At 30.1% G+C, this 288,358-nt stretch overlaps 9 protein-coding genes across 14 annotated transcripts; 4 read left to right on the top strand and 5 right to left on the bottom strand.

Moving 5' to 3' along the window:
* The first annotated feature begins 1,900 nt into the window (after positions 1-1,900).
* LOC130669992 (cyclin-T-like) lies at positions 1,901-3,004 on the top strand. Its single transcript, XM_057473164.1, has one exon. The coding sequence runs from the start codon at positions 1,901-1,903 to the stop codon at positions 3,002-3,004; it is 1,104 nt and encodes a 367-aa protein (XP_057329147.1).
* A 28,360-nt stretch (positions 3,005-31,364) lies between these two features.
* LOC130669617 (homeobox protein 2-like) lies at positions 31,365-37,433 on the bottom strand. Its single transcript, XM_057472604.1, has 3 exons — positions 36,831-37,433; positions 34,898-35,040; positions 31,365-32,713 (listed from the first exon to the last, which is right to left on the bottom strand). Exons 1-3 carry the CDS (start codon positions 37,207-37,209, stop codon positions 31,841-31,843), a joined length of 1,395 nt encoding a protein of 464 aa, XP_057328587.1. The 5' UTR covers positions 37,210-37,433; the 3' UTR covers positions 31,365-31,840.
* A 24,639-nt stretch (positions 37,434-62,072) lies between these two features.
* LOC130669496 (transmembrane protein adipocyte-associated 1 homolog) lies at positions 62,073-86,929 on the top strand. Of its 2 annotated transcripts, none has more exons than XM_057472439.1 (7): positions 62,073-62,605; positions 62,809-63,181; positions 69,389-69,684; positions 74,032-74,289; positions 74,394-74,580; positions 78,081-78,210; positions 86,149-86,929. In XM_057472439.1, the coding sequence occupies exons 2-7, from the start codon at positions 63,033-63,035 to the stop codon at positions 86,299-86,301; spliced, it is 1,173 nt and encodes a 390-aa protein (XP_057328422.1). In that variant the 5' UTR covers positions 62,073-62,605; positions 62,809-63,032; the 3' UTR covers positions 86,302-86,929. The 2 variants fall into 2 exon arrangements, with proteins under 2 accessions (XP_057328422.1, XP_057328421.1); XM_057472438.1 differs by lacking the exon at positions 86,149-86,929 and having other exon boundaries at positions 62,084-62,190; positions 62,325-62,605; positions 78,081-83,920.
* A 32,320-nt stretch (positions 86,930-119,249) lies between these two features.
* LOC130669419 (peroxisomal leader peptide-processing protease) lies at positions 119,250-215,139 on the bottom strand. 3 transcript variants are annotated; one of them, XM_057472324.1, is made up of 7 exons: positions 214,897-215,139; positions 133,458-134,169; positions 128,384-128,556; positions 122,760-122,872; positions 122,472-122,667; positions 120,146-120,424; positions 119,250-119,425 (listed from the first exon to the last, which is right to left on the bottom strand). In XM_057472324.1, the coding sequence occupies exons 2-7, from the start codon at positions 134,153-134,155 to the stop codon at positions 119,343-119,345; spliced, it is 1,542 nt and encodes a 513-aa protein (XP_057328307.1). In that variant the 5' UTR covers positions 134,156-134,169; positions 214,897-215,139; the 3' UTR covers positions 119,250-119,342. The 3 variants fall into 3 exon arrangements, with proteins under 3 accessions (XP_057328307.1, XP_057328306.1, XP_057328308.1); XM_057472323.1 differs by lacking the exon at positions 214,897-215,139 and adding an exon at positions 153,483-154,045; XM_057472325.1 differs by lacking the exon at positions 214,897-215,139 and adding an exon at positions 134,248-134,382.
* On the top strand, positions 158,197-202,133 carry LOC130669420 (ion transport peptide-like). Of its 2 annotated transcripts, XM_057472328.1 has the most exons (4): positions 183,841-183,954; positions 195,429-195,862; positions 199,953-200,073; positions 201,983-202,133. In XM_057472328.1, exons 2-3 carry the CDS (start codon positions 195,432-195,434, stop codon positions 200,071-200,073), a joined length of 552 nt encoding a protein of 183 aa, XP_057328311.1. In that variant the 5' UTR covers positions 183,841-183,954; positions 195,429-195,431; the 3' UTR covers positions 201,983-202,133. The 2 variants fall into 2 exon arrangements, with proteins under 2 accessions (XP_057328309.1, XP_057328311.1); XM_057472326.1 differs by lacking the exons at positions 183,841-183,954; positions 199,953-200,073 and adding an exon at positions 158,197-158,354.
* Positions 215,140-224,249: 9,110 nt separating the features above from the next.
* On the bottom strand, positions 224,250-243,588 carry LOC130669741 (klaroid protein-like). The gene is made up of 10 exons (XM_057472783.1): positions 243,572-243,588; positions 238,932-239,142; positions 238,481-238,837; positions 234,563-234,803; positions 234,338-234,468; positions 234,059-234,270; positions 233,802-233,987; positions 228,385-228,608; positions 228,236-228,310; positions 224,250-225,428 (listed from the first exon to the last, which is right to left on the bottom strand). Exons 2-10 carry the CDS (start codon positions 239,132-239,134, stop codon positions 224,481-224,483), a joined length of 2,577 nt encoding a protein of 858 aa, XP_057328766.1. The 5' UTR covers positions 239,135-239,142; positions 243,572-243,588; the 3' UTR covers positions 224,250-224,480.
* A 3,508-nt stretch (positions 243,589-247,096) lies between these two features.
* LOC130669631 (rho guanine nucleotide exchange factor 7) lies at positions 247,097-277,464 on the top strand. Of its 2 annotated transcripts, XM_057472623.1 has the most exons (10): positions 247,097-247,726; positions 247,795-247,921; positions 253,502-253,679; positions 263,388-263,802; positions 266,677-266,904; positions 269,503-269,700; positions 273,956-274,127; positions 276,617-276,706; positions 276,880-276,970; positions 277,086-277,464. In XM_057472623.1, the coding sequence occupies exons 1-10, from the start codon at positions 247,658-247,660 to the stop codon at positions 277,243-277,245; spliced, it is 1,728 nt and encodes a 575-aa protein (XP_057328606.1). In that variant the 5' UTR covers positions 247,097-247,657; the 3' UTR covers positions 277,246-277,464. The 2 variants fall into 2 exon arrangements, with proteins under 2 accessions (XP_057328606.1, XP_057328607.1); XM_057472624.1 differs by lacking the exon at positions 276,880-276,970 and having other exon boundaries at positions 247,100-247,726.
* On the bottom strand, positions 255,587-258,812 carry LOC130669630 (uncharacterized). Its single transcript, XM_057472621.1, has 3 exons — positions 258,564-258,812; positions 257,971-258,490; positions 255,587-256,915 (listed from the first exon to the last, which is right to left on the bottom strand). The coding sequence occupies exons 1-3, from the start codon at positions 258,681-258,683 to the stop codon at positions 255,684-255,686; spliced, it is 1,872 nt and encodes a 623-aa protein (XP_057328604.1). The 5' UTR covers positions 258,684-258,812; the 3' UTR covers positions 255,587-255,683.
* A 3,844-nt stretch (positions 277,465-281,308) lies between the features above and the next one.
* LOC130669413 (mediator of RNA polymerase II transcription subunit 11) lies at positions 281,309-286,528 on the bottom strand. The gene is made up of 3 exons (XM_057472315.1): positions 286,248-286,528; positions 281,676-281,816; positions 281,309-281,602 (listed from the first exon to the last, which is right to left on the bottom strand). The coding sequence occupies exons 1-3, from the start codon at positions 286,321-286,323 to the stop codon at positions 281,394-281,396; spliced, it is 426 nt and encodes a 141-aa protein (XP_057328298.1). The 5' UTR covers positions 286,324-286,528; the 3' UTR covers positions 281,309-281,393.
* Positions 286,529-288,358: the final 1,830 nt, after the last annotated feature.

Here is a 288,358-nt window from a genome sequence, read left to right as displayed (position 1 = left end):
TTTTGTGTATTTTTTTATTCTAAACATTTTTTTTTCCTCTACACTGCCCCAACAAACCAGCCGTTCGGGAGTTATTTTGATTTAAACAATTAAATTGTTATAAACAATTGTTTGCACCACTTTTGAACAAGATGGACCCAATTTTCGTGATCCTTGGCCCAAAATACATAAGATACAGTTGGATTTACCCGGTGCCAACAAAATGTTTACGGGACCTCCTCTTCAGCCGATGGACTATTACTGCTGATTTAAAAAAAAATATCTCCCATTTTACGTGTCAACTTATAATAAAATCATTACAATCTATTACTAACTTTTTTTTACATATTATCTTTTGATATTCATCCGAAAATCATCTGAAATTCATATTTGTGTCAAAACATAACTTACACATGATATTCAGCTGATCACCTGTGAATTACCGGCGAAATTCCGCAATTTTTTACACGGGTGATGTTCAAAATTAAAACCCGAAACCTGGATGTCAATATAAAAAATAAATTTTATACCCGTGTAAAAAAAATTCGTTCCAAAAAGATTCCAAAAAAGTTCCGCATATGGAACTTCTAAACATGAGACAGATTAGATCTTCGAATGGAACTTTTTCGGAACGTTAGTAATTTTGATGGTAAAAAAAAAATTGTTATGAGCAAATTTAGAGTGAAAAAAGAACGTTCTTGGAACTTTTTTGAAATTTTTTATGGACGTTTTTTTTAGTTCTATTAAAAATACAAAAGTAGTGATTTTTGAACTATTTTGGAAGCTTCTGGAACGTCTCTATTTTACAAAAGATGCAAAAGAAGTGATTTTGAAAAGTTTTTGAACGCCTTTTTTAGTCCATAAAAAGTCAAAAGTGGGAATTCCGGAACTTTTTTGGAATGTTTTTGGAACATTTACTTTAGTTCTATAATAAGTTGTAAAGTAACGATTTTTGAACCATTTTTGAATGTTTTTGGAACGTCTTTCTTAGCTTTCGAAAAAGTCCAAAAGTGATGATTATGGAACTTTTTTTGGAATGTCCATTTAAAATTCCAAAAATTTTTAAGAACGTTCTTTTTTGACTCTAAATTCACTCATAAAAACTTTTTATTTATCATCAAAATGACTAACGTTCCAAAAAAATTCCATTCGAAGTTCTAGTCTGCCTCATGTTTGGAAGTTCCACATGCAGAACTTTTTTGGAATCTTTTTGGAACAAATTTTTTTTACACGGTAATACACATCATAAATTTTTAATTTTCAAATTACAATTTTTAAATTCCAAAAATTAATTTTTCCTGTATAGACAATAAATTTTAATATTTATTTCATAATTATGTACGTTTGAATTGTAAATGAAAGAATACCTATTTAAAATAATACTATTTACTGATTACCGTCATTATGTTATTTGTCGCCTCTTAATGTACACAGGTAATTTATTTCCGTATACTTTAATTTTCAGGAAATTTTAAATCTATTATTTGAGACTTCGGCATAAATATATAATGACAAACTTAATTATTTGCCTATTTGCCATTTGGTCTTTCACAGGAATAGTAATTACGTTCACACGTGAATATGTAGAACTTAATGACCATAATATTGTGAGTTCTAAGTCTAATTACCTTTTCCTAATTACATCAGGTACATTTCTTCAGCCCCAAACTATTACTTTTTAATTACCCCCATACCCATTGTTGTGACAATTTCTTTTGTTATAAAATCCCTTAAATTTTAGTGTCTTGTCAATATTTCCTCACTTTATTCTCGAACTTCATACCCAACAGTTCATCTGAGAATATTTCAAAAGTTACGGAAAAAACCAAATTGTGTTATTTCAAAGTGCTTAAGCTGTTCCAGTGCAGAGTAAGAAAGTTTCCAGTGAAGTTAAATTAACAGTGAAAAATTGTGAATAAAAATGGCTCAAAAGTGGTATTTCAACAAAGAAGAGTTGAAGAACTCTCCTAGTTCCAAGGATGGCATCAGCGCGGAGAAGGAGCTAGATCACAAACAACAAGCCGCTTACCTTATAACTGATTTGGGCAAGCGGCTAAAGTTGTCAGAAGTCTGTGTGCACACTGCCATTGTGTACATGCACAGATTCTTTATTCACCATTCATTAGCCAAGTTTCACCGGTATGAAATTGCCACGGCAGCGATTTTTCTGGCGGCAAAGGTGGAAGAAGAGCCACAAAAATCGCAGGCGGTCATCAGCGCTCTTCATGTCTGCCTCAACAAATACGAAGTTCACCAACTGGACACTACTTTTGCCGAGAACCAGGAGAAGGTCAAGGCACTAACTTCAAATGAGCAACTTCTTCTGGGAACACTTGGATTCAAGATGGGGGTTAGTCACCCTCATTATGACATCAAGAAATTCTGTGATGAAATAAAAGCTTGCAAGGAATTATGCAAGATTTTCCTGCAGATGGCTAATTACACTTTACAGATGACGTCAATGTGCGTGAAATATAAACCGGCAGTTGTGGCGTCATTCTGTATTTATTTCACCATCCAATCATCGCAGTGGAAGATTCCCCAAGTCATAGACGGGAATCTATGGTTTTGGCTCCTCGACACCAAAGTGACCTTCGATTTACTGATTAAGATGGACAGGGAGTTCAAAGCGGTTTTAGATAAAATGTCACCCAGGATAAAAAACCGGGTGATGGGATTATTTAAAAATCCATCGGTCAAAGTGACTGCAGTGAATCGGATAGCGACGACCCCCAGTTCATCGGATCCAGAAATTGTTTCCGGTAACCCTGAAGTCGAGAAGCCAAGGACTCGACGAAAAATCAGCTATCACGAGTATCGTGATAGACTGATGAAGAAAAAATCTGAATCAGATGGATCATCGACTTCTTCACCTCCTGATGTAGAAGTTCAGGATAATTCCATTGGAAGTACCTGCCAGCTTGTACCCTCAACTGAAGCGGATCTGGACCACAGCCGTAAGCGTCAAAATAATTACGACATGGGCAGTATTTTGTGTTCTGCTAAGAGACGTAAGCTTTTGTAGTTTCAATAATTTTTTTATTTTTTGTACATAATTATTTATCATCCAGTTATTTTTTATTGTAAAATATTATTGTAGGTTTTATTATTTTCATAAATTAAATATTAAGTATTTCATGTAAATAGTAAAATAGTAAATTATATTTTAAAAATTTACTTTTTATTTAATAAGTTCAATATATTTTTTGTAAATAATTAAATGATAATGTAATTAAAATTAATGATAATGCACCATAGACTTAATCATGTCTTTTGAAAAATAAAATATTAATAAAACAAAATCCTCTTTTTGTTTTGATTTTAATATAATTAATTATTTTATATAAGTGATTTTATTTTAAGAGTAATAATTAATTTTTATGACAGTAAAGTTAGCGAACATCTGACAATTTTTTAAACTTTGAAATAATAAATTGAAATGTTTACAAAATGAAAAAAAAAAAATTCATATTTAGACAATTCGAAATTCAGTAGATGCATTTTTTAAAAATTTTATTACTTTACTTATTTAATTTTTTTAGATGTAATTAAAAAATTGTTGGATGTCTACTGCACTTACACTTAGTTAATTTTTCCAAATTAAATTTTTATAAAATTTTTTAATGAATGCAGAATAAAAATCAAAAATTTAATTCAAAATATCACTTCCTATTTTAAAAAAAAAACAAATTATCTTTGAATAAAAAATTTAAAAAAAAAATATGATCCTGAAGTTAGCAGACAGTTAAAAATTTTCAAATGTATTTTTCAAGAATTTAATTAAAAAAAAAAAATTGCTCATATATAAAATTAAAAAAACTATAGGTGCAATTTTTTAAAATGTCATGTTTAAAAAAAAAATTTAAAAATTAGACGTCGGCTACTTTCAGTGTCATAAATAGGGCCAAGATTTTTGCTTTAATTTAAAATCAAGCAATAATAAATACTGGTGTCAAATTTTTGAAATTACGGAAAAAATATTGGTTGTCGAAAAAAATTTTTTAAGCAAAAGTCCTAGGAAATTTAATTTAAAAAAAAAAATGTCTCTTATTATTTTTTCTTAGGACTAAAAAGAAAGCCGTAATTTCAAAATTAAGATTTCCACAATTATCAAAAATTTGAATTATTCATATGAATATTAATTTTAGAATTACGGTGAAAATATTGGCCGTAGAAACAAATTTTTCGAGTAAAAGTTGTTCAGAATTTAATTAAAAAAAGAAAATGTCTTTTATTATTTTTTCTTAGGACTAAAAAGAAAGCCGTAATTTGAAAATTAAGATTTTCATAATTCTCAAAAATTTTAATTATTCATATGGATCTTAATTTTGGAATTACGGTGAAAATATTGGCCATATAAAAAAATTATTTGAGTAAAAGGTGTTCAAAATTTAATATAAAAAAAAAAAATGTCTCTTATTATTTTTTCTTAGGACTAAAAAGAAAGCCGTAATTTTAAAATTAAGATTTTCATAATTCTTAAAAATTAGAATTATTAAAATAAATGAATAGAAACTTTATTGATATAAAATTCTTGAATTTTTGAGGTCGGGAAGAGAAAAATCGGTTTATTAGTGGAAGCAAACAAAAAATATCGAAATATATTTTGAAAATTATGAATTTTTAACTTCCCGCTAAAAAAATTGTAAATTTTCAAAAATTCGGGAAGTTATTGGTTTCGGTCCGATTTACGAAAATCGAATTTCCATCAGATGTCGACGTTTTGAGGTCCTAGGAAGCTATTCTGACTAATTTCAAGATCATATCCGAGTGTATGTATGTACGTACGTACGTACGTATGTAAATACCTGTATCTTTTGAACGGATGAACCGCTTTTGAACTTTAAGGTGTCATTCGACGCGGATTGTCAATATCTTGAAGCCGTGAGAAAATTGAGCTTGATCGGTAGGGCTCGTTCAGAGATATTCCAAAAATAAAATTTTTTCAAAAATGTTTTTTTTGGATAACTTTTAATGTGCTCGATGGATTGATTCCAAAATGAACTGGGCTCTAGAGCTTTATAAGCCGCGTCGAATGCCACCTCAACCATCAAAATCGGTTTATTCGTTCAAAAGAAACCGTTGTCGAAAGAATTAAGAAAAAAAATTTTTTTATTTTTTCTGAAATATCTCAAAAACGACTCGATAAATCGAATTTAAAATTTGATTAGCTTTAGAATTTGATAAAACGCGTCGATTGCCACTTCAACCGTCTCAATCGGTTTATTCGTTTGAGAGATATCGTTGGAGAAAAAATGGTGAAAAACGTTTTTTTTTCGAAAACAACAGCATACAAACGTATTTTCGAGCTCGAAAATGTATTCACAATAATGTTTTCGAGGTTTTTGAGCTCGAAAACAGCGGGAAGTTTTGGGGCTGGCCCGCAGGGTCAACTGACAGACCGATTTTTTTTTCATTTGTTGCTTTCATTTTATACTCAATACTCTAATTCAGTATAATAAATTGCGATGTAGCCAGTAAAAATTTTTAAAATAAATTTAAATATGTTGCTTTGTCAAAATTACAAATTTTATAATGCCGTCATGCTATACAATACGTATAGTAATTTTTATATAAAATATTACGTGAAAAATACCGTAAAATTCTCTAAGTGTAGATTGAAAAATTAAAATTATTTTATTTTATTATTCCTGTAAGTAAATTAATTACACTTGAGTACCCAAGATGTCAAAGAAAATCATCGAGTGTCAAAATTTTTATCACCGAAAAATTCCATATAATTTTTATAGGCCACCGAAAATTATACAAAATTTTTCTCGTGACTTTGATTACATTGTCATTGGATCGCAGATACCGACGCAATTACTATTGTTATTATTTTGTATCGGTAACTGCGAGCCACTCACAGGTGAGAAAATTTCCCCTCTCTTTAAAAAAAAATTCAATTGGCTCGCGGATATCGACGCAGTTATTTTTCTGATTATTTTGCATCGGTAACTGCGAGCCACTCACAGATGAGAAAATTTTTCCTCCACTGCTAAATAAGTTCTCATTGGGTCACCAATACCGATGCGACTATTATTGTTGTTATTTTTTTCAGAACTAACTTCTAACATAAAGGGATTTTTTTTAACAAAATTTTTTAGCCAAAATAAAACACAAACACTTAATAAATATAAAAACACAAAATTAAAACATATCAATAAACTTTGTAAAGTTTGCGAGCAAACGGGTACAAAATAATATAACTTAAGAAACATAAACTATGTAACAACAAACATGTAATAACTAAAATGATAAATAAAGAGAGTTTTAAAAGTAAAGCAACTTTTAACAAAATTTCATGTAACTCTTCCACTATTCTTTCTGATTAACCACAACTCAAATTTTACCACCAATCTTCCCACACGGAAAAATTATATATGCGGCATATATTCAGATTTGCCCGAATATATACGGATATATAATTTTTCCGTGTGGGTTTCCCGACGGAGATTCGGGAGATCCGAACCCTGGTCCATCTTTACCATACCCGGTAAACTGGCTGCATACACCCCCAATCTTCAAGTCTTTTTAAGTAAAAAATGAACTTAAAAAATTGCCCGTGTAAAAAAGTTGCGGTATTCCACAGGTGATCCGCTGAATATCATGTAGAAGTAATATTTTGACACAAATATTTGAATTTCAGATGAATTCTTGATGAATACACAAAGATAGTATAGAAATATAGTTTCAGTGATAGATTGTATGAAAAATTTTATTACAAAACAATTTTTTTTTACGGGGAATTTGGGAGTTTTTTTAGCGAAGTGATCTCGGAGTGACGTGGATTTTATGTCATTCCCAACTCACTCCTGTCCGGAGTTTCAAAATTTCAACGAATTTATATTAAACTGTTAAACACTTCGCAAATTTTTTTTTAGTGTATTGACCTAAAAGAGCTATAATTGGTAAATTTTTCAAATTCATTTTAGTTTAGAAAACAAAAAATTTTTTTGTAGAAAATTTTTTTTCAGGTGGTCCATTATGCCCCAGATATCGCCGATCAGCTTAAAATATCAAAAATAACATGATTTGACCGAAAATGAAAAAAAAAATTTTACTAAATTTTTGAGGGGGGCCTTCATCCCCTAGGTTCCCCTATTAATTCGTTATAGTCCATCGGCTGAAGAGGAGGTCCCGTAAACATTTTGTTGGCACCGGGTAAATCCAACTGTTTCTTATGTATTTTGGGCCAAGGATCACGAAAATTGGGTCCATTTTGTTCAAATGTGGTGCAAACAATTGTTTATAACAATTTAATTGTTTAAATCAAAATAACTCCCGAACGGCTGGTTTGTTGGGGCAGTGTAGAGGAAAAAAAAATGTTTAGAATAAAAAAATACACAAAAAAGGTATCATGTGTTTTTTTTGCATCTCAAATATTTCGCGAGATATAATAAAAAAACGAGCCGGCGCTCGGACCTCTCCCTCGCGCACTAGCGACTGCCTATGCGCGAGCTCTCTCTCCGCCAAATCGCGTCAGATGCTGGATAGGCCGGAATTTTTCTAAGTTTTTTTCATTAAAAATCATAGAAAAATAAAAAAAAAATCGATTAATTGTCGATATTACCAATCGACAGCATTTTTTCTGAAACGAATTTTCGTCGTATCGTCAAAAGACGTTTTTTGTTTTGTTCACAAATGTTATAAACAAATGGATTTTTTCAAAGTTCGAAATGGGTTCAAAAAATCGAAAAAATGTCGATACTACCAAAAAAAGTTTTTTGACGATACAACAGAAATTCGTTTCAGAAAAAATGCATTTGTTTATAACATTTGTGAACAAAAAAAAAAACGTCTTTTGACGATATGACAGAAATCCGTTTCTTAAAAAACGCTGTCGATTGGTAGTATCGACAATTAATCGTTTTTTTTTTTATTTTTCTATGATTTTTAATGTAGAAAAATTCCGGCCTATCCAGCATCTGACGCGATTTGGCGGAGAGAGAGCTCGCGCATAGGCAGTCGCTAGTGCGCGAGGGAGAGGTCCGAGCGCCGGCTCGTTTTTTTATTATATCTCGCGAAATATTTGAGATGCAAAAAAAACACATGAAACTTTTTTTGTGTATTTTTTTATTCTAAACATTTTTTTTCCCCTAAACTGCCCCAACAAACCAGCCGTTCGGGAGTTATTTTGATTTAAACAATTAAATTGTTATAAACAATTGTTTGCACCACTTTTGAACAAAATGGACCCAATTATCGTGATCCTTGGCCCAAAATACATAAGAAACAGTTCGATTTACCCGGTGCCAACAAAATGTTTACGGGACCTCCTCTTCAGCCGATGGACTATTATTTTCGACTCGTTCACTCGCATTAAGATATTTCTACGCTTGTTTGATTACAAAAAATCGGTTAAATTGTGTACAAGTGTCCCAAAAACGAACGTTTTTTTTTCTAACGTCTGATGGGCTCAAAATTACTTTGTATTATAAAAAAAATTTTCACCAAATTTCAGCCAGATATCTTTAAAATTGAGCTATCACAGAGAGGGGTCATCCTTCCCATTTAAGATACCCGCGAAAATTTTTAATTTTAGTTTTTCGTTATTAAAACTATGAAAAAAAATTTTTTTAAATTCTGCCTAGTATAATTTCGTATAGCGAATTAAATTCTCTACAAAAAATAATATAATAATATATTTTTAGTCGTTTCATATTCTTTTAAAATTGATCTTATAAGTCATTTATTTTTGCATTGGTATATCCCAGTGAGTTCCCAATTAGGTCCCACTCAGAAAATACTGATGTCGGGTAACTAATTATGGCATTGGAATATCCCAACAAGATCCCGATTGGGTTCCGACTGGGGTAGAGCTTCTGCGCATGCTACAGCGATTTTCAATTGGGACTCAATATATGTATTGGGACAATTTCTAGTCAGGAGTATCTGATTTTGTTATTTTTTCAAGCTCTAGAAAAAAATACATTTGATAGAATTTGCTAATAACATATAGATAAGTTAACAAACAATAAAATTGTTTATGAATAAAAATTTTTTTCTGTTAATCTATGAAGAACTTCCAATTATGATTTTTAAGTAAAAATAATTTATTAATTAATTGTTCATAAATCAAAATATTGAAAAAACGATTATAAGCAATGAAATAATTTTTTTAAGAAAAAATGACACTTGAGAATCGATGCTACTGAAATTATAGTACACAATTACGATGTTAACATATTAAATTTTAGTGGAATTTTCTTCCTCTGTATTTCAAGCTGAAAAACAATTAATGTAATGAACAATGAATAATCATAATTATAATAATAATAATAATAAAAATAATAATAATATTAATAATAATAATAATAATAATAATAAAAATAATAATAATAATAATAATAATAATGACAATGATGATATTAAAGTAAAATTAACTTTACTTGAATAGTTTCATACGTTTTAAAATATTTGGTGGCCCTGAAAAGGGCCGTTTGGGTTTGAAGGCTAATAATCACTAAAATTTTAATGTTCTTATATGTTGGTCATTGAATTTTTTAGGATCAATGCAGAAATGGGATTTTTTTTTCCTTTTTTTTTCGGGATGGTTTACAGGAATGGTTCAATAATCGTTTCTTCTTCGCTTTATGATGGCATCTCAATCTTGATTCTGGTGATTGCGACCGCCACATAAATTTCGTGCACTTTAATTTTTTTAAAAGATGCCTGATGCAGTAGCGACGCCAAGAAATCCGATGTACAAACACTTTTCACAGGGGTTGAACTGGCACCGGTACAGCGGTGGCTGATCCAAAATATGGTTATCGGGAGATGGACCAGCAGGTGAATCTTTCTCCGGCTTCGTAGATCTGCTACCATTTATGATTTCTTCAACGAGGCCTTTGATAGCTTCGTTGAACAACCAATCGTCCTCTAAAAAAATTCCTGCACTTATATAAAAAATATACATCATACTGTATATTAATAAATGTACTGCTTTCAATACAATATATTAACATATATATTGTTTATCAATTTTTTTCATGAGGAGTAGTCTCAATATTCTGACTCAGAAGAACTCTATTTTGTCCCGGTCTTCAAAGAAGTTAATTAACATTGAATACTTCTAAATGATTCGACCTTGTTGATAATTTTAAGTAGTCAGTCTAATGTGTGAAAATTCCCAGTTCATTATCTCCATAGTCTAGACTCTAATGAGTATTTTTATTTTCAACAATAATGACAAATGGGATTATTTTAAAGGACAAATTACCTGAAAATGTTCTGATACAGTCATTACTCATAATAGTCTAGTCGAGAAGATGAGAACATGCGAAAAATAGTTACAAGTCTCTTAAAAATATGGTTAATGGCTTAAACGATCCGGAATGCCGTCCCGAAAAAAACTTTTTTTGGATTTATTTTGCAAAAGAAAATTACAATTGTTAATAACATATAACTAATAAAAAAATTAGCCGTCTAGCTTTTTGGCAAAATCAAAAAAAGTATAAGTGATAGCTCAAATGATAAAAAAGTTTCTGAAAGAGCAGGAAATTTGAGTAAAAAAGTTCTCGGTTCCCCGAATTGTAGCTCCAATATTTATAATTTTTATTTAACGTTGACAATCGGCTTTTGCGCGGCAAGTGAAGCATGCGCGCTCCGCCGCTCTAGTAAGCATAGTTGTTAAATAATTTTTTTATGCTATTAAATATTAATTAAAAAATTTGAAAATCTGGTGTCATCTAGACACTTTAAAGAATATGATTTCACGGTACTGAAAGTTGTATCTCGATTTTTCAAAAAGTTATTCGATTGTTAATTATCATTTTTTTTACGGGTATGTGTTGTCATAAAAGGCGGTGTAAAAGTTTAAATAATCAATCTATAAATTTTTTGTGACTTGGAGCCCTATTTATAAACATACTCAACAAGATGACGTGATAAAAGTTTATAAAATATTTTTATTTCATTAGTTATTAATTTTTGAAGTAACAAAAAAATTAAAAATTCAAATAAGGTATGTTAAATAATTTTTTTTTTTGCTTTAAGCTAGTACTGATTACATATCCTTGTTAGGCATTATATGATTACTTTTTAAATTTTTTTATGCCATTTGTTTATAAATTTTTTATTATTAAATGGATTAATTAGATATTTTTGAAAATTTTTTTGTCACCATATTGTTAGCGTAACAAAATAATGATTTAAAAAAAAATTTTTTTTCTCAAAAACAATATCTTAATGTTTATAATCGTTTTTTTCATATTTTGATTATTTAAATAAATAATTAACGAATCGTATGTATTTTAAAAATCATAATGTGCATTTCTAAATATTATGGCAAAAAAAAAAAATTTTTTTTTGTCAACAATTTACTCATTTCTTTATTTGAAAATTTGTTATAAACAATTTTCTTTTCTTTATACCTTAGTCGAAAGTACGCACTTCCCTTCCTAATTTTAATGCCTTGAGTCTTATTTCCCTCTACTGGTGGAGTTACACGCGCCTCACTTATATCGCCAGGAGCAAAAAATTTTTTTGTGCCTACAGAATGTGGGGGTTTACACACACACAATCAAACTCATGCATTCACACATTCACACCTAACTCACATACATATCACATACCAAATGTCTATACTTACTACACTACACTTACTATCATACTATACATATCATACAATAATACCAACTTGATGCTCCCGTACGGCAGATCAAGTTGGTAGTTTACACATAATACACTATATACAATAGAGAGATATAAATAATATACGCAAGCACGACGCTTAATTACTAAGAAGTACAATTTAATAAAGATAATAAGACTGTTATTATAATAATTAATAAATAAACTAAATTAATACTTGTGTTGAATATATATATGTGTTGAACCTTATTTAGTAGTGGTAATTATCCCCACAATTGGTGACCCCGAGACGTGTAAATATATATATACAGCATAAGCATAATTTTTTTCTGGACGCTTCTCGATCTTTCGAGACGCCATTCTATATTTTTACCGCGTGTTTGCAATAATCAAGAAAATAAAAAAATTATAAAAAACATTAACTAAAGTGACTATATAAACAATAAATAAATAAATTTAAATAAAAAATTAAAAAAAAATAAATAAATAAATAAAAAAAATAATAATAAAATAAAAAAATAAATAAAAATAAAATAAGTAAAATCTGTGTTGTGATTTATACATCAAGACATTCAAAATGCCCGGTGGTGTTACTCATACTCCTCCTAAAAATAACGGGAATGTGCCCGATCCAACTCTTCAAGATCAAGCAGCAGCATACCTAGATGGTTTTCTTCCCATGCCTACTTTACACCCTGAAAATGGATCAGGTACTCAAAAACTTGGCAACGACGGAGAGATCACACCGTCACTTACACTTCCAACTGATCCAATCAAAACTAAGAAAAATTCAACACTTGAACAGCAGCACCTAAATGATCCTACACCACGTGATGACAGATACCGTTATGCACTGGGATATTATCCGCCGCAGTCATTTCAGTATCCAATTTATCAGCAACCTGCACAGCAACCAGCTCGAGTTGAACCACAAGAACTACCTCAGTTCTGGCCGCAATCGGTAAGCCTTTGGTTTAAAACAATTGAAACAACTTTCGCTAGTAAACCTAACCTCACTGATGAGGCTAAATACAATGCAGTCATTCGCCGTCTGGACCATGAACAATTGACAGCAATTGAACATATAATTGATAATCCTCCTGTAGCGAACAAATATCCTGCAATCAGGCAAGCATTAATTAACAGGTATGCACTCTCCCAAGAGCACCGTTTTCGCAAGCTTTTATCAGAGCTTAGACTAACTGGTAAACCATCAGAACTATACAACCAAATGCGACGTCATGCTGATGGCATTGATGAATCATTCATCAGATCATTGTGGATTGACCGTCTTCCTGAAGATCTCCAAGTAGTTCTAGCTGTAGCTCATACTATGGACAACCAAAGTCTTATCCAAGTTGCTGACAAGATAATGGAAGTTCTTGACCGTCGCAGACAAAATCAAAGTAATTATCTTGCAGCTATCACCAAAAATAATTCCCACAAAGAATGTACTGAGCAGTTTCAAAAACTAACTGAGCAAATTCAGATGTTATCAGCCAGAATGGACAGCATGTTTGCTGAGCTAACCTCAAGACAGTCACGACACAGATCACCTAGTGGTGATGCTAGACACCGTTCACCATCACACAGCAACAGGAACAACCAGAAAACCTGCTACTACCACAATAAATTTGGTCCTAAAGCGCACAAATGCAACGCTCCATGCGTTTGGTCGAATCTCTTAACTAACCAACAGGGAAACGAGCCGAGCCATCAATAGATGCGGCAACTGCTGGTGGTTCATCTAATTCTCGCCGCTTATTCATCAATGATTCAGCTTCAGGAATCAAATTCCTCATTGACACTGGTGCTGACATTTCAGTTATTCCACCTACTAAATCAGACAGATCAAGAGCCACCGACTTAAAACTATATGCAGCCAACCACGGTATTATTCAAACTTATGGAGAACGAGCTTTAACACTTAACCTAGGACTACGCAGACCAATCAAGTGGATTTTCTGTATTGCCGATGTACCATATCCAATCATTGGTGCTGACCTTTTACATAAATATAGCCTAATTGTCGACCTGCGTCAAGGAAAAATCACTGATCCTGACACTGGATGTCAATCTTCAGGTATTTTTGCACAAGCTCCAATTAATTCAATTACAGTCATAGTTACTGACTCTAAATATACTAATTTACTCAAACAATTTCCTGAGTTAATAGGAAATCCTTCAAACCATACTGCTATCAAACATTCAGTAAGACATTACATCACAACTACTGGTCCTCCTTGTGCTCAACGTGTCAGACCGCTACGTCCTGAAAGACTTAAGCAAGCTAAAGATGAGTTCCAACTTATGTTAGAGTTGGGTCATATTAGACCATCTACAAGTCCCTGGGCTAGTCCGCTACACATGGCACCTAAAAAAAATGGAGACTGGCGTCCTTGTGGAGATTTCCGCAAGTTAAACACAAAAACTATACCAGATCGTACACCAATATCTCTTTTATCTGATTGTACTGCTAATCTGGCTGGGAAAAAAATATTTTCGAAGATTGACATACGACGAGCATTCCAACATATACCAGTAGCCGATGAAGATATTGAAAAAACAGCTGTGATTACTCCTTTTGGCCTTTTCGAGTTCGTCAGTATGCCTCCAGGCCTCCGTAACGCTGCACAAACCTTTCAACGTTTGGCCAGTGAAGTGTTTCAAGGTCTTGATTTCCTATACTTTTACATTGACGATGTCCTAGTCGCGTCAAAAGATGAAGATCAGCACGAAGAACATCTTCGTATCGTTTTTGAACGACTAAAACAGTATGGTCTTTGCATCAGCACTGACAAGTGCGTCTTTGGAGTAGACTCTATTGATTTCTTGGGCTACCGTATCACACCTCAAGGTTCTACGCCTTTGCCAGACAGGGTGCAAGCTTTAGTTAACTTCAAGAAACCTGAAACACTGGTTGATCTTCGACGTTTCCTCGGTGCTATAAATTTTTACCGACGTTATATGAAAAATGCTGCAACAATTCAAGCTTCACTCAATGATCTACTCAAAGACTCCAAGAAAAATGACAAACGTCCAGTACCCTGGACTCAAGACACATTACAGGCTTTTGAACTCATCAAGCAACAGCTTGCTAATGCTACGCTGCTAGCACATCCAGTTTCATCAGCTGAACTACGTCTCACTACTGATGCATCAAGCACAGCCATGGGTTCAGTCCTAGAACAGAAAGTGGAGGATGAATGGCAACCACTTGGTTTCTATTCTCGTAAGTTTTCACCAGCTCAGAGAAATTACAGTACGTATGATCGAGAACTCACTGCTATTTACGAGTCCGTTAAATACTTTAGACACTGGCTAGAAGCTAGAGATTTCAGTATCCAGACTGATCACAAACCTCTTGTCTCTGCATTTCAAAGACGCAGTGACAAGTCAATGACTCCTCGCCAAATAAATCAACTTGGATTCATCAGCGAGTTCACAACAAACATTCAGTACATCAATGGAGAGAATAATAACGTCGCTGATGCTTTATCTCGCATTGATGCACTCAGACTACCAACTGTTATTGATTTCAATGAGTTATCTCAGGCTCAAACTACGGATCACGAGTTAACTCAACTTCTTCAAGACAACAACACTTCATTGAAGTTTCAAAAATTAACGTATGGACCAGATCATCAGGTAATCCATTGTGATGTTTCTACTAATGACATCAGACCATTTGTTCCTCAATCTTTTCGACGTCAAGTTTTTGACGTTTTTCATAACCTGGCACATCCAAGTGGTCGCGTCACCAGCAAAATCATCTCTCAACGCTACGTTTGGCCTTCTATGAACAAGGACATTACTCAATGGGCTCGAACTTGTGTACCTTGCCAAAAATCAAAAATTGGTCGACATGTCCATACACAACCAGCATCTTTCACCGATCCAGACCAAAGATTTGATCATGTTCATATTGACCTGGTTGGTCCAATGCCAGAGTCTGCAGGTTTCAAATATTGCATGACCATGGTTGATAGATTCACGAGGTGGCCTGAAGCAGTTCCTATCATGGATATTACAGCAGCCACGGTTGCAAACACATTTTACTCAAATTGGATTTCAAGGTTTGGATGCCCTAAAATAGTGACTACAGACCAAGGATCACAATTTGAGAGTGCTCTCTACACTGCACTGCTGAATCTAGTTGGTGGTAAGCGAATCCGTACCACTGCATACCATCCAGCAGCAAATGGATTGGTTGAACGTTGGCATAGAACAATGAAGGCAGCAATCATGTGTCATCAGAATGATGAATGGAGCCAAATACTTCCTACTGTACTACTTGGGTTAAGATCCTGCTACAAGGAAGACCTTAAAGCATCTCCAGCAGAATTCTTGTATGGAACCACTCTCAGAATTCCTGGTGAATTTTTTACTGATGAAGATCCTCCACAAGATCCAAATTTCTTCCTAGAGGATTTTCGCATTCATATGAGGAATGTTAAGCCAGCGCCTGCTGCGCATCACTGCCGCCGGAAAACTTTCTGCTACAAGGACCTAGCTACATGCTCTCACGTCTTCCTCAGAATAGACCACGTAAAACGGCCCTTGGAACAACCATACTCGGGTCCTCATAGAGTCATCAAAAGGATTGATGACCGCACTTTTGCTATTGACAACAATGGCAAAGAAACTGTTGTCAACATTGAAAGACTGAAACCAGCTCATCTAGTGACTTCTGAAGTGCTAGATACGGTACCAAGCTCGTCTGGAAAACCACACATTCCACTGACAAATGTACCTGCGCCAACTGTGACTTCTACAAATGTACCTGCGTTAACTCCTACAAATGTACCTGCGTTAACGTCTACAAAAGTACCTGATTTAAAAGCTGCACCACAGGCCAAAAAGACACTTGGTGCATCTTCACCATCAGTATTTAACTCAACAGCTCAACCGAGCACATCTGCATCGATTCCACCAACTTCTGGCATACAGCCAGTATACACCACATTCTCATCGTCGCTACGCACATATCCTGCCAGGAAACCAAAGAAGAAAGTGCAAATAATTTCAAAAAAATAAATAACTTTAAATTTTCATAAACGCCAACACTACTTTACCGCCTTTTTCCGGGGGGGAGTAGTGTGGGGGTTTACACACACACAATCAAACTCATGCATTCACACATTCACACCTAACTCACATACATATCACATACCAAATGTCTATACTTACTACACTACACTTACTATCATACTATACATATCATACAATAATACCAACTTGATGCTCCCGTACGGCAGATCAAGTTGGTAGTTTACACATAATACACTATATACAATAGAGAGATATAAATAATATACGCAAGCACGACGCTTAATTACTAAGAAGTACAATTTAATAAAGATAATAAGACTGTTATTATAATAATTAATAAATAAACTAAATTAATACTTGTGTTGAATATATATATGTGTTGAACCTTATTTAGTAGTGGTAATTATCCCCACAAGAAACAGCCGGTTGCTGCCATCTAGTGATCGTCTACCACTTTATAAATGAAATTTTTCACGATAACGTCCTAGATCGTTGCTTTATATATACGTCAGTATTTATGTGTCTCGTTGTATGTAATATTTTAATTAAACAGTGTAATTACAATAATAAGATGAATAAAAAAGTTTCATCGGATGAATCTATGGACGAGGATAAGGTGATAAAAGATTTTGATGCAGAGGCGAAGTTAATTATTGAAAGGTGATGTATTCATTTATATATTTTTTATTAGCAAGAAAAAAAAATCTTGTTCATAGGCATAAATTTATTTCTTTCGAAAAAAAATAATTATTTTTTATTTTTTATAAGTATAATTATGTCTTTTTTTGTTTTGTTATTGATGCCTGCCCCCGCCGACCAGACGCACTCGCTTCACTCGTGCTTTCAAATGTCGCGGGACAGGCATCAAAATCGCAACAAAAAACAAAAGAGAGACAGAAAAAAATTAAAGTTTTATGTATGTCCGAAAGAGACGCGTCAATAGGGAGCAAATAAAAAAAACATGGCCGACCTGTCAGCTGAAGGCCGAACGTGGTTGTATTAATACAATAGTAACTGGCACGTGGCCAAATTGGGACGATAGCCAAAAGGAAAAAAAAAAAAAAAAAAAAACGTGGTTGTATTGTTTATAGTATTCAAAAAGGCCATTCGGCAGCCGAAATGGAAGTAGATTTCTCGTTGTTGAATTTTTTTCACTGTTCACATAAAAGTTAATAATAAAATAAAATTTTTTTTTACATTTTCGTAAAAATTCTCGAGATGATAAAACAAAGAAAATAAAATAATTCTAAGTATAATGTCAAAATTGATGCTAACTAAATGAACTTCAGAAGAATTTTTGATGATAATGCACTATATGTTTTGATTTGACGTTATTTTAAGATACGTATGCATATATTTAAACTATCGGACCAATGGTATTCCGGACCCTATTCGAAAAATTATGATGGATTATGGTTTTAATGCTCGAGAATTCTACCATAAAGACAAAGGCGATAATTTGCTTTCAATAAAATCTACTAATAAAATATTCTAAGATTAAAAATTGATTGTGATACATCAAAGTGTCATACTTGAAATTAGTACTGATATTTGAAATAAAAAGCCTATTAGAATATCAAACGACGAGTCGATATAGAAAATATTATCATCATAACTAATGTTAATCTTGTTATTGATATATCATATCATTTATACACTGTCAATTAAACGAAATTGTATATACCCACTGAATTGAGATGTTTGGATTTTATAATTGTCACACTGCGATAATATGAATTTAAGTAGCTCCATGAATGTACTAAGAAGTAGGAGAACTAATGCAATAGCAAAATTTCATTAAATGAATGGTAAAATAAGTAATTTCAGTGGTCTAGGCATATATATAGGCATGAAAATTAAAGCTTATTCGAAGAGCTTTCAGATGAATTTTATATAAAGTCGATAAGTTATCACATTCAAAAGATATTGAAGGAAGAATAAGTAAAAATATGAATTTTGGACATTTTGAAAATTTTGAAATGCTATAACTTCTAAACTAATCGACCGATTGAGCTCATTTTCAAACTCGAACAAGGTAGTCACCCACAAAATACGTATACTAAGTTTCAAGGTGATCGGTTTGAAATTGTGGCTATAATCAAAGTGAAAACCTGCATAAAATTAGTTTTTATAATATTTTGTAAATGTTCAAAATCATTTATCTACTAGAAAAAATGGTCCAATCAATGAGCTGTATAGTCAAAATTGTAGGCAACCGGACGAGCTTTCACATAGAACAAACGAAAATAAGCTATCTCTTTCCGTTTAGAAGTTACATCCAGTTAAAGCGGCAAACAAATTTTTTTTTGAAAATTTTACAAAATTTCAATTAACCATAACTTCTAAACTTATTGGCCGAATTGGCTCATCTTCGAACTTATCCAAGGTAATCGTCCATAGAATAAGTATACTAAGTTTCATTAAGATCGGTGTAGAATTACGGACGCTATCGTTGGAGAACGGCGCGTTATATTATATATATATATATATATATATATATATATATATATATATATATATATATATATATAAATACATATATAAACTTTTGAACTGAATGTATTTCCTGACTCAGCTCATCGAGCTGAGTTCAGAGGTAGCAAAATTTTTCGAAAATTCCATCATGAGGACAAATACAATAGTTAGATTTTTATGAAATCTACTAAAAATGTAATTAATAAACGTACTTTCGACCAGGTATAAAGAAAAATCGTATACACCACACGGGAAAATAGTTTAAAGCCCTGCCCTGTGTGTCATGATGCCCTCGGCTTCGCCTCGGGCATCTTATCACTCGGGGCAGGAATTTCAACTTTCTTCCCTTGTAGTGTAATATACTATTTTCATTTTAATTTTTTTCTAGAACATAAAAAAATGACAAAAACAGCATTCTGCAAAAATATGGCAAAATAATTTTTTAAAATTTTTTAAAAACATTTGGATTTTAGGAGCATGATAAAGTCCAAACACTGACTCGATTTGTCAACAAACAAATTGCTGTAACTTTGCAACTATTGCAGATTCAGTTTTCAACGTTTAGGTCGTTCTTATGCAGTATGAGTTAAGCTTTCTTATCAATTTTTAACCTAACGTTTATCTGTTATAGTTCTCTAACTACACGCATTTATTTATAAAAATCAGCGTTTTCAATTTCTTACAATGCTTATATCTCATAAACAAATAATGTAATGACAAATATGCTCCAAGGCTTTTTTGTTACCTGATCATTGAACTATTTAAATATACTTTTTTTTACATTATTATCTTTATTTGTTTATGTGATCTTAGAATTTATTTAAATTATTTTCTATTTTAAATCGCATTTTTTTTGAAAAAAATTGAAAGCAGAAGATAGGGGATAAATCGTGAAAATGATAAGCAACATTTTTAAGAAAAATAATGAACATGAGACTACTCCGGCAAATATCGAGTAGTTAATAATTCCAAACCAACAATCATAATCAAGGCTTCAATATGAATAATAATAAATAAAATCGTGAGATTGACTTTAACGATATAATAAACAGTAAAAATTTATAGTTTCAATCACTAACGTACTTTGGACATCTTAATATCTAGCGCCTCGCCAGTTTCGCTAGAGTTAAACAAGGCGCTAGCTAGCATAAAAACGAGGCACTGGCTAGAGCCTGGCCATTTTCGCTAGAGATTATCTAAATCCAAAATGGCGGCATTTTAAATGTCATTAGCGGTTTCAATGTTTTAGGTTATGTACTTAAATATTCGAAATAATTATTAAAACTACAAAATCAAATAAATAACTTGATAATGATAAATTTATTAATGCTTAAGATTAATATTAATAAATTCAACCAATCAACACTAATTACTTGATGAAATTAACATAAATTTATATGCGACTGCATTCATAGTATGTTACGCATCTAGGGAGGAAAGTGGGATATTTCAACCCGCGCGGTATTGTCACCCGAGCTGAAGGTGAGACAATACCGCTCGGGTGATAATACTGGTACAGTAAGGTACGGTAATTTACGGTAAAATACCGTAGATTTTTCGGCGGAATTACGGTAAGTTGCGGTAATTTACGGTAAATTGCTGTAATTTACCGTAATTCGGATCTGCTAGGGATTTGAATAATATCCAGCACTACACAATACCAAATCTTAAAGAGACGGTACCGAAATTTCAAGTAAAGACAGTTGTTTACAGTCAAATATCCGATTATCAACAGACATTCCAGTGAAATGCTTCACATTACAGTAAAATACAGCAAATTTACCGCAATTATATGCTGAAATACCGCAATTTTACAAAACTTCTACGGTAAAGTACTGCACTGTTACCACAACTTTACGGCGAAAATGCGGCCTTTTTACCGTAAACTACCGTACTTTCACCGCAACACTGCCGCAAATTTACCGCAGCTTCACCGAAAATTTGCCGTAAATTTGCGGCATTTCGCCGTAAATTACGGCAATTTACCGTAATTTGCTGTAGATTACCGTAATTTACCGTAGATTACCGTGATTTACGGTAATTCTGCCAAGCGCCGTAAATTACGGTAAATTACGACAAATTACGGTAAATTACGGTAAATCACTGTATTTACCGTAATTCGGATCCGCTAGGGTAGCACCAATAAATTTTATTATGTTTCAGCAACTAATAAATAGTTAATATAACTATCAAAAATAGCATTGTCAATACTTTAGCTGTTGAAAACGACATTGGACATAATGAAGATTTAGTAAATAAAAATTATTTGTGTTGTTTACAAAATCACTACAAAAATACGAATGCAGAAGTAAGCCATATTTAATAATCAATAGGGTCAGTCGTTTAAACATTTTTATCTGTTTAGAGCCGTGAAAATTATCCTACAGTATCCTCCACTTCTCATGTTGAAATAATTGATCTAACCATCACCAATATATGAATCGATAAATCGACAAGATAATAACCTGCAGCCAATAGTCGTCGAGTCAAATGATCACCAAAATCCAGATTCAATAGATGTAAGTCTCAAAATATAAAATTGCTTAACTTTTTATTTTTTATGTTAAGTGTTAATTACTGATACAGGTGACTGTATCAATGATAAAATTAGATATATTTTTTGTTGTTGCAATATCGAAAATTGTTAGTCTTCCATATACGACAATTTGTTTCAAAAATAAAGCTATGTCGCTTCAATACATTTATAGTGCATTTAAAAGAAGGCTTCTAATATATTTTTAACGTGAAAATTTTTTCATTTTAATTTTATCTGTATAACTTGATTATTTAACGGATAACAATAAAGTAAGTAGTATAATCGGGTATCCCTCATACTCTGTGGTCTCGAAGATGATACTTACTACTTAAATTAACTTTTGAAAGTAGTTTTTACGATCTGGAAGAATAATTAACTCTAAAGAAGTTTATAAACATCAAATTTAACTGTTGTTACTAACTTATATTAAGTACTTGGATTTCCTCACAAAATTGAAATTTGTTTTTGAGCTTACAAAAATTAATTTTTTTTATTTTTTATTTATTTCGGATAAATTATTATTGTAACACGTGAAATATCGTAGTCATATCAAAAGGACAATTTTTGTTTCAATTTTGAAAGGTGGCACTCGCTGTTTGAATTTTCCCATGCTATTAGCATGGGAATGTTATTTTATTTCAACTTCCCGCTAAGAACATTAAAAATTTTCAAAAAAAAAAAGAAAGTTATTGGTTTCGGTCCGATTTTCTAAAATCAAATTTCTAACAGATCATGACGTTTTGAGGTTCTAGAAAGCTATTCTGACTGATTTCAAGTTGATACCCGATTGTATGCGTGTATATGTGTATTACGTACGTACATACGGACGTACACATGTATGAAAGTATGTATGTAAATATTCTATAACATGAACGGATCAACCGATTTTGATCTTCACGGTGACATTCGACACGGCTTATTAATTCCTACAAGCTGTAAAGACTTGAGCTTGATCGGCACGGTGCGTTCGGAGATATTCCAAAAATAAAATTCCCATACTATTAGCATTGGTAAATTCAAACAGCGAGCTCCACCTTTTAAAATTGAAACAAAAAATTGTCTTTTTGACAGAACTTTTTTTGCGATAGATAGAAACTATTTTTACGGCAGCGGAGAGAATGAAGAAATATCGATTTTTGTAGCACCCTAATATGTATTCTAGATTGTGTCCGAAAAAAATGTTTTTTTTTTTTAATTAAATATATTTCAAAAGTTACTTTAATGAAAAACAAAATCCTCCTAAAATCTCAGCTCTGTATCTCAAAAATTGAGCTGGTGCACAGGGGGGCCCTAGTAGAAACGTTATCAAGTATCTGGCCAGTAACTGGCTAGTTTAACTAGACTTAAGCTAGGAACTGGCTAGTATAATATCCAGTAACTGTCTAGTAACTGGCCAGTTTTACTGGATAGCAAATAAAACATGGCGACTCTTGTTGATCTTGAGGTTATTGAGTTTAAATATTGATTTTATTACAATTAAAAATTATAATAATAACAACAACAACAATAATAATAATAATAATAATAATAATAATAATAATAATAATAATACACGGAAAAGTTATAAAATTTATTTATTAATTTATTATATTATATTTTTAAATATAAAACGAGAAACATTCATAACATAAAACAATAAAAATGATATTTATTTTTTTCAAATGATACACTGCATTTATTTAGAAATGTTTTTGCACACATTGGCAAATCTGGGATAACTCCCCGTAAAATTTTTAATAATTCGTCCAGATGACAATCTGGAGTATTTGTTTTGATTGCCCACAACCGTAATTCGTTTATTGTGTCGATTTTTTTAACTTCATCCATTTTTTAAAATATATTACCGATTATTTTTATTTTGAAAGACACAATTTTTATTTTTTGTTAATTATTTGTATTGTTTCTTGATGTTTACTAAATATTATTCAACTTACAGGTTAAAGTGAAAAAATAAACATACACATACACTAGTATAAGTAGAACATCAGTGTGACCAATGTTTACGATTCAGTTATAGGTGGCGCAACTTCCAGTTTTTACCTAGTTTCACTAGCCAGTTACTGGATAAGATTGCTGGCCAGTTACTAGATATGAACGCTAGCCAGATACTAGACTTAATCGAGTAAAAAATTGAACATTTCTACTAGGGGGTCTTTTTCCCATTTAAAATATGTTGAAAAAAAATTTTTTTTCTATAGTATAAATAACTATGTAAAAAATTTGTTTTCTATGGTGTAAATAACTATGTGAAAAATTTTTTTTTCCGATTTTTTCCGAGAATAATTGAATTAATGAGGAAAACAATTTTTTTTTTCCTATATTTCTACGAAATTAAATTGTAATTGAAATTAAAAATTCAGGTTCATTGCATCTATGTTCTTTAGATTTATAATCCTTTAAAATAATATTAGATTACAAAGTTCCATTGATTTGATTGTCTCATTTTAAGTCTAGAAAAATTAATTCGACTTTATATGTAAATCTAAATTCAGGTCCCTCATAACGCTCATAATTTTTAAATCGGTGTTATAATGATCGTTTAATGTTGCATAGGTTGAAGTACTTGGATCTCAATTACAAGCTGCCAATACATCAGTTACTAACGATCATAGTATTGATGTTCCGATTATATTTAATGAAAATTTTGAAACGTTACTATTGAAACTTCAAGTAAACATCATGACTACACAAAATAATGAAGAGAAAAAAAAAAAAATGATCGAAATGGATAAAATGTTGGCATCTCTTGATATGAATATGAATGACTCCTGTTTACCACCGGCAACATCGAATTCTGTACTACAATCAAATATTGGATGCTTGACAATATTTTCAAGCCATTCACGTGGACGTGGAAGAGGCAGAAGAAACCGAGTCATTGGGCTTTCTGCAAGTCAAAGGTCAACAAAATACAATTCATTTCAAAACCTGAAAAACACCACTAAAGTAATTGAAATTCTATCATTGATAATAAAAGATAAAAGTGTAATAAACCGAATTGTCTTAGGCTATAAAAAAATCAATCACAACGATTTGATTCATCTGCAGCCTGGCAATATTTGTGATGCTTTGGCAAGCGAGATAATCACTGACGATATTATCGAAAAATTTTTTGAACCGGATGCTTATGCAAATTACAAAAATATAATAAAAATGAAATGCAACAGTGATGATTGGCAGTCCAAAATTTGTGGAAGTAACTTAAACACTGACTACAGCGTAGAGTGTGATCGATGCCTTTTTTGGAGTCATTGGAGATGCGTTGGCCTAACTGAGGAACCTTTAAACGAGTGATTTTGTCCACATTGTAACAAGTAATTTAAGTTATAGCAAAAAACAAATAATTCTATTTAATGTAAAATACGCTTTACTTTATTTAACTAAAAATGTAACATAATAATAATTAATGTAATTATAAACAACTATAAAACAATGTTATTTTGTAAAATAATTAATAAAATTATACTTATTTTCATTGTTATATCATTGCGTAATATATTTTATTATTTTCTAATTAAATCTGATTGAAAAAATTTTGATTAGAAAATAAAATTTTTTTTTAGATATTTACCGAGTGAATTTGATTAAAAGTCTATCAGAAATTTCCAATCCAAAATTTTCAAACAGTTTCGATTGAAGTTTTTAATGAGTGTAAGCTTAGTATAATTCGTTATTATTTATTAAAAATTTATATGCATCATTGAAGACCTTGTTCTAGTTTAGTAAAAAAAATAATTATCTTCGTTTTAATTAAAAAATCAAATTTGTCAACATTTATTTCTAGGTCATAGATTAATAAATAAATAAAGAGCTTGTTCGATTTGTTTGACATTTTTTTAAATCTACACAAATATTTTTACATTTTTTAAAATTTCAATTCTAATAACTGAAATTAACCGACATCTAATGTTTTTAAAATTAAAAATTATGTAACTTTTGAAACAGATGATTTTTTTTATAACTAAAAAATTACTCGTGTTTATTTTTCTGTAATTTAAACGAATAATTTCTTAGTTGCACGAAAAATATACATTCACGTTTTAATTTGAAAATTAATATTTCGATTGTTTATTTTAAAGTTATAAACCAATATAACAATTTCAAAATAAATCATGTTCAAAAGTTATATAATTTCGTATTTAAAAAATGTCAGATATCGGCTAATTTCAGGAATTAGAATTTAAGATCGAAAATAATCGAAATATACTCGTGTAGATTACAAAAAAAGTTATATCCCTCGCAGATTTGAATCACGGTGGAACCACCGTGGAAGTGTAAACACCGTGGATCCACCGTGGTTAGACGGTGGGTTTGTTCCATTTTACCACCGGGTATACACAGTGTATCCACTGTGATTACGCGGTGTGTCCACCGTGATTTCACGGTGGCTTGACCACTGTGTATACATGGTGTTCCCACTGTGATTACGCGGTGTACCCACCGTGATTCCACGGTAGCTTTGTGCTATTTCACCACCGTGGTTCCACGGTGTTACCACCGCGTAATCACAGTGGTACAATGGAACAAACCCACCGTGTTTCCACCGTGATTCAAATCTGCGAGGGTCCCCCGAGCTCACTTTAACTGTGATTTGGCTTGAATAATTAGAGTGTAACTCATTCAGGAAAGTAGAAAATCTATCAGGGGATGAACAAGCGGATAATGGCTTGTTGGGAACTCGAAAGAAACACGTGGAGGAAGCCCTTTACATAGCGTATGGGAAGAAGTTGCAACCCACCACTAATCCTACACAACCATGTTGACCAGAGCTGGGAGTCTGGTACAATGGGGGGCCTGTCCAAGCCCGCTGTGACCAGAGTCTCTTTATTTCCTGAGATGAAAGCAGTATTTGGCCCGAGAGAGGTAGGACTCGTAGTGGCTGTGATTAGATACCACACGCAATGAGGATTTTTGATTATACCTCCGGTTAATGACCACCTTAGTCGTTTCGACTAAGAGTGTCGACTGGGTAGAAGATGGGGATGCCCGCAGCGCGTGTATGCCCAAAAGGGTGAGGAAACGGCTTTCGGTCGGCGGAGGCGGACTTAGGTCCCGTTACATTAATTAATCAGGCTCAACCCAGTCGCCTTATTGAAGAAGCTTACAGTACTAAAAGAAGCCATCGGGCCAACAAACTAAGGACAGGAGTCGCACGCAGAAGATCAGGGCACGAATCTTGGTCAAGTCGTGTGACTTTTAAATATAAAAATTGACATCAACGCAATACACCTGCCATAAATAATAACAATAATCATAATAATACTAACAATGATAAAAAGTTTGAAATCTAATAAAAATTCAATTCTATTTAATTCAATTCTAATATAGTGAAATTTACTATGTTGGATAGTTATATAGTCGAGTTTACTAGTGGAGTTTTTATTTATTGGCATGGGCAAACAATAAAAATTATTAAATATAAATCAGAATTCAATTCTCAAGATAGTAAAAATCACACAATTTCAATAGCGTTCGAAATTTACAATATGAATTTAGTAATTTTAAATCATATTTTTAAGTGAAATCCCTTAAATGTTTTCGCCGTATTCGCAAAAGGTAAATATTCACTAATTTTTACTAATTCGGTTTTGGACAACATGTTTTATGAAAAAAATTTCTCAAAATATTTCGATTGCACAACTTGCCCCTATGGTCAACTAGCCCCGGCCTACCTTACGTGTCGCTACACACTATTACTTTTGATGCAAGTGTGCGTTTTGTGCAACCTTCGTTAGGCACAAGTTGTGGCACCCCTCAAACATCGACATTCAAATTAAAAGGGGGAAAAATTTATTTCTAACCTCGTCGATGATCGAGTTTAAAAAATCAACTTCAACGGTAACACTAGATTACTGAAATGTTATCAGCCCTGATTAAAAAAAGCGATTTAAAACGATTTGAAATAAAAAATTTTAAATACTTTTTAATGCTTTTGAATACCTTGAATACTTTTGAATCCCTCTTCTTATGGGCATTTAACATTGCAAATCGTTTTAAATCACTTTTTTTAATCAGGGAGATTTCGAAAATATTCAAGTTTATCATTTGTGGTATTTTGTTTATTAAATTTGGGAGATTAATAATAAAAAAAATAGAATTAGTCATGACTTGTCAGCCACATGGAAGCCTGTGTATAAGAACTTTGAACATGTCAATTTTAAAAATTTTTTTCTAAGAAACTAGATAGTGAATTGTTTTGAAACTTGGAGAATACATCAATAAACTAGTCATTTATATATATACTAAGTTTCAAATCTTCAAATTCAAAATTTTTTTTTTGCATCAGATTTGCCCAATCTTTAATGATCTCATACTGAGAAAATTTAGGTTTTGTATTAGATATTGAGGATAAGATTTTAAGTATAACAACTAATTTCATTTATTTTAATTTTCAATAGGATTTAAATCAATAATTACAATTATTATGACTAGTAGACTGTGCCAAATGAAATCGATATTTTTTTTTTTTCGGTCCCATACGAAAATTAGGTTGTCTCACTAAAAAAAAAATCCTGAAAAAATTTCAGCTCGATATGTCTATTTTTCAGTTAGCGCTCGCGTGAATTAGAATTTTCTAATAAAATTGTTTTTTATTCCAACTTAATATTTTACAACTCATTAAATATAACTGATTAAAAAATGGCCAAGGTGCCATTTTGTAGGGAATTTAATTCTCTACAAAAGGAACTTTTGATCGAATGAAAAACATCAGCCAATTTTTTTCTGCAGCCATTTGAACCTAATTTTTTTTCAAAATTTACATTTATATTTACTATTAAACGCTTAGAAAACTATGTTGCTATCCCGGGTCGAAAAATTTGATCTGATTTTAGTCTAACTGGACTGTATTTGGACTACTTGGTCTGTTATTGAACTTCGATAAAAATTTTAATCTGTTTTTGATCTACCCGGACTGAAAAATTTGACCTGATTTTAGTCTGATTGGACTATTTGATCTGATTTTGATATTTTATGAAAATTTTAAGCTGTTTTCGACCTGCTACTTTAAAAAACAAACGCGTTACGAGCAGACTAAATTAGATTAATTCGTGAACTTTAAAAAATTTTAGTTCTGAAAATTTACAAGGACAAAACTAGATTAAATCATGGACTTATAAAATTTTTATTTATGGGCAATATTTATGAAAAAACATTAAGTTGCAGAGTTGATTATGTTTTATTTACTATCTTTTGTTTAAAAATGTCGGCAGTTAATGAAAATTTGACAGCTTAATTTTTTAGTTGTCTTCATTGAATATTTATATCATTGAATAAAAGTGATAAAACAACTCTCAAAATGTCAAGAATTTTCGCTTATTTACTGGATAAAATTGAAAATATTTTGGCATAAGAAAACATCAAAATTCTTGTGCTACGGAGAAAAATGTTGGCTCGAAATCTACCAACTTTTATGATGCTGTCGACCAAACTTGAAACAGAAAGTAAAGTATCCAAAAAATTACTATACTCTTATAAAAAATTATTATGCGGCATCAAAATTATTATAATGTATGGAAGTAATTGATATTGAAGCTCATCGATAAGTTTCTCTCGCGTAATAAGTAATGTGATACAGTATAATCATTTTTTGTAAGAGCACGATAATTTTTTGGATGCTTTACTCCCTGTTTCAAGTTTAGTCGACAGCATTGTAAAAATTGGTAGGTTTCGAGCCAACATTTTCTCTCTGTGACATCTAATTATGGAAGCGTATTAGCATGTTTTAAATACCAAGAAAATTAAAATAAATTAATAAATCTAGATTATTATTATTATTTATATTTATAAAAAGTCCTGTATTTGTCCTTAAAAACAATTGAACACAGACTAAATATTAGAGAAAATAAAGTCTGTTTTTAGTCTAAACGCGATTTAAAACAGACTAAATATCATACGAAAATAAGTCTGATATTAGCCTGGATAAGGAATAGTATGGGCAAAAACAGATTAAATTCTTATATAAAATAAATACGATTTATAAACTTGAATTAAAGGAAAAATATTTGAATTTATCATTTATTTCAAAACAGATCTAATTTTTTGACCCGGGATGTATGAAACTTATTGAATTTTTCTAGGAACCATTATGATCCCAAGGAATAGTTTTCATACTTAAAGTAATAAAACTAACATTAAACTATTGATATTATCGATATTTCTAACAAGACTTTTTCTTCGTTTCGACATTTTTCGCATTTAATCTTTCTAGTAATTTTTTTCTGCACTAGAATATCGTTCGTAATTTTAATTTCGAAATTCTCATACTGCTTATCAAAAATTATTACTTTATTGATAAAAATAGACATTGTTTATCATAATAAAAGACTTATAAACATTAAAATAAAGGAAAAAGTAATGTTCTAGTTGTGCAGAAAAGTTTTTATCGATTCTGTTACTAGTTTTTAAGAGCTTATGATTTGTCAGGAGAACCTATTGCAAACAATCTGAAAGTTGCCTACAATGGGCAGCAACAACTTGTACACACAAAAAAAAAAATTCTCGACTGAAGGTAAATATTCTTGATTCAAGAAAATTTTTTTGGAGACCTAAATTTTCTCAGATAAAGTAGAAATCTTCTCCAACCAAGACGAATTTTCTTGGCTCAAGAAAATCTTGACTTGGTTCCCGAAAACGTTTGTCTTCAAAAATATTTTTTTGACTCAAGATATCTGTTTTTTCTGTGTAGTAGAAATTATTTAATTTATCTATTTATTGATTAATTAACTAATTAATTAATTAGTTTGGAGCAAGTACAGTTTATATTCGCAATAGGGTCTCCTGACATATCATAAACTCTTAAAAACTAGTAACAGAATTGAAAGAAAATTTTCTGCACATTAGAACATCAATTTTTTCTTTAATTGAATTTTGATGGGTATTTTATTATTATAAACAATGTATATTTTTATCAATAAAGTAATAATTTTTGATAAGCAGTATGAGAATTTCAAAATTAAAATTACGAACGATATTCTACTGCAGAAAAAAATTACTAGAAAGATTAAATGCGAAAAATGTCGAAACGAAGAAAAAGTCTTGTTAGAAATATCGATAATATCAATAGTTTAATGTTAGTTTTATTACTTTAAGTATAAAAACTATTCCTTGGGATCATAAAGGTTCCTAGAGAAATTGAATTCAATAAGTTTCATACATAGCAACATAGTTTTCTAAGCGTTTAATAGTAAATATAAATGTAAATTTTGAAAAAAAATTAGGTTCAAATGGCTGCAGAAAAAATTGGCTGATGTTTTTCATTCGATCAAAAGTTCCTTTTGTAGAGAATTAAATTTCCTACAAAATGGCACCTTGGCCATTTTTTAATCAGTTATATTTAATGAGTTGTTAAATATTAAGTTGGAATAAAAAACAATTTTATTAGAAAATTCTTATTCACGCGAGCGCTAACTGAAAAATAGACATATCGAGCTGAAATTTTTTCAGGATTTTTTTTTTTAGTGAGACAACCTAATTTTCGTATGGGACCGAAAAAAAAAAAAATATCGATTTCATTTGGCACAGTCTAATGACTATCATTATAATTTCGAACAAATGGTTATTAGGAATAAGTTAGGATTAAAGTTAATAATTTGGGATCTATAAAAAGTAAAATGGCTTGCAGTAAAAAACAAAATTACTTAACAAAAATTCATTTCATTTTCTATATAACTTTTGTTGTTAAGTATACAGCCATAGTGATTACAATCTTAAATAAAATATTATAATTATTGTTTACAATTTGTCCTGCAGAATAACATACTCAATTTTTAGTATAAAAGCTTAACTTATATGCATTTAAGTAATTTAAAAAAAAAGCAAGTAATAGCATTAAAAATAAATTAATCAAAGTTATTACAATTTCAGTAATAATAAATATTTGGTGTCTTTTTAACTAACACTATAAGTTTCTAGAAACAAAAATTAATTAATATAAATCGTCCAATAAGTAATTCAAAAGAGTAGAAAAAACTACATACGTCCTAAATTATCAATAGTATTCAAATATTATTGTAGCAAGTCAATTGAATTCCGTATTTTACGTCGTCACTACTTATTCAATTATAATTTTATCCACTGAATTTTTATACTTATTGCCCATGAATTGAATACTTGATCATTATTTACATGATCCCTGCTTAATGACTTAACATAACACAAAAATATCAGCCTTACTAAATAATTACATCTATTTAATCCCATTTCTTACTGAAATTGATAGTCAATAAGAGTAAAGCGTAAAAATTTGAACCCATCCATTTCGTTGTTTAACTCAATCGATGATGTGATTTCTGAAAGTAAGTTTATAGGTTGATCTGAATTCTGAATTACTCCGGACGTATAAAAGTTACTGTTATTAACCGGATAGTCAGTGGTAGTATTGTATTCTTTATAGTTATAATCTACGTATTCGTCAGGGTTTGCATAATAACTGTTATTATTATTATTATTATTATTATTATTATTATTATTGGGCCCACTGAGAGATAGATAATGATAATTATTGTTGTCGTTGTACATTTCGACGACAGAAGATTTGTTGAAAATGTAATTATTATTATTATTATTATTATTATTATTATTATTATTATTATTATTATTATTATTATTATTATTATTATTATTATTATTATTATTATTATTATTATTAATATTATTATTATTATGACTATTATTATTATTATCATTATTATCATTATGATTATTATTATTAGACCCACTGCAAGATAGATAATGATAATTATTGTTGTCGTTGTACATTTTGACGTCAGAAGATTTGTTGAAAATGTTACCATTTTGCATACTTCCGCTGTATGCTGTTTGGTAGTTACCATTTGTAAAATTGTTTGTAATGTCGTTTTTGATACCCATATCTTGATTTAGTGGTGGCGGATAGTAATGTATAGTCGCATCTAATCTGGACGCGTTAATTCTTCGACAATTGATGTCTTCTGCGGCAATCATGAACTGATTTCTTTCATTTTTCGGAGGGTTAAAATTTTTTTTGTCATTGGTATCTACTTCATTTGAGATAGTTTTCCTCAACTTTAGTCGACGACGGTTAAACCACGCATTCACCTGTAAAATAATTATAAATTTAATGATTTTAGAAAATAACATTAATTAATGTTTTTATTACTATCGATGGTCACTATTTCGTTACTAATTTCAAATAACCAAAAATATATTTTGAATTTGACTTAAAGAAACAAATTTACTTGTCTTTGTTTTTTTCCAGCTCGTTCTTAAATTGTCTCACTTCCAATCTATATCTATATTTTACATGTAAGATTCAATTTTTTTCAAAAAAATATTCCAAAATTTATTTTGAACGTTTGTTTATAAATTTCGTGGTTTAAATTCAAACTACACGCAAAAGAGAGCAGTGGAAAAATTACAGTTTCTAGTGCAAATAAAACTGGGCCTTTGGATGAAAATCTTTAAGTATTATAGCTGCAATGTAATAATTGAGGCTACTCCTTATAATAAAGTAATCAAAACTATAAATACCAAATTTTATAGTTTCTAATGTATCTTTAGTTGAACGGAACTTGAAAATGTTAGTTACTCATTATTTTTCATCTGTTCTTATTTGAAAAATTTATAGTTTATAGAAGAAACGGAAAAAATTATATAATATACACGGAAAGAATTTTTCGATAAAAATTACTCTCTAATTTCAAGTAATCCTGGGCCGTTGCAAAAAATTGGTATTTTTTGTTTAAATATTAACGTTGCTAGACTATGTTTTACTCTACTACTGAGTAATTTTTTAAAAGTTTTATATTTAATCGATTATTGTGAAAATCTCACCTTAATCTAATAATTTTTACTCCATGCGATTAATTTTTACTCCCCAATATACCATTCTTTTAAACCCATTAACTGTTTGATGAAAAACTGCCAATAACTCAAATAAATTTTCTTATTTTTGGAAGTAATTTTTACTCTAAACTGCAGAGAATATTTCAGTAGTCTCCGTTAATCTTCGGTTAATATCGGCTTCAATTAAATGTCTTTTATTTTGCTCGCAACAACTTACATGTTACGCACACAAACCTAGGCTTGGAAAAAAAGAGACGATCTCTGTATCTCTCTATAACTTAATATTTATTTAAAAAAAAAAAAAATTTGTATTTTTTCTTTTCCAACACAATAAGAGTAATTTTTTTTTTTTATTATTTCTCAAAATATTTTTTTTAAGTTATATTCTAAAGCAATTAGATGGTTTTTAGATTTTTTATAGAAATTTCAGCCTATTAATTGTAATTTTTATTGTAATTCAATATAAATTTTATAAATTGAATCATCAACTTTTTATCATAACCTACGAGTAAAAATCGAATTAGAGAGAATTTATTTAGACATCCGCTAGGGGTAATTTTTACTCGCAATTGTGAGTAAAAATTAATCTGATTGATTTTTACTCACCGAAAGAGTAAAATTTCGTAATTCGAAAGTAAAAAGTCGTAATGGCCCAAGATTACTCGATTTAGAGTAATTTTTAGAATAAATAACATGGCAATATTCATACGAAAATTCTTTCCGTGTAGCTATGTATTTTTATATAGTACACTCATAGAATAAAATTATATTCATAAATAAAATATTGTAAAAAAAAATTTAATGCTCAATAATAATGCAAATAATGCCAAATTTTGAGAAAAAAGTCTTACTATACACTGAGCGAAAAAAAAACTTTTTTCAAGTATATAAATGTTTGTATCCTACCGAGTAAATATTTGTTTAATCTTAGTAAAAATGTACTCCGATCAAGTACATTTTCTTAAAATAAGTATAGAAATTCTTAAATCAAGTAAATATTACTCGGTTCAAGTACATATTTACTATGATTAAGCATGTTATTTGTTTGTATAGTACCGAGTAAATATTTCTTTAAATGAAAGCATTTATACTTGGGAAAAGTTTTTTTTTTTTCAGTGTGTGAAACCAAAATAATTGCTACGTCAGAAATAATATAAATTTTACAGTTTCGAAGAAGCGAGACTTTGCCAATGATTGAAACTGAAATAAATCATGGATATATATTTAATTTTTACTTTTTTCTGTGTAATTATTTAAATTTTATCGATATCTAGGCAATCCCAATAAAAACTAATTTTTTTATCTGATAGTAAATCATAATGTTGATTTAAAATAACAAAAATTTCATTTTCAAATAATATAAGAGAAAAAAAAATTTCTACCATATATTATAAATATGTCACTAATAAATAATAAAAAAATTGCAAATTTTCTTACCGTTTTTTCGCTGATGCCTAATTTAGATGCGATGTCAAATCTTTCTGCATAGCACATGTAATTACTTTGACGGAAAAATTTTTCCAGCTCACTATGTTGTTTGTCGGTCAATTTAGTTCGTGTTCGTCTTGTTTTATTCTCTTCTGTAAAATGAAAAAAAAATAACTATTACATTTGTTTATCACTTCTTTGTAAGTAATATTTACGCAGTTAATTTTATAATTACAGTATAAAATGAAAAAATCATCATAAAAACATTTTCTTACATTCTACTGATATTTATTCAATAAAATATTATGCAATTAGCATTTAAACTATATTTAATTAATTTTAGAACTATAGCCCGCGATAATCGCTAGTGCATGATTACTTGATACAAGCATTAAGTGAACGTACAAAGACATTAAATCGGATTTCAAAGAACATAAAAAAAAAAAAATTTAATCAAGTCAATTGTCAGTAATTCAATAAACGAATCCCGGGTCGAAAAATTTGATCTGATTTTAGTCTAACTGGACTGTATTTGGACTACTTGGTCTGTTTTTGAACTTCAATAAAAATTTTAATCTATTTTTGATCTACCCGGACTGAAAAAGTTGACCTGATTTTAGTCTGATTGGACTATTTGATCTGACTTTGATCTTTTATGAAAATTTTAAGCTGTTTTCGACCTGCTGCTTTAAAAAACAAACGCGTTACGAGCAGACTAAATTAGATTAATTCGTGAACATTAAAAAATTTTAGTTCTGAAAATTTACAAGGACAAAACTAGATTAAATCATGGACTTATAAAATTTCTATTTATGGGCAATATTTATGAAAAAACATTAAGTTGCAGAATTGATTATATTTTATTTACTATTTATTTACTATCTTTTGTTTAAAAATGTCGGCAGTTAATGAAAATTTGACAGTTTAATTTTTTAGTTGTCTTCATTGAATATTTATATCATTGAATAAAAGTGATAAAACAACTCTTAAAATGTCAAAAATTTTCTCTTATTTACTGGATAAAATTGAAAATATTTTGGCATAAGAAAACATCAAAATTCTTGTGCTACGGAGAGAAAAATGTTGGCTCGAAATCTACCAATTTTTATTATGCTGTCGACCAAACTTGAAACAGATAGTAAAGTATCCAAAAAATTACTATATGCTCTTGTAAAAAATTATTATGCTGCATCAAAATTATTATAATGTATGGAAGTAATTGATATTGAAGCTCATCGATAAGTTTCTCGCGCGTAATAAGTAATGTGATACAGTATAATCATTTTTTGTAAGAGCACGATAATTTTTTGGATGCTTTACTCCCTGTTTCAAGTCTAGTCGACATCGTTGTAAAAATTGGTAGGTTTCGAGCCAACATTTTTCTCCGTGTGACATCTAATTATGGAAGCGCATTAGCATGTTTTGAATACCAAGAAAATTAAAATAAATTAATAAATCTAGATTATTATTATTATTATTATTATTATTTATATTTATAAAAAGTCCTGTATTTGTCCTTAAAAACAATTGAACACAGACCAATAATTATAATAAAAAAGTCTGTTTTTAGTCTAAACGCGATTTAAAACAGACTAAATATCATACGAAAATAAGTCTGATATTAGCCTGGATAAGGAATAGTACGGACAAAAACAGATTAAATTCTTATATAAAATAAATACGATTTATAAACTTGAATTAAAGGAAAAATATTTGAATTTATCATTTATTTTAAAACAGATCTAATTTTTTGACCCGGGATGTAATAAAAAAAAACTAGAAAATAATTTGAATTTATAATTGAAGTCTTGACTAATTAATTAATAGTTAATATCAAACACTAAAACTCTTATATCCTGAATGAATGAACTACCATACACATGAAGCTTGAATAATCATTGAAGAGTAATATATAATATTTATTTAAAATAATAGATCTTACTTTTTGTAATAGCTCGCTTCACTTTCCGTAAAGATGATTTATTTCTGAGACAATGATCTTGTTGTTGCTGAAGCTCTTCGGTGGGTAAATCGTTTATGTCATTGTTGACGAAAGGCTTTTTTAATAGTTGATGCTCAAGTGATTGTCGATTTAATAATTTGGAATTAGAAATGGCTGTTTTAAAAATATTATTCGCATCAACAGCATCAGTTGTTTTTTTAGCATCAAAAAGAGGTGAATCATCACGATTAAATTGTTGGTTGTAATTCCATTCTTCCGACTCGCTCGTCCTTATGCTCTCAGGTGAAGAGGGATAAATTGGCAACTCTACCGACCAGTTAGACTCCTTGCATGTCTGATTAAAATCAGTGAAAGACATTTTTAATTTATTGTGCTTATCTAATTATTTTACTTTAAGCGAAAAATTATTTTCAAGTCCGTCCGAATAAAGTAACACTCGAAAATCACTCTACGACAGGTTTATAAGAACTGAATTTTCTTTGGTCAAGTCTGCCGATTTGTACAGAAGTACGTAGATACGTGGTGGGACTATTGGAGAAGGTTATTGGTTTGGGACCGCCTCCAAAATTTAAGTATAGTTTGTATGTCTAGTTTTCAGATTTTCACACTTATAACAAAAGGCTGGTGACACCAAAGTCTAGACTGTGTCAGGTATAAGATTTAAGTATTTGTTGCAAGTGCACTTGAAATCATTCTAAGAAAATTATTCTCCTACTGAACTCAAAACAACCCGCATGGAAAAGCTATATATTGTTAAAAGTATATAAAAAAATATATGGTGAATATGTGATAGATATATAGCGGCAAAAATATCTATATTGAAAAATATATGTTTTTTACATAGATTGGATTATATATTTATCATAATATATTTACTTGTATATAATGTTTTGTATTTTTCTATATATGTTATCTCATATAATGCTCAATATATTCTTATCATATATGGATAGTATATATATAATTTATAAGTATAATATAATAAACTTGATATATATATCCATATATTTTGACTCATATAATTAGTGGTATATGGTCTCTATATAATTGATTATATATGAAAGAATTTATATGATTAAATATATGGTTCGCGGTATATTGGAATTATATTTTTCCAGTATATCAAAACTTATATTTTTCGCAATATATTGAAAATTTTATTTTTTAATATACTTTTTCAATTTCTACACAATTCCACAAAAAAAAGTCAAATTTATTATTTTTTCTCCTTCTTTATATTGACCTTATATTTACTGGCAATAACCTAAGAAAAGTAAAAAAAGTGCCATATATTTTACGATATATTGGAAACCATATATTTTGCAATATATCGGAAAACATATATAAAAAATATAAAAAATACTATATATTAATTAATATACTACTTTCATTATAATATATCAATATAAAAAAGATATATTAAAATATATATGTAAAACATACATAAAAAGTCATATATTGATAAATAAATTGATAATATATTCTAGCAATATATTTTTTTTCAATATATTATCATATATTAATACGGCAAAAATATAAATATTATTTTATATATTGTACAATATATCACATTATAATATTCATATATTCTATCATTTATGTTTTCACATATAAAGTTTTTTCATTCGGGTAATCTGTTTTCTAGATAGGGGACCCATACGAAAAAAATATATATCCGTATATATCCCAGATATATCCCGGCCAATCTACATATAAACGACATATATAAAAATGTATGTCTCATATATGCAGATTGGCCCGGATATATCCGGATATATATTTTTTTCGTATGGGGACCGGAAGCTAACAATTAGTATAGTAAAAAGTTTTAAAAAATTAGTTCTTTCTGAGATAGAACTCGAACGTCATCTTCAGTTTTTGAAATGTGAGCATGAATATTTTTTTTTTTTTCAAATGTATTATTGCATTTATGCTTAAAATATATATTGTTTATTATTAACTATTAATTTATTTGTAAAAAGGATTTACATAGGCAGTGTCTATCAGGAACTGAGTGCACCCGGTTTCAAAATTCTATCGACATAATTTTAAATGTACGTAAAGGTCTATACAATGAGGCGATGTCTACAATTGTCTAATTACTATAGACTGCAGCTGAAGTTTTATTTAGCTGACGTCTTAAAACTTAAAGTATATTGTGAAACTCGGCGTTTATTGTCGAGTCTATAAGTGTGAATTAACAGCAGGGTGCAACACACAGATCAATGACAATAGCACGTGTTTACTGTCGAGTGATTTATGTCCTTTTATCTTTGAGGCGCCGTAGGATTTCGTCAAGTCTACATGGACTTAAAGACATACGTCATTTAGAATCCTCTTATTGAATTAATCTGGCGCCATAACAAATCTTTTGATAATAATTTTGTTGGTATATTCAATTTGTCTATTTTCGGTTAAGTCTATACTAATTACTTTAAAATATTCATATTTCGATATTCGTTAGCAATTTTTATTGTTTATATTTTATGATTCTTTAGAAAATATCTTTGATGAATTTTTTAATTCATTACTCAGAGAAAGATATTTCAGAATACGTATATTTGTCATAATGATATTTTTAATTTATTTATAATGGAATAAAATATTCCAGAATAAATATTTGAAATTTTTGAAGAAAACATTATTGAATATTATACATTTTAAAAAAATAAATATGCTCTCTTAAAATGAACCAATGAAATTTCACTGATTCACTAGTGAAATTCACTGATTCAACCGATGACTAAGATGATCGCTTGGCTCACTGGTTGAGCCCGTGATACGCCGGCACACAGAAAAAAAGGAAATCTTGAACCAAGAAATAAAATGTCTTCGAAATTTTTTTCTTGAACCAAGCGAAATTTCTTACTTTATTGAAGAAAAAAAATTATTGGGATCAAGAAATTATTTCCTTCGCGGAAGACATAACTTTCTTAGTCTAACACATACATTCTTTAAACCAAGAAAAAACTTTCTTGGTCCCAAAAATTTTTTTTTTGGTTCGAGAAGATTTTTTTTTTAATTCAACAAATTTTTTTTTTGGCTGAAAATTGTTACGTTTTTAAGTCAAGAAAAAATGTCTTGAGCTGAAACGAAAAAGTTTTTGAACCATGAAAAATAATGTTTTAAACCAATAACAAACTTTCTTAGCCCAAGAAAGTTTGTTCTTGGTTTAAAGCATTATTTTTCGGGCCAAGAAAGTTTGTTCTTAACTCGAGAAACTTTTTTCTCGTCTCAAGACTGTTACCTTATCGAGTCAAGAAACAGTGTCTTGACCTAAAAAAAGAAAGTTTTTGTGGTAAGAAAAAAAATTTTTTAAACCAAGAAGAAACTTTCTTGGGCCAAGAAATGTTTTTTTTTGTCGCAAACAAAAAAAATTCAGCCAAAAAATTAATTTTTTTAATTAAGCAAATAAATTTATCGAGCTAAAAAATTTTATTTTTTTTTTTCATTTTTTTATTGAACAATTTTTGTTTTTTTGTTTAAATATTACAAACAATGCTGTGAAGCAAATAAATACTGCATCAGAAGCATTCATAAGGGATAGGCCAGTTTCGCAATAAGTTAATCATTTAAAACAAATTGAGGAAAAACAATTATCGCTTTCACCAGGAATCGAACATGAGTCGTGTGCACATATCACTCAATCAGGTTCCGCACAGTAATCAGTGTGGTGCTGCACCATAATCGAGCATTTTTTTCCAGCACCATACTGAGTCGGGTGCAGGACAGTAACCAGTCGGGTTCCAATCTTTCTGTGTAAATTCGAGTGACTTACTCACTTTCTATCATGTAGATCCTTTTTAATTTATCTGTAATTGAAATAAAAGTCTGATAACTAAAAATTTAAATGAAAATACCTGTTAAAAATTAAAACATAATTATTTAAAGACTTTATTTATTTTATCGAAAAACAAAAAGTAGAATTATAATTTTTATTAATTAATTAGAGTAAAGTAAGTATAATCAATAACATAAGTAAAACACGTAATCAAGAAACACTAGACGTTAAGTTACTTTCAATGAATTGATAAAAATAAAAAAATTGCAACGATAATAAGTTCATAATAATCTTATACTTTCTAGTCTTTTTTAACATAATAATAATAATTATTAATTGTAAGATTATCAATTTTACATTTTTCGAATTTTACAATGTCACCCGAAATCATTGATTTCATTGCATCCGGCATTACATTTTCACTGTCGAGCTGTTTTATTATTTAATTTATATTTTATCGAATTATAATTAATTTTTTGAAATTGTAAAAATTCTCAAGCTAAATAATAAATGTCAAGATTGTTATAGATTGTTACCAGGTAACATCTACATGTATTTATTATTTTATTATAAAGAAAAAAAATTGACATATGCCCAAACTTATTGAAATTATTTTTAACCGGGGCAAAAAAAAAATTGAAATCATAATTTTTTTTTGTCTTTATTATAACCATACATTTTCTGATGTTTCTTTACATCAACGAACTTTCGGTCCTGGTATGATAAAAAAAAGTATGTGCACCACGAGAAGAAAGTAAGTCATCTCAACCCGCATGTTTGTCACCCTCGCCTTCGGCTCGGGTGACAATTTTCATGCGGGTTGGAATGACTTACTTTCTTCCCTTGGTTCACAATATACTATGAAAAATTTACCAATTAAAGCTCTTTTAGGTCAATACACTAAAAAAAAATTCGCGAAGTGTTTAACAGTTTAATATAAATTCATTGAAATGTTGAAACTCCGGACAGGAGTGAGTTGGGAATGACATAAAATCCACGTCACTCCGAGATCACTTCGCTAAAAAAACTCCCAAATTCCCCGTAAAAAAAAATTTTTTTTGTAATAGAATTTTTCATACAATCTATCACTAAAACTATATTTCTATACTATCTTTATGTATTCATCAGGAATTCATCTGGAATTCATATATTTGTGTCAAAATATTACTTCTACATGATATTCAGCGGATCACCTGTGGAATACCGCAACTTTTTTACACGGGCAATTTTTTAAGTTCATTTTTTACTTAAAAAGACTTGAAGATTGGGGGTGTATGCAGCCAGTTTACCGGGTATGGTAAAGATGGACCAGGGTTCGGATCTCCCGAATCTCCGTCGGGAAACCCATACGGAAAAATTATATATCCGTATATATTCGGGCAAATCTGAATATATGCCGCATATATAATTTTTCCGTGTGGGAAGATTGGTGGTAAAATTTGAGTTGTGGTTAATCAGAAAGAATAGTGAAAGAGTTACATGAAATTTTGTTAAAAGTTACTTTACTTTTAAAATTCTCTTTATTTATCATTTTAGTTATTACATGTTTGTTGTTACATAGTTTATGTTTCTTAAGTTATATTATTTTGTACCCGTTTGCTCGCAAACTTTACAAAGTTTATTGATATGTTTTAATTTTGTGTTTTTATATTTATTTAGTGTTTGTGTTTCATTTTGGCTAAAAAATTTTGTTAAAAAAAATCCCTTTATGTTAGAAGTTAGTTCTGAAAAAATAACAACAATAATAGTCGCATCGGTATTGGCGACCCAATGAGAACTTATTTAGCAGTGGAGGAAAAATTTTGTCATCTGTGAGTGGCTCGCAGTTACCAATGCAAAATAATCAGAAAAATAACTGCGTCGGTATCCGCGAGCCAATTGAATTTTTTTTAAAAAGAGGGGAAATTTTCTCACCTGTGAGTGGCTCGCAGTTACCGATACAAAATAATAACAATAGTAATTGCGTCGGTATCTGCGATCCAATGACAATGTAATCAAAGTCACGAAAAAAATTTTGTATAATTTTCGGTGGCCTATAAAAATTATATGAAATTTTTCGGTGATAAAAATTTTGACACTCGATGATTTTCTTTGACATCTTGGGTACTCGAGTGTAATTAATTTACTTACAGGTATAATAAAATAAAATAATTTTAATTTTTCAATCTACACTTAGAGAATTTTACGGTATTTTTCACGTAATATTTTATAGAAAAATTACTATACGTATTGTATAGCATGACGGCATTATAAAATTTGTAATTTTGACAAAGTAACATATTTAAATTTATTTTAAAAATTTTTACTGGCTACATCGCAATTTATTATACTGAATTAGAGTATTGAGTAAAAAATGAAAGCAACAAATGAAAAAAAAATCGGTCTGTCAGTTGACCCTGCGGGCCAGCCCAAAAACTTCCCGCTGTTTTCGAGCTCAAGAACCTCGAAAACATTATTGTGAATACATTTTCGAGCTCGAAAATACGTTTGTATGCTGTTGTTTTCGGAAAAAAACGTTTTTCACCATTTTTTCTCCAACGATATCTCTCAAACGAATAAACTTATTGAGACGGTTGAGGTGGCAATCGACGCGTTTTATCAAATTCTAAAGCTGATCAAATTTTGAATTCGATTTATCGAGTCGTTTTTGAGATATTTCAGAAAAAATAAAAAAATTTTTTTTTTTAATTCTTTCGACAACGGTTTCTTTTGAACGAATAAACCGATTTTGATGGTTGAGGTGGCATTCGACGCGGCTTATAAAGCTCTAGAGCCTAGTTCATTTTGGAATCAATCCATCGAGCACATTAAAAGTTATCCAAAAAAAACATTTTTGAAAAAATTTTATTTTTGGAATATCTCTGAACGAGCCCTACCGATCAAGCTCAATTTTCTCACGGCTTCAAGATATTGACAATCCGCGTCGAATGACACCTTAAAGTTCAAAAGCGGTTCATCCGTTCAAAAGATACAGGTATTTACATACGTACGTACGTACGTACGTACATACATAAACTCGGATATGATCTTGAAATTAGTCAGAATAGCTTCCTAGGACCTCAAAACGTCGACATCTGATGGAAATTCGATTTTCGTAAATCGGACCGAAACCAATAACTTCCCGAATTTTTGAAAATTTACAATTTTCTTAGCGGGAAGTTAAAAATTCATAATTTTCAATATATATTTCGATATTTTTTGTCTGCTTCCACTAATAAACCGATTTTTCTCTTCCCGACCTCAAAAATTCAAGAATTTTATATCAATAAAGTTTCTATTTATTTATTTTAATAATTCTAATTTTTAAGAATTATGAAAATCTTAATTTTCAAATTACGGCTTTTTTTTAGTCCTAAGAAAAAATAATAAGAGACATTTTTTTTTATATTAAATTTTGAACACCTTTTACTCAAATAATTTTTTTATATGGCCAATATTTTCACCGTAATTCCAAAATTAAGATCCATATGAATAATTTAAATTTTTGAGAATTATGAAAATCTTAATTTTAAAATTACGGCTCTCTTTTTAGTCCTAAGAAAAAATAATAAGAGACATTTTTTTTTTAAATTAAATTTCCTAGGACTTTTGCTTAAAAAATTTTTTTCGACAACCAATATTTTTTCCGTAATTTCAAAAATTTGACACCAGTATTTATTATTGCTTGATTTTAAATTAAAGCAAAAATCTTGGCCCTATTTATGACACTGAAAGTAGCCGACGTCTAATTTTTGAATTTTTTTTTTAAACATGACATTTTAAAGAATTGCACCTATAGTTTTTTTAATTTTATATATGAGCAATTATTTTTTTTTTAATTAAATTCTTGAAAAATACATTTGAAAATTTTTAACTGTCTGCTAACTTCAGGATCATATTTTTTTTTAATTTTTTATTCGAAGATAATTTGTATTTTTTAAAAATAGAAAGTGATATTTTGAATTAAATTTTTGATTTTTATTCTGCATTCATTAAAAAATTTTATAAAAATTTAATTTGGAAAAATTAACTAAGTGTAAGTGCAGTAGACATCCGACAATTTCTTAATTACATCTAAAAAAATTAAATAAGTGAAGTAATAAAATTTCTAAAAAATGCATCTACTGAATTTCGAATTGTCAAAATATGAATTTTTTTTTTTTATTTTGTAAACATTTTAATTTATCATTTCAAAGTTTAAAAAATTGTCAGATGTTCGCTAATTTTACTGTCATAAAAATTAATTATTGCTCTTAAAATAAAATTACTTATATAAAATAATTAATTATATTAAAATCAAAACAAAAAGAGGATTTCGTTTTATTAATATTTTATTTTTCAAAAGACATGATTAAGTCTATGGTGCATTATCATTAACTTTAATTACATTATTATTTAATTATTTACAAGGAATATATATTACTTATTAAATAAAAAGTAAATTTTTAACATATAATTTACTATTTTTCTATTAACTATTTACATGAAATACTTAATATTTAATTTATGAAAATAATAAAACCTACAATAATATTTTACAATAAAAAATAACTGGATGATAAATAATTATGTACAAAAAATTAAAAAATTATTGAAACTACAAAAGCTTACGTCTCTTAGCAGAACACAAAATACTGCCCATGTCGTAATTATTTTGACGCTTACGGCTGTGGTCCAGATCCGCTTCAGTTGAGGGTACAAGCTGGCAGGTACTTTCAATGGAATTATCCTGAACTTCTACATCAGGAGGTGAAGGAGTCGATGATCCATCTGATTCAGATTTTTTCTTCATCAGTCTATCACGATACTCGTGATAGCTGATTTTTCGTCGAGTCCTTGGCTTCTCGACTTCAGGGTTACCGGAAACAATTTCTGGATCCGATGAACTGGGGGTCGTCACTATCCGATTCACTGCAGTCACTTTGACCGATGGATTTTTAAATAATCCCATCACCCGGTTTTTTATCCTGGGTGACATTTTATCTAAAACCGCTTTGAACTCCCTGTCCATCTTAATCAGTAAATCGAAGGTCACTTTGGTGTCGAGGAGCCAAAACCATAGATTCCCGTCTATGACTTGGGGAATCTTCCACTGCGATGATTGGATGGTGAAATAAATACAGAATGACGCCACAACTGCCGGTTTATATTTCACGCACAATGACGTCATCTGTAAAGTGTAATTAGCCATCTGCAGAAAAATCTTGCATAATTCCTTGCAAGCTTTTATTTCCCCACAGAATTTCTTGATGTAATGATGAGGGTGACTAACCCCCATCTTGAATCCAAGTGTTCCCAGAAGAAGTTGCTCATTTGAAGTTAGTGCCTTGACCTTCTCCTGGTTCTCGGCAAAAGTAGTGTCCAGTTGGTGAACTTCGTATTTGTTGCGGCAGACATGAAGAGCGCTGATGACCGCCTGCGATTTTTGTGGCTCTTCTTCCACCTTTGCCGCCAGAAAAATCGCTGCCGTGGCAATTTCATACCGGTGAAACTTGGCTAATGAATGGTGAATAAAGAATCTGTGCATGTACACAATGGCAGTGTGCACACAGACTTCTGACAACTTTAGCCGCTTGCCCAAATCAGTAATAAGGTAAGCGGCTTGTTGTTTGTGATCTAGCTCCTTCTCCGCGCTGATGCCATCCTTGGAACTAGGAGAGTTCTTCAACTCTTCTTTGTTGAAATTCCACTTTTGAGCCATTTTTATTCACAATTTTTCACTGTTAATTTAACTTCACTGGAAACTTTCTTACTCTGCACTGGAACAGCTTAAGCACTTTGAAATAACACAATTTGGTTTTTTCCGTAACTTTTGAAATATTCTCAGACGAACTGTTGGGTATGAAGTTCGAGAATAAAGTGAGGAAATATTGACAAGACACTAAAATTTAAGGGATTTTATAACAAAAGAAATTGTCACAACAATGGGTATGGGGGTAATTAAAAAGTAATAGTTTAGGGCTGAAGAAATGTACCTGATGTAATTAGGAAAAGGTAATTAGACGTAGAACTCACAATATTATGGTCATTAAGGTCTGCATATTCACGTGTGAACGTAATTACTATTCCTGTGAAAGACCAAATGGCAAATAATTAAGTTTGTCATTATATATTTATGCCGAAGTCTCAAATAATAGATTTAAAATTTCCTGAAAATTAAAGTATACGGAAATAAATTACCTGTGTACATTAAGAGGCGACAAATAACATAATGACGGTAATCAGTAAATAGTATCATTTTAGATAGGTATTCTTTCATTAACGTAAATAATTATAAAATAAATATTAAAATTTATTGTCTATACAGGAAAAATTAATTTTTGGAATTTAAAAATTGTAATTTGAAAATTAAAAATTTATGATGTGTATTATAAAATTGATGTTTTATATTGACATCCAGGTTTCGGGTTTTAATTTTAAACATCGCCCGTGTAAAAAATTGCGAAATTTCGCCGGTAATTCACAGGTGATCAGCTGAATATCATGTGTAAGTCATATTTTGACACAAATATGAATTTCAGATGATTTTCGGATGAATATCAAAAGATAATATGTAAAAAAAAGTTAGTAATAGATTGTAATGATTTTATTATAAGTTGACACGTAAAATGGGAGATATTTTTTTTTAAATCAGCAGTAATAGTCCATCGGCTGAAGAGGAGGTCCCGTAAACATTTTGTTGGCACCGGATAAATCCAACTGTATCTTATGTATTTTGGGCCAAGGATCACGAAAATTCGGTCCATTTTGTTCAAAAGTGGTGCAAACAATTGTTTATAACAATTTAATTGTTTAAATCAAAATAACTCCCGAACGGCTGGTTTGTTGGGGCAGTGTAGAGGAAAAAAAATGTTTAGAATAAAAAAATACACAAAAAAAGTATCATCTGTTTTTTTTGCATCTCAAATATTTCGCGAGATATAATAAAAAAACGAGCCGGCGCTCGGACCTCTCCCTCGCGCACTAGCGACTGCCTATGCGCGAGCTCTCTCTCCGCCAAATCGCGTCAGATGCTGGATAGGCCGGAATTTTTCAATCATAGAAAAATAAAAAAAAAATCGAAAAAATGTCGATACTACCAATCGACAGCATTTTTTCTGAAACGAATTTCTGTCGTATCGTCAAAAAACGTTTTTTGGTAGTATCGACATTTTTTCGATTTTTTGAACCCATTTCGGACTTTGAAAAAATCCATTTGTTTATAACATTTGTGAACAAAAAAAAAAACGTCTTTTGACGATACGACAAAAATTCGTTTCAGAAAAAATGCTGTCGATTGGTAGTATCGACATTTTTTCGATTTTTTTTTTATTTTTCTATGATTTTTAATGTAAAAAACTTAAAAAAATTCCGGCCTATCCAGCATCTGACGCGATTTGGCGGAGAGAGAGCTCGCGCATAGGCAGTCGCTAGTGCGCGAGGGAGAGGTCCGAGCGCCGGCTCGTTTTTTTATTATATCTCGCGAAATATTTGAGATGCAAAAAAAACACATGATACCTTTTTTGTGTATTTTTTTATTCTAAAAATTTTTTTTTCTCTACACTGCCTTAACAAACCAGCCGTTCGGGAGTTATTTTGATTTAAACAATTAAATTGTTATAAACAATTGTTTGCACCACTTTTGAACAAAATGGACCCAATTTTCGTGATCCTTGGCCCAAAATACATAAGATACACTTGGATTTACCCGGTGCCAACAAAATGTTTACGGGACCTCCTCTACAGCCGATGGACTATTACTGCTGATTTAAAAAAAAATATCTCCCATTTTACGTGTCAACTTATAATAAAATCATTACAATCTATTACTAACGTTTTTTTACATATTATCTTTTGATATTCATCCGAAAATCATCTGAAATTCATATTTGTGTCAAAATATGACTTACACATGATATTCAGCTGATCACCTGTGAATTACCGGCGAAATTTCGCAATTTTTTACACGGGCGATGTTTAAAATTAAAACCCGAAACCTGGATGTCAATATAAAAAATAAATTTTATAATACACATCATAAATTTTTAATTTTCAAATTACAATTTTTAAATTCCAAAAATTAATTTTTCCTGTATAGACAATAAATTGTAATATTTATTTTATAATTATTTACGTTAATGAAAGAATACCTATCTAAAATGATACTATTGACTGATTACCGTCATTATGTTATTTGTCGCCTCTTAATGTACACAGGTAATTTATTTCTGTATACTTTAATTTTCAGGAAATTTTAAATCTATTATTTGAGACTTCGGCATAAATATATAATGACAAACTTAATTATTTGCCATTTGGTCTTTCACAGGAATAGTAATTACGTTCACACGTGAATATGCAGACCTTAATGACCATAATATTGTGAGTTCTACGTCTAATTACCTTTTCCTAATTACATCAGGTACATTTCTTCAGCCCTAAACTATTACTTTTTAATTACCCCCATACCCATTGTTGTGACAATTTCTTTTGTTATAAAATCCCTTAAATTTTAGTGTCTTGTCAATATTTTCTCACTTTATTCTCGAACTTCATACCCATTAGTTCGTCTGAGAATATTTCAAAAGTTACGGAAAAAACCAAATTGTGTTATTTCAAAGTGCTTAAGCTGTTCCAGTGCAGAGTAAGAAAGTTTCCAGTGAAGTTAAATTAACAGTGAAAAATTGTGAATAAAAATGGCTCAAAAGTGGAATTTCAACAAAGAAGAGTTGAAGAACTCTCCTAGTTCCAAGGATGGCATCAGCGCGGAGAAGGAGCTAGATTACAAACAACAAGCCGCTTACCTTATAACTGATTTGGGCAAGCGGCTAAAGTTGTCAGAAGTCTGTGTGCACACTGCTATTGTGTACATGCACAGATTCTTTATTCACCATTCATTAGCCAAGTTTCACCGGTATGAAATTGCCACGGCAGCGATTTTTCTGGCGGCAAAGGTGGAAGAAGAGCCACAAAAATCGCAGGCGGTCATCAGCGCTCTTCATGTCTGCCTCAACAAATACGAAGTTCACCAACTGGACACTACTTTTGCCGAGAACCAGGAAAAGGTCAAGGCACTAACTTCAAATGAGCAACTTCTTCTGGGAACACTTGGATTCAAGATGGGGGTTAGTCACCCTCATCATTACATCAAGAAATTCTGTGGGGAAATAAAAGCTTGCAAGGAACTATGCAAGATTTTCCTGCAGATGGCTAATTACACTTTACAGATGACGTCAATGTGCGTGAAATATAAACCGGCAGTTGTGGCGTCATTCTGTATTTATTTCACCATCCAATCATCGCAGTGGAAGATTCCCCAAGTCATAGACGGGAATCTTTGGTTTTGGCTCCTCGACACCAAAGTGACCTTCGATTTACTGATTAAGATGGACAGGGAGTTCAAAGCGGTTTTAGATAAAATGTCACCCAGGATAAAAAACCGGGTGATGGGATTATTTAAAAATCCATCGGCGAAAGTGACTGCAGTGAATCGGATAGCGACGACCCCCAGTTCATCGGATCCAGAAATTGTTTCCGGTAACCCTGAAGTCGAGAAGCCAAGGACTCGACGAAAAATCAGCTATCACGAGTATCGTGATAGACTGATGAAGAAAAAATCTGAATCAGATGGATCATCGACTTCTTCACCTCCTGATGTAGAAGTTCAGGATAATTCCATTGGAAGTACCTGCCAGCTTGTACCCTCAACTGAAGCGGATCTGGACCACAGCCGTAAGCGTCAAAATAATTACGACATGGGCAGTATTTTGTGTTCTGCTAAGAGACGTAAGCTTTTGTAGTTTCAATAATTTTTTAATTTTTTGTACATAATTATTTATCATCCAGTTATTTTTTATTGTAAAATATTATTGTAGGTTTTATTATTTTCATAAATTAAATATTAAGTATTTCATGTAAATAGTAAATAGTAAAATAGTAAATTATATGTTAAAAATTTACTTTTTATTTAATAAGTTTAATATATTTCTTGTAAATAATTAAATAATAATGTAATTAAAGTTAATGATAATGCACCATAGACTTAATCATGTCTTTTGAAAAATAAAATATTAATAAAACGAAATCCTCTTTTTGTTTTGATTTTAATATAATTAATTATTTTATATAAGTAATTTTATTTTAAGAGCAATAATTAATTTTTATGACAGTAAAATTAGCGAACATCTGACAATTTTTTAAACTTTGAAATGATAAATTAAAATGTTTACAAAATAAAAAAAAAAATTCATATTTTGACAATTCGAAATTCAGTAGATGCATTTTTTAAAAATTTTATTACTTTACTTATTTAATTTTTTTAGATGTAATTAAAAAGTTGTCGGATGTCTACTGCACTTACACTTAGTTAATTTTTCCAAATTAAATTTTTATAAAATTTTTTAATGAATGCAGAATAAAAATCAAAAATTTAATTCAAAATATCACTTTCTATTTTTAAAAAATACAAATTATCTTTGAATAAAAAATTTAAAAAAAAAATATGATCCTGAAGTTAGCAGACAGTTAAAAATTTTCAAATGTATTTTTCAAGAATTTAATTAAAAAAAAAATAATTGCTCATATATAAAATTAAAAAAACTATAGGTGCAATTTTTTAAAATGTCATGTTTAAAAAAAAAATTCAAAAATTAGACGTCGGCTACTTTCAGTGTCATAAATAGGGCCAAGATTTTTGCTTTAATTTAAAATCAAGCAATAATAAATACTGGTGTCAAATTTTTGAAATTACGGAAAAAATATTGGTTGTCGAAAAAAATTTTTTAAGCAAAAGTCCTAGGAAATTTAATTTAAAAAAAAAATGTCTCTTATTATTTTTTCTTAGGACTAAAAAGAAAGCCGTAATTTCAAAATTAAGATTTTCATAATTCTCAAAAATTTAAATTATTCATATGGATCTTAATTTTGGAATTACGGTGAAAATATTTGCCATATAAAAAAATTATCTGAGTAAAAGGTGTTCAAAATTTAATATAAAAAAAAAAATGTCTCTTATTATTTTATCTTTGGACTAAAAAGAAAGCCGTAATTTGAAAATTAAGATTTTCATAATTCTTGAAAATTAGAATTACTAAAATAAATCAATAGAAATTTTATTGATATAAAATTCTTGAATTTTTGAGGTCGGGAAGAGAAAAATCGGTTTATTAGTGGAAGCAGACAAAAAATATCGAAATATATTTTGAAAATTATGAATTTTTAACTTCCCGCTAAGAAAATTGTAAATTTTCAAAAATTCGGGAAGTTATTGGTTTCGGTCCGATTTACGAAAATCGAATTTCCATCAGATGTTGACGTTTTTAGGTCCTAGGAAGCTATTCTGACTAATTTCAAGATAATATCCGAGTGTATGTGTGTACGTACGCACGTACGTATGTAAATACCTGTATCTTTTGAACGGATGAACCGCTTTTGAACTTTAAGGTGTCATTTGACGCGGATTGTCAATATCTTGAAGCCGTGAGAAAATTTAGCTTGATCGGTAAGGCTCGTTCAGAGATATTCCAAAAATAAAATTTTTTCAAAAATGTTTTTTTTGGATAACTTTTAATGTGCTCGATGGATTGATTCCAAAACGAACTGGGCTCTAGAGCTTTATAAGCCGCGTCGAATGCCACCTCAACCATCAAAATCGGTTTATTCGTTCAAAAGAAACCGTTGTCGAAAGAATTAAAAAAAAAAATTTTTTTATTTTTTCTGAAATATCTCAAAAACGACTCGATAAATCGAATTCAAAATTTGATCAGCTTTAGAATTTGATAAAACGCGTCGATTACCACCTCAACCGTCTCAATCGGTTGATTCGTTTGAGAGATATCGTTGGAGAAAAAATGGTGAAAAACGTTTTATTCGAAAACAACAGCATTCAAACGTATTTTTGAGCTCGAAAATGTATTCACAATAATGTTTTCGAGGTTCTTGAGCTCGAAAACAGCGGGAAGTTTTGGGGCTGGCCCGCAGGGTCGACTGACAGACCGATTTTTTTTTCATTTGTTGCTTTCATTTTATACTCAATACTCTAATTCAGTATAATAAATTGCGATGTAGCCAGTAAAAATTTTTTAAATAAATTTAAATATGTTGCTTTGTCAAAATTACAAATTTTATAATGCCGTCATGCTATACAATACGTATAGTAATTTTTCTATAAAATATTACGTGAAAAATACCGTAAAATTCTCTTATTTGTAGATTGAAAAATTAAAATTATTTTATTTTATTATTCCTGTAAGTAAATTAATTACACTTGAGTACCCAAGATGTCAAAGAAAATCATCGAGTGTCAAAATTTTTATCACCGAAAAATTCCATATAATTTTTATAGGCCACCGAAAATTATACAAAATTTTTCTCGTGACTTTGATTACATTGTCATTGCATCGCAGATACCGACGCAGTTATTTTTCTGATTATTTTGCATTGGTAACTGCGAGCCACTCACAGATGAGAAAATTTTTCCTTCACTGCTAAATAATTTCTCATTGGGTCGCCAATACCGATGCGACTATTATTGTTGTTATTTTTTTCAGAACTAACTTCTAACATAAAGGGATTTTTTTTAACAAAATTTTTTAGCCAAAATGAAACACAAACACTAAATAAATATAAAAACACATAATTAAAACATATCAACAAACTTTGTAAAGTTTGCGAGCAAACGGGTACAAAATAATATAACTTAAGAAACATAAACTATGTAACAACAAACATGTAATAACTAAAATGATAAATAAAGAGAATTTTAAAAGTAAAGTAACTTTTAACAAAATTTCATGTAACTCTTTCACTATTTTTTCTGATTAACCGCAACTCAAATTTTACCACCTATCTTCCCACACGGAAAAATTATATATGCGGCATATATTCAGATTTGCCAGAATATATACGACATATAATTTTTCCGTGTGGGTTTCCCGACGGAGATTCGGGAGATCCGAACCCTGGTCCATCTTGACCATACCCGGTAAACTGGCTGCATACACCCCCAATCTTCAAGTCTTTTTAAGTACAAAATGAACTTAAAAAATTGCCCGTGTAAAAAAGTTGCGGTATTCCACAGGTGATCCGCTGAATATCATGTAGAAGTAATATTTTGACACAAATATATGAATTCCAGATGAATTCCTGATGAATACACAAAGATAGTATAGAAATATAGTTTTAGTGATAGATTGTATGAAAAATTCTATTACAAAAAAAAATTTTTTTTACGGGGAATTTGAGAGTTTTTTTAGCGAAGTGATCTCGGAGTGACGTGGATTTTATGTCATTCCCAACTCACTCCTGTCCGGAGTTTCAACATTTCAATGAATTTATATTAAACTGTTAAACACTTCGCGAATTTTTTTTTAGTGTATTGACCTAAAAGAGCTTTAATTGGTAAATTTTTCAAATTCATTTTAGTTTAGAAAAAAAAAAAATTTTTTGTAGAAAATTTTTTTTCAGGTGGTCCATTATGCCCCAGATATCGCCGATCAGCTTAAAATATCGAAAATAACATGATTTGACCGAAAATGAAAAAAAAAATTTTACTACATTTTTGAGGGGGGCCTTCATTCCCTAGGTTCCCCTATTAATTCGTTATAGTCCATCGGCTGAAGAGGAGGTCCCGTAAACATTTTGTCGGCACCGGGTAAATCCAACTGTTTCTTATGTATTTTGGGCCAAGGATCACGATAATTGGGTCCATTTTGTTCAAAAGTGGTGCAAACAATTGTTTATAACACTTTAATTGTTTAAATCAAAATAACTCCCGAGCAGCTGGTTTGTTGGGGCAGTGTAGAGGAAAAAAAAATGTTTAGAATAAAAAAATACACAAAAAAGGTATCATTTGTTTTTTTTTGCATCTCAAATATTTCGGAGATATAATAAAAAAACGAGCCGGCGCTCGGACCTCTCCCTCGCGCACTAGCGACTGCCTATGCGCGAGCTCTCTCTCCGCCAAATCGCGTCAGATGCTGGATAGGCCGGAATTTTTCTAAGTTTTTTACATTAAAAATCATAGAAAAATAAAAAAAAAATCGATTAATTGTCGATATTACCAATCGACAGCATTTTTTCTGAAACGAATTTTTGTCGTATCGTCAAAAGACGTTTTTTTTTTTGTTCACAAATGTTATAAACAAATGGATTTTATAAGACCTTTTCCACAGGGAACGTTAGACAATTTTATATCTAGTGTACGTGACAATTCTATCATATATTTATAGATAATCACCCAATTTATTTTATGTCGTATCTAGCCTTGAGGCAATTACCTTTAAAGAACAAGACAAAAATCCCCACCCATCTCGATCCGACTGAACCTACCCTGATTCAGAAATCTAATTTGAAATAATTCAATCCGTGCTAAAGTGTATATTAGGGTGTTTCAAAAAAAAAAAAAAACAATTTTGCACACCTCAAGCGCGAAAGCGCCGGTGTGCTCTATGATCGCTCTAAATTTTTTTTTTTTTTTTATGGTATCCAAAAATTGAAATTATAACTAAAAATAAAAATTTTGGTACCATTCCGAGCTCTTAATAATAATATTAAGGTTTGCCTCAATCCATTTTTCTATTTTCCATTTAAATAACACGGGAAAAAAATTAATTTTTTTTTTAGAATTTTCCAGCTCATAAACCAATCAACAGATTTTTATGCACAACAAATTTTTTTGTAGGAAATTGAACGCTCGACAAAAAAAGTTTCTTATCATATTTTGATAAATTTCACTGTTCAAAAGTTATTTAAGCTTCAAGTCAAATTTATAGTAAATTTTGAGATTTTTTTACTTTTCCGGCGAAACTATCAGTCTTATCAAAAAATATTACAGACACTTTTTTGTAGATAATTTTATTCCTTACAAATTATTACAAATAAAGTTTTTCGAAATTCTGCGTTGTTTTCAAGTTATTTCCATTTCAATGTCAAGCTCTTAAAAAAATAGATTTCTGATTAATTTCAAGAGCTTGACATTAAAATGAAAATAAATTGAAAACAATGCGGAATTCCGAAAATCTTTATTCGTAATAATTTGTAAGGAATAAAATTACCTAAAAAAAAGTATCTATGATATTTTGTCATAAGACTGATAGTTTCGCCAGAAAGTGAACAGATCTCTAAATTTACTATAAATTTGACTTGAAACTTGAATAACTTTTGAACAGTGGGATTTATCAAGAAATGAAAAGAGACTTTTTTTGTAGAGCGTTCAATTTTCTACACGAAATTTTATTGCACTGATAGAAAAACTATCTTGATTCAAGAAAAATTTTTTCTTCAAAATGTGGTTCTTGTTTTAAAATTTTTAATTGTTTTAATTCAAGAAATAAGTCCTTGAACTAAAGAATTGAAATTCTCGGATAGAGAAAAAAAATTCTTTGTTTGAGAATTTGATTTTTCGATGAAGGCTTTTTTGTTTTGAAACAAAATTCTGACATATTTCGCTCAAGAATTTCTTGCTCTTGGATTAAGATAGGCAAAATCTAGGTTTAAGACACTACCGACTCGTTTCGAGAATGGCGCGATTTTTAAATCAAGATATCAATTTACTCAGCTTGAGAAAAAACTTTTTTTTTTATTTTAAAAATAAAAAGTTTTAAAGTAATTTTTTAGGACTACATTCATTTACTTCAGTTATGTTGAAGTAGAACATTTATTTAAAAAAAAAATTTTTTTTTTCATTACTTTAAAAACATCTTCTATCACGGAATTATTACTTGAACCAAAAATTTAAAGTTCTTAAAATAATAATACGACATTTTTAGTTGAAGACAAGTGGTCTTGCTTGAAGAATTCGATAGTATCGATTGAAGATAATATAGTTTCGGGTCAAGACACGAGAGTTATCCATCGAAGATACAAAATCTATAGAGCCAAGAAAATCTAAATCAAGACAAGAATTTCTTGAAGCAAGACAATCGGTTTTCTTCAGAAATAAATTCTTGGCTCAAGAAAATATTTCTTGAGTCAATATAAATTTTCTATCAGTGTGCGCATATAAATCCGTTGAGTAGTCTGTAAGCTAGAAAATTCTAAAAAAAAAAAAAATTTTTTCCTATGTTATTCAAATGGAAAATAGAAAAATGGATTGAGGCAAACCTTAATATTATTATTAAGAGCTCGGACCGGCACCAAAATTTTTATTTTCAGGTATACTTTCAATTTTTGAATACCAAAAAAAAATTTGTTTTTTCTGAAACACCCTAGTGTATATCTATATATAGTCAATTTTGCCAATTTTGAATTGTTTCGGATCGTGTTTGAATCATTTCAAATTAGATTTCTGAATCAGGGTAATGACAAATTCTGCAAGCGGTGTCGTGCGATTCGAAAAAAGTACATTAAATTTTATAACAGAAAGTTATAGTGACAGATTGCCGTCAACTGATGGAAATGCCAATCGTTGCGACCAACTTGGCGACAAGTTGCTGCAGTAGGTTGTCGCCATCCTGCTGCCAACTTGGCTATCAGGCTTATTTTTGGGTCTAACTCGAAACTCTGATAGTAAGTTATCATATATTGAAAATTTTGGGTACAGTCTTGCCGAAACCCAGGAAACCAGAGTTCCAGCTCAAAAATGGAAAGAAAACTTTTGACATCTCGATGACGTATAGTGTCTATAAAAAATTTCAATTCAACTTTTTAGCTCTCTTATTCGTAAAATAACATACAAATTTTTCGTAGAATTAAAGCTGCTACTTTACATCAAGTTGTATGTAATTTTATGAGCCAAAGAGAGCGCAAAGAATCGAAACAAATTTTGTATGTGTACTAGCTAGAGGTCATCAAGATGTCGAATGTTACCCTGATAGCCAAATTGTCGGCAAATTTAGGCAGCAAATTTCAGTCACGTTCAATGTCAAATTAATGTCAATTTCAAGCTAAAGTGGCGATTAGGGTAATTTGACCACTATTTGTTCTCTCGAAAACCCCTCGAGCTTCACTAGCATTAATTCATCATAAAAATATTTAATTTGTTAACATAAAGATATATATATAACATTCTGATTCCGACATGTCAATATAAGAAAGTTATCAATTTGGTATCTTTTTGATATCAAAAAACTAATTGCTGTTTGTCAACAAAACGTTACAAAGTGTAATGAAAAAGTTACCAAAATGTGGTCAAAAAGTTGACAAATTGTTACCATCATAAAGTTATATTTTTGAAACATAAACATGTTAACTTTTGGCTGGACATTAGCTCTGTTTGTTGCTTTTAAAAAGTTGAATTTTTTGAACGCAAAACAAAATGTCAACTCTTTAAATGTTACCATTTTGTCAACAATAAATTAACATTTGGCAACTTGCCCTAATATCAACTTTAGCTCGAATTGACTTTAATTTGACATTGAAATTGTCTGAAATTTGCTGACAATTTGACAGCAAAAATTGTCAAAAAAAATTTGCGGTTAATTTTTGCTCAATTTAGAGGTAACTTTATAAGCAGGGTTCTTTCTTACCATTTCAGAAGGTAAGCAAATTCATACATAAAATTATCAACAATTTGACGGTAAGAAAATACTTAACAATTTTTCAAGTCAAATTAAAAGTAAATTGACATAAAATTTGCCTGAAAATCGACAACTTTTTTCTAGTCAACTTTTAAAGTGAAATTGTATTCTAATTCGGGCAGTAAATTTACATCAAATTAAATAGCAAGTTGCATACAAATTGTCGTAAAAAATAAAAAAGTCCCAGTTTGACGGAAATTTGACGAAAAATTCAAAGAAATTTTTGTAAAGGACAACTTGCTATTCAATTTGACGTCAATTTACTACCCGAATTAGAATGAAAATTCACTTCAAAAGTTGACTAGAAAAAGTTGTCGTCAATTTTTAGGTAAATTTTATGTCAATTTATTGTTAATTTGACTTGAAAAATGGTTAAGTATTTTTTTACCGTCAAATTGTTGACAATTTTATGTATCAATTTGCTTACCTTCTGAAATGGTAAGAATGAACATGACCGACTTTTTTTTTCGTAAAAAGTTACCTTTAAATTGAAGAAAAATTACCGCAAAGTTTTATTTTCAACTTTTGCTGTCAAATTGTCAGCAAATTCAAGCAGCAAATTTCATGTAATTTCAACATCAAATTACCGTCAATTTCAACCTATAGTGGCTATTAGGGCGATATGTCAAGATAAAAAAGTTGTCAATTTGTTATCTTTTTGTTATCAAAAAACTAATTGCTGTTTGTTAACAAAACGTTACAAAGTGTAGTGAAAAATTTACCAAAATGTTGTCAAAAAATTGACAAATTTTTACCATCATAAAGTTATCTTTCTGATACACACACATGTTAACTTTTAGTTGGACATTAGCTACACTTGCTTTTAAAAAGTTGACTTTTTTGACCGCAAAATAAAACGTCAACACTTCAAATGTTACCATTTTGTCAGCAATAAGTTAATATTTGGCAACTTGGGATGAGAGTCGATGATATTTCGAAGTTGGTATTTCTCTGAACTTCGCTAGTATTTTTGCCGTCTGTCCACTCTAGTACATCCCGAAGTTACCAGACAATTGACAACTTTCGAATTTTCTTTTCAACAATTTAATTTAAAAAATAAATAAAAATAAAAATGTGCACATGTAGAAAATTAAAAAGACCACAGGTGCAATTTTTTCAAATATTTTTTTTTACAATTTATCGTTTTTAAAAGAATTCAAATATTATTAGACCTCGGCTAACTTCACTATCATTCTAGTATCCATTAGTGTTGCAACAATCGCATGAAATAATCGATTGTTGACAATCGATTATAATCGAACTGAAATAATCGATAGAGCCGATTAATCGTTTGCAAATAATCAATTTTTCGAATAATCGATTATTTCAAACTCAAAAAAAGCGATTGTTTCTTGAAACAACTGTATAGTTGCACAATCGAGTGTATAACAATCGATTATGACAATCGAATTTTTGACGAATTTGAATACATCAATTAGATTATCAAAGTAATAATCAATTAACATGTAAATATCGAAGATAATTTTGTTATGAACATAAAAAATTTTTTTGACAATTTTTTTTTAATAATCGATTTTTTAAACCCAACTTTAAAGTTGCAAAATCGTATAATAAACAATCGATTGTGAAAAAATCGATTTCGTGTTTTTAAAATATCAGTTTTGGAAATGCTCACAATAAATTTATTGATAGACAATGGTTTTTTCATAATTTGTTTTAAATATTTAAATTTTTATTTTTTTAATAATTGTTTTTGTTTCTAGGATTTTAAGACAATTGATTGTTCAATAACTCCAACTTTAAAGTTGCGCAATCGAATCGCTAACAATCGATTATTGTAATCGATTGTAGAAAAAAAATTTTTTTTTAATCACAATAAATTTTCTCTAGATATGTGTGTAATGCGCTCATTAGGGGGGGGGGGCGGTAGGGTTTTAAAATTTTTTTTTTTATTTTTATTTTTATTTTTTTTCTGAATGAACAATATGTCGAGAATATTGTGTACAAATTTTAAATCAATCCGAGTAAAACTAACGGAGTAACAGCGTTTCAAATGAACGGCCGTGATACCTGATTTTTATACCTGCCCAACCTGCCCCTACATACCCCTAGTAGAAATCAGCTGCAATTTTCTTTGTTCTTCCGAATCCCTTTCTCCGGCTGTGTGTCTTTCAAAGGATATAAACTGATGACTCAATATAAGTATAAAAATTCATCTTCTTTTATTGATAATTTATTTCAAATTTTCACGAATAAAAAACTTTAAATGGATTTTCCCGAAAACGTTATTTTTAAAGTCCGTGAACGTCATAACTCAAAATGTACTGAACCGATCCTTTTGAAAATTTGAACATTACTTCTTCACATAAATCAACAGGTAACTACGAAGAGTTTTTTTTTGTTTTTCATTTTTTTCTATTTTTTAATAACAAATTAACCGCGATTTTTTGAGCTAAAATCGCGTTTTTCACTTCCAAGTGCTGCAAAAAATCGAAAAAAAAAAAAAAAAAAAAAAACTCTTCGTGGTTACCTCGAGAAATATATCAACTTTAACATGCATATAAATTTTTTTTTTTCCGATGATCCGGTAACGAGTTATGATGTTCACCGCAAAACGACTTTTTTTCGAGGCACCTCCGGAGATTCAACGTCACCACACTGTTAAAAATAATTTGAAAATTACAATGCAAAAGGAATTAAATTTTCATAACTAGATATTTGAATTGTATTTTCAATAAAAAAAGCTTCAAATTTAATATACGTAATTTAATAATCAAGCTGGTATTGAAAATTAAGATGAAAAATATGAATTTTAGTATACGTACTTAAAATTTATACTTGTTTTTTAAATTTTCAAACCAAGTATTGAAAATTCTAAGACATATTGAATTTTAATAATTCCAATTGAAATTTCATAATACTTATTTGGAAATTCAAATGCTTGTACATGAAATTTCTGCGCGTGACGTGCTGCGCGTTCAGTAATCAAGGATTGTGTAGTGAAATATATATAATATCTGTGTGAGTAATGTGAGCGGTGTACATCAGACTTTATTATTGTTAAGTTTTTATTTCCTCAATAATATAAAGTAAAAAAAACTTGTGACTGAACTGAACATCATTGACAGTATGATAAATGATAAAATGATACAGTATTAAATGTGTTATACACTGTTAAAATAATTGTTTGAATTTTCAAAACATTGTATATACCGCAATAAACACACACAATTGTGTTTGAAATTTCATTGTTACGATCGTATAGAATTTAAAATACACGCTTTTGAATTTTCAAATAAACGCTTCAAATTTTCAAATACATTTATTTAAAAATTAAAAAGAAAGTAATTGAAAATTAAAAAAAGAGTATTTGAAAATTCAAAAAAAAGTATTTGAATATTCAAAAAAAAGTATTTGAATATTAAAAAAAAGTATTTGAAAATTCAAAAAGAAGTATTTGAAAATCCAAAGTGTTACTTTGAAAATTCAAAAACATGTATTTTAAATTCTATATGAAATTAGTAATGAAATTTCAAGCACAAATGTATGTGTTTATTGCGTTATATACAATGTTTTAAAAATTCAAACAATTTTTTTAACAGTGCAGCTTATTGATCAATATTTTTCGTTGAAAATTTTTTCTGATATTCTTTAAAAGTTGTACAATAATATGTAATGAAGTTTAATGAAATTATATTACTCATCTCGCCGGGAAAAAATCGCAAAAATATGCTTTTTTTTCGCCTTTAAAACCCTACCCCCCCCCCCTTAAAGTAATTGAAAATTATTGCAGGGATTGATCTACGAAATTAAAAGAAAAAAAATTTTTTTAAATATTTTATAAAAAAAAAATCGATTTTTAAAAATCGTATTTTAAAATTTTAATCGATTTCCAATCGATTAATCGAAGCACACAGAATCGATTTAAAAAAATCGATTGTTGAAACTAAAAAATCGATTATTCGATTAATCGATTGTTTTTTTGCAACACTAGTATCCATGTTGTTTTCTATGTCTCGCTACAGTCGAGGGAAAAAAAAGTAATCAAACGTCAAACCAAAGAATCACTTTATTCTATACTACGTTTTAATTAAATAAAACTTAATCATTTATTTTATCAAACGTAATTACTTTAATAAACTTTTTTAAAATCATCCATTTTATTGCCTCTGTACAATTAAGTATAAAAAAATAAAAAAATTATATTTTTTTTTTTATATTCGCTTACATAAAAAATAAAATAAATTGGGTATGAAGCCGAGCGGTTTACATGTTGGATTTATAGTAATTGCTCTGAAATATAGTATGTACAGTTTTTTTTTGTGGACTTACATAAAAAACCGCAAGTCGAGTGTTTAAGAAATTTATAAAAAAAATGTCAACAAAAATCCGTCAGCGTAAAATAAAAAAAATTTTGCGTGACGTAAATTGACGAGTGTTTCGTAAATGAAAGCCAAACAATACTGTGTTGAAAATTAAAAGGAAGTCAAGACGTCACAATAAACGACATCGAGTCATAACACAAATAATAAATTTCGGTACGTGAATTTATCACTCAGTAATTTTGACAGCTCAATAGATTACGATTTTTTTTTATCATGTGTCAAATTTACTGACAAATTAAAATTACGTAAATTTTTTTAGTCATTTAATTTAATTTTAATTGTTTTCATATTTATTTTTTTATGATATATCAATACTAGATATTTATAATTATTAATGAATTTTTATATTTATTCAGATCAATTTGACGTTTGAAAATCAGTTGGTTCTTTGAATTTGAAGAGTTTGATAGACTGGAGGTTATGTTATTTATTATGAAGTCAATGAATCAATCAGTGGTGATTAATTGATGAATCGACGGCTGTTTATACTCGATAATTTATATATGTAAATATATACTGATATATTTAAGTTATTTAACCAAAGTGACATGTAGATTGCGAATGAATTAAAAACCCAGCAATGTATGGAGGCGGGGAACAAACGGTTTCTGAAGGTTGGAGAAAACCATTGGATTTGGTGACTACTGTGGATCCAAATGTCAGTTCAACCATGCTTGACAATGAACATTATTGCAAGCTAGTTTTATACAAAGAAATTCAGGACTCAAGGTTATACATTTATATATATAATCCCTGATTTAAAAAAATGATTAAAAATGATTTCACACCCCTGATTAAAAAAGTGAATTGAAAAGTATTGAAAAAGATGAGAAATGAATCCTTTCGAATACTTTCTATACCCCAAGGTATTCATTTTGACATAAAATGAATACTTTTCAATCCCAAAATAATAAAAGAATTTCTGAACTTCCGAGGAATTGAAAAAGATTCAAATGAATTGATATTTTTAATCTTTCTGAATCCTTCTCAATACCTAAATAATATCACGTTTCGGGTCATGTGTGGAATTGAAAAAGATTGAAATGAATTGAAATTTTAGAATCTTTCCGAATCCTTCTCAATACCTAAATAATCCGATATTTCGGATCAAGTGTGGGATTGAAAAAGATTGAAATGAATTGAAATTTTTGAATCTTTCTGAATCCTTCTCAATACCTAAATAATTTCATATTTCGGGTCATGAGTGGGATTGAAAAAGATTGAAATGAATTGAAATTTTTGAATCTTTCCGAATCCTTCTCAATACTTTAATTGAAATGATGAAAGATTGAATTCTTTTCAATACTTTCGAATTCCACTTTGGAATTGGAAAGTATTCAAACGATCGAAATTTCAATTCCATTCAATACTTTCCAAAACCGCCGAGGGATTGAAAAGAATTGAGATAATTTTCAATACTTTTCAATTCACTTTTTTAATCAGGGACGTTAAACGTCCATAAGAGACAGGATTAGAAATGATTTGAAGGATTAAAAAGTATTTAAAATGATTAAAAAACAAATCATTTTAAATACTTTTTAATCATATTTTTTAATCAGGGATAGTTTAGAGACATGACTTATAACACAGTAAAAAATATTGTGGTAAGAGGGAAAAAGTTTCTGATTAAAAAAAGACCTTATTTTGGTAATTATTTTTTTTCGAAGTTTAAAGACCCAGTTATTGACCCTGGCCCAGTTTCTGACCTTATCAACTTTTTTCTTACTTAAAAAACTATAACTTTAAAGAGCCCGTGTAAAAAAAATTCGTTCGAAAAAGATTCCAAAAAAGTTCCGCATATGGAACTTCTAAACATGAGACAGATTAGAACTTCGAATGGAACTTTTTTGGAACGTTAGTAATTTTGATGGTAAAAAAAAAGTTGTTATGAGCGAATTTAGAGTCAAAAAAGGACTTTCTAGGAACTTTTTTGGAATTTTTTATGGACGTTTTTTTTAGTTCTATAAAAAATTCAAAAGTAGTGATTTTTTAACTATTTTGGCATGTTTCTGGAACGTCTTTATTCTACAAAAGATGCAAAAGAAGTGAGTTTGGAAAGTTTTTGAAACGCCTTTTTTAGTCCATAAAAAGTCAAAAGTGGTGATTCTGGAACTTTTTTGGAATGTTTTTGGAACATCTACTTTAGTTCTATAATAAGTTGTAAAGTAACGATTTTTGAACCATTTTTGAATGTTTTTGGAACGTTATTTTAGCTTTCGAAAAAGGCCAAAAGTGGTGATTATGGAACTTTTTTTGAATTTCCATTTAAAATTCCAAAAATTTCTAAGAACGTTCTTTTTTTACTCTAAATTCACTCATAAAAACTTTTTATTTACCATCAAAATTACTAACGTTCCAAAAAAGTTCCATTCGAAGTTCTAATCTGTCTCATGTTTAGAAGTTCCACATGCAAAACTTTTTTGGAATCTTTTTGGAAGAAATTTTTTTTACACGGGAGAAAATCAATTTTTTCTTAATTTATTGTAATTTATTCTGAGCCTAATTAATGGCAATTTAAAAAACATACGAAATATTAACTGAATAAAAACAAATATTTTAGCCATAAGCGGCTGAGGAAGCCGTTTTTTAAGTAGAGTCTAAACAGTTTACGTTAGGATGTACGACGATTGAATCTGTGGACTAATTATCATGTAAGTCAAAAAAATTTACCTAAAAATAGATGGATAGATCGATATTTAATTGAAATTTATTTAAATACATTTATAAAACATATTAAAATGAGTTTTGTTGTTTAAATTTGAGGCTCAATAACTAGGCTCAATTTTAAAGGTATGTTGGAGTTGTTGAGCCTAAAATAATAACTTACTGCGAGCGAGGTCATCTGTTTAATTACATGTCTATAAAATGTAAAAATAGCAATATTTATAATTTTCTTGAATTATTTGCTACTATTATTCACAATACAGTGATAAATTAAAATTTAATATTCATTTTTGAAAATAAAAGATCATAATTAGATCTCGAAAGTACATATTCTTGGAGTGATAAAATTATTGCGAAAATAATGTCAATTTCGATAGTATTTTAATTTTTATGGCTCTTTTAGTTGAATAATATTTTTATTATGACAAAATTAATTTTTTTATTGTTTTTTTATTCAAGAGTTTAAAAAAGAAGACAACGAGCTACGATGAAAAATAATGAGAACAGGCGCTAGCAAAAGTGACTTTAATTATTTATATTTTAAATATTGAAAAATTATGTTTATCATATACACTTATCCAAAAAATTAAAGGAACAAAAAAATTTTATAAATTTTTTAGTGATTTTTGGAAGGCTGTATTTTCGTGAAAAATAATCGTATCGAAAAAACAAAAAAAGCAAATTGAAGCTTGAAGTCTCTAGTTTGAAGATCTTCCAGCAAAATATTTTTTCGAGCCACGGTTTTTGCGGAATCATAAGAAAAAGGTCGAGACAAAATTTTTCTAAATTTTTTGATTTTAATTTTAAGGTCTACGGGGCCGGGAAAATTTTTTTTAAAAAAACGAATTCATGGCTCGCTTAGGAAATTTATTCAGCTACAATTTGCTTTTTTTGTTTCTCTGTACGTCAATTTGCTGCCGAGGTATCAGCCTTCAAATGAAAAAAGATCCTTTTGTCTTTGATTATTGATATCTCAGCGAATAATGGCCGCACAGCAATTTTAAGGGCAGTTTAATAAACTTGAATAAATTCCCTACAAGCTCTATTTTCGATTTTTTCAAAAAAAATTTTTTTTTTATCCGTGATATCCATTTGAAAAACCCTTAAAAAATGGCCATTTTCTGGTTTTATAGTCGACTCATCGCTACTCTGCACATATTGATAAAAAAAATAATGTTGCTAGGTAAATTTACAGCTTAATGTACCCTCAAAAACCCTGGAAATTTTCAGATTGATCCATTGAACCGTTTGTCTGGTCCGATTGCTCAAAGTTTTGCAAAACAATTAAAGGAACAAGTTTTGTTCCTTCAATTGTCTAATCGTTATCAAAATGAAAAAATCAATTTTTTCGGATTTCCTTTCATTTTTGTGTTAGTTATTCAGTAAATGTAAGGTAAAGAAAAAAAAAAAAATTTTTTCCGAAAAACGAAAAAAAAAAAAAAAACTGAATAAAACGTAAAAAAAAAAAAGTAGAAAAATTCTTGTTTTATCTCGTTTTTCGGAAAAAATTTTTTTTTTGTCTCGACCTTTTTCTTATGATTCCGCAAAAACCGTGGCTCGAAAAAATATTTTGCTGAAAGATCTTCAAACTAGAGACTTCAAGCTTCAATTTGCTTTTTTTGTTTTTTCGATACGATTATTTTTCACGAAAATACAGCGTTCCAAAAATCACTAAAAAATTTATAAAATATTTTTGTTCCTTTAATTTTTTGGATAAGTGTATATGATAAACATTCCAGCATTTATTGAACTATAACTTCAATATCTTAATAATTAAAATTTTTGAATATAATTGACATTCATAAAATGTCAATTTCACTTTCATTTTTCGAATAATTCTTTCGTGACTCTATTGAGTTTTCATAATAAATTTAGTGTTAACTTCGAAGTAACACCAAAAAAATATTAATAATTATGATTTTCGTACTAGATAACACTTTTAAAGTGTTAAATAAAGTAAGGGGCCCAGTTTCTGACCTTTTTAAAGTGCCGGTTGGGGTTATATTATAGTAATTAAAAAGTAAGATTTAATTTAATGAGAAAAATAATAATTCTATCGACTAGTTAATCATTTGTCAAATAATGTCATGCGCGTAAAATAATTATTTGAATTCAATTAATAATTTAAATTGACGTCTCGAAAATTGACATCGAAAGAATGTACCTGAAAATCGGAACGTTTTTCGCTCAATGAAAATGAAAAAATTTTTGTAATTCGACTGCTTAAGCAGAAGTTCTCGAAGTTACGGATGGCCTAAGATTTTCGGCAGATATACCAGCAACTATATGCGAAACATTTTGAAAATCTAGTCATCCAGTAGATTTGTTTACTGTCTAGTTTTTATTTTCGTTGCACGAAAAACGTTCCGATCTTCAAGTACATTTCAGAGACTTAGTTTCTGACTCAAAATTTTTCAGGTTTACACAAACCATGATTAGGTTATGAAGTACGACCCAGTTTCAATAAACTCAAACTATTATGTAGATAAATAAATTAGATATTTATTATTACAAAAACTTAATTTTTCAGTATTTAAAATATAAATAATTAAAGTCACTTTAGTTAGCGCCTGTTCTCATTATTTTTCATCGTAGCTCGTTGTCTTTTTTTTTAAACTCTTAAATAAGAAAATTAATTTTGTGATAATAAAAATATTATTCAACTAAAAGAGTCATAAAAATTAAAATACTATTATATATTAGATGAAGCAGTCATGAGTTATCCTGCCTACCACATGGAGAATTTTTTTTTAAGGTGACCCGTCTCTCCCTACTACCACTGGCTTATTTTTAAATATTTTTTTATGGAAATTCAGCAGAATACTCTTGAAACGATGATTAATAAGGTCACAATTTTTTAAAATTTTAATAAAGAAGGTAAGGTAAGGGGCCCAGTTTCTGACCTTTTTAGAGTGCCGGTTGGGGTTATACTATAATAATTAATGTAAGATTTAATTCAATGAGAAAAATAATAATTCTATCGACTAGTTTATCATTTGTCAAATAAAGTCATGCGCGTAAAATAATTATTTGAATTCAATTAATGATTTAAATCGACGTTTTAAAAATTGACATTCAGAGACTTAGTTTCTGACCCTCAGAATTTATCAGGTCGCAGTTTCTGAACCTCACAGTGGCCTAGTTTCTGACCCTCAAATTACACAAACCATGATTAGGCTATGAAGTACTTACCAAGTTTCAATAAACTAAAACTATTATTTAGATAAATAAATTAAATATTTATTATAACAAAAACATAATTTTTGAATATTTACAATATAAATAATTAAAGTCACTTTAGCTAGCGCCTGTTCTCATTATTTTTCATCGTAGCTCGTTGTCTTTTTTTTTAAACTCTTGAATAAAAAAACAATAAAAAAATTAATTTTGTCATAATAAAAATATTATTCAACTAAAAGAGTCATAAAAAATTAAAATACTATCGAAATTGACATTATTTTTACAATAATTTTATCACTCCAAGAATATGTACTTTCAAGATCTAATTATGATCTTTTATTTTTAAAAATGAATATTAAATTTTAATTTATCACTGTATTGTGAATAATAGTAGAAAATAATTTAAGAAAATTATAAATATTGCTATTTTTACATTTTATAGACAAGGAATTAAACAGATAACCTCGCTCGCAGTACGTTATAATTTTAGGGTCAACAACTCCACCATACCTATAAAATTGAGCCTAGTTATTGACCCTCAAATTTAAACAATAAAACTCATTTTAATATGTTTTATAAATGTATTAAAATAAATTTCAATTAAATATCGATCTATCCATCTATTTTTAGTTAAATTTTATGACTTACATGATAATTAGTGCACAGATTCAATCGTCGTACCTCCTAACGTAAACTGTTTAGACTCTACTTAAAAAATGGCTTTCTCAGCCACTTATGGCTAAAATATTTGTTTTTATTTAGTTAATATTTTGTTTGTTTTTTAAATTGCCATTAATTAGGCTCAGAATAAATGACAATAAATTAAGGAAAAATTGATTTTCTTTTTAAAGTTATAGTTTTTTAAGTAAGTAAGAAATAAATTTAAAAGCTCAGAAATTGGGCCAGGGTCAATAACTGGGTCTTTTACCTTCGTTTTAAAATTTTAAAACAACACAGCAAAATTTGTTAATTTAACTAAAAATAATCAACACAAAAAACTTAACACCGATCGTTTTTAACACATATATTTTAACAATAGTTTTTACTGTGTGACTTGATCATTTATTAACGATGTATACTTTTTAATTCCAGAGTAAGAATATGGGACGTAGTGATATTAGTACCCAATCTACTACTATTGTTGTTCATAGCAATACGATTTAATCGGGCCCGGCTTAAATTAAGAGCAACTAGTAGCCCAATATTCTTAGCATTCTATGGGCTCGTTATTTGTAATGTAGTAATATCAGTGATAAGATGCGTGGTATCCATGACGGTTGATGCTGCTACTAACGTTGGCGGGAAAGCTGATAAAGTATTATGGGTTACAGTGAGATTTTTCTTGTTGTCTACTGAAATGAGTGTCGTAATTTTTGGATTAGCATTCGGTATGTTGATAAATAATTTATTGCATGAGTGTTCTTATTATTAAGTGTAAAATAATATAAATCATATTCAATATATGGGTATTTATACAATTTACAAACTCAATTACACACGTTAATTACATTTAACGTGTACATTTAAGGCTGCCCTTTAATTAAAAAGCTCCAAAAAATACTCTATTAGAAAAAATGTATTTTTCCAATCCGACACAAAATATTGAATAATAATCATGTGGATTATATTTATACATATTTTGAGTAGTAAAACAAAATTTCTAAACAGGCTAAAGTGTGATTTTGTGAGCTCACCGAGTTTGAGTACGATAATTTATTATATTTAACTCGAATAATTTAATGCAAAAATTTGAATTTCACAAGCAAATTTTTAAGCACGAGATAATTTCTGTGCATCTTTACTAGACCCAGAATTAGGGATAGAAATTTAAGATGACCAATCAATTCTCGATTCCGATTTTTTTTATAAATTTCGATTCTCAGACTAATCAATCTCAAGAATCTAGTCTTTTGAATTTAATCGATTCTAAGTTAAAAAAATTTTTTTTCAAGAAAATTAAAATTTTAAATATTTTTTTAGCTTAAAAAATAAAGTGAGATTAAAAAATCCGTTCCGTAAAATGCAAATTTATTAAAATATTAGAAACTTTATATTTTATTAAAAAAGAAAAGTTTGAAAATATTAATGTCATGGTGACTAAACAATTATGACTAAACTGGTACAGACAAATATGACATATACTAGTACAGCTACAGACTACATTCCGAAAATGAGTTGCATATTATTTAGATACTACCTTCATGCGATAATGAAAAAAAAATAAACTATATATGTCATTAAAATATTTGTAAGATGATTGGTTAAAATTAATAAAATGTAAGGTAAGAAAACGACGCGAACGCACAGAGGGCGCTTAATTTGAAATATTTTCGTAATAAAATATACAATTACTTCACGGCATTTTTCATTCAATAGGGTCGTTAGTTCGGGATTAAAAATAAATTATAGACTCGATCACTAAGATTCGATTCTTGATTAATTCTGATAACTGGGAGTTGAGTCGAAATAATCGAGTTTTTTGGCCACAAAATCGATTCTCGAGTAGAATTAGAATCGATTTTACCATTCCTAAAAAGACCTAGTACCCGATCAGGGAACTAGTACCCGATCACTCCATGTGTTTGTATATCTATATTTAGTAAAATCCAGTAAATATAAATACACAAATACATGAGTGATTGGATACTAGTTCCCTGATCGGGTACTAGGTCTCTTACCTTATAATGTAATAAAATTTGTTCAAAATAGTACCAATTCTAAGAAAAAATTCTTAAGAAAAAAACAGTACATTTTTTTTTCTCTTGCTGGGTTGTTTGCCCAGCTGGCCTCTGGGTTATCCCGTACAGCCAACAGTACATTGCATAGCGAGTGGGTTAAGTGAGTCTTTATCCGGGAAGCATAATGTTTTTAACACGAGTCGTAGGTACACACGCACGAGCGCCAATGAGTGCTTAGTGTGCACCAGAGACGAGTGCTAAGAACATTGTGTTTGACGGATAAAGACTTAACCCACGTGCTATGCACTATACTTTATTCAACAATTGTCTGATTTTTGCGAATTATTATGTCAGCAAAGTAAACCCTAAATCAGGTGAGGATCTATATGATACTAGTTCTTGACTTCTCTCACCACTCATTTCTTATTTATTTTAATTAATAAAAAATAACCAACGTATTCATACGTAGACACTGACATCAAAGTTGTTAGGTTTATTGTACTACTCATTCTGAATATATTTAGTGTCGAGATTATTTGCTTTAGTGATAATAGTAGAGTTTGTTTTTGAGAACAGTCGATAATGGCTTTGAAGGAATGTGTTTATGGATTCAAATGCGGTTGTTTATGACCCCATAAACACACGCTGTGGAGGAACATGGGACGCCATTTGCTTTTTGACGAATTATTAACCACCGATCGGTAAACGGTCATTTAGGGTTTGCTTTGCAGACATGATAAGTTGCGATAATCAGGCATGCGTTGAATAATAGTATAATGTACAACTAGTGCGGTAAGTTGTCGATTGCCCACGAGAGCAAAGTTGAGCGCACGAACGAAGTGCGCTCATTTGCTCGTGCGGGTAATCGACAACACCGCACGAATTGAACATACTTTTTTTTATTACTAATGCGATATGAGTACTATTTTAGTGCTCGCTGCCCGGGAAAAACGAGTTATATATGGCCATATATAAATGTGACATATATGGCCATATATAGAAATTGGTGATATATAACAATATATAATTTTATACGGCCATATATAGCTTGATATGACTATGTATAACTTGACCTGACTATGTATAGAAATTGACAATATATGGGCATATATAGTTTGATATGACTATATATAGCTTGATATGGCCATATATGACTTGACATGACTATGTATAGAAATTTTAACTGAATTAAAAACTTTTTTTTTAATTATTTTGGCAACGCAGAGATTATCAGACCTGCGAATAATTGAATTCCTAATCGAATTGGAAATTTTAATTCAGAGAAAAAGCGCTAGACTTATTAATGACCACACCCGCTTCAGTAGGATTCGAACCCGGGACCTTCCGTACGAGAGACCGACGCTTTGACGACTAGGCTATGCGACCGACAGTTACAACGAAGTTTAGTTGTGCTACTTAAGATTGAAAGAATATAATCACTTTCGAAAAAGCAAAATATAATGATATTGGTTGATTGATTATTGTTATTACAGTAAAAATTGGTTGATTGATATTCGATGTGTATGATATCGAGATGTAAGAAATTTTCATGTTCACTTTTATGTATGACCATATATTATTATATATACCTATATTAGGGTGCTTCGTTTCCGTCGAAAGTATTTTTTTCGATGCTCATCAAGCAAAATATTGTTTTTTATGCTGAAACAAAAATTCCTGCTAAGTTTGAGCTCTTAATTCCAATTTCAAGTACATTCCATTTGATTTCAAAGATTTCCCATTTAAAACACATGTAAATAAAATTACTTTTTTTTTTAATTTCTAATACTCAGCTGCGTTTTATGATATCGATGTGAGTTTGGTCGCAAATTGTAGGGCATTTGGTGTTCTTCAAAAGTGGCCATAGTTAGTTAGCTGAAATTCCAGCTGCTTTACTAGTGTCCGTTGCGGAAGTTATTTTTCCTATGAAATTGACCTTTATTGGCTTGCAGAATGTAAACCAATGGAAGTACACTAAAAATGTTAATAGAAATTTTATAGGAAATTTTATTCCCTTTAAAAAAAGTCCTATGAGTCAAGTCGCTCAAGTCCATAGTTTCCGAGTTATAGTAATTTTAATAATTCGAAAAATATAATATCAATTGTAATTGTTTTTTTTTTATATTTTATTTTTCAAATTATAAAAATTACTATAACTCGGAAACTATAGGCTTGAGCGACTTGACTCATAGGACTTTTTTTAAAGGGAATAAAATTTCCTATAAAATTTCTATTAACATTTTTAGTGTACTTCCATTGGTTTACATTCTGCAAGCCAATAAAGGTCAATTTCATAGGAAAAATGAGTTCCGCAACGGACACAAGTAAAGCAGCTGGAATTTCAGCTAACTAACTATGGCCACTTTTGAAGAACACCAAATGCCCTACAATTTGCGACCAAACTCACATCGATATCATAAAACGCAGCTGAGTATTAGAAATGAAAAAAAAAAGTAATTTTATTTACATGTGTTTTAAATGGGAAATCTTTGAAATCAAATGGAATGTACTTGAAATTGGAATTAAGAGCTCAAACTTGGCAGGAATTTTTGTTGCAGCATAAAAAATAATATTTTGCTTGATGAGCAACGAAAAAAATACTTACGCCGGAAACGAAGCACCCTAACCTATATATAGTTATATATATTCATATACAATAACAATCGAAAACTATATATTCCCATGTATAGTCATATATGTCCATATGTGATCTATATATGACCATATGTGATCTATATATGACCATATATAATTCTTTTTTCCCGGGTGTTTTGTTCGCCAAGTAGCTGTTTGTCCATTCAACTGTTTCCACGACATTTTTGTGGGTTATACGATAATCTGCATGTGACAAATAAATTTGAGTGCGACAAGTTTACTTGTCGCATGCAGATTATCGTATAACGCACACAAATGTTGTAGAAACAGTTGAATGGACAAACAGCTATTTGGCGAACAAAAAAGCCTGCGCCAAGATAGCACTTATATCACATGAATGATAAAAACACTATTAATCAAAATGAACTTGAATTAATTTAAAAATATTGTTTATATTATCAGGACATCTTGATAGCCGATCGAGTATAAGAAGAGTCCTATTCGCTACATCTCTCATAGCTTTAACTTTTACAATAACTCAAGGCACTCTGGAACTAGTTTTGCCAGATGACACATTCCATATTCCCAGTCGGGACTTTTATGTATTTGGTCATGGTGGCATGATGTTTTGGTTTTGCAGTAGTCTTGTATTCACTTTGATATATTTTTTTATCTTGATACTTCCGTGGACAAGATTACGAGACAGATTAAACTTACCAAGTAAGATTTTCTTTAATTTATTGCTTTTTATGCATCGCAATAATGTCTCATTATTGGAGTAAACAAAATTATGTTTCCTCAAAAATAATTTTTTTAATTTTTAGCTCGTAAAAGTTTTTATGTTTATGTTGGAATATTGACAACTTTAAATCTGGTACAATCAATAGGAGCAGGCTTATTAAATTACACACAAAATCTTGTGGGATTATGTGTGGTTGACATAACAGCTGTCGTGTATCTCACGCTATTTACTCCATTGGTTTATCATACTTTCTTGTCTGAATTTTTTGGGTATGTATAATCATTACAGATATTTCATTCTGTTTATTTCCATCAATATTCAATACTAATTCAGGTTAGCGGGAAATACGGACTATAAATATTACTAGTATTTTGTGTGACAAGGGATGAAACAAGACGATTTCAGACTAGGGTGAAGTTGGCTGCCTGAGCCGCAGGCGAGGGCTGACATCACCCGCAGTCTGAAATCGTGTTTTATCCTGAGTCACACACTATAGTTTTCATGATTACCTGTATCGGAGTTTCAAGATTCAGTGTCAGCAGCTAGTAAGAAACAAGTTACTTTCAAGCTGATGATGCGGAGAACTGTTAGAGAATGAGAAATATGCGATTTACAGTCACTTATTAAATAGTAGGGCTGTACATCTAAACCGGCTTAACCGGTTAAAAAAGTTAACCAGGTTAATTAGCTGGTTAGCTGGTCAGCTTAGCTAATTTAACCGGTTAACTTCGTTAGCTTGGCTAAGCAGCCAAAGGCTTAAACGGCTAACTCAAATTAGCTAGGCTAATTAGCTGAGGGTTTAACCGGTTAAATGGTTAATTTTTTTTTTTCATCTATTTGCTACTTTATCTTAGAAAATGTATAGGAAATATCATATTTCTTTAATTTTAGACCGAAAAAGCTATAACAAAAAATTTATACTATTAGTTAAAAAAAAATCACTCCAATTTTTCGAATTATTTAATTAAAAATATATCGCCTTACTAATGCCAAAAAGGTGTATCTCAAAATATACGCCCTTTTGGCTCTGTAGAACCAAAAAGGCGTATTAAAAAATTTTTTTTTTCGGATAAACTTGGGAATGTAACAACAAAATATATCCAGAAAAAAACGAAAATAAAATTTTTTTTGACATACGTCCTTTTGGCATTAGTAAGGCGATATATTTTTAATTAAATAATTCGAAAAATTGGAGTGATTTTTTTTTAACTAATAGTATAAATTTTTTGTTATAGCTTTTTCAGTCTAAAATTAAAGAAATATGATATTTCCTATACATTTTCTAAGATAAAGTAGCGAATAGATGAAAAAAAAAAATTAACCATTTAACCGTTTAAACCCTCAGCTAATTAGCCTAGCTAATTTGAATTAACCGGTTAAGCCTTTGGCTGCTTAGCCAAGCTAACGAAGTTAACCGGTTAAATTAGCTAAGCTGACCAGCTAACCAGCTAATTAACCTGGTTAACTTTTTTAACCGGTTAAGCCGGTTTAGATGTACAGCCCAATTAAATAGTAAATAAAACAAAAATATTTTCACTCATTTTTTATTAATTTGATTTGGTTAATTAAAACTGTCACTCAAAAAATGAAATGAGCAAACTGAAGTGACAAGTAAACAAATAAGAGTAATGAGGCTGCAAATGAACATTAAATATAACTGTCACTTGGCAGAAACAATTGTGTTTTTTTCCAAGGGAAGAAATACGCATGTTTCCGCCCGCTGTATGAAGGTATTTTTGAGTTACGAATTTGCTAGCAGTTGTATGCAGCATCGGCTTTAAATCAGTTTGTTGCGGTGCCACGACTACATTTCCGCGGACAAAATAACCGCACGACAAAATATCCGCGGGCAAAATAATCACACGACAATATATCCTTAAGAAAAATTTATAAGGTAATGGTCATATTTTTATAATCACACACACATACAAAATTCGTGAAAAAAAGGGCGCTATTTCTCATACCTTTTTGTGTGTTGGTACATTTTTGTAATCGCACACACATAAAATTTATGAAAAAAGGGTGCTGTTTTTTACAGCTTTTTTTGTGTGTGGGTATATTTTTGTAATTGCCAATTATCATAAATGACTATTGAAATATAATTTAATCATGACAAATGTATACTCGATAATTTGAATGTATTTATGAATTAAAATATTTATGTCATTAGATCATTATATTTGCAGATCATTAATAATATTGTTATATACAAAAATTATTATTGTATACTTCAATAATAAAACTTGTTAAAACTTGCTTGATAATTCCTAATTAATCATTATTAATTAGTTATTCAAATATATCGATTTGACGTTTTTTTGGCAACTGATATTTGACCTTTTAGTTATTTTGTCACGGTTGCTTCGTCCTGATTTAGTTTTTCCGCTAAATTTTATCGCGCGGATATTATGTCGTGTGGTTATTTTGTCGTGCGGTTATTTTGACCCCGGATATTTTGTCACGGATATTTTGTCGCGGTTATTTTGTCTTCGGATATTTTGTTACGGAACCGTTTGTTTCGATGGGCTGTAGAGACACTGAAACTAAGTTTCGATGCTGGTATCATGAAAAATAGGATATTTCACACCAAGGGAGGAAAGTAGGACATTCCAACCCGCGTATGTAATTGCCTACCCAATAGAGTGGGCCGAAAATACGTTTTTTTTTAATTTTCATTATTAATACCAAAAATATTTTTCTTTGTACAAAAAAAAAATTTATCAGAAATCAAAAAAAAATTTAGCTCAATAAATTAGGCTCGCCAAATCCCGCTAAAGTTTGAAGTTGTTTAAAATTTTTTTTTCAACACATTTTGATCGAAAATTCAATTCTCTACATAAAAGGTCCTATAATAAAATTACGTAAAATTGATAGTTACTGAGATAATTGCAATTTTGTTCTAGAAAATATAATTTTTCAAGATATGATCACTTTTTCAGGGTAAAATATAAATTTTATCATATAAATTTCATGGAAAATCAAATTTCTTACAAAATTGGTCTTCTGGTAAAACTTGAAATTTATAGTTATTCAGAAACTGGCAGTTTTATGTTTAAATAGTCACATTTCTCGTTATTTGGTGGTTTTTACTAAAAATTGCTATTATCTTTGTAACTATCAACTTTGAATAAATTTTTATTAGGTCTGTTTCGTAGAAAATTCGATTTCCTGTGAAATTTATATGATTAAATTTATTTTTTACCCTGAAAAAGTAATAATATCTTGAAAAATTTCATTTTTTAGAGCAAAATTGCAATTATCTGAGTAATTATCAACTTTACGTAATTTTATTATATGACCTTTTTTGTAGAGAATTAAATTTCCGATCAAAATGGGTTGGAAAAAAATTTTAAACAACTTCTAACTTTAGCGGGATTTGACGAGCCTAAGATATCGACCTAAAATTTTTTTTGATTTCCGAAAAATTTTTTTTTGTACAAGGAAAAATATTTTCGGTATTAATAATGAAAATGAAAAAAAAAGCGGATTTTCGGCCCACCCTACTACCCAATCCGAAGGCGAATTAACACGTCCTACCTTCCTTTGTGGTGTGCATACGACTTCACCAGACCTGTACCCGAAAGTTTGAATTTGACAATTTGAAATCATGAAAAACACAGTGTGTGACACAGGCTGAAACACGATTTTAGACTGCGGGTGATGTCGGCCAACGTCACTCTGGTCTGAAATCGTATTGTTTAATCCCTTGTCACACAATATACTATTTATCTCTCTACTTATTAATCAAATGATTATTTTTAAATTTCAGAGTTTCACAACCATCTATAATGTTTTCATATAAAGCTCAGGTAGATGACGCAATGGAAGAAGATACAGTATCACTACCTTATCAGCAGAGTTTTTCATCACTAAAAACCGACAGTGACTACATCTATCAGGTCCATACTCCATATAATCACTTACCCTTGTATGAGCCGTTCACTGCTAAATTATCTTCCCTAAAACAAAGAACTTCCTTGTACTCTTTGTCTGCGAAAAATAATCAAAAAACTCTTGGTAAAAGTAGTTATAGTTCCCAAAACGCACTAGACAATACCCCTGAGATGCAGAATAGTATAAAACAATGTAATGTTCATTCAAGCACACCCAATTTTTCCAGTTATATGCAATCTAGCCCGAAAGTTTTTGTTGGCACCAGCACTCTTTACTTAGATTTTGACAACCAAACCACATTTACACCTCCTAATATTGAGTGTTGTGCCTCTAGTAGCGAATCTAATTTGACCCTATCATCCGGTACTGCTCCTGATGTTAATCATAAACTCGAAAATAATGATAGTGATGTAAATACGTCTACGAAATGTTGTAAGGGTGGTGAGACCGATAATCGATCTTTGAATGTTTGACAGCATTCAATATCGATTATCGATGAGAATTAATTTACAATTTTTAAAATAACTACAGAATTTCAATTAGACATTTAAATTGCCAATTACTCTGTCACGATTAGAAATCTGGACAATACCTTGAAAGGTCTAGTCATTTTAATGGAGCTTTAAGCATGGGGTTATCAAAAAAATTTATCTTGGGCTTATGGATTTCATTTTTTTAATTGGAAACTAAAATTTTATGAAAAAAAAAATAGAATATTATACACTGAGGTAGGAAAGTAGACTCAGAGAATTTTACGGTATTTTTTACATAAAAAAATTATAGAAATATTACTATAGTAATCGCAGCATAAGAATAGTATGAAATTATGGTAAAAATTACCGATAACATAGAAATTTCTTAAATACCTCCAATCTGATGATGCCAATCTGACTGTCACGTCATCGTCACAAGACCGTCAACGACCGTTCATAAAATGACGAACCGTTACGACTGTGGTGACATCTTACAAACACCTTTATAACTTTTGTATAAATTAAATTTTTGAAACCGCCATTTTCTGAACCCTTTCCCGGTTTGGAGTCTTGAAGAGTCTCGGTGTGAGCTGTTCGGGGATGAAACCAATCACAGTGATTATTCAGGCTGTTGAGTAATGGTTCAGTCGTACACGGAAAGAAAATTCTACCAAAATTTACGATGTTAACATCGTAATCTCGGACTAGACTTTTATTAACGTCAATTTTTAAATGTTTTATTTCAAAATTTATTATGTGGGTTATATTTTTTACTATTTAACATCGTATTTTTAACAAAGACTTTTAGGATTAAAAATTACTGCAAAAATTACAATTTAACATCGTAAAAAAAAATAAATAAAAATTACACTAAAAACTATATTTATTCGTACATTTAATATTTCTATTTACTTTTTAACAAAATAAATATTACAGTGCTGCCTCTGTTATAATACGATGGAAGCTATAAAAATTACGATGTTACATCGTACTTTTTAAATAGTAACTGGGTCCTCCGCAAGTCGTTTATATGGATCTTAAAAACAACATATAGTGTAGGCCCTTCAGTGGCCGAGTGGTCCAAGGCGTCGGACACTTCGCACTCGAAAGGACTCGGGTTCGAATCCAACTGCCGAACGATTATTGTTTTAATCTTTTATTTAAAATTTCTCTTCAAATTTTACGATGTTACATCGTAATTTATATTAAAGAGCTTAAGACTTTGTATTGTTTGTCTGCAGTATTATTTCTTAAATGAAATTTCCAAGCCTACATCGTAAAAATTACGATGTGAAAAGTCTAGTCCACCAATACAATAATTAATAGGACAAATTACGATGTTAGCATTGTAAATTTAACTAGAATTTTTTTTCCGTGTAGTAGTGCGCCCTGATTAAAAATACTCATTGAAAAGTATTGAAAATTATTTCAATTCTTTTCAATCCATACGGAGATTTTGAAAAATATTAAACGGAATTGAAATTTCGATCATTTGAATACTTTCTAATTCTTATAATGGGATTCAAAAGTATTGAAAAAAATTCAATCTTTCATCATTTTAGAAAAAGATTCAGAAAGATTCGAAAATTTGAATTCATTTTAATTTATTTCAATTCAAGTCATAACTCGAAATATGGAACTATTTTAGTATTGAGAAAGATTCAGAAAAATTGAAAGTTCTCAATTTCTTTCAATTCTTTTCAATTCTACACTCGATCCAAAATATGGAACTATTTTGATATTGAGAAGTATTCAGAAAGATTGGAAAATGTCAATTCATTTTAATTTATTTCAAATCAACTCATAATTGGAAATATGGAACTATTTTGGTATTGCCGGAAATTCAGAAAGATTAAAAACTGTCATTTCATTTGAATTTTTTCAATCCCACACGTGACCCGAAATGTGAAATTATTTTGTTATTGAAAAGTATTCAGAAAAATGAAAAATGTCAATTCATTTGAATCTTTTTCAATCTAAATCTTAACCCGAAATATGGAACTATTTTGGTATTGAGGAAGATTTAGAAAAATTGAAAACTGTCAATTTATTCGAATTTTTTTCAATGCTACTCGTAACCTAAAATTCGAAACTTTTTTGTTATTGACGAGGATTCAGAGAGATTAAAAATATCAATTTATTCGAATCTTTTTCAATTCTTTGGCAGTTTAGAAATTCTTATATTATTTTTAGATTCAATATAATTGCAAAGTATTAATTTTCTGTCCAAACGAAATCCTTGTGGAATAGGATTTATTCAAAAGTATTCAATTCTCATCTTTTTCAATACTTTTCAATGAGTATTTTTAATCAGAGCGTGCATGCGCCCCCTACTACTATTTTTTCTGACCCTTTTCTACGAAATAGGCTAACGCTCTCTCACTTGAAGATGAAGACGTAGGATATAAATTAAGAGAAGAGATTCAAGGTCAATCGGGAAAGGAATAAAATACCACGAGATAAGAATACGCGGGAAAAATAAATTTTTCAAACATTCAAAAAAAAGATTGCGTGCAATCATCCAGCTGATTGTGACTGACAAAATTCTTGACTAAACGTTAATTTGTGAGCAAAAATTTAATGACCAAATTTGTGACAAAAAATTTTTTGACGGTCCGAAATGACGGACTCTGACCGAAAAATTTTTGACGGTCATTTCGCATTTGAATAGATTCGTCATTTAGGATCGTCGGTCACAAGACCGTCAGCGGATCGTCTTGTGAACGTAACTCAAAATGACGGTCATTCCGCATCACTGCCCTGATTAAAAACTCTGATTAAATTCGATTGAAAAATTCTAATCAGATTTAATGGGAAACTTCCGATTGACTTTTAATCAGTTCTTAGTCGGAAAGTTCCATGATTTAAATCCAATGCAATCGGATCCAATCGGAGTTTTCAATCAGGGAATTTTTAATAAAATTTTATTACAAATTACTGAAACAAATGACATAATTCTCCAGAATATCGAGGTCTCACTGTCACCTAAAATTTTTGGGTAATTTTTACTATAAAATTTTCTGCGTGTTGTATTTTGCCGGGGAATCCCCCAAAGTACGATGACAGAAGGATTAAAGTATCGACAAAAATAGATCGATAGATGAGATTTTTATTTGGCTTTAAAGTCAAAGCTTTTTAAAAGTAGTTGAACAGTAAAAAAATAAACACATATAAATAAAAAAACTCCTTGTATATAATGTGATTTTTATAGCGAATTAGGTTCTAAAATTTTCAAATGAAAATAATTTAAGTGTACAAACTTACAATGTACATAAAAAGCTAGCTGCAATTCCCAGTGTTGCTCGAATAGAAACATACGATTATGCATTGATAGAAGCCCGGGAAAAAATGATCAGACCTGATCAGACATGAACAGGCATGAGTCTTCAGGCCTGATCAGACATGAAAAATGACCATGCCTGACCAGGCCTGATCAGGCATGTTCAGGTCTGATCAGGTATGTTCATGTCTGTTCATGCCCATCCGGGTAAAAAAATTATATATAAAAAATGGCCCTATATAATTATATATAATTATGTATAACTATATTCAATTATACATGTATATAATTATTGCTATAAAAATAAAAAAAATAAAAAATTCGGGCGTGTGCAGGATTTGAACCGTGGACCTTGCGCTCGAAAGTGTAACTCGCTACCCACTGACCTAAGAGATTTAGTTGAAAAGTAAGTTTCGTATGAACTTCAAGTAATAAAAATCTTATACGTGATAGATTGGTCAACAAAATTTTAGATCTATGAGCAGACATGAACAGCCATGAACAGACATGAACATATATGACCAGGCATGAACAGGCATGGACAGGTATGATCAGGCATGAGCGTATTTAACGCTTCAGACATGAACAGGCATGGACAGGTATGATCAGGCCTGATCATGTCTAATTTCAGGCCTAATCATACATGAACAGGCATGATAAGGTCTAATTTCAAGCCTGATCATACATGAACAGGCATGATCAGGCCTGAGTGTATTCAACGATTCAGACATGAACAGACATGGACAGGTATGATCAGGCCTGATCATGTCTAATTTCAGGCCTAATCATACATGAACAGGCATGATCAGGTCTAATTTCAAGCCTGATCATACATGAACAGGTATGGTCAGGTCTGATCATTTTTTCCCGGGAGGTGGGAATGGGTGGTTTTTGTTAATTAATATTTTTTTCTATTTTTAGTTTATTTAATCACAATCACTTTTTTTATGCAACCCTTGTTGGTATACTATACTCACAGTCTTTTGTTTAGGCTACAAATTAATAAATTTAGAGGTAACCCAACTCGTGAGCATGCGACGTATAATTGACTATGTGGGAAACATGGTTCCTTCAAGTCAGCACTACGATACCGAAAGTTTTGCTTTGCACCTTATCGATAGTCATACTGTAAGCCAACTTCAATAGAAATCGAAGTACAGTTCGGTCGAAATTAAAGAAAATTTACTAGTGTTAATTAGGGATCATTAGCACTCCGATTAGTGAATTTTACACAAGTTATCGACAATTTCAGTCTTTGTAACTGTTGACTACAAGTTGTTGCCAACTTTCTGGAAAAAGTGAATCCAACTTTATGTCAACTTATGAAATGCCAACTTTTGCCTTCAACCTTCTAATGAAAATTGGCGCCCAGTTACCGTCTCGTGAAACGCAAACTTTTGCTTTTTACTTTCAGAGAGTTGGCGCCCAGTTCGCTGACTTTAAAAAATGTCAAATTTGCGTTCACTTGACGGCAAGTTGCAGCAGTAGATTGTCGCTAACTTGCTGTCAGATTGGCTATCAGGGTTGATAGCCAAGTTGATAGTAAGTTGACAACTTGCGATTGTCGCCAAGCGGAAAAACTTGGAAATGCTATAAGTTGACGAAAAGTTGTGGAAAAACTTTCTGTTCAACTTCACCCTGTGGCAGCAGATTGTCGCCAACGTCTGAGACAGCTGGCGACAACTTGTAGCCAACAGTCACAAAAGTGATTAATAGTTGAAATATTCAATTTCGATTTACTTGAGATTTAATTTCAAATTAAATAATTTTCATCGCAATGCTTTGGAAGTTTTAATCAATATCTTTAATACAACATCCTTTGAACTGCGTTTTTTTGAAATTATTTAAACTCTTTTTCATCACTTAAGCGTTAAAAGTATGCACGTCCGAATTTCCTACTTTTTATTCTATTCATTCAGAATGTTGATTATATTACACTCAAAAGTGAATGTTTTTCTTGAATTCAAATGATTTAAATAAAATGTTTTTAAAATTTTATTTTTAAATATAATATAGTTTTACATAAATTACATGTTATTATTATTTGTCCACACATCCTTGAGCTTCTTCCTGAGTAGTTATAATAAATTCGCACCTTCATTAAATGTTTAGATTTTAAGTGCAAATTTTTTATTTTTTTAGACTAGCTTAAGTGATTTTTTCACAGCATGCAGAGTATATATATGCACAGTAAAACATAACTTGAATCAAAAAGAATGTACTTGACCCAAGAATATCATTATGAAGAAAAAACTTTTTTTTGGTTCAAGAATAGTTTTTCCTTACAATTGATATTTTTGATTCAAGAAAAATTTATTTAATTGATAGATTTAAATTTTTGACCCGAGTATAATTTTGTTGAATTGAAAAAAAAACTTTTGCTCGAAGAACCTCAAATTCCTGTTCCAAATGCATTGCCGACTTGAAGCAAGAGTCGTAAGAACTTAGCTCAAGAAAATCAGTCTCTTGGCTTTTAAATACCTCCATTTGACTGTTCGGACCATCGAGATAAAGAGAATAGAGATCCATATATCGTTGTCACATTCTTTATATAGTCGTCTCAACGATAGCTTCGGATTTTTTTCCCACCAGTTTCTTCCCCCACCACCATAAAACCAACATTTAAAGGGTGGGGGAAGAAATCGTGGTGGGAAAAAAATCCCAAGCTTTCGGTGGGACGACTATCGTTATAATTTTAAGTTTAATATCTCGAACGTATATAATAAATTATTTGGATCCTTGTGAATACATAGATGATGAATTACAAATTGGAGGTTATAGGATCATTAAATAAAACACCAGGAAATCTAATTATTTCTTGCGACGTTTCGTGCACTTTATTTGCACTTCATCGGGCAATCATAATACACGTATCCTGGCATCGTCTACTTAATATTATATTTCTTGTCATATCTCATGAGTACAGGTTACGGTAAACAAATTAGTCAAAAATTAATATAATAATTAATCAATTTTATCAAGTGAGCTATTAAAAACTAACAACAAAATTGTACAGTTGAGTTGTAGTGGTCTAATATCAATCTCGCCATCTTAGTCACTGACTAAATTAATTATTATATTAATTTTTGACTAATTTGTTTACCGTAACCTGTACTCATGAGATATGACAAGAAATATAATATTAAGTAGACGATGCCAGGATACGTGTATTATGATTGCCCGATGAAGTGCAAATAAAGTGCACGAAACGTCGCAAGAAATAATTAGATTTCCTGGTGTTTTATTTAATGATCCTATAACCTCCAATTTGTAATTCATCATTTATCTCGAACGTATGTCAGCCTAGGGTAAGTGTGGGTATTACCGCGGCTTGACATGTGTACGTTTAACTTTAAAAGCATATTTTAAAGATTCTTTATAAGATATCAGCTTAATATTTTTTTTGAATCGATAATTAACTTATCTAAAACTTTAAGAAAAATTAAGAGAACAATTTAATGTGGATTTCATTGAATAATTAACATTTAAAAAGAAATTCCAAATGCTACTATTACCGTGGACCTTGAAAAGACTTGTAACAATTACCGCGGATGTTACAACGGTTACGCCCATTTTCATTCCCAGACGAAACCTCCCCAGACAATACATCCCACGACAAATTATCCCCGAAACCCCCCATTCGGTTATTTTACCCCCGTAATCTTATTCAGAGTTACAACTCCAAACAAGAATTGATGTTGTGAGTAAGTGTAAAGATGATTCACATCTTTTAGATATTAACAATCCGTGTCGAATGACACCTTAAAGTTCAAAATCGGTTCATCCGTTCAAAAGTTACAGATATTTACATACGTACGTACATACATACATACATACACGGACGTCCATCTGGAATTAGTCAGAATAGCTTCCCAGAACCTCAAAATGTCAAGATCTCTTAGAAATTCGATTTTCGAAAATTGGACCGAAACCAATAACTTCCCGAATTTTTGAAAATTTGCAATTTTCTTAGCGAGAAGTTAAAAATTGTTGATTCAAGTTAAATTTTTTTAAGTGCAAAAATTTTTACTAAAATAATGACGATTTATTTGAATGGAGTAGAAGCTATACATAGAAAAGGAATAACTCGATGAAGGATTATTGTTATCATTTCTGTTTTGCAATCCTTTTTTGTTTGTCTAGATCTACATTTAAGGAAACCACAGCGGAATGTTTTTTTTGTTTTTCAGAATCACAGTGTTTATGATTCAACGCAATTTGACACTCATGCAACTCCAGTGAATCCACTTTACGCAGCTTCTCTACAGAGTCCTGACAGTATTACTGGTTACAGCATAGGCAGTCAGGAAACGCACATTCATGTTAACGGTTACCAGCAGTGAACTTGTTAATTATATTCCATCCATGGTTTGAAAAAAAATATATAGAAAATAAATTTGTATACTGCGGATAAAATTTATGAAACATAACCCGTTTTTTTTTTATAAAATAAGGTAATTAATTTTTATAAATTCTAGTCCTATGTTATAAATGTTTCGCTTCTTAGATAATTCGATTTTAAGGTGAAATGAAATTATGCCTAGAAAAAAATCAGTCATAGATTATAAGAAAAGACAAATTGATAGAAAAAAAATATTTTATTTAAAAAAATTGATTCTTTTGAAATTCCAAGTTAGGGAAAAAATTTTCTAACCCTATCAAAAAAATCCATGTAGGAAAGTATGGATTTTTATAAGAATCCATGGAGGAAACCATGGATATCTAGATCGAACTAAGGTACCCAGAGTTTCCTATGAGAATTTCTTCCATGGGAATCCAGATACTCATGGTTTCTTATGTGGATTTCCCATATAGGAATCCTGATACACATGGATTCTTAAATAAATCCATACACTCCGACACGAAAAGAAAATTATGGAAACGGTTACGATAATTCTATAGAATTTTTTCTTATACCAACATAGGAATTATGACCATAAATTATGGGAGCAGTTCCTATAATTATGGGAATGCTACCCATAACATTATAGGAATGGTTCCTATTATTATAGGAATGGTTCCTATTATTATAGGAATGGTTCCTATTGTTATAGGAATGGTTCCTATTATTATAAGAATGGTTCCTATTATTATAGGAATGGTTCCTATTATTATAGGAATGGTTCCTATTATTATAGGAATGGTTCCTATAATTATAGGAATGGTTCCTATTATTATAGGAATGGTTCCTATTATTATAGGAATGGTTCCTATTATTATAGGAATGGTTCCTATTATTATAGGAATGGTTCCTATAATAGTATAGGAATGGTTCCTATTATTATAGGAATGGTTTCTATTATTATAGGAATGGTTCCTATAATAGTATAGGAATGGTTCCTATAATAGTATAGGAATGGTTCCTATAATAGTATAGGAATGGTTCCTATTATTATAGGAATGGTTCCTATAATAGTATAGGAACTATTCCCATAATATTATAGGAATGGTTCCCATAATGGCATTGGAATAGTTCCTATACCATTATGGTAATCATTCCCATAATATTATGGGAACCATTCCAATATGGGAACTATTCCTATAATATCATGGGAACTATTCCCATATCATTATGGGGACCATCCCTATAATAGTATGAGTCGATTCCTATACCATTATGGGAACAATTCCCATAATGCATAGCAAAAGTTCCCATAAATTCCTTTCCGTGTATATTAATTCCTATGGATTCTTACATAATTCCATACTTTTTTCTATGAATTCCTATGAATTCCCATGGTGCCGCGCCCGGTTACCCACGGACAAAATAACCTTAAAAAAATAACCTGAAATAATTCACATAAATCTATAACGATAAAATTCGTACTTGAAGGTTATCGTTGTTCAGGTTATTTTATAACAAAGTTATTTTTTTCAGGTTATTTTGTCCGAGGGCTATTTGTTACGGAACCGATTCCCATGCAATCCCACATGGATTTTTTTGATAGGGACACTTTTTTAAAATTTTCCTAATTCTTAATCCATAAAAGATTCCCATATGGATTTTGATATGGTGCAGATTCCTATGAAAAAATTTCGTAAAAGTCCACATAGGAATCCATACAGTCGAGCTCCATTAACTCGGATAGTTAGTCTACGGAGAAGCGGAAATTTCTTGGAATTTCCGAGTTATCGAATGCCCCTTCTCCCTTAAAAAAGAAACTACAACGCATGCGCTCTTACATCACATGTAGGATGCATATGTAAATATACACAGACATAGCATTGGGTGGGAGACAGCGTAGCTCGTGATGGGGGTTAAGATTCAGGGGAAGTTCCGAGATAATGGAATCCGAGTTAACGGAGTTCGACTGTACGAGATTTCCATATGGATTTGGCATGGTGTGAATTCTCATAGGAGAATCTATATTGAGATCTACGCTGTATCCCCATATGGATTTTTTTTATAGGAAAGTGATAAAAAATGATTTTCAAAATTTTTTTTTGGTAAATGTGCTGATGAATTAACTTAAGAATGATCTCATAACAATATATATTGTATACTTATTTAATTATAATATGTGTAATGATTGAGCTAATTTATACTTTTCCGTCCTTATGTAAACCGTATCGATAAATTGATACTCTCTTTACTTGAACGATTGTAACAAACATTTTAATTATATTGTTAACCCAAGGAAGAAAAGAAGAAATCTTAAAAAATAAAAAAACTAATTAATCGTAATCTATGTCGCAATGTAAGCATGATATTTTCTTACTTTTGCATCGAAATATTGTTAAATAAATTATTGACTGATTATCCTGTCATGCCAAATTAAAATTTTTAAATATAAATAGTTGATTATCATCTAAAATTAATGAAACTGAATAACGAGTTTCATTTAAAATGTATATATAGTGTCATATTAAATATATATTATAGATAAGAAAGGTACATAGTATCATACTTCTTGTGGAATTGGGAATATACTCGACCGTGGGTTTCAGCTCGGGCGAAGCTAGTGTTGCCAACACACGAAAGTATAATTCTCAATCTCACCAGATGCATTCAATAGTTAATGTAATGAAGGCACGAAGAAAAACGCCGCTAAATGTCTGTAAGCATCATGCAGTCGGAGATGTACAAATAGTTTACTTTATGCAATCCCCCCTAGCGGATCCGAATTACGGTAAATACAGTGATTTACCGTAATTTGCCGTAATTTACGGTGCCTAGCAGAATTACCGTAAATTACGGTAATCTACGGCAAATTACAGTACATTGCGGTAATTTACCGTTATTTTACGGCGCCTAGCAGAATTACCGTAAATTACGGTAATTTGCCGTAGATTACCGTAATTTGCCGTAAATTACGGTAATTCTGCTAGGCACCGTAAATTACGGTAAATTGCGGTAAGTCACTGTATTTACCGTAATTCGGATCCGCTAGGGCCTGCCTCAGAAGTTCAATTTAAGAGCGTTAGATGGCGCCGGAAAAGCGACCAATTCCTGATGCCTGCACTATATCACTTTATTATTTCATACTGTACTATAATGGAAAACATTATTGCATGATCTATACTCTTATTCCTAGCAGATCCGAATTACGGTAAATTACGGTAATTACCGTAATTTACGGTATCTGGCAGAATTACCGTAACTTACGGTTAAATACAGCAATCTACCGTAAATTACGGTAAAATCCCACAAATTACGGTAAAACGCCGTATTTTGCCATAATTAACCGTAAATTATGGTAATTCTGCTGCATACCGTAAATTACGGTCATTACCGTAAATTACGTTAAATCACGTTCATTACCGCAATTTACCGTAATTCGGGTCTGCTAGGAATTCCACTAACTTACAAATATCATGGTTAGTTTTCCCAAGTGATACGTACTTAAGCAAGTGCTTTTGTATAAGAGCCTTGTGCAAGGCTCATAGTTACTAGTGTCTCCTTCTACGTATGTGACTTGCGGAAGATTGTGTAGCAAGGAACTGACTTAAAAATTGTGCATGATTTGCTCATGGTATTGTAGGCGAGAATATTGAAGATATTTCTAACATGGTGCAGCCAAAAGTTTCTGACGCAGTTCTTGCCCAAGAAATTTGCAGCAGATACTTGCGCATGGCTTGCTCAAGACGCACGATGCTCCCCCTACTATTCCTTTCCTCACCAGTTTTAACTTGAGCAAATCATGCGCAAGGTAGATTCAACAATTTCAACCTTCTGGCACCAATTTCCCCGTAGAATTGAATAATAACTTCACCAAATTCTTGTGTAAGGCTAGCATAAATTTGCAATTCAAATATCTGGAGCAAGGCCCATAGGTAAATGGTGACGTCAGCAACTGCCGAACTTGAGAGCAGGCTTGTGCAAGCTTTGAAAAAACTGCTATTAGCTGCGTGCACGAAAGTACTAATACTATTAAACCATCAGTGTAAGACGTATACATGCATAATGACAGCGCCACTAAAAAAGCGGACCGGAACTTTTCACGAACCATACGTATCCACAATACACATTTATTTCTATAGTAATATACGTAAGCGAACGTAGCCAATATAGGTTGGTTACATGCATACTTTAAAAAATGAAATTTTTTACCGATTGACGTAATGTCTACCGATTTCGAGGTTACTAGTGCGGACTCGTGAGGACTTGCGCATTATGTGTTTCGCGCATTAACTGCTAATTTTATCAACAGTGCAATATACGTGTAATATTAATAATTAGTGATAATTTTCTTCATGAATTGAACTTCTGAATTATAGAACGCATAAAATATTGTGTTATTCGGCTGATAAGCGACAAATATGGGTCCTTTTTAGAATTCGCCTCTGGATATGAAACAGCGCAACCTGTCGGTTGATTCTGGAACCGACCTATGCCATAATCTGTTACTTATCCGACTTATATCATAAACATCTATTATTATTAAAAAAAAAAATTTATACTTTATGGGATTGCATAATTTTTTGAAGCTATTAACTTAACAAAACTTAACTCAATAAAAAAAAGTCAACTTTGATGCTATGTCGCGTCAATTTATAGAAATATGTAAGGTTATAAAATTCAGCTGGCATTGCATTGGTCTACACACATGCGTGTGCTAATTAATTAAATGCGCATGTGCAGTCTAGAGATTTTGGTCATGTTAACGGCGTATTCTTCGGGCATGAGTTACATAAAATAAATTAGTAATATGATGTGTTCCTTAGTAAATTAAAAATTTTATTATCATAATTCTTTTTTTCTACATTGAGTGATTTGTTGATAAAAACTATTTTATTGTTAAAATATCAAATATTCGTAAAATATTGAGAAAAAAAATCAATCGTTAGTTATACTGGGAGCAATAAATAAAGTTTCAGCGATCACTTTTCCCACAATATTGTAATTTATACCCATCATGAAAAAATTGTGTAGCTCTGCTATTAATGATTCTGAAGATATGTATGAATCATATTAACATCGAGTGCGATATAATCTGTACGAAATACGAATTTAATTAAGCTATCTCTATTTCATCCACATTAAATTGAAGTGAATTTCTATTGATACATAATTTGTTCTTGAAATAGATCACATTCACACTATCAGCATTATTTAATCTGGATATGAAAAAAAGTAAAAAAATTGAAGTCAATTTTTTATTGTCAATTTTTACCTGAAATAATTAATATATTAAGAATTTATCGAAGTATGAATTACTGTATCGTTATTAAAAAACGATAGAAATATATGATATTAAAAAAAAATTCGAAAAAAAAATTTTCAAGTGTTTTTTCTTGGCTTAATAAAAAAAAAACGATTCCAAGTCAGTTCGAACAGGACCCAAATTCTCCATCTTATCATGCAGCTATGTTCATCTTGGTCTTAAGAACTTACTATTCACATACTTTAACCATGGATTTCATTGGAATATCAACCCATAAGTTATGGTAATAATTACTTCAAATGATGCCCTAGCGGATCCGAATTACGGTGTAATGGGTGCACTTATTATATTAATTTGTGATTGTGGTCTCAATACAATAAGTGTCCCACACATGTGCAAAACTTAAGGTGTCTTGCAAACCTGTCTAGCTGAACTCAGTATCTCCAGGTGAGGGTAAGCCCCTTACTGGACCACACAGTATTAAAATATGAAGAGAGAATTCCTATACCTAACTTGTCAGGAAGGTTGCAATAAATTAAATTTATATGTCAAATTTAAATATAAACAATGGCATTTATTCAGACGAAGCCGCTTTACAGATAATAATTGATGAGATGAACAATAACCAAAATGACGGATGACACTGACTCGACTACTTTTACAAAACTGACTCGACTAATTTAATTAACGACAATGTGACTCTACTGACTCTAATAAATTGACTCGACTATAACAAATAACGACTCCTCAATTAATAAAATATTATTTAACAAATAAATAGTTAACCCGACAATAGTCAAAACAAGTTCACTTACTCCAACAATCTCCAACCTTAACCAGTCCTTCTTATTCCAACGATCCTTTTCCTCCAAGACCAAAACCAGACCCAGTCCTTCCTTCCAAGTCCACCAAACCGTTCCAATCCTTTCCCATCGACCAGATCCAATCCACAATAATTATTATATAAATAACCGTTAATAAACTTAATAAACTTAATAAAAGAAATAAGCTTCCACGAGCCGTGGGCTTATATGCTCTTGGCCCAATTTGAATGATGACTAGCAGCACGTGTAGTAGTAGTAGTAGTAGTAGATAGAAACTTGTGGAAACCAAGATGTTAGTGGTAGTTGATAGAAAGGCACGTCCGTCCACGGCGGTTGCTGCGAGCCAAGAGAGCGATCGCTCGTCGTCTCTGGCCCTCGTACCTCTCCACTCAGGTTGGCCAACCCCTAAAACCAAAAGTCGGGACTCGACCGTAGCGACCCCGGCGCATCAGTGACTGTATTTTCTCCAGTTGTTGACAGTTGTTGAAGAAGGAGGGCGGATCTTTTGGCGCGAGTCGAAATTTAATTTAAAACGTAATGTGGAAGGATTCCACGCCGTTACAACGGTAAATACAGTGATTTACCGTAATTTACCGCAATTTACGGCGTCTAGCAGAATTACCGTAAATTACGGTAATCTACGGCAAATTTGCGGTGAAGCTGCGGTAAATTTGCGGTGAAAGTACGGTAGTTTACGGTAAAAATGCCGCATTTTCGCCGTAAAGTTGTAACAGTGCAGTACTTTACCGTAGAAGTTTTGTAAAATTGCGGTATTTCACCATATAATTGCGGTAACTTTGCTGTATTTTACTGTAATGTGAAGCTTTTCACTGGAATGTCTGTTGATAATCGGATATTTGACTGTAAACAACTGTCTTTACTTGACATTTCGGTACCGTGTCTTTAAAATTTGGTGTTGTGTAGTGCTGGATATTATTCAAATCGTAAAGAAATCTGTTCTCATCAGTGTTGACCGAACTTTCAAATTGTAGATCTACATTGATTTCATTACAAGTATTCTGATAACTTAGATTTTCTTACATTAAAGGTATAGATTAGAATCTATACAATTTAATAATTTTTTAATTTTTCGATCTACTTTGATTTTTTCTAATAAATGTAAAAAATTAATAATTTGATCTACATTCATCAATATAGAATGCCGTATTTTTATTCCAGTATATTCCCTAGCAGATCTGAATTACGGTAAATTACAGCAATTTGCCGTAAATTACCGCAACTTTGCGGTGAATTGCGGTAAATTACCGTACCTTGCGGTAATTTATGGTAATTGCCGTAGATTTTCGGTGAAATTACGGTAAGTTGCGGTAATTTACGACAAATTGCTGTAATTTACCGTAATTCGGATCTGCTAGGGTGGAATATACGCCCACCATTTTTGGAAAGTTTTCATAACTATGGAAACAATTCCTATAATTATGATAATCGTTCCCATATCGTATGGTAATGATTACCATACTCATGGGAATAGTTCCCATAGTCACATAGTAATAAATTCCATATCCACTTTGTAACGGTTACTAAGTTCGTATGGGAATGAACCCTATATATCATGGAAACCGTTCCTATAATATATGTCAAATATTGCCATAATATTATGGCAAACGTACCTATATACTATGGTAAAGATTCTCATAATGTTAGGAATCATTACCATAATATTGTAGTAGAGATAACCATTATATCATTCCTGCTTAAAAAATCCGATAGATTCTTATAGCTGTATGACTGAGACCCTATACTTAACTATAGCACTTCTCATAAAAATCATTTATTTTCATAAAATCTATATGGGAATTTATGAGAATCTATTGGATTCTACGAGATTTTTTAAACAGGGATGTTAGAGGTTACCATAATATTATAGTAACCATTACCATAATATTAGGGCAATGATTACCATAATAATATGATAACGATTACTATAATAGGATGATAACCATTACCATAATTTTATGGTATCGATTACTATAATAGGATGATAACCATTACTATAATTTCATAGTATTGATTTCTATAGTGTGAAGAATTCCTAAACGTTATATGGTAACCATCACTATGCCATTAGAGTGATGATTACCATAATAGTGGGACAGTAATTACTCCGATAGTATGGTAACCGTTACTATAATTTTACAGTAAAGATTCCTATCACATGAGGGTTTTCTAAATCTTATGGTAACCATTGCCATGATATTAGGGTAATAATTACTATGATAGTACGGTAAGCATTACCATTGATTTGTAGTTAAGATTCCTATACTATGAGGAATTACTAAATGTTATGGTAATCTTTATCATGTTATGATGATAATGACTACTACAATACCATGATAACAATTACTATAAATTATGAGAATTATTACCATAATATATGGTAACGTTTACCATAGTAGTATAATATATACTATAACGTCATAGGAATCATTCCCATAATTTTATAGGAACTATTCCGATATCGTAATAGTACAGTGCATAGCAAGTGGGTTAGGTGAGTCTTTATCTGAGAAGCACAATGTTTTTAACACGAGTCGTAGGTGCACACGCACGAGCGCCAATGAGTGCTTAGTGTGCGCCGGAGACGAGTGCTAAAAACATTGTGTTTGACGGATAAAGACCTAACCCACGTGCTATGCACTATACTTTATTCAACAATTGTCTGATTTTTGCGAATTATTATGTCAGCAAAGTAAACCCTAAATCAGGTGGAGATCTATATGATACTAGTTCTTGACTTCTCTCACCACTCATTTCTTATTTATTTGAATTAATAAAAAATAACCAACGTATTCATACGTAGACACTGACATCAAAGTTGTTAGATTTATTGTACTACTCATTCTGAATATATTTAGTGTCGAGATTATTTGCTTCAATGATAATAGTAGAGTTTGTTTTTGACAACGGTCGATAATGGCTTTTGAGGAATGTGTTTATGGATTCAAATGCGGTTGTTTATAACCCCATAAACACACGCTGTTGAGGAACATGGGACGCCATTTGCTTTTTGACGAATTATTAACCACCGATCGGTAAACGGTCATTTAGGGTTTGCTTTGCAGATATGATAAGTCGCGATAATCAGGCATGCGTTGAATAAAGGAAGAAACCCCTATTGATTGAAATGATCACCATACTTTGTATTGGTGCCATTCCGATAATCGACTTATCAAAAAAAACCTGTTAACACACGATGTAGGGACCATTTTCCCATAATAAATGTTGTAATTGTTACTATAAAGTTCTCTCCTTGCTATTCCCGATCTAAACACGAATTAGTGGAAATTTCATTAATTACGTTAGTGAAGCAGTATTCACTTCATAATCAGTGTATTTAAATAACAAATTAGTGAATTCTCACTAGTAAATTTAGTACTATAAATTTCACTAGCAAATTAGCGATTTTCACTACTGAACTAGCGATATTTTCATAATTTCTACAAGTGAAACTGTTATTTACTTCTTAATTTATGAATTTCACAATTTTACTAGTAACTTTAACTAGCAAATAATTGAATATTTTACTAGATATAAATATAATTAATAATTATGGTGCTATTTTTAAAAATTTTAATAAAAAATTTTCAAAATAAAAAAAAATAGAAATACAGAACAATATAGAAGTACAGAATAATATATTTATATAAAGAGTACGTCAATCATAACATCACGGATTTTTTATTTCTTCATCAGTTATTGTTTGGTACCATAACGAATATACTATTTACACTCACGCGATCACATGCGTAGGTCAGCGCAGTGGATAGCATCAAAGACTTTGAATTAGAAGGATGCAGGTTCGAGCCCAGCAGTCACCGGGATTTTTTCATCAATCAAAATCATTTATACCTCCTCTAAGTGATGATTCTAATACATTGATCCTATTTCGGATCTAATTACAAGTGTCTTATATTTTTTTTCGCAATATAATATTTTTTTTCACCGATGAAATCAGTGGATTCGCATATTCACTTTTCAATTTAGTGAATTCTCATATTCACTTATTAAATCAGTGAATTTTAATATTCACATATTCATTTAGTGAAAAATCACTAATTCATATTTAGAGAGTGATTGCTTATACGTTTTTGAGCTATTTTCGAGCACGACGAGCTCAATAAGAGATATGTATGCTCCCATATATGAGCTCTTCGAGCTAAAAAATAAGTGTTACAAAGCTAATATTTTTAGTTACTCATCTTTAAGTTTACACTTTTCGAAATATTCACCAAAAATATTAAGAATTTACAAATTTTTTTTTACACAGAAAAAAAAGTAATTAAACATTACTATATAGAAAGTAATCCGAAACCACTATGAGAATCCGATAGCTTTTACTTTGAACAAAAGTAAAAAATTACTATTCCATAAGTAAAATGTGTTATCATAAATTATATTAGTACGAGTGAAGCTTAAACCCTGTCGTCGGATCTGTCTTACCCTATACTAGTGAAGGGAGGCAGATACCTTCCAATCTACTTGCATCCTTGGACTTGGTGAGCTATTATTCATCGTAAAACTAATGAAGTTCAGAAATATGACAATTTTCATGTAACCTAAGAGCTCCAACTACTGCAACTCTTAGATTAACCTTAAAAATTCCGCGTCCATCTTTCGGTATCATATAAAAATTTATTATTATATTTTAGAAAATTGATTTTGAAAACTTCAAGAGATCTTATGTTTTCATCAATTTTTTTAACCCTTTAAATACAAGGCTCGAATGGGTACTTTCCCAGAGAGGAAAGTACCACGGGCCCAGGCTTGGCCCAATTTTGTAGAACCTTGGGCCAGGCTTGTAAGCCAGTCTTGGCCCAGCCTTGGTAGAAGCCTGGAATGATAATCTCGGGCCAAGCCTGGTTGCCGGACCTGGCTCATGCTTGGTTACCAGACCTGGCCCAGGCTTCCAGGAAACGAATAAATTTAATTTAAAAAAATTTATTATTATTAACCTCGTAGAATTCATGATCATTAACGTTTTAATTATCTAAGGGAGGTAAATGATGTGAAAAAAACTCGGTGGAAATTCTGCTGGACTCTGGGCGCGAACTGCCGTCCTTCTGATTACTGGGTCCGAACGGTAGCCACTGGACGAACCTACTAACGTTGAACTGGTACATTTATATGATCTACTTACATAAACCATAGGTATATCCAAACTTGGGTAATCCTACCTTGGCCCAAGTCTGGGTTGCCATTGGACGGCCAAGGCTAGGTTACCCAGTCTTGGCTCAAGCCCGGGTAATCATTGTAACGGCCAAAGCTAGGTTACCCAGTCCTGGCCCAAGCCTGGCTTGCCATTGGATAGCCAAGGCTAGGTTACCCAGTCTTGGCCCAAGCCCGGGTAATCATTGTAACGGCCAAGGCTAGGTTACCCAGTCTTGGCCCAAGTCTGGCTTGCCATTGGACGGCCAAGGCTAGGTTACCCAGTCCTGGGCCAATATAGGTGTGCCAAAGCTAGGTTCCCCAGTGCTGGGCCAAGTAGGGGTCCGTTGTTCAACTCTGGCAGCTCCTGTATGGGTTGTGTTATATAGAAACAACTAAGGTCAGAATATCTAGTCCGCGGTGTAAATGAAATGATAAGAAGTAATTGCTGTGTAAGTACTTGAAACTTTGGTGTGTTATCATCAACTATAATCCTTTTAAACTTCCAAGTTCTCCTGAGTCGAAATTTAAATCGTAGATTGCACGTACTAGACGTTGAAATCGTAAATTCAACCTTTGAAAACGTAAATAGCTGTAAAAACGTATTTTAGACGTAGTTGACGTACGAAAACGTAAATAAGACTTGCGTGATCGTAGATACCTTTCGAAACTTGCAATAAAAAATTAAACTATATGGGAAACATTTCATTGTCGAAAAAACATGCCTAGCAGCCAAAACACGAGAAATAAAAATTGTTAGCAGTTTTTGAAAAATATTTTGGGCCTTGCAGGAGATAAATCTACTGATGGCTCGTGAATTAGTTTAGAGAGTATAGAGTCTGGAGGTATCTCTTGCAAGGCTCCAAAATAATTTTCAAAAGCTGCTGAAAATTTTTATTCCTTTTTTCCCAGCTACTAGGTAGTCTGTAAGACCCAAAAGAGATAATTTCTATTTATCGTCTTCTGACTGCTAGACATGTTTTTTTGACAATTAAATGTTTCCGATATGGTTTAATTTTTTTAATTTCAAGTTTTGAAAGGTTGTATCTACGATCACGATTATCTTACTTACGTTTCTGTACGTCAACTACGTCTAAAATACGTTTTTACGGCTATTCGCGTCTTCAAAGGTTGAACTTACGTTTTCAACGTCAAGTACGTTCAATCTACGATTTAAGTTTCGACTCGGGCTGTTATTTGTTTTCTATTCATTTTCTGCCATAACGCAAAGGAGTTTTTTTGTAAAAAAAAAAGAAAGAAAAATTTAATTTCCAGTACAAACATTTTTCGAAATAAAATAAAATTTTATCAAAATGATAGAAATACACAATACGGCGAGTTTTATTAAATAAAAAAAATAATTATTCTGCTTACAAAGGTTCCAATTTTCGGGAATTACGTCACATATTTCTTCCTTTTCCGTGATCATTCAGATTGAATTGCTTCAGTGGACTGAAGTCCAGTTTTTTTAACCAGTTTATTATAGTAGTTTTTTACAGGATGATAAAAATTTAGCCTTCGTTTCATAACTTGTAATATAAACTTCCGGATCAGAAGCAATGTTAACTAAAAGCTGAGGTAATTGAATGCGGGATAATTCTTTCTATTCCGTAGATATGTCCGTTAACGAAGTGTGAAAAAGAATTAGACTCTTTGTAAACAAATCCCTTCAAGAATATACAAGAAGAAATCTACCTATAATATAGTTTCAGTTATTTCCCTGATTAAAAAAAATGATTTACTCAAACGTAGCAATCTACAGCCTCTATGTGACTGTCCGAGAGTCATTACCCAATTAAAAAATCCATGCTTTCTTAAATTTAAAACAGTGAAAATAGTGACTATTTACTGTTTACTAGTGAAAAGTATGTCACTAATTCAAACAGTGGTATACTTTTCACTAGCAATAAGTGACTAATCACTGCCAAATAGTGACTGTCATGTGATTTTCATTAATTCGTTTTCAGAGAATGCAGAATTAGGGGAAGGGGGGGGGGGAACAAAAGGGGTTGGGTGGGCAAAACGGGGTACCCTCAAAATTTTATGAAAAAAAAAAAAATTTTTTTTTTTCGTCTAATTAGTATAAATCCGATATATTTGCGTACTTTTAGCCCTACGCATGACACCTGGGGCAAAATGGACCAGCCGAAAATCCTGAAAAAATGATTCTTTCAAATTTTTATCGTTAAATTAAAAGAAATTTGATATATTTCCGCATTTTTAGCCCTACCCATAACACCTAGGGCAAAACGGACCAGCCGAAAAATTTAAAAAAAATGATTCTTTCATATTTTTATCGTCAAATTGAAAAAAATATAATACACTAATCCATTTTTCGGCTGATTTGTTATAGCTGGGGCAAATTTGGCCACTAAAAATATTCGAAAATAATATTTTATTTTTTTATTGATAAAATATTTTAAATAATGCAAAATAATCTGCAATCTAAAAAATCGAAAAACACGTTTTTTGGGTTCAAAATAATGACAAATAAGAAATACAGAATTGTTTTTTTTTTATTAAATAGCAATTAGTAATTAAACTAATCGAGGGGAAACGATTTATTACACTTAAAAAAATTTTTATTGAGTATTATAAAACCAAAAATAGTTGTCAAGAGAAAAAAATACATTCTTAATAATGAAAACAATTTAAATAAAAAAAAAAAAAAATATCATTTTTTGGAGGGAGGCCTCTCTGCCCCACAAAAATTTTTTTTTTTGCCTTCGTGTCCACCAATGACGTGAAATGTAATTTTTCTTTATGTATATTACATATAAAAGATTCAAGTAATAAAATTTGATCAATTTTCAGAAATTTTTTTTTTTCAACTTTTTTTAAGGACACACGGAAAGAAAATTATGGCAGCGGTTCCCATAATTCTGTGAAATTTTTTCCTATACCATCATAGGAATTACGACCATAAATTATGGGAGCGGTTCCTATAATTATAGGAATGGTTCCTATAATTTATAGGAATACTTTCTATAATATTATGGGAATCATTCCTATAATTTATGGGAATGGTTCCTATAATTTATAGGAACCATTCCCATAAATTATGAACCATTCCCATAATATTATGGGAATGATTCCCATAATGCAATTGGAATGGTTCCTGTACCATTATGGGAATCATTCCCATAATATTATGGGAATAGTTCCCATACTATTATAGGAACCATTCCCATAATATTATGGGAATGGTTCCCATATTATCATGAAAAAATTAATTTAAAGAAGTGTGGTAATCACTTCTACAATACACAGAAATATTATTAAACATAAAAACAAAAATTCAAACATTGAAAAAAAAAATCGTATTTGGCAAAAAAACATTAAAATTTTTAACAAGAATTTTTTGTCAGCTCAAAACATTCAAAAAAATTCAAATTTTGGGAAATTTCTACACTATTGTGCAAAAAAAAAATTTTATGATATTGTAGGGATGGTTCCCATAACATTATGGGAATAGTTCCCATAATATTATAGGAATAGTTCCTATACTAATATACGAACCATTCCCATAATGGTACACAGTAAAAAATATTGTGTTAAAATCAACACAATTTGTGTGTTAGAAACGGTCCACACAATATTTGTGTTATTTTTCAACACAGACTATTTGTGTTGAATTTCAACAGAAAATTTGTGTTAAAATTTCAACACAAAATTCGAGTAATATAAGAAGTAACTTCAACACTTTTTAAATGTTAATGGTGACACAAAAAAAATGTTAACTTTTATAATTGTACCATGGATTATTTTTTGGTTATCAAAAGTGTCAACAATTATTATTTAACATTGAATTATTTTGTGATAATAAACATGATCCTAAAGTTAGCAGACAGTTAACAATTTTTTAATTTTTTTATCAACAAATTAATTATGAAAAAAAAATAAAAATATGCGCATGTAGAAAAGTAAAAAAGCTACAGATGCAATTTTTTAAATATTTTTTTTTTTTAAACTATGCGAATCATGAACTTTGTCAACTTAATTTTTTTATGTCCAATTGAAAATAAATAAAATCAATGTCACAAAAATAATAACTAACCAAGCAAAACTGATGCTTAATGGTGCTTCCCGCGTGAATTAAAGGAAGGCATTTTTTTTAACACAATTCAACTGTCGTTTCAACACTTTTTTTGTGTTGATTTTAAAGTAACACTTAATAAATGTTAATAATATCGATTTTTGTACTAGGTAACACTTTTAAAGTGTTGAATAGGAGATCGATTGAAAATTTTAAAGTAACACAAAGAATTGTGTTGATTTGACACAAAATAATCAACACAAAAAATTTAACACGGACCGTTTTCAACATAGATACACAATATTTTTTACTGTGTATGGGAACTATTCTCATACTATTATGGGGATAGTTCCTATAATATATGGGAACCATTCCTATAGTAGTATAGGTACTATTCCCATACCATTATGGGAACCATTCCCATAATGCATAGGAAAACTTCCCATAATTTTCTTTCCGTGTACTCCGTTTTGCCCGCTAAAAATAAAAATTTTATTTTTTAACGGCAGCTAAAAATTTTGTCTATTTACCTCGAATATCACTAAAAACAAAAAGATTTAGCGTATTTTAGTCCTTGAAAACTTAGTATTTCCTTAGGTACCTCCTTTTGCCCCCCCCCCCCTCCTCCGCTATATTATAAGATATTTCGTCGGGGATATTTTATCTATCGAGTATTTAGTCCGGGGATATTTTGTCTATCGGATAAAATGTATTCCGATATTTTATCGCGAATATTTTGTCTTCGGATAATCCGAAAACTTAATGTGGGAATCCAAGTTGAATTTTTACATGGATTTTTTGATAGGGTATTAGATAATACTATTTGAATATTTCTACGCATAAAAATAAGATACAAATTCTATTATATGACATTGAAATCCTCTATTGACGATAAATTATTTACATAGTGTAGTTATGAGTAAGATAAGAGGTAAAAAATATAAGTTACTTAAAAATCATTTTATGTCGATACAATAACATTTTTAGACTCAGGAATCAATTGATCAATAACATACCAAGATAACATTACACTATTGAGTATGAAAGAGATATGCTATAATATGAAGAATTTACAAACAGCTAAAACATTTGTGTCAATAAGAATTAAATACGAATGAATTTACATAGTTATTTTTCAGCACTTATTTTGTACTCTTCTTTCATTAAGTTTTGTTTTCTACTTTACTTAATTAAATATTTGGATAGGTCAAGATCCATAAAAATTAGCTAATAATACAATTTAGCTGAAAACATTTTATATTCTGTCATAGTTTTGAATAATAATTAGATCTTTAACAATTGCCCCACTTGTTTTTATTTTTTGCTTTAATTTTTGTAAGACTGGAAAAATTATTAATACGTTAATTAGTACCCGAGAATCAGATAATATTTGAATATTCGAACGATGATTGATTAATGCATTGACAAGCTATGTTTGAAAGGTTATAACGTAAGGACGAATAAATGATCGATTGTTTATCGAAATCTGTTCTACTTATGACAGATTTGCGAAACATAATTCATTTAATGTTTGATATTTAATTCATAATTTTGAAATATATTTAAGCCACACGGAATTGAGTAGATACGGTACATAACTCATACATATGTTATGAATTGTAGTTCAGGTGTAAATTTTGGTACAAAATATTTAAACAATCGACATAAATCATACGCTACGATAACAAAAAATTAAAATAATAAATACGAATGAAATAAAATACGAGAATAATTTTTTTAGTTGAATAAAGATTGAACTTACAGAAAAAAAATGATAATGGGATAATGCGAACCAGCCTACGAATTTTACTGACACGGCCCGCACAATATTTGTGTTATTTTTTAACACAGACTGTTTGTATTGGAATTTCAACACTAAATTTGTGTTGAATTGCAACACGATTCGGGTAATACCAGAAGTAAATTCAATATTGTAATGTCAGTGGCGGCACAAAAAAAATGTTATCTTTTACATTTTATTTTTGTATTTTAGATATTGATGAAATTCGAGTAACCTGCAGTCACTACGTGACTGCCCAAATATCGCTACTAAATTTATAAAATACGCAAGGAAAAAGGATTTCTTGCCGCAAAAAATTTTTACTTGCACCAAAAAATTTTATACATTATAAATATAAATATTTATAAATACAAATAATTTCTTGGGGCAAGAAATAATTTCTTGCGCCAATAGTATATTGTGTGACAAGGGATGAAACAAGACGATTTCAGACTAGGGTGAGGTTGGCCCGAGTAATATTTTAATAATTTAGTCACTAAATATGATTGAATGTCATTGAACACCCGCATAAAAAAACTTTATATGTGAAAACATATATGATAGAATATATGAATATTATAATGTGATATATTGTACAATATATAAAATAATATTTATATTTTTGCCGTATTAATATATGATAATATATTGAAAAAAAATGTATTGCTAGAAGATATTATCAATATATTTATCAATATATGACTTTTTATGTATGTTTTACATATATATTTTAATATATCTTTTTTATATTGATATATTATATTGAAAGTAGTATATTAATTAAGATATAGTATTTTTTATATTTTTTATATATATTTTCCAATATATTGCGAAATATATGGTTTCCAATATATTGTAAAATATATGGCACTTTTTTTACTTTTCTTAGGTTATTGCCAGTAAATATAAGGTCAATGAAAAGAAGGAGAAAAAAGAATAAATTTGACTTTTTTTTTGTGGAATTGTGTAGAAATTGAAAAAGTATATTGAAAAAATAAAATTTTCAATATATTGCGAAAAATATAAGTTTTAATATACTGGAAAAATATAATTCCAATATACCGCGAACCATATATTTAATCATATAAATTCTTTCATATATAATCAATTATATAGAGACCGTATACCACTAATTATATGAGTCAAAATATATGGATATATATATCAAGTTTATTATATTATACTTATAAATTATATATATACTATCCATATATGATAAGAATATATTGAGCATTATATGAGATAATATATATACACGGAAAGAAAATTATGGCAGCGGTTCCCATAATTTTGTGAAATTTTTTCCTATACCATCATAGGAATTACGACCATAAATTATGGGAGCGGTTCCTATAATTATAGGAATGATTCCCATAATTATAGGAATAGTTCCTATAATTATGGGAATGATACCCATAACACTATAGGAATGGTTCCTATAATTATAGGAATGGTTCCTATAATTTATAGGAATACTTTCTATAATATTATGGGAATCATTCCTATAATTTATTGGAATGGTTCCTATAATTTATAGGAACCATTCCCATAAATTATAGGAACCATTCCCATAATATTATGGGAATGGTTCCTATAATAGTATGGGAACTATTCCCATAATATTATGGGAATGATTCCCATAATGCAATTGGAATGGTTCGTATACCATTATGGGAATCATTCCCATAATATTATGGGAATAGTTCCCATACTATTATAGGAACCATTCCTATAATATTATGGGAATGGTTCCCATATTATCATGAAAAAATTAATTTAAAGAAGTGTGGTAATCACTTCTACAATACACAGAAATATTATTAAACATAAAAACAAAAATTCAAACATTGAAAAAAAAAATCGAATTTGGCAAAAAAACATAAAAATTTTTAATAAGAATTTTTTGTCAGCACAAAACATTCAAGAAAATTTAAATTTTGGGAAATTTCTACACTATTGTGCAAAAAAAAAATTTTATGATATTATAGGGATGGTTCCCGTAACATTATGGGAATAGTTCCCATAATATTATAGGAATAGTTCCTATACCAATATAGGAACCATTCCCATAATAGTATGAGAATAGTTCCTATAATGATATGGTAATGGTTCCTATAATATTATGGGAACCATTCCCATAATGGTATGGGAACCATTCCTATATCATTATGGGAACCATTCCCATATCATTATAGGAACTATTCTCATACTATTATGGGAATGGTTCCCATAATATATGGGAACCATTCCTACAGCAGTATAGGTACTATTCCCATACCATTATGGGAACCATTCCCATTATGCATAGGAAAACTTCCCATAATTTTCTTTCCGTGTAGAAAAATACAAAACATTATATACAAGTAAATATATTATGATAAATATATAATCCAATATATGTAAAAAACATATATTTTTCAATATAGATATTTTTGCCGCTATATATTTATCACATATTCACTAAATATTTTTTTATATACTTTTAACAATATATAGCTTTTCCATGCGGGCATATACAGTAGCGCTAAAAAATATTTTGAGAAACATATTGATTTCATTTATTAAAAGCACAAACGAAACACAAAATCTAGAAGTTACATTATTAATTGATATTTAACGTTTTACAGACTACATTAACGTTATATAAAATTATCATTTAAAAATTGTAACTTATAGATTTTTGTTTTTTGTTTACTCTTAAAAAATGAAATAATTATTTTTGAGCTCTACTGTGATTTTATTATTTATATCGAGATACTCATTCTAAAATGACATATTTTTATACTCGCCTTTTGGTTTTAGGAAGCATCACAAAGCTAAAAGAGCGTACACGGAAAAAAAGGATTTATTAACACAAAAAATCTTTACTCACCAAAGCAAAATTTTTTCTTACTTCAAGACATTTTTCTAGAAAAAATTACTTTTCATGATACCAGTATCGAAACTTGAAGTTTCAGTGTCTCTACAGCCAATCGAAACAAGCTAATTTTAAGCTGATGCTGCAAACAACTGCTAGCGAATTCGTAATTCAAAAATACTTTCATACAGCGGGCAGAAACATGCGTGTTTCTTCTCTTGGGAAGAAACACAATTGTTTCTGCCCGGTGTCAGTTATATTTGATGTTCATTTGCAGCCTTATTACTCTCATTTGTTTACTTGTCACTTCAGTTTACTCATTTCATTTTTTAAGGGGGGGGGGTAGGGTTTTAAAGGCGAAAAAAAAGCATATTTTTGTGATTTTTTCCCGGCGAGATGAGTAATATAATTTCATTAAACTTAATCACATATTATTGTACAACTTTTAAAGAATATCAGAAAAAATTTTCAACGAAAAATATTGATCAATAAGCTGGTGACGTTGAATCTCCGGAGGTGCCTCGAAAAAAAGTCGTTTTGCGGTGAACATCATAACTCGTTACCGGATCATCGGAAAAAAAAAATTGATATGCATGTTAAAGTTGATATATTTCTCGAGGTAACTACGAAGAGTTTTTTTTTTTTTTTTTTTTTCGATTTTTTGCAGCACTTGGAAGTGAATAACGCGATTTTAGCTCAAAAAATCGCGGTTAATTTGTTATTAAAAAATAGAAAAAAATGAAAAAAAAAAAAAAAACTCTTCGTAGTTACCTGTTGATTTATGTGAAGAAGTAATGTTCAAATTTTCAAAAGGATCGGTTCAGTACATTTTGAGTTATGATGTTCACGGACTTTAAAAATAACGTTTTCGGGAAAATCCATTTAAAGTTTTTTATTCGTGAAAATTTGAAATAAATTATCAATAAAAGAAGATGAATTTTTATACTTATATTGAGTCATCAGTTTACATCCTTTGAAAGACACACAGCCGGAGAAAGGGATTCGGAAGAACAAAGAAAATTGCAGCTGATTTCTACTAGGGGTATGTAGGGGCAGGTCGGGCAGGTATAAGAATCAGATATACCGGCCGGTCATTTGAAACGCTGTAACTCCGTTAGTTTTACTCGGATTGATTTAAAATTTGTACACAATATTCTTGACATATTGTTCATTCAGAAAAAAAATTTAAAAAAAATTTTTTTTAAATAATTTTAAAACCCTACCCCCCCCCCCCCCCCTTAAGTGACAGTTTTGATTAACCAAATAAAGTTAATAAAAAATAAGTGAAAATAATATTTTTGTCTTAGTTACTATTTAATACATGTCGAACTTTCCAATTTGATACAAAATCGAACTTTTTTCGAACTTTTTCGTACTTTTGTAAAACATTATAAATTGCATTACAACCATGAAAAATCACACGGGACAAAGAGGATTGGCATAAAAGTTTGGAATTCTCGACTTTTCGGGAAGTGTCGCAAAAAAAGGAAACTCACAATTAGGTATCAACATTTTTAGATCTTTTTTGATAATTTTGATTATACTTCAAAATTTTTTTAGAACTTCAAATTTTCTATCGGTATAATAGTTAGAAATTTTAACAACTTTTCCGATAATTTTAAGTGTAGAAGTTCTGGAAAAGTTCGATATTTTCAGAACTTTTCCGATTATTTTTATCGCAGAAGTTCGAATGTTTTAGAACTTTTTGGATGATTTTTATTGAAGAAGTTCTGGAAAAGTGTGAAATTTTTCGATAATTTCAAGTGTAGAAGTTCAAAAAAGTTCTGAAAATATCAAACTTTTCCAGAAATTTTACACTTAAAATTATCGAAAAAGTTGTTACAATTTCTAACTATTATACCGATAGCAAATTTAAAGTTCTAAAAAAATTTCGAAGTACAATCAAAAATATCGAAAAAGATCTGAAAATGTTGATACCTAATTGTGAGTTTCCTTTGTTAGCGACACGTCCCGAAAAGTCGAGAATTCCAAACTTTTATGCCAATCCTCTTTGTCCCATGTAATTTTTCTTGTTTGTAATGCAATTTATAATGTTTTACAAAAGTTCGAAAAAAGTTCGATTTTGTATCAAATTGGAAAGTTCGACATGTCGAACTTTTTTCGAATTTTTTTTTTTACACGGGTAAATCACGTATTTTTCATTTTCTAACAGTTGTCCGTGTTATGTCCGCCGCTTAGATTTAAATTAATTATCCGGGATTTCTCCCTTTGGTAGCGATAGAAAAATTTAACGAGCGATTTGGAGGATGCGGACAACAGTAAAGAATACGAGGAAGGTTTTCACTTCCTATATTTATTATTTATTGTGGGTTTTTCGAAGAGTACGAACCCAAACGCCTTCGAGCTTGGTCACGTTGCATTTATATATCGATCAATAGAGAGAAAATATTTTAATTGTCTCTCACTTACCTTTAGATGAGTCATTCTTCTAGTACGGCAGGTTGTATCCCTCCAGAACTTTGCAGCTCACTCGGCCTCTTCCTGAAGGAGTTGGTTGAATGGGCGCGGCTGGGGTAGTAGGATAGAATCTTATGTGCTAATCTCGAATGAACTCACTAAGTTAAAATTATGATCTTTTGTCTTTTTATTTACTTTTTCAATTACAGCACTTATACACTATAACTGTTACAATGGTTTGCACTTATGAAAGATATAAAACCATTTAATTTGGTTATTATAAATATTATTTACTTTTACTTATTTTTAAATTACGTCCTTATGTAGCCTTATAAGCCATATATGGCTTTTGATGCGCAGATTTTCTCGACCCGAGATCGGACTACAATTACACTTGATTTTTGTGTCACTATTCGATCGAGTCGGAGTGATTTTTATAATAATTGTAAATAACAAAAGAATACCGCTACACGATATGAAAATATCGGCCAAGTACCTTAATCAATTTACAATTTAACTGAATCTAAATATAAGATAAACCGCTGTTAATAAAATAATACCGCTACACGATAGGAACTATCGGCCTAGTACCTTTTATTAAGGACGGTTACTTATTGCCTTGTCTGGGACAGATTTTTGCAATAAAATTACGGGCTATCGACGCCGTTTACGCGGACCGTAGGACTCGAAATTTAAAGATCTGATCAACAACCACGACACCGTTTATACGATACCGTAGGACTCGAGATCTGAAAATTTGATCAACAACTAAGGCCCTGAGCCATGGTGCTCAGGCTATTTAAAAACTTTGACTGATGTTTGATGGGAGTAATTAAATTGTTGTCATTGGTGGAAAATGACGACAAGTTTTTATTTATTCGTCAATCGTTATTGCAAAAATCGTCGCGCTACTTTTATACGCATAAGTGATGGTAATACTGACGCTGCGTTTTCGCGTGCTTTTGTAAAGAGGAGTTTCGTAAATTTATTTATGAAATAAAATAAATTAAATAAAAAAATTTATTGGACATGACATCCGCATCATCGGCTTGAGATTAACTTGTTTCTTACTAGCTACTGACACTGAATCTTGAAATTCCGATGCAGGTAATCATGAAAAATATAGTGTGTGACTCAGGATAAAACACGATTTCAGACTGCGAGTGATGTCAGCCCTTGCCTGCGGCTCAGGCAGCCAACTTCACCCTAGTCTGAAATCGTCTTGTTTCATCCCTTGTCACAAAATATACTATATCTCAATACTTGGCAATAAAAAAGAGTTTAAACTATGAAAAGGTATAAATTTAAGTCAACAACTCTCTAATGATACCAAAGTCAATAACATTAACCAATCCTATTACATAGATATGGCGGGAACAAAATTTTCTCTATTTTCTCAATAATATAGATAATTTACATATTATTTTGAGGTTATCGGAAGTGACAACAATTATTATTTATCATTCAACTATTTTTTTATAGTAAACAATATTTTTATTGGAGTCAAAATAAAATAAAAAATCACGTCAAATTTTATAGCAGCTGTACATAGGAAATTAATGAAGGGGGTTCCTTCGCGTGACGACCTGCTTTTTAAACGTTTATTGGTAATTCCGTTTTTCATTAATATTTCAAGAGTAAGTAAAACAAATTTAAAAAAAACATCATCATTACAACGTAAGTTTACCGCTCCGAAGACGTCCACCTCGAAAAAAAGTACGCTCACTTCCTCCACGATTTTGGCTCATCGGCTTGTCTGAAAAAAGACGCCTAAATGCATCGAGTAAACTAGAATCAGGAAAATGTTATCTTTCTGATACCTTTTCGAAGAGATCTAAAAGATGTCAGTAGGTGACGCATTAGATATCTTTATGTTATCTTTAAGATGAGTCTTAAAGTTATCAGATCCAAAAAATGTTATCTTTATGAGATCTTTATGATAACTTTTTGCCGACCGGGACTGAAAATTTCACAGGTCTACAAAAAAAAATTTTTTGTTTGGTGCCGCTAATTCTAGGTTATATTTTGGTTAATTAGCCCACAAGATGTCGTGCACTGAAAAAAAAGTATAAGTCCCACGCTTATAAATTTAAGTGATATCGCAATACTTGGTATTGCGAATATACTTATACCAAATATGTCTCAACGCAATATTTTTAAGCGTATGACTTAAACGAGTTTAAGTCATACGCTTAAACCGAGTTTTAGCGCCACCGCAAAACTCATATAAGCACTACACTCAAATCCTTACACTCATAAATTGACAGAATTAGAAAAGAAAGGTTATGGAAATAAATATTGCTATATTTATTTAAAAATGAAATTTATTTAAAAATTAATAAATAATTAATAATAATTATAATTGTAATGTAAGTCACAGAGTATTAACCCTAGATGTGACAAGTATATTAATACTCATATAATTAGTTTTTAAAATATTTAAAGATGAAATAATAATTTTAATAATGGTTAGATCGTACAATTATAAATGATTTATCAGAATCAGAATTAGAAAGGAATCCATAAATGATTATTTTTAATTCCAATTATGTAATTAATCTTTTGAATGCTCTTAAGAACGATGTATAGGTTAAAGCAGGTTAAAGGTATAATATAAACACGGGGAAAAAAGATGCGACATACGCGCTGAGTCTTACTTTTCTTACTATGCTCTCTGGACTTGGTATAGTATCGTACGGAAAATATAAGCCACTCACTTAAACAGAGTATTGCGATAATACTTAAACTTTTTATATTATATCCGCAATACCGATTCATTAAAAAAGAGTATACCAATAGGACTTAAACTTTTTTTTCAGTGTGCGAAGCTGTCAAAATTATGAAGCTACGTTCAGGTTTGTATCGATGGATATAATAACCTAAAAAACGTATTTTATCATAATTAATGTCATTATAATCAATAAATTTTTTTTTCAAATTAATAATATTGATATGCCGTCGATATGCCACCATTTAAATATAGTGGAAACCTAAACATGCAAACCTTCTCAATAAGACAATTTATAGATAAATTGAGAAAAATATAGATAGCCCGAACTGGGAATCGAACCCAGACCAATTCGGTATCGCGCCGAGTGATCTACCAGTTGAGCTATCCGGCACTATAATGAGAACGTTTTCATCAAGATTTAAAGATGATGGAAGATAGATACCAAGGTCGCTGGGATGAGCATATGATGGCAGATTACTGTTGGAGTATTACACGGGAATGTCCTGAAGATATCCATCGGAGAAAATCTAAAAAGAGAAGCTTCTAACCTGTGAAATAAAATGTGTAATTAAATGTATTTAACTGTTTTGAATTAAATGTTCTTTTGTTTTTTAATAAATGAAAATCTCGAAAACTATACGTAGCATTAAAAAAGGAAGTATCACGTTTTTATCAGGGTACCGAATGTACTTGAAATCAGTTTTACTTTTAGCAGCACCAAAATCATTGTAGACCTGTGTTTTTCATTTTCTGTTTTAATTCCTAATTTATACAAATAATATTCATTACAATTTATCAATAAAATAATAGATCGTCGCCATCTATAATAGATTTTACTTACCGAGTTTAGTAATGGTTAAGGTAAATTTTCCTCCGTTTATAATCATCGAATATGTACAAAAAGTTAATCAAACAGCTATCGAGGACAAAAATATTTATCTATTTCTGAATGATTTAATATTTTTAAATTAATACAAAACATAGTACGCAACATCAATAAATTTTGTTCGTCTTCTTTAAATGTTTTTATCTTTTAAAACTGCGTAAATTATTTAAAAAAAAAAATATTGAGAACGACACAATAATATTTACATACTAGTTTAAACATTTTGCTTGAGTAGCTTCAACGGGCAAGTGTTTGGAAAAATATCTGAGATAATTATACTTAGCAAGACAAATGAAAATAAATAATAATGTTTACTGTTCCCACCGACCTTCGGTGTACACAATAATATTGTGTACATTTTATTTATAAAACTATAAAAAAAAAATTTTATTATTTGAGATTGTGATTAATTACCATTTATTTAAACTCCGTAACATCAAGCTAGTATTAGTGAGACGGAACACAGAATTATACAAAAAACTTACGAAATTACAGCGAGATAAAAAAAGTCGAGTTTCAAAAAAGTATTTGTTGAATTAATTAGATGGCATTGAAATTGTTTAATTTAAATAATTGCTGACAATAATAAAATTTTTTTGAGCTTAGTTATTGTAGAATATTGTTTTACAAAATAAATGTATTTAGATACCAGTATTTCGTTGATGTAGGGGAAGGGGGGGGGGGCAAAACGGGGTACCCCCAAAATTTTATAAAAAAAAATTTTATATTTTAAATGGTTTTTAAACATTCACGGAAAGAAAATTATGGGAAGTTTTGCTATGCATTATGGGAATGGTTCCCATAATGGTATGGGAATAGTACCTATACTACTATAGGGATGGTTCCCATATATTATGGGAACCATCCCCATAATAGTATGAGAATAGTTCCCACACCATTATGGGATTGGTTCCCATAATGATATGGGAATGGTTCCCATACTATTATGGGGATGGTTTCCATAATATTATGGGAACCATTCCTATATCATTATGGGAACCATTCCCATAATGTTATGGGAACCATCCCTATAATATCATAAAATTTTTTTTTTTGCACAATAGTGTAGAAATTTCCCAAAATTTGAATTTTCTTGAATGTTTTGTGCTGACAAAAAATTCTTGTTAAAAATTTTAATGTTTTTTTGCCAAATACGATTTTTTTTTTCAATGTTTGAATTTTTGTTTTTATGTTTAATAATATTTCTGTGTATTGTAGAAGTGATTACCACACTTCTTTAAATTAATTTTTTCATGATAATATGGGAACCATTCCCATAATATTATAGGAATGGTTCCTATAATAGTATGGGAACTATTCCCATAATATTATGGGAATGATTCCCATAATGGTATATGAACCATTCCAATTCCATTATGGAAATCATTCCCTTAATATTATGGGAATAGTTCCCATACTATTATAGGAACCATTCCCATAATATTATGGGAATAGTTCCTATAATTTATGGGAATGGTTCCTATAAATTATAGGAACCATTCCCATAAATTATAGGAATGATTCCCATAATATTATAGAAAGTATTCCTATAAATTATAGGAACCATTCCTATAATTATAGGAACCATTCCTATAATTATAGGAACCATTCCTATAGTGTTATGGGTATCATTCCCATAATTATAGGAACTATTCCTATAATTATGGGAAACATTCCTATAATTATAGGAACCGCTCCCATAATTTATGGTCGTAATTCCTATGATGGTATAGGAAAAAATTTCACAAAATTATGGGAACCGCTGCCATAATTTTCTTTCCGTGTTCTAAACTCACTTCTGTAAATATAATTAAGCGTTACTTTGAATTTTTTTTGGTAAACTTTTTCAAAAATTAATTGTCAGTTGAAAAATATTAATGACGTTTGTTTTATGATAAAAACTATTAAAAATTTTTTTTCTTCTTTTGTATCTAATAAACATGTAAAATATAATTTTTCTTCATGTAAATTATTTACAAAAAAATTCAACTTAATCGAATTCGTTTAAAACCCAGAAATTTTTTTTTTTACCTTTTTCAGGGGGTACCCCACTTTGCCCGCAGAAATGAAAAATTTTTTTTTTCAACGGTAACTGAAAATTTCTTCTATTCAACTTTGAATATCATTAAAAAAAAAAGATTTAGGGTATTTGAGTCCTCGAAAATTTGGTATTTCCTTAAGTACCCCCTTTTGCCCCTCTCTCCCCTAAATGATTACGAAGAGAAAAATTTACGGTAACAATTACAATATATTATGGAAATGATTTCCATATCGTATGGTAACAGGTTTTATTTTAAATACTGATTATAGGAATAGTACCTATATAAATTATAGTAACAATTATCACAATATAATAGTATCCCTGATTAAGAAAAATGGTAACACGACAATTGTCCTAATGCCAAAATACCCGCGACAAAATACCCGCTGCCAAACCCGTATGAAAAAACCATATACTGTCGATAATATATAAAAAAATATATGGTAAATAACTGAACATATATGGCGGCAAAATTATTAATATTGATTAATATATGATTTATCATATATAATAATTTATACGTTCAATATTTTAATAATCCATATTAGTTATAATATATGTGATTATATACATGTGATATTGTATCAAAAATTATATATCTGCTTTATATATTAATTTATAACGTAAAATGTATGTTTCATCTTATAAATTAATTTATAATTTCAATATTATTATAATCCATATAATTTATAATATATGTAATTGTATACATATGATATTACATCTCAAATTATATTCTCGTTTTATATATAATCTTATAATTTCAATATTATAATAATTTCGATATTATTATACATAAATAATTTAAAAAATACACTCATACCAAAAATTAAAGGAACAAAAAAATTTTAGAAATTTTTTAGTGATTTTTGCAAGACTATAACTTCATGAAAAATAATCGTATCGAGATTTAAAAAAAAGCATTTTATAGCTTGAAATCTCTAGCTTTATATTTGTGTAAATATATATAAACATATATCTATATAAATATATATTTACATACATTTATACAAATATATGTGAACATATATTTATATAATTATATATTTACATGTATAAATATTATATGTCAGTCATATAATTAAATCATATATCCTATCATATAACTTAAAGTATAGTATAAAATATTATAAGCAATATTTATAAGTTAGCATGTAAAAAAAAAATATTACCGATATATATGTTGCAAATTATAAAATCATATAATGTTTCGGCAAAATTTTGTATATGGCTCCATATATGACTTCTTATAATTCCAAATAATTTATCATATATTTCGAATTATACTGAAGCTCATATATTGCTTTTTCATACGGAAAATAACTGCAAACCAAAACACCCCCGACAGAACACCCGTGACAAAATACCCACGACAAAATACCCGCAAGTTGAAATATTTTACGTTATTAACAAATGTATCTATCATTTTGAATGTATATATTACTTGATAATATACTCAAATTGAATTATCCACGGTTCTGTTGGGAAGTGACACGCGTTAATATTACCAGACAAAATATCCCCGCGACAAAATATCCTCATGATGAAATATTTTTAAACAAAATGACTCAATGGTAAAATAATCGAAAAAAAAAAAAATCTGCGATAAAAGGGCAGAATATTATTGCAAGCCTATGCATTTACATATTTTTGTATTTACACACACAAAATGCGTGAAAAAAGGGTATGTACTATTGTATGCATGTGCATTAATATATTTCAGTAATTGAACACGTACAAAACCCGTAGAAAAATGGCATAATACCATTACAAGTCTGTGTATTATTTTTCTAAATTTTATCACATTTCGTTGATTTCACACAATTATTTAATTATCTTCTTGATTTTTTAAGATATTTCACATCTATTGGTATCTTTTTCATAGATATTTTGGCTTGCGATTATTTTATCACGGCTATTTTGGCAGCGAGTATTGTGTCGTCGGGTGTTTTGATTCACGGTTACTTTGTCACGGTATCATGTCATCGGGTCAAATGTTACGTAGCCAAAAAAAATGACTCAATCTATGCTAAGTGTATATTAGAGTGGTCGTTAAAAATTAAATTTTCTCAGGCGCCCCATAAAAAGCTTCTTTGTAGTGAGAAAATACGTGGGTAATTTGGTTTTTTCTTTTTAAGTAAAAAAAACACGTGCCGCAGGACGATCAAAGTTCATTTTTCGATACAATCACAGTTTTTTTTAAATATCTCATGAAATATGAAGATTAAAGGAAAAAATTATAAGAGCAATTTTGTAGGGAATTAAATTCTTGACAAAAAAGGTCATGTTCATTTTTTTTATAAAATGTGTATTTATGAAGATATTTTAAAAAAACTTTTTTAGATCTTATAAATTGAGCATTTTAAGAATTACGAATGTTAAAAATAACGTTTTTTCTTAAATATAGACAACTTCGTAACTCGAAACATATCAATCATTAATGCTCGTTGTAGTTTCTATATACTCAGAAAAATGTTATTTTCAAAATTTGTAATCCTTAAAACGCTCAATTCATCAGACATTAAAAAAGTTTTTTTAAAATATCTTCATAAATACACATTTTATAAAAAAAATGTACATGACCTTTTTTTTCAAGAATTTAATTTCCTACAAAATTGTTCCTATGATTTTTTCCTTTAATCTGCATATTTCATGAGATATTTAAAAAAAAACCGCGATTATATCGAAAAATGAACTTTGATCGTCCTGAGGCACGTGTTCTTTTTACTTAAAAAGAAAAAACCAAATTACCCACGTATTTTTTCACTAAAAAGAAGCTTTTTATGGGGCGCCCGAGAAAATTTAATTTTTAACGACCACCCAGTGTATATCCATGGTGACACGCTTAGATATCCGTGGACAAAATATTCGCGACAAAATATCCATCAGACAAAATATACGCGAACAAAAAATCTGTAGACAAAATATCCGTAAAAAAAATTCAATTGATGAAATATTTGTCAATTTTCAGGATATTCTGTCCGTAGATATTTTATTCATCGGATATTATTTCCGCGGATATTTTGACGTGTGGTTATTTTGTCTAGGGATATTTTATCCGCGGATATGTTGTTACACAACCAATATTACTATACCCATTACTATGATGTTGTAGTAGTGGTTACCATAATGTTATGGTAACTATTACCATACTATGTAGTAACGATTACCATAGCATTTATAAATTCCTCATTTTATGGGAATCATTACTATACTATTATGGTAACCATTGCCATCCTATTATGGTAATGGTTACAATACTATTGTGTTAACTATTACCACAATATTATGGTAGCTATTACTATAATATTATTGTGATGATTTCTATACATTACGAAAATTATTACTATACTACATGGCAACTTTTACCATAGTAGTATGGGAGCGATTTTCATAGTAGTATAAGAAAAATCACTACAATATCATGGAAATTCTTCAAATATATATTGAGAGCAGTTATCAAAACTATTTCCATGAGTATGATAATCATTACCATAATTCAATCACCATATGATATAGGAACTATTGTTATAATTATAGAAATAGTTCTCATAGTTATAGAATTTATCCCAGAAATTATGGGCATATATCCCATAATTTCAAGTAATCATTACCATAACGTTATGGGTTAAATTTTGATTAATGTACTAGCAACGGTTATAAAAATCTGAATCTGTAAATCCTTAAAAAATAATAAAATTTTTACATACATATATACTAGGGTGATTCAAAAAACAAACAATTTTTTTTTTTCTTCCAAGCAGGTTCAAAAGTTTCGTTTAGATAAAAAAAGACGCCTGTGAAAATGAGAGCTCTTAATATTAATATTAACATTGTCCGCATTGCACTTTTCTATTTCCCATAAGAATAACATGGGAAAATTTTTTTTTATGTCTTCTGATTTTTATAAGGAGCTAACGATGCGTCATAGGAATAATTGGCAGGCATATTTTTGTAGAGAATTGAATGCTCTACAAAAAAAGATTCAATCATTTTTTGCGGAATCTATTTGTTCAAAAGTTATTTGAGGTTGAAGTCGAATTCATATTAACTTTTGAGTTTTTCTTACTTTTCCGGCAAAACTATCAGACCTATTACAAAATATCACGGGACCTTTTTTGTAGACAATTTTATTCCCTAGAAGTTATACCGAATAAAGTTTTTTCGAATTCCGCATTGTTTTCTAGTTATTTTTATTTTAATGTCAAGCTCTTAAAATCGATCAGATGACTATGTTTGTTATGAGCATGACATTAAAATGAAAATAACTAGAAAACAATGCGGAATTCGAAAAAACTTTATTCGGTATAACTTCTAGGGAATAAAATTGTCTACAAAAAAGGTCCCATGATATTTTGTAATAGGTCTGATAGTTTCGCCGGAAAAGTAAGAAAAACTCAAAAGTTAATATGATTTCGACTTCAACCTCAAATAACTTGTGAACAAATAGATTCCGCAAAAAATGATAAGAATCTTTTTTTGTAGAGCATTCAATTCCCTACAAAAATATGCCTGCCAATTATTTCTATGACGCATCGTTAGCTCCTTATAAAAATCAGAAGACGTAAAAAAAATTTTTTCCATGTTAATCTTATGGGAAATAGAAAAGTGCAATGCGGACAATGTTAATATTAATATTAAGAGCTCTAATTTTCACAGGCGTCTTTTTTCATCTAAACGAAACTTTTTAACCTGATTGGAAAAAGAAAAAAAAATTTGTTTGTTTTTTGAATCACCCTAATATATACATATACGCACATATGCAAACACTTCTTAGGCGTAATTTTAAAAGAAATCAGATTATCTTTCGAAGACATCAAAATGTTGTCTCTCGGAATACGATTTTCGAAAATTGGACTGGAAACAATAAGTTGCTTTTTTTATTTTTTCAGCGGGAAGTTAAAAATGTTTTTTAAGTTTTAATCAAACACCTTCACCATGTAAAATTATCCCTTGTGCCAATCTTTTTTATTATAAAAAATTACAGACAAGAATATATTTCTATAATTATAATTTTTTTTTACTCGTAAAAATGATGAATTATATTTTTGAATGTAAAAAGCAGTTCCACATGCGTATCGCATCCTTGTCTTGAGTCATCAAAGTATCCAAAACCTGAACACCTAAAAACGATACGTTAAAGCTGTCAAACACATTGTAAACTAAAAAAATAATAGAAAACTATATTTTATTCAACGCATGCCTGATTATCACGACTTATAATATCTGCAAAGCAAACCCTAAATGACCGTTGATCGGTGGTTAATAATTCGTCAAAAAGCAAATGGCGTCCCATGTTCCTCAACAGCGTGTGTTTATGGGGTCATAAACAACCGCATTTGAATCCATAAACACATTCCTCAAAAGCCATTATCGACCGTTGTCAAAAACAAACTCTACTATTATCACTAAAGCAAATAATCTCGACACTAAATATATTTAGAATGAGTAGTACAATCAATCTAACAACTTTGATGTCAGTGTCTACGTATGAATACGTTGGTTATTTTTTATCAATTAAAATAAATAAGAAATGAGTGGTGAGAGAAGTCAAGAACTTGAATCATATAGATCGTCACCTGATTTAGGGTTTACTTTGCTGACATAATAATTCGCAAAAATCAGACAATTATTGAATAAAGTATAGTGCATAGCACGTGGGTTGTCTTTATCCGTCAAACACAATGTTCTTAGCAATCGTCTCCGGTGCACACTAAGCACTCATTGGCGCTCGTGCGTGTGCGCCTACGACTCGTGTTAAAAACATTGAGCTTCCCGGATAAAGACTCACCTAACCCACCCGCTATGCAATGTACTATTAGTAACACAATAAATGAATTTACGATCAGTTTTGATGTATTCATTGATGGGGTCACTAAAAATAGTTGCTGGAATGGCCATGTTGATTCTTGGATATAGTGTATTGAATGTAATAACATTACAAACAATAATACCAAGTAATTCTCCCGTGTTTGGTCTGATAATTGGTCCACCGCTGGTGCCACTTTGAACGTAGCAGGTTGTTTGGAGCATATGTGATGAAACATTGGAAATATTGCCATGTGTTATAGTTGGTAAGTTTGTATATAAAAACGGGAATCCAGCGCTTATAACATTTTCACCTGAAAAAATTAACGAATAAGGAAAACCCAAAGGACAATTTTATAATAAAAATCACCAAAAAAGTTTATGTAGGATATCTTGATAATCTTGAGAATTATCCTATTTGTTTCACTAATATTCAATAAAATTTTATAAAAATAAATATTTTTACTATACCACATTTCAACATGTTTGACTTATAAAAATAGCATATTATGTGCCAAGCGATGAAACAAATCGATTTCAGACCAGAGTGACGTTGACCGACATCACCCGCAATCTGAAATCGGGTTTAATCCTTCATCATTACCTGCAGTTGAATTTAAAGTTTCAGTGTCAGCAGCCAGTCAGAAACAAGTTAATTTAAGACCAATAGTGTGATCAACTATTAGGGAAAATAGTATAGGTCCGGATAGCTCAACTGGTAAAGCACTCGGCGCGATACCGACATGGTCTGGGTTCGATTCCCAGTTCGGGCTATCCATATTTTTCTCAATTTATCTATAAATTGTCTTATTGAGAAGGTTAATTGTAACTTTAGGTTTCACTATATATAAAAATTAGATTCCCTAGACTATATTAGCCTAAGCGTAAATTGTGATTTGCAATTTATAATAAAGCAAAAACTATAAATACTATTTATTATTCACACTAATTTTTACAAAACTTAATCACAAAGTCAAAACTGTCCTTCACGTGAATAAAATTAATGGCATGAAATTTCTATGCAATAAATGAGACGCATCAATTAATTAATGTAACGGGAACTAAGTCCACCTCCGCCGACCGGAAGCTGATATCTCACTCTTTTGGGCATACTCGCGTTGCGTAAATCCACTATTTTCCACCATAATATTGTTAAAGCGAAACATTGAGCAAGCTCAATATTGGCTGATGTTATAACCCTGGCGGTTTTGAATCACCCTGGAAACAGCCTGGAAACACCCTGGGAGTAGAAACAGGGTGGAATGACGGTGGATCCAGGGTGGTTACACGGTGGGTTTGTGCCATTTTATCACCCTGATTCCACGGTGATAAAATGAAAAAAAGCCCACCGTGTAACCACCCTGGATCCACCGTGATTCCACCCTGTTTCCAGGGTGATTCAAAACCGCCAGGGAACCCTTAAGATCAGAGATCCTTTGCGTGTGGGTGCCGAACCAACAGCCACTACGAGTCCGTGCCATTCAAATCCTAGCTTCGGTTTCCCTTAGCCGGCCTGGATGGATTTGCCCATAGTACCAATTACGTGTATTGGTCCACATACCACAGTTGCTCGAGAGGGCAAGTGGTTTCGTCCCCTGCCTTCCTGAGAAGACACCCAGTTCTGACACGCATCAGAGTTTATATTGCGAATGTATTTAGTCAGTGGGTAGAACCATTATTGGTTTCTTCCTAAGGAACGTAACAAGTTTGTTTCTGCCAGAAGACTGAAGGCATTTGCAATTTACGCGTTTGCTGATATTCATAAAATCATAGAAATTAAGACTCGAAAAGTAGGAAATTCATCAGGAACTGAACAAGTGGATAATGACTCGTTCACAACTGAATGATTACTAATGGGGGGACCCTTTTTAGGGTGTGAAGGCGAGGTTACGTCTTACCATTTTATCCCGAAGCGACTTGTTCCCTAGTACAGGGAACTGGTGTCACGGGGGGCCTCTCTAAGCCTACTTCGACCAGAGTCTCTTTATTTCCTGAGATATAAAAAGTGGTAGGCTCATAGAGGTATGGGCTCGTGGTAGTTGCACGCATCAGTGGGGCGATTTCTTTGAACTTTTCTACAGCTAGCGTTCACCCTTAGTCACTTGATTATATTTTCTGATTAAGGGTGTCGTCTAAAGAGGAGGAAGGGGTTCCGCAGTGCGTATATACCTAAAGGGCGAGGAAACGGCCTCCCTTTAAACGGAGGTAGACTTCAGTCCCGTTACATTAATTTTTTTGCTAATGTTTGTTTGCGGCATTGGTCAGAAATTCGTTTGTTTCGTCTGGCTGTAGAGACACTGAAACCTTAAATTTTGATGCTGGTTTCATATAAAGGATATTTAACTCTTTTGAGTACTGTACCTTTTACAGCTGCAGTGTTTCTGATCTTTAAAGGTTGCATGTAGTTGCTTATCTCTAATGGATCAACTTTTATCACAGCGATGTCATAGGGTACACCTTTAGGCGTACGATAAATCAATTTCGCCCACTGGCTTTTTTTAGATCCATGACTTGTGTCTTTATGACTAAAGACAACTTTGATCCGTCGATTTGGTGCCTAATATATTTCAATAGTTTTTCTTACTTATTTGCTGTTATAATCATGTACAAAAAAAAAAAAGAAGAAGAAGAACAAATTAGACGACTCACTTGATCAATTACGTGGGAACATGTTAAAATTGTCCCAGTGTCTCGATCTAAAAGTATTCCACTGCCCCATTCAGAACCACAGTATATAAGCACCACACTCTTATCTAGTAGATCTAAAATGATATCTGATTAATCATAAATTCAAATACTGATGATCGAAGTAATTTTTTAAGATTTTTTGCTGTGAAAATTGGAAATTTTTCAAAAGGAATAAAGCTATTATAATTCATCTGGTTATTGAAGATTTTATTCTCTTTTGCGATTATTTGTAGAGAAAAAAAAAATCTAGAAACCGGTTGACCCTGCGGGCCAGCTCCTAAACTTCCTGCTATTTTCGAGCTCCTTAAGCTCGAAAACAATTTTGTGAATATATTTTCGAACTAGAAAAAAGTTGCGTTTCACACACACTGAAAAAAAAATGCTAACTATCACCATGTTGTAATAGGGAATGATTACCATCTGTATGTGATAATCATTACCATGCTAATATGTTAAGTATTGGTTTCTCGTATATTAATAATTACTATTGCCGACAGTAACACACGGAGAAAAATTTATGGTAACCGTTCTTAGTACGTTTATGAAATATCATCCCATACCGTTATGGTAATGATTACTTGATATTATGTGATATAAGCCCATACTTTCTGGGAATTGCTCCCATAATACTATGGTAAACGTTACTATAATATTATGGTGATGGTTATCATGTATTATGGTAATGGTTAGCATATATGTGGTAATAGTTAGCATATATATGGTAATGGTTAGCATATATATGTTAATGGTTAGCATATATATGGTAATGGTTAGCATATATATGGTAATGGTTAGCATATATATGGTAATGATTAGGATACATGTGGTAATGGTTAGCATATATATGGTAATGGTTACCATTTATATGGTAATGGTTACCATATATATGGTAATGGTTACCATATATATGGTACCCAGTAAACACATTGACGTAAATTTGACGTCAGAGTGACGTTACGCTATGTCATCATTTACGTAAGATATAAGTCACGAATGAGTCAGGTGTGACTCATTATTTCCCACTTTTTTACGTAAGATTATGATGTAAAACTAATGACGTATGCATGATGTAAATGTGATGTCTGTGTGACCTTCTATGACGTCAATATGACATATGGGTGATGTCAAAAATATCAATTCGGAAAAAATATTTTGAAAAAGAAAAAAGTAAAATGAAATACCGAATTTTTGATTTGATTATTACCGCGCGAACGCATTGTGAATTCTGAAACAAGATTAGATAACGTTAAATGATGAAAAAATCCTGGGCGTCTGCTGGGTTCGAACACGGCTCCTCTTGGCTGGTAGTCCTGAACGTTGCTCACTGGTCCACATCACGAGAGTTCAAATCTCGTGCTTAATTGATGTATTTAGAGTGAAATGCCGGAAAAGACAGAGTTAATAAGTTTTCGTGATGGATTTTTACAAAATTTAAAAAACTTCATGAATTTATATGAAATTTTATAGAAGCAATATTTGTCGACCTCGATGATAATTGTATAAAATTTCATTAAGTTTCATCAAATTTTTTAATTTTTTGTTGTGATGTGAAATTTAAAAAATCTTAAATAAAATTTTGCGAAACATTAAATAATTTCACAAAATCGTATGAAATTCAATCGATTGAAAAATTGTGATACTAAACTTTAAAATCATAATAGCAAAAAAGTTCAAACTGTCGTTACATTTTCTTTGTCATCCTAAATGATATTTTCGATATATCATTTAAAAAAATAAAGTTAATTTTTTTATGCTCACGCTAATGTTTTAATCTAAAACGTCTGAATGATCTATTATCGAGTTTATCGATTACTTTGACCCCAAAAATGTTCGACGTTTAGTTGTTATTTTTACACATTTACACATGTTTGAAAATTCATTCTATGATTGTTTTATTTCAATGAATAGATGATAAAAAACTATGACTCGGACATTACATCAGCATTGCGTAAAATACTGACTTGTCACTGATGTAAAGATATTATTTAAGAGTGACATCCACATTACGTATAACCGTGACTTTGCTACTGACATAAATGTATGATTTTGAAATTACGTCATTATGATATACGGATAATGACTTTATTACTACATAACAATGTGATGTAGATTCTATGTCAAACGTACGTAATACATAAGTCATAACTGTGACATAGTACAAGAGTCATGCTTACATCAATATGATGTCACAAGCTTTACATCATATTAAAGTCATGTAGAACGTCAGATTGACATCAAATTTACATCAGATGTCGTGACATTGCTATGACCTACGTATGACGTCAAAATAAGGTCATGTGTTCACTGGGTAATGGTTACCATATAAATGGTAATGGTTACCATATATATGGTAATGGTTACCATATATATGGTAATGGTTACCATATATATGGTAATGGTTACCATATATATGGTAATGGTTAGCATACATATGGTAATGGTTAGCATATATATGGTATTGGTTAGCATATATATGGTAATGGTTAGCATATATATGGTAATGGTTAGCATATATATGGTAATGGTTACCATATATATGGTAATGGTTAGCATACATATGGTAATGGTTAGCATATATATGGTATTGGTTAGCATATATATGGTAATGGTTAGCATATATATGGTAATGGTTAGCATATATATGGTAATGGTTACCATATATATGGTAATGGTTACCATATATATGGTAATGGTTAGCCTACATATGGTAATGGTTAGCATATATATGGTATTGGTTAGCATATATGTGGTAATGGTCACCATATACATTAGAGTGGCGCAAAAAACCGACTATTTTTTTTTGATCTCGCATGAAAATTTGTTGGTTTACGATGTTTTGAGAAGCCTATCCAAAAATCAGTTCTATAAAAAATTTTCAAGAGGTCGCTCACGAATTTTGAAAATATCAAAAATGATCGAAATTCGGATTTTTATTTCTAAATTTTTTTCTTTCTCGTGGCAGCAATAGTTTATATTTGTGAAATCATGACTACGCTGAGAATTTCAGCCCAAAATTTAAATATTTAAACCTCGCTCAAGAATTTTGAATGTTTCCGCCCTATCCAAAAATTCCCATAGAATCTACTCAACTGCGACAAAGACCGCATAGAAACCAATACAGTCTATAAAATTCTATGCGGTTTTTGTCTCAGTTGAGTGGATTCTATGGGAATTTTTGGATAGGGCGAGTGCTGTCTTTTGAACGTTTTTGAGCGACCCTTAAATATTAATAATAAAGCTTCTCGATTTTTTCATTATCAATTTGCATGACAATGAATGAAAATATAACCCGAGAAATAGAAATATCAACTTTTTTACATACTTTTTTATTTTTTAATTCAATTTGTACGTCTTTTCGCTTATTCAAAACTTACCAAATTTTATTGTTTAAGACTGTCCTGTATATTTTTGGTTATGCAAAAGTTATATTTAAGTGAAATGACAATAATTGAGTTATAAAAAAATACAAAAACTAATTCAAACTATTAGTTACATATTATCAGTTAATATTCAAAATTCTTAAGCGCCGTTCAAATATTTAAATTTTAGGCTGAAATTTTCAGCATAGTCATTATTTTACAAATATAAACTATTGCTGCTACGAGAAAGAAAAAAATTTAGAAATAAAAATCCGAATTTCGATTATTTTTGATATTTTCAAAATTCGTGAGCGACCTCTTGAAAATTTTTTATAGAGCTGATTTTTGGAGAGGCTTCTTAAAACATTGTAAACCAACAAATTTTCATGCGAGATCGAAAAAAAAAAATTAGTCGGTTTTTTTGCGCCACCCTAATATACATGGTAATGGTTACCATAATGTTATGGCAATGGTTAACATATATATGGTAATGGTTACCACATATTGTGGTAATGGTCACCACATATTGTGGTAATGGTTACCATAATGTTATGGTAATGGCTACTATAATCTTGTAGTAATGGTTACCATAATATTGTGGTAACGATTACTATAATTTTATGGTAACGGTTACCATAATATTATGGTTAAGATTACTATGATATTACTGTAACGGTTACCATATATTATGGGAATGGTTACCATAATGTTATGGTAATGGCTACTATAATCTTGTAGTAATGGTTACCATAATATTGTGGTAACGATTACTATAATTTTATGGTAACGGTTACCATAATATTATGGTTAAGATTACTATGATATTACTGTAACGGTTACCATATATTGTGGTAATGGTTACCATAATGTTATGGGAATGGCTACTATAATCTTGTAGTAATGGTTACCATAATATTGTGGTAACGATTACTATAATTTTATGGTAACGGTTACCATAATATTATGGTTAAGATTACTATGATATTACTGTAACGGTTACCATATATTATGGGAATGGTTACCATAATGTTATGGTAATGGCTACTATAATCTTGTAGTAATGGTTACCATAATATTGTGGTAACGATTACTATAATTTTATGGTAACGGTTACCATAATATTATGGTTACGATTACTATGATATTACTGTAACGGTTACTATATATTATGGTAATGATAACTATGATATATATGACATATAATCGACATTATGGGAACCATTCCCATAATATATTATAATTGTTACCATTAATTTCTCTCCGTGTAATTACCTTCTAAATAGTAATAGTTACCATCTCCGATAAGAAAAATTAACGTAAAAAAATGATAATCATTAAAATATAGGGATGGGAATAATTACTTCGTTAAGATGTGAAGTATTACCACTTTTTTTTCAGCGCGTATTAAACTTTGAAAATGCGATAAATTGAAAGTAATTAGGAACCGAGCGTTTTTTAGATTTTAGTTTACAACTACGCTTGATGACGTCAACGTATTCGGACTGACATCAATAGAAGTGATAAGATTGTGAGTTACATGAATTTCGAATCAGACCAGAGCATTAGCATATGAAATATTCGAGAAAAATGTAAAAAGCGGTGATTTTTAAATTATTTTGCTGACGTACAATATGATTTAAACTAACCTACCGATTACGATAAATTATCTCGCGATCAAAAGAGACTATAAAGACAAAGAGCCGATATAATTTTTGACACATGTAGTAAATTACAGCACAAGTTATTAGGGACAAATGAGATAAATTGTTATTTTTTTATTTTTCGTCGCAGATATCTTTCGAGCTAACCACCGATTCCGATGTTTAACGCCGCGTTCGACGCAGTTTTTTAGCTTTTTACGCTGATAAAACTTTGCAATCAATCAGTTCAACGATTTTGATTTTTCCAAAAAAAATTTTTTCTCGACTTAACTTTTCCCTTGCACTTTAAAATAAACTCTCGCTTAAAACTTTTTTAAATAGCACTGAAATTAATAACTTTGTTTATTCTGAAAAATTTTCCATTTTCACAGCAGAAAATCAAAATGGCTCTTGAATTATTAAATATTGTTTTTTTAAATATTAAAAATTAAAAATGATGTCATTGAACTCTTGAGCTGAACAATATCCTGAAGTAGGAGTGACCGTAAACTCAAGGATAACAGGAAGATATATAATGGGCTGGGTTGTAGGGACGGTCGATTGTCGTGCTGTTTTTTTTTTTTACCAGTAATATCAGTATTTTGTCGGTTAATCATCAGGAAATTATTTTTAGGTTCCTGTTTTCTTAGCAATTTTTTCAAACAAGGTAGAAGACATGCGACAAAAGTATAATTCACCCATTCGCTACGACACAAAGTCATCGGGGCAATCACCATTCCGTATATTACTCTGCTTCCACTAATAAAATAAATCGATAGACTTCATTAGTCTCTATTTATTAGAAAATTATGTTTTATTTTTACCTACATATATAAGTGATTCTTTGCTAATTGTGAGTTTTAAGATCAAAATTAAAGAAAAGAAAAAAAATCTAAAAAACGGTGGACCCTGCCAGCCCCAAAACTTGCCGCGGTTTGTGAGCTTTATGGGCTTGAAAACTTTATTGTAAATACACGGGAAAAAATCTGTCTATCGGTTGACCCTGCGGGCCAACCCTAAAACTTCCCGCTGTTTTCGAGCTCCTTGAGCTCGAAAACTTTGTCGTGAATACATTTTCGAGCTCTTCAAGCTCGAAAATACTTTTGTATGCCGTTCTTTTCGAAAAAAATAGTTTTTTACCATTTCCTTCTCCAACAATATCTCTCAAACGAATAAACCGATTGAGACGGTTGAGGTGGCAATCGACGCGTTTTATCAAGTTCTAAAGCTGATCAAATTTTGAATTCGATGTATAGAGTCGTTTTTGAGACATTTCAAAAAAAAATTTTTTTTTAATTCTTTCGACAACGGTTTCTCGTGAACGAATGAAGCGATTTTGATGGTTGAGGTGGCATTCGACGCGGCTTATAAAGCTCTAGAGCCTAGTCGATGATGGAATCAATCCATCGAGCAGATTAAAAGTTATCCAAAAAAAACATTTTTGAAAAAATTTTGATTTTGGAATATCTCTAAACGAGCTCTACCGATCGAGCTCAATTTCTCGCAGCTTCAAAATATTGACAAGCCGCGTCGAACGACACCTTACAGTTCAAAATCGGTTCATCCGTTCAAAAGGTACAGGTATTTACATACGCATGTACATACGTACGTACATACATACACTCGGACATCATTTTGAAATTAGTCAGAATAGCTTCCTAGGACCTCAAAACGTCGACATCTGATGAAAATTCGATTTTCGTAAATCGGACCGAAACCAATAACTTCCCGAATTTTTGAAAATTCACAATTTTCTTAGCGGGAAGTTAAAAACAAATAGGCGCTGCAACAGGAGTTTTCCTGTGGAATCAATAGGATAAGGAACAAGTTTCATGTATCAATTTTTTTTGTCAGTGTAATAAAATTTGAAAATTTGAAAAAAATATTCAAATTTTGAACGAAAATTCCAATTTTGAAAAAAAAATTAACTTCGAAAAAAATTTGAAATTTATAATTTGAATTTTTTTCAAATTTTGTAATTTGATTAAACGGACAAAAAAAATTAGTACACGAAACTTGTTCCTTATTCTATTGATTCCACAGAAAAAATCCTGTTGCTGCAACCGGATTTTGTTCTGTTGCTCTCACAGGATGTGTCCTGTTGCTGTAACATGAAAATCCTGTTGCTGCAACAGGATTTTGTCCTGTTGCATCACTTTTTTTTTGTCCGTGTAGATTTTTGACGTACGTTCGGTTCTTCAAGCTCGAAAAAAATTCAACAATTCAAATTTATGTCTCGAAAAAAGTGACGTTTATTCAAGTTTCGCTCACTATTATGCTCGATAAATTTAATGTTATTGGACAGATATTAATAGAAATTATCAAGATGAAGAGTTCCGTGAACTTTGAACTAAACCAGGAAATTAAGATATGAAATATTCGAAAAAAATGTTAGAAAAAGCGATTTTCCAAAATTCGAGATGATGACATTATTTAAACTAGTGAACCGATTACGATTATTCATATAGCAATTATCAAACACTATGAAACCAAAGGGTCAGTATGAGTTTTGGAACATATGAAGAATCATATGCGTTATCCCAAAAAAATGAAACAAATTGTTTTTTTTTTAATATTTTATCACCGATATCCTTCGAACTAATCAACCGATTTTGATGTTTGAGGCAGCATTTGACGCTAAAACGTTATTAGAATCAATCAGTTTTGTGATTTTTGAATTCATTCAAAAAAAACACTTTTTTGAAATTCTTCCGACTATGATATCTCCTGCACAATTAATCCGATTTCGATGGTTGAGACGGCAATCAACGCGGCTTATAGAGCTTTAGAGATGAATACTCTCTTAAAATGAACCAGTCAAATTTCACTGATTCTCCAGTGAAATCCACTGATTCAACAGTGAAATCCACTGGTTCAACCAGTGAATTGAGCGGTCACTGGTTCAACCAGTGAAATTCACTGATTCAACCAGTGGACTAAGATGATCGCTTGGCTCACTGGTTCAACCAGTGAAATTCACTGGTTAAACCAGTGATACGCCGGTGTACTACATAAATATAAACACAATAGGTTAGATTAATTTTATTTTATTATAAACGTTTATTTAAAAACAAAGTGAACTAAAAGAGTCTTAACAACAATTATATTTAATTATAAATTATTTTGTAATAAAATAAATAAAATTTATTAGGATTTATAAAAATTTAAATTGTTTCCATTTTCAATGGGCTTTTTATATTGTTTAATTTTAAAATTACGTCATTCATTTTTGAGGTTAGCTCTAAGCTATTGAAATTACTCCAAAGTTATTTATTTTTAAACTCTGTAAAAATTGTGTCATATAATTATTATTGTTATATAAAAGTTAGTTAAAATATTACATGAAGATAATCAATAAATATTAGTTATTTATTGACATAATAAAACACTTAAATATACTCATGTACAGAATGCTGCTGTACTCGCGCGCTTACATATTTTTAGTTCACTGGTTGAAACCAGTGAGCGCGACGTTCACTGATTCAACCAGTGAAATTCACTGGTTCAACCAGTGAACTTCACTGGTTGAATCAGTGGAATTTCACTGGTTCATTTTAAGAGAGTAGATTTTGAAATCAATCCATCAATCATACTACCAGTTATCCAAAAAAAATTATTTTTCAAAAAATTTTGTTTTTGGAATAATTCGAGCCGTACTAAACCGATCAAGCTCCATTTCTAACAGCACCTAGGAATTAATAAGCCGCTTTGAATACTACCTTAAAGATCTAAATCGGTTCATCTATTCAAAAGTTATATAATATTGACATACGCACGTACGTACACCGACACCATCTCGAAAATAATCAGGGTAGCTTCCTAGGACCGCAAAACATCGGCATCTAATGGAAACTCGGTTTTCTAAAATCGGAACGAAACCAATAACTACTTTTTTTGAAAGTGTACAATTTTCTTAGCGGGAAGTTTATAATAAGGATTAATTTTGAATTAAAAATCAAGTACTGAACAGAAGTAATCACAGTTAGCAAAGAATCACATATGTACTAGGGTGTTTCAAAAAAAAAAAAACAATTTTTTTTTTTTTAATGGTATCCAAAAATTGAAAGTATAACTAAAAATAAAAATTTTGGTACCATTCCGAGCTCTTAATAATGATGTTAAAGTTTACCTCGATCCATTTTTCTATTTTCCATTTAAATAACACGGGAAAGAAAATTTTTTTTTTTAGAATTTTCCAGCTCATAAACCAATCAACGGATTTTTATGCACAACAAATGTTTTTGTAGAAAATTGAACGCTCTACAAAAAAAGTCTCTTGTCATTTTTTGATAAATCCCACTGTTCAAAAGTTATTTAAGCTTCAAGTCAAATTTATAGTAAATTTTGAGATTTTTTTACTTTTCCGGCGAAACTATCAGTCTTATCAAAAAATATCACAGGACCTTTTTTGTAGATAATTTTATCTCTTACAAATTATTGCAAATAAAGTTTTTCGAAATTCTGCGTTGTTTTCAAGTTATTTCCATTTCAATGTCAAGCTCTTAAAAAAATAGATTTCTGATTAATTTTAAGAGCTTGACATTGAAATAAAAATAAATTGAAAACAATGCGGAATTTCGAAAAATTTTATTCGTAATAATTTGTAAGGAATAAAATTACCTACAAAAAAGTTTCTATGACATTTTGTAATAAGACTAATAGTTTCGCCAGAAAGTGAAAAGATCTCAAAATTTACTATAAATTTGACTTAAAACTTAAAAAAATTTGGAAAATCCAAAAGTGCACGCCTCGAACGCTCATGTTATGTTTTTTTTTAAAAGTTAAATTTCGAATAAAATTGAATATCCCGCTCTTTTCCCATAAAAATTTCCATGGTAAATATACGGTAATAAAAGTAAAAAAAAAAATAAATAAGGAGAACATTCCTAATGAAAAATGGCGGCAGTGTGTGTTTGTTTACATGTAAGATTGCCGGTTTTAACCGTAATGATTTATTTTTAAAAAAACGAGAAGGCCTACAGTAGTGATTTTCGAAAGGAACCTTCTTTGCTTATTTCTGAAAATTTTGAAAAAAAAATTAAGTAGTTTCGTCAAGTCGTTCTCGAGATATCCGTACCACGCCGTTTTTTTTAACCACAGACTAATGGACGTCCACGATAAATTTTTTTTAATGAACTTTTTTTTATATTAATACATATTGGACAAATTAAAAAAAGTATCAGGATTATTTATTAGTGTTTCAGCTTTATATTGATGTGCTTTTCATAATGTGTAAGAGTAATAGAAAAAAAATATATGCACTTTAATGAGTGGAAATCGTGTGACCTTGACAGGTCGGTTATAAAGCACAACCTCTCCGCTTCGCTTCCGAGGCGTGCAATAACTTTTGAACAGTGGGATTTATCAAAAAATGATAAGAGACTTTTTTTGTAGAGTGTTCAATTTCCTACATAAAGTTTCATTGCGCATAAAAATCCGTTGAGTGGTCTGTAAGCTAGAAAATTCTAAAAAAAAAAAAATTTTTTTCCCATGTTATTTAAATGGAAAACAGAAAAAAATGGATTGAGGCAAACCTTAATATTATTATTAAGAGCTCGGACCGGCACCAAAATTTTTATTTTCAGTTATACTTTCAATTTTTGAATACCAAAAAAAAATTTGTTTTTTCTGAAACACCCTAATATGTACTGATATCTTACTTTTCAGCTGTAGCATACACGAGCCCTCCTTCGCATCCTGGAATAGCATTCGCATCCGTCAACATGATACATTTATTTACTCCCAGTACATTACTCACTATTCCTTTCGAGACCGAATTCATAAACACGGGATTCCCAAACGGCGTTGATTCAACTTGTACGTCATCACCTCTCTTATAATTTTCTCCAGATAGATGACTGTCAAAAAAATGACTTAAAATTTCGCAAATATCTGTAACACTACACTCGTTTACGTTATCGACCTTCGCATCTTCTCGATCGAGCCGTACTACTAAAAATATCGGTAGAAGTAATTTATTCAGCCGTTCAAAATTTTCATTCAAACTTTTGGAAGGATATAAGTTCGCCAAAGAATCTGCGAGTAAAGGGCAGCTCCATAAGCCAGCAATGGAACCACTTGTGCTCTTAATTTCTGTGATTTCTCTAGATGATTCCGAAGTCATTGCACAAGATTGCACTTGAACTTGTAAATTTTCTTCTCGTATTAATGACTTTGTCATCTTACCCGATGGTAATGCAGAAATAAAATCTAACAGGTTTTTATCCCGTTCGATTTTTGATTTCAATAAAGTTCCAGGGGCTAGAATCCAATCTTTTGAAATTTGTATTCCTGATGTGTGTTCAGTTTCAAATGAATTTTTTTCCACTAGAGATATTGCGACACTTTTCGGTTCCATGGTTTGATTAGTTCCTGAAAAAATGAGTGTATTAATTTGTAATTCAAAGTACAGAATAAGTGGACGTGAAAATTTCCATTCAATATAATTACATGTTTATTTCTTTACATTCATAGACAATAAAAAGAAGAAACTAATCAAAAGATGACGTAACAGTTTTCTTAATGGTACATTGAGTCGCATTTCATTCAATTGATCAATTAATAAAAATTATGAAACCTAAGGAACTTTACAACAAAGTAAGAATTTAATTTATGATTTTCCGATGGAAAAATTTTATGATACTAAAGCTAGCCGACGTCTAGTAATTTTTTAATTTTTTTTAAAACGATAAATAATAAAAAAAAAATTATTTTGAAAAATTGCACTCATAGTTTTTTTAATTTTCTATATGTGCATTAGACCGGTTCAAAAAAATCGACTAGTTTTTTTTTTTTTTTTTCAAAACCCGCAGTGAAATATCTTCCTAGTCATAAAAAAAGAAGCCTGTGGAAACGGGAGCTCTTAATATCAATTTTGAAAGGTCGCTCATCGTAAATTTCTATTTTACGTTTGAATAACATGGAAAAAAAAACTTTTTTAGTTTGGAATTTTTCACCTCGGCAATGGCTCATTGTACGAATAAGCCCAGTATATATTTTTGTAGGGAATTTAACGTTCTACAAAAAAAGTCTCTTATCATTTTTCGACAAATCCATCTGTTCAAAAGTTATTGGAGCTCGAAGTCAAGTAAGAGTAAATTTTGAGATCTTTTTACTTTTCCGGCAAAACTATCATACTTATTATAAAATGTCATTGAATCATTTTTGTAGACAATTTTATTTTCTACAAATTATCATTGATAAATTTTTTTCAAATTCTGCATTCTCTTCTAGTTATTTCCATTTTAATGCCAAGCTCTTAAAATCGATCAGAACACCATTTTTTTAGGAGCTTGGCATTAAAATGGAAATAACTAGAAAACAATGCAGAATTTGAAAAAAATTTATCAATGATAATTTGTAGAAAATAAAATTGTCTACAAAAATGATTAAATGACATTTTATGATAAGTATGATAGTTTTGCCGGAAAAGTAAAAAGATCTCAAAATTTACTCTTACTTGACTTCGAGCTCCAATAACTTTTGAACAGATGGATTTGTCGAAAAATGATAAGAGACTTTTTTTGTAGAGCGTTAAATTTCCTACAAAAATATATGCTGGGCTTATTCGTACAATCAGCCATTGCCGAGGTGAAAAATTCCAAACTAAAAAAGTTTTTTTTTTCCATGTTATTTAAACGTAAAATAGAAATATACGATGATCGACCTTTCAAAATTGATATTAAGAGCTCCCGTTTCCACAGGCTTCTTTTTTCATGACTAGGAAGATATTTCACTGCGGGTTTTGAAAAAAAAAAAACTAGTCGATTTTTTTTGAACCGGTCTCATGTGCATATTTTTTTTTTTTGTAATTGATTTGTTGAAAAAACAAATTCAAAAATTGTTAATTGTCTGCAAACTTCGAGGTCATAAAATTTTAGATTTTAAGAAAAAGGAAACTTATGGATTTCGGAAGTTCACAAATTTAAGTTTAAAAAAAAATGTTGAGCTTCTGATGCTCGAAAATTAAATTATTTTGGTGGAATAAATTGGAAATCGTCTACAGGATCAACAATTTTTTTTTTTTTTAATTTTGTCATATTTAATAACCGTAGCGTGGGAGCTATTTATTGAAGTATTTGAAACAGAAAATAATACTAATGAAAGTTGTTGTTCATTAAATGTGTAATCACGAATATTTTTAATCAATATCATGGTATATAGTGCCGTCAATTTCTACAAACGCGAGTAGATATAATACTATAGTAATTGACTGACATGAATCTTCTTGGGAACTGAGTTATATGAGGAGCAATATCTAATCGCCCACCACATCATAAGATGACTCAGACCTCGATCATGTGAGGATATGAATGGAATAAACTCATTATATATATATATAGATATATATATATATGTAACTATTATCAATAAGAAAGAGAAACACTCTAAAAATGTTGTATGAAAATAAACATAATCTGTTTTATAAAAAGTCCACAAAATATTTGTGTTTATTTTGAATACAGACTAATTGTGTTAAAATTTTAACACGAAATTTGGGTAATACGAGAAGTAATTTAAACACTTTTAAAATGTCAGTGGCGACACAAAGAAATAGTAACTTTTACATTTTATTTTTGTACCATAGATATTAGGATGGTCGTTAAAAATTAAATTTTCTTAGGCGCCCCATAAAAAGCTTCTTTTTAGTGAAAAAATACGTGGGGAATTTGGTTTTTTCTTTTTAAGTAAAAAGAACACGTGCCTCAGGACGATCAAAATTTTTCGATACAATCGCGGTTTTTTTTAAATATCTTATTAAATATGCAGATTAAAGGAAAAAATCATAGGAACAATTTTGTAGGAAATTAAATTCTTGACAAAAAAGGTCATGTTCATTTTTTTTATAAAATGTGTATTTATGAATATATTTTGAAAAAACTTTCTTAGATCTTCTGAATTGAGCGTTTTAAGGATTACAGATTTCGAAAATAACATTTTTCTAAGTGTATAGAAACTATAACAAGCATTGATGATTGATATGTTACGAGTTACAAAGTTCTCTATATTTAAGAAGAAACGTTTTTTTTTAACATTCGTAATCCTTAAAATGCTTAATTGATAAGATCTAAAAAAGTTTTTTTAAAATATCTTCATAAATACGCATTTTAGGAAAAAAATGAACATGACCTTTTTTGTCAAGAATTAAATTTCCTACAAAATTGTTCCTATGATTTTTTCCGTTAATCTGCATATTTTATGAGATATTTCAAAACAACCGCGATTGTATCGAAAAATGGGCTTTGATCAAAAAATTGTAGAGATGATTTAACGCGAGTAGATTAGTCGAAAAAAACAATTTCGATCGCAAGACACACAACGCAATCGCGCTTGGAGTGTGCGAAAAATTACGTAATATTTCATACCAGTTGTAAATAGTAAATCAATTAATTTCTTTTAAAAAAACAAAAGCACATTCTTATTTAGTGAAAAAATAATTTTTCCGTTAAATAAAATAATACAAAATTGTAACTAAATTTTTTTGTTTCGAATGATAAACATTCCAGCTTTTAGTAAATGGTATATTTAATAAATTAATAATTAAAATTTTAAAGTTAAACTGACATTTATAAAATTTCAATTTTACTTCGATTTTCCGAATAACTATTCCTTGACTACACTGTAAAAAGAGCGGTGTTAAAAATGGACTCATTTTAACTCCGCCCGGTGTTAAAATAAAATTAAACCGGTGTAGGAGGAGTAATTCACCGGTGTTAAAAATACCGGTGTAAAAGCGGGGTAACCAGTGTAAAAACGGAGTAATATCGGTGTAAAAGCGGAGTAATACCGGTGTAAAATCAGGATAAGCTGCGTCCACTTGGAGTAAAAACTTTAAAGATTATAAAACACAAAAAATGTCAGTTCTTTATGAAAATTAATAAAGAATATCAATTATTAACAAGTATAGTGATCGAGTAAGTAAAAATATTCACAAAGTAAAATATTTTAACACCGGTAAAGAATATCTACACCGGCGGCGGCGTTATTTTAACACCGGAGATTTTTTTTTAACACCGGTACATAATATTTACACCGGTAGCGGCGTTATTTTCACACCGCTTTCGGGGGTGAATTTAACACCAATAATTTTAACACCTACACCGCTTGGACTTACCCCGGTGATTTTTTATAGTGTAGCTGTAGAAATAGTAGTTATTCACTGATTCGTAATTAATTTCACTAATTCATTTTTAGAGAGCAGTGAAATGAGTTAACACAAAATAATCAGTTCAAAACATTTAACATAGACTGTTTTTAACAGAGATACACAATATTTTTATTGTGCAGATGAAAAAAAATTTAGATCGAAAAAATCAATATGAGTTTCTATAGAGTTGATAATTTTAATTTTATGTTGTAATATTGTTGAATATATGTAAATTTATGATGAGTGATAAATATATATATATGTATAATAAATTTTCCCATAGAGTGAGCATTAAAATCAAAGTAATAAAAATAATCACAAGGACTCATTTTCTAGATTAACAAGAAAACGGGTACGCGATAGAAAAAAACTCTGACGTAAATTCCAGGACGTCTGTCGTTTTCTTTTTCTTTACTTTTTATATTTAAATAAATCGTGGATACTTATTTATTTTACCTAAATATAGAAAGGCCGTCTTTGGACCCACGTGTAGCTTCTCATCTGTTATATCAACAGTGAAATGATAGTCATTATCATTTGCAAGTATTCAACATGACGAAAATTACATCACGCATACATCATATACTTTTGACAAGAATATTCATTTTTTGCTACTCCACTTACAAATCGGTATACTTTTTTTTAGTTCATTAATTTTTTACTCTGTACTGTCGCCTATGTGCATCTAATTATATATGATAATTTATTTTTAATTCCAAACAGGTATGGAGAGCAAATTACACATGATTGCGTCATTCAATGAATGACAAAATGTCAGGTCTGTGTTACCGATAATTAGAGGCTACTCAATATCATAAAAAATAAAAACTATTCTTTGAAACTTGATGACGATCATTTCATACACAGTAAAAAATATTGTTTATTTGTGTTAAAAATAGTCCGTGTTTTATTTTTTGTGTTAATTAATTCGTGAGAAATCGACGCATTGTACTTGTGATACTTAAACATTTTAAATCGATCTACTACTCAACACTTTATAGGAGTTACGTCATACAAAAATCCAAATCATTAACATTTATTAAGTTTTACTTTAAAACTAATACTAAATTTATGTTGAATACTCATTCGATAGTCACGGAAGGAGAAAATGCTAGTTCGAAATATCAACCCATGACGTTATGGTAAAAATTACCTAGAATCATGGCATATCCCGTGTAGGAACCGCCAGGCATACAACAATGCCGATGACTGGCCTATTAATGGCTTGCAATCATTGGCCGATGATCAAAATACCAGTATTGGGCCATTAATGGTTGATGAGTGGCCCATGGATCTTGTATCGATATCGCCAGTGATACACTTGGCCAGTCATTCAGCCAATGGTTGGCCGATCAATAGGTAACCTTGGTTGGCCGATGATCGAATTACATTAACGGGCCAGTAATATTCAATAACCGGCCCATGGATTTCGTATCCACGGCACTGGTTAGACAATCGGCCAGTCATCCAGCCGATGGTAGACCAATTAATGATTATCGATGGTTTGCCGATGATTAAAAAACATTCCTAACACAGTCGTAAGCTACAGAAGGCTGACAGTGTTTTGATCACAATTTTCGCGCTATATTATAAATGGATGAAAAATTAATATATTATTAATTTTATTAAATAGTTAAATATTTATTAAAGTATTTAAATATTCATTGAAATATCCATTTAAAATATTTTATTTTAAATATTTATTTTATTTTATTTTTTTTTAAATAACAAAAAGTGATTCTTTTATTTTTCTTTTTCAGTTTGAAATTTAAACGAGTTATTTTTAAATTATTATTATTTTTTTATTTGCGACTAGACTATAGACTCATATACTTGTGGAAGTTAGTCGAAATTATAGTCTATTGTTAGATCTCGCTCCCTACACGTGGTGTGTTGTGTGAAATTGTAAAAAAAATATTACTTATTTTATTTAATTATTTATTATGTCGCACAATTATTATTGAGTAAAAAAACACTATGAATTAAAGTCTGTAGATGATAATGGTGGCGATGATTGTAGTGGAGTTAGAGATGAGGTGAATAAATTAGAAGATTTGGAGGTTAACCATTTCGAAACTCCAAGTTATGAATCACTATCAAATACTATTGATCACAGTGATCAAGTGATTGAAAATAATGGTGAATTTAATTATTGTGCTAGTGATAATCGTGATGTTAGTAGTGATAGTGATGGACTATCATTTAGATAAATAATTTAGTATAAGTTAATTATATAAATAATGTAGTAATGATTACATATAAGTATGTGAAATTTAATTTATGTTGATTTATTACAATAAATATTCAATAACATCTTCAGCTTAATTGTTTAAACTATTGCAAGTTTTATTGTTGAAAAATTTTACTTTTTAGATTCTACGTCGTATTCTAAATTCAAAATTTATTATTTATGGGCCGTCTTTAATTATCATCATTGGGCCATTCAAGTAGACTATGTTTGCCCGATGATAGTTCGCCATGGCTGGGCCATAATATTTGTCAATACTCGGCCGATGATAGTTTGCCATGGCTGGGCCCAAGTTAGGTTCCAGCCGTTACCCGTTGAACGGCCAATCTTGGTTGCCATTACTGTGCCAGGCTAGTATGCTTGGCACCCAATCATGGTCCGATAGTTGGCCATTCATAAAACCCTACACGGGATACGCTCATAATTTCTGAGAAAAGTTACCATAACTATGGGAACAATTCCTATAATTATTATGCTTGTTAAGCAGGGCGAATTGTAGTAATGATTACCAAATACTTATGGAAATAGTTCTCGCAGTCACATCCCAGACAGCATTAAAGTCAGAATGACTGCTTTACGACGTATTTTTGAAGGAGTCTTCAAGAAGTCTTATAATGACTTCTTAAAGGTGTCATTTTTAAGAACTCTAAATTAAGAGTTCTTGAAGACTTCATAAATAAGACGTCAGTTTTGTGACGTCTAAATGTATTCTTTTTTTAACTTTTTTGAAGTCAAAATGAAGTCAAAATTAGGAACTCCTTAAAACGTCATGGTAAGTTCATTCTGAAGTCTTATTTGCGGAGTCAGAAAAAAGAACTCTTTGAGAACTCTTTGAGAACTTTTAAAGATGTCTTACTGAGTTCGCTAGGTGGCGCATTCGACATCTTGAGAACTTCTTAAAGACTTCTTTAACGTGTTTTTAAGACGTCCAAATCATAAATAGGAACTCATTCAGAACTCATCAAGACGTCATTTTGCTATCTGGGATAGTAGTAAATCCTATATTCACATTCGAACGGTTCCTACACGGAGAAAACAATATAGTAGTGGCTACTCTCTGGGATAGTACTGAATACTTACTGTAGAAAAAAATCTCAGACAGTACTGTATGCTATCTACACTGTACCCACTACTATCTAGACTCACTACTATCCAAAGAGTAGTGAATACAGTGTAGATAGCATACAGTACTGCCTGAAATTTATTTACAGAAAGTACTTAGTACTCTCCCAGAGAGTTGCCACTACTATATTGTTTTTTCCGTGTAGGTGCGTATGGGAATAAGCCCTATAACTTTATAAGCGACCTGAAACTTTATGACTTAGATGAACTTTCTACCACCACCGTCCATCTTACGGCATCAAATAATTATATCAAATTAAAGGAAATTTTATGTAGAATAAAGCTATACTTCTATACCCTATACACCATGGTAACTGCGCCCATAATAAATATAAAATATTCCTATAATATTATGGTGCTCGTTCTTCTACACTACTACGATAATCATTCCCATACTATTCTGGTAAACGTTAACCACATGTTATGGTAATGGTTACCATACTAGTAAAGTAACAATTACTATGACCCGGATGAAAAAAGATTTTATACAATTGTATAGAATTATATATCAATTATATATGGACTATATATAATTATATATAGACTATATATAATTGGATAGAAAAAATGGCCCGATCCAATTATATACAATTTGTATAGAAATTGTATACAATTCTATACAAATTGTATACAATTCTATATAATTATATACAATTCTACATATTGCAATTATATAGAATTGTATATAATTATATAGAATTGTATATAATTTGTATAAAATTGTATACAATTATATAGACTTGTATACAATTTGTATAGAATTGTATACAATTTCTATATAGTTGTATACAATTAGATCGGGCCATTTTTTGTGTATAATTTTATACAATTGTATAAAATCTTTTTTCATCGGGATAGTGTGCCCTCGCAGATTTGAATCACGGTGGAAACACGGTGGGTTTGTTCCATTTTACCACTGTGATTACGCGGTGTATCCACCATGATTCCACGGTGGCTTGATCACTGTGTATACACGGTGTTTCAACTGTGATTACGCGGTGGATACACCGTGGAACCACGGTGGTGAGATAGCACAAAGCCACCGTGGAATCGCAGTGGATACAACGCGTAATCACAGTGGAAACACCGTGTATACACAGTGGTCAAGCCACCGTGGAATCACGGTGGATACACCGCGTAACCACAGTGGATACACGGTGTATACCAGGTGGTGAAATGGAACAAACCCACCGTGTAACCACGGTGGATCCACGGTGTTTACACTTCTACGGTGTTTCCACCGTGATTCAAATCTGCGAGGGTGGTAACGATTACCATACTATTAGAAATTTATAAATTTTGTGGTAATCGTTACCATAGTAGTATGGCAATGATTACTCTAATGACACAGGAGTTATTACCATAAATTTATAGGAACTATTCTGATATTATATAGGGATGAAACCCATATAGACAGGAGTGGTTACCATAATCTGTATGGGCGCCATTCCCATGATCGATGTTTAAAAAAATCATGTTACCATACGATATGAAATCATTCCCATAATATATTGTGATTTTTACCATCAGTGTTTACCAGTCTGTGTTAACAAATAACACAAATCTTTTGTGGACCGTCTTTAACAAACCGATTTTTTTTATTTCAACCCAACATTTTTAACTGTGTACAGTCGTTTCTGAATATTTCGATTTAGTTATTAATTAATTACTACGAATTTATATGACCCCAGGCACTAATTTATGTAAATATTTTATTAACAATGAAACGGCTTGGTTACAAAGTTTAAACATGATATTTTTTTCTGTTGGTTTTTTCTCAAGTTCAAGAAAAGTTTCACGTCAAGAAAACAGTTTAAGAATCATTACTAATGCTAAGCGAGTGTAAACGGAAAACTGACTTCGACCTCCGCAACTTGTGAGCTATTGTAGGTACAGTATTGACGCAAGAGACTTTTTTATTGGCATATTTATGTCCTACAAGCTTGTTTGAGTAATCTTACTTCATTTATTATATCTTCGAACATTTTTACCGCGGAACATATAAAAAGTGTCAAAAAATATTTGTTTTTAATTCAATTTTATCTTAAATCTTGAAACTAAATAAATGAATAATAACCCGGGTCAAAAAAAAATCTTAAATTTGACTTGATTTAACTTAATTTTCTTTGAAGTCGTCGATATGCCGACAACTGTATTCCACATTTCAACTTTTTTAACTTTTTTTGACTTAATATTGACTTAATCTTGACTTTTTTAACTTTTTTGACTTAGATTAGACTTTTTTTGACTTAAATTGTTTAGTTTCCTTTAATTTAACTTTTTTTGGCTTAAATTATTTCATTGACTTAAATTTGACTTATTTTGTCTTAAAAAAACAACTTGTTATCGATTCGAAATCTAGTTCTATATTTGACTTAATTTTAACTTAAAAATTAAGTCAAATCGAATGTGGTTTTTATACTTATTTATTAATTAAACTAATCTAAAATTAAAACTCAATTTTAATTATAGCAAATTTTTTAAAAATTATTTCTGATTAAATTAAAATTACTATAAAAAAAATTTTTATTGCAATGATTTTTTGTTATTCTGTTCCTGAAGAATTTGTATAAGCTCTTGTTTACAATATCATTCATTTTCATATTGATTAACCAATTCTGCAATAAACGTTTTATTACCTGTATTAATATAAAAACATACCGATAGTAAATTTTCGACAGGAATCGCAAATACATTTTCAGTTACAATGAATTCATATAAGTGTGATAGTTGGAGAAGTCTGACAGGCTCTTTGAAAGGTTTTGTTTGCAGAAGAGTTATTAGTGCAAAATGATGGCCAAGGCACTTACAATTACTAATTTTTTGACAACCGCATATTTTATCAATAATTTTTATAAAAGAATGAAGAAGACCAAAACGTTTTTCATTCAAGTATTTAAATGCTACATAAAAAGAATTATTTTTTAATGTTTCTTTATAATTTTTTGATATAAACAATATACCATTTAATAATAATCGAAAATATTCTAAACCATAAACACCTCGAATAATTATTACTATCATTAATTATATGTTACTAATTGTAAGTATTTTTTAAAATTGCGTTGTAACTGTCTAATTTTGTTTTATTCTGACTTTAATGTAACTTTTTTTAACTTAAATCTAAGTAAAATGTATTTAAATCGACGCAATTCTGACTTGAATGTGACTTTTTTTGTCTTAAATCTAAAAGAAATAGAGTCAAATTGAACCAGTTTTGACTTAAACGTGACTTATTTTGTCTTAAATCGATCCTAACTAAGCCACAAAAAGTCAAATCTAAGTCAAGTGTTATGGAAATTTTACACTGACTAAAAAAATTAACGTAGGTGAAATTTGAAGGATTTTGACTTAAATTTTAAGTCATAATTAAGATTTTTTTTCGACTCGGGAAAAAATCTACTTCCATTCCGGATGCCGAACGACTTTTTTTTTTTAGATAAAACAGTAAGTACATTAAGTTTGGCACGTGGCCCAAGTAGAACGATAGTTAATAAGGAAATAACAATTTTTTTCTGCCTCCAGCCATTAGAAACAAAGCAAATCCAGACGAACGCTGCTGATAGGTATGAGCGCGTGTGTATCGCACATACGTCTAATCAGCTGACAAAATAAGCATCAAGTCTCGAGGATATACTCAATTTGTTTTATTTTCTCGCAGTCAGATTCAATATTTATTTCAGTCCTATTAGTAGAATACCTGTTTTTCATAACTTCAATACATTCATAATATTTTGACAACTAATAGTTCCAACGATACGATAAAAGTGGACAAAGAATCAAGTCAAATAAGAAGGAAAACAGTTGTGCTAATGAAACTAAAAAAATTAATATCTACTATAATAAGATACTATTTATAGCAATTAATAGAAAAAATAAAAAATGAATAGCATTCCTTCAATTTTTTTTGTTTAGCTGCTAATCGCAAGTTAGGGATGGTTCCAATTCTACCCAAGAATCAATTTTGTGGTCAAAAAACTTGATTATTTCGACTCGACTCCCAGTTATCAGAATCGAATCTTAGTGATCGAGTCTATAATTTATTTTTAATGCCGAACTAACGACTCTATTGAATGAAAAATGGCGTCAAGTAATTGTATATTTTATTACGAAAATATTTCAAATTTAGCGCCGTCTGTGCGTTCGCGTCATTTTTTTACCTTACGTTTTTTTATTTTTAACCAATCATCTTACAAAGATTTTGATGACATATATAGTTCATTTTTTTTCATTATCGCATGAAGGTAGAATCTAAATAATTTACAACTCATTTTCGGAATATAGTCTGTAGCTGTACTAGTATGTCATATTTGTCTGTCCAGTTTAGTCATCACGACATTAATATTATCAAACTTCCCTAGCGGATCCGAATACACCATGTAAACTTAGTGTAAACTCGATATATACCTAGTGTCAGTGTAAATTAGGGGTTTATTTGCTGTATACTCAATATGCACCGAATATACACCAAATACACTCAAAGTTTACACTAAATTTACACGGTGTATATGCGCACGATATACACAGAGTTCACAGAGTTTACACCGAGTATACACTAAAAAAATTTTTGAAGTCCTCAGAACAAATGTTGTGAAAAAAATTTTTTTTGAAAAAAATTGAAATAAAAAAAAATCAAATTTTGAAAAAAAATTAACATTTTTAAAAAAATTAAAATTTTCAGAAAAATTAAAAAAAACATACACATAAGGTAAAAAACCCTGTTGTTGATCATGACCCAGTTTCTGACCTTTTCAACTTTTTTCTAACTTACTAAAAAAACTATAACTTTAATAAGAAAATCGACTTTTTCTTAATTTATAGTAATCTATTCTGTGCCTAATTAATGGCAATTTAAAAAACATAGAAATTATTAACTGAATAAAAAAAAATGATTTAGTCATAGGTGGCTGAGGAAGCCATTTTTTAAGTGTAGTGTAGTCTAAGCAGTTGACGTTAAAAGGTGCGACAATTGAATCTGTGCACTAATTATCATGTCAGTAAAAAAATCTAATTAAAAATGTATAGATAGATCAATATTTAATTAAAATTTATTTTAATATACTTATAAAACATATTAAAATGAGTTTTGTTGCTAAAATTTGAGGGTTAATAACTAGGCTCAATTTTAAAGGTGTGATGAAGTTGTTGACCCTCAAATTCTAACCTACTACGAACGAGGTTATCTTTGATATTACATGTCTATAAAATGTAAAAATAACAATATTTATAGTTTTATTAAATTATTTTTTATAATACAGGTATAAATTGACATTAAATATTTATTTGTATATATAAAAGATCATATTTAGATCTTGGAAGTATAGTTTTGGAGTGATAAAATGGAGGAAAAAAAAATAAACCCGAGTAGTTTTAACAAATGATTTAAATTTTTTCATTTATTGTTTTATAGTATGACTAATTATTTATATTTTAAATATTTAAAAAAAAACTATGTATTTGTTATAAAAAATTTTTTTCTCCTCGACGGGCGGAAAGCGTCAACTTTCGTCCCGCTGTGCAAAACGAAGTTGCCGCTTTCCGCCTCCATCGAGGAGAAAAATAGCATACACTCCTCGGGAAGTAAATAAGAAAGCCTCAGATCACATGTTTGTTGACCTCGGCTTCGCCTCGGCCAACAATTACATGTGATCTGAGACATTTCTTACTTTACTTCCCTCGATGTGTAATATACTATTTTCAGTCACACTTAAAAAATTTTTGACTTTGCTTACAGCACTTAGAAATTTTTATAAAAATGGGACTTAGAAAAAAATTTTTGGTGTAAACTTGGTGTATATTCAGTGTATATACGCCGTGTATACACCGTGTATATTTGGTGTATACTTAGTAGATAGCGATCCGCTAGAGTTTACTTTTTTAATAAAATATAAAATTTATAATATTTTAATAAATTTGCATTTTATTATACTTTTACACTGAAAAAAAAGTTTTTTTCCACCTAGAAAATTTTTCCCTCCCGTAAAGAACCTGGTATTCTAGTTTTTAAAATACCGAAGCTTTTTTCCCACACTAATAAGTATTTCGATTGCTAAAAAACTCGGTTTCCTTCTCAGCAAAATACCAAAATAAAAAATATGGCTGACTTAACCTCACTCAGTTGACACATATTTAAGTTATGTTTATTTTACTACGAGCCTTTTTTTAATAATATTAAATTAACTACTAATTTTGAAAGTTGTATTTATAATAAAATTACTAGAAAATTTAATTTCTATAAAATGTAGTGATTAGGATGTAATTATAATTACTGCGGTTGCTATGGTAACGCAGAATTAAGTTTTAGCTCTAGAAAAAACTAAGGTATTCTCAGGGGAAAAATACCAGTTTTTTAATATTAAGAAACTTATACTGGATATTAAAATACTCGGATAAAAATATTTTGTATCCTGGGAGGAAAAAAACTTTTTTTTCAGTGTAATCTCATTTTATTGGTTTTATTTTTTAAGATAAAAAAATTCCTGAAATTTTAATTTTCTTGAAAAAAAAAAAAAAATTTTTTACTTTGAATCGATTAAATTTAAAAGAACCCGATGAAAAAAGATTTTATACAATTGTATAAAATTATATACAAAAAATGGCCCGATCCAATCGTATACAACTGTATAGAAATTGTATACAAGTCTATATAATTATATACAATTTTATACAAATTATATACAATTCTATACAAATTGTATACAATTCTATACAAATTGTATACAATTGGATCGGGCAATTTTTTCTATCCAATTATATATAGTCCATATATAATTGATATATAATTCTATACAATTGTATAAAATCTTTTTTCATCGGGAATCGATTCTTGAGGTTGATTAATCGATTCTGAGAATCGAAATTTAAAAAAAAAATCGGAATCGAGAATCGATTGGTCATCTTAAATTTCCATCCCTATCGCAAATTTCAATTTACATGTACGCTCGAGTTTGCTTCTGTTTAAGTTTAATTACCCTATCAAAAAAATCTATGTATTATATAAGATTCCATGGAGAAGAGTATGGATACCTAGATTCCCATACAAAGAATATACAGGAACTTGGATATCTAGATTTCCATGTTAAAAGTCCACATAGAAACCTGGGTATCTGGATTTCTATGTAAAAATTTTGTATGTACATGATAAAACATGTATAGGCCCACACAGAAATCTAAACTGGGTTTCCCCACATGGATTTTTGCATGATGTGAATTCCAATGGGGAACCACGTAAGAATCAATATAGGAATCTGTGCTGGGTTCCTATAGGAAACGATATGGGGATCAATCCGAAAACGTCATGGGGGAATCTACGCTGGATTCTCACGAGGATTCTTTTGATAGGAAAGCTAATTTAGAATAGCTGCTATGATCAAAGTTAATTTTTCGATGCAGGTATCATAAAAAATATCGTGTTTTATGACATAACACTCAAATCCAGGTTTCATCGAAGACCAGCATTTGCGTCCTGCTCAGGCAGTCAACTTCAGCTTCACCTTTCTCGTACTCCAATAAATCATTGATATGAAGCCGGTAGAAGTGATTTAAAGTGAACGGATCGCGATTTTTTGATTTGGTGACAATAGAGGTCGATTCGAGGTGTGCAAAAATAAATCAATTGATTGTATTTATGCGTGATATAGCTACGCGTGTATTCCGTATTGGGCAAGTTCATAGTTCCGCAAGGACCAATTCAAAAAATGTACTACCACAAGTAGGCTACTAAGATGTACCTCATTTGAACTGGGGCGTTAGTTCATATAAAACTATGCTTCGTGGTGGCCATAGTCAGGTCTTACGTATCAATCGGGCGGGCTTGCTTAATAAATGGTTACGTATCCACGATAATTAAGAATAATATTGACCGATAGGTGGCATGAAATGTCGATTCAAAAACAGTGGGAATTTACGATTGATTTTATTTGCGGGTAAATTGTCACGGGTGATTTGGTCTGAGGGTATATTTTCTGGGGGTGTATTGTCGTCGGGTAAAATGTCGCGGGTAATTTGTCCGCGGGTGAACAGACGTGCTACCTTAATAAATTCCTCGTTATGTTATTAGGAATTTTCCGAACTTCTCTACAAATACCTATTTCCGTTTAATTCATTGTATGTATAGATCGTGGTTATCGTCTGCCTGAAAACACACGACATAATCAAGCCATTGGCTTCACTAAAAGTGAACTTTAGGACCTGCACTTCCAGAGTCTGTATCTTTGCTACGTTAGCTAAATGTGCGCCCCCATCGTTATGAACAAATTTTTCATTTAGGGTTCTGTCAAACACAACCATTGTTCTGACTGAAATTTCTAGACTGCACATGCACACTTACTAAATCATTGTACGCGTGCCTAGATCAACTATGCTCATTCTCATTAAAAACTCAGATTGCGCAATGTTGCTCATTGGCATAAGACGACGTTTCTCTTTGTGAATTATAACATAAACTATTGTATACATCTAGCAATGATGAGCATAATACATTAGTGTGTTGTTGAAACTCGTTTGCGGTTCGGGTCTCGTGTTCCACAATCGAGTATAATATTCGTTTCATCAAAGTGTATATCAAGATGCTATTAAATGACAATAGATAGAAAATATTTACTGTAGGTGACAGTTTACTCATATTTATCTCATAGGCATTAAAATTTAACCAAGAAGTCAAAAAACTTTATTTGATAAAAAAAAAAAATCTAAGAACAGATGTACAGAATTTTACTTATCATTATAATTAAGATAAAATTAACAGAAGAGATTCAAATTTTTTTTTTACGAAACACTGGACATTTTGAGTAATAAAAAATAAATAATTTTTAATTGAAAATAAATAGTATATTACACCCCAAAGGAAAAAAGTACGACATTTCTAGCCGCGTGTTTGCCATCCTCGCCCTTGACTCAGGTAGGGAATTATGCACACGGGTTAGAGTGTCTAATTGTCTCACTTGATGTGTAATATACTATTTATTACTCATACTTCTTGATGTTTTTTTTTTTTTAAATATGCCAATCGAATTAACTCATCGTTTCTAAAAAAATCAATTTAGAATCGTATGGGAATCCATAGAAATCCATACAGAAAAGTATGGATTTATGTAGGAATCCATGTAGGAAACTGTGGATACTTGGATTTTCAAACAGAAAATCGACAAAAAATACTATGGGTATCTGAACTCCTACAGGGAAAGAAAAGAAATGTTGCTGCAACAGGAACGTTCCTGCTGCAGCCACAGGTTTTCCCTGCTGCAGTCACAGGTTTATTCCTGTTGCAACCACAGGTCAATTCCTGTTGCAGCCACAGGACTAGCCCTGTAGCTGCGATAGGATTATTCCTGTGGCTGCAACAGGAATAGGCCTGTGGCTGCAACAGGACTGATCTTGTGAATACTATAGAACTTTCCTGTTGCAGCTACAGGGTCATACCTGTTGCTTCGACAAAACTAAGCCCTGTAGCTGCTACAGGAAAGTTCTGTAGTATTCACAAGATCAGTCCTGTTGCAGCCACAGGAATAATTCTATCGCAGCAACAGGGCTAGTCCTGTGGCTGCAACAGGAATTGACCTGTGGTTGCAACAGGAATAGACCTGTGACTACAATAGGAAAAACCTGTGACTGCAGCAGGGAAAACCTGTGGCTGCAGCAGGGAAAACCTGTGGCTGCAGCAGGAACGTTCCTGTTGCAGCAACAGTTCTTTTTTTTTCGTGTCAAAATGTTAAAAATTATAAATATTAAAAGGATTCCCATATTTCTAGGCACGGTAAGGATTTGCATGGTAAATCATGTATAAATCCATGTATGATTCTAAGCTAGGTTCCGAACTGGATTTCTGCATAGTGTAGATTTCCATGAGAAACTACGAAAGAATCTATACAGGAATCTATGCTGGATTTCAAAGGAAACCATATGGAAATCCACCGGAAAACGCCATGTGGGAATCGACATAACAATCGAAGCTGGATTCCTACATGGATTTTTTCGATAGGGAGAACATAAGATGCTCTAAGTAGAATTTTATAGTTTTTCAGAATTGATTAACATTTGCAACCTAAATCGATATATCGTTTAGTGACGCAATAAATGATTTGTTTTCTTATTTTTTACAAAGGAGTGTACTTTAAGTCCATACTAAGTCAGCCGGATTTCGAGAACGTTGTTTTATTTGTTATCTATAATTTATTATATATTATTGTTCGAGTCATTTACGTCATTAGAATCTGTAATAATTTGTATCTTGGTCATATATCAGTCGCGTTATTTATATTTGTTCACAATTTAACTTCGCAGACATTTATAGTCGATAGTTTTCAAGAAAGTCATATTTAATATTCATATTTCACTGATGTCAAGTATATTGACGCATTTCGTTCAGTTTTTTATATACCTATAGATGTGAATTACGCACATCGTAATTTAACTTTCGAAATGATTACGTTGGTCGTATTTTCATAATAAATCATATTTAATCACATCAATATCCTCATAAGTAATCATTTATTCTTCCTGTTGCTTACTTACACTGCGTGACTTAGTAACAAGGTCTCTTTTCGCCCTAAAATAGCAGAGTCGGCCGTAAACATTTCAAATTTTTGAGGAGCTACTAAATTATTTTAAAAACTTTTAGCCCGAAAAGAAATTCGAAAAACGGTTAACCTTTGAGTTTTTTTTTGCAAACGAAAATACACTGAATGGTTCGGAAGTAGAACATTGCAATTAGAAATCTAGGCAACCGGTATTACCTGCTTTTTTTCCAGGTGCCTTACGATGACTGATTTTCTATTGTTCACAAATTTGATAGTTTGCTTGATTCGTACCCCGTGAAAAAAAATTAAGATCTGTTCTGATCAAATTAGATCAGCTCAGATCAAATTTGATCATAATTTATACTGAACCCAGATCAGAGTCGATCTGATTTGATCTGTTCAGATCAAACTAGATCTGATCAGATATGAAATTTTTCTTTGGGGAAAACCAGTCCAGATCTACCCTGATCAAATCTAATCAAGTCAGATCAACCTAGATCTAGTCAGATCAAAATAGATCAACATTACGGATCAAACGAGATCTGAGCTGATATAACTTTTTCTCTGGAAAAAAAGTTCAGATCTGCTCTGATCAGATTAGATCTGTACAGATTATAAAGAAAAATTTCTTTACATTGTATTATAATTATAAGATTAACTAGCTGAATTTTGACACATTCACCTAAATTTTGATAATTCTAAAAAGTCTATCGAAATTAAAATAAATACATTTTTTTGTTTATTCAGCTACTAATTCTTTTATTATAGAAAATATAAACATTATCATAATCTACTATCGATAGTATCTGATATTCATGTAAGTACTTTACATACATCGTTACATGACTTTCTTATGAATACCGAATACAAGGAATTACCTTGATCTGTTTAGATCCAAGCAGATCTATTCTGATCAGAGTAGATCTAATTTGATCTAAACAGATCTGAAACATCAGATCTAATTTGATCTGAATAGATCTAAATTTTTTTCCCGGGACGCCCAAAACTTCCTGCTGTTTCCGAGCTCCGAGAGCTTGAAAACGTAACTATTAGTAAATTTTTTAGCTGTCCGAACTCAATCGATTCATTCCAAAGATACCGTATGACAAACATTAGTTCGCACACACACACGACCGCGGACGTCCTTCCGAAAATAGTCGGAATAACTTCCTAAGAAAAACTCGATTTTCGAAAGTTAAAAAAAGACTTTCAATAATCGAAAGAATCAAAACTTGTATTTGTTTCGATTTTTATAGCAAACAATTAAAAGAAGAAAAAAGTTATTGTTCAGCTCTACAGATTTATATCTAAAAACTGAAGTACAGACGGAATAAAAACATAAGAAAGCCGATTATTTGAATGAAAAATCGAGTGAAAGTTATTTTAACAGCGACATGAATACTTTCAGTAATTATAGAGAAGTAATGCGCCACGATTATTTAGTTCGCAACTGTCTTATATTGTGACTATTGCCGTCAACACTTGGAGTCGTGGAACTGGAGAATTACCATACTTTCAATTAACTCTATATAGTAAAAAATTAAACCTCAACGAAATATGCTTGAAAATATACTCTATTTGATGTTAAAAATTGTAGCATCACATTACATTGCTGTTAAGTTTATCAGAAATACGGTTATAAGTATCAAACCTTTATTCGTCACTACTACTTGAGAATAAAATGCATTGAATTGTAAAATCCATTTGTGCATGCACATCGCTAGCTTGCGTGTACGTGACTTGATTTCGTTTAGCGCTTTTTTCCTCTTAGAATGATGCCATACTGTCTATTGAAGCAGTAGTTTCCCTTCTCGCTTTCTCCGTTGTCTTGGTATTCAAGTGTCCCATTCGTTTGCTCAAAGAATTTCCTCGCACGGAATTCGAATGTGGAATATTTAACGCAACAAACATGTTGCGTTCCCCGCTGTGCTATGCAACTACTTGTTGCTCCGAGTACCAGTCAAGACACTTTTATTTTGTATATACGAGTTACGCTGCCATGCTGTCTAGTCTCTCTTCATTTACATACTGCCATGTAGAGTTTCTCAAGTTCATTCGAAGAATTATATATATATACACATGCAGTTTCATGCTCACTACGTATTAATGTTCTGGCAAAAATTCAAACCATATCACTGTGTGGTGGGGATAACTTATACAATAAATTAAGTGGGTATATTAAACAAAGTGAACATAAAAACAAGCGAACGGCACCACTGAGATTTGTGCACTAGCTGTTCGGCCTCGCAATACTCGATAAATATTACGGCTTGCTGGGTTATCTCTGGACGGGGAGACCCGCGATTGCACCACGTAGTGCATATTAATGCTAAGAGAGATAAATAATTACTAGTAAGTTGATTGGCGTAAATAAGTAGAGTTATCGAACAATAGAAAGTCGCAGAGTTACTTGACAAATATGACTTTTGAAGGTATGTCCGTACCAACGTCTAAAAGTTCGTATCTCAAAAGTTGACAAATTCACTATTTTGGGAAATGGAACTATCAAAATATTGGTCAATTTATGCTGAAGTCGTAGAGATCAAATAGTGAACTATTTTTCAATACGTGTTTTCTGCTGTATACCCTTTGACTGTAGTATATTTTAAAAGATCGTGGCCTATATTGGGCTTTGTCGGGTTTGACTCAATTATGTGATAGTTACATGGGCTGTTTGACTAGGGTTAAGTCAATTTCGACATATTTTGAATTTTTATGTATCCCGAAAACTTCTACATTTGATTTGGGTTAAAAAGTAATTTTATCAGCTGGATTGGCAAAATCAATCAATTTACTACAGATCGTTCGAAGAAATGCCAATTATACGGAGATAAATTTACAATAACAATTACAACATATTATAAGAATGGTTTCTATACTGTATGGTAACAGGGTTTTTTTTAAATATCGATTATTAGTACACGGAAAAAATTTACTGTTGCTGCAATAGAAGGCATTCATGTTGCAGCAACAGGAAAAAATTCTGTTGCAACAACAGGATTTTCCTGCAGCTGCAACAGGAGACAGCCATGTTGCAGCAACAGAAAAAAATCCTGTTGCTACAACATGAATGCCTCCTGTTGCAGCAACAGTAAATTTTTTTCCGTGTACAGCACCGTGTACAGCAACCCTGCTTCTATTCTCTGTACGACCAATACATCCGGAGTTATTGATTATCAAAGCCAAAATGGACTTTTTTGCTTTGATCAATGATAACTCGGCGCCAAATCGTCGTAGAGACTTTTTCAGGCCACCAAATTAAAGGGCATAAAATTTCCTAGAAAAGTCAGACAGTCGGATTATTCAAAAAAATTTATTGTCGCCCATAGAGGTATTGAAAGACCAGCAAAAATTTTGAAAATTTTTTTTTCGTTGGTTTTCTTATGATTACTCCGGAACCGTACATGATAAAAAATTTTGAGGTCCAGATCTGAAAACAAGAAACTTGAGGCTACAATTTGCTTTTTTTAATTTTCTTATACGACCATTTTTCACCGAGTTACAGCATGTTGAAAATCACCTAAAAATTTCGGATTTTTTTTCTATCCCTTAATTTCTGTGACCAGTGTATGATGGTAATGGTGCCATAATATTATACAGTAAAAACTCTGTGAGTCGAACCTCGATAAGTCGAAAACCTCCTAAACTCGAAGAAATGTTTCATCCCCTTCCCTCCAAGCCCCAAAACCTCCGTTGCTCGAAATTTTTACCCTCTATAGGTCGAAATAATTAGTGAGTCTCTACAAGCTATTTCTGTACATTTTTACCCTCCATACTTCGAATACATACACTTGGACCTCTTTATCTCGAATTTAAAATTATTACCGTATGCAAGTATCTTATTAGGATTACCAGTTCTACGAAATGGTAATGGAATTTATAGCTGACGTCAAGATTTCTGTTGGCGATTGTAAAATTATCATACCTTTAGACTTAGTTAGGATTCACTGCAATACGCATCGATTTCGACAGCTCCTGCTGCCTAACTCGAAATCCTCTATAACTCGAAAACTCTATAACTCGAATTTTTTTGCCTCTTCCTTGGAGTTCGAGTTATAGAGGTTCTACTGTAGTAACGACTATTGTAACATTTAGAAATTCTTTACATTGTGAGAATCATCACCAAACAAATGGATTTTTAATCAACGCTTCGTATTCCCCACCGAAGACACTGTGTTAAAAATGTTATATATTGAAACAGGCATAGGGACGAGTCCCTGCGAGAGGGTTGAGTTGTACAATACCATCTCGCGCAGAGAAGCTGAACCACCATATACATGTAGTATTACCGGCAATGTCATCAGCATAGGACCTACAATACTTATCGGATCCTAATGAAATTTTCTACACTTATTCTATAGACGATATCCTTTATCAAGTTCAAAGATGATCTGAATCGGGTCATTACTTTAGAAGTGGTAGCTGTGTAAAATTTTCACGATTTGTTCAAAAATTCACCTTTTTACTATTGAGGTTCATACAACGTTGAAACTCAAACTCATAGACAATTTTTACATAATGTATTTCAGAGCTGGTTTGATCAGCTTGGATTTTTTATCGCAAACTCAATATTTTGACTATTCCTTCTAACAACTCTTAACTCCTATAATCTTATGCATTACATATTATAATCTTATTGTGAATAAATTTTCGAGCTCGAAAGTATATTTCAGTACCATTGTCTTTTTGACTCGAAGAGCTCAAAAAAAGGTATGTCTTGCCTTGGATTACGAAAATTCAAAAAATTGAAAATAATGAAAAACACGCAACTCTCAAATTTTTGCGCACGATTTTTTTTTTTTTGAAACGCGAAAATTCAGACAAAAAAAGTATAGGTAATTAATTCCGACTAGAATTTTTCATTAGGGCCTGACGAGGTCCTTATCGGGTTAACCTTATTTCAAATAAGGTCTCGATCAGGGTATCATGACGAGGATCCTGATATGGATGTAACGCTTAAGACCCATGAGGTCCTTATTGGGATTGCCTTATCAGGACCTTACCAGGAAATCTTTATCAAATCCTTATCAGGTCCTTACCAGGATATCCTCATCAAATAATCCTTATCAGAATTACCTTATTGGTAATTATTTTTAAAAAAATATTAAATTGCAAAAAAAAATAAGAGAATTTTAATTCGATCGAGAATGTTATCTATTGTATTGAGAGCATTAATTAGAGGAAATAAACATATTTTTTATTGATGAAAAAATCCCGATGACTGCTGGGCTCGAACCTGCGTCTTCCCGATTCAAAGTCCTCGATGCTATCCACTGCGCTGACGTATACATGAGATCTTGAAAGTGTAAATATAATATTCATCATGATGTCAACGAATAACTGATAAAGAAGTAAAAAATCTATGCTGCAATGATTGACGTGATCCTAACGAGGTCCTGATCAGGAACTCCTCAGGTGGACCTGAAGGCAAATAACTATTTTTTGAATAGGGATATCCTGATGAGGTCCTGATCAGGAACTCGTCAGGTTGACCTGATGGCAAATAACTTTTTGTTTTGAATACGGATATCCTGATGAGGTCCTGACAAGGAACTTGCCAGGTTTGCCCTAATAAGGCAAACCTTATATTAACCTGATAAGGTCCTTATGGTACTTCAGGCAAATTAGGAAGAAATTCTAGTCGGGAAGATGAAGAGTAAGGGAGTTTTGAATTAGATCAAAAAGTCCAAGTATAAAATATCCGAGAGATTTGCAGAGATCAGTTATTTGTTCAATGATTTGTCAACGAAATTCCCTGAATCGATTGCAATGAATTGCGCAATGATTAAAAAAAAACTGTGAGAACAAAGATCTAATTTCTATTCGAGTTTTTAAAAATATTCGTCTATTTCATCGAATGATCTAGAATTTTTATGAAAATTGGCAGCTGAAAAGCTTTTTTGAATGCCGCGAAAATTATCTAAATCGGTTGATTCATTAAAAAGTTACAGAAAGTTTACATTTACACACGCACACATACACACGCGCGCGCACACACACGAATCATACAAAAAATAGTCAGAAAATCACCCCAGGCTTCAAAAAGTCAAATGCTCATAATGAATCGATTTTCAAAAATTGGACTAAAAAAATAATTTTTATTTTAAAAAAAATTTAATTTTCTTAACGAGCAGTTGAAAACACGCAATAAAGATTAAAACTGTTAAAGAATAATACGTAATTAGAGTTTATTTATGAATGGTCATCGTTACAATTGACTCGTGTGGCTTGAGAAGGTGGAGTCATATTTAATAGTTTCTCGTATGTATTCTAGAAAGAAATAAAAAAGAGAGGGTAAGAGGGTGGAAATGAACATCAACCGCGGGGGGCAGACTTGAACTTACTATATTAAGCGCAGGACATCGCGGCGTATCACAACCCTATCTGAATCTCGCCGAGACTGTACACGTTATTTTGACTGTCATCCGTACAATCAACAAGTGATACTTGTGCGAGTTGTTTATGAAACTCAAGTTATTTGTATTAAATCATCCAAAGGAGTCACGTTAGAACCGAAAAAATCGTAAGTGAAATTCAAAATTTTTCATTATGTTTCACAAGTATGTTATACAATAATATGATGGCTTATATTCGAGTAAGATATTCATAAAAAATGACATAACGAATGGTGTTGTAGTCTACAGTTCATGCAAAATCTGTAAAAAAGTTCATTAACTGTAGTTGTATCTACATCACTACAATATGATACTGAAATTAGCCGATGTCTAATAATTTTTGGATTTTTTAAAAAACGATAAATTATGAAAAAAAAAATATTAAAAAAAATTGCACTTGTAGTCTTTTAAATTTTCTACATGTGCATATTTTTAGTTTTTTTTTTTCTTCAAATTTAATTGTTCAAAAAAAATCCAAAAATTTTTAATTGTCTGCTTACTTCAGGATCGTACTACAATCGTAATACAAAATGTTTTTTATTTCCAACTAACGGACGTTTTTGGTTATTTTCTCTCCAGTAAAATTATTATAATCTTAACTATTGTATTTTATTCAAAAACTGTTTCTACTCAAGTCAAATATCATGAAAAACAGGCACACGAAGTGCAATAACAATTTTATTTGTAGAGTAATCTATATTATTAAGAGAATAAGGAAATTTTGTTCCCGCCATATTTATATGATAGAATTAGTTAATGTTATTGAAATTGGTATCATTAGATAAGTCTTGACTTGAATTTGTGCCTTTTCAGAGTTTAAACTTTTTTTTATTACCAAGTATTGAGATCAATAGATTTATCTACCCGCATGGAAAAGTCATATATTGTTAAAAGTATATAAAAAAAAATATGGTGAATATGTGATAAATATATAGCGGCAAAAATATCTATATTGAAAAATATATGTTTTTTTACATATATTGGATTACATATTTATCATAATATATTTACTTGTGTATAATGTTTTGTATTTTTCTATATATATTATCTCATATAATGCTCAATATATTCTTATCATATATGGATAGTATATCTATAATTTATAAGTATAATATAATAAACTTGATATATATATCCATATATTTTGACTCATATAATTAGTGGTATATGGTCTCTATATAATTGATTATATATGAAAGAATTTATATGATTAAATATATGGTTCGCGGTATATTGGAATTATATTTTTCCAGTATATCAAAACTTATATTTTTCGCAATATATTGAAAATTTTATTTTTTCAATATACTTTTTCAATTTCTACACAATTCCACAAAAAAAAGTCAAATTTATTATTTTTTCTCCTTCTTTTTATTGACCTTATATTTACTGGCAATAACCTAAGAAAAGTAAAAAAAGTGCCATATATTTTACAATATATTGGAAACCATATATTTTGCAATATATTGGAAAACATATATAAAAAATATAAAAAATACTATATATTAATTAATCTACTACTTTCAATATAATATATCAATATAAAAAAGATATATTAAAATATATATGTAAAACATACATAAAAAGTCATATATTGATAAATACATTGATAATATATTCTAGCAATATATTGTTTTCCAATATATTATCATATATTAATACGGCAAAAATATATATATTATTTTATGTATTGTACAATATATCACATTATAATATTCATATATTCTATCATATATGTTTTCACATATAAAGTTTTTGCATGCGGGTATATCATTCGAATTACATTTAAATTACGCGAGAAAAGAGACGATCGTATTTATTTTCTTTAAATAAATTAATTCTTTAATTATTTTGTCACTAAATATGACTGAATGTCACTGAATATATATCTATATTATTTATATCGCGTTTCTTATTCCAAAATGACAGATTTTTATGCTCCCTTTTGGTTTTAGAAAGCTTCTCAAAGCCAAAAAAGTGTGCATAGAAAAAAAAAGGATTCATTGACACAAAAAATCTTTACTCGCCTAAAGAAAATTTTTACTTACCCCAAGAAATTTTTTGCATTGTGAATTGAAAACAAAAATTTATTTAGAACTAGAAAAAATTACTCAGTGCAAGGAATTATTTCTTGACCAAAAAAATCTTTTCTCGCTCCAAGACAATTTTTGAATTTAATTGATAATGCATAAAATTTCTTGGTGCAAATTAAAATTTTTTGTGACTGCAGGTTGCTCGTTGTTATTACACTGTTTTTTCGAAAATTTTTTTGATAAAATATCGTTTTTATTGATTACAACATTAAGAGACAAAGTTTTCATTTTTAGTATCCGTAAAATTTATTTTTTCATTATAGTAAATTTCATAGAAATCTAACTATTGAATTTGTCTTTATGAAGCAACTTTACAAAAATTTTACTATTTTTTGTCTCAGCTAGTCAAGTGAATTCCAGATCTACCATTGTTTCAAAAGTTTATATATATACGAAATAACGCGCCGCTCTCCCACGATAGGGACCACAACAATTCTACACAGATCTTGATAAAACGTCATACAGTTATTCTTTAGTTAAAGAGCTGGGTTCAGTTCGAAGACGAGCTAAATCGGTCAGAAACTTTTAAAGTTACGGTTATTTGAAATTTAAATTTTTGATTTTTCGAAAAAGTCGACTTTTGTTGATTTATCATCAAATAACTTCTGAATCTAAAGAAATAATCTAATTCGGGTGATTGCATCATATAGTTAATTTAATTAGCTTTAATTTGTGCTGCATAACATTCTTATGAAGATTATTTTAATACTTTGATTCATTTTAAGATTTTTTAAAAAATAGGAAATCGTTTTTTTTCTCTTAAGTATTTAATAACTCTGAGTATTACATAATAGTTGAATCTCATAAGTTGTATATTGTAGCTTATTAAACAAGCTATCATTTTTATTACTAAACTTTTAGAGTAGCCGGTTCATGAACAAAAATTACCGATTTATTTATTGAAATTTAACTGCATTGAAATTTGTGAAACTGCTTTAATTGAGTTTTTTGCCGTGTTCACTAGAGAGTGGCTGTTAAAAATTAAATTTTCTCAGACGCCCCATAAAAAGCTTCATTTTAGTGAAAAAATACGTGGGGAATTTGGTTTTTTCTTTTTAAGTAAAAAGAACACGTGCCTCAGGACGATCAAAATTTTTCGATACAATCGCGGTTTTTTTTAAATATCTCATTAAATATGCAGATTAAAAGAAAAAATTATAGGAACAATTTTGTAGGAAATTAAATTCTTGACAAAAAAGGTTATATTCATTTTTTTTATAAAATGTGTATTTATGAATATATTTTGAGAAAACTTTCTTAGATCTTCTGAATTGAGCGTTTTAAGGATTACAGATTTCGAAAATAACATTTTTCTAAGTGTATAGAAACTGTAACAAGCAGTAATGATTGATATGTTACGAGTTACGAAGTTGTCTATATTTGAGAAAAATCGTTTTTTTTAACTTTCGTAATCCTTCAAATGCTCAATTGATAAGATCTAAAAAAGTTTTTGTAAAATATCTTCATAAATACGCATTTTAGGAAAAAAATGAACATGACCTTTCTTGTTAAAAATTTAATTTCCTACAAAATTGTTCCTTAGCGTTTTTCCTTTAATCTGCATATTTAATGAGATATTTAAAAAAAACCGCGGTTGCATCATAAAATGAACTTTGATCGTCCTGAGGCACGTGTTCTTTTTCCTAAAAAAAAAAACCAAATTCCCCACGTATTTTTTCACTAAAAAGAAGCTTTTTATGGGGCGCCAGAGAAAATTTAATTTTTAACGACCACCCTAGTGTACACCCGTCTAAAAAAAATTGTTGAAAAAAGGTCAAAAAAGTGTTGGCTATTCTAAACTTCAAAACGTCACACAATGACGATTTTTTTTGAACGGTTTCCAAACTTCTGAAAATACACAGAAAAAGTCAATTAACTTAATACTACAAATTAACATTTTTCAGTGCAAAATACGTTCAGAAAAATCGGATTTCAAACTTTTTCTGAACGTTTTTCGTTTGAGCACATCTTAATAATATTAGGACGTTTATTGAATTTTTTCTTGAATTTTCAAAAGCTTGAAAAATTTCGTCGTTGTGTCACGTTTTGAAGTTTAGAATAGTCAACACTTTAACAATTTTTTTTACACTGACGCTGAGAGCAAAAATACTTTAAGAAATATTTTGTTTTCTTCTTACAAGAAATTATGCTATGGGAAATTTTTAATCAGATATACTTTTAATGCAAAAATTTGAAGATTCTATTAAAAATCATTTTCGTAATCTTTGGAATTTGAGTTCAGCTCGAAGCTGATCTTTTTTTTGAAATGGTGTAAATAAGCTTCAATTTTCTTCTATAAAGAAAAATATTCTTCGCTTTAGATATGAAATTAATAATATAGTAGTTTTTATTGACTTACTGCTTCAGAGAATATTGTTTACAGTAAAGTTATTTTTTTTTTAGTGTAACACTTTTCAAATCTTAACTATTAGTTCTATTTTTTATATTTAAAAAATTTTGACCTCGAAATCTATATTTTTTATAACTTAAAAATTAGTAAATAAATAATAAAAAATCTACTTCCATTCCAGATGTCGAATGGCCTTTATTGTTTATTAGGCCGTATCAAAAAAATCGAATATTTTTTTTTTCTTCATTATATCGAAAATAATGTTGAAAATGACGAAAAAAAAATAATGTGAAAGTTTGAGCTTTTAATATGGACATTAAGAGGTTCCGCATTGCACTTTTCCATTTTCCATAAGAATAGCATGGAAAAAATTTTTTTTGCGTCTTCTGATTTTTATAAGTAGCTAACGATGCGTCAAAGGAATAATTGGCAGGCATATTTTTGTAGATAATTGAATGCTCTACAAAAAAAGTTTCTTATCATTTTTTGATAAATCTATTTGTTCAAAAGTTATTTGAGGTTGAAGTCAAATTCATGTTAAATTTTGAGATCTTTTTACTTTTCCGGCGAAACTATCAGACCCATTACAAAATATCATGGGACCTTTTTTGTAGACAATTTTATTCCCTAAAAGTTATTTTCAATAAAGTTTTTTCGAATTCCGCATTGTTTTCTAGTTATTTTAATTTTAATGTCAAGCTCAAAAAAAAATGGTCTTCTGATCGATTTCAAGAGCTTGACATTAAAATAAAAATAACTAGAAAACAATGCAGAATTCAAAAAAACTTTATTGAAAGTAACTTAATTTAGACAACTTTATTCCCTTCTAGGGAATAAAATTGTCTACAAAAAAGGTCCCATGATATTTTGTAATAGGTCTGATAGTTTCGCCGGAAAAGTAAAAAGATCTCAAAATTCAATATGAATTTGACTTCAACCTCAAATAACTTTTGAACAAATAGATTTATCAAAAAATGATAAGAAACTTTTTTTGTAGAAAATTCAATTACCTACAAAAATATGCCTGCCAATTATTCCTATGGCGCATCGTTAGCTACTTATAAAAATCAGAAGACGCAAAAAAAATTTATTCTATGTTATTCTTATGGAAAATAGAAAAGTGCAATGCGGAACCTCTTAATGTTAATATTAAGAGCTCAAACTTTCACAGTATTTTTTTTTCGTCATTTCCAACAATATTTTCGATATAATGAAAAAAAAAAATAGTCGATTTTTTTGATACAGCCTATTGTTTATATTGCATGAAATTAATCGTTACACCCCCCCCCCCCCCTCCCTTACATCACAACATCATCGTTCTATTTTTATAAAAGTTTCGTTTCATTTAATGTTTTCCCATTCTTTTAATTAATGATCTACTTTCATTTAATGATTCTCAAACTCGAAGGAATACAAACGATAATCGATAGGCGACATCAAATAGAAAAAAACTTAAGACGCGACGAATAATTGAACCAAACGACTCATCGTTGACATCTTCACTGTATTACGTTAATTAATGTCGATGACTCAAGAAAGAGAAAAAGTTACTAGGCGATAAATTACTTAAGTCCAATCAGTAGACATTGACGTCACTAAGGTTGACGAAACTTGAAATACAATAAATACATAAATCAATATATATCTATTTATTTATACTCATTTATTCTTATGCGTAAGAACTTGAGACAATTTCCATTGTTTTTTTTTTTTTTTCCGAATTGCTAATTGTATTTAAGAGATAAGTCAACTTGGCATCTCCTCGAAAATAAACGACTCACCTGTTAGCTTACACAGTTTATTCTAGAACGAACTGGTTAAAATGCGGCATATTCAGCAGAACCACAGTTTCCAATGGTCAATCTTAATTTAATCTTTTTATCATTCGGTTGGTTATCAATTTAAATTATCTTGATAACCAAATCGTCCTAGAGCTCGTAGATATCCTAGAGGTCAGTTATTTTAATTTTATAGAATAAACATCATTTTATTTATTACTCTCTAAAACTAAATAAGTGAAAATTTCACTAATTGAAATAGTGATCTTAAAATTCACTACAAAATTAGTGATTTTGAATTAGATTCACTAGTGATTCCCCAGATTCTACAATGATTACTAGTGGTGCCTCGCTTAAGGACTTTTTATTCTATCGTTGAATTATCAAATTCAGGGCAAAATTAATTACGATAATTTTTAAATACAACTGAACAGTATTAATTCAAGTAAGTTAATTAAATAAAACCTAATTTCGTTGCTAAATAATACATCTTGTTATTTTTTAATAGCTTTATATTTTTACTCCAATATTTTTTACCGAACCTGAATCAAAACCATCATTGACAATAGATTCAGGTTATGAGTTATAATTATGATATAAATATTTACCGTTTGAAAGTAATTTTAATTGTTAATTTAGTCGATCAAGTTGCTAAAAAAATTTTATAATCAATTACAAATAATAATAATAATAATAATAATAATATTTTGATACAATATTATTAACAACGATACAATATTTTTCCAAATAAATCCTCGTCAACAAGTGAATTAGTACATTTTTGACTAATTCAATCAGTGAAATTTTCACTAATTCTATATGTTGTTTTTTTGACTAATTCAAAAAGTGAATAGTCACTAATTCATAGTCGTATACTTTGGACAATTTAGATTAGTGAATATTCACAAGTAATTAGTGGTTTTTCACTAATTTAGTTTTAGAGAGTAGATTCTGCTAAAAAAATCAGTATTATATCGAAGCTTAAGTTGAGATAAAATAAGATTAAGATCTTCGGTCACCTTATATACGTCCATCAGAATACATAGTTGCAAAGAACACAACGTTAAACAATTCTAAGAATTCGTTACGGAACCTCGAAGGCGAGCTACTTTCTGTTCTCAGGGAGGTTGTAGAGTTATTTATAACCCGCTTCTCTGCGGTCTCTTCGTGTTTGTGCAAAAGATAATCATTATGGCGAATCTTAAAAGTACTTTCGCGAGAATGCTGCGTGACTTACATAGGATCACTTGCTATTTAATTAAACATTTATTGTAAGGGATCACAAAACGATGTCGAACGTCTTATGCTGACAAAGGAGTCAGACAAATGTTAACTAACTAAATCTTTTTCTCGTTTCAATCATTACCAACTTTCATGACGTCGATACTGCCAAGCGTTAACTCTATCGAGTTTCATGCATTCTGCATTTTATTTATGTCCGCCGACGTTTATAAGCTAAATTTCTTCAGCGACATTTTAAAATTATTTTATTAATCTATGTCTCTAAATAGATCTACACGGAAAAAAAATTCTACCAAAATTTACGATGTTAACATCGTAATCTCGGACTAGACTTTTATTAACGTCAATTTTTAAATGTTTTATTTCAAAATTTATTATGTGGGTTATATTTTTTACTATTTAACATCGTAATTTTAACAAAGACTTTTAGGATTAAAAATTACTGCAAAAATTACAATTTAACATCGTAAAAAAAAATAAATAAAAATTACACTTTAAAAACTATATTTATTCGTACATTTAATATTTCTATTTACTTTTTAACAAAATAAATATTACAGTGCTGCCTCTGTTATAATACGATGGAAGCTATAAAAATTACGATGTTACATCGTAATTTTTAAATAGTAACTGCGTCCTCCGCAAGTCGTTTATATGGATCTTAAAAACAACATATAGTGTAGGCCCTTCAGTGGCCGAGTGGTCCAAGGCGTCGGACACTTCGCACACGAAAGGACTCGGGTTCGAATCCAACTGCCGAACGATTATTATTTTAATCTTTTATTTAAAATTTCTCTTCAAATTTTACGATGTTACATCGTAATTTATATTAAAGAGCTTAAGACTTCGTATTGTTTGTCTGAAGTATTATTTCTTAAATGAAATTTCCAACCCTACATCGTAAAAATTACGATGTGAAAAGTCTAGTCCACCAATACAATAATTAATAGGACAAATTACGATGTTAGCATTGTAAATTTAACTAGAATTTTTTTTCCGTGTATGACAGTAAGTTTTTATTGTAATGTAAGAATAAAACCGAGTATAATAATTATTAGTAATAGTAATGGTGATTTTTTGTATCTAAATAAATGTGAGCTTATAATAAAAATAATGTCAAGTTGACCGTTTAAGAAAATAAATTGGACAATACCACAAAAGTATTGAGGCGAGACAATGTACTAAAGTAGATATAACATGTGTACCAGTTCTATGTTCATAGTAACGTTTCTCTCTCACACTCTTATTCATGGGTACACAACTTGTACACTTATGTGTACAGATATAAATAAACACACAGATAAATTTCTCTGTCATTGTGATCATGAGGGTCATTTAAACCATGCTAAGTGCCCACATATACACCCACGGTTGCTCTCAGTGTGGATGAAACAGATAATTCATTGGACAATGTGACTACTGAGGTCTTTCTTCACAGCATTCAGTCTCATATCATGTCCTCTTTGTTTAACTCGAATCAACTAGAGAGAAAGAGTCAGAGCGCACTACACGTTACGGTAACGTCTGCTTCGGCGGTTTGTACCAGCGACAGTCTGCGTTGCGCGACGCACCAACTTTAACCTCTTGTGTCACATATTATTTACTTTATTGTTAATCCGAAAATTAATAAGTGCTACTAATTTTGAATTCAATGAAATAGATAGATCGCAAGATCTCCAATTGATATCCGAGGAAATTGCATCCAACATATCAGTGAACAAGATAAAGGCCATTGATAAAGACCTTTGTTACCACCGGACATTGGATATACACAAGCTCGGTACCTTGTTGATACATAAGGGTCCGAGTGAGTGAGTGATTTGAACTCGAACGGAAATCGCGGCGTGAGAAAATCAACTCACGCAGTATCTATACGGCGCTTAGCAGCATGCACATTGACTGGCACGGATACGGACATTAAACTCCCCACATCAGTGCAAATATTAGAGGTCCCCGATAATCGTTTTGGGGACTTGATACCAGTCTTTCAAGACTATTTCAAGGAACATTCAGTGTTTATTTGTCTAAACAAACAGCGATAAGGGAAAAGTATTTTTAAAATAGACGAACGTTAAACAAACTTACTGATAGATTTCGGGTTTGTAAACTTAAAGGCACACACAGGAAATAGTTATTGTAATTAGTTTGTGAGACAAAATGGATAAAGACGATTGATCGAGTGTAAAAATTGGTCCCGGGCCGTTCTATTGTGTGATGGAGCAAGTGACAAGGTGTCGAGAAAATTTGACGATTCATTACGTAGGCCTCGAAAGTGAAGTTGGTTGAGTGATTATCGCACGCAGATGCATTAATTAACGATGCAAGATAAAATAAAATAAATATTAACCTGATAAATCATCAATGACAACTCATTTCACTTAATGCTTGTGTTTATTAGACTTGTTTTCAAGTTCATTTTGCTGGTTGTCTAAATTAATTTATTCACAAGGAAATTATTACTTTGTCACCTTGCACTGCTTTTATTTTTGGACATAAAAGTTCTATCAACGGTTCTGCCGAGGTAAACATTGTAATAAAATTAATTTTGACATTTATAACTCATTTCATATTTATTACACATGTTAAATTATCTCGAGAGATATATTTTATACTCAATGTACTGTAGTTTATTTACAATCTAAGAGTCTTTTCGGTATTCGATGAGTCATTAATGTTAGACGGCTCAAATTATTTAAGATGATTTTCATTGAGGAAATTAATGGAATTGGAATAAATTAAAAACTTAGATCTCTATCAATATTTACGAGATAACTGTCTTCAGAAAATCATCTTATGTATATATATGTAAGTAGATAAATAGATAGATAGATAGATAGATAAATATGTAGACATACTCAGAGAATTTGACGGTATTTTTTACATAAAAAATTTCTAGAAAAATTACTATAGTAATAGCAGTGTGAGGACAGTATCGAATTATGGTAAAAATTACCGATAACGTAGAAATTTTTAAAATACAACGAAAATAATTTACAAAGTGCATTGTAATTTTCACAAGACAACAGATTCAATTTTATCTTAAGAATTTTTATTGATTGCGAGCTCCTTGAGCTCGAAAATACTTTTGTATGCCGTTGTTTTCGAAAAAAAAAAATTTTTAACATTTTTTCTCCAACGATATCTCTCAAACGAATCGACTGATTGAGACGGTTAAGGTGACAATCGACGTGTTTTATTAAGTTCTGGAACTGATTAGATTTTGAAATCGATTGATTCAATTTTTTTGTAGATATCCGAAGAAAAACGTTTTTCAATATTTTTTTAATCAATGATATCTCGTAAACGAATGGGCCGATTAAGACGGTTGAGGTGGCAATCGACGCGTTTTATCAAGTTCTGAAGCTGATCAAATTTTGAATTTGATTTATCCAGTCATTTTTGAGAAATTTAAAAAAAACCAAAAAAAAATTTTTTTTTAATTCTTTCGTCAACGGTTTCTCTTCAATGAATGAACCGATTTCGATGGTTAAAGTGGCATTCGACGCGGCTTATAAAGTTTTAGAGCTGATTAAATTTTGGAATCAAGCCATCGAGCAAATTAAAAGTTATCCAAATAAAACATTTTTGAAAAAATTTTATTTTTGAAATATCTCCGAACGCACCCTACCGATTAAGCTCAAATTTTTGCAGCTTCAAGATATTAACAAGCCGCGTCGAATGACACCTCAAAGATCAAAATCAGTTCACCCGTTCAAGAGTTATGAATATTTACATACTTATGTACACACATACATACACTCGGACATCATCGTGAAATTAGTCAGGATAGCTTCCTAGAACCTCAAAACGTCAAAATCTGATATAAATTCGGTTTTTGCAAATCGGACCGAAACCAATAACTTCCTGAATTTTTGAAAATTTTCAATTTTCTTAGCGGGAAGTTAAAAAAAACGTATTTTAGTATTTCTTTCTCCCACGATATCTCACAGACGAATTACCCGATTTTGATGATTGAGGTAGCAATCGACGCGATTTATTGAGTTCTAGAGCTGATTAGATTTTGAAATTGTTTGGTTGAGTCGTCTCAAAGATATTCGCAAATAACTGTTTCTTACTATTTCTTCCTCCCGCGATATCTCTCGAACAAACCAACCGATTGAAATAGCTAAGGCGGCAATTGACGCCTTTTATCAAATTCTAGAGCTGAATAGATTTTTAAGTCGATCGTTCAAGTTGTTTCGGAAAAAATCACTAAAAAACTAAAAAAAAAAAAGATTTTTTTTTTCGTAATTCGCCAATATTTTCGAGTCTACTCGATCAAATGATCTGAAATTTTCAGAAAAGTTGGTGGCCAACAAGCTCTTTCGATTACCGCCTCATCCATCCAAATCGGTTCATTAGTTAAAAAGTTATAGACCGGTCACACACATACATACACACACACACACACACACACATACACACACACACACACACACACACACACACACACACACACACACACACACACACACACACACACACACACACATACATAAAGACACTCGGACATCATTCTGAAAATAGTCAGAATAACTTCCTAGGAACTCAAAAAGTCGATATCTGATGAAATTTCGACTTTTACGAATCGGGGTGAAAACAATAACTTCCCGAATTTTTCGAAAATCGTCGATTTTCTTAGCGGGAAGTTAAAAATTTGATTTCCATAAAAACAGATAACAGTAAAAAATAAAATATTATAAGGTTATTTATTTCGTGACTTCAAAACTGTATTGCCACAATTTCAATAGATAAGACTTTAAATCATTCCGTTGGAATATAACCTGGTTTAACGTATAGTTTGCTGAAGTAAGAAAATACTTGATCTCAGATTTGTTAACTACTTGTTAAGAAAATTGAAAATTTCCAAATGTAAAAAGTTATTACTTTAACCCCGATTTTTGAAAATCGTTTTCTTCAGATGTCGAGTTTTTCAGGCCCTAGGAAAGAATACTGACGATTTTTAAGATGATGTCCGAGTGTATGTATATATGCATACGAGCGCGCGTGCGTGTGTAAACCTTCCATATGTTTTTAATAAATCTACCAATTTAGATGATTCTGCAGCAATTGAAAGAGTTCTTTGAAACTTGTATTTTGTGCAAATTTCAGTTCATTAGGTTGAATAGATCTTGAGATATATAAGAAATACAGAAAGACAAAAATTTGGAAACCATTCAATCGACTAATTCCAATATCTAATTAGCTCTAGAACCTGATAAAAGCTTTCGATTGCCGCAAAATGCATCTCAATGCGATAATTAGTTTTTTCTTTATCCCTTAGTCGAAAGTACGCACTTCCCTCCCTAATTTTAAGGCCTAAAGTCTCATTTCCCTCTCCTAGTGGAGTTACACGCGCCCCACTTACATCGCCGGGAGCAAAAAATTTTTTCGTGCCTACGGAAACAGCCGGCTGCTGCCATCTACTGAACGTCTACCACTTTATCAATAAAATTTTTGACGATAACATCATAGATCGTTGCTTTATTTATATGTACGTCAGTGTTTTCGTGTCTCGTTGTTTGTGATATTTTAAGTAAACAGTGTACTTGCAATAATAAAATGACTGAAAAAGTATCATCTGATGACTCTATGGACGAGGATGAGGAGATAAAAGATTTTGATGCAGAGGCGAGGTTAATTATTGAAAGATTATGTATTCATTTATATATTATTTATTGGCAGGAAAAAAATCTTGTTCATAGGCATAAATTTATTTCTTTCGAAAAAAAATAATTATTTTTTATTTTTATTTTTTATAAGTACAATTATGTCTTTTTTTTTGTTTTGTTTTTGATGCCTGCCCCCGCCGACCAGACGCACTCGCTTCGCTCGTGCTTTCAAATGTCGCGGGGCAGGCATCAAAAACGCAACAAAAAAAAAAAGGGAGACGGAAAAAAATTAAAGTTTTATGTATGTCCGAAAGAGGCGCGTCAATAGGGAGCAAATAAAAAAAACATGGCCGACCTGTCAGCTGAAGGCAGAACGTGGTTGTGTTGTTTATAGTATTCAAAAATGTAATTAATAAACGTACTTTCGACCAGGTATAAAGAAAAATCGTATACACCACACGGGAAGATAGTTAAAAGCCCTGCCGTGTGTGTCATGATGCCCTCGGCTTCGCCTCGGGCATCATATCACACAGGGCAGGAATTTCAACTTTCTTCCCTTGTAGTGTAATATACTATTAGTTCATCGAGGTAAAAATTAGAAAAAAATTGTTTTTTCAACTTTTTATTGAATCTCTAAATTCTCAACGAATTTGCTTTGAAGTCAATTTGCTTTTAAGCTCAAAAATAACGGGAAGACTTTAGGTTTGGCCTGAAGGGTTAACCGCTTTTCAGATTGATTTGTGTAAAATAGATAATTTATTTGGAAAAAACTTCAAAACATAAGTTACCAATTGAAAAATATAGAAGATCAATAATGAATTTTGGTCATATGGAAAGTTTGTTTTCACATTTTTGATGAAGAAATTTTAGTCAACTTGTTCAATCGAATCTTACACGGAAAAAAATGATGCTCAAAATTTGAATAGTTTGTAGTTTATTTTTGACTTAAAATTAGTATATTTGTATACTCATATCAAACCAGGATCATTATATATTACAAAATGGCCATTATTTATCATAAGAGAGTGTACCAGGTGAATATGAAATGAACCGTTTTCACAGGTAAAGACCCAAATTATTAAACAAAATATGTCATTCGATGCGTAAACTTATTATTTATCGAATGAAATGTTTCTCGTTCGGAAATTGCAGTTTATATCTGAGAACGGCTCATTTGAAATTTCCATTTGCTAATGTAAGTGCAACAAGGACAGTTCCGTTCGTTCACATGTGTGTGAGAAAGAGAATAGATGGCACATCCTCTTAAAATTTGATACACATAGAAGAGCAAATTTTGTAATTTCGTATATTAAAATTAATATGAAAAAGAATCGATAAATTGGTATCTACAGTTATTTATTACTATTCAAATAAACATAGAAAAATTTTTTTAATTTACCACTCATTCGATTTATGTATATTATAAATTAATTTATAATAACGAATAAATAACATTTTATATTAATTATTAGTCAATGGGATAGAATTTATAAAATAAGAATTAAAAGTGTTCGGTATTTTTATGAGCAAAACATCAGTATCTAGTAAACTAATTTTTCATTCTATTATTTACCACTTATTCGACTTATGTACACGGAAAGAAAATTATAGCAGCGGTTCCCATAATTTTGTGAAATTTTTTCCTATACCATCATAGGAATTACGACCATAAATTATGGGAGCGGTTCCTATAATTATAGGAATGTTTCCCATAATTATAGGAATAGTTCCTATAATTATGGGAATGATACCCATAACACTATAGGAATGGTTCCTATAATTTATAGGAATACTTTCTATAATATTATGGGAATCATTCCTATAATTTATGGGAATGGTTCCTATAATTTATAGGAACTATTCCCATAAATTATAGGAACCTTTCCCATAATATTATGGGAATGGTTCCTATAATAGTGTGGGAACTATCCCCATAATATTATGGGAATGATTCCCATAATGAAATTGGAATGGTTCCTATACCATTATGGGAATCATTCCCATAATATTATGGGAATAGTTCCCATACTATTATAGGAACCATTCCTATAATATTATGGGAATGGTTCCCATATTATCATGAAAAAATTAATTTAAAGAAGTGTGGTAATCACTTCTACAATACACAGAAATATTATTAAACATAAAAACAAAAATTCAAAAATTGAAAAAAAAATCGTATTTGGCAAAAAAACATTAAAATTTCAACAAGAATTTTTTGTCAGCACAAAACATTCAAGAAAATTCAAATTTTGGGAAATTTCTACACTATTGTGCAAAAAAAAAATTGAATGATATTATAGGGATGGTTCCCATAACATTATGGGAATAGTTCCCATAATATTATAGGAATAGTTCCTATACCAATATGGGAACCATTCCCATAATAGTATGGGAAGTTTTCCTATGCATTATGGGAATGGTTCCCATAATGATATGGGAATGGTCCCTATAATATTATGGGAGCCATCCCTATAGTAGTATAGGTACTGTTCCCATACCATTATGGGAACCATTCCCATAATGCATAGGAAAACTTCCCATAATTTTCTTTCCGTGTATATTGTAAATTAATTTATAATGATGAATAAATGATATTTTAAGCTAATAATTGATCAGTGATATCGAATTTATAAATAAAAGTTAGTAACTTTTGCAATTTTTCGGCTGGAAAAATCAGTATCTAAGATAGCAATTCTTAATTTGATCAATCATGACTTTTTAATAGTACTTACTTTTTGAAATAATTGATAGTAGTTATTAGGAATCTACAAAAATTAGTAAACTACTTTGCATTAACTACATAATAGTTCTAATTATTGATAACAGATTCCACTTTTTACTATAATTAATTAATTTTTAATATTCTGTTTTTTCCGTGTATATACACTCAGAAAATTAAGTAATTGTGTTTATCATGCTAAATTTTTAATTCCAATCATCTAGAATGATTGGAAAGTTTTTCAATGCAAAAGTAGTTAGTGTTATAATTTCCTTTAATATATTTAATAATTATTGGATGATAACTTCTGTAATAAATTTCGTAACAGTTACTATCAGGACGGTAACAATTACCATCAGGATGATAACAGTTACTATCAATGATGGCAATGAATATTATTGATTGCAATGAAAAAATTGATCGAAAATTCAATAATTTTCAAGTACTGCTGCAAAATTGTAAATTTTCGAATACAAATATGATGACAAACATACTTAAGTTTTATTTATGAAATTTTTACAAGAAAATGATAATTTATTAAAAGCTAAAATACGTATTAAAATTATTTATATTAAAAACTCTTCATTGGCGTACTAGCCCTATTTTAATTTTACTTTCAAATTGTAAACAAATATTTTCTATTTAAATCCATAATTTAGTAATGTCCATTTTATTGGTTAAAATTTTAAAATAAGTTACCGTACAATCGTCTAGATCAGCGTAAAATAAAAATTTCCAAGCGAGAGAGCTTCTGTCAATATCTTTGAATGATTGAGTATGCGATTCAAAATAAGATTCATTCAAGTACTGAGTGATCAATAAAACGTGGTCATTATTAACATTTAGTATTTTTTTAACCTTGTAACTATTATAATTTCTGATAGTAACTGTTACCATCTAGATTATAAATATAACTATTTTGAATAATAATAATAATAATAATTCACTCTAGTTAACATACAGAATTGTAACAATTATTCTAAATATGGTGAATATTACAATCTAGATGATTTATACAATCATCTAGATAATATTCACTACTATCGGATTGATGGTAGAAATTTTACCATAACTAGATAGTAGTTTCTATTATTTAACTTTCTGAGTGTAGATAAGTATTCATTTATATTAATTGACATATACTAGTTTAAAAATTCAGTGAAAAATTCAAAAAATCCTGTCGCTAGTCCCAAAGCTTTCTTTTACGATTTCTATATGGTCCTTAAGAAATTATTAAAAGAAGACTACACTCAGAAAATATGTACTGTGCCGTTAACAAAATACTTGACAGGCAATGTTGAATTATCGAAGTGCTTCAGCTAAACGCTTCCCGGGTCAAACAAATAACTTAAATTTTAATTTTCGACTTAAATTTAAGTCGACTCAGCTAAAATCACATCAAATTTTACACGATTTATTTAAATTGATACTAAGAAAGTCAAGTTAGCCGAAACCAAGTCAAAAACGAATTAACAAACACATTTGATTTTGACTTGCTTTTGGTTATCTTGACCTATACTTAGTATCCGTTTAGTTCCCAAGTCAAAAAAGTCAAATTTGTAATCTTTTCTTTCAACTCGGGTTTAGTTAACGTGCTTAGTTACTGTAATTAAGATTTTCTTTGAACGTATAGGCTATAAAAAATTAGAACCGGTGATAAGTAATCACTTTGCAAACTACGCTCATGTTACTTTCTAAATAAATTAACCAATTGAAATTATTCTAACGATAACCATCAGAACTCCTGAAAAATTAAATTTTACAATCGCTTAGTTAAATAGATTTGAAGTCGTAATTTTTTTTTTTTTTTAAATTCAATTTTTTGAATTACTTAGAGTCTACTATATACAGAACGAAAAGATTTCTTGGCACAAAAAATTTTTACTTGCCCTAAGAAATGTTTTGGTTATTAATTGAAAACGAAAACTCCCTTTATTAAAAGAAACGATTGAAAACGATTAGAAAAAATCGGTCTATCGGTTGACCCTGCGGGCCATCCTCAAAACTTCCCGCTGTTTTCGAGCTCGAAAAAACTTTTGTATACCGTAGTTTTCGAAAAAAACCGTTTTTTACCATTTTTTCTCCAACGATATCTCTCGAACAAATTAACCGATTGAGACGGTTGAGGTGGCAATCGACGCGTTTTATCGAGTTCTAGAGCTGATCAAATTTTGAAATTGATTTATTTAGTCGTTTTTGAGAAATTTCAAAAGAACTATAAAATTTGTTTTTCTAAATTCTATCGTTACCGGTTTTTCTTGAACGAATGATCCGATTTTGATGGCGGAGGTGGCATTCAACGCGGCTTATAAAGTTTTAGAGCTGATTAGATTTTTGAATCAATCCACCAAGCACATTAAAAGTTATCCAAATAAAACATTTTTGAAAAAATTTTATTTTTGAAATATCTCCTAACGCACCCTACCGATTAAGCTCAAATTTCTACAGCTTCAAGATATTAACGAGCCGCGTCGAATGATACATTGACGATCAAAATTGGTTCATCCGTTCAAAAGTTACAGATATTTACATACGTACGTACATACACACATACATACACGGACGTCCATCTGGATATAGTCAAAATAGCTTCCTAGAACCTGAAAACGTCAAGATCTGATAGAAATTCGATTTTCGGAAATCGGACCGAAACCAATAACTCCCGAATTTTTGAAAATTTTCGATTTTCTTAGTGGGAAGTTAAAAAAAATATTTTAAATACTTCCCGTGTAAAAAAAATTCGTTCCAAACAGATTCCAAAAAAGTTCTGCATGTGGAACTTCTAAACATGAGACAGGTTAGAACTTCGAATGGAACTTTTTTGGAACATTAGTAATTTTGATGGTAAAAAAAATTCATAATGAGCAAATTTAGCGTCAAAAAAATACGTTTTTGGAACTTTTTTGGGATTTTATATAAGCATTCCAAAACAGTTCCAGAACCACCACTTTCGACTTCTTTATGGACTAAAAAAGGGATTCCAAACATTCTAAAATCACTACTTTTGCATCTTTTGTAGACTAAAGCCGTTCCAGGAACATGCCAAAATAGTTCAAAAATCACTACTTTTAAATTTTTTATAAAACAAAAAAAAAACGTTCATAAAAAATTTCAAAAAAGTTCTAAGAACGTCCATTTTTGACTCTAAATTTGCTCATAAAAACTTTTTTTTTACCATAAAAATTACTAACATTCCAAAAAAGTTCCATTCGAAGTTCTAATCTGTCTCATTTTTAGAAGTTCCACATGCGGAACTTTTTTGGAATCTTTTTGGAACAAATTTTTTTTACACGGGTTTTTAATGCTTTTGAATATTTCGAATTCTTTTGAATCGTTCTTCTTATGGGTATCTAACATTGCAAATCATTTCGAATCGTTTCTTTTTTTTTCTTGTGGCTATTCGATGAGAATGGTCTAATTAACTTATTAAGTTATGACAGATACAGCTGAAAGGAATACAATGTTATAAATTATGAAAAATTAAGAGTGAAACCGGAAGCTATTTTAATTTATTTCACTCTATCAAAAGTAGAGTTTCTTTTTTCCTAAATCGAGCCTCAAAATTCGATTGAAATAATAGTGCGTTTATCAGCACACGGAAAAAACAGAATATTAAAAATTAATTATTTATAGTAAAAAGTGGAATCTGTTATCAATAATTAGTACTATCATGTACTTAATACAAAGTAGTTTACTAATTTTTGTAGATTCCTAAAAACTACTATCAATTATTTCAAAAAGTAACTAAATATCATTACTTTTAGGTATATAAGTACGTGACTTATTAGTAATAATTAATTAATTTATGACATACATCTATTAAAAAGTAATGATTGGTCAAATTAAGAATTGCTATCTTAGATACTGATTTTTCCAGCCGAAAAATTGCAAAAGTTACTAACTTTTATTTATAAATTCGATATCACTGATCAATTATTAGCTTAAAATATCATTTATTCATCATTATAAATTAATTTACAATAGACATAAATCGAATAAGTGGTCAATAATAGAATGAAAAATTAGTTTACTAGATACTGATGTTTTGCTCATAAAAATACCGAACACTTTTAATTCTTATTTTATAAATTCTATCCCATTGACTACTAATTAATATAAAATGTTATTTATTCGTTATTATAAATTAATTTATAATATACATAAATCGAATGAGTGGTAAATTTTTTTAATTTTTCTATGTTTATTTGAATAGTAATAAATAACTGTAGATAGCAATTCATCGATTCTTTTTCATATTAATTTTAATACACGAAATTACAAAATTTGCTCTTCTATGTTTATCAAATTTGAATATAAATAATAGAGTGGTCCAAAAAAAAAAAGTTTTTTGGCTATTATTCCAAAAGCTTCTCTAAGGTATAAAAAAAAATCCCTCCAAAGCGCAGCTTGATATCTCAATTCTTCAAGAAGCTCAATACATTTATATTTTCCCATTTAAATAACACGAAAAAAATTTTTTTTTACGTTTTCATCCGGTAAAACGACGAAAAAAAAATTTTTCTGTATTTTCCATCAATCATCCTTGTAGGAAATTTAATTCTCTACAAAAAAGTATTGAAATAGTTTTTTCATAATCCTAACGGTTAAAAAGTTATTGAGCTTTAAGTACTCGTTACTAAGTAAATTTGAAGGAAGATAATTTTAGAGCAACTCTTTAATGGAATTGACACCATTACTAGATAATTTATTTAATTTTTAAAAATTTGAAATAATTTTAAACTTTTTGAAAACTTTTTTGGTGACTGCATGTATTTATTTCGAAATTAATCAAACTCTAAACTGTTTATGATAATTAAATAATTTAATAATCGTTTATATAATTATGAATAATTTTTCTTATTACATTTTGGAAATTTTTTCCTATGATCAGCAACTATTTGTAACAAATATTGTTTCTGTTCTTCACCTTTTCTCCCAAATTCATTATATTTTTCAATTAAAGCTAGTACTTGCGGATGGATACTGAATTTAATTGTCTTCATATCTAATTAAATTTTCTTTTATTGCGAATATTTAAAGCTCAATAACTTTTTACCCGTTAGGATTACGAAAAAACTAATTCAATACTTTTTTGTAGAGAATTAAATTTCCTATAAGAATAATTGATTAAAAATTCAGAGAAAAATTTTTTCGTAGTTTTACTGAATGAAAACGTAAAAAAAATTTTTTTACGTGTTATTTAAATGGGAAAATATAAATGTATTGAGCTTCTTGAAGAGTTGAGATATCAAGCTGCGCTTTGGAGGAAATTTTTTTTATACTTAAGAAAAGTTTTTGAGATAATAGCTCTTGAAAAAAAAATAAAAAATGTTTTTTTTGGACCACTCTAATAAATAATAGCCATTTTGTAATATATAATGATCCTGGTTTGATATTAGTATACAAATATACTAATTTTAAGTCAAAAATAAACTACAAACAATTAAAATTTTGAGCATCATTTTTTTCCGTGCATGAGTGTTGTAAAAAACGTAATTAACTATGAATGTACCTTTGATAAGGACATTAGGAAGAAAAGATTAGATCGGTTCTCGTTCTTTCAGATAACATCAACTCGTAAATAAATTTGGTAACAATACTCTGCATTAAGTAATGAATGGACATAACTCTAAATGTAAAAAGTCAAAGAAAATGAAGGAGAAAAAGGGAAACTTATGAGAGGTCAAAAAGGGAAAGCAAAGAGGACGAAAAGTGATGATACTTGGAGTCCCGTTTCTCGGATAAGCGATCTTGGTAAGCAAGATCACTTGTAATAAAGTGAGTAGAGTAAAAGGCCTCAGAATTATATATGAAAACGAGAAGAAAGGGAAAAAAAGAACAATAAAAAGAAGAGGAAGAGAAATAAAAAAGGTGGTACGACGATCGGGAATAACACGCGGGGGGTCTTTGCTGTCGATAGAGGGGGAGTGGGGGGAGGGGGGACAGCAAGATCCGATTGGTTCGCGCCTCGGCCATATTATAAGTGACTGCAGTCCGTGCTAGTTGATGTTAGCCTGAACCACCAAGAGAGTCGCATCTCACGCTCGTTCATACATTAGTATTTTACAATTAATGATAACGCGTTACGCTAATTCTTTATGACTTAATTATCAATATTATGATTATGAAGTTGGACTGAACTGTTACTGTAATTTATTTATTTTTTCATCGAACAAGTTTATTACATACTTGGAATTTGCTAAAAATAATTTATTAGGTTTTTTATAAAATATTAAATATTATAAAATGAACATCTAACGCGTGTGAGTTTAATTTCATGTTAAGTGTTGGTGAACTAATTGTGTACATGTTCTAAGTGTTAGAAATCAATTGTCGATATTTTAATAAACAATCAAATTTATAATTACATATGTATTAAAACTGTCTTAAGAAGAATCACTGAATAAAGTAGGTTTGTAACGCTAAAATTTTACCTATAATTAGAATTCACATCGACTTTATTTAAATGAAACAGAAAAAATTTATAAAACTTAAAGCAGATTTATTGACCACGTATTCTACTGAGAAATTATGAAATCAAAGACACAGTAGTAGGGATGGACGATTTTGACGTAAGATTTGAAAGATGATATTGCAGAAAACGTTAATACTTCTCCGTGTATCTGTGTATGAAAGATTATTTATATGCACAAGGGATGTTCTATTAATAAAATAAAATATTACGTTTCAATTATTAGTCTCAGTTTTTCCGATCAAGTTTAGAATCATTTTTCTTTTAAATTGTCGCGGTCCACGCAAACAGGTGTCCCGATTTAGAAAAATGATTTAATCTATGCTAAGTGTACATATAATCTATATATAAGTCGATTCAAATTGTTTTAAATCATTTCAAATAATTTTTCTGTCAGGGGTGCGTATGCGTGTGTTCATTTTTTGAGGCTATGAAATAAATTTCTTGTTACTATGGATTCGAAAGCCTACTAAATATCTTAGAATTCAAATAACCTGTCAGTATGTCAATAATATATTTTTTCTTGCACAGTAGGTGGCCAAATCCTTATACGCATTGTAAAAAATATCTTTCATGTTCTTAAGCGGTCAATTTACTATTTGACCCCTGATGCCGTTTCAATTGTTCGGTTCAATCCAGAAGATAGGTTTATAGAAATTTTGAATAAAACTAATTTACTACAATAAAAAAAATTTATATAATGATTTGACCACCCACTGTGCAGTTGACAAAGTTTCGATGCTCAAATTTACGGGATCGTACACTTATCAAAAAAATTAAAGGAACAAAAAAATTTTAGTGATTTTTGGAAGGCTGTATTTTCGTGAAATTTCTAGTTTAAAGATCTTTTAGCAAAAAAGTGTACTACATATAATATCAACTCTTCTTTTATGATTCCTAATATTTAGAACTATCTTTTATTGGCAATTGTATGTTTTGTACGCTGAAAAAATGTGTTGATTGTCTTGGGCTGCTAGATCATAATAAGAGAATTCCTCATATATATGTGTATTAGAGTGCGTCTGTATAAGATTACCCGCATGAAAAAACTTTATATGTGAAAACATATATGATAGAATATATGAATATTATAATGTGATATATTGTACAATATATAAAATAATATTAATATTTTTGCCGTATTAATATATGATAATATATTGAAAAAAAATATATTGCTAGAATATATTATCAATATATTTAACAATATATGACTTTTTATGTATGTTTTACATATATATTTTAATATATCTTTTTTATATTGATATATTATATTGAAAGTAGTAGATTAATTAATATATAGTATTTTTTATATTTTTTATATATGTTTTCCAATATATTGCAAAATATATGGTTTCCAATATATCGTAAAATATATGGCACTCTTTTTACTTTTCTTAGGTTATTGCCAGTAAATATAAGGTCAATAAAAAAAAGGAGAAAAAATAATAAATTTGACTTTTTTTTTGTGGAATTGTGTAGAAATTGAAAAAGTATATTGAAAAAATAAAATTTTCAATATATTGCGAAAAATATAAGTTTTAATATACTAGAAAAATATAATTCCAATATACCGTGAACCATATATTTAATCATATAAATTCTTTCATATATAATCAATTATATAGAGACCATATACCACTAATTATATGAGTCAAAATATATGGATATATATATCAAGTTTATTATATTATACTTATAAATTATATATATACTATCCATATATGATAAGAATATATTGAGCATTATATGAGTTAATATATATAGAAAAATACAAAACATTATATACAAGTAAATATATTATGATAAATATATAATCCAATATATGTAAAAAACATATATTTTTCAATATAGATATTTTTGCCGCTATATATTTATCACATATTCACCATATATTTTTTTATATACTTTTAACAATATATAGCTTTTCCATGCGGGTAATTTCATTCACAGAAGACTTTAATGAATTTACCTGCCGTATCCAAAAATTCCAATAGAATCCAATCAAAAGTGCCAACAACCGAATAGAATTGGTTTCGGTTTTTGGTACTTTTGAATCCTATGCGTGCTTTGGAATAGAGTAATGGATCCAAAAGTTGATAGTTAAAAGAATAGCCGTGATTTTGCATACAAAATCTGTCGTTAAACGCGAATTCTACACAAGGCATGCAACGACTGACATAGAGTTTTCTAGATCTTCTGGGAGGGGCAAAACCACTCGTTTTCTTAACGAGCATAAAACAGTGGGTTTTTTCAGTTTATTTTTTGTTACAAGTACATAATATTTGAATAAAATTTTGAATATGTAATAAATTAAACAGTGTTGTTTTCACACATAATTTATAGTGTTTTTCTGTATTTTATTGTGTCCTCAGGTGTTTTAATAAAAAATTATCTCGACTAATAATAACAGACTGCTAAAGCTCAAGGTCTTACATTGAACTTTACTTAGTCATGTTGATATTGATATGGTATAATTGAAACAGAATTCTGGTTCTTTGATACTGGTATTAATTTAGATGTAAATAGTTATATATCAGACGAATATATGACACTGTGGCGTCAATCATATTAATGAAAGTAAAAATTTAAATAACAATAATAGTGATAAAACTTAATATTGATTGATAGAACAAATTTGTTGCTGCTTAATTGATAACTTTATCATCGTTGGCAATTAATTTTAGTTTCCGGGTCAGATACAGAACTTGATATTCTCATGAGAATAAATATAATACTTAGTATGGGTTAATAAGAAGCGAGCATTTCTCATGAAATGTCAACGAGTCTTGACCATCAGAAGTAGTTTTTAAAATTCCAAGACAGTACAAACACAAAGTTATAAAAATATATAATGTAAGATAAATTAATTAGAGGAAATAAAAATATAATAAAAAAATGCAGTAACATGAATGTGTAGAAGTAAATAAAGAGAATGAATGAGCAAAAGGAAGAAAGGAACTGGAAACCCTCACAGTCCGATCTGCAGGACGCCAAGCTGTCTGCCGTAATACTGATCCCCACCACTTGGCGTCACATGAGAAGGAAGGAGTATCATTGGTTCCCTGCGCGCGCATGAATAACCTAACAGAGCTAACAGAGCTAGGCTCTGTCCTACATACATATGATACATGCTTATACTGAGCGTCTTTGGACGGTTTCTGTGGATAGAAGTAAGCGTCATGTGAATAAGTCTCTTTATCCCTCTTGCTTACTCTTACATTGATAAAAGACAGAATACCCGTGGACAAAACAAAAGAACCTCTGTCTTTCAAGTTGATCACCTCGTATGTTTCTTTTTATATTAACTCAACTGTTCAACACTCAGCTCAAGAAAAACATTAAACAAGTATACTAACCGACCGACTGCCACATTCGAAAGATGTACCACGACCTCGTCAATGTTTCGATCATTTATTTTTTATTTTATCACAGCATCCTCTACTTGCTTCCAAGAAGGTTCGTTGACTTTATAAGCTTATAAAACGCATGTACAAATTGCTGTATGATGAATCGCAGCAAGTGAATAAGATACCGATGTTAAGAATGTTTGATACTGTTTAGTATACAATAAGTCTGAGAAAATTTAATTAAACGGTCGGATTCTTAGCCGTTTGTTAAACAGGAAGATCTGGGTTTTAAAACTCTGTCCCAAGGTCAGGTGATAAACGTTTAACATCTCAAGTCCATTAGATAAGGTGTTTTGCTGAAACATTGCTTGAGATAACTTGATTGATATTACTTTAGATTTTAAGATGACAAGTTTATAAATTGCTTATTAATACAACTATTTACTTACATAATTAATGCTTTGACTTTGACGTCATTAACTTTTTTATTTACGTCTTAGTTTAAATTAAAAGCGATTTATATGGTTTTGTAATTTATTCATATGTAGTGTTATATAAATGATAGATAAGTTGAATAGTTGAATGATGTTATTTTTATTGCGTTTACAAACGCTTACGAATATCTGTGGGGGTAAAAATGTTTTTGAAAAATAAACTGTGATCTATAAATAGAGTACAGATACGTTTTAAAACGGAATTTCAAATCTTTAATAAGTTATGATGACTGCGAACTATGCGAGGAGAATTTCACGGTATTTTTTGTATGAATTTGTAGAAAAATTACTGTAGGAATAGTAGCGTGAGGACAGTATAGAGTTATGGCAAAAATTACCGATAACGTAGAAATTTTTAAAATACGACGAACGTACTCTCTAAAACTAAATTAGTGAAAAACCACTAATTACTTGTGAATATTCACTAATCTAAATTGTCCAAAGTATACGACTATGAATTAGTGACTATTCACTTTTTGAATTAGTCAAAAAAACAACATATAGAATTAGTGAAAATTTCACTGATTGAATTAGTCAAAAATGTACTAATTCACTTGTTGACGAGGATTTATTTGGAAAAATATTGTATCGTTGCTAATAATATTGTATCAAAATATTATTATTATTATGATTATTATTTGTAATTGATTATAAAATTTTTTTAGCAACTTGATCGACTAAATTAACTATTAAAATTACTTTCATACGGTAAATATTTATATCATAATTATAACTCATAACCTGAATCTATTGTCAATGATGGTTTTGATTCAAGTTCGGTAAAAAAAGTTGGAGTAAAAATATAAAGCTATTAAAAAATAACAAGATGTATTATTTAGCAACTAAATTAGGTTTTATTTAATTAACTTACTTGAATTAATACTGTTCAGTTGTATTTAAAAATTATCGTAATTAATTTTGCCCTGAATTTGATAATTCAACGATAGAATAAAAAGTCCTTAAGCGAGGCGCCACTAGTAATCATTGTAGAATCTGGGGAATCACTAGTGAATCTAATTCAAAATCACTAATTTTGTAGTGAATTTTAAGATCACTATTTCAATTAGTGAAATTTTCACTTATTTACTTTTAGAGAGTAGCTTACAATCCCTGATTAAAAATATTCATTGAAAAGTATTGAAAATTATTTCAATTTTTTTTAATCCATACGGAGATTTTGAAAAATATTAAATAGAATTGAAATTTTGATCATTTGAATACTTTCTAATTCTTATAATGGAATTCAAAAGTATTGAAAAGAATTCAATCTTTCATCATTTTAGAAAAAGATTCAGAAAGATTCGAAAATGTGATTTCATTTTAATTAATTTCAATTCAAGTCATAACTTGAAGTACGGAACTATTTTAGTATTGAGAAAGATTCGGAAAAATTGAAAATTCTCAATTTCTTTCAATTATTTTCAATCCTACACTCGATCCAAAATATGGAACTATTTTGATATTGAGAAGGATTCAGAAAGATTGGAAAATGTCAATTCATTTTAATTTATTTCAATTCAACTCATAATTGGAAAAATGGAACTATTTTGGTATTGCGGGAAATTCAGAAAGATTAAAAACTGTCAATTCATTTGAATTTTTTCAATCCCACACGTGACCCGAAATGTGAAATTATTTTGTTATTGAGAAGTAGTCAGAAAGATTAAAAATGTCAATTCATTTGAATCTTTTTCAATCCAACTCTTAACCCGAACTATGGAACTATTTTTGTATTGAAGAAGATTTAGAAAAATTAAAAAGTGTCATTCGATTCGAATTTTTTTCAATGCTACTCCCTGATTAAACAACTGAATTCGACCGAATTAAAAATCTTAATTCTGTTATATTCTGTCGAATTCTGCAAAACAGGATCCAACTGAATTGAAAATTTGAATTTGAATTCAACAGAATAAAACCGAATTTAAATTTTTCAAATTCGTTTTAATTCAGTTTAATTCGGATTCAGAACCAGAAATTGGAGAATTATTTTCGAATTAATCAGAATTAAACCGAATAGAATTATTTAAATTCGTTTTAATTTGGACAAATTCTGGTTTTCATGCCAAATTAGACAGAATTCATTTTTAAGTTAGGCACCGAATTAACAGAATTTATCTGAATTAAATAGAATTAAAAATTCCATTCTGTTTAATTCGATCGAATTCAGTTGTTTAATCAGGGCTCGTAACCCTAAAATTTGAAACTTTTTTGTTATTGACGAGGGTTCAGAAAGATCAAAAATATCAATTTATTCGAATCTTTTTCAATTCTTTGGAAGTTTAGAAATTCTTATATTAGTTTTAGATTCAATTTAATTGAAAAGTATTAATTTTATGTCCAAATGAAAACCTTGTGGAATAGAATTTATTCAAAAGTATTCAATTCTCATCTTTTTCAATACTTTTCAATAAGTATTTTTAATCAGGGCGTGCATTGTAATTCTCACAAGACAACAGATTCAATTTTATTTTAGAAATTTTTACTAATTGCATCGTAATTGATCATGCTAAATTATAATAATTGGTGAAGTATTCGTAAAAATAAAATATAAGCATATTAATTTTGTAAAATAAATTACATATTAATCATTTATTAAAATAAATCACCGCTAACAATAATAATAACAGCCAATCTACTAAATTTATCCAAACTTCATAAGTATTCGAATTCGCATCTATAATTACAATGCTACCGAAAATTCTCAAGATGTTTTACATACAATGCTCGCTTACGCCTCAATACGTCACGTAATTAATTCTAACCTATGAGTACTAGAATTAACGAAAAGAGCCAAATGTTTTCAAACAAACTCGAATTTAAGAGATTTTGAAGAAAATTATCTGCGTATAACAAAATTTTATCTTTCCTTCTGGATGCCGAGAAGTATTCCCGGGCTAAATTAACTTTATTTTCTGTGTAAAACATACTTTTCTATACTTTTAACATATACTTCTAAAATCATTTTTAAAAACCCAATTCATCTATAAAATATAGCAATATTCAATTTTTGCTTCACTTAATCCGAAATTATAATTTTTTCGAGCGCCAAGTCGCGTCCTGTAAGTATCTGATTACTAGATACCAATTTTCGACCTAGTCCGCAAAATGTTATTTTTCGAACTTCACACTACCCGTGTAAAAAAAAAATTCTACCTGAATTTATAAGGTATTCTGCATCATGGACGTTTCGCTTGTAACCCGATCAAGATCATCGTCTAGTCTTTTTGAGGGGCACGCTGATTTCAGAAATAAAATCACAAGTTTCGCGAAAATTATGAAGAAATCATTTACGTTTCGATACACAAGAAATCGTAAAAACTTTCAATGGATTTTTGTAGTTTGGTTCCTCTAAGGAACTACTTAGGAACTTTTAATTCATATGGAAATTCAAATCTAATTCCCTTTACAATTACAACAAATTCGTTTAAAAATAATAATAAAATTTTAAAGTGAATTTTCGCGGTATTTATCTTTAAGAACTATTGAGGTACGATTAAATTATATGATTAATAGTATTTGGCATCGAAATCATGAAAAGTTCTTAAGAAATCATAACAAAACTCTCCTATTCTTATCGAAAATGCAAAATATCCCTTGCTACGGATGCGATATGATTTTTTCATAATTTTTTTCGTACTTGTGTTTTCTTCTATGAATTGAGCTAGTTCCTCAAAAAACCCGGTCAATGTTCCTGACTGGCTTTACACGCGTACATTATTTTTAAAAGGCGGTCAAACTTAATTTCAAATACCATCTACATAACTTCAAAAGTTGACTCATTTTCGTCATAACTCCATAGAATTTTGATGACAATCTTTCGATGACAAGCTATTGATTGTTTCAATTCGACAGGCGGTATTCTAAAACTGAACCTTTGACGTTTCTGAATTCTTACTCATTAATCTAAATGAATACCTCTATGAACTCAAGTATATTAACAATTTTAAAATAACTGATTTTCAGGATTTCAAATTTGTATGATTACAATATTTTTGGCAGTATTAAACAATAGTTCCCTAACCGAAAAATCCATGTAAGATCCACATAGAAAAGTACGGGTTTATATAGGGATCCATGTAGAAAAGTATGAATACCGGGATTCCTATACAGGGATTCCACATGTGAAACTGTGGGTACCTGGATTGTTATAAAAATACATGGATATCTGGATTCCCATGGAAAAAATTCATACAGGACTCTGGTTATCTGGATGCCTGTGTAAAATTTTTATATAAGATACCGGTGGGTAATAAGGCCTAGCTAAGGGAGATTTTGAATAGAATTAAAAATATTACATCTGATTATCGAAATGTATCATTAATCTTTATTTCAATACATTAGCCATAAAATATAATGAAGTAATGGTAATTTTTACCATAAACAAACAAAACATTAAACTCTTACAAAAACCATACGAATAGGTCTTATTTTACTACGGTAGGGTTATAAGGCCTACGGGTTAAACAAACTGGAATAGTTAAACTATACTGAATAAAATTGGTATTAGAGATAAATCATCACTTACATTTAGCAACAACACTTTTTAAGAGTCAGAAGACTAGATTGTTTTTTATAATTTCTTCTGCGCTATGACAGCATATGACGGCCCGAGTCAAAAAGTTATTGTCGGATAATTCTCAATTAAGCCTCAACAGTTTAACTAATTGGTTAAGTCTCATTTTGCCCTCAACGTTAATATCATTATATGAGGCCAAAATCCGTTCAAAATTGGGAGTCAAAAACAATGTTCTAGTTCCATTTATTATTGAGGACAAAATCCGTCCATAATTGGGACTTAGAAAGAATACTTTAGTTTCATTTATTATTGAGGACAAAATCTGTTCAAAATTAGGACTTAGAAAAAATTATGTTTCATTTTGTTAATAAAAATGAACTTAATCCAAATTTAGAACTTATATAGTAAAATTTTATGTTGTTATATGTTTCAATTAAATTTTGTTGTATTTTAAATCGCTTCAAAGCTCTACTCTCTAAACATGAATAAGTAAAAATAAGTGAATATTTACTAATTTCAAGTGCAAACCGAATCACTAATTTCAAAAAGTGGTTCGGTTGGCACTCAGAGTTAGTGAATATTCACTTATTTCACTTATTCATGTTTAGAAAGTACTTTGACTACTTTTCGATAATTCGTCGAATTTTTCAACTAAATGCATTTATAAAAAGAGTAGCATAATGCCTCATGTACGCCTAAAAGTTGAAAAAGTCGCACAAAATGAGACTTATCCAAACTCAGATTTATATGAATTTTTAATGGTGAGGACAAACTGAGGCAAACCTCAAAATCTTTCATTTGAGGTCTAAAACCGGAATTACTTTTCGACTCGGGGGATAATAAAATATAGAAGACAGGGTACGTGGTATCGGGACTTTATAAACTTGTCGTAACATCTCTATGCAAGACCCTTCTACTAGAGTAGCTTTTAGCTGAGGCGATTATTTTAAATATCATTTCTGTCACTTAGACTTTATTACCCGCGGGTACCTTACATGGTGAACCACATAGATCCATATAGGAATATAAATTATGTTCCCATATGGATTTTCGCATGTTTTGTATTCCTATAGGAAATCATTGTAAAAATCCTCATAGGAATCTATACTAGATGGGACTTATGGGAAACCATGTAAGAGTCTATACAGGAATCTATGCTGTATTTCTATAGAAAATCATTGTAAAAATCCACATAGGAATCTATACTAGATGGGACTTATGGGAAACCATGTAAGAGTCTATACAGGAATCTATGCTGTATTCGTATAGAAAATCATTGTAAAAATCCACATAGGAATCTATACTAGATGGGACTTATGGAAAACCATGTAAGAGTCTATACAGGAATCTATGCTGTATTCGTATAGAAAATCATTGTAAAAATCCACATAGGAATCTATACTAGATGGGACTTATGGGAAACCATGTAAGAGTCTATACAGGAATCTATGCTGTATTCCTATAGAAAATCATTGTAAAAATCCACATAGGAATCTATACTAGATGGGACTTATGGGAAACCATGTAAGAGTCTATACAGGAATCTATGCTGTATTCGTATAGAAAATCATTGTAAAAATCCACATAGGAATCTATATTAGATAGGACTTATGGAAAACCATGTAAAAGTCTATACAGGAATCTATGCTGTATTCGTATAGAAAATCATTGTAAAAATCCACATAGGAATCTATACTAGATGGGACTTATGGGAAACCATGTAAGAGTCTATACAGGAATCTATGCTGTATTCGTATAGAAAATCATTGTAAAAATCCACATAGGAATCTATACTAGATGGGACTTATGGGAAACCATGTAAGAGTCTATACAGGAATCTATGCTGTATTCCTATAGAAAATCATTGTAAGAAATCCACATAGGAATCTATACTAGATGGGACTTATGGGAAACCATGTAAGAGTCTATACAGGAATCTATGCTGTATTCCTATAGAAAATCATTGTAAAAATCCACATAGGAATCTATACTAGATGGGACTTATGGGAAACCATGTAAGAGTCTATACAGGAATCTATGCTGTATTCCTATAGAAAATCATTGTAAAAATCCACATAGGAATCTATACTAGATGGGACTTATGGAAAACCATGTAAGAGCCTATACAGGAATCTATGCTGTATTCCTATAGAAAATCATTGTAAAAATCCACATAGGAATCTATACTAGATGGGACTTATGGGAAACCATGTAAGAGTCTATACAGAAATCTATGCTGTATTTCTATAGGAAGCCATAAGGAAATCAATCCGAAAACGGCATGTGAGAATCTCAGCTGAATTCCCACGTGGATTTTTTTTTATTGGGGTCCATACATACACGAAATACATAAAGCGGTAACTTGGTTTATTTAAAATCAGTTGGCAAAGAAGATGTTTACTCAGTTAAGATGATGAGAAGGTAAAGTGGTCAGACAGGCACTAACAATATGGTTTGCATCAGTATTTGTATAGGTAGGTAGAAACGTCAAAGATGCTTGCCGCCGCCTCGTTGTTGGTTGATTTATGAGCGTCTTCTTTTTGGGCGCCGCTCTTGACTTTCGAACAGCGAGCTACGGTATATAGGTTGTATATAGCGCGTATCAAATGGCATATGTTACATCGTGAAACCCACAGATCGTCGGGCAAGCGTCTAATTAGAGGCTCAACCCCCTCAATGTTTTCAGTAAGCCCGCAAAAGTCCCCAAAAGTACCAGCAGGCACGCATTATGCGAACACACGCGAGTCAATAGTTTTTTTTTATATTTTTTTTTTCCTTTCCTTTCCTTTCCTTTCATTTTCTTGTTTTCTGTGTCGAGAGTCTGTGCGGCAACTCATCTTCAAGATTGAGTCATCCACTAAAGAAAGGACCACCTGTTGAGAAGAATCGATTTATCTAACGAAACAGAGTCTTTTCTGTCCTTGATCACTGTTAGAATTCATTTTGTAAACTTTTTTTATTTTCCCATCTCTACTACTCGCCGTTTTTTATGGATAAGTTATACTCAGAAATACCGTATAGTATACTATGAATGTAATTTAACGATTCAACGATGTAGAGATAAGCTTTGATATAGAATGATTTTAAAAGTATGATATTCATTTTAAATAAATGCATTCGTAGAATAGCTCTTACCTTTTTCATACTCGAAAAATTAATTTATAATTTATTATTATTATTATTAAGTATAAAACAGTTGGAATAAAGTACTATCAAGATCCCAAGACTTATAGTGATCAGTTCTAAGAAATATTTATATAAGAAGAGACGAGGACATGAGAGATATTGAGAAAAAATGAGGATAGAATAGAGGTTTAAAAAAAGAGTTAAACTACAGCCACAAGACGTTTTTTAAACCTTTTTATATACAATTTTTTTACTCTTTCGCAAAATTTTACAAAAATTTAACGATCGTGAGAGCTCTTAAGGCAAATTATCGCCCGTGAGCCAATTATATGAACGGCTTTTGGTGGTTAGAGAGGGAAAAAGAAGTTGTACCTCTCTCCCACCCTCAAATGCAGTGCAAAAATTCTGAGAATTTAGCAACTAAAAATAAAATCCCACCCGGGAGCAGTGATTATATGCTGAAGAAAAAGATTTAAAAAAAACGAGGGAATAAAAGCCACTCAGGAGTTTGTTAAAGAGAGAAAGATAGAGAGGTAGGGGGCAATAGGCGAGGAAGAAAGAGAGACCGGTTAATGAAGTCGTCGGTTGAGAACGTTTGCAGGTGGAAAGAGAGGAACTCGATACCTGCGTGTGGTCCATTCATAGTATGCCGACAACTTCGTAACCTTTCTTTATTCCTGTTCGCACACACATACATACTCATACTTGGATAAATATACACACACCGTGAGGACAATCTATAGAATTTTCCGCTGTCTAGAAGCTCGCAGAGCTCGAGGACACTATTGAAAGTGAGATTTAGAGCTCTGAGCTAAAAAATTATCTTTATAAAAAAAAAGTTGACGAGTCTGAGAAAATCTCACGATTCGGAGGAATATTTAAAAAGTTAAAAATATTTTTTTTTAATGGTAATTTAAGATGAATTCGTAAAATATGTTCGAGACGGGGAACATAATAAAATTAAATTTTGACGTTATTTAAATTGTGTAATAAATATATTAATTACGTCCCCCGTCTTGAATATATTTTATGCGTGCATCTTAAATTATTGTTGAACAAAAATTATTTTTTACTTTTTAAATATTCACGACAGTTGGGGTTTTTTTAATTATTTATTCTTCCCAATTCGTATCTTTGCTTTTTTATTTCCGACTTTTTATACTTTTCTATATTTTCTGATAGGATGTATCAAAAAAATCGAATATTTTTTTTTTTCTTCATTATATCGAAAATATTGTTGGAAATGACGAAAAAAAAAATACTGTGAAAGTTTGAGCTCTTAATATTAACATTGAGAGGTTCCGCATTGCACTTTTCTATTTTCCGTAAGAATAACATAGAAAAAATTTTTTTTGCGACTTCTGATTTTTATAAGTAGCTAACGATGCGTCATAGGAATAATTGGCAGGCATGTTTTTGTAGGGAATTGAATGCTCTACAAAAAAAGTTTCTTATCATTTTTTGATAAATCTATTTGTTCAAAAGTTAGTTGAGGTTGAAGTCGAATTCATATTAAATTTTGAGATCTTTTTACTTTTCCGGCGAAACTATCAGACCTATTACAAAATATCATGGGACCTTTTTTTGTAGACAATTTTATTCCCTTGAAGATATTTCCAATAAAGTTTTTTCGAATTCCGCATTGTTTTCTAGTTATTTTTATTTTAATGTCAAGCTCAAAAAAAAATAGTCTTCTGATCGATTTTAAGAGCTTGACATTAAAATGAAAATAACTAGAAAACAATGCGGAATTCAAAAAAACTTTATTTGAAATCACTTGTAGGGAATAAAATTGTCTACAAAAAAGGTCCCATGGTATTTTGTAATAGGTCTGATAGTTTCGCCGGAAAAGTAAAAAGATTTCAAAATTTAATATGAATTCGACTTCAACCTCAAATAACTTTTGAACAAATAGATTTATCAAAAAATGATAAGAAACTTTTTTTGTAGAGCATTCAATTACCTACAAAAATATGCTTGCCAATTATTTCTGTGACGCATCGTTAGCTACTTATAAAAATCAGAAGACGTAAAAAAAATTTTTTCCATGTTATTCTTATGGGAAATAGAAAAGTGGGATGAGGAATCTCTTAATATTAAGAGCTCTAATTTTCACAGGCGTCTTTTTCTATCTAACTGAAACTTTTGAACCTGTTTCCGAGAAAAAAAAAATTTGTTATTTTTTGAATCACCCTCATGTAAACATTAATAATAGTGAAGGGGTAATTATCGATATTGGATCGTAATTACACAGAAAAAAACAGTTAACTTGGGTCAAGAAAAATATTGTCTTCCGAATTTTTTTTTTTTTTGTTCAAGACAATGAATTCTCTTACTGCAAAAAAATTTATTTTTGAAGCGAAATTGAAAATTTCTCAGTTTAACAAAAAAAAATCTTGGCTGAACAACAGTTTCGTCGGCTAAATCAATTAAGTCTCACTCCAAAAATCAATTTTTTGAATGAAAAAAGAGTTATTTGGGCTAAGAAATTTTTTCTTGACCCCAGAAAAAAAATTGCTTCAGTGAAAATTAAAGATGCTTCGGACAAGAATAAAAATCTCTTATTCCAAAAGTTTGTTTCTTCAATAAAAACAAAAAATTTATCAGTCTAACAATAACCGTTTCAAGTACGTTTGCGAAACATCAACCCATAACGTTCTGGTAATAATTACTTGGAATTATGAAATATACGCCCATAGTTTCTGGGAAAAGTTTCTATAACTATGGAGCAATTCCTATAGTTATGGTAATAGTTCCTTTATCGTATGGTAATGATTACCATGCTTATGGAAATAGTTCCCACAGTCACATGGTTATAAATCCTTTACCCATTGGAACCGTTCCTTGGTGCATATATCAATAAATTTTGTACATCATAGTGACCATTTCCATAATGTATGTAAAATATTTCCATAATATTATGGTACTCGTTCCTATACTACTATGGTAATCATTTCCATACGATTATGTTTAACGTTACCACATATGATGGTAATGATTCCCATAATGTATATGTGATATTACGGTAACGGTTACCACAATAGCATGGAAACGACTGCCGTAATGACATGGGAATTATTACCATAGTTTTATAGAGACCGTTATAGGAACCTATAAGATAGAAATGGTCACCATAATTTGTATGGGAGCCAATCCTATAAATGATATTTCAAAAAAACCTGTCACCATACGGTATGGGAATTATTCCCATGATGTATTATAATTTTTATCATAAATTTCTCTCCGTGTAAAATAATAAAAAAGTTTTTACAAAATCCATGGGCTCGAGAGTCTCAGGTTAATTGAATGAACAAATGGTACTTATAAAAAAAAAACCTGTTGCTTTTTAACTATCTTACGGAAAAATCAAATCTTGAAACTATTCTTTATCGTTAATTTCTAAAGTCCGGTATAATTCTTAATAAATGTTTATTTCTTCTTTTTCAGATAATGCAGCTTCGTCACCAAAGACAATCTCCAGCACTTTCAGCTTCCAGCCTGTCTGTACAGCTGGCTAAATCAACTTCGAATACATCAAGTCGGCATATTTGTCAACCAATAAGTCCTCTACCTTCGACATCTATGACGACAATGTCAGGAAGAATAATCAACTTGTCTTCGCCACTTTTCATCAATAGAAGCTTCGTATGCTCGTCTGTACTTCTATCCATTATTGCCTGGTCTGTCACGCTACTTTTGATATCGTCTTGTCTCGACGTTGCTGACGCTGGTTTAGTCATGGGTCATCCACTTGGCAAGCGGTCCTATCTAGATCTAGGCTGCAAGGGCGTATATGACAAAAGTATCTTCGCACGACTTGATCGCGTTTGTGAAGATTGCTATAATCTCTTCCGAGAACCTCAACTTCACACTCTTTGCAGGTTATAATCCATTATTAATTTCTATTACCAAACTACACGGAAAGAAAATTATGGCAGCAGTTCCCATAATGTTGTGAAATTTTTTCCTATACCATCATAGGAATTACGACCATAAATTATGGGAGTGGTTCCTATAATTATAGGAATGTTTCCCATAATTATAGGAATAGTTCCCATAATTATGGGAATGATACCCATAACACTATAGGGATGGTTCCTATAATTATAGGATTGGTTCCTATAATTATAGGAATGGTTCCTATAATTTATAGGAATACTTTCTATAATATTATAGGAACCATTCCCATAATATTATGGGAATGATTCCCATAATGCAATTGGGATGGTTCGTATACCATTATGGGAATAGTTCCCATAATATTATGGGAATAGTTCCCATACTATTATAGGAACCATTCCTATAATATTATGGGAATGGTTCCCATATTATCATGAAAAAATTAATTTAAAGAAGTGTGGTAATCACTTCTACAATACACAGAAATATTATTAAACATAAAAACAAAAATTCAAACATTGAAAAAAAAATCGTATTTGGCAAAAAAACATTAAAATTTTTAACAAGAATTTTTTGTCAGCACAAAACATTCAAGAAAATTCAAATTTTGGGAAATTTCTACACTATGGTGCAAAAAAAAAAATTTTATGATATTATAGGGATGGTTCCCATAACGTTATGGGAATAGTTTCCACAATATTGTAGGAATAGTTCCTATACCAATATGGGAACCATTCCCATAATAGTATGGAAATGATTCCCATACCATTATGGGAATGATTCCAATAGTGATATGGGAATGGTTCCCATAATATTATGGTAACCATTCCCATAATGGTATGGAAGCTATTCTCATATTATTATGGGAACCATCCCTATAGTAGTATAGGTACTATTCCCATACCATTATGGGAACCATTTCCATAATGCATAGCAAAACTTCCCATAATTTTCTTTCCGTGTATCGATATTATAAGTTCTCTAATTTAGTCAATCAGAATAAACTGTTTACATTAAATATCAGCTATTGAGATTAGTCGTGAGTAAGTACCAAATCAATGGCTGCTAAGAGAAAATATACCCATATTATTTTTAGTACACAGCAGATGGAATAGTAGTTTTACATCTGGATACATACTTTCAATGTATCTACAAATCCCATCATTGACTTTGGTTTCAATGCTTGCAATCGGACGGCTGTTGCGCTTCAGCACGCGTATAGAAACAGAATAAGATTTCTCTTCTATTTATATCTAATACCTTACACTACGACAACTTACACTGATATACATCTTGTTATTACCTGTATATGTAGCATTAGTTTTTTTATTAAGTCTTTCAACATCTGATAGCATTTAACGTAAAATACATTTATTTTTTAAAATCATTAATCGACAGTGATTAAGACAGTTGGAAATTTTTGGTTAAATTTAACACAGATCCCATGTCTCAATCGGTCCACTCAAATTTTTGTGATAATTTAACAATTTATGCTTCTGTCGAACGATGACTCAAGTTCTATAATTAATGATTTGACACATACGGTTGGAAAATCAGACATGTTTTTTTAGTAAACTTAACACACGTGGACTGTTAGATTTCATTTTTAAAAAAGTCACTAGTAATATAGTCGACTATCAAAAAAATCCATATGGGAATCCAGCCTAGATTCCTATACCGGTTCCCGTATAGTGTTTTCTCATGGATTTCCATATGGTTCCCTACAGGAATATTGACCTGTTCTTTTATTCATTAAGCGAATCGTTAGACGATAGACATAGAAGTCCGAACTCTCCAGATCCTATAGAAATTACTTATATAGAAACCCAGATCCCTATATGATTTTTCCGCATAGAAATCCATGTATCCAAGTAACTTTACGGGAATTCAGGTATCCAGTTTCCTATGTGTTCCTATATGGGAATCCAGATACTCATGGTTTCCTACATAGATTCTTATATAAATTCATACACTCCTATATTAATTTCTATGGCTTCTTATATACTTTTCTACATGAATTCCTATGGATTCCCATGCAATCCTACATGAATTTTTTTGATAGCCACGCGTGTATGAATAAAAGAACAGATTAATACTCTTATAGGAAACCATATAGGAAACGCCATGTGGGAACTCACATAGGAATCTAGGCTGGATTCCCATATAGATTTTTTTAGTGGGGTTATACTGAGTTATAAGTCAAAGCGCGCGAAAATCCTGATCTTTATCTAAATAACACAAATTTAGGATTGATCTTACAGCTGACAAAAATGTAACTAAATTTCAATAATCCACTTTTTGTGTAAAAACACACACGAATTTAATGTTGCGAATAATTCACGACATCCTTTCCGTGTCAAACTAACACAGATTAAACGCAATAAATATGCAATTCGTTGAATATATTCTCGGAATAAAGTTAACTGTTATTTCGTGTTAAATTTCAAATTACATTAAAAATTTCTTGTTTTTATCACTTTTTCATATCTTAACCCAAAACATTCGTTGAGATCAGGAAACACAATAAACTTTAGTTAAATCTAATCTTTATAGGGTTAAGTGATTAAGGTAGTTGTCCTGCTACAATATTGTCAAAAATTTATGAGCCATCTACGCGGTAAAAGTAGGTTAGGTAGTAGTTAAAACGAGACATTGCTTTTGTTTGATACTGTACCCGGAAGAAGTTTACTTACACACTACTCACATATACGTACACACAAATACTATTGAACATTTTTTTAAATTAAAATTTGACAACGTCGCATGTGCTCTGCCCGTTGCTGTATAGTGTAATGAGTATATGTTTGAATTTACCGCTCAAATAATACTATGTATACTCACGTGCAGCGTTGTCAGACTGTTTTTTTTTCAATTCACTAACAATGAGATAGTGAATACTTAATTTTTTTTAAAAATAAATTTAGGACAAATTCATTGATTTTCTGTTAGTTTTTCAAAAGTTTCTGACTGTTAGTTTTTTTATTAGAATCGCGAACGCGACTTGAAACGCATACTTCTCATTGCTCACTCTCTAAAACTAAATAAGTGAAAATTTCACTAATTGAAATAGTGATCTTAAAATTCACTACAAAATTAGTGATTTTGAATTAGATTCACTAGTGATTCCCCAGATTCTACAATGATTACTAGTGGTGCCTCGCTTAAGGACTTTTTATTCTATCGTTGAATTATCAAATTCAGGGCAAAATTAATTACGATAATTTTTAAATACAACTGAACAGTATTAATTCAAGTAAGTTAATTAAATAAAACCTAATTTAGTTGCTAAATAATATATCTTGTTATTTTTTAATAGCTTTATATTTTTACTCCAACTTTTTTTACCGAACCTGAATCAAAACCATCATTGACAATAAATTCAGGTTATGAGTTATAATTATGATATAAATATTTACCGTATGAAAGTAATTTTAATTGTTAATTTAGTCGATCAAGTTGCTAAAAAAATTTTTTAATCAATTACAAATAATAATCATAATAATAATAATATTTTGATACAATATTATTAGCAACGATACAATATTTTTCCAAATAAATCCTCGTCAACAAGTGAATTAGTACATTTTTGACTAATTCAATCAGTGAAATTTTCACTAATTCTATATGTTGTTTTTTTGACTAATTCAAAAAGTGAATAGTCACTAATTCATAGTCGTATACTTTGGACAATTTAGATTAGTGAATATTCACAAGTAATTAGTGGTTTTTCACTAATTTAGTTTTAGAGAGCACAATCTTTATGATACGAACTTTGATTATAAATATTTCAAATTAGAGATTGTCAATCGACTTCAAATTTTAATGGTAATTGTATCTTAATACCCATAAGTATAAAAAATTCTACAACTTTCTGACCTATGCCCATCACCCGACAACTACCGTAACACAAAAAATTAAGCCAACTACTTTTTATTCACAAATACACTAAATATCCAACTGTACATAATGATTTGTTTTAAAAATTTGAATTTTTTACATAACTTATAAATAAGAGGTAAAAGTAGGCTTCCAACTTATATTGACAGTTGCGTTATAAATAAACCTTTGCAGAAAGGACTGCTTCACGACATACTACTTCAAAGGATGTGTGGAAACATTATTGATGCAAGATGAGATTGAACAATTCAAAATGGCAATCAAACAACTCCATGGAGCTGATCCTGGGGTTTAGGTAGTTTTTTATTTTGTTTTTTATTTATTTTAATTTCTTTGTTATTCTTTATTTTAAAACATTAACACTAATTTTTTGTGCTTTTGATTTACAATTCTATTATTAAATTTATTTTCCCTGATTAAAAATACTTATTGAAAGGTATTGGAAAAGATGAGAATTGAATACTTTTGAATAAATTCTATTCCACAAGGTTTTCATTTGGACATAAAATTAATACTTTTCAATTATATTGAATCTAAAACTAATGTACGAATTTCTAAACTTCCAAAGAATTGAAAAAGATTCGAATAAATTAATATTTTTAATCTTTCTGAATCCTCGTCAATAACAAAAAAGTTTCAAATTTTAGGATTACGAGCCCTGATTAAACAACTGACTTCGATCGAATTAAATAGAATTCAATTTTTAATTCTATTTAATTCAGATAAATTCTGTTAATTCGGTACCTAACTTAAAAATGAATTCTGTCTAATTCGGCAGGAAAACCAGAATTTGTCCAATTTGAAACGAATTTAAATAATTCTATTCGGTTTAATTCTGATTAATTCGAAAATAATTCTCCAATTTCTGGTTCTGAATCCGAATTAAACTGAATTAAAACGAATTTGAAAAATTTTAAATCGGTCTTATTCTGTTTAATTCAAATTCAAATTTTCAATTCAGTTGAACCCCGTTTTGCAGAATTCGACAGAATATAACAGAATTAAGATTTTTAATTCGGTTGAATTCAGTTGTTTAATCAGGGAGTAGCATTGAAAAAAATTCGAATCAAATAACACTTTTCAATTTTTCTAAATCTTCCTCAATACAAAAATAGTTCCATTATTCGGGTTAAGATTTGGATTGAAAAAGATTCAAATGAATTGACATTTTCAATATTTCTGAATACTTCTCAATAACAAAATAATTTCACATTTCGGGTCACGTGTGGGATTGAAAAAAATTCAAATGAATTGACAGTTTTTAATCTTTCTGAATTTCCCGCAATACCAAAATAGTTCCATTTTTCCAATTATGACTTGAATTGAAATAAATTAAAATGAATTGACATTTTCCAATCTTTCTGAATCCTTCTCAATACCAAAATACTTCCATATTTTGGATCGAGTGTAGGATTGAAAAGAATTGAAAGAAATTGAGAATTTTCAATTTTTCTGAATCTTTCTCAATACTAAAATAGTTCCATACTTCGAGTTATGACTTGAATTGAAATAAATTAAAATGAAATCACATTTTCGAATCTTTCTGAATCTTTTTCTAAAATGATGAAAGATTGAATTCTTTTCAATACTTTTGAATTCCATTATAAGAATTAGAAAGTATTCAAATGATCGAAATTTCAATTCCATTTAATATTTTTCAAAATCTCCGTATGGATCGAAAAGAATTGAAATAATTTTTAATACTTTTCAATTATTTTTAATCAGGGTTATTATTATTCATTAATTTTCTATTTTTTGAGTTATTCTTATACTTTGTCAGTACAATTACGTTTTATTTTTGGGAAAAAAGCATGAAAACTATCGGGATTCAACGAGGATTTAATACTAAAATTGAATGTTAGGTAATTCTCCAATATCTGGTGAAAATTAACAATTGGAAATTTAATTTAGTCTTAACTAACACACTTTTTAATCTACTTCTTTTCAATAACGAAATTTTACTAACACTTTTCCAATAATAGCTGAATGATTAACAACTAACCATATGCATGTGCCACAAACTTTTCAGAAAATAAAGACGATGTGCTCCGGCGAGAAATGATTAATCATGTATATTAACATCCTCTTTACAGACTGTTTGCACGGCAATTAACCGCCATAACCCACTAACTAAACTAACAGCATCATTAATCACAAAAAAAAGTAAACAAAGTTGTAATAATATGTTTTATTTTTGAATATAGACAAGATTGCTTCAGCACTAAATACTTTACGAGTTGTATTCAAGCTCTATTACTTGAGGATGAAAAGGAAAAGTTCCAGGAAATGACGGAATACCTCGGCCGCAAAAAGTAAACGAAAGATACTTACAAAGCATACACGCCGGTACGAGAGAATAAAAACAAGTCATGGATGCATGGAAATAACAAGATAATTAGCCATTAAACTGTTATCAATAACCAAAAACAAAACGATAAAACTGCACTACAAAACAACAGTTCGTTTAAACTTATCATCATCTATATCATCCCTGACAGGACTACGAGTTTTGTCGTACCTGGCGTCTTAAGCGGAACGATACCGAAGACCATACATCCTTTTTACAAATTCTAGTCGACAAATATATCTACAATGTGTTATTACGCGCATATTATAGAAAAAAAAAATTATAAAATGCTATTACATAAAAATATAAGTATATTTATGAATACATACATACATATATGTTTATATATACATAGAAAAAAAGGATTTCTTGGCGCAAAAAATCTTTACTTGTCTCAATAAAATTTTTAATTACCCCAAGAATTCTTTGCATTATGAATTGAAAACAAAAATTTTCTTAGGACTAGAAAAAACTTCTTGAAGCGAGAGATTTTTTCTTGCCTCAAAAAATTTGTTCTTGACTTAAGAAAATTTTTACATTATGAATTAAAGACAAAAATTTTCTTAGAGCGAGAAAAAATTTTCTTAGGACTAGAAAAAATTTTCTTAAGACTAGAAAAAATTTCTTAAAGCGAGAGATTTTTTCTTGCCTCAAAAAATTTTTTCTTGACTTAAGAAAATTTTTACATTATAAATTAAAGACAAAAATTTTCTTAGAACAAAAAAAAATTTTCTTCGAACAAAAAAAAATTTTCTTAAGATTAGAAAAAATTTCTTGAAGCAAGAAACTTTTTCTCGTCTAAAAAAAATTGTTCTTGACTCAAGAAAATTTTTTCTTACTCCAAGAAAAATTTTTCATTAAGAATTAAAGACAAAATTTTTGTTTTCAATTCATGATAAAAAATTTTCTTTGCGCCAAAAATTTTTTTTTCTGTGTATATTTATATATATATATATATAATATTTATATACACGCATTAATACACATAAGAGAGCACGAGAAAGAGATATGACAAAAGCGTGAAGTTAATATTGGTTAGATTCCATTTATTATTAATTATTGTCAATTTTAATTATTAAAATCATTAAATTGTTTGTAATTATTAATATTATCACATCCATTAATTAACTTTAAATTATAAATAGAGTAAACATGTTGAAGAAATCAATGTTTTTAAGTATTACCATTTTACATGCATTATTGATACTGTTTATTTTTAAATTTATTATTATTATTATTATTATTATTATTATTATTATTATTATTATTATTATTATTATTATTATTATTATTATTATTATTATTATTATTATTATTATTATTATTATTATTTTTAATTATTATTATTATTATTATTATGATTTAAAAATGAGTGAAAAAAAATGAAGTATTTGTTTTAGTATTTATTTATTCGACAATTAAATTGCTAAGCAGTTTATTCAGCAGTACTACAAATAATATATGAAAGAATCATACACGGTCGCGGGTGATCAAATACATTCCAAAATCAGTATTCAATATTTATAACATACGTTTTTAATTCATATATCTTTCACTAGTCTCAAAAATACTGTTATGAAACTTTAAATTATTTTTTTAATATAAAGAAAAAAAAACGTTGTCCCCTGATTAAACAACTGAATTCGATCGAATTAAACAGAATTGAATTTTTAATTCAGATAAATTCTGTTAATTCGGTACCTAACTTGAAAATAAATCCTGTCCAGTTCGGCAGGAAAACCAAAAGTTATCCAAATTGAAACGAATTTTAATAATTCTATTCGGTTTAATTCGAAAATAATTATCAAATTTTTGCACTGTGAAAAATTCCCAACAAATTTTACTATGGGTGTATAGTAACACTGAACTATAAGATAACTGGTACAAAATTTACGTTTACTATGCGCAGACTGCACGATTCTGGCCTATGCGCATACGTTACTATGCGCAGACTATACGATTCTGGCCTATGCGCATATGTTACTATGCGCAGACTATACGATTCTAGTCTATGCGCATACAATTACTATGCGCATACAATTACTATGCGCATATGTTACTATGCGCAGACTATACGATTCTAGTCTATGCGCATACAATTACTATGCGCAGACTACACGATTGTGGCCTTTGCGCATACGTTTACTATTGGACACTTGTAAATTTTGTACCAGTTATCTTATAGTTCAGTGTTACTATGCACCCATAGTAAAATTTGTTAAGAATTTTTCAAAGTGTGGTTCTGACTCTGAATTAAACTGAACAAAAACAGATTCAAAATTTTTAAATCGGTTTTATTTTGTTTAGTTCGAAAACAATCCTTGTATTCTTTTAAATTCTGTCTTACCGAATTTAACAGAATATATCAGAATTAAAATTTTAAATTTTTGAATTCTGTTTTGCAGAATTCGACAGAATTGAGCAGAATTAAAATTTTTAATTCGGTCGAATTCAGTTATTTAATCAGGGATCTTCTTTACGCTTATCATAGAAATAATACCGAGTTTCAAAATTTTCTTAACGACATTTTGAGTTTATGCCTTTGACAATTATTCACATAATTTTCCATTTTAATTGTGATTACCATTTACAGTAATTTAACAAAATTATAACATTGCATTTATGGTTTGCACAATAAGTTGTATTTAATATTAATGGTAATATAAAAATTTTGATTCAGAAAATTTCGATTCTCGCTGACCTTAAAATGGAAGCTTTGGTTTAACATTTTAAAATAAAAACAGACTTTAAATTGTATTATTTTGCAGTTAGTTGTATGTATACGAATGAGTGAATATGAAAAGTATGAAGAGAAGTATAAAAAAATATAATAATTTACTTATTTTTGCAACCAAACGATATTGTATATTTTTCTCGCGTGTATTAATATTTATTTTTTAAAATTATAATTACTATTTAAATTATGTCTTTTTTATAAATAAATATAATTACACATGTGTTGTAAGATTAAAGCAATTATGCTAAATAAAAAATTAATAAAAAAAAATAAAAAGTTAAATGCGAGTTGATACTCACAATCCAAGTGCTACATATGTCACTTACGAATTTTCACTTAAATTTTAATGACACGAACGATGATAATATATTACAATCAATAAAATTATATTTTTTGTTGAATAATAATGTGTTTTTTATCTCACTACATGTAATGCATTCAAAGTAAGTCCCCACACGTCAAACAACGCCAACTACAGTCATTAATTTTTACTACAATGCCCTATCAAAAAAATCCATGCAGAAATCGAGCTTGGATTCCTACATATGGTGTTTTCGGATGGATTCCCATATGGTTTTCTATAGGAATCCAGCATATATTGAGACAATGTGAATTGTTTTTATCGGCCTCAGCCTTGCAGTTCCCATTTTTCTCCGTCTCGTTGCCGTCCGAAACTATACCAGTCATAGTGCCGTGGTCACATGACTAATTATCACGTCGACGCATGTCCGTAGGGTGAAGTGGGGACAGTCCCGAGGCTAGTCCTACACCCAAAACTATCGGTCATTCACTTCGATCCTGGATCAATTAGTAATAAGACGCATTCTACGTTACCGGCGATATACTCGCAATGTAAAACTACACTGTGCCATGCGCCCATCTTTATTATACCCAGCGTTTACATCTTCTTATAAGTAATTTTTATTATTATAATTGGCAATAAACAATCATTGCAACTGTTAATCCTTCACTCTACACGGAAAGAATTTTTCGATAAAAATTACTCTGTAATTTCGAGTAATCCTGAGCCGTTGCAAAAAATTTGTATTTTTTGTTTTAAATTTAATATTTTTTGTTTAAATATTAACGTTGCTAGACTATGTTTTACTCTACTACTGAGTAATTTTTTAAAAGTCTTATATTTAATCGATTATTGTGAATATCTCATCTTAATCTATTCATTTTTACTCCATGCGATTAATTTTTACTCCCCAATATACCATTCTTTTAAACCCATTAACTTTTAATGAAAAATTGCCTATAACTCAAATAAATTTTCTTATCTATGGAAGTAATTTTTACTCTAAACTGCAGAGTAATATTTCAGTAGTCTCCGTTAATCTTCGGTTAATATCGGCTACAATTAAATGTCTTTTATTTTGCTCGCGACAACTTACATATGTTACGCACACAAACGTAGGCTTGGAAAAAAAGACAATCTCTGTATCTCTCTATGACCTAATATTTATTTTAAAATTAAAAAAAAATTTGTATCTTTTCTTTTTCAACTCAATAAGAGTAATTTTTTTTTTATTATTTTTCAAAATATTTATTTTAAGTCATATTCTAAAGCAATTAGATGATTTTTAGATTTTTTATGAAAATTTCAGCCTATTAATTGTAATTTTTATTGTAATTCAATATAAATTTTATAAATTGAATAATCAACTTTTTATCATAACCTACGAGTAAAAATTGAATTAGAGAGAATTTATTTAGACAGCCGCTAGGTGTAATTTTTACTCGTAATTGTGAGTAAAAATTAATCTGATTGTTTTTTACTCACTGAAAGAGTAAAATTTCGTAATTCGAAAGTAAAAAGTCGTAATGGCCCAAGATTACTCGATTTAGAGTAATTTTTAGAATAAATAACATGGCAATATTCATACGAAAATTCTTTCCGTGTATCTATCACTTGTTCATCCTATTCATATCCTATTTTACTGGTAAGATTCTTAAATAGTTTAACAAGAGTATTATTAATTAAGTTATAAATAATAATTCGACCGTCAATAAGAAAGATTTATAATTTTATAAGCCGTGAGGTAAGTTGATAAGTTTTCACATAAAATCGCGGTCTTCCTATATAAGAATCTATGGTGCTTAAAATAATCCGCGTATTTTTTCTGTACGAAAACTCAGATACCCCAAATTCTATATAAATTTTTCGCATAGAAATCTAGGTATTCAATTCTTATATGGATTTCCCACATAGGAATCCAGATATTCAAGCCCCTATGTATATTTCTTGTATGGGAATTTCGATACCCATAGTTTTCTATGTGGATTTCCTACATGAGAATCCCGATACCCATACATTCCTACATCGGTTCCTACCCGAGTCAAAATTAAAACAGTAGTTCGAGCCTTCAAAGCCTCAGTTCTTTTGATGTTGGACTTGCCGCTGAATGTAATATGTTATCTAAGTCATCGATGCCCTAAAAGTAGCGTATGGAGGAGTAAATCACTTCTTTAAAATGGTATTTTAACCCTCCATGGCCTACCATACTTTTAATCTGTAACTTCAAATGAGCTCAATTCTTTAGCATGATATTATTGTCACACATAAAGATATTTCCAATTGATCGTAACCGTCCGAGTAGCAGTGCGAGAGTGGTTGTGCTTCATATTCGTAAGGTCGTGGTTTCGAATCCTGGCGGCAGCAGATTAGTTTTCAGCAGTTTTTTTCAAATTCTTCGGCAGTTTCCGTTTTCCAATACATCGTTTGTATTTATTGTTCACATAAAATAATTAATTAATCATATACTAAAAAGTCAAAGGTTCTAATTATTCAATTCGAATTTCGAATGACTTAGTACTATTCTATTCGAATGCCTACTCGTAAAACTTTAGCTATTATTATTAATATTTTAAATTTCATTATTTTTTAACTCACAACAAAACATTTATTACTAAGAAATTATTTTTTGAATTTTTAAATTTCAAATTTTTTTCGATCATGGCAGCCATTTCTAATTAGTGGCCCCCTTTTACCTTCTGTTTCTTTACCAATTGTCCGCGATCCGATGAGAGTCTTTCTCGATCTATAAATTTAGGCTCTGGAGGTTTATTTTACCTTTTAAAAAAGATGATTTGAACCTAAACTTGGTAAAAGCGGACAAAGTTACCACGTTTAGGTTCAAATGACCTTTTTAACGCATGGATCTTCATATTCTAAAAAGATGATTTGAACCTCCTTACCCTCGTGTAGGATTTGGAGGCTCAAATCACCTTTTTAATTTTGACTCGGGTAATAATTCCATACTTTCCAATATTGATTCCCCTACACGGAAAGAATTTTCGTATGAATATTGCCATGTTATTTATTCTAATAATTACCCTAAATCGAGTAATCTTGGGCCGTTACGACTTTTTACTTTCGAATTACGAAATTTTACTCTTTCAGTGAGTAAAAATCAATCAGATTAATTTTTACTCACAATTACGAGTAAAAATTACACCTAGCGGCTGTCTAAATAAATTCTCTCTAATTCAATTTTTACTCGTAGGTTATGATAATAAGTTGATGATTCAATTTATAAAATTTATATTGAATTACAACAAAAATTACAATTAATAGGCTGAAATTTTCATAAAAAATCTGAAAATCATCTAATTGCTTTAGAATATGACTTAAAAAAAATATTTTGAAAAGTAATAAAAAAAAAAATTACTCTTATTGTGTTGAAAAAGAAAAGATACAAATTTTTTTTTAATTATAAAATAAATATTAAGTTATAGAGAGATACAGAGATTGTCTTTTTTCCAAGCCTACGTTTGTGTGCGTAACATATGTAAGTTGTCGCGAGCAAAATAAAAGACATTTAATTGAAGTCGATATTAACCGAAAATTAACGGAGACTACTGAAATATTACTCTGCAGTTTAGAGTAAAAATTACTTCCATAGATAAGAAAATTTATTTGAGTTATAGGCAGTTTTTCATCAAAAAATTAATGGGTTTAAAAGAATGGTATATTGGGGAGTAAAAATTAATCGCATGGAGTAAAAATGATTAGATTAAGATGAGATATTCACAATAATCGATTAAATATAAGACTTGTAAAAAATTACTCAGTAGTAGAGTAAAACATGGTCTAGCAACGTTAATATTTAAACAAAAAATATTCAATTTAAAACAAAAAATACAAATTTTTTGCAACGGCCCAGGATTACTCGAAATTACAGAGTAATTTTTATCGAAAAATTCTTTCCGTGTAGAATCCGATATAGATTTTTATCTAAGATATTTAGTTGCCAGTAATATTTATTTTGTACCTTTTACTATATTAGAATACCCACTATTACAATGTTTTACTACAATATTGTGGTCGGAAGAACCACAACTTTTTTTCATACATAAAAAAATTGTTATACATAAAGGAAATTCGTTTCGCACCACAAGCTTCAATTCTACGTTTCTGATTTTTTTGTTTTCTTTTAACAATATATTTTATTCAAAATTTCAATATTCTCGTTTTTTTCGAAAGAAGAAATATAAACCTATGTTTTTTCAAGAAACAGCGAATGGAGGTAGAGATCTCTCTAGAGATTTTATCTAAATCGAATTATCTGTTCCAAGTAAACGGCTTAGAGAGAACAAACTTCTTGAAACAATGAGCACAACAAAAATGGCCATTCGGCATCCGAATTCGGAGTAGACTTATTACTATTCATTTATTTAAAATCAAGTTTTGAGATAAGATTGAATTAAAAAGAAATTTCTGATGTAGTTAGAGGTCAAAAACCTTCACAGATATAAAAAATAAAACGAAATTAGCTCTTGAATTGAGATGTCGAGATTTAAAAAGTATTACACGGCGATAAAATAAATTAAAGCGGTCCCACAAATTGAGGGAAAATTAGGAGAACAAATGCATCAGCTAAATTTTAGTAAATAAATAAGTAATTTTTATTTTAAAAAAAGCTACTACACGGAAAGAAAATTATGGGAAGTTTTGCTATGCATTATGGGAATAGTTCCCATAATGATATGGGAATTGTACCTATACTACTATAGGGATGTTTCCCATATATTATGGGAACCATCCCTATAATAGTATGGGTACAATTCCTATACCATTATGGGAACCATTCACATAATGGTATGGGAATAGTTCCTATACCAATATGGGAACCAATTCCATAATATTATGGGAACCATTCCAATATCATTATGGGAACTATTCCCATAATGGTATGGGAACTGTTTCCATACTGTTATGGGAACTATTCCCATAATGGTATAGAAACTATCCCTATAATATTATGGGAACCATTCCCATAATATCATAAAAATTTTTTTTCGAAAATAGTGTAGAAATTCCCCTCACGATATAGAGAGATTCAAATGAAGCTTCTTCGACGCTAAATTTGTTTAAAAAAAACAAAATTTTGTTAAAAATTTCAATGTTTTTGCCGATTACAAATTTTTTTTCAATGTTTGAGTTTTGTTTTTATATTTGATAATATTTCTGTGTATTGTAAAAGTGATTAACACACTTTTCTTTAAATTAATTTTTTCATGATAGTATAGGAACCATTCCCATAATATTATAGGAATGGTTCCTATAATAGTATGGGAACTATTCCTATAATTTTATGGGAATGATTCCCATAATGGTATAGGAACTATTCCTTTCCCATTATAGGAACCATTCTTATGATGTTATGGGAATGGTTCCTATAATTTATGGAAATGGTTCCCATAATTTAAAGGAATAGTTCCTATATATTATGGGAATGATTCCCATAATATTATAGAAAGTATTCCTATAAATTATAGGGACCATTCCTATAACTAGTGGAACCATTCCTATAATTATAGGAACTGCTCCCATAATTTATGGTCTTAATTCCTATGATGGTATAGGAAAAAATTTCACAAAATTATGGGAACATTTTCCATAATTTTCTTTCCGTGTATGAAAGTAAAGTAGTGAAAATTAAAGCTCGATTAATGAACTACAATATACAATTAACGATATTCTACTATTATGTATTACTCGAGGATGATTAAACGCTAAAGCGAAAAGAAACAATTTCCTATCTTTTAAAGGATTTTGAAATTCATCAAAATATTAGAAAAAGTTTTCAAAAGAATAAGTGATATAGCATAAATTAAAGCTAGTTGAATGAACTATAAGATGCAATAACCCAAAATAAATGATCTTTTTAGGTTCAGAAGTTATTTGACAATAAATCAACACAAGTTGAATTTTTCGAAAAATTAAAAAATTTCAAACCATCATAACTTCTCAACTTTTTGGCCGATTTAGCTCATTTTCAAATTGAACCGATCTCTTTAACTAAAGAATAAGTGTACGAAGTTTACGTACTTGAAAATCGGAACGTTTTTCGTCGAACGAAAATAAAAAAACGGAACGAAAAGTGAAAATCTACGGGATCTAGATTTCTGAAATGTTTCGCACGTCAACCGGAAATTGCAGGCCACCCCCAACTACCCCTTAAGTCACCTTTAGATTCAAATTAAATAAATTATTTTCATTTTCGTTGCGTGAAAAACGTTCCGATCTTCAGGTACATCGAAGTTTCATGAAGATTGGTGTAGAATTGTGGTCGTTATCGCGGGAGAACGGCGCGTTAACTTCTGAACCAATGGTATTTTTGGAACTTCGTCGACTAGCTGAGTCAAAAAATGGTAAAAGGTTTGGAAAGTTATGTCATAAGGACAAATACGATAGTTAGATTTCTATGAAATCTACTAAAAATTATGTGAAATATGGTCTAAATAATGGAATATTAATCTAGCAAATGAGGTTTCAACGGATATTAATTTTTTTCTGCTCTTCTTATAACCCTTATTAAAAGAAACGATTAGAAAAGAAAAAATTTTAAATACTTTTTTAATGTTTTTAAATACTTTTGAATCGCCCATCTTATGGACACTTAACATTGCAAATCGTTTCGAATCGTTTCTTTTAATGAGGGAACTCCTTCAGAACACACGTGACTAAATTTTAAATAATTAATCCGTGCAATAATACACGGAGAAATCGTCCTTCCCGGGAAAAAATGTTCAGACCTGATCAGACATGGGTCATCAGCCCTGATCAAACATGGAAAATGACCGGGCATTAACAGGTCTGATCAGGTCTGTTCATATCTAATCAGGCCTGTTCATGTCCAGCCATTTTTCATGTCTGATCAGGTCTGATGATCCATGCTTGTTCATGACTGACTAGATCTAAGCATGTTTGATCATGCCTGTTCATGTCAGACCAGACCTTCACGCTTCAGACATGATCATGTCTGTTTATAGTTGGTCAGACATGAACAGGCATATCCATGCATGATTTGGCCTGAACGTATTTAACACTTCGTAGATGATTATGCATGATCATGTCTGACATCATGTCTGAAAATTTTTTTTCCGGGTTGTTTGAAATGCTATGGCGTCATAGTAAAGACGGACCATGTTGGCCACCTGACGGAAATTGAATAAAACATATTGCAATAATGACTATATAGGGCTTGTTCAGAAACACACTCTGGAAGAGAAAATATTCAACTCCTGCGTTCAGAAATATCCTCTGGTCGAACCAGAGGTGCGATTTAACATTACAAAGGTACTAATCACACCTAGATAGGTAATTTTTCACCTCCGGAGTGTATTTCTGAACACGCCCATAGTATATTACCATATGACCAAATATTACGCGGGTAATTTAAAATATTTATGAAAGTCATTCAAAATAAAAACTTAGTTTAATTACGATCCATTATCGAAAAATACTTACTCAATGTAATTAATGTATATGTAATATATGGGGCATTCCACGCCAAATCGACCACTTTTGAACCCGACCCCTTTGGATTGAGCTAAAAATTTTTTCTCTTTTTCTACCCCATCGAAAACGTTTCTCATAATTTTTTCAAATTTTTTCACCAAACCGAAAAAAAGTTATGAATTTTTGAAAAAAATGGCTTTTTCTATTTTAAATGGCTATAACTTTTTCAAAATTCGACTGATTGGGACTTTTTCTTTTCAAAATTTTTTTTTTTAAATGTACTTTTTGAAAAAAAATACAAAAAAATTATTGCAGCCTATCTTCATTGTTTCGTTGTAGATTTTTAGAAAAAATCAAAAATTTTTCGATGTTTACCATTTTTGATTTTTGATTTATTTATTTCATATAAAACTCTGACACTTTTTGCAGATCCTCAAATTTTTTCAGAGTGATGTTTTTTCGATTTACATTTTTTTTTTTCCAATTGAAAAAAAAAATTTTTTACAATTAGCCTTATTTCTCATAACACCATGCTTAAAATTTTTGAGAGTGCTCAAGAAACTTTCAAATTTGGATAAAAAAAATAAAAACAATAAATTTAAATGGTAATCCTCGAAATAATTGGAATTTTGTTCGAAATATTTAGTTTAAAAAAAGAAGGACCACCTGAATAATTTTCTTGTATTTTTTTCTAAAAACTACATTTAAAAACGAAGAAATTGAAAAAAAAAAGTTTTTATTTAGTCCATTTTTTGACAGATGCTGGCAATTCAAAAAAATTCCTTCTACACTCATTGTTTTATGGTTAAAAAATTTTTTTAACCATTTTTTAATCTATTCCGACTATTTCCGGATGAACGTCCGACCGTGTATGTGTGTGTGTGTGTGTGTGTGTGTGTGTGTGTGTGTGTGTGTGTGTGTGTGTGTAAGGACGTATGTAAACTATTTTTTGTCGTACGTATCTTTGGAACAAATCAACCGATTCGAACGTGATTGACGGCAATCGAAATCTTTCATCAAGATTTATATCTGAATAGATTTAGAAGTCAATCGGTGCTCTCTAAACATGAATTAGTAACAATAAGTAAATATTCACTAATTCCAAGTGCAAACCGAACCACTAATTTCAGAAAATGGTTCGGTTGGCACTTAGAATTAGTGAATATTCACTTATTTCACTTATTCATGTTTAGAGAGTGAAGTAGTTTGCGAGTTATACGAAAAAAAAAATTTTTTCTGAGGTTTTTTTTGCATAACTCATAAACTACTTGCCCAAATTGCCTCAAAGTGTAATCAGTTTTAAGTCTTGGTGAGTTCTTTCAATTACCGCCAAGTACGTTCAAATCAATTAATTCGTTCCAAAAATATCGTACAATAAAAAATAATTTTTTTTTTTAGCTAAATGCATTTTTTTGGTTGATCAGCAAACTAACTATTTTTTGACCTCGAAGAACTCAAAAATTTACAAGTGATCCCTGATTAAACAACTGAATTCGATCGAATTAAACAGAATTAAATTTTTAATTCGATTTAATTTAGATAAATTCTGTTAATTCGGTACCTAACTTAAAAATGAATTCTGTCTAATTCGGCAGGAAAACCAGAATTTTTCCGAATTAGAACGAATTTAAATAATTCTATTCGGTTTAATTCTGATTAATTCGAAAATAATTCTCCAATTTCTGGTTCTGAATCCGAATTAAAATGAATTAAAACGAATTTGAAATTTTTAAATCGGTTTTACTCTGTTTAATTCGAATTTAAATTTTCAATTCAGTTGAATTCTGTTTTGCAGAATTCGACAGAATATAACAGAATTAAAATTTTTAATTCGGTTGAATTAAATTGTTTAATCAGGATAACGTTTTCGAGCTTCCTAAGCTCGAAAACAGCGGGAAGTTTTGGGGTCAACTGTTTCTCAGATTTTTTTTTCAAATTGCCAGCCAATATCTGCCATCTAACCTCGAAATTGCTTAGAGATTTTACAATAGGATTTTTTGTAATAAAAATATAGTAAAATTTTATGTCAATGGTAAAAATTAATTTATTCATTCCTTAATTCAAGGAGATGTTTAAGTTCCTAATTAATATGCAACTGATTAAATTACCGCCAACTATGAGTCTCAAATTGAATCACATGAAAAATTCAAAATCTATTTTAACTAACGAATATTTATACTACGATTATTCTTTGATATCTAAACTAGACAATAGGTAACAGTAAAACCTCAGTCAAAAAAAAACCTTTAATAAAAATGTTTTTAAGTAAAGCTGTAATAATTACCTTAGTTGCGCTTAGATTTATATATTTTATTGTTCCGAAATTTCTAACAAATTAAAGTTCGCACTAAATAAAACATATATCAATAAATGCCGAACCCTCAATTCAATTAAAGTCATTTATAACAATATTTATTTAATTACTCGATTAACTAATTTATCTGTAAATATAAGAGGTCATAGTATTGTATTTGTTTACACTTTTATATCTCATTATGCATTCTGTGATATGTACGCGACGCAGGTTCTCAATTCTTAATTTTCAACATGTAGTAGAAACGACTGTCACGCTCTCTAGCGGAATAGTAATTTCAGCGATTGTTCGGTGTTGTAATTCTGTGTTATTGGGACGTGTCCCAGTCATAGTAAAATTAAGACCCGAAAAAAAACCCGAGTAAAAAGTACACGGAGAAAAAAATATAGTAAATTTTACTAAAAAATATGAGAATAATTACTAAATTTGGATAGTAATCTTGAAACGCTTATGATTTATATGAAAAATTCATAAACAGATAAGTATATTTTACAAGTCGTTCAGTAAATTTTACTATCCCATTTAGTAAATTTTACTATCCCGTTTAGTAAATTTTACTACACTAATGGAAAAAATTAAAAGATAAAAAAAAAATTCTAAATTTTTAGGCGATTTTCAACAGGCTCTAACTTTGATAGAAATGGTCGTACAAGAAATAAAAAAAAAAGGAAATTGTAGCTCCAAGTGTCAACTTTTTGGATTAGAACTTCAAAATTTTTTAGCGTCAGCAGTTTTTGAGTAATCTTAGAAAAACCAGCGACAAAAAAATTTTCAAATTTTTTTAATTTTTTTTTTTTTGGTCTCTGGGCGTGTAAAAAATTATTTTTGCTTAACCACTATGAGGATCGGATACCTTCATTATTCAGCTTTAATTTCTTTTTTTATGGACCTTGATACGTCCACTTCTCGCCGAGATATCGGTCTTCAAATGGAAAAGAATCCTTTTGTCTTTGATTATCGATATCTCAGAAACCAATGATCGCACAGAAAGTTAATGGTGGGTTTTAAAAACTTGAATAAATTCCCTTCAATGATTAGCCATTGCTTTTTCGAAAAAAAAATTTTTTCCTATCGTCACATGAATTTAAAAATGCAACAAAAAAAAGGCTTTTTGTGGTTTTTTTGGAAAATCAAGCGCTGAAACGAAAATCTTGTGGAAATCGATAATGTTGACTGTGCATTTTACAGTTCAATATGTCCACAAAAACCCTGCAGAGAGCCAGATTAATCCAACCAGCCGTTTTTTTGTTTCACGCGATCAAATTTTTCAAAAAATTAAAGGATCACGTTTTTTGCTCTGAAAAGCTCATAATCTTTAACAAGATGAAAACAAACATTTTTTTGGAGCTTTGTCCACAATTTTATTGCGGACAGTGCTTAGATTTCCAAAAAAGAAAAAAGTTTTTTTCGAAACAAAAATTTCAAAAAAAAAATTTTTTCAAAAAAATTTTTTTTTGGAATAACTTTAGGAAATTTACAAAACCAACACCCAATAATTTTTAACACGTTTACGTCGCTGCATTCCGTGATTTTACTGATCTCTCAGACATTAAATTCAAAAAAAATTTTTTTTTTTTTTTAATTTTTGTTTCGAAAAAAAACTTTTTTCTTTTTTGGAAATATAAGCACTGAGCTACAATTTCCTTTTTTTTTTATTTCTTGTACGACCATTTCCATCAAAGTTAGAGCCTGTTGAAAATCGCCTAAAAATTTAGAATTTTTTTTTGATCCTTTAATTTTTTCCATTAGTGTATATTAGAATGGAAAAAATTTAAATTAAAGTTCTAATAGTTTATCAACTTTTTATTATTATTGATTATTATTACTATTATTGCTGTCATCTGTATTGGTGTTGGTGTGGATTTTTGTTTTTTAAAAAATCACTTGATTCAACCGAGATTCGAACCCTGATCTCCCGCGCGCGAGTCTTTTCCAATGTCTGACGGTCCGATGTGTCCTTTGAACAAAAGTTTCAGAACTTGTAATACATCTTTGTATATGCTATCCCCACCAACTTTTAATTTTATCTATACATAGTAGAATTTACTATACAGATAGTAAAAAAATATAATCGTGTTAGCAAAAAATACATTACGTATAGTAATTTTTAATGTTTGTATAGTAACAAACCCTATATTGTATTAAAGAATTTACTTTCTTAAATTTGTATTTATTAATAGTACTTATAGTAGAATTTACTATACAAATAGTAAAAAATATAATCGTCTTAGCAAAAAATACATTACGTTAGTAATTTTTAATATCTTATTATGTAATTATTACTAACTAGTAAATTTTACTAAACGTTTAGTAATAATTACAATACAGAATGAAAAAAAAAAAAAAATTAATTTTTTCATTTTGGTAGTGATTACACAAATTAAGGGACAAAACTTGTTCCTTTGATTGTTTTGTAAAACTTTGAACAATCGGCCCGGACAAACGGTTCAATGGATCGATTCGAAAATTTCCAGGGCTTTTGGGGGTACATTAAGCTGTAAAATTACCTGGCAACATTACCCTTTCCTCCAATATTCATAAAGCAGCGGTTCACGGAGAAAAATGTTGGTTCAAAATCTACCAATTTTTATTATGCTGTCGACGAAACTTGAAACAGGAAGGGAAGCATCCAAAAAATTATTATGCTCATACGAAAAATTATTATGCTGTATCATAATACTTACTACGCGCGAGACACTTATCGATAAGATTTAATAAAAATTGCTTCCATACATTATAATAATTGTGATGCGGCATAATAATTTTTCATAAGAGCATAATAATTTTTTGGATGCTTCCCTTCCTGTTTCAAGTTTCGTCGATAGCATAATAAAAATTGGTAGGTTTTGAACCAACATTTTTCTTCGTGTTGATTAACTAAAAAAGCATAAAAGTCCAGTTTTTGTAGGTTTTTCAAATTGATATTAGATTGAAAAAAAAATTTTTTTTTTATTAAATCGAAAATGAGGCTTGTGGAAGATTTATTCAAGTTTCTAAAGCTGCCCTCAAAATTATTGTGCGACCATTAGCTGCTGAGATATCGATAATCAAAGACAAAAATATCCTTTTTCACTTGAACCCTGATATTTCAGCAGCAAATTGTCGTACAAAGAAACGAAAGGAAGCAAATTGTAGCTGATTAAATTTCCTAAACGAGCCATTGGGTCCCGTAGACCCAAAAAACGAAACCAAAAAATTTAGAAAAATTTTGTCTCGAGCTATTTCTTATGATTCCGCAAAAACTGTGGCTCAAAAAATTATTTTGCTGGAAGATCTTTAAACTAGAGATTTCAAGCTTCAATTTGCTATTTTCATTTTTTCGATACGATCATTTTTCACGAAAATATAGCTTTCCAAAAATCACTAAAAAAATTGTAAAATTTTCTTGTTCCTCTAATTTTTTGGATAAGTGTTCATACAAATATAAAAAGTTATTTATGTAAATTGAAATTCTTCAATAGTTGAAAATATCAAATGTTTTCATGAATAAAAAACTCTGATTAATAATCCCGATTTGATCCGATTGAAAAATTCTAATAATTGAATTTAATCGAGAATTTCCGACTGACTTTCAATCAAAAAATAATCGAAAAAAAAAAATTATCATTTTCCTATGGACATTTTTTCAATTAATCGGAACGCTACCGAATGGATTCGGATTTACTGATTGAGTTTCAATCAGATCCAATCGGAGTTTTTACTGTCGGAACTTAGATCCTGCACAGAAAAAAAGAATTTCTTGGCGCAAAAAATTTTACTCGCCCCCAGAAAATTTTTGCATTGTGGATTGAAATTAAAAAGTTTCTTGGGGAAAAAAAAAACTTTTCTTGGGGTAAAAATAAATTCTTTGCGCCAAGAAATTCTTTTTTTTCTGAGTGGAAGAAAATGATTACAAGCCAAGGATTTTATTGTGAAAATCACCTAAAAATTTGAGGTAACGATTAGATACCTCGATACTCTTGAAAGTTAAACTATTTTTTCGGTAATTTTTGACAAAATTTTATTAAAATTTACTATGTATGAGGTATAAACATTTTACTATATCACATAGTAATATTTCTGACTTATCAAAAAATGTAGGGGAGACCGGTGGCACTACAGCCCCCTGGGGCTCGGCGGCCCCCCTCAAAGATTTCGTAAAAATTTTTTCTTTCCATTTTCAGTCAAATCTTTTTCGGTACTTTTTACTGCGCAACATGGTAATTTTATAAAAAGTCTTTTAAATTCGCGTTTTTTCGGAAACATTCGGCTCTTTTCGCTCATTCTATTGCTGATCCCTGACGAATCCAAATTACAGCAATAACCGTAATTTACGGTATTCGGAAGAATTACGGTACACTGTAAAAAATCCGGAGTGAATTGGGAGTGAAGTAAAATCCGATTTCACTCCGGATTCACTCCGCCACTCGGAGTTCCGGAGTTTTAAAAAAAATCACTCCGCATGCGGAGTGAATTGGGAGTTTTTTTTAGCGGAGTGATCTCGGAGTGAAGCGGATTTTATTTCACTCCCAATTTCCTCCGGTCCAGAGTTTTAATACTTAAATAAATTTATATTAATTTATATGAAACTGCTAAACAATGTGTGTGCGTGTGTGTGCGAGTGTGTGTTTAGGTGTGTGCAGGTGTTTGTGTGCGTGTGTGCAAATGTGTGCGTGTGTACAAATGTGTGCGTGTGTGTAAATGTGTGCGTGTGTGCAAATGTGTGCGTGTGTGCAAATGTGTGCGTGTGTGCAAATGTGTGCGTGTGTACAAATGTGTGCGTGTGTGTAAATTTGTGCGTGTGTGCAAATGTGTGCGTGTGTGCAAATGTGTGCGTGTGTACAAATGTGTACGTGTGTTCGAATGTGTGCGTGTGTGCAAATGTGTGCGTGCGTGTGTGTGCGAGTGCGCGTGTGTGCCTAAATATGTATGTGCGTATGTGTGTGCATATCAGCTGATCAATAATGTAATACGCGAATTTTTACTTCGATTTTATTATGTGGAGTTATATTTTATTAATAATATTTTCAAAACTCCCCTGCGGAGTGAATTTCACCCCGAGGGGAGTGAATAATTAAAAATTCATTCATTCCGCATTCACTCCGCCAATTTTTTACAGTGTATTCAGCGGTAAATTACGGTAACTTTCGATAAAATACCATAACTTACGCTATTTTACAGTAAACGTACGGTTTTTAAGGTAAAATTTAGGTATTTTACCGTAAATTTTGAGTAAGAAAACGGTCATATATCGTAAAATTGTGACAAGCCTGTGTCATTTTACCGCGAAGTGAAGTATTGCGCTGTAAAAACTGTAAAAATAAAAAAACATACTGTGCTTGCGGCAAAAATTCCGCAAATTGCCGTATCTTTCCGTAATTCACCGTAGCTTACCGCATATTACTGTAAAATGCCGTAAATTGCGGCAAATTTACCGTCGAAATGCCGTAATGTACGGTAATTTACGGCAAAAATGCAGTAAATTACCGTCATTCGGATCCACCAGCGATAGGCTAGAGTTCATTTTACGATGTATTGAAGCGTAAGCGAGCATCTCCGTAAAACATCTTATGAATTCAATTATAATTATCTATACGTATTTTAACACTTATGAAATTTTCGATAAATTGAGTAGATGGACTCTCTACCCTAGCAGATCCGAATTACGGTAAATTACAGCAATCTACCGTAAATTACCGCAATTTCGCCGAAAATCTACGGTAATTTACCTAAATTACCGTAAATTGCGGTAAATTACCGCACCTTGCGGTAATTTACGGCAAATTACTGTAGATTTACGGCGAAATTACGGTAAGTTGCGGTAATTTACGGTAAATTGCTGTAATTTACCGTAATTCGGATTTGCTAGGGTTTTGATAAATTGAACGAAGAAAATAAAATCAAAAAAATTGCTTGATCTTGACGTGTTGAGAGTAGAGCACTACCTCAAACGCTTCGTGATATGAGGCGTGCAAAAAACGAATAAACTTCTGGCAAACCAGTACGGGTTCTGACACTTCGAAATCCACTCTCGTATTTTAACATCTAACACCGCAAAATAAGATCATACTACGGGAAAAATAGCGTAAATATACTGGAATAAAAATACGGCATTCTATATTGATGAATGTAGATCAAATTATTAATTTTTTACATTTATTAGAAAAAATCAAAGTAGATCGAAAAATTAAATAATTATTAAATTGTATAGATTCTAATCTAATTCAAGAAAATCTAAGTTATCTGAATACTTGTAATGATATCAATGTAGATCTACAATTTGAAAGTTCGGTCAACACTGATGAGAACAGATTTCTTTACGATTTGAATAATATCCAGCACTACACAATACCAAATCTTAAAGACACGGTACCGAAATGTCAAGTAAAGACAGTTGTTTACAGTCAAATATCCGATTATCAACAGACATTCCAGTGGAAAGCTTCACATTACAGTAAAATACAGCAAATTTACCGCAATTATATGGTGAAATACCGCAATTTTACAAAACTTCTACGGTAAAATACTGCACTGTTACCACAACTTTACGGCGAAAATGCGGCATTTTTACCGTAAACTACCGTACTTTCACCGCAACATTGCCGCAAATTTACCGCAGCTTCACCGCAAATTTGCAGCATTTCGCCGTACATTACAGCAATTTACCGCAATTTGCCGTAGATTACCGTAATTTGCGGTAATTATGCTAGACGCCGTAAATTACGGTAAATCACTATATTTACCGTAATTCGGACCCGCTAGGGTAGTGAATCCGAATTACGGTAAATTACGATAATTACCGTAATTTACGGTATACGGCAGAACTAGCGTAATTGAAGGTAAAAATACGGTAATTTACCACAAATTACTTATTTTACCGTAATTTACAGCAACATGTCGCAATTCGTCGTAAATTACGGCAAATTGCCGTATTTTACCGTAAATTACGGTAATTCGGATCCGCTATGGCCGTTTTTATTATTGCTAATGGGATTTATTTGGATAAATCAATTATAACTTATATTACAAAATTAACATACTTATATAACATGTTTACAAATAGCACAGTAACCAATCAGATAACTTTGAACCTTCATTAAAATTGGAAAAATTATCGTAAAAAAAAAATAAAAAAATTTAGAAAATCGTCGACCGTCCGGACCACGGACCAGCCTCAAAGTTTTCCGAACTCCGTGACTTATTATTGTGGATACATTTTCAAGCTGGAGAAGAATCGTTAGAACATTGGCATTCCCTAGCTGCCCTAAACTTTGATTTGGCTTAAATAATTAGAGCACCTAAAGACTTAGAGGGTATTAGTATATCAAGGACGGAAAAAGTGGATAATAGCTTGTTCGCAACTTGAATGATTATCAATGGAGAGGACCCTTTTAGGGTAATGCGAGGCATCTCACCATTTTATCTCGAAGCGGTCCGTTGACCAATATCGGGAACTGGTGTCATAGGCGGGCCTTCCCAAGCCCACTTCGTCCAGAGTCTCATTATTTCCTACCATAGAAGAAGTGTTGAGCCTACAATGGAATGGATTAGTGGTAGTTGTGGTTAGACACCACATGACAAAGGGGTGAGTTCTTTGACCTCTAGTTAACGTCCACCCCCGGTCGTCACTTGATTATATTTTGCGATCGACGCTGTCATTTGGGGGGTAGATGAGGATGTTCGAAACGAGTTTACACTGTTAAAAATAATTTGAAAATTACAATACAAAAGGAATTAAATTTTCATAACTAGATATTTGAATTGTATTTTCAATAAAAAAAGCTTCAAATTTAATATACTTTATTTAATAATCAAGCTGGTATTGAAAATTAAGATGAAAAATATGAATTTTAATATACGTACTTAAAATTTATACTTGTTTTTTAAATTTTCAAACCAAGTATTGAAAATTCTAAGACATATTGAATTTTAATAATTCCAATTGAAATTTCATAATACTTATTTGAAAATTCAAATGCTTGTATATGAAATTTCTGCGCGTGACGTGCTGTGCGTTCAGTAATCAAGGATTGTGTAGTGAAATATATATAATATCTGTGTGAGTAATGTGAGCGGTGTACATCAGACTTTATTATTGTTAAGTTTTTATTTCCTCAATAATATAAAGTAAATAAAACTTGTGACTGAACTGAACATCATTGACAGTATGATAAATGATAAAATGATACAGTATTAAATGTGATATACACTGTTAAAATAATTGTTTGAATTTTCAAAACATTGTATATACCGCAATAAACACACACAATTGTGTTTGAAATTTCATTGTTACGATCGTATAGAATTTAAAATACACGCTTTTGAATTTTCAAATAAACGCTTCAGATTTTCAAATACATTTATTTAAAAATTAAAAAGAAAGTATTTGAAAATTAAAAAAAGAGTATTTGAAAATTCAAAAAAAAGTATTTGAATATTCAAAGAAAAGTATTTGAATATTAAAAAAAAAGTATTTGAAAATTCAAAAAGAAGTATTTGAAAATCCAAAGTGTTACTTTGAAAATTCAAAAACATGTATTTTAAATTCTATATGAAATTAGTAATGAAATTTCAAGCACAAATGTATGTGTTCATTGCGTTATACACAATGTTTTGAAAATTCAAACAATTTTTTTAACAGTGTATATCCAAAGGGTGAGGAAGCTGCCCCTGTAAAAAGGGGTACGCATTTAAATGTAACTGGTCACCAGTTAGCTTCGTTATTTCAATCAATCGCGTCATCATTTTCCTTAAATTTAAAGGTCGTCTTGATCTGCTCTTCGAACTCTAAAACCAAGTGTGTAGTCAAAATTAACACGCCAAATAACATGCAATAAACAATCTGTAGAAAATTTTTTTTTTCATTCCTTGTCACACAATATACTAATAACGACACAGATCAATGTGAATATTTATCTTTATTTAAAACAAAATCAGTATCAATCAACTCCATTTTGAATATTCAATAACTCTCAATAAATATCAATATTCGAGATCAATTATTAAATTCAGATATCGAAAAAATCATGATAATAAATTATAAACGATTTAAAAATTTCTATTTCACATACAATTACATGAACTTACAATAATTGTTAAGAAAATTTAACATAAAAACTGCAGTAACTCAGAAAATATCAATAAAATTATAAGACATCTTATTCTAGTAAGCGCTAAGCCACATTTTGTTGTAATTTGTACTTTACAGAGTTATTATAACTATATAATTAATATAATTACAATTTAACTGACTTTGGATTACTTAGCTTTTGTTAAATTTAAGTATTTTTTTAAACTCTACGTATAAATATGAGATTAATAGAGTGAGAAAAAATTGACTCTTAAAAAAAAACACTCGCACTAATTACGAAACTTTTGGTCTGCACTTACAATTAATTTCATTATTATTTACTGTTAAAAAAATTTAAATAGTTACGTCCTCGGCTCAAACACCGCAACTATTATTTAAACAATGATACTTACACACAATTATATATATCATTATTATATAAATATTTTCAAGGCACATTCACTTGATGCTCATTTGTAAAAAATAAGACAGCATTCAAACTCTTCTAAATTAATTTCCCGTGAACTCTAAACCGGTAGAGACAAGTGTATTCAAGCTGTCCGTGATTGCTGTGAATCCGCAATTCAATGAACTCATGAGGCTCAATAACGTCATGATTTTTCACTGGAAAATATTGAAGACTTTCGTCGTTATCCAGAAATTCATATTCGCCGAAAAGAACCGGATCGGAATCATTTTCTTCCTTCAAACCCCAGACATTAAATTTTTTCGGAGCACTTTTTATTTCGTTGTTGGGCAAAATAGACTTGGGCGCATGTTCGACAGTGAAACCCGTCACTCTAATTGGACTCCGTAATTTAATCAGAAGATGCCCAGGAAAATCTTGGAATGCCCAGCAAACTCCTGGCTGTAATGAGTGGCCTTGGATGACAGTCCGAGGGTCACTACTCTCGTAAAATAAAGTAAAGCCGAGAACTTTGAATGCTCTGGTGTTGACGTTGTAACTTTGGGTGCAACGAATGCTAATTATTTGACCGCCAGCGGACTCTAATGCATAGTCGACTCTCCCTGTTTTGTCGGCATCGTAAGTCTTCAAAATTTCTGTTACTATTTTCTTTATGTGCTCTTCTGTAAATGAACACTTATCGGGTGAGTTTTCACAATTTACTGCCATTGAATCTTTGTGATCTAGTTTTTTATCATTAGGGCTCGCGATTACTGAACTACTGATGATTTTGTTTACTTCGTCTCGAAGAATTCCGCTGTCAAAAAAAGATGACAGAGTTTGTGCGATTCGTTTTTCTAATTCATAATCATTTATTGCTACATTGTTGTTACAGTAAATCCTTAGATCGGCATAAAGATTTCGTAGATTATTAAACTCTGCTTTAATATTTTTTATTTCATCAAAAGTGTTTTCACTTTCTTTGTTTTGCTGCTGGACAATGTGTTGAGTGTTTGTTATTTTTTCTTCTAGATCAGATATTTTTTTCTACAATTAAAAAAATATAATTAACTTTCATTGTTTATTAGGGTGAGCCAAAAAAACCAACCTATCGAATTTACATCTTAAAAAGGACCTATATATTGAGAAAAAAATTCTCCCATTGGGCAAAATTTTTAGCTCAATTTTAAAAGGTGTCGGTAGCCATTTGAATTTCCCATTTAAATAACATGCAAAAAATTTTTTTTTGATTAAAAATATTATAACTTTTGAACCATGTGAGACAAAAATTCGGCTCTAGAATATTCTTGTAGGGCACTAAATTTCTTAAAGGAAAGTCCTGGGAGTCGAATTTGTAAACTTGATATTTCGTATACTAACAGGCTATCAAAGTCTAGAGTAAACAGAATTATACAAATTTAAGGCTTTATTTGGATTTTCCAAATACTTTTTTTTTATTGTGATCGATAATAAAATATTATTTGTTACAGCGTGGATATTGTTGGTGATTGCATTGCACTACATGTAGAACAAATTTTCTCGTAGTATTGACATTTTTAATAATAAAGCCTTAAATTTGAATGATTCTGTTTACTCTAGACTTTGATAGTCTGTTAGTATACGAAATATCAAGTTTACAAATTCGGCTCCCAGGACTTTCTTTTAAGAAATTTAGTGCCCTACAAGAATATTCTAGAGCCGAATTTTTATCTCACACGGTTCAAAAGTTATAATATTTTTAATCAAAAAAAATTTTTTTGCATGTTATTTAAATGGGAAATTTCAAATGGCCACCGACACCTTTTAAAATTGAGCTAAAAATTTTGCCCAATGGGAGAATTTTTTTCTCGATATATAGGTCCTTTTTAAGACGTGAATTCGATAGGTTGGTTTTTTTGACTCACCCTATTGTTTATACAGTAAATGGGATATTACACACCCAGGGAGAAATTAGGACATTACAGCCCACGTGTGTAATCGGCTACGCGAGCCAAAAGTAATGATGAAGAACACGCGGATTGGGATGTCTTAGTTACCCCATGGTGTGCATATGATTTTTCAGAACTACACCTGAAAGTTTAAATTTTTGCCTGTTTGTGAGAAGATAACGCGTGCGCTAATTTCTATCATTTTTCTCATAAAAGAAAAGAACGACTTTCTTCCCTCTAAATAGGGCAGGAACTAAAACTTTCGGTGTGGGTATGGAGAAAAAAATATTGGGTGGAAATCAAGATAATCTGTGTTAGAAACGTCCCACAAAATATTCATGTTATTTTTCAACAGACTATTTGTGTTAGAATTTTAACATTAAATTTGTGTTGAAATTTCAACACAAAATTAGGGTAATAAGGTAAGAGACCCAGTACCTGATCAGGGAACTAGTACTTGATCACTCCGTGCATTTGTATATCAATATCTACTAGGCTGTATCAAAAAAATCGACTATTTTTATTTTTCTTCATTATATCGAAAATATTGTTGGAAATGACGAAAAGAAAATACTGTGAAAATTAGAGCTCTTAATATTAACATTAAGAGGTTCCGCATTGCACTTTTCTATTTTCCATAACAATAACATAGAATAAATTTTTTTTGCGTCTTCTGATTTTCATAAGTAGCTAAAGATGCATCGTAGGAATAATTGGCAGGCATATTTTTGTAGGTGATTGAATGCTCTACAAAAAAAGTTTCTTATCGTTTTTTGATAAATCTATTTGATCAAAAATTATTTGAGGTTGAAGTCGGATTCATATTAAATTTTGAGATCTTTTTACTTTTCCGGCGAAACTATCAAACCTATTACAAAATATCATGGGACCTTTTTTGTAGACAATTTTATTCCCTAGAAGTTATTTCTCATAAAGTTTTTTCGAATTCCGCATGGTTTTCTAGGTATTTTCATTTTAATGTCATGCTCATAAAAAAAATAGTCTTCTGATCGATTTTAAGAGCTTGACATTAAAATAAAAATAACTATAAAACAATGCAGAATTCAAAAAAACTTTATTGGAAATAACTTCTAGGGAATAAAATTGTCTACAAAAAAGGTTCCATGATATTTTGTAATAGGTCTGATAGTTTCGCCGGAAAAGTAAAAAGATCTCAAAATTTAATATGAATTCGACTTCAACCTCAAATAACTTTTGAATAAATAGATTCCTCAAAAAATGATAAGAAACTTTTTTTGTAGAGCATTCAATTACCTACAAAAATATGCCTGCCAATTATTTCTATGACGCATCTTTAGCTACTTATAAAAATCAGAAGACGCAAAAAAATTTTTTTCCATGTTATTCTTATGGAAAATAGAAAAAGTGCAATGCGGAACCTCTTAATGTTAATATTGAGCTCAAACTTTTACAGTATTTTTTTCTCGTCATTTCCAACAATATTTTCGATATAATGAAGAAAAATAAAAATAGTCGATTTTTTGGATACAGCCTAGTAACTATTGTAGTAATAAACTGATTAATAATTTTAAAAAATATATTTATATATTTCTGAATCGAGTAAAATAACACCCGCCTGATTCAAAATATGCGCCATTACTCAAACTAAGTCGGTATCATCCTGAGTCAATATTATCGGCCTCAAACGAAGAGAAAAAAATTCTTGAGAGAAATGAATATGCATCTTGTTTGAAAACAAAAACGCTTCTTTCAGGAGCAAAATTTTGAAAAGAAAAATTTTTATTCTCCATTGAAGAGTAATAATTTATTTATTCAAGATTGAACTTTTTTTGAATTGAAAAATTTAGATGTTTTGAAACAAGAATGATATTTTTAAGAAAATGAACCAAGTTAATTTTTTTTTCTGTGTGAATATATCAGACATAATTTGAAATTTTGACTTACTTCATAAATGTTCCAAACTTCTTTTTCATCGACTTTCAACTTGGCTATAAATTGACTGTTATTTAATAGCTGTCCCTATAAAAATTAAGTTAAATAATAATATACCTCCATAAGTTATTATACTTAAACAGTACGATATTAAAGCTTACTTCTGAATCAACTTGCTTAGCTTCCAATTTTTCTACTCTATATATCAACTTTTCTATCTGTTGGCTGATTCTTTCTTCCATAGCATTATTTACGTTAAAATCTACTTTTTTTACTGGATCTATGGCAGCAGTAAAACTACTTTTGTTGGCGAGATATTTTGAAAAAGCAGTAGTAGTAAAAAGAGGCAGTTCGTAATTTTTTACACTAGGATAAAACCAATAACCTGAAAAAAAAAAGAATTGATTCGATGAAATACAAGCTATTACTCCACGAACTATTTAAATATAGCTACTAGTAGATCGTTACCGAAACAATACGTAAACTTGTGGTTGATTAAAAACTCCGATTGAATCCCATTGAAAAATTTTAATCGGAAAGTTCCGAATGAAAATTAATCGGAAATCGGAAAGTTAATCGGATATAAATAAATTATATACATCCGAGCAGCTAAAATTTTATCTATAAGGTGGCCGATAGAGGGGATCTAGGCAAGCCGATAGAGGGAACATCAGGAATTGAAGTTATTTTCATTTATTGTTTAATTTATAGAAAATATTTTTACATTTATTTTTTTTTATTTGAATTTAAATGTATAAGCTTCAAGGTTCTACACTGATAGAAAATTTATATTGACTCAAGAAATATTTTCTTGAGCCAAGAATTTATTTCTGAAGAAAACCAATTGTCTTGCTTCAAGAAATTCTTGTCTTGATTTAGATTTTCTTGGCTCTATAGATTTTGTATCTTCGATGAATAACTCTCGTGTCTTGACCCGAAACTATATTATCTTCAATCGATACTATCGAATTCTTCAAGCAAGACCACTTGTCTTCAACTAAAAATGTCGTATTATTATTTTAAGAACTTTAAATTTTTGGTTCAAGTAATAATTCCTTGATAGAAGATGTTTTTAAAGTAATGAAAAAAAAAATTTTTTTAAAAATAAATTTCTACTTTAACATATCTGAAGTAAATGAATGTAGTCCTAAAAAATCACTTTAAAACTTTTTATTTTTAAAATAAAAAAAAAGTTTTTTTTCAAGCTGAGTAAATTGATATCTTGATTTAAAAACCGCGCCATTCTCGAAACGAGTCGGTAATGTCTTAAACCTAGATTTTGCCTATCTCAATCGAAGAGCAAGAAATTCTTGAGCGAAATATGTCAGAATTTTGTTTCAAAACAAAAAAGGCTTCATCGAAAAATCAAATTCTCAAACAAAGAATTTTTTTTCTCTATCCGAGAATTTCAATTTTTTGGTTCAAGGACTTATTTCTTGAATTAAAACAATTAAAAATTTTAAAACAAGAACCACATTTTGAAGAAAAAATTTTTCTTGAATCAAGATAGTTTTTGTATCAGTGTATCATTTTTTTATACATGAATTGGTTTTTTATATTTTAATTCTTAATTCGAAAAAAAAACTTCGCTGAATTGACCGATAGAGGAGTCACTTGCCTTACTTACATAATAAACTAGAATCATGTTAAAATTTGGATTTTTACTAACTTTGTTTCATTTTTTTTATTTTTGTTAATTGAAATTAGTAAAAATAGTTGAAAGTTAATATCGCTAGTCTATTTTGTAGCCACTGTCATACCGAATTTAAAACACTGATTTTTGCACACCTCAAGCGCGAAAGCGCTGAGGGTGCTTTACTGAAGGTTCTTCCTCGTTGACAATTTCACTCATACAAAAACATTTCTACGCCCTTTTCATAGCACAAAAAATATATTAAATTGTGTCCTCGCATGCAGATAATTTATTAAGGAATAATTTAAACCCAATGTTGAGTCGATTTGTTAATTCATTGATTTTAAATTAATTATTTTAATCCAAGAAACTAGTACTGTCAATTGTTACGTATGAATCTTCGTAAGCACGATAACTCTCGAAGGAAATAATTAATCGGTCTATTTTTTTTTTTATTGGCTATGTATTTTTTATTCCAAGAACCCTTTTGAAAATCACGATCTAAATCCTTCCTATTTAATTAGAATCAATGAATATCGAAATTGATATCACCGGCACACAAAAAAAATTAAGTAGAATGTGCATTTGACCGGACCTACCTACGGGTACGTATTTTGGTCCGCTGAATCCAAATTCGAGGTCAGTTTGACCCCTACACCCTCGAAATTTCGAAAAAACTTCAAAAAACCGTAAAATGATTAAAATTGGCAGTTTTAATGATAAAAAAAATGTTTTGGAACTAAGCTAAGCGTGATTTTCATGTATTTCGATCCGCTGAATATGAATCGAAACTTTATTGAGACCACGAGCCGTTTTAAATGTGATAGAATCACACAAACCCTCCAAAATTACGAAAAAAGTAATTTTTTTGGTTTTTTTACTCTCGTTTTTGACTTTTGAAGACTTAATTGCTTGTGCCTGTAACCGGGGCACCTCCACGTGGTGACGGTGGGCATTAGAACTATCTGGCAGAATCCCTGGGTTAACGGCGTGTGTGCCGTCATGGCAGGTACAAGTGATAAGTACTTTACTATGCAGGGAGTCGGAGCCCCAGTATCGGCGTCTGGTCAGGGTAAGAAAACAGGCTCGCAGGCGCCGTCATCAAGTGACTGCAGCTCTTCAGAAGTGGGAAACTTGGCTACTGGAGAGTATACTATTACAAGAAGTAATAGTATACTCTCATCTGTGTAATAAAAGTCCTGATTCATTTTGTTACATTTGTGGAGAATTCAATTTGGAAAGGAATCGAAGATCGTTATCTGATAAGATCAAACAAATTTATGAAGAATGTTTTGGTCTCCAAATTATTAATTGTGGAGACTATAGTGAAGAACAGGGAGAACGTTTTCACCAAGACATCAGTGAAATGGAGAGTAGATACCAAGGAAATTGGAGTGTTAACATGATGGCAGATTTTTGTTGGATGTTAAAAAGAGAAGTACCCGAAGAAAATCGTAAACGAAAGAGGAATCCACTACGAAGATCATTTGAGGATAAAAGAGTGCGATACAAACAAAGGAAAGTTTAGGATTCGTAAAAATCATTTCTTTCTATCTTTTTATGTCTTGTGTTTTTCACAGATTTCAAGTTATTTGATATATCTACGTTATAGAGTATTTATTTTAGGCATCAAATCATGTTCAATCAATTTTTTTTCTGTTATGAATGGTAATTTTTACAATTTTTTCGAATTTTTCCAGCTTTAGAGGGTGAATAGACTAAAAAAATTACAATGCGAATTGAAGACATCAAAAGATATAAAATTTTATCTGAATTGGACCAGAAGAAGTTTTTTTATCATGAAAACTATATTTTTTCGGAATTTTTGAGAGTTTTGTGTGATTTTTTCACATTTAAAATGGCTCGTGGTCTCAATCAAGTTTCATTTCATATTCAGCGGATCGAAATACATGAAAATCACGCTTAGTTTAGTTCCAAAACATTTTTTTATCATTAAAACTGCCAATTTTCATCATTTTTACGGTTTTTTGAAGTTTTTTCGAAATTTCGAGGGTGTAGGGGTCAAACTGACCTCGAATTCGGATTCAGCGGACCAAAATACGTACCCGTAGGTAGGTCCGGTCAAATGCACATTCTACTTAATTTTTTTTGTGTGCCGGTGTAATTCGACATCAAATTTATTTATGTTTCTACATGAAATGTCTAGCTTCTCATTCTAACAGCTGACTACTTATATCTGTTTCTCTTTTTTCTTTTCATCTATATCTACTATCGAACTAGTACTGACAATAAAATTGGCGTGACAGTCGTAAAAGTGGTGACAAAAGAACATATAATTCAAGTCATACGTCCTTTAGGCTTTCAAAATTTTTTTTTTTTTAATTGTTTTGAAATAAGTCTTGCAAATAATTAGGAATGAAAATAAAATCATTCGCCTTTTTGGGTCTAGTAATCTTTCCAAAGTCAAAAGAGCGTATTTAAATGTAAGTCCTTTTGGAATTAGTACTGCGATAAAGTAGATCGTTACAAAACAATCTAGTATACAGGTAATGCGGATCGTTACTGTACCTACACTAGACTGTTTCAAATTGAGCGACTATTTTTTTTTTTTGAAGAACTTTGAAAAATCGTAGGGGTATGTTAAAATATGTTGACAGTTAAGATATGAGCTCTTAATATTGATAATTAGAGGTGGCTGTCTATAATTTTCGGTTTTTCATTTAGTAACATGGTGAAAAATACATAACTTCCGAAAAAATCAAGATACAGAAAATTTCTTTGCAAAGATTTTGTAGCAAATTTACCGATCTACAAAAAAGGTCTTTTATGATATTTGCATAAATTCAACCATTCACAAGATAACCGACGTCAAAGTTTGATACAATTCGAAGAACTTGTTTTTGCTCGTTCTGAATTTTATACCATGTCGACTAATGAGAATTCAGGAATTCTTAATACAGTTTTTTGTAGGAAATTGAATGCTCTACAAAAAAAGTCTCTTATCATTTTTTGATAAATCCATCTGTTCGAAAGTTATTGGAGCTCAGAATCAAGTTAGAGTAAATTTCGAGATCTTTTTACTTTTCCGGCGAAACTATCGAACTTATCATAAAATGTCATAAGATATTTTTTGTAGACAATTTTATTTCCTAGAAATTATTATTGATAAAGTTTTTTGAAATTCTGCATTGTTTTCTAGTTATTTCCATTTTAATGCCAAGCTTTTAAAATTGAGAAGAACTATTTTTTTTCGGTGCTTGGCAATAAAATGGAAATAACTAGAAAAAAATGCAGAATTTCAAAAAACTTTATCAATAATAATTTCTAGAAAATAAAATTGTCTACAAAAAATATCTTATGACATTTTATGATAAGTTCGATAGTTTCGCCGGAAAAGTAAAAAGATCTCGAAATTTACTCTAACTTGATTCCGAGCTCCAATAACTTTCGAACAGATGGATTTATCAAAAAATGATAAGACTTTTTTTGTAAAGCATTCAATTTCCTACAAAAAACTGTATTAAGAATTCCTGAATTCTCATTAGTCGACATGGTATAAAATTCAGAACGAGCAAAAACAAGTTCTTCGAATTGTATCAAAATTTGACGTCGGTTATCTTGTGAATGGTTGAATTTATGCAAAAATCATAAAAAACCTTTTTTGTAGATCGGTAAATTTGCTACAAAATGTTTAGAAAGAAATTTTCTGTATCTTGATTTTTTCGGAAGTTATGTATTTTTTACCATGTTACTAAATGAAAAACCGAAAATTATAAACAGCCACCTCTAATTATCAATATTAAGAGCTCATATCTTAACTGTCAACATATTTTAACATACCCCTACGATTTTTCAAAGTTCTTAAAAAAAAAACAAATAGTCGCTTAATTTGAAACAGTCTAACCTACACAATATACTTCCGAGAGCTATATTTTTTTTCGTGTACGACTAAACTATCGTAAATAAATTTTAGTAATTACTCACCAGCTATAAAAAGTAGTAATGGAAGAATAAACCAAAAAAATTTTGAACGATGCCTGTGAAAACTTTCTGAAATAGTTGAGGCAGATCTTAGTATCCAAGAATCAAGAAACAGAACTCTTATCAACAACAAATATAAATACTGAAAAACTTTATTCATGTTCTTCCATAATTTACTCCACGTGGACTCTGTAGATAACAAATAAAATATTAATAACACGATAATATTTTTAAATAATTTTTATTTTAATAAAACTTGCCTTGATATCGCCGATAATTGTGACTAGCATTAGTATTCCTCTGTAACATTTTGATGCCTATGAACTGAAACATGTTAACAAATAACAGTGTTAATATATTCTTAACTTTTTCGAACCATAATGTTATCGTCCGCTTTTGAATGCTGTTAGATTCTGAAGGAAGAACTTGATTTAATTCTGTACTAGAATCAATTTGTGAAAAACTATCAAATCTGTAAAGAAAAAATCAATTAATTTAAAAAGTTGAAGATTTTTATTAAATAACAAATAAATATTTACTGATTTCGGGAATTTTCGTGATAAATTGAGTTGCGATTTCTCGAGTTTTCTGCTTGTGTTTGTCTGTAAGTGACGTTTGAGTCCGAATTTCGTGTTAAATTACGTGAGAACGAGTAAGCACTTTCTTCATTCTATAATTAGAGAGAAAAATTATTGGATTAATATCTTGTACATCACAAGAAATATAAAATATCAAATAATATGAATAAATATGAGAATGCTCACTAAACGATTTTGTTTAATTGTGTCAGTTGTATCTCTGTCTAAGTAATCGGAAGAGCTTTTACTAATACACTGAGACATTTGAGTTAAATCCGATTGACTAAACGTCAGACTACTACAGGCACTGCCACATTTCAAATGTATGGAGGTTCGAGACATATTGGGCATTGCTAAAATCCCTGGTGCAATTTCATATCGGCATTGTGATGTTTGAGAGTACGTATAATCTGTTTTTGGAAAGACACTAGAAATAAAAAAAAAACTTTTAATTCTGTTGATTATTTTGCTTGTGACACTCAGTAGAAATATTGTGTGTCTGTGTTAAATATTTTGTGTTAAACCGACACACGCTGAGGTACTTAAAAATTTAAATTGATCTGCTATTTTACACTTTAAAAGTATTACCCAGTATAAGAATTTAAATTACCAACATTTATCAAGTGTTACTTTTAAATCAACACTCAATTTATGTTGAAAACATAATTAATTTTTTAAATGTGTTTCAAGATACTTTTATCCCACTATTAAAATGGTAATTTTATTTTACAATTTTTTATTAATTAAAATGAAGTATTAAATATCCAAAAATGGAGCAGTGGCAACAAATGGCACCTCTACCCTATTGTATGGATTAGGGTGATCCAAAAAATAACAAACTTTTTTTTTTTCTCAAAAGACGCTTGTGAAAAGTAGAGCTCTTAATATTAACATTGAGAAGTTCCTCATCGCTCTTTTCTATTTTCTATAAGAATAACATGGAAAAAATTTTTTTTACGTCTTCTGATTTTTATAAGTAGCTAACGATGCGTCATAGGCATAATCAGCAGGCATATTTTTGTAGGTAATTGAATGCTCTACAAAAAATGTTTCTTATCATTTTTTGATAAATCTATTTGTTCGAAAGTTATTTGAGGTTGAAGTCGAAGTCATATTAAATTTTGAGATCTTTTTACTTTTCCGGCCAAACTATCAGATCTATTGCAAAATATCATGGGACCTTTTTTGTAGACAATTTTATTTCCTACGAGTTATTTTCAATAAAGTTTTTTTGAATTCCGCAGTGTTTTCTAGTTATTTTTATTTTAATGTCAAGCTCTTGAAATCGATCAGAAGACTATTTTTTTTATGAGCATGACATTAAAATGAAAATAACTAGAAAACAATGCAGAATTCGAAAAAACTTTATTGAAAATAACTTCTATGGAATAAAATTGTCTACAAAAAAAGTCCTATGATATTTTTTAATAGGTCTGATAGTTTCGCCGGATAAGTAAAAAGATCTCAAAATTTAATATAAATTCGACTTCAACCTCAAATAACTTTTGAACAAATAGATTTATCAAAAAATGATAAGAAACTTTTTTTGTAGAGCATTCAATTACCTACAAAAATATGCCTGCCAATTATTCCTATGACGCATCGTTAGTTACTTATAAAAATCAGAAGACGTAAAAAAAATTTTTTCCATGTTATTCTTGTGGAAAATAGAAAAGTGCAATGCGGAACCTCTTAATGTTAATATTAAGAGCTTTAATTTTCACAGGCGTCTTTTTTTATCTAAATGAAACTTTTCAACCGGTTTCCGAGAAAAAAAAAATTTGTTATTTTTTGGATCACCCTTGAAAATTGAATTTGAATTGAATTGAATTGAAAATTTGAAATTTAATTTTTGATTCAAAAACGTTGAATTAAAAATTAAAAAATTATTTTTAATTCAAAGATATTGAATTAAAAATTAAGAAATCATTTTTAATTTGTTGTTTTTGGATTATGAAATGTAAAAAAATTTAATTGAAGCACTAATGCAATTATAAATGTAATGCGCTATTTGTAACCCTGGTCAAAACAAGATAATTTCTAGCTGCTGATACTGACTTTTGAAGTTCCAATGCAGGTAATCATGAAAAATATAATGTTTGACACAGCATTGAACACGATTTCAGACAGTGGGTAATGTCAGCCCTCGTCTACGGCTCGAAAGCCAACTTCACCCAGGTCTGAAATCGTTTTGTTTCATCCCTTGACATACAATATCTTATTACCATGCAGAACAACAATAATATAATTAAAAATAAACCATATCGAATACAATGTTGTCTTCGTTTACAAATCAAATATATGAATTAGACTGGGCCAAATAAATCGACTTTTTTTTTTTTTTTTTTTGATACTGAAAATATTATTCCTGATGACAAAAAAAAATAATTGTGCAAGTTTGAGCTCTTAATAGTGATATTAAGAGGTGTATCGTTACGACTTTTAGTTTTTTGACAAAAATTTCATTTTTTACCCAAAACTCGTAAATCATCTATCTGAAAAATTTGAGCAATGTATATTTTCAAAGGAAATTGAGTTCCCTACAAAAAATCTCTCTTAGTAAATTGACGTAAAACGAGCCGTTTCCTTGTAACCGTGCCTTAAACATTGATTTGTTTTTTAAATTCTTTGTTTCTATTTTGGATTTTCGTAACTACTAGAAATATTAAAATTTTTTCTAGTCAAGATACATATTCTTGAAGGAAATTTAATGCTCTTCAAAAAAGGTCTCTTAACATTTTTTGCTAAATTCACTCCTTCGAAAGTTATTCAGGTTATTAAAGTCGTTTTGACTCAACTTCAACCTTGAATAACTTTCGAAGGAGTGAATTTTGCAAAAAATGTTAGGAGACCTTTTTTGTCGAACATTAAATTTCCTTCAAGAATATGTGTCTTGACTAGGAAAAATTTTAATATTTCTAGTAGTTACAAAAATCCAAAATATAAACAAAGAATTTAAAAAACAAATCAATGTTTGAGGCACGGTTACAAGAAAACGGCTCGTTTTACGTCAATTTACTACACGGAAAAAAAAATATTGTGTTTATCGCTCACCAACGGAGAGCGACAAGTGTATCGTGATTAGTTCTAAATTGTATTGCTACTACCACAATATATCGATATGAATGAAACACTAGATACTTATAATAATGATCCTACGGATTGTGCATATACTTAAATATATAGTGATCGTCAGTTAACGTATTCATATCGTACCAAAACGGATCGTGATTATCGCGATCTACTTCTCAAGCGCCACCACTCATAACCAAATTATTAAACTTTATAATGCATATCTTGCAAATTATACAGTGTTTATTTATAAAATTATTAATTATTTAAAGCGCACAGAATGACAATGAAAAAATACTAATTATATATCCAATGCAAGAATTTCTGTTTTTTATCGATTAATTTTTTAATTTATCTTTGAAACAAAAAAAAGATTGTAAAATTTACATCAATTAATTACGTATATTCTATTACTTAACATTTCTTGATATTAAATAATAATTTTTTATTGCACCTATTAGAATTATTAATATGTGATTATTAATGACAGCTAAAAATAAAATTGTAATGAAGTTAAAGTTGTAAATTTATCTATTTTAACCTCAAATTAGTTATAATAACAAAACGGATCGTTACTATAGCGAAACGATCTTATGATTTCGGGATCCGCCTGGATCGTGATAATCACGATCCGATAGACCAGCACTTTCCGTATACAACGGATACCCAACCGAGGAGAGTGAATATCACGATACCGTTGAGTGGTGAGCGCAATATTTTTTTCTACGTGTAAGAGAGATTTTTTGTAGGGAACTCTATTTCCTTTGAAAATATACATTGCTCAAATTTTTCAGATAGATGATTTACAAGTTTTGGATAAAAAATGAAATTTCTGTCAAAAAACTAAAAGTCGTAACGATACACCTCTTAATATCACTATTAAGAGCTCAAACTTGAACAATAATTTTTTTTGTCATCAGGAATAATATTTTCACAGTATCGAAAAAAAAAAAATAGTCGATTTATTTGGCCCAGTCTAATATTAATTATAAATAAACAATACGCAATATTATATTCAATGAAATAACTTACTCCCACCAATCACCGGCTTGCTTGTATATTTCATACGCAGATCTAGGATTTCTAGACGAGTCATCGAATTCCCCTCCTTCAGAAGAATAGTAATCACTGGTAGTTATTGTTTTCTGAGATAAATTTTTATTAAACTTTTTACTAAGTTTACTCTCTTCCAATTCTCCTTGTCCATTAACAAACATTTGTCTTTTTACTCGTCGTCGTTCTGATCGTCTTTCGACTTTTTTAACGGTCGAGAGAGCGGAATTTTCATTTAGACTTTCATACTCTACAATTACTTCTCCTTCTTGAATGTTGTCTTTTTTTTCCAGTATTCTTTCCAAACTTAGATCTTTTTTTATAACACTACTGGGTCTGTGGTTCAAAATGAAATAAATTGTAACATTAATACTCTTATCAAAATATGTATCACATAATAACTTGAGAAGTAAACAAATATTAAACTTACAAAGATCTTGATTCCGAACGCCTACTACTTGATACTTCAACAGGAGTATGGGATCTTTCTCCATTTCCTTGACTTCTTAAATCGTAATGATGTTCATTAGATTCAAAATCAACTAAATTTTGATTAAAAATCATCGGAGTACGAGACCTAGTCCTAGATCTACTTCTACTTCTCAAGTCATAGTGATGTGATTCTCCTTCCATTATTTTTACTGTAAAAATAAATAAATCTGATGTTAATAAAGTTTGATATATTTTTTTTTAAATTTATAATTAATATCAAGTATTGAAAATATTTTTCTGATGAATACGATAAACTATTATTGTTTTGTTTTCAAATAGTTTTAAATAGTGTAAGGATTTAATGCCGTAAGATGGACGGCGGAGTCGAAGTTAATATTTGCTACTTGCTTAGGGTGATTCGATTTGAACGACTATTTTTTTTTTTTTCACTCCCACTTGAAAATATTGTTATAGACATTGAAAAAAAAATTCCCTGCAAGTTTCAGCCCTCAATTTTAATTTTAAGTACTTTATATTCGATTTTGAAGTTTTCCCATTTAAAATACATAGGAAAGTTGGGATTTTTTTTTTTAATTCTCTATAACTCAGCCGCATTTTAAGTTATCGGGTCGCCGTTTGCGGCATTTTTTAGGCAATTTGATACTCTTCAAAAGTCTCCTCAATAGTTTTACTCGGACTCTAGTTGTTTTTTCTGTATTGGTTCTGAAAATAATTTTTTTAATAATAATTTGGGTTTTTAGTTGATATTAACTAAATAATGAAATTCACAGAAAAAGTGCAGATAACGATTTTTTAGGAAATTTTATTCGCAACAAAAAAGGTCCTCTTAGTTAAGAGGCTCAAGTTCTCCGTTCAAGTGATATAGGGATTTTAGTAATTTTGTAAATAAAATATTTGTCAAAAATTTTTCCGGTTCATCAATTTGACCCCTTCTGATTTTAATGACTGGATTAAATTAATAAAAGGAAAATTATTTACTGATTTAAAATTGAAATGAAATAGCATTTGGTGGAATTTTTTGACAAATATTTTATTTACAAAATTACTGAAATCTCTATATCACGTGAACGAAGAACTTGAGCCACTTGACTAAGAGGACCTTTTTTGTAGCGAATAAAATTTCCTAAAAAATCGTTACCTGTACTTTTTCTGTAAATTTTATTATTTAGTTAATATCAACTAAAAACCCAAATTATTATTAAAAAAATTATTTTCAGAACCAATACAGAAAAAACAATTAGAGTCCGAGTAAAACTATCGAGGAGACTTTTGAAGAGTATCAAATTGCCTAAAAAATGCCGCAAACGGCGACCCGATAACTTAAAATGCGGCTGAGTTATAGAGAATTAAAAAAAAAAATCCCAACTTTCCTATGTATTTTAAATGGGAAAACTTCAAAATCGAATATAAAGTACTTAAAATTAAAATTGAGGGCTGAAACTTGCAGGGAATTTTTTTTTCAATGTCTATAACAATATTTTCAAGTGGGAGTGAAAAAAAAAAATAGTCGTTCAAATCGAATCACCCTATACTTGCTACTTGCTACTCGTGCGGTTTCCAAAATTTCGAGACCGGAAAAAAGTCGATATCGGAAAATAATCATGGAAAAGGATCCGGATTTCTATGTTTTTTTTCTTCATGTCATAACATTGTTAGCAAAAGTAAATATTTATTTCATTTGTTTAAAATATTAATTTTTTCGGATACCCCGGATTCTATATAGATTTTTTACACAGAAATCCAAGTACTCAGTTCCTATCGGGATTTCCCACACGGGAATCTAGATATTCAAGCCCCTATATGAATCGTTTATTTGAGAAAGCCCATAAGTCATGTTTTTTACGAAATTGGGTTTTTTGCATTTTTGGGTTCTTTGGATGCCCCTCCATAGAAATCAATCAAAATATGCATCAAATCAGCGTTTAAAAAAAAATTAACGGGGTGACAGCAATTTCATTTAATTGAGAAACCCCATAAGTCAATGACTCAAATAAACATATGCAGTTTTAGTTTTACAGAAATAATTTTTCATTTAAAATTCGCGCTTTTTTGGGAAATTAATTTCAAATGTTGTTTTATTGTTGACTGTTACATGACTAATTAAAATGTTTAAATTAATTATAATTTTTTGTAATTTCTGAGTTTCAGAGTTCAAATACATATTTAATACTTCATTTTATCAGTGTAATAAATGATTGGAGTGGAAACATTTAAAAAAACAATGATTTTATAACTTTTTTTTCCGTTTGGTTGAGAAACCCCATAAGTCAATCAACTTTAAATAATTTTTTAAGTAGTTTCAGTTAAAAAATTAAATTTTTCTTGTTGGAATCTTTTTCAGAGACGCTGACATTATTGTATTCAATTATTTATTTATTATTTTAATGTCAAGTTTTTCCAAAAAAATGTTTTTTGTGTTTCCTGAAAAATTTTTTTTTCTTGACTTATGGGGTTTCTCAAATAAACGATTTATATGTATTTCTTATATGAAAATTTAGACACCCATCGTTTACTATGTGAATTTTCTATACGGGAATTCATGAGTGTGAATTTAGCAGACATCAGACAAATTTAAGATTATTAATAAATAGAGTAAATAATTAATAAAATTAAATTTTTAAAAAATGCGGACTTAAAAAGTTTCGAAATGAATAAGTGCATTTTTTATAAATATTATTTTTTTAATTATTTACTCTATTTATTTATCGTTTTAAATTTGTCTCATGTCTACGACATTTACACTCATTAGGAATAGGAATCCATGTACCCACAGATTCTTATGTGGAAAAAAAATGGAATTCAAGTAAATATTTTTCTTGTTTCCATAAATACTCGAAATAAGTATTTTTTTTTAATAAAATTGATAGTTCTTATTTTAAGAAAACTACTGTTGCGCTTTAGTAATAAATTTCTAGAAGCATCAATTACTTGGCAAGCAAATATTTTTACAATTTAGTTGATACTTTCTCAAATTTATTACAATTAAAAACTTCAATAAAGCAATTATTTGGTTAAATAAAAAAAAGGAATTGAAGAAAGATATAATTAAAAATTAGAAAAAAATTTTTGCACTAAGAAAAAAATTTGTTTTCATAACAAAATGAAATTTCTTATTGGTATTGATAAAAATATATAATATATTCATTTTTTCGAGAGCTACTTCTATAAACTATTAAATATTCAAATTTTATTGTTCAGTTGTGTAAATTAATATTTGAGATGACAAACATCGAGGAGTAATTTAAGAGTTTATTAAAAACATGATTTCCAATATGCCACCGTGGCTGAGTGTCATAAACAGGGTGCAGAAGTTTGTGCTTAGCAATAAGAATAAAAGACAAGAATTCGCCCAAATTTCTCTGTATAAAAATTACGATCGCGAGCTAATTCACGTGAATTAAATTAAAAGATATATTCAAATATCGAATGCCATAAAAGAATGTTGGAATTGAGGTTGTGAAAAAAAAATGTCAATAAGACAATCATCAAGACAATTAGCAAGACCACTAGTAAGATAATTAGCAAGACCACCAGCAAGACAATTAACAAGACAAGCAGCAAGACAATTGACAAGACAATTAGTAAGACGATTAGCAAGACCGCCAGCAAGACAATGAGCAAGATAATTAGCAAGACAATTGTCTTACTGGCGGTCTTGCTAATTGTTTTACTAATTGTCTTGCTAATTGTCTTGTTAATTGTCTTGCTGATGGTATTGCTAATTGTCTTGCTAATTGTCTAGTTAATTGTCTTGCTGGTGGTCTTGCTAATTGTCTTGCTGGTGGTCTTGCTAATTGTTTTACTAATTGTCTTGCTGATGGTATTGCTAATTGTCTTGCTGGTGGTCTTGCTGCTTGTCTTGTTAATTGTCTTGCTAATTGTCTTGTTAATTGTCTTGCTAATTGTCTTGTTAATTGTCTTGCTAATTGTCTTGTTAATTGTCTTGCTACTTGTCTTGTTAATTGTCTTGCTGATGGTCTTGTTAATTGTCTTGCTAATTGTCTAGTTAATTGTCTTGCTGGTGGTCTTGCTGGTGGTCTTGCTAATTGTTTTACTAATTGTCTTGCTAATTGTCTTGTTAATTGTCTTGCTGGTGGTCTTGTTAATTGTCTTGCTGGTGGTCTTGCTGCTTGCCTTGCTCATTATCTTGCTGATTGTCTCATTGACATATTTTTTTCACAACCTTAATTTCAACGGCTTTAATGACACTCGACATTTGAATATATCCTTTAGAAATTTCTTTGAGAAATTAGCGCGAATTTTTATTCTTATTGTTGAGCACAAACTTCCGTACCCCAATTACTAATCATTTTACTTGATTGAAGATAATAATTGCTTGGCACTATTTAAATAACTAAAATACTTTAATCAAGCATTTTTCCTTGAAAATATAAATTTTTTCTCTCAGTGCAGGAATCCAGATGCCCTCACTTTCCTACATGGATTCCCATTTAAATCCATACTTTCCCACGTTGATCCCCATGGATTCCCATACATTTCTACCTGGATTTTTTGGATAAAGACACAACAAACAGAATATAAATTATATTTACAGTGAATTTAAATATTATTTCATGGTTGCAAGAGTTAACTTTCTAATCATAAATTACGACTTACCAAATAATATACTTATATTTATTAATTTATTCAACACCAGCAACTCTAAAAAAATATCACACCAAATAACAATAAAAATTTTTTAAAAAAATATTACCACTGAATATAGAACCCAAATAAAATCCAAACGTTTAATTATTTAACTTAAAAAATTTTAAATAAACTGCAAAAATATGGCATGCAAGACATTATGAAATAATTTAAAAATAGAAGAACCTTACCTACAAAAATTGAGTCCACATTTACAAACACTAGCTGCCGCCTTGTCTACAAATATTTCAATTTCCTTTGCAAATTACGTGTTTAAATTACAAAGAATGCATACATTTATAAATCGTACAAAACTATTTAATATTGTCTCGAATTCTCGTCACCATCATAACTGTAATCTTGAATAAACAATTGAGGTTCATAACAGCAATTCATTTATTTAAGCATGGAACGCAATATGTTGTTATGATGATCATCACATTTAATTTACCTGTCTAAATAATAATAATAAATAAAAAAACAAGAGTTGTAACCGTGATTTTTTTTTGTAAATATATCAGACCTTTGTTGCTTCTTGCAGTGTTGCAGTTTCCTATCCCAGCCGTCTAGGGAATTAATTCTAGTGACTTTTTAAATTTGAATTTTGGTAATTTTACATGATCCTGAAGTTAGCAGCCAATTAAAAATTTTCGGATTTTTTTTTTTCAAAAAATCAATTAGAAAAAAAAAACTAAAAAAATGCACTTGTAGAAAACTTAAAAAACTACAAATGCAATTTTTTTTAAATATTTTTTTTTTTCTAGAAAAATTCAAAAATTATTTGACGTCTGCAAACCTCAGCATCATAAGTTAGCAGACGTCTAAAAGTTTTCGGGTTTTATTTAAGCCGATAAATTATAAAAAAAAAATATTTAAAAAAAATTGCATTTGTAATTTTTTAAGTTTTCTACAAGTGCATTTTTTTTTTTTTTTTTTTTGTAATTGATTTGTTGAAAAAAAAAATCCGAAAATTTTTAATTGGCTGCTAACTTCAGTATCATAATTTTATCATGGTACTAAAGTTAGCCGACGTCTAATGATTTTTGAATTTTTTTTCAAAACGATAAATTACAAAAAAAAATAAACTAAAAATATGCACATGTAAAAATTGAAAAAAACTACTGGCGCAATTTTTTTGAATTTTTTTTTTTTATAATTTACTGTTTAAAAAATAATCCAAAAATTACTAGACGTCTGCTAACTTCAGTACCATAATTTTATCTGCAATTAATTAAGAATTAAAATGATGAGAATCCAGTCGGATATTTTAAAAAATTATGAATAATTAAGTGAGTAAATTAAATTTTTACCCGCAGTTTTTATTTTTTACCAAAAAATTAATTGACGGCAATAGGATTTGTGTCTATGACTGATCAGTACTCGAGTTTAAAAGTAAACACGCAAAAGATTCCATCATAAATAACAAGGAATTGTGTCATTATAAAGCAAGATTATGGTAAAAAAAATGTAGCTGTCAAAATGTATTTTGTAAGAATTTAAAAAAAAAACATCGGGTCCAGATAATAATTAAAATAGTGATTTTTAACCCCCGACTGCATGCAATGAAAATGCATTTCTAAAGTTCTAGTAACTTTTTTTTTTTGTTATATTCCACTTTTCTGGTAATCTAATTGGCCTAATAAATTTGTTAATTATTCAAAATAATCAGAATTCTGTGCTGATGGTTAGAAGCTGTTATTTTTTATTGATAAAATTGTATCTTAGAAATATAGTCGATTGAAAAATTTATTAGTTAAAAATTCAGGGGTAAAACAAAATTCCACTATTTTTTTTTTTCATATTTTATCATGTTGGCTCAATATAGATGGCGCGGAGAAAATCACGCGGGTTTTTTTAAATATTTATGGATGTTATCATAACCCCAGCGGTTTTGACGACACCGTAGAAACGTGGTGAAAACACGGAGTTTCTACGGTGTTAACTCCCTTACAGCCCTGATTAAACAACTGAATTCGATCGAATTAAACAGAATTGAATTTTTAATTCTATATACTTCAGATAAATTCTGTTAATTCGGTACCTAACTTGAAAATGAATTCTGTCTAATTCGGCAGGAAAACCAGAATTTGTCCGAATTAAAACGAATTTAAATAATTCTATTCGGTTTAATTCTGTTTAATTCGAAAATAATTCTCAAGTTTCTGATTCTGACTCCGAATTAAACTGAATAAAACAGATTTCAAATTTTTAAATCGGTTTTATTCTGTTTAATTCGAAAATAATCCTTGAATTCTTTTAAATTCTGTCTTAGCGAATTTAACAGAATTTAAATTTTCAATTATTGAATTCTGTTTTGCAGAATGGGATTCTATAGGTTTCAAACGGAAAATAATATATTTTTCGGGAATTTCCGATTCACTTCAATATGATTTGATCGGAAATTTCCGATTGAATCCTCTGTTGGAGTGAATCGGATTTCTCAACCAGGGGATCGCTACTGTTTTTACTAACATTTCTTAAAAAATTTGACGTAACCTAAATTTAATCTAACGAATGAACGTTAAGGGCATTCTCAGACAGTACCCCCCACTTTTTAAAAATATATAATGACTTTCAACTGTCATAACCATATTTAAATTTTATTAATTAATTAAAAGAACATTAAAACCTTAATTGAAAAAAGGGCAACGTAGTCGTAATTTCGTTGAGATATAGAATTTGAAAAAAAGGACTTTCAGTTGATATCAATTGGGAGTTAAACGAAATTTATTGAATAAATTTTAGCCAACAAAATTTGAAAATTCGAATTATAAAATTGACATGACAATTTTACTGAAATTTATTTAAAAAATTTCGTTCAACTCCTAATTGATATCAAGTGTAAATATTTTTTTTTTAAATCTATATATCGACGAAATTACGACTACGTTGTCCTTTTTTTAATTATTTTTTAATTAATTGATAAAAATTTGATACGCTCATGACAGTTGAAAGTCATTGAAAATTTTTAAAAAGTGGGGGGGGGCACTGTCTGAGAATGGCCTTAAAGTAAAAAATGCCCGGCTGAGCGCGATTTTGAAAACAGTCATTTAATTTAAATTTATAATCTATTATAAAATAATTTGATACATCATATTTTAATATATTTAGATTCACAAATAATTATTTATCAATAATAATATTTTTAGTTGTAATTTTTTTTTTATAAAAATTATAAAAAAACGCCTTGAACAGTTAAAGTGAGCGGGTATAGGCTTTTACCTTAAGATAAATTTTAAAAGTTGACTTTTTAAAAAATTTCATTTGTCATAATTTTATTAACATTTTGGAATATCAGAAAGTTGACTTGGATCGGGCAATATAACTAAAAGTTAACAAAAAGCGAGCCTGGCCTCTTAAAACAGGAACCGAAGATAACCGAAGTCGTCTCTCGGTCGGAATTTATATAAATACTTTTATCGTGTTTTAAATATGATATTTTTTCCCTCTTCATAGAGCTTCCTTTGGTTATCCATCAGACGTCTCACTCAGTCTCTCTCTGCTTCCTTGGTGATCTGATCATCATTTACTATATATGTATTTACTACTTACTATGATTAATGTCATTGAGTGTTGTGAGAATTTTCTACAATTATTTTTATAATACACAGAACAATAATTTGATGTCAATAAAAATAAATTCAAATTTCAATGCGAGCGAAGCGATTGTAAAAATAAAGTGGTGACGAATAAAAATGTCCAATGGCGTTAATAAAATTCTCAGAAAAAGTATTCGTTTAGATATGGACTCATATTATTTTTAACAATTTTGCACACCTCAACGCACAGCGTTATGGGTGTGCTCTATTCTTACTTAAAAATTATCTCGTGTTGATTTATTTTATTTTAGTGAAAATTAAAAGTTTTCATTGATAAAAATAAAAAGTATACAGAAATATTTATTAATTAATCAATTAAAATCAGCCGTGAAGTTTTGAAATTTTATAAAAGATTTAAGTATATTTATAAATCAGCATTCGACTTGATATCCTTGAAAAGTATCCCCGGTTTCTCAGGTCTTTAATATTATATCGTTATTTCTATTAATGTTGAACGATGTCAAAATCTGATCTACCGAAATTAGTGACAGCTCTATTTACATTCAAAGGAAAAAATAATGATGAGGTAAATTTGAATTTATAAATTAATTACTTCATTTTTAATTAGACACTAAAATTATATTTACTTTTTAGTTATGCTTCAAAAAGGGTGATCTCATTATTATTACACAGACGGATGATGGAGGCTGGTGGGAAGGCACATTGAATGACAAAACTGGCTGGTTTCCATCAAACTATGTCAAAGAATACAAGCCTCCTGGTAAGAATTTACTAATTTTCATACAAAGAAAAAAAGGATGATCCTGAATAGGGTGGGTTGAAAAAAAACTTTTTTTTTATTTTTCTTAGCATGGGGGAAGAATTTGTACCTTATAAAAAAAAAAAAATTTCAAGAAAAAAAAAAATTTTTTATTTAACATTTTGAGGTGGCCCACTCGTTTTTTAAATAAATAACTGATTAAACGGGGTAGTTCCAACGAAAAAAATTTTTTTTTGTCCAAAATCGTGGAAAACATCTAATAATTGTCGAATGTGATTTTTTTTTTCTTCACTTTCATTTTAATTCAAAAGAAAATGCTTTTCATTTTTGAATTTTTCACTTAAATTACAAAAATAATAGGAAAAAAATTTTTTCAACTCCTGACTTTCAATTAACTTTCAAGGGGACACCCTACAGATTGTAGAACACCATGTAATTTTTTTCGTTGGGACTACCCCGTTTGATCAATTATTTATTTTAAAAACGAGTGGGCCACCTCAAAATGTTGAGTAAAAAAATTTTTTTTTTCTTGAAAAATTTTTTTTTTTTATAAGGTACAAATTCTACCCCCATGCTAAGAAAAGTTTTTTTTTCAACCCACCCTAATCCTGAAGTTAGCAGACAGTTAAAAATTTTCGAATTTTTGTTTCAACGACTAAATTTTTTAAAAAAATAAATATAAAAATATGCACATGTAGAAAATTTAATAAACTATAGGTGCAATTTTTTCAAATATTTTTTTTTTAATAATTTATTGTCGAAAAAAAATCCAAAAATTATTGGACGTCTGCTAACTTCAGTATCATAAAAAAAGGATTTCTTGGCGCGACAAATTTTTACTTCCCTGGTTAAGAAAAGATTAAAAAAAATTTTAATGTTTCTTGATCTTTCGGAATTATCAATGAAAATTAAAAAGTCTGAAGCGATTAAAAAAATTTTTTAGTGATCGAAAGCTATAAGGAAGTTTTCAAAAAAAATTGAGTAAAGTAGAGGCCCAGTTTTTGACCTTTTTAGAGTGCCGGTTGGGGTTACTATAATAATTGATGTAAGATTTAATTTAATGAGAAAAATAATAATTCTATCGACCATTTTATGATTTTTCAAATAAAGTCATGCGCGTAAAATAATTATTTGAATTTAATTAATAATTTAAATTGACGTTTTAAAAATTGACATTCAGAGACTTAGTTTCTGACCCTCAGAATTTATCAGGTCGCAGTTTCTGAGCCTCGCAGTGGCCTAGTTTCTGACCCTCAAATTACACAAACCATGATTAAGTCATGAAGTACTTACCAAGTTTCAATAAACTAAAACTATTATTTAGATAAATAAATTAAATATTTATTATAACAAAAAAATAATTTTTAAATATTTAAAATAGAAATAATTAAAGTCACTTTAGCTAGCGCCTGTTCTCATTATTTTTCATCGTAGCTCGTTGTCTTTTTTTTTAAACTCTTGAATAAAAAAACAATAAAAAAATTAATTTTGTCATAATAAAAATAGTATTCAACTAAAAGAGTCATAACAATTTAAATACTATTGAAATTGACATCATTTTTACATTAATTTTATCACTCCAAGAATATGTACTTTCAAGATCTAATTATGATCTTTTATTTTTAAAAATGAATATTAAATTTTAATTTATCACTGTATTGTGAATAATAGTAGAAAATAATTTAAGAAAATTATAAATATTGCTATTTTTACATTTTACAGACATGTAATTAAACAGATAATCTCGCTCGCAGTAAGTTATAATTTTAGGGTCAACAACTCCACCATACCTTTAAAATTGAGTCTAGTTATTGGACCTCAAATTTAAACAACAAAACTCATTTTAATGTTTTATAAATGTATTGAAATAAATTTCAATTAAATATTGATCTATCCATCTATTTTTAGTTAAATTTTTTGACTTACATGATAATTAGTGCACAGATTCAATCGTCGTACCTCCTAACGTAAACTGTTTAGACTCTACTTAAAAAATGGCTTCTTCAGCCACTTATGGCTAAAATATTTGTTTTTATTCAGTTAATATTTTGTATGTTTTTTAAATTGCCATCAATTAGGCTCAGAGTAAATTACAATAAATTAAGAAAAAATTGATTTTCTTTTTAAAGTTATAGTTTTTTAAGTAAGTAAAAAAAAAGTTGAAAAGCTCAGAAACTGGGCCAAGGTCAATAACTGGGTCTTTTACCTTACTTTTAAATTGTTCTAAAACTCTTCAGGAATTAAAAGTTCATTATTATTTAGTGACAAGAAAAAATTTTGTATTTAAGTATTTAAAAACTTTCATAATTTCTAGTCGTTCCAAATCTTCCTAAAAATGGGGTTCAGATATTTTTTAGTGATTGAAAAGTCTTTGAAAGTATTCAAGAAAATTGGGTATTTTCGAATTATTCTTAATCACTCCACGGACCGAAATTTCACAAAATTATTCAATAATTAAAAGTTATTCAAAAGTATTCAAAAACTTTAATGATTTCAAATTGTTCCAAATCTAAAAGTATTTAAAAATATTCAAAAAAATTAAGTATTTTTTAATTTCTCTAAATCTTTCCATGAATCGAAATTTCAGTATTCTTCAGCTAGTGAAAAAAAATTTTAAGTATTTGAAAATTGTAATATTTTTTAATTATTCTGAATCTTCATATAAATTGGAATTCAATTATTATTAAAGTATTTAAAAAAAATTTATATTTTTGAATCGTCTCAAGTCTTTCAACAATTAGAAAATTTGACTATTACTTAGTGATTAAAAATTATTGTCAAGTATTTAGAAATTTGAATAACTATGGAAGAATTAAAAAGTATTAAAATAATTTTTTTTTTCACTTTCCAAATCGCTTGTCTTAATCAGGGAATCGCGCTAAGAAATTATTATTATTATTATTTATTTATTTATTTACGCCAATCGGCTTCATATATCTTATTTAACTATTACAGAAGTAGTGTTTAATCATTAACTGCACAGAATGATAATATAATATAATATACTATTTTATATTAGTGACGTGATACAATATTTTTTATTTTTGTTAAAAAACATGATAAAGAATCACCAAAAAAATTTATGGAAGCACAATATTCGTTAACTGAATTCGCTATCCTGTTCCTTGGTCCATAGTGCAAAAAGTTTTTTGATGATTGAGTTGTACTCGACAACCTGTATGATTTTAAACCTACCGATGAAAAAAGATTTTATACAATTGTATAAAATTATATATGCATTAGGGTGAGCCAAAAAAACCAACCTATCGAATTTATGTCTTAAAACGGACCTATATATCGAGAAAAAAATTCTCCCATTGGGCAAAATTTTTAGCTCAATTTTAAAAGGTGTCGGTAGCTATTTGAAATTTCCCATTTAAATAACATGCAAAAAAATTTTTTTTTATTAAAAATATTGTAACTTTTGAACCGCGTGAGATAAAAATTCGGCTCTAGAATATTCTTGTGGGATATTAAATTTCTTTAAAAAAAGTCCTGGGAGTCGAATTTGTAAATTTGATATTTCGTATACTAACAGGCCATCAAAGTCTAGAGTAAACAGAATCATACAAATTTAAGGCTTTGATATTAAAAATATCAATACTACGAGAAAATTTGTTCTACATGTAGTGCATTGAAATTACTAACAATATCCACATTGTAATAAATAATATTTTGTTATCGATTACAATAAAAGAAAAGTATTTGGAAAATCCAAATAAAGCCTTAAATTTGAATGATTCTGTTTACTCTAGACTTTGATAGCCTGTTAGTATACGAAATATCAAGTTTACAAATTCGACTCCCAGGACTTTCTTTTAAGAAATTTAGTGCCCTACAAGAATATTCTAGAGCCGAATTTTTATCTCACACGGTTCAAAAGTTATAATATTTTTAATCAAAAAAAATTTATTTGCATGTTATTTAAATGGGAAATTTTAAATGGCTACCGACACCTTTTAAAATTGAGCTAAAAATTTTGCCCAATGGGAGAATTTTTTTCTCGATATACAGGTCCTTTTTAAGACGTAAATTCGATAGGTTGGTTTTTTTTGCTCACCCTAATATGCATTGTATATGAATTAGAGGAGGGTGGGGCAGAGCGGCCCCCCTGAAATTTTGACCAAAAAAAAATTTTTTTGTTTTTCGACTAATTACTATAAATCCGATATGTTTGCGCATTTTTACCCCTACGCATGACATTTGGGGCAAAATGGACAAGCCCAAAATTTAGAAAAAGTGATTTTTTCATATTTTTATAGTCAAATTAAAAAAAAATTAGTATAATTCCACATTTCTAGCCATACGCATAACACCTGGGGCAAAATGGACCAGCCGAAACTTCCGAAAAAATTATTTTTTCATATTTTTTGGCTGTTTCTTTATGTAAGAGGCAAATTTGGTCACTAAAAATTTATAAAAATTAAATTTTTTTTTTTAGTTGATAAATTTTTGAAATAAAGTAAAATTATAGAATTGATTTTTTTTTTTATTAAATAACCATTAGTAATTAAGGTAATCGAGAGTGAACGATTTTTTACGCTTTAAAAAATTTTTTTCGAGTAATATAAAACCAAAAATAGTTGTCAAGAGAAAGAAATACATTCTTAATGATGAAAACAATTTAAAAAAAAAAAACGAAAAAAAAAATTTTTTTTATCACTTTTTGAAGGGGGGCCGCTCTGCCCCACAAAAAAAAAAAAATTTTTCAGAATTTTGGCAAAATGTCCATAAATTTGTTCGAAATAGAACAAAAGTAAAGTGATCTTATGGTTGAAAGCCACAAAAAATAATAATTGGCTTAGGGGGGCCGCTCTGCCCCACCCTCCCCTATATATAAATTGGATAGAAAAAATGGCCCGATCCAATTGTATACAATTCTATACAAATTCTATACAAATTGTATACAATTTTATATGATTATATATAATTATATAGAATTGTATATAATTTGTATAGAATTGTATATAATTTGTATAGAATTTGTATAGAATTGTATACAATTGGATCGGGCCATTTTTATATATAATTTCATATAATTGTATAAAATCTTTTTTCATCGGGTGGTTTATTGCAGACAAGACCAAATTGTTCCAAAATTTCTGGGGAGTCAATGTGGCCATTTATGGTTTTGTAGAAAAATATAAAATCAGCGACTTCTCTTCTGTAGGAGAGTTTGTTGATCTTAAATTGATCATACACTTTTTCTTTTCATATTTAATCCTATAGTTCGCATATAGAATTTTATGTACTTGCAAAGCTTGATCTGTGTTTTTTCCTCCTTGTTGACAAGAAGATTGGTGTAGGGACCAAATTATAGAGCAGTACTCAAGTATCGGGCGGACGAGAGCTGAGAAATGAGCTTTTGCATTATCTATTGAAAATTAAAATTTTCTTGAAGTGAGAAACAATTTCTAGGTCGAGAAAAACCTTTCTTGCGTCAATAATTTTTTTTCTAGATCTAAGAAAATTTTTTTTTCCACTTAATAAATAATGAAAAATTTTTTTTGCACTAAGAAATATTTTTTTTCTGTGTACTTAACTATTTACTGATAATTAAATTTATTTTTTCTATCATAGAATCCGGACATTCCTCCACAAAATCATCGCCAGAGAAAACAAATCAAGAGCTTCCTGTTTATCAAAGACTCAATCGAGATATAGTACTGAGAGATTTGGTTGATTCTGAGCGAGCCAGTGTTGCAGAATTACAAAGTTTTGTTAATACTTTTCTTGAACAATTAGCGCTGAGTAATATGTGAGTGTAAATTTTTTTTTATTTTATTATTTTGAGTTTAAATTAGTGGATATTATTCATTTTATCAATTGATTAATTTCCAAATAATTTATCGAGTATCAAAAGAATTATTTTTTGAATCCAAAAGAAAACTGAGATGTCTCTTCAAACTTTAATTAATCACCAAAATTTTATTGTGGACATTTGTAGATGTAAGAGGAAATAAAAAAAATTAAAGTTTGATTAATAGGGAGGGACGACCCATCCTCATATGGCTCGTAAAATTTACAAAAAAATTACAGAATCGGTCTTATGATTTTTTCTAGTAGAGAACAGGGGAAAGAACAAAAAATGTGTATGTTATGATGGGTCATTTCTGTCCGGAGGAAATTTACGGACTATTTTTTACTCTATCCTAATTAACCAAGTCCAAATAAGACATAAATATAAAATATACATATAATTACAACTTGACTAATTTCTATACATTATTTTTACGTACCTTTAAATTTTCAAGTCATGAATATATCGTTAAATTTTTTTTTATTGTCCGTGAATCAAACAATTTTTTAAAATATTAATTATAACATTTAATGATAACAATTATTTAAAAAACTTTATTTTGAACTAAAAATTATTTTATTTTATATATGATTAATTTCCAAATAGTTGAAATTTCACAAATCAAAAACTAATTGAGATTGTTACAAAAAAATTTGAAGTGTATTCTAAACATTTTATAAATTAGTCAAACTTCAAATCTTTATTGACAAATTCACTGTTAACTATTTTTTCGACTTTCTAAAATAATTGTTATAAATTACTCATGTGATTAATGTGTGTAACAATCTCAATTAGTTTTTGATTTGTGAAATTTCAACTATTTGGAAATTAATTATTTATAAAATAAAATAATTTTTAGTTCAAAATAAAGTTTTTTAAATAATTGTTATCTTTAAAATTAATATTTTAAAAAATTGTTTGATTCACGGACAATAAAAAAAAATTTAACGATATATTCATGACTTGAAAATTTAAAGGTACGTAAAAATGATGTATAGAAATTAGTCAAGTTGTAATTATATGTATATTTTATATTTATGTCTTATTTGGACTTGGTAATTACTTTCAGTTAATTCGTTTCAAATTTCAAAGAAAAATTTTTTTTTGTTTTTTTAATAATTATTTTTACTTAAATTACTGTAATAAATTTATTTTTTATTAAATATAAAAGATGATAAATTTACTTCTTGTTCAATTCCAAAAAGTACTATTTATTATTATGATATACAATTATCTTGTTTTTAAATTTACCGCTGATTTTTTTTATCTATCATCTGGTCACTGTTATGATAATCCTAATTTTAGTATAGAATTCTAATTTATTGACTGAAGTTATTTCTCCCTTTTTTTTTTTTTTTTTTGGCATTTTATAACTTTGACGAATTGTCAATTGGACGAATCGTGAATTCTGCGAAGTATGATTTCAGGATTTTTTAACTTTGACATTTTTTCAATTGGTCGAATTGTTACTTGAGCGCGTTTTTATTCCAACGTGTTGAAACATTTGCATTTTGTGACTTGAACATTTTGTCACTTTGGCTATTTATGATTTGGGCATTTTGTTGCTTCGTGGAAACGTATTTGGGCGAAATATACACTGGTCAGAATGTGATGTGGGAATTTTGCCTGCAAGCCGGAAATTGTTAACGTGGCGCGAGTTGACGGAATCTACGCGCCGATTTTTACGGCGAGTTTGTGGCGGATATAAAATTATAGACAAAGATTTTTTTTTATTATTATTAAGAGTGTGAGGGGAAAAGGGGAGGGTTAATAAATTTTTCTGTCGAGGACAAAAAATTAAATTGATTTTTATTTATTGACAAAAAATTTGATTTTTTTTATAATAGATTAGAAAAATAACGGCAATGAAATCAGAGATTAGAATAAACTAAAAACAACACAGCACGTCAATCAATAAAAATAAATGTGAGCACACCAACTCACGCGATAGTTTGCAGAAAATTAGACTTGTTGATCAAGATAAATTATTCTGCTAACGGTAGTCGCAATTCTCTCCCTGATTATCGACTTCTTCATCTCGAGCTCTTGCGAACGTTTATAAGAATGCAATTCGATTCTTCTAATCATAAATTCAGTGCCGAAAACGATGAGGGCCCAGACTGTAGACAGCGCAATCGCAATATAAGCCAAAGCAGAATCTTCAAGATCCAATTGGTTGTATTTTGTCAACTTCTTAATTCTTTCAACAATTTTTCTCTTTTTCATAAAATTTATATAAAGATCGCGTTTTTCAAAATAATTTAGAAAGCCAGTTTCCATCAATTTTAGGGCTATCTTTTTAACTCTTTTATTTAACGCCCAATTTCTATTAGTCGTAAACACGTTTAATCTACGAGCGAAATCTTTCGAAGAAACGTGTGTGTCAAGATAAATGTGGTCAAGTTCACTATAATCAATAATACAAGCAATGGAAGCATTGTTCCGCACATTTTCTAGGCAGTGAGGATATTCAGCCTCACTTAAGTGATGCACATATTTTTCAAAAGATTCGTCTTCCCATAGATTACTGCTCCTTAATTCCCGGTCAATCTCCGGTGAATAACCAAAATAAATGTGGTAGTTGTTGTCCCGCAAATCCTTGAGGGTTTCAATATTTTTATGGCCCGGGCGAGTTAAAACAGAAACTAGCTGCCCTTGCAGCACTGGATTGAAAATCAAAATAAACAGGGTCGCGCTCAGGAAAGTGATGCGCATCGTCAACTTGTCGATGGGGGTCATCATCCTCATGTTTAATATCAGAGCCAAGAGATCTAAGACAGCTGCACCGAAATGGTACTTGTTGTTCAGCAGAATCATACCAAATATTAATACCAAAATAACAGACGACATTATTATATTTTGAGAAGTGAAGAAATCAGCAACTACTTGGCTGAGAGTCGGTATGGTGTTTTGCTTTTGAGTTATTATTATGTAACCGCCTTGCAGATAGAAAGGAATTATATTTTCGTCCCTATACGACACCTCATTGATGTTCTGGGGATCGGTCACGAATATGGTATCATATGTTTTTCGAAATATTACGTAATCAATAGGCGTAATATTGATGGCTGATAATATCACCTGATAAAATAAGTTCGTTCTATTAAACGCTATATAATTGTACCACATTTGAAGTTTGTAGTTATCTATATACGCAGTTTTGTCAAAATTAACACTTGCACAAGTCTTTTTATCTGAAACATGAAAAACAAATGATTTATGAATTAGTCATTCTAACCAGTGGGATATAAATCATCATAGTTCTACATGGAAAGAATTTTCGTATGAATATTGCTATGTTATTTATTCTAAAAATTACTCTAAATCGAGTAATCTTAGGCCATTACGACTTTTTACTTTCGAATTACGAAATTTTACTCTTTCAGTGAGTAAAAATCAATCAGATTAATTTTTACTCACAATTACGAGTAAAAATTACACCTAGCGGCTGTCTAAATAAATTCTCTCTAATTCAATTTTTACTCGTAGGTTATGATAAAAAGTTGATGATTCAATTTATAAAATTTATATTGAATTACAATAAAAATTACAATTAATAGGCTGAAATTTTCATAAAAAATCTAAAAATCATCTAATTGCTTTAGAATATGACTTAAAAAAAATATTTTGAAAAATAATAAAAAAAAAATTACTCTTATTGTGTTGAAAAAGAAAAGATACAAATTTTTTTTTTAATTTTAAAATAAATATTAAGTTATAGAGAGATACAGAGATCGTCTTTTTTTCCAAGCCTACGTTTGTGTGCGTAACATATGTAAGTTGTCGCGAGCAAAATAAAAGACATTTAATTGAAGCCGATATTAACCGAAGATTAACGGAGACTACTGAAATATTACCCTGCAGTTTAGAGTAAAAATTACTTCCATAGATAAGAAAATTTATTTGAGTTATAGGCAGTTTTTCATCAAAAAGTTAATGGGTTTAAAAGAATGGTATATTGGGGAGTAAAAATCAATCGCACGGAGTAAAAATGAATAGATTAAGATGAGATATTCACAATAATCGATTAAATATAAGACTTTTAAATAATTACTCAGTAGTAGAGTAAAACATGGTCTAGCAACGTTAATATTTAAACAAAAAATATTAAATTTAAAGCAACGGCCCAGGATTACTCGAAATTACATAGTAATTTTTATCAAAAAATTATTTCCGTGTATGATCAAGGAAATCAGCTGTAGAACGAATTCCTCGATCAAAACTTCTAACCATAATTATAAATTCTTACCGTTTACGAATGACATTCTGTAGAGTGTCCATGGGTCGGGTGGTTTGTCCGGTGCGTTAACTTTCCTCCATGGTTTGGGTGCTCGATCTGCGTACGGATTAAATGTGTAGACAATCGTATCGTTGTTGAATCCGTTCGGACATGTGAAGTATGATGACACCATTCTAGAGCTCCACAGACATTTAAGTGTCGCCAATGCATCGCTGCACTGTTTTCCAACTGCGAAGACGACCCGCTCGCTGTTCCAAGGATCCCACTGATCGATGTCGGTGAGAATATTTTCAAGTACATCGAGAGAATCAGCAGACAAAATATAGCTCGGATACGAATTATGTCCAATGAATGTTTTCGTTCCTTCCATGAATGATCTTCTATTTGATATAAATAAATTTTCATCAATTACAAGAACAGACGAGTTTGTTTGTTTATTTTTCTTGATTCCGTAAATGATATCCGTCAAATTAGAACTGACCGCCACCGGGTTCATTCGATCAGGAAAACATAACTCCAGTAATTGTAACTGTGATCAAAAAATCAATAACTAATCAATTTTTCTAATGTTATAATTAAAAATTTTCTTTTTAATATCTTACCGTATGTGTGTGAGAAATCGAACGGTTGCTTAATTTTGAAGATCCAAGAATTTTAATTTTGTCGCACACAATGACGTGCACATATAATGAACACAAAATAATATATTTTATCAAATTCATTATAATTTCTTAAAATTTTTAAAATATTTTAGTAAATTGTTATTTCAAAGCAATAATTATTTATTGGACTATTGAGTAAAATCAATAAGTGGATGCTCGTGAAATACGCGACTATGCTCTTGGGTTTGAGCCTCGTCACTAACGCAGGAATATCAATAAATAAATAATTCCCACTTGTGTCATTGCAAAGGATACGTGTCCATCCGCGGTTCGAGTGTTTCCATCTAATTAAGTGCACATATTATACCTTTACAATATAAACCGAGGATTCTACGGTTTCCGTGGCGCCGCTAAATGGCCGTGAATTCTTGTAGAACTCGTCAAAATAAGACTTTCTAAAAGAATAAAATTTTTCGATATCTTGCTTAGTTTTTGAGAAAAATGCGATTTTTTCCGAAAAGTGAAGTATTTCATAGATTTTAATATCTTTAATTTTTTTCCGGAAAGTGCATTTGAAGACGAAAATTTTGAAAAAAAAAAAAAAACGTCTAAATTAGTCCATTTTTAAAGAAGTTACAGCTATTTGAAAAAAAGTCTTATTTCGTCGAGTTCTACAAGAATTAACGATCATTTGGTGGCACCACGGAAACCGAAGACTTCCCTAAACTTCTACTTAGTCCATCGGCTGAAGAGGAGGTCCCGTAAACATTTTGTTGGCACCGGGTAAATCCAACTGTTTCTTATGTATTTTGGGCCAAGGATCACGAAAATTGGGTCCATTTTGTTCAAAAGTGGTGCAAACAATTGTTTATAACAATTTAATTGTTTAAATCAAAATAACTCCCGAACGGCTGGTTTGTTGGGGCAGTGTAGAGGAAAAAAAATGTTTAGAATAAAAAAATACACAAAAAAGGTATCATGTGTTTTTTTTGCATCTCAAATATTTCGCGAGATATAATAAAAAACGAGCCGGCGCTCGGACCTCTCCCTCGCGCACTACCGACTGCCTATGCGCGAGCTCTCTCTCCGCCAAATCGCGTCAGATGCTGGATAGGCCGGAATTTTCCTAAGTTTTTTACATTAAAAATCATAGAAAAATAAAAAAAAAAATCGATTAATTGTCGATACTACCAATCGACAGCATTTTTTCTGAAACGAATTTTTGTCGTATCGTCAAAAGACGTTTTTTTTTTGTTCACGAATGTTATAAACAAATGGATTTTTTCAAAATCCGAAATGGGTTTAAAAAATCGAAAAAATGTCGATACTACCAATCGACAGCATTTTTTCTGAAACGAATTTCTGTCGTATCGTCAAAAAACGTTTTTTGGTAGTATCGACATTTTTTTCGATTTTTTGAACCCATTTCGGATTTTGAAAAAATCCATTTGTTTATAACATTCGTGAACAAAAAAAAAACGTCTTTTGACGATACGACAAAAATTCGTTTCAGAAAAAATGCTGTCGATTGGTAGTATCGACAATTAATCGATTTTTTTTTTTATTTTTCTATGATTTTTAATGTAAAAAACTTAGGAAAATTCCGGCCTATCCAGCATCTGACGCGATTTGGCGGAGAGAGAGCTCGCGCATAGGCAGTCGGTAGTGCGCGAGGGAGAGGTCCGAGCGCCGGCTCGTTTTTTATTATATCTCGCGAAATATTTGAGATGCAAAAAAAACACATGATACCTTTTTTGTGTATTTTTTTATTCTAAACATTTTTTTTCCTCTACACTGCCCCAACAAACCAGCCGTTCGGGAGTTATTTTGATTTAAACAATTAAATTGTTATAAACAATTGTTTGCACCACTTTTGAACAAAATGGACCCAATTTTCGTGATCCTTGGCCCAAAATACATAAGAAACAGTTGGATTTACCCGGTGCCAACAAAATGTTTACGGGACCTCCTCTTCAGCCGATGGACTAACTCCTAAACATTGCAGCTTTGCGCAAAATCGATCGACAGAAAAATATTTACTGAGCTTCACATCTTACGTAATTTATAAATTCACACCTTTAACAGAAAAATAATAATTTTAAACTTTCATTGAAAATTTTATTTCGACAATAATTTGATTTAAGGGAAATAATTTATCAGATTATACTTTTTATACACGGAGAGAAATGTATCGTAAATACTCCTATTGCGATAAAAAAGTTTAGTAAATATTACTTTGCTATCTAGTACCAAGTCCACGAAAAAAATAAGCATCTAAAATTTTACTATATTGTATGGTGAGATTTACGTTACGGATAGGAAGGGCTCCTGTGTTGTCAAGAAATTATTTTCAAGTAATGTTTATTTTGCTTTATGTAGATTTACCTTCCCTGTATGAGAGTAGTTTCCTAAACAGCGCGGTAAGAATTACTGTGCTGAGTAGCTGCTATCTCTCTGCAGTGACGTTAGCGCTGCTAAGCAGTCATAAGTCGTAGCTATGGCGGTGAATTACTCAAGACAATTCTTCGACGATACCCCCCACTTTTTGAAAATTTTTAATGATCATGAATTTTTATAACTATTTTAGAAACTTCATTTATTAATTGAAAAAAAAATTCGAGCAATAATTTAAAAAATAAAAACATAATTATAAATTCGCCGGGATATATATTTTGAAAAAATTACTTATAGTTTTTTTACGTTATCTGTTTAACAAAATTCGTTAAATAAATTTCGGTAAAATCTTCATGTCAAGATAATAAGTCGAAATGTCAAATTTTTAAGGCTAAAATTTTTTTATTAAATTTCGTGAAACAGGTGATTTGAAATAACTGTGAGTTATTTTTTTTAAACCTATATATCCTGACGAGATTGTGAATATCTTGCCTTTTTTTTTAATTAATGTTTTGATTTCTTAGTTAAAATTAATACAGTTATTAGGTTACGAGTATTATGATTTATTACTCAATAAAATAAAACTTACAACTTATCACAACAGGCACGGATACTTTTTTAAATGTTGATATACTCTAGAGCAGCACAGTAATATTTACTGTGCTCGTACAGACATTTTCACAGTACATTCGAAGCGCCATCAAACACAAATTTTCATTACTATACCGCATAGGAATTATTACTAGGCTGTTTAAGCATACTGTTTTCATCGCAATAGGAATATTTACGGTACATTTCTCTCCGTGTAATTTAATAATTTATTTAAATCATAAACTACAAGAGATCCATACAACTCAACAAGTAAGAAGTACATAATTTATTTTGTGTTCGTATTTGCCTCAAAAAGAGTCAACGAATCTTAAAACAGACTCGAGCTTCGATTGAATCGACTCCAAGTCTGACTCAAGTTCTTTTCTAACTGAATTTCCGACAGTTCTCGAAATAATTCTATTGATATCCCAAGCTTAAAATCACTGACAATTAATTTTTTTATATTATCAATTACAACAGACAGTTCTGTCTCATTGCGAAAACATTTATATCCATTCTTAGATTCCGTTTTTTCCAGCGTAACATTTAATTTTGCTGAATTTGTTTTCCTAGATGTAGAAACCGCGCATTTATATTCCCCCTCATCCCACACGGAAAGAAAATTATGGCAGCGGTTCCCATAATCTTGTGAAATTTTTTCCTATACCATCATAGGAATTGCGACCATAAATTATGGGAGCGGTTCCTATAATTATAGGAATGTTTCCCATAATTATAGGAATAGTTCCTAAAATTATGGGAATGATACCCATAACACTATAGGAATGGTTCCTATAATTTATAGGAATACTTTCTATAATATTATAGGAACCATTCCCATAATATTATGGGAATGGTTCCTATAATAGTATGGGAATGGTTCCCATATTATCATGAAAAAATTAATTCAAAGAAGTGCGGTAATCACTTCTACAATACACAGAAATATTATTAAACATAAAAACAAAAATTCAAACATTGAAAAAAAAAATCGTATTTGGCAAAAAAACATTAAAATTTTTAACAAGAATTTTTTGTCAGCACAAAACATTCAAGAAAATTCAAATTTTGGGAAATTTCTACACTATTGTGCAAAAAAAAATTTAATGATATTATAGGGATGGTTCCCATAATATTGTAGGAATAGTTCCTATACCAATATGGGAACCATTCCCATAATATTATAGGAATAGTTCCTATACCAATATGGGAACCATTCCCATAATAGTATGGGAATGATTCCCATACCATTATGGGAATGGTTCCCATAATATTATAGGAACCATTCCCATAATGGTATGGGAACTATTCTCATACTATTATGGGGATGGTTCCCATAATATATGGGAACCATCCCTATAGTAGTATAGGTACTATTCCCATACCATTATGGGAACCATTCCCATAATGCATAGCAAAACTTCCCATAATTTTCTTTCCGTGTACTCAGTGATTCCTTCTATAGTCCACATTAGCAACTACGAATGAAGAAGAGTCTTCGTGTAGACAATAGCTGTGTGCTGATATTCTGTCACTCTGAAAATAAAAGTATTCAATAATTTGTCATGCGGGAAATTAATTTTATAATTTAAATCCATACCAAGTGCGGCGTTTTCAATCCAAATGAAAACATGGTACGGGACCTAAGTCCACCTCTGCCGACCTCTATTAAATTCTCTATCCGATAATGTGTAACTTGGTTAAGCTCCGTGGACTAACAAGAGTGGAACAGTAAAAACAGTAGCAAAAAGAGGCAAACTGAATTTTTCGATCGTAAAGCACACTCTAATGCTTCGCATCAAGAGTTGTGCAATATTTAATAAATTCTATTGTTTACAGCTTGAAAAAAGAAGAGTACAAGCAGCTTTCTGGTAACATTCATGAAGTTCTAGAAACTCATCAAAAATTTTTGACAAATCTTGAAGCAGCAGTAGCTCAAGGACCAGATAGCAAAGTAGGAAATTTGTTTTTGAACGTAGCTCCAAAATTAAAATCAGTTCATATGACCTATTGCAATGGTCATCCACAAGCAGTTTGTATTTTGGACAAATACCGCGACGAACTTAATGAATTTATGGAACGCAGTGGAGCAGTTTCACCGGGAATTTTAGTTTTAACATCTGGGCTCAGCAAACCATTCCGACGATTAGAAAAATATGCGCCTATGCTTCAAGAACTGGAAAGATATACTGGGAAAAATCATTCCGATCGTGGTGATACTCAACGTAGCGTGTGTGTTTATCGCGAGATTGCTGTAAGTTTGTCCAATCATTTTTTATTTATTGTTTCAATTATTGATTATATTTATATAATAAATATTAGACTGGGCCAAAAAAAATCAACTATTTTTTTTGTTAACGATACTGTAAAAATATTATTTGGGATGACAAAAAAAAAATTAGTGTGAAAATTTGAGCCCTTAATTTTGATATTGAGAGGTGTATCATCGCAATTTTTAATTTTTTTTTGAATGAGCGGGTTTTTGTCTCATAACTCTCAAACCATCGAGATAAACGAAATTGACTAAGATACATTTCTTGAAGGAAATTTGATGTTCTACAAAAAAGGTCTGATTGAAATTTTTCGTCAGATGAACCGTTTTCTTATAATCATGCCTTGAACATTGGCATGATTTTACAATTTAATTGTTCAACTTTTCAAATTTTGTAATTAATGTAAAAATCAGTTTCCAAAAAAAAGCTAATGAATATTCTCAAGGGAAATTGAATGCTCTACAAAAAAAGTCTCTTAACAATTTTTGCTAAATTCACTCCTTCGAAAGTTATTCAAGGTTGAAGTTGAGTCAAAACTTTAATGTCAATATTAAGGGCTCAAATTTTCACAATAATTTTTTTTGTCATCCCAAATAACATTTTCACAGTATCGTTAAAAAAAAAAGTAGTCAATTTTTTTGGCCTAGTCTAATAAATATACAGCATGAAATATTGTGTATCTGTGTTAAAACTAATCCGTGTTACATTTTTTGTGTTAAATTAGCTCACTTCATTGTGTGACTTAAAAATTTTAGATCGATCTACTATTTAAAACTTTAAAAGTGTTACCGAGTAAAAAAATTCAAATTCTCGATCTTTATTACGTGTGACTTTGAAATTAACACTAAATTTATGTTGAAAACTCAACTGATAATCACGGGAGAATTACTAGAAAAATCAAAGTGAAATCGACATTCATGGATGTCAAATTAACTTCAAAATTTGAATTATTAATGGCCCGGGACAAAATGATCAGACCTGACCATGCCTGTTCATGTATGATCAGGCCTGAAATTAGACCTGATCATGCCTGTTCATGTATGATTAGGCCTGAAATTAGACATGATCAGGCCTGATCATACCTGTCCATGCCTGTTCATGTCTGTTCATGTCTGAAGCGTTGAATACACTCAGGCCTGATCATGCCTGTTCATGACTGTTCATGTCTGAAGCGTTAAATACAGTCAGGTCTGATCATGCCTGTTCATACCTGACCATGCCTGTTCATGCCTGGTCATGTCTGAAGCGTTAAATACGCTCAGGCCTGATCATACCTGTCCATGCCTGTTCATGCCTGGTCATATATGTTCATGTCTGTTCATGGCTGTTCATGTCTGCTCATAGATCTAAAATTTTGTTGACCAAGAATCTATCACGTATAAGATTTTTATTACTTCAAGTTCATACGAAACTTACTTTCTACTAAATCTCTTAGGTCAGTGGGTAGCGAGTTACACTTTCGAGCGCAAGGTCCACGGTTCAAATCCTGCACACGCCCGAATTTTTTATTTTTTTTATTTTTATAGCAATAATTATATACATGTATAATTGAATATAGTTATACATAATTATATATAATTATATAGGGCCATTTTTTATATATAATTTTTTTACCCGGATGGGCATGAACAGACATGAACATACCTGATCAGACCTGAACATGCCTGATCAGGCCTGCTCAGGCATGGTCATTTTTCATGTCTGATCAGGCCTGAAGACTCATGCCTGTTCATGTCTGATCAGGTCTGATCATTTTTTCCCGGAGGATTAAATTTATCATTTACTAAACGCTGGAAAGTTTATCAAAAAGATTTTGTTACAGTCTATATTATTAAGAGAATAAGAAAAATTTTGTTCCCGCCATATCTATATGATAGAACTAGTTAATGTTATTGAAATTGGTATCATTAGATAGGTCTTGACTTGAATTTGTGCCTTTTCATAATTTAAACTCTTTTTAATTGTCAAGTATTGAGATAAATAGATTTATCTATATCATTCGAATTACATTTAAATTACGCGGGAAAAAAGACGATTGTATTTATTTTCTTTAAATAAATTAATACTTCAATTATTCTGTCACTAAATATGACTGAATGTCACTGAATATATAGCTATATTATTTATATCGCGTTACTTATTCCAAAATGACAGATTTTTATACTCCCTTTTGGTTTTAGGGAGCTTCTCAAAGCCAAAAAAGTGTGCATAGAAAAAAAAAAGGATTCATTGACACAAAAAATCTTTACTCGCCTAAAGAAAATTTTTACTTACCCCAATAAATTTTTTGCATCGTGAATTGAAAGCAAAAATTTATTCAGAACTAGAAAAAATTACTTGATGCAAGGAATTATTTCTTGACCAAAAAAATTTTTTTCTCGCCCCAAGACAATTTTTGTATTTAATTGATAATGCATAAAATTTCTTGGTGCAAATTAAAATTTTTTGCGGCAAGAAATCCTTTTTTTCTGCGTAATTTATAAATTTAGTAGTGACATCTGGGCAGTCACGTACTCAGCTTGCTCGTTTCGAATTATTTCATGTCATGTAAAAATTATTTTCTCGCTAAACATAAATGTATTTTCATGATACCGGCATCGAAACTTAAAGTTTCAGTGTCTCTACAACCAGTCGAAACAAATAATTTTTCATGATTCTTTTGTGTCGCCACTAACATTTAAAAAGTGTTGACTTTCCTTTTTGTATTTCCTGAATTTTGTATTTAAATTTAAACACAAATTTAGAATTGAAATTACAATACAAATAGTCTGTGTTAAAAAATAACACAAATATTGTGTGGAGAATTTTTAACATGCAGATTATGTCGATTTTAATACAATATTTTTACTGTGTAGGAACGGTGCACAAGTATCAGAAAGCAAAGAGAATTAGCACTACAAATTTTGACCAGTGGTATCAAAGGATGGGAAGGTGAAGAATTGACTTCACTTGGGGAAATTTTGTACGTTGGACCAGTCACAGTAGTCGTTGGCGCAGAAAGACGCGATAGATATTTTGTTCTATTTCCAATGAATTTGTTAGTCCTCAGCACAAGTCCTAGAATGAGTTCTTTCATATATGAAGTAAGAACAGTATTTTTATTTATTTATTTATTCATTACACTGAGAGAAAAAAAAATGAAATTAAAGTAATTATTTTTTTTGTTTCCATAAATACTCAAAATGAATAATTTTTTCTAAAATTAAATTGATAGTTATTATTTGAAGAAAACTATCGCTTTACTTTAGTAATAAATTAATATTTAAGATGACAAAAATCGATGAATAACTTGACAGTTTATTAAAAACATGGTTTCCAATAAGCCACCGCGGCTGATCTATGGCGCAGGTCATAGGTCTCGCGTCATCGGTCTAGATTCAAATCTTAGGTAGGGTAAAATTATGTATTTATAAAAACAAAATATTTGTTTACACAGAAAAGGTTTCCTTGGCACAACAAATTTTTACTAGCCCCCATAAATTTTTTACATTATGAATTGAAAACGAAAATTATCTTCGGCTAACAAAAAATTTATTGGCACAAGAAAGGCTAGTCTTAACAAAAATTTTTGGTTTCATTTCATAATGCAAAATTGCATTACGAAACTAATTTGAACAATACTACACGGAAAGAATTTTCGTATGAATATTGCCATGTTATTTATTCTAAAAATTACTCTAAATCGAGTAATCTTGAGCCATTACGACTTTTTACTTTCGAATTACGAAATTTTACTCTTTCAGCGAGTAAAAATCAATCAGATTAATTTTTACTCATAATTACGAGTAAAAATTACACCTAGCGGCTGTCTAAATAAATTCTCTCTAATTCAATTTTTACTCGTAGGTTATGATAAAAAGTTGATTATTCAATTTATAAAATTTATATTGAATTACAATAAAAATTACAATTAATAGGCTGAAATTTTCATAAAAAATCTGAAAATCATCTAATTGCTTTAGAATATGACTTAAAAAAAATATTTTGAAAAATAATAAAAAAAAAATTACTATTATTGTGTTGAAAAAGAAAAGATACAAATTTTTTTTTAATTTTAAAATAAATATTAAGTTATAGAGAGATACAGAGATCGTCTTTTTTTCCAAGCCTACGTTTGTGTGCGTAACATATGTAAGTTGTCGCGAGCAAAATAAAAGACATTTAATTGAAGCCGATATTAACCGAAGATTAACGGAGACTACTGAAATATTACTCTGCAGTTTAGAGTAAAAATTACTTCCATAGATAAGAAAATTTATTTGAGTTATAGGCAGTTTTTCATCAAAAAGTTAATGGGTTTAAAAGAATGGTATATTGGGGAGTAAAAATTAATCGCATGGAGTAAAAATGAATAGATTAAGATGAGATATTCACAATAATCGATTAAATATAAGACTTTTAAAAAATTACTCAGTAGTAGAGTAAAACATGGTCTAGCAACGTTAATATTTAAACAAAAAAAATTAAATTTAAAACAAAAAATACAAATTTTTTGCAGCGGCCCAGGATTACTCGAAATTACAGAGTAATTTTTATCAAAAAATTCTTTCCGTGTAGATAAAAAAAAAAGACACGTCTAATAACATTTTTTTTGACAAAATGAAATTCCTTTCTCAGCAAGGAAATAAAATACCTGGATCAAGCATCCCGAGTATAAATGAAATTATTATTTTTACGAAAAAATTATAAATTTTTATCGACCGCCGCACCACTACCGCACCACCGCTGCACCACCGTCGTTTGGCGGAATATTCCGCCGCACGCAAAAAATATATTCTGCCAGCACCGCCGCACCACCGCTGCACGACCGCCGCACCAATGCTTAAGCATAACCCCGATTTCACAAAAAAATGGCATTTATATGCCAAAAATCTTATGATTAATTAATTAATTTACCCGGTTTATGGTGAGAGAAATTTAATTGTCCGGTAAAAGTAAATTATATATGGCCATATATTAAAATTTTCAATATATACATAGCCATGTATAGAAATTTCAACTAAATAAAAAAAAAAGACTCACTCAATTTTAGTAGTTTTTTTTTTTTTCTTTGATGATGCGGAAATCAATCAGATTTGTGATGAAATTAATTTCTAACCGAGTAGAAATTTAGGGAAAAAACGCTATAAATATCAACCAAACGCACACGATTTAGTAGGATTCGAACCCGGGACCTTACGCACGAAAGACCGACGCTTTAACAACTAAGCTACGCTACCGACAGTGACTACTAAGTTTACTTGTGCTATATGAGATTGAAAAGAATATACCACTTTTAAATCACTAATCAAAAATAATTTACGACAAAATATCACAGCTATGGTGCGGCGGTGGTGCAGCGGTGGTGCGGCGGTCAATAAAAATTTATAATTTTTTCGTAAAAATAATAATTTCATTTTTACTCGGGTTGTCACGGCGGTGGTGCGGCGGTGGTGCAGCGAATAGATAAATTCTTTAGTTGTCACGGCGGTGGTGCGGCGGTGGTGCGGCATTTATAAAATAATCGGAATTGTCACGGCTGTAGTGCAGCGGTGTTGCGGCGGTGGTGCGGCGGAATTCTGTTTTTACTCGGGATTTTTCCTTTAAAATACAGTATATATTTAATATACATTTTTTTCTCTCAGTGCGTCATTATTCATTAACTATCTTCTATCGATTTAAATTGTCATGTAACTTTACAGGGAAAACTTCCATTAACTGGCATAAATGTAATTCCAATAGATGACACAGAAGACATGAAAAACGTGTTCGAAATTTCAGGTCCGATGATTGAAAAAATCGTAGTATTATGTGCGCACAAAGATGAACGTTATCAGTGGATCGAACTGTTAACTCAGGACCAATCATCCAGCCTCTTAAAATCTCCAACAATATCAAATGTGAGTTACGTAAATCGTCCATACACTCGTTTATCGCGATTTTACGCAAAACTTGTTCGAAAAAAACTAATATATCCCGAGTTGGTGAAAAAACTTCTTTACCTCCAGTATTCTTATAAACCTGATCTAAGTGCCGTTAAAATGAGAAAATGTAAAGTATCTTATACTATTTACCCCACACAAAGTGATGAATATTTTACAGACGATAATTCCGATATAGTTTTTGAAAAATTAAAAATTCCAACCGAAAAACCTCGAGCTCTATTAAAATCTTCACTAATGTTAGATGTCCGGTACGATTTAAAGCCTACGAATGTTAGCAATTTAGATACTAATTTATCCTTCTCTGGTTCATCGGCATCTGTTGGAAACTATGAGACCAAACATCGAAATAATAATAAATCGAAATTCGATACATGCCAAAGTTTACCGAGTGCACTTCCCTCTTGTAAAGCAGACTCTAGTTTGAGTAATTACTATAATTCAAATGACAGTGAGTTTAAATGCTGGAATTCATCATCAAAAAATTGGAAGTCTATCGAATCAACGCGGAAAGTTGATTCTGGAAGTCCAGAATTTATTCATATTGATTATTTGTCATCACAACTTGCAGCCATTACAGAAAATACTTTTGATATCAACGAAAGTAGTAGTCATTTAGTACCAGTAACTAGTATTTATTCGTCTGACTCGGGTATGGCTGATAGTTATCATATGACATCAACGGAATTAAATCCTAACTATAGATATTATTTGAACAGTCAAAATAAATGCGTCGATCGAATTGAAAGTGAGAACGATGAAAACAGTTTTGAGCATCAGTGTATTTGTAGTTCACCATTCGGATCAACTCCTAGACAAAGTGAACAGTCTGGCCAATCCTCGGAAAGTGCCAACGACAGTTTTATTGCTTACGCTGCAGTAGAAAGTACTGATAATTTAAATGAGTATTTGGAAAAAACGAAAAATGACCGAGGTTACAGAAATGATGAAAGTGATGCTGGGCACAAAAATCTTAATGACAAAAGATTTACTGTGCCTATACCCTTTGACGGTAAAAATACTCATGAAAAAGTTAAAAGACTTGGAGCTCGACCGAAAGGAATTCGTATTGAAACAGAACAGAAAGAAAATAAAATTTTTACCTCTGGACTTTATGCTCACTGGTGGCTCAAGAAAACGATTCCCGTGTCGGAGAGCACAAATCAAGGCAAGCTTCCATAGCATGGCTGTTTTTTAAATTCGATTTTTGATAATCATTTTTATAACCGGTATATTTCGCTACTAATTGTCATTCATCTACACTAGACTGTCAAAAAATCGCCTATTTTTTTTTTCAAAAATTGTACGGAAAATGTTATTCAAGATGACGAAAAAAAAAATACTGTGGAAGTTTGAGCTCTTACTATTAATATTAATAATCGCGTCATCGCAAGTTTCAATTTCCCATTTGAATAACGTGGGAAAAATTGTTTTTATAGTTTGTAATTTAATCACTTATCAGCGGATCAGTCTTTTGGAAAAATCAATAGATAATTTTGTTGGAAATTGAACGCTCTACAAAAAAGGTCTCTTATAATTTTTCGATAAATTTAATTGTTCAGAAGTTTTTCAAAGTCAAAGTTGAATTCACTGTATATTTTAGTATTATTTTACTTTTCAGGCGAAACTGTAAGACATTACCAAATTTTTATAGGACCTTTTTTGTAGATCATTTTATTTCGCACAAGTTATCTCTCACCCAATTGCCAAAATTTTTGAAAGTTCTTTACTTCTTTGCATTTAAAAGTAATTAGTTAAAATCAGCTAGAATACGATTTGCATTCAAATGCAAATAACTAAAGAGCTTTCAGGAATTTTGAAAACTTTGTTGAAGATAAGTTGTGGGAAATAAAATGATCTACGAAAAAGGTTCTACACCATTTTAAGGGGGGCGTAGGGTTTTAGAATTATTTAAAAAAATTTTTTTTTTTAATTTTTTTTCTGAATGAACAATATGTCAAGAATATTGTGTACAAATTTTAAATCAATCCGAGTAAAACTAACGGAGTTACAGCGTTTCAAGTGACCGGCCGGTATACCTGATTTTTATACCTGCCCGACCTGCCCCTACATACCCCTAGTAGAAATCAGCTGCAATTTTCTTTGTTCTTCCGAATCCCTTTCTCCGGCTGTGTGTCTTTCAAAGGATGTAAACTGATGACTCAATATAAGTATAAAAATTCATATTCTTTGATTGATAGTTTATTTCAAATTTTCACGAATAAAAAACTTTAAATGGATTTTCCCGAAAACGTTATTTTTAAAGTCCGTAAACATCATAACTCAAAATGTACTGAACCGATCCTTTTGAAAATTTGAACATTACTTCTTCACATAAATCAACAGGTAACTACGAAGAGTTTTTTTTTGTTTTTCATTTTTTTCTATTTTTTAATAACAAATTAACCGCGATTTTTTGAGCTAAAATCGCGTTTTTCACTTCCAAGTGCTGCAAAAAATCGAAAAAAAAAAAAAAAAAAAAAAAAAAAAACTCTTCGTGGTTACCTCGAGAAATACACCAACTTTAAAATGCATATCAATTTTTTTTTTTCCGATGATTCGATAACGAGTTATGATGTTCACCGCAAAACGACTTTTTTTCGAGGCGCCTCCGGAGATTCAACGTCACCAGCTTATTAATAAATATTTTTCGTTGAAAATTTTTTCTGATATTCTTTAAAAGTTGTACAATAATATGTGATTAAGTTTAATGAAATTATATTACTCATCTCGCCGGGAAAAAATCACAAAAATATGCTTTTTTTTCGCCTTTAAAACCCTACTCCCCCCTTAAGATAAGTCTGATAGTTTTGCCGAAAAAGTCAAATAATACTAAAATTTACTGTGAATTTACACAGTTAAAAATATTGTGTATCTGTGTTAAAAACGGTCCGTGTTAGATTTTTTGTGTTGATTATTTTGTGTCAAATCAACACAATTCTCTGTGTTACTTTAAAACTTTTAATCGATCTACTATTCAACACTTTAAAAGTTTTACCTAGTACAGAAACTCAAATTATCAACATTCATTAAGTGTTACTTTGAAATCAACATAAAAAAAGTGTTGAACCGACAGTTGAAATGTGTTAAAAAAAATTTCTTTCTTCTATTCACGCGGGAAGCGCCATTAAGCATCAGTTCTGCTTGGTTATTAGTTATTATTTTTGTGACATTGCTGTTATTTCTTTTCAATTGAACATAAAAAAATAAAGTTGACAAAGTTCATGATTCGCATAGTTTAAAAAAATTGCATCTGTAGCTTTTTTATTTTTCTACATGCGCATATTTTTATTTTTCATTTTTTTTTTTTCGAAATTAATTTGTTGAAAAAAAATTCGAAAATCGTTAACTGTCTGCTAAATTTCGGATCATGTTGACTGTCACAAAATAGTTCAATGTTAAATAAAAATTTTTGACACTTTTGATAACTTAAAAATAATACATGGTACAAAAATAAAATGTAAAAGTTAACATTTTTCTTGTGTTGCCATTAACATTTAAAAAGTGGAAGTTACATCTCATATTACTCAAATTTTGTGTTTAAATTTTAACACAAATAGTTTGTGTTGAAAAATAACACAAACATTGTGTGGACCATTTTTAACACACAGATTGTGTTGATTTTAACACAATATTTTTTACTGTGTAACTTCGATTTTGAAGAACTTTTGAACAATTTAATTTATCGAAAAATTATAAGAGACCTTTTTTGTAGAGCGTTAAATTTCCAACAAAAATATCTATCGATTTTTCCAAAAGACTGATCCGCTGATGAGTGATAAAATGCCAAACTATAAAAATAATTTTTCTCATGTTATTTAAATGGGAAATCGAAAATTGCGATGATACGGTTGTTGATATTAATATTAAGAGCTCAAACTTTAACAGTAATTTTTTTTCGTCATCTTGAATAATATTATCCGTACAATTTTTGAAAAAAAAAATATTATTCTATTTTTTTGACACAGTCTAATCTACTCATTATTTTATGCTTATCAGTGCACAGCCATGTTGTGTGAAGTTATGCTTTTGCATTGGAATTTTTTCATACTAACATAAACGTTCATACGTTGTAATTTTAAACGTTTATTTCATTAGAATAGATATTAGAGTTGACGTTTAAATTTTTATCAATATTTCTTCGGAAAATTAATTAATTTTTTTATCATTTAAATTTCCTAATTCATTTTTTTTTTTTTTTCTAATAAATCAGATGAGCAATCAGTCGATCGGGAAACTGCAGCCGCAACTTCCGGAGTCCTGTTCGTCACCAAGGAATAAATCGCCTTGGAGTCTTGCGTCTTTACGGCCCGCTCCTCCAATTTATTTGAAAGCCTTTAACAAGTCTGATAATATAGAACTTTGTCGCTCACCACGAGCTGCTAGTAAATATATAATCTACCATACATATACTGAGAGAAAAAAAATTAAATTCAAGTAATTATTTTTCTTGTTTCCATAAATACTCAAAATAAGCTATTTTAAAAAAAAAATTGATTCGCATATATGAGTATCAGAATAGATTAATATTCCTACAGAAACCATATGGGAATCCTTCCGAAAACGCCATGTGGGAACCCACATAATAACTTAGGCTGGATTCCCATATGGATTTTTTAATAGGGAATAATTTTACTTGATTGAAGAAAATAATTTCTTGGCTTTATTTAAGGGGTTTCACGACTTCAAAAAATCGATTTTTTAAAAATTATCTTATTAAATTCTACGACATCTCTAGAATATTGTCCTCCCTGATTAAAAACTCCGATTGAATCCGAAAGAAATCTGATTGAAACTCAATCGGATTCAATCAGATTCAATCGGAAAATAATAATTTATTTCTCGATTATTTTCCGATTGAATCTGATTAAATCCGATTGAAATATTTCAATCAGTTTTAATCAGATTCAATCGGAAAATAATAATTTATTTCTCGATTTTTTTCCGATTGAAATATTTCAATCAGTTTCAATCGGATTCAATCGGAAAATAATAATTTTTTAAAAATTATTTTCTGAATAAAAGTCAATCAGAAATTTCCGATTAAATCTGATAGGACGTTTTCAATCGGATTCAATCGAAGTTTTTAATCAGGGCTAAAGTTTCAAGACGATCCGAGTATAGTTTTGGAATTACAGTCTTAACAAGTTGCCTGCTCAAGGATAGCTGGGATAGCTTTTATTTTCACTCAAAACTTTAAACGCGTTTTACTTAAAACTGTGTTTTCAAAGTGAGTTGTCAAGATTTCTCGAGAACTACTGAACCGATCTTGATGAAATTTCACACAGGTCTCCGAGGTACAATTTACAAGGACTTAGACGAAGGATTTTTTTTTTTTTTCAAATACAACTATTAAAAAAAAAAAATGCCGCGAAATTTTTGTCAAATTTTGAATTTTTTCGTAAAAACCTCTGCCAAAAATCCAATTTTCATTTTTTTTCCTCCGTCCAAGTTCTAGTTTAAAGTCTTAACTAAAACACGTAATTTTTTTTTTTCACCAAATGATCCTGCTACGAGATCTGCTGTCAACGCGGACGCATTTTTTTTCCGAGGGCTCGTCGGAAATGACGTCACAATAGCAGAGTTTATAGTATTTTTTTTTTAAATTTCTGTAATTAATTATTACATCTGTATCTTTAAGCCAGTAAAAAGTTTAAATTAAATATTTTGTTTTTTATATTAAAAAAAAATTATTTGAAATAGGCTGTTTTTTCACGGAGGAAACCCATGTAACCCCTTAAGTAACTGAAATACTTAAATCAATCATTTTTTCTTGGAAATATAAATTTTTCTCTCAGTGTATATAGACTAGGGTGATTCATTTCCGCAAAAGTTTTTTTTCTTTAGGTCCTCAAGCAAAATCTCAATCTACATTGAAAAAAAAAAATTCTCACCAAATGTGAGCTCTTAATTCCAATGCTAAGTACTTGCCATTTGATTTCAAAGATTTCCCATTTAAAATACACGTAAATTAAATTACTTTTTTTTAATTTCCTAATACTCAGCTGCGTTTTATGATATCGACGCGGTTTTGGTCGCAACTTGTAGGACATTTGGTGTTCTTCAAAAGTGCCCGTTGTTACTTAGCTGTAATTCCAGCTGTTTCACTTGTGTCCGTTGTGGAACTCATTTTTCCTATGAAATTGACGTTTATTGGCTTGCAGAACATAAACCAATGAAAGTACATCAAAAATGTTAATAGAAATTTTATAGGAAATTTTATTCCCTTCGAAAACAGTCTTATGAGTCAAGTCGCTAAAGTCCATAGTTTCCGAGTTATTACCATTTTAATAATTTGAATAATATAATATAAAAAAAAAATTATAGTTGATATTTTATTTTTTATAACTCGGAAACTATGGACTTTAGCGACTTGACTCATAAGACTGTTTTCGAAGGGAATAAAATTTCCTATAAAATTTCTATTAACATTTTTGATGTACTTTCATTGGTTTATGTTCTGCAAGCCAATAAACGTCAATTTCATAGGAAAAATGAGTTCCACAGCGGACACAAGTGAAACAGCTGGAATTACAGCTAAGTAACTTCGGGCACTTTTGAAGAACACCAAATGCCCTACAATTTGCGACCAAAACTGCCTTGATATCATGAAATGCTGCTGAGTATTAGGAAATTAAAAAAAAGTAATTTAATTTACGTGTATTTTAAATGGGAAATCTTTGAAATCAAATGGCAAGTACTTAGCATTGGAATTAAGAGCTCACATTTGGTGAGAATTTTTTTTTTTCGATGTAGATTGAGATTTTGCTTGAGGACTTGAAAAAAAAAAACTTTTGCGGAAATGAATCACTCTAATATAGACGTATTATTTAGTTAAATAATTAAATTAACAATTAATATTCTTAAATTTTAGATGAGCGTCAATTTGAAGATGACGCAATTATATTAAAAATTATCGAGGGTTATTGCATGACCGTCAACGCTAGACTTACTGTCCATTCTGGTAAATTAAAAACTGTTCTAGTATAACTTAACCACGAACTAAATATAATATTGTTGTTTTTATTGACATTATAATTTTAACTTCAGAATTAGCTTCGAACGATCTCTTAAAATTAAGGAAAAATAATTTTTTTTTATAAAAGTGTGTAACTAACAACCGCATATAAATTTCAGCTGCGTTGGATAATGAATCGTCTAACAAGATGTGTGATAGCGTGTCTGTTGTAAATAATAAACTCGGAAATTTGGATTCTTGTAATGACAGGTATGTACTAAAAACGTGGAAAATTAACGAATTTTATTACACGTCGGTAGATCAAAAGCTAATTCTGAAGTTAAATAATTAATATATGTACTATAAATTATTTTACTGTATGTAGGAGCTTATCGCAGACTGTGGAAACCTTGAAAAATCAAGTTGGATCTCTGCAAAATCAAGTTATACAACTCACTAAACAATTAGATGAAGAAAAACAATCACGATTGTTGCTCACAGTTGCGATGAAACGAATTGGTGCAATAGATAATTTTGTGTCTTAATACGTGCATAAAAATTAGTTTCTAATGTATTTGTGCCTTACTGTCTATACTACTTGTGCTATGAACAAATATTTTTTTTCTTTTTTTTTAATATACTCTATATATATATATATATTATCTTATTTACTATATAAAAATTTATTGTTCGTTAATTTGATTCACAAATAATTGTAAAACTTTTCCGATCTCGAATAAGTCTTCCATTAATTTTTTAATATTCTTTAAATAATAAATAAAAATAGTAAAATTATAATGTATTTTTAAAGAAAAATTTATCAAATAATAAGTACTAGGGTGATCTAAAAAATAACAAATTTTTTTTTTCTCGGAAACAGGTTCAAAAGTTTCATTCAGATAAAAAAAGACGCCTGTGAAATTTTCTATTCTCCATAAGAATAACATGGAAAAAATTTTTTTACGTCTTCTGATTTATATAAGCAGCTAAAGATGCGTCATAGGAATAATTGGCAGGCATATTTTTGTAGGGAATTGAATGCTCTACAAAAAAAGATTCTTATCATTTTTTGATAAATCTATTTGTTCAAAAGTTATTTGAGGTTGAAGTTGAATTCATGTTAAATTTTGAGATCTTTTTACTTTTCCAGCGAAACTGTCAGACCTATTACAAAATATCATGGGACCTTTTTTGTAGACAATTTTATTCCCTACAAGTTATTTCCAATAAAGTTTTTTCGAATTCCGCATTGTTTTCTAGTTATTTTTATTTTAATGTCAAGCTCTTAAAATCGATCAGAAGACTATTTTTTTTATGAGCTTGACATTAAAATAAAAATAACTAGCAAACAATGCGGAATTCAAAAAAACTTTATTGGAAATAACTTCTAAGGAATAAAATCGTCTACAAAAAAGGTCCCATGATATTTTGTAATAGGTCTGATAGTTTCGCCAGAAAAGTGAAAAGATCTCAAAATTTAATATGAATTCGACTTCAATCTTAAATAACTTTTGAACAAATAGATTTATCAAAAAATGATAAGAAACTTTTTTTGTAGAGCATTCAATTACCTACAAAAATATGCCTGCCAATTATTCCTATGACGCATCGTTAGCTACTTAGAAAAATCAGAAGACGCAAACAAAATTTTTTCCATGTTATTCTTATGGAAAATAGAAAAGTGCGATGCGGACAACCTTAATGTTAATATTAAGAGCTCTAATTTTCACAGGCGTCTTTTTTTATCCAAATGAAACTTTTGAACCTGTTTCCGAGAAAAAAAAACATTTGTTATTTTTTGGATCACCCTAATACGTATACAATCCAAACCTCTCATTGTCAGTTTAGTTAGAATATTTTTAATTGTTATTATTATTATTCTTTTGTTTGAAAGGAATACGGCTTTACTGATCTGCTTAATTGACATATATTTATTTAGAATCTAATCTGCGTATGAGTAATTACATGTGGATTAATAATGCTCAATGCGCACTGTAATACCACACTTTAATTGAAAAGACTCTAATTATCAAAGATATTAATATTATAAATACGGTTTCACCCCGAATTTACTTGCTGGGCTCATCAGTAAAGTTGATGCAAGTATAATCTACTTTAGACCGTTGAAAAGATGTTAAAAAAATTGACGGTGAATCCTCAATATGATGATGGTGGTGCAACAAGTTTCCAAGCTTGCTGTCATACTTAAAGAGAATTCCGTTGAATTTATATAGCCTTGTATTATTTTATATGGTGAATTTAATTTACGACCAGACTTTTTAATTCTTTTGTTTGAATGGAATACGGCTTTACTGATCTTTATTATTATTATTATTATTATTATTATTATTATTAAAGTCCAGGTTGGGCCTCATTGAGGTGTCAATAGACCGCCGGCCGGTCCTGGTCGTCGATTATTTTATAAATTATTGACTATTAATTTTCAAGATTTAAAATCGACCTGATGTCAATATCTACTTTTATTTTCCATACTATTAATATATATCGGGCATTCCATATCAAATCACCGAGATTTTTACGCGAACCTCTTTGATTTTGCAAATTTTTTCATATGGTTTAAGATGTATTGAAAGCTGCTGGTACACCAATTTTTAGTCTTTTATTCCAAACCGTTACTAAGTTATTAATTTTTTAATTTTTAGATAAAAAATTTTCAATTAATGATAGAATAATGATAAATATCGACATCCATAAAAAGTCCGATATTATTTTGATTGTATTAACATGTACTTTTAGGAAAAAATTTTTTTTTAATTATTTGCAGTGATCAACTAGTTATTAAGGTTTAAAGATTAAAATCGACGTTTTCAAAAAATTCGACCCCTCCAATTTTTCAAAAAATTTCACTCTAAATTACACACTTTTTAACTGTCAGTTCAAAATGTGAAAGCAATTATTTCTACTTTTTTTTTTTAATATTGAAATTTAAATTACAATATTAATAAATCACAATTTTTTGAAGTTATCAATATATTAATAACTTTAACAGGCGGTAAAAAATTCACAAAATTTATGTAATGCGGTCGAAGTCTACGTTCCTTTTACAGGATGCTGTTTCCTCACTCTTTTGGATCTACACGCGTTTCGAACATCCCCATCTAGCCCCAGATGACACCTTTGATCAAAAAATATTATCAAGTGACGACCAGGGGTGTCTAATCACAACCACCTCAAGTCTATGCCCCTGTAGGTCAACAGTTCTTTCATCTCAGGAAAGAAAGAGACTCTGGTCGAAGTGGGCTGGGGAAGGCCCACCCGCTCTGATTAAAGAAAATGATTTATTCAATGATGAATGTATATCTGTATTAGGGTGTATCAACAAAATAGACTAATTTTTTGTTTCTTCAATACATCGACAATACTGTTGGAAACGACGAAAAAAAAAATACTGTGAAAGTTTGAACTCTTAATATTAATATTAACAGCTGCCGCATCGCAATTTTCTATTTCCCGTTTAAATAACATGGGAAAATTTATTTTTTAAGCTTTGGAATTTTGTAGCTCACGGTGGGACCAATATTTTTAAATGTTCAAGACATATTCTTATGGGAAATTTGACACTCTACAAAAAAGGTCTCTAATAACTTTTCGATATTTTTATTTCTTCAAAAGTTATTCGAAGTTAAAGTTAGATTGACGATAAATTTTTAAATTTTTTGACGCAACCATCAACTTTATCGGAAAATTTTATAGGACATTATTTGTAGAGCATTTTATTTCCTACAACTTATCTCAAAGAAAATTTTCGATATTTCTCACAAGTCGTAAGTTATTTGCAGTTAACTGAAAATTTTCTTAAATAATCTAAATTTTGTTGCTTGAAATTAATTATATTAAACTTTCAGTTAATTGCAAATAACTTACGACTTGTAAAAAATATTGAAAATTTTCTCTGAGATAAGTTATAGGAAATAAAATGCTCTACAAAAAATGTCCTATAAAATTTTCCGATAAAGTTCATGGTTGCGTCAAAAAATTTAAAAATTTATCGTCAATCTAACTTTAACTTCGAATAACTTTTGAAGAAATGAAAATATCGAAAAGTTATAAGAAACCTTTTTTGTAGAGCGTTGAATTTTTCATAAGAATATGTCTTGAACATGTAAAAGTATTGGTCCCACCGAGAGCTACAAAATTCCAAAGCTTAAAAAATAAATTTTCCCATGTTATTTAAACGGGAAATAGAAAATTGCGATGCGGCAGTTATTTATATTAATATTAAGAGCTCAATCTTTCACAGTATTTTTTTTTCGTCATTTCCAACAATATTTTCGATATGATGAAAGTAAAAAAAATTAGTCGATTTTTTTGATATACCCTAATATGTATATTGTTAAGATTGAATTGTTTTAAATCAAGGCGTAGCACCAGTTCCCCGTATTGGTCAACATATCGCTTCGAGATAAAATGATAAGACGCAGCCTTGCCTGATTACTTTAAAAAAAGCCTTCTCAGCGGTTTTTTATAATTACGGGTTGCAATTTTTGGAACTCGCTTCCACTTAAGATTACGGTAGCTGAGTCATTAGATGAATCGAAGAAGAAGACTTGAATCGTACATAATATAAATAAGTATATATCGATTAAAATATATAATATTAATAATAGTATTGAATTTATTTACTTTTAGAAAATATTTATTTTTACAAAATTAAAATTACCCATTAATAAGATTAAGAACTAGGATTTGACGTTGAAATTTGTACTGATGCACTTGCTGCAGGTGGTAACGATTGCGCTGGTCTGCTATTGGATCTTCCGTGAAGGTGTTTATTTTTAATACGATCTAATTCATTAACTCTGCTTCTCGCATGTTCCAGTCTGTGCCAAGCCATTTGCAAAACTTTCTGACTCGCGTAACCTGATCCTTCATGTGGTTGCCCTGTAAGACAGATCAAATAATAAAATTGATCTTTATTTTATTTAATCTAAATTTTTATTGATTTGAATCATACCTGTGGACACTTGAGTAAGATAATTGATTTGCTCACTTAGTTTTGACTCAACAGTACCCAGTAATTTTAAAAATTGATGTGTTTGACCTTCGGCTTGTTTCAAACTTGATTTTTCTTTACTAAGTTCTACAAAGGCCTGACCTAAAAATTAATTATTAATTATTAATTACTACGGAAAATTTATTAACTTAACAATTCAATGTTTTATCATCAGGTTGCTATCAAATTGTTGATAGAACATTGGGCGGCATAGAGAATAAACTAATTAATATTATTATTGAAAAAAATTATAGTATCAACGTTCTGGGCTTTAGAGATACTTTTATCGTGAGTCCGTATATTATCACTATGACTGTAAAAAACGTTACGTCACTTATGAAGGAAAATCTAGATCTAGATCTATACGGTTACCAAAAGTTTATAAAACTATACCCTATCAAAATATTCCATGTGAGATTGCAAAGGAACCCATAAGAATCCATGTAGGAAACCATGGGAATCTGGATTCCCATATAGGAAATCCACATAGGAAACTATGGGTACCTGAATTCCTATGTAGGAACTTCATTTAGGAAACTGGATACCTGAATTCCCGTAAAGTTACTTGGATATATGGGATTTCTTTATGGGAGATTCATATAGGAATCTGGGTTTTTATATAAATAATTTCTATAGGATCCGGGGTATCTATCTATCGTTGTATAAAATCCAGATGACATTATACAGGCTCAACGCATGGGTAAAAATGCGATAAGTAATATAGCAACTACTGATGAAAGCCGAATAAGATCGCGTGCTATATTACTTGAGCTTTCAACAGTGACCAAATGTAATTCATTTATTGAAAAGAAGAAACAGTTGCCTGAACTCTCATCGTCGGTTATTGATTTACAATTACCACAATGTAAAATAAATATTAATCATCTGATTCCAGCAGAACTATACCAATTTCGAGAGAAAATTCGCAAGCAGTTTCCGCAAGTTGATTCGAAATCTATCTGAATTGCAAATGGAGCGGTATTTATGAGAAAGAATGCAACTTCAAAACCAATGAAAATAGTGCCTACTACAGATTTATCTAAACTATAGCAAAACTTGGACTCTCACTCTTTATCAAACATCTCTGCGAATCTCTCGCAATCATCACAATCGTCCCAAGCTAAAGCGTGAGAGTGAATCAATATAAGAATCAATATAATTTAAAATAAGTGTCAAGTTATAATTAATTCATTTAAATGTATTAGATATTATGAGGTCGATTATATATTAACTAACTTAAACTTGATGGCCATTTTTAGTCTCATCTCAATAATTTTGTGGATTGAGAGTCATATCGATACTTGCATATGTTAATTATAATAATTATTCAAATGTAGGGGAAGGGGGGGGGGGGGGCAAAACGGGATACTTAACGAAAAATTTAGTTTTTAGGGACATAAATATCGTAAATTGGCTTCATTTTGATTCTATTTGAAATAAATATAACGAATTTTAGACTGCCATCAGAAAAAAAATTTTTATTTTCTGCGGGCAAAATGGGATACCCCAAAAAAAAGTAAATTTTTTTTTTTTTTTTTCAAGTGAATAAAATTGATGTAATAATGTCTTTCTAAATTGATGTAAGTAATAAAATTAACGTGTTTCGGACGATGATACTCAATTTATCTGTGATTATTGTGAATAATTTTAGAGATTTATCTTTCATTAACGATGAATCAGTTATATATCGTTATCGTTATTTATTATAAATTTTAATACTTATGTTAAAAATAATGTTAGTTAGTTTTCATTCCAAAGAAATTATTTTTATAAGAGAAATAATTAAATATTGAATATTAGAAAATTAACATAACTTTTAATAATGTGATATTATAGCACTAAAGTTATAAAATATTACAAAATTATGAAAGTTACAATGTAACAGTTAAAATTATGATGATTACCAATGTTACAGTTTTAGAGTTTTTATTAGTATTATTGTTGTTATTGTTCTTGAGTTAATTAAAGAAATAAATTTCTTAATTTGTGATACTTCATGAAAATAAATTTGTAGTACGATAAAATTTGTACATTTTTTTCATTTATACTTTTCGCAAAAAATATAAAAATGTTTTTTTTAGCTTTTAATAGTGTAAAATGATACTAGATGTCATTTTTGACCATTTTCGAAAGTTTTTCGAGAAAAAAAAATTTTGACGAAATTTTGAGGGTATCCCATTTTGCCGGCCTATCCCGTTTTGCCCCCCCCCCCCCTTCCCCTAACTTTATGTAATATTGTAAAACATTGTGATCACAAGGAGTTATACTCTATGACCGATAATAAATCTAAATCTAAATCTAAAATCGTCTATTGAAACGCGTATACCCTATCAAAAAAATCAAGTTATATTGATACAAATACCATAAAAAGCGTATGTGTTTCGTAAACGGAGTACAATATGCTTGTTACTCTATACTCTACTCTTGTTAGGCCAATACTAGAGAACAAAACCATTATATGGTCTCCTTTTACTAGCATACTTAGCAACAGAGTGGATGCGGTGCAACGTAAATTTCTCAAGTCTCTATCCTATTTTATCAGGCCTAAGGGCCCTGACTACAGCACAAGATTTGCACCTGAAGTTTAAAATCAATAATTTATCTACGCGAAGACAAATAACTGACCTGATCTTCTTCTATAAAATCATCAATGGATTGATCGATTCGCCTGATATACTAGGAAGCTTTGGTAAAGTCTGTAATAAACCGTTTCTCAAGAGCAATCGAATAATTAACACGCTAAGATCTAACAAAAACTACGTAATTTATGGACCGTACAATAGAATAGCTAACCAAGTCAACGAGTTCAATTCGGACATCGATTTTTTTGGTGGATCTCTATCAGTTTTTCACTCAAATATTAAAAATCTTCTAAATAATTAATCAAGTTTTTTCTTTCCTCAGTCAAAAAAGTCAAAGTTGAATTATAATTGAATATGTTTCTCCTTTCAAATCATAGTTTTCCTAATATTTGTAACCAGTTGTATATAGCCGATTGGCGTATGAAATTAATAAATAAATAAATACCTTTGTACGATTCCTAATTTATAAGTATCAATAGACGATAGACTTAGAAGTTCAGATACCCCGAATTCTGTAGAAATTACTTACATAGAAACCCAGATTCCTATATAAATTTCCTATTTGAGAATTCAGGTACCCACGGTTTTCTACATGGATTCTTACATAAATCTATACATTTCTATATTAATTCCTATGGGATCCCATGCAATCCAACCGAAAAGGTCATGTGGAAACCCGCACAGTAATCCAGGCTTGATTCCCATATGGATTTTTTTTGATAGGGTGGCCTACAAAAACTCTAGTTGGTTGAGTATCAAATCACGTCAATTATATTTTATAACGTGTTACTTTTATAAAGTACTTAGCACAGGTGAACCTAAATTTATACGAAGGTTGTTCAAAGAAGAGGATCCTGAAATCAGAAGATCTAATAGGCTAGCCATGAAAAATAAAAGTCAAAACTTTAAACTACCAAACTTCGCTACAATTTTTTATGAGCGCTCATTTGTTGTTTCTTTGATACGACTTTGGAGAGAGCTACCGGTTGATATTTCAAATTCGTGTAGTTTGGAAGTTTTTAAAAATAAAATTTTTGATTTTCTATTAAAACTTGAGGTAGACAATAGTAATAAATTGGCTATAAATTAGTGTACTTCAATTATTCGATTTGATAACGATTCTGTAGTACTTATGTAATATATTTATCTTGTATAATATTGTTGCCACTCAGCTTATGCCTTGGCATTAAAAAATTTAAATAAATAATTCTGTGACAATAAAATACTTTAATTTGTTACCAAACAGCCTTAAATATAAAAAATTGCTTGAATTAAAATTAACACGTTGGACTGTAACTATTTGAAATGTAGTTCACTTTAATTTAGATTTTTTCACGTTCTAATCTACGCATGTATGAGCACTACTAAGAGTATGATCTTTTTTGTTGGATGACTAAAAACTAAAATTATTTATGATCCAGAAAACAGACAATCGGAAATTTTCTGATTTTTTTTTACCGGACAATTAGAAAAAAAAAACTAAAAAAATGAACATGTAGTAAATTTAAAAAACTATAGGTGCAATTTTTTCAATGATTTGTTGCTTAAAAAAAATCCAAAAATTATCAGATATCGGCCAACTTCCGTTTCATAAGTTAGCAGACAATTAGTAATTTTCGGATTTTTTTTTCACCATATCAATTACAAAAAAACGAACACTAAAAATATGCACGTGTAGAAAATTTTAAAAATTACAAGGGCAATTTTTTAAAATATTTTTTTTTATGGTTTATCGTCAAAAAAAAAAATCCAAAAATTATTAGACGTCTGCTAACTTCAGTATCATAATTATTTTACTTTTTTGGAACAAGTGTTTTTTACCAGTCCTATGTACAGATGATTTTCATATCTATAGGTGCATATGTATATATTTTTATATGTATGTATGTATGTCTGTATATGTTTTATATCCTGAGAGATAAAAATAAAAAATAAAATAAAAGGTTCTTACCAGCACTTTGTAAACAATTAATTATATCTTTTTCAATTAATTCTAGAATTTGAATCCGTTCCATTGGCGGTGTCATAGTTGACGATTTTTTTATGAATTCGACAAATTTATTTAGTCGAGATGTAGAAATAAATTATAACAATTAATTAATGACTTAGGTGTAGCCAACTGAATTGAAATTTGAGAGTTCAATTTTAAAGTTACTCCAAAAAACACATTACAAGTTCGCTATGTTCTGTCATAACAATTTTTTTTTCATAACCTTATTGATAGCACACCCGAGTTACCAGAAAATTTTTGTCCGAGTCGCCCCATCTATCATCAAAAGCAGCGAAATATTTTAACGTCTCCTAATCATTTTAAAGTTTAAAATAATTCTGTTGGCTTGCAATTTATTGTCTATTAGCCAATAAAAGTACACTATAATTTACCGCGTAAAATTCAAATTAATTTTTTAAAAAATTTTATTGCAATTATTTGTTAGGCAGTGAAAAATTATAGGATGTTTTTAGAATAAATTTGATGAAAAAATAATCTTAATTAAAATTTTTAAAATGCAAAAAGCAGAATATCGTTAAGGTAAAAGACCCAGTTATGGGACCTGGCCCAGTTTCTAAGCTTTTCAACTTTTTTCTTACTTACTTAAAAAACTATAACTGAAAAGAAAATCAATTTTTTTTTAATTTATTGCAATTTATTCTGAGCCTAATTGATGGCAATTTAAAAAACATAGAAAATATTAACTGAATAAAAACAAATATTTTAGCCATAAGCTGCTGAGGAAGACATTTTTTAAGAAATTAAAAAATACTTAATTTTTTTGAATATTTTTAAATACTTTTAGATTTGGAACATTTTGAAATCATTAAAGTTTTTGAATACTTTTGAATAACTTTTAATCATTGAATAATTTTGTGAAATTTCGGTCCGTGGAGTGATTAAGAATAATTCGAAAATACCCAATTTTCTTGAATACTTTCAAATACTTTTCAGTCAGTGAAAAATACCTGAACCCCATTTTTAGGAAGATTTGGAACGACTAGAGATTATGAAAGTTTTTAAATACTTCAAAATTTTTTCTTGTCACTAAATAATAATGAACTTTTGATTCCTGAAGAGATTTAGAACAATTTAAAAGTAAGGTAAAAGACCCAGTTATTGACCTTGGCCCAGTTTCTGAGCTTTTCAACTTTTTTTTTACTTACTTAAAAAACTATAACTTTAAAAAGAAAATCAATTTTTTCTTAATTTATTGTAATTTATTCTGAGCCTAATTAATGGCAATTTAAAAAACATAGAAAGTATTAGCTGAGTAAAAACAAATATTTTAGCCATAAGCTGCTGAGGAAGCCATTTTTTAAGTAGAGTCTAAACAGTTTACGTTAGGTGGTACGACGATTGAATCCGTGCACTAATTATCATGTAAGTTAAAAAATTTAATTAAAAATAGATGGATAGATCAATATTTAATTGAAATTTATTTCAATACATTTATAAAACATATTAAAATGAGTTTTGTTGTTGAAATTTGAGGTCCAATAACTAGGCTCAATTTTAAAGGTATGGTGGAGTTGTTGACCCTAAAATTATAACTCACTGCGAGCGAGATTGTCTGTTCAATTACATGTCTATAGAATGTAAAAATAGCAATATTTATAATTTTCTTAAATTATTTTCTACTATTATTCACAATACAGTGATAAATTAAAATTTAATATTCATTTTTAAAAATCAAAGATCATAATTAGATCTTAAAAGTACATACTCTTGGAGTGATAAAATTATTGTAAAAATGATGTCAATTTCGATAGTATTTAAATTGTTATGACTCTTTTAGTTGAATAACATTTTTATTATGACAAAATTAATTTTTTTATTGTTTTTTTATTCAAGAGTTTAAAAAAAAGACAACGAGCTACGATGAAAAATAATGAGAACAGGCGCTAGCTAAAGTGACTTTAATTATTTATATTTTAAATATTTAAAAATTATGTTTTTGTTATAATAAATATTTAATTTATTTATCTAAATAATAGTTTCAGTTTATTGAAACTTGGTAAGTACTTCATAACCTACTCATGGTTTGTGTAATTTGAGGGTCAGAAACTAGG

Source organism: Microplitis mediator, chromosome 6, assembly GCF_029852145.1.
Source record: "Microplitis mediator isolate UGA2020A chromosome 6, iyMicMedi2.1, whole genome shotgun sequence".
Lineage (NCBI taxonomy): Eukaryota > Metazoa > Arthropoda > Insecta > Hymenoptera > Braconidae > Microplitis > Microplitis mediator.
This window is presented reverse-complemented; position numbering and strand designations above follow the sequence as displayed.

What these genes read in the sequence shown, in the direction of transcription:
- LOC130669420 (XM_057472328.1), top strand. Translation starts at nt 195,432, where the DNA reads ATGCAGCTTCGTCACCAAAGACAATCTCCAGCACTTTCAGCTTCCAGC. An exon ending in CAACTTCACACTCTTTGCAG is followed by an intron (nt 195,863 to 199,952) that starts GTTATAATCCAT and finishes AAACCTTTGCAG; the next exon opens with AAAGGACTGCTTCACGACAT.
- LOC130669496 (XM_057472438.1), top strand. Translation starts at nt 63,033, where the DNA reads ATGTATGGAGGCGGGGAACAAACGGTTTCTGAAGGTTGGAGAAAACCA. An exon ending in AAAGAAATTCAGGACTCAAG is followed by an intron (nt 63,182 to 69,388) that starts GTTATACATTTA and finishes TTTTAATTCCAG; the next exon opens with AGTAAGAATATGGGACGTAG. An exon ending in TTCTTGTCTGAATTTTTTGG is followed by an intron (nt 74,581 to 78,080) that starts GTATGTATAATC and finishes TTTAAATTTCAG; the next exon opens with AGTTTCACAACCATCTATAA.
- LOC130669631 (XM_057472623.1), top strand. Translation starts at nt 247,658, where the DNA reads ATGTCAAAATCTGATCTACCGAAATTAGTGACAGCTCTATTTACATTC. An exon ending in AAGGAAAAAATAATGATGAG is followed by an intron (nt 247,727 to 247,794) that starts GTAAATTTGAAT and finishes TTTACTTTTTAG; the next exon opens with TTATGCTTCAAAAAGGGTGA. An exon ending in GTGTTTATCGCGAGATTGCT is followed by an intron (nt 263,803 to 266,676) that starts GTAAGTTTGTCC and finishes TTTACTGTGTAG; the next exon opens with GAACGGTGCACAAGTATCAG.
- LOC130669419 (XM_057472323.1), bottom strand. Translation starts at nt 153,549, where the DNA reads ATGTGCATGCACAAATGGATTTTACAATTCAATGCATTTTATTCTCAA. An exon ending in AAACACTGCAGCTGTAAAAG is followed by an intron (nt 120,425 to 122,471) that starts GTACAGTACTCA and finishes TAATTTTTTCAG; the next exon opens with GTGAAAATGTTATAAGCGCT. An exon ending in TGAATACATCAAAACTGATC is followed by an intron (nt 119,426 to 120,145) that starts GTAAATTCATTT and finishes TATCGTTTTTAG; the next exon opens with GTGTTCAGGTTTTGGATACT.
- LOC130669630 (XM_057472621.1), bottom strand. Translation starts at nt 258,683, where the DNA reads ATGAATTTGATAAAATATATTATTTTGTGTTCATTATATGTGCACGTC. An exon ending in CGATTTCTCACACACATACG is followed by an intron (nt 258,491 to 258,563) that starts GTAAGATATTAA and finishes TTTTGATCACAG; the next exon opens with TTACAATTACTGGAGTTATG. An exon ending in CAGAATGTCATTCGTAAACG is followed by an intron (nt 256,916 to 257,970) that starts GTAAGAATTTAT and finishes TTCATGTTTCAG; the next exon opens with ATAAAAAGACTTGTGCAAGT.
- LOC130669992 (XM_057473164.1), top strand. Translation starts at nt 1,901, where the DNA reads ATGGCTCAAAAGTGGTATTTCAACAAAGAAGAGTTGAAGAACTCTCCT.
- LOC130669413 (XM_057472315.1), bottom strand. Translation starts at nt 286,323, where the DNA reads ATGACACCGCCAATGGAACGGATTCAAATTCTAGAATTAATTGAAAAA. An exon ending in TAATTGTTTACAAAGTGCTG is followed by an intron (nt 281,817 to 286,247) that starts GTAAGAACCTTT and finishes ATTAATTTTTAG; the next exon opens with GTCAGGCCTTTGTAGAACTT. An exon ending in TCTTACTCAAGTGTCCACAG is followed by an intron (nt 281,603 to 281,675) that starts GTATGATTCAAA and finishes TCTGTCTTACAG; the next exon opens with GGCAACCACATGAAGGATCA.
- LOC130669741 (XM_057472783.1), bottom strand. Translation starts at nt 239,134, where the DNA reads ATGGAAGGAGAATCACATCACTATGACTTGAGAAGTAGAAGTAGATCT. An exon ending in CGTTCGGAATCAAGATCTTT is followed by an intron (nt 238,838 to 238,931) that starts GTAAGTTTAATA and finishes TTTGAACCACAG; the next exon opens with ACCCAGTAGTGTTATAAAAA. An exon ending in CAATTATCGGCGATATCAAG is followed by an intron (nt 233,988 to 234,058) that starts GCAAGTTTTATT and finishes TGTTATCTACAG; the next exon opens with AGTCCACGTGGAGTAAATTA.
- LOC130669617 (XM_057472604.1), bottom strand. Translation starts at nt 37,209, where the DNA reads ATGTCTTTCACTGATTTTAATCAGACATGCAAGGAGTCTAACTGGTCG. An exon ending in GAAGCGAGCTATTACAAAAA is followed by an intron (nt 35,041 to 36,830) that starts GTAAGATCTATT and finishes TTCATTTTACAG; the next exon opens with AAGAGAATAAAACAAGACGA. An exon ending in TAGGCATCAGCGAAAAAACG is followed by an intron (nt 32,714 to 34,897) that starts GTAAGAAAATTT and finishes ATTATTTTACAG; the next exon opens with GTGAATGCGTGGTTTAACCG.